Raw genomic sequence first — 288,358 nt, 5'->3', positions numbered from 1 at the left:
TGTTTGTATAGCAAGATTTGTTACTTTGCGAATACTAATGTACTTCTTAATATACTTGGTGCTTTAATTTCTATTGTAACATGTGCATGCTGGCTATAAAGCAATGTTATTATTAATGAAGTGTTTATTATGATATACATAAGATATCCATATGGAGATGATAGTGAAAACTAAATGAACTAAATAGGGTACAAACAATCATCATTAGATTTATATTGTTTTTTTTTTATATGAAACAATTGTTTTATTAACATATATACTCAGATTTCATAATCATATAATCAATTTCATTAATAACATAGATACAAAATACATAAATATACACAAATATCAATACATACACTTTGTTTTGATTATGCCAAAATACATATTAAATGGTATGTTTGCATAGTTAGTTGAAATAGCTTTACGTAAACATCACAGAATGAAGCTGGTCCGTCTCTGTCACTGAGGTTTTGAAAGTTAAAGGGGCCTTTTCACAGATTTTCGCATGTTTTGAAGTTCGTTATTAAATGCTTTATATTGATAAATGTAAACATTAATTCTTAAAAGCTCCAGTAAAAAATCAAAAACAAAATTTAAAAAAGGAAAAAAGTAGCCCGCAGCAGGGCTCGAACCAGTAACCCCAGGAATCCTGATGTAAATTCGCATTAGCCAACTGAGCTATCCTGCCAAGCATACATAAGTTGCTTATTTTAAACGTTATATAAGCAATCGTCGTAGTTTCACAAATTTAAACGACAACAACAGAACTCTCCAAATTATTCAATCGTTTCGCGTTGCAACGCTTTATAATTTTTAGGTTTTTAAATCGTCAAAAGATGCATATAATGGCTATATTAGACCATGGAAAATGTTCAGTAATTCTGTTTCCTCACAAATATCATTACTAAGCCGAAAATTTGCGAATTTGAAACAACTTTTTTCAATTTTGTAAATTTACCAAACCGTGAAAAGATCCCTTTAACTTGCCGCACAACACCTTCCGTGTGGTTTGATGGTGTTCATCTAATTCTAACATAGCTTCGCGCCTTAAAGCGTTACAAATCTTCGACTAATCCTTGTCAAGTCTGAAAAACAACAGAAGTAAAACCCATTTTAAAGCAAGTGCTTTTACTTTCTTTGTCATTCATTTATAAAAAGGACCGACTTTAATAATCAGGCAGAAATATCAATCATGATATTTATTTAAAAGACAATAAGTCAAAAAAAGAGAAAATATTATAGTTCAACATAACGTGTTTGTTAAAAAAGACCATTGGTTGGATAACAATTACGCAGTGTATTTTATTTAAAATTTATGTGCAATTAAACATAAATTGTTTAAGCATTACACAATTACTTCAGTATTTCAACATGTAACATTTGGTTAATTTGATATATTTTCAGTACAGACTGAAGTATATGTTTAAGATTCTTACAAAACTGATTAAATGCAGAACTGACGGGAAAATTCTTGCATACCACACATAGCATTATTGCATTTTTATACACAGACTCCGAATATACGATTTGCTTGATGAAACGCTATTTCACTGAAACGTCGTAATTTATGTAAATCGTAATTTACAACTAGTCGTAAATCGTTGATGAAACGGCTCGCAGATGTATATGCGCAAACATACAATATATGTAGCTTCTCTATGAAGAATTAAAATGTCCGCCCTATTTTTTTAAACTTCAACAATATTATAATGAACGTTTGTGTTGATTGAATAACAAATGTACCACACAAAGCATTTCACATTGTGTGTGTTCAAACACGCGGTTGCACTTTTGGGAAAAAATACTTAATTAATTTTGCGCAAACTAATCACAGTTGTATATTTTGACAATGACCGGGCTCTCGTCTTTGTTTTGTTCTTTTGAAAATGGTTTTGAATTAATGAAGAAATTATCAAAAACGTACCTGAAGCGATGGTTTGTTGACATCCGATTGTCCCACACGTAGCCGAAAAAGTCACGTGGTACAGGCACCTTGGGTATGGTGACAACCAAACAAAGTCGCGTGCTGCCGGGAATGGGTTTTGAACCCAAGTCACATAGGTGAAAAGCGTGTTACCAATCGTTGCGCTAATTGAGCCGAATAAATAGAATCAACGAAATCAGCCTGCTTATATATAAATTATTGTCAGTCCGGGAGAAAAACGTGTTTTGTGTACGTATCGCTGTCGTGTTTATCGTGTAGGTCCGTGATCGTCCGTATGTATGACGTGTTGGTCCGTGATTATCCTGGACTATCCGCCCGGGGATAGTCCGGGACAGTCTGTGTGGGCGCCGTGTTCATTACGTGTTGCTACTTGGACCTTCTGTTTAAGTACGGGTTGATCCGTGTCGATACTGTGTTGTCACCGGATTGATGGTCTTTTGCAGACCGTCAAAGCTCGAAAATTCCACACAAAAAAAATCTTAAAAATTGACTGAATTGAGTCAATTTCCAAAAATATTTATTCATTTATTTAGTTAAAAACGGAAACTGGAACAGAACTCAAAAGCACATCTCAGAACAAGCATCAAAAGCTATGCATAAATTATCTTCCGTGTTTAATCAATATGAATTTCAATTAAAAGAGAGACTCAAATTATTTGATTTTTAATATTCCCAATTCTCAATTATTCTGCTGATGTTTGGGGTAATCATATAGCAAAAGACATCGAACTATACATTCAATTTTTTTACGCAAATTATTATGTGTAAAAACATCAACCAATCTTGTATGAGTATACGGGAACTAGGTAGAATCCCGATATTACTATAATAATCCATCTGTTATTAAGTATGTACAATTGCTTCAATCAACCAATAGATCTGAAATAATAAAACTTTGTTTATTTGTCAAGGAATCGTTGAGTATTAGATTGAATTTGTTAAGTCGTATAACGTAGTTTTCAAATTGTTCATCCTCTTTACTTCTGTATATATTTGTTATGTAAATATTCATGTTTGTTGACACTTGTTTTCTGCGCATATACATGTTGACATATATCAATACCAACCACATGTGATGTTGACGATGTACATTGTGCAAGTCAAATAAAATGTCTGTCTGTCTGTCTGTCTGTCTGTCTGTCTGTCTGTCTGTCATGAACACAGAAAAAATATTATGTTCCGATATTGGATTAAAAACAAATAATTTAAAGGAAAACAGTATTCTTAAACAAGTTTATCTCCTACTGAAAAACCACGCCGACAACGGAATCAATTATAACAAAAACATTTAGTCGTCACAAATAAAAGAAATGTTAGAAAAATTAGGGTTAACAAATGCATGGATATATCAAGAACGTATTACTATATCATTAGAAAGCATAACAATTAGAATATTAAATCAATTGAAACAAAATTGGTTAAGTAACATTAATCAATCTGGCAGACTTAGCACATATTTTATGTTTAAAACCAAATTTGTAGTTGAACCCTATTTGCACATAATCAAACAAAATAAATATAGAATAGCACTAAGTATATTCAGGCTATCATCGCATTATCTAGAAATTGAACAGCGACGTTACTATTATATAGAGAGAGCAGAAAGAAAATGCAAAATATGTTGTACAAATTTAATAGAAAACGAATATCATTTCATGTTAACATGAACATTATACTCACATCTAAGAAGAAAATACTTCAAATCATATAACTGCAGATGGCCAACATTAACCAAATTTAAAGCGCTCATGTCAACTACAAATAAATATGAACTACTTCAAATTGCAAAATATATTTACGATGCAAGTAGACTAAGAGAAGAACTCGTAAGCATTTAACTTTCGGAAAAAATAATTATTATTGCTTCAAACGTCAAGGAAAATTGAATTACTAATATACTTAGCTAATTGTCTGTAAATATGTACATCATTCAACTTTTTTTCATCAATAAAATGCACCATTTTATCTTTTGGTTGTGTATGTGAAGTATTGGTTTTACTATGTTAATAGTAAAAATATTTTTCTCTTTATGCCAAAACGCATGCGCTATTGTAATATTTATATATTCTAAATAGTTTTTTCATTATGCCTAAAAACGATTTCGTTATATTAATTTCATGTATGCAAATAAATATGTAATGTCCATCAAACACTAACATTACCAACACGATCGTTGACCTGTAATACATATATTTGCTTTATCAAATTGTAGGCTAGAAGCTTATTTGTAGCTTAATTGTCGAAATAAATGTTGTTGTTGTTGTTTGTTGTTGTTTATACATTTATTCATTTGTTAAAATATTTGATAGTGAAATTTTATTTGTCAGAGAAGTTGATTTTTCGTTATAATTGGAATAGTTTTCATTCAAAATGATGTTTTCACTAATTAATATCTAACACGCTAATTACTTGTGGGATAAGTTTATTTCCTAACATTGTTAATGATGGTCCTTAAGTTACTAAAGGTAATAGAATGGCAGAACTGGTTCAATAATTAGCATAAGCCCATGGTTGTTTTTCAATTATGACTAACACGATTCAAAGACAAACACTGTGACAGATTATTCAAATTTATAATAAAATGAATAACTTATACAGGCACTTCCGTGGAATTGTCAGACGTCTCATCAGGGAAATATTGTAGGAGAGTAATGGTTGATACGCTTCGTTCATGGAAATTATAGATAATTTTAATCTTTACCAGATAACTCGTATAAGTCGGCTTTTTTGTCCACGTTATCGCAATAATAAATACGTTCTATATTTTCATTATGTGATGATTTACAATTGCAGGTTTGATTAAGTTGGTATTTTCTACACGGCTACCTTGGCGCAGAGAGCCTGCATGTTTATCTGAGTAATCCACAAGAAGAAGAATCCGCATCATGCGGCGTCTCATCTGGGTCTACGCTGTTTGCCAAGGCATTTTTTTCTAGACGCTAGGCGTAAAAAGGTACATTTAACTTATAACCTCAGCTGTCGACTAGCAAATAGAAACAATTAAAGAAGATTATTAGAGCAGAAACAACGTGTCAAAAAGAAATAATGTCCAGTTTTCTACAAATTCGTTTTAATGTACATGATATTCGTGAACGTTCATTGAGTGATATACAGCATTTAAGTCGTTCATAACACAATAGTTATCGTACGATCAGTGGATACAAGGTCCGTGCTTATACCGTCTTCTCGTTTTTCGTTATAAATTAGCCAAAGATATACGGAGATCAACACATATATTTTCGACTCCCGATGTTCAAATAACCAAAATAAAAAAAACAAAAAAAAATTTCTTAACATTTTTTTTCGTTTAAATCTTATTAAACAAATACTTGAACGTATGTCTCTATGTGTATAACGTTTCGATTTTAATATTACAAGCGTCAAAGTTTCAATATTGAATTGAAGTGTATGTTCCCGCTCAACGTTCTGGCTTTCAAAAAAAAAACGAACAAAAAAAAACGACGAGTGGCGCTCTTTGTTTTGGGGAGATAAATCATGATTGATCTAACCCTGCATATTTTTTTCTAACTTCTTTGATGGACGACAGGCTTCTTGCCAACGTGTTGTTTCAAACCAAGACGATTTCATATAACAATCGCATTATAAATGTAATCAGAAAAAGGGTTAAGCGGCGTAGTTATTTTTTACATTTTTTCATCAGATGTTTTGACGTCGACGGATCGTGTCCTTAATCAAAGCAGCAAGCAAAATAGAAACGCTGAAAACCGCGTGTAAAAAGAGTTGAACGCTGGAAAAAACGACACTTAATTATAGTGTTTATTCATTCACAATTTAACACATCTGATTCACACGCACGAAATCGGAAAAGGAATATCCCCACTGATTGAACAATGAATAAAAAGCACCTCGTTAAATCACAAAAACAAACATTTATAGTTTTGAAACATTCCTAGCACAATATGCAAACATAGAACACAAAAGCTTGGTCATTAAGCTTTTCATCCACAGTCAGCTTGATGTATATATACACATCCGGGGAAAATGCGTTGCCAGTAATGTGCGAGTGAGTCGTTTGTTTTAAATATGCTCAACGCACCAATTTCGCCGTTTCATTCTTCACAGATATTTATCTGGTCGAGACTTATCGTCTTTTTGACGGCCGTTTATACGTCCGGATGCGCTTCCCACAGCTCCTGTCGAGTCTAAATGGGTCGCTATCGGAAGCCTTGGCCTCACTACCAACCACCATTGCTCAACTGTCTTATACGAATGATGACCCGTAAGCACTATCTGGCATCATACTCGAACGTCCTGACATTACAACCCTAGAAGCAGGCACGCCTTTTTTAAATACATGGCTCGCTTCTTCCATGTTCCGCGTAACGACTATTTCGATGATCCACCTGCTGGCCTTCCCAGAGACTGAGATTCTGCAACAGCTGCGCCGCCTCAACGTTTGCGCTATCTTACTTCTGATACACACCTATCGGCAATATGTTTCTCGTCGACTTGGTCGCAAGCTTAAATGACTTTTTGTACTTCATGTAGAACCTCAGAGGCGAACTTTTGCGAGGACAGCTCTCCTTTTGCACCGCCGATGATAGCGTATAACAGTTTCCACATGCTATTCAAGCGGATGTATTGGACGCCCGTTCCGTGCGCCATGACCATGAAGAGATCCCGGTATGGCATGCTTGAAGGTTCGCACCCCATCGCGTACATGCTCACGCCGAGTTTTCTGATTTCGTGCGATATTGAAACTGGATCCAGACCGTTTGGTTCTGCTTGTATGAACGTATTATCTATGTCGGGTTCGAGTCGGCGTGGATGCGCATCAGAAATTAAAACTGCTATTTAACCCATTTATGCCTAGTGGACTCTCCCATCCTTCTAAATTGAATCAATTTATTTCCAAAATTATTGATGTCTAGAATATATTTTCTATATTTGGAATATTTCTTACAGGAATTCCTGTAAGCAAACAGCGCTGACCCTGATGAGACGCAGCATTTAGGCGGCGTCTCAGCAGGGTCTGCGCTGTTTGCTTAACGGAATTTCTGCCAAGGCCTTTTTTCTAGACGCTAGGTATAAATGGGTTAAACGGCATTCTTTCTCTATGAAAGCTCTACATTGGCGTTAAGAGCGGCAGCGACGGCTTCCGGTATTTCACCACCAACATCTGCTTCTGCGCGAACCAACCAGGACTTCATTTCCAAATTCGAAGACGTCAAGTCATGCTTCCGGACAACATATTTCGAATCTTCTGGAGGATGATCTCCGTACTAAACAAGAGCGAACCTGATGCTCGTTTTCGAGCTATGTGCCGTCTCGTCGTCCACTCGTATAAATTTGTTGCGAGCGGTTTGGATGTAGACACACATTAATCAAAGCGCTGAAGGCACTGAAGATGTTCGCTATTGCATAATTTAACACGCAATTCATTTTTCAAAATCAATCGCAAGTTTAAAATGAACACACGCCATTCAACTTTATAAAGTGTGTGTCATAGCGCACGGGCCGAGTTTTGTGTGGACTTTTTATCATTCTTATTATTTCATAGAAATAACTTAGAAAGCATAGAAAATATGATGAAAATGGTAATGAGAACTTAATATAAAAAAATGTGCAGTCACCATCATATTAAAGGAATATTTTTTCTAATATCAAATAACAATCTCACCAAGAATATAAATTCATAATGAAAGTTCCGTGTACAAAACATTTGATTTTTGACACCATATACAAATTCAAAATATACAATAATCTTCGTATCTTGTATATGGAGGAATAAAAGTATATAAACATTGCTGTTTATGCTTTACTTGTTACCCGAGCAGTTCACACGATGTCAACAACGCTGACATAAACGTAGGTATAGAGCACTAATGCGCTTTTAGGCATAGCTGTTTTACTCAGTTTTCATCTTAGTGACTTTTACATAACGCCAACAGACACGCATGACTATTTTCGAATATTTGATAAGCTGATTCGAGATACAACCTCTGAATTTTTGCTACATCACTGCGTATGTGCTCAATTAAAAGGATGTAGCACTGTTCAGTGTAAGGAATTCCGGACTACTCTCTGTATGCTCACACGACACAAATTGTGGCCCTGTTACAATTACGCGTTACAATCCATCTCGCAGAATTTCACTTTCGCCTCCAAAATGAGAAAACAATCATTAGCGAAATAGTATAGTGTCACGATAAGAGAAAATCGTTTAATTATCATACCACAATGTTTGTCGTACTTGGTCAGCACGTCTGGAAATCATTCCTTAATGTGTGGATAGGCTTCCATTATTAACAAGTTTGCTATTTTGAATTCAATTTTGTATCAAAAAGCATTGTTCCTAAATGTGGCATTTTCAATTCGCTATGAGATTTGTCATGATCCTCGTCATGCGAAAATGGGTCTTATTCCATATGCGCCCATTATATAAATAGCCCACTCAGCTATCTCTCCTTCTGGTAAGGAGAAACATAACATATTGAGTGATTTTATAGCGAACAGCCTGACTGCGCAAAAGCACATGCTGGGTTTAACAAACGCTTGCTGAAACGCATAAGACCCATTTTCGCATGACGGTGCTATTGACGTGTGATTTAAATGTGTCGAAAGAAAACTGCGTTAAAATCAAATATCAACATACGATATATTTCGATAGTGAAGAAAGATACTCATAATAAGGCATATGAGGACATATATGAAGTGCTCTCCCGTAGTATATTTTTTATCTACTCCCACTAATGTGTGGTTTGACAATGCTAACACACATTTCATGTGGTGAATATGCATCTTACAAGTGAAAAACACAACACAATAGTTTAACTTTTGTTTAATTGTATTTATTTATTTAGAAAAGTAAATTGCAAACTTTATTTCAAAGTCAGCGTATACGCCGACTTCATTTTTAAAAGATATTTATTGTTATAAATATATTTAATATAATATATTTAGTTGTTTTCGGTTAAAGCGATTATAAAGCATTTTCGCGGTTGCCTATAGTATGCCTGTAGTAATTGATGAACTCATATCCAACTATCTATGTATTGAGAACTGTGAATATAAACAAGCTAAACCTTCTACTAACCTTCTACTATTGCGTTGCTAGCACCCGTAAATACAAAAGATCCTCGCTATCTGTTGAGAACCAAAGAACGTTTTCCAGAAATACCCGCTGTAGTAGCATGAACGAGGTTACGAAACAGGTCATTCGTATTATTATTATAAATTGTTTGTTATATTCGGGTTTAGCGATTATGAAACATTTTTTTGTTTTTGTCTATCGTATCGCTGAAGTTATTGTTGAACTTATGTTCAACATTTTATAAATTGAGAATATAAATAAGCGTTAACCTTTTCCCGAATCTATTAATAGCCTCAATTTACGAATGACCTGTACTACGTCATTGATGTGTATGTGAGAGCGTTACCTATTGCATTGTTATCGCCCGTGGACTTTCCTTTGTTTATCGACAGGCGCATCTATTAATAGCCTCAAGTTATGAATGGACTGAGCAAAAATACTACGTCATGAAGACGCTGCAGAAAGTGGACTATTTTATTCATTCATAAAAAATCTCCTCCGCGACACGTACAATACGATCATTGTTTATTGATTCTTTTTTATAAAAACACCGTTCGAAACTATTGCATTTAATACGATATTAATATCATGTTTCCATTTGTGAATGAATATAATTGGAGAACTCAAACCTCTTGCATAAATTATACAACTCTTTCTCGCGCGGATACGCGTAGTAAGCGGGTATTGGGCTCCTAGTAGCTAAGGCGTATCGACCTGAATTTTAGACTAACCACCTTAGACAGTCGCTAAGCGACCATCTAAAACCGTTTTGCCCATGATGAAGGCCAAATCAAGAACGTCTAGAGACCTGGAAATCGCAATCTTCGTCGTTCCGTTGTTTTGTGGTACCGGAAGTGGAGGGGTGACGGTGCCCGGTGGCACGACAGGTAAGGGTTCCTGTAGTTTTCCGGTGGAAGATCACGCCCCCTTTGTGCACATAGGCGCACCGTGAAATAAACGTCAGTCGGAAACGTTTTGTAAGTTAGAAAACGTGCTTGATCCTCGAAACGACGCTGTGCTATGACGATACGATAGTACACTAATTGTTCACAGTAAATACTCGTAGATATTCTTAACCAAAGCCAATATATTCAGTTTCCCAACACGTACAAAAATTAATTGCATGTTGTTGTTTTTAATGGTGATTGTAAAGTGACCATTTAATGTAGATTTCGAGCTCACACATGTTTATTGCGACACATCAAAACTATACAAAGTTGTGTGTTTGCCGATGAAAAACTGTAGTGAGAAAGGTATTTTGTGTTATTCGATATTTTAGTTAGGGAGCTAGTTTTTTATGTTGGCTTCAAATGCAATATTGTCAAATGGGTTTTGTTTCCAACGAATCGGACGATTTTCTCTTATTATATATTCATATAAACTGATTTAATGACCCGCATCGAACTAATAAACATTATTTTTTTTATTGTTGAGCAAATATATAATATTGGGCTTAAAAACATTAGTATATGATACAAAGAGCTGAGAATGTAAATACATCATAAAATGCCTTATATATGCAAATATTTTATTAATAAGTTAAGTTCTCCATTCCCTCACATCAGAAATTTCAGCGCATTGCTATTTACAAACGGGGAGAGAAACGTGTTCCATGGTATGTGTTTGTTTGAACCGTAACGTGCGGAAACGGGCTTTGAGACATATCCGAGCAATGCAGCTCCAGTTATGTCTCTCCATCCGTGTTATCTGATGACGACTCATAATGTCCGCTTATGATACCGCGAAACCTTGCGTGACTATAGCTTTCAATGTAGCTCCTTACAAGACTGCGCGAATGGAGCATTAAGCATAATACCCGCTTTCTCACGACGCGGCACGTTCGATACGTACGATACACACCGCTTACCAAGACTAATATGGATATATATATTGAACGCCATAGCTGTCTTGCGTTGTTACATTTCTTTCTGTCTTCTTTGGAAAGTGTCTTATTATGTCAAACCGTCGTGATATCTTGTCCATATGTGGTGTTGACTTGTCAAAAAACATACTTTTTATGTCAAACCATCGTGTTATTATGTTCAAATGTGGTGTTGACTAGTCAAAATACAGTCCTATTTTGTAAAACCGTTGTATTTTCTTGTCTAAATTTTATGTTGACTTGTCAAACTACAGTCTTATAATGTCAAACAGTCGTGTTATCATGTTCACATGTGGTGTTGACTTGTCAAAATACAGTCCTATTATGTAAAACCGTCGTATTATCTTGTCAAAATTTGATGTTGACTTGTCAAAAATACATGTAGTCCTATTATGTCAAACAGTCGTATTATCATGTTTAAATTTGATGTTTACTTGTCAAAATACAGTCCTATAATGTCATAAGACTGTATTTTGACAAGTCAGCACCAGATTTTGACAAGATAACACGACGGTTTGACATAGTAGAACTGTGTTTTTACAAGTCAACACCAAATTTGGACAAAGTTACAGTTTGACATAATAAGACTGTGTTTCGAAAAGTCAACATCAAATTTGGAAAAGATAACATGACTGTTTGGCATAATAAGACTGTGTTTTGACAAATCAACTTCACATTTGGACAAGATAACAGGATGGTTTGGCATAATAAGGCTGTATTTAGACAAGTAAGCACCACATTCAGAGACTGTGTTTTGACAAGACAACAACAAACATGGACAAGATATCACGACGGTTTGACAAAATAAGACACATTATAAAGAAGACAGAAAGAAATGTATAAACGTTAGACGCTATGGCGTTCCATAAATATATATGAGAAGTATTTGTATGACCGGCAATTGTTCCCACCATCATCGCTTTCTCTTGCGGTTCACGCAAACGTTTAAGAAAAGCTTGCTGAGGTTTTACTAATAGTTCCGCGATCTCCATATTATCAACAATATTTTGCTGGCTTGCTTAGATGTTAGGTAGCCGCTTAGCAATCAAACAATACTATTACAATCGAATTTCTCCAGGGCCTTTTGTTTGCCATCCATAGCCATTTAAAACTAATTAATTCATAAAAAATTCTCATCGAATAGGAAATATTGTCCAAAGTTGCTTAAACAAGATACACGTAAAACTACCGTTCTATTTCGAAATTCCGAAATGACCAATCACAAGCATGCAAAGCTATATAGATTATATAGACACTGTATCGACCAGTCACAATAATTTAACACTGCTGAGTTACCGGCTTTTAATAAATCACTAATCACCAATCAAAATCATTCCTGAGTTATTAACACGCACAAGGCGCCTTAATTTGAAACCGGCGTCGCAAAAAGTAACCTCGGGCTGAATATGCCGCTAAACCTGCCTTTCCGTAACAGAGGCACCAGAAAACAAGCCTCGTGCTGGGGCAATGGGACTTAATGCATGTGCCTAAAGGGTCGTCCGAGATTAGCCTGTGCGATTAGCGTCGGGCGATAATTTCCGTGTGTGTTGTATTTTAAGATTTAAACAAGACCCTAGCGCAAATCCAGATAAGTTTAGTTTTGTTTAAGCGTATTTATTGCATCAAATATGCATTGGATTGGATTACAAGTTTTCGCAATATTATCTGTATCCTCTGCCAGATAATTATATAACATAAATTGGTAAAATACATAATGTATACTTCAACATCACAATCAGTAAGTAGAACATATACAAAGACTGGATAGTAGGTAAAACAATTGATAAGTTATTGGGAATAGTTATCTCTATTGAATGTATGTTCTTGACAATTGCCTACAAAATACAACTTAGGCGGAAAGTGTCGTTCCTTATTAGCCTGTGACTAATGCACAGGCCTATCTGGGACGACACTGTACGCATATGCATTAAACCCAGTTTTTCCTGAAAGACTTAAATAATCCTTGCGAATACGAATACGAATATTTATTTTGTAGTCAAAGGCCACCAGCCCATAATACAGACAGTGTTATTGCATTATTATATAAAATAAACTGAGTAGTTAAATAATACAAAGTCATATGATGCAACACACACATGCACTTTTGTAGAACAAATACTGCTATACCCGGTACATTATAATTTTACAATTTTTATATATCAAAATGGAAGTATAAACATATTTACAAGGTAAGCCACAGCAAATGATTCATTATCTATGCCAAACAATATAATTATGCAGTTTTTTTTAACCAAAACATGGTTTACCTAATAATGAAATACCTATGACAAGTTAGCATGCACAATAGTAACATACGTATAAAGTAATCTAAGAATCATTATTCATTATCAAAGATAAATAAACAATTTAATACAAGCATGCAGTATTAAAATGAAAGCTAGTTTGCATGATAATTACGTAATTATTACATATAAGTAATTCTTAGTTCTTAATGATATTATATAGCTTTTGAATTTTTATGTTCTATGTTATTTTTAGCTGCTATCTTATGTTTTTAGCTTGCTTAATATATGTTCCTATATGTACTGGTGTGTTTTTGTTATGTTATGTTCAATGTGTTTTATGTTCCTTGGTTTTCCTTTGTACTGCTTTTCATTTTAATGTTTGCCCTTTCATGATTGCATGCCTTGTACACTATTTATTTGTTCATTACTAAGCTTTGTAGTTCTAAATTTGTCTGATATTTTAAGTACATGTAAACGCGAGTTTTCGTTTTGTTTTTTGTTTTTTAAGTAATACATGTATTAAGTTACCTCTAGTCTTTTAAAGCAATATTTTACTCAAACTCATATTCTCTGTTGTTTCTCAACTACAGGATTGTTATAACTATGTGTTCATTGAATGTACTATATATCATGTTGTTATCATGTAATGTTATGTATAAGTCGGCTTTAAAAGCTCTTCAGAGCTTGTGTTTATCATGTTTAAAACCCCGACTTTATAAATAAATATTACTTGACTTGACTTGACTTGAGCAGGCACATAAATATATATGTGTATATTTTATGGCAGTCTCAATACATGGGATTTACATTTTAAAGGAAAAAGGAAAAAATGGACATCTTATGCAAACGTTATAAATGCTGTTTGCTAATGACATGTCTTCGTACTTTTTTACATTTAGACAAAAATGTGGCTATTAAAAATATGTGCTTGTCATTTTCATCGACCATTAGCATATTGAACAAACGAACAGTTTCTATTTGATTCAGCCACTGCGGAATAAACAAATCGTGTCTAAGTGTGTTATACAATGGGCACTGCATAAACATATGGTACTCATCTTTTACAATATAGACATTTCGCATTAGACAAAATTTACAAGCTTGATTATGCGGTATGTTCAAGTGTCGGCCTTTCTCAATCATGAGCTCGTGTCCTGAACATCGGAAATTTGAAAGATATATTTTTAATGCGCAAGGCAACTCAATTGACAGATATCGTTCAACATTAAGTAATGTTTTGTATTCCTTATAATATTTCGCCTTAGGAGAACTATCCATTTGAGCTTGGAGTTTTTGCAGAGCACAATCTTTAAGCCTGTTTTTGAATAAGAACATGAACATTTTAGCATTTCCGACTTCGTTTGCTTACCAAATATAGCCAAAGCCATTCTCGAAAAGTACTCTTTTCACATGTGTAGCCCAATTGGTTTTGCCTGGTGAATCGAGGTTTCGAAGAAGCATGTACATTTGTCTCGGGTATCTGTTTGTTGGCATCTGAAGAATCCTGACCCAGTATGCAATGAGTTTACCCGTGCATGTCACATACAAAGGCGGCCGTCCACATTCAGACAAAGCAAAGGCTATTAGACCAATCACAGCCATAAAAACTAAACATCGTCGGCGCCTACATATATACTCCGTTAGCACTACATTATATAGAAACATAACGGATTCGACAGTAAATTTGTTCTAAAAGTACAAACTATCGAGACATTTTAAACGCAATAAAAGACAATGGTGATATAAACAAACTTTTTTCGAACTTCTTATTTAAAATTACAATCATGCAAATTACCGAGCTGTGATGAAACTCCTTATCGACCAATCATATTCATGCAAACCTACACGCCTCGTATAGCAGCCAAAATCATGCAAAATCAGAGCAATATCAAAACTTATAACTGACCTCTCACATTCATTCAAAACTAAACTTTCCATAGATCAATAACAATTACGTTCAAACTACTTAGTTATTTAAAAATCGACCTAGTCGTCGACCTGTACTTTTAGATACGTTCATCCAGCATTAACGCAGCTTGACAACTGTAACGCATTAACGCAGCATGACAACTGTCACGCATTAACGCAGCTTGCAATTCTCACGCATTAACGCAGCATGGCAAGGGTCACGCATTAACGCAGCTTGACAACTGTAACGCATTAACGCAGCATGACAACTGTCACGCATTAACGCAGCTTGACAACTGTAACGCATTAACGCAGCATGACAACTGTCACGCATTAACGCGGCTTGACAGCTGTAACGCATTAACGCAGCATGACAACTGTCACGCATTAACGCAGCTTGACAACTGTAACGCATTATCGCAGCATGACAACTGTCATGCATTCACGCATTTTGACAATGGGCACGCATTAACACAACTGGGCTACTGTGTGGCAATAACGCATCTTTATTACTGTATGATAATAGCCTAACTTGACGATCATAACGAACTAATCCATCGCGGCATCTGTGCGGCAATATCATAGCTTTATTACTGTTTACTGTATGATCAAAGCACAAATTGACGACTGTAAGGCATGAACGTAACTTGACAATTTTAATGCAATCACGTAACTTGACAATTGTTATGCAATCACGTAACTTGACAATTGTAATGCAATAACGTAACTTGACAACTGTAATGCAATAACGCAACTTGACAACTGTAATGCAATAACGTAACTTGAAACTGAAATGCAATAACGTAACTTGACAAATGTAGTGCAATAACGTAACTTGACAACTGTAATGCAATAACGCAACTTTACAACTGTAATGAAATAACGTAACGTGAACCTGAAATGCAATAACGTAACTTAACAACTGTAATGAAATAACGCAACTTGACAAGTGGGCGCCAATATTGTTACTTGACGGTATGGTTAAAACGGAACTTGAAAACTGTAAAGAAATAACGCCACTTTGATAGTATTATTAGTATGTAGCAAAAAAGAAAAAGAAAAAAAAAAGATAACAAAACAAGATTATTAATTTTAAAAACAACCGGCACATCAGCTTTACCAATAAAATGCTAAAAATTATACAAATCATTAATTTATTATTTAAATTCTAACGTTTAAACATCACATGTTCCTAAGATGTAGTGTGGCCAAACAAATACCAGACGGGTGGACAGATGGACCGATAAAGAGGCTTAAAATGTTCGTATTTTAATCGCACGCAAACTTACATGGCCAATATCAAAACTACATTGGATAATCATACAGAAACTTTTCAGTTGTATAAAAGTACTTATCCCTCGGACTGTTTCATTTAAACTCTTTGCCTGTACACTAAGCACCTAATGATATAATAAGGAAACACATGTAAAACCAATTTTTGACATTAAAAATAATCGTTCAAACATATTACAGGAAAATAATTTAGATATTAAATATTTCGTTAGAAAGTGTCAAATTCGTTTAATTTGTAAACAACAATAAATGAGGATTAACTTTTAAGTGCATTATATTTTCAAATAAAACTAATATACCGTTAATACAGAGATCAGATATGTTAAAAACAGAAATACACATTTATTTGGAAAACGCAAACAAGATTGTATCCACATTTCTGTAAAGTACAACTTACGTAAAGATTGTCCCGAAGAACCATTGGAAACATTAGTCCAACTCACGACCAGCTTGGCTATAACTCTATTAGTGGTATTAGATTTTCTACAATAAGTTGTATCCCTTTTCATGTAAGAACGATTTTTTTCTCCACATAATTCTTTAGCTAACTAAAACAGATAAGAAACGAATACACGGGAAATGGCACAACAAGATTTATGGATAATACTAAAGCAGCTTTTATTATAAGATGAACAGGATTCAAACGTAATAAAATGTGACTGTAAGGACCAATTCATAATAAACGAATATACTGGCATTCAGGCCAGTCGACTCATCGGAAAAAAACGCTTAGGTACTAGTAGTTCATTGATGTACAGTGGACCAAATTTGCCTGTTCTCGTGCGAACACAAAGAGGAACTTCTTAGAGATTCTTAAAAAGAATATTTTCCCATAAATAATGTTTGCCTCATTACACACTGCGCTATCGGGACGAAAACATTATCTTAGAGCAAACATTGCCCGCTGAAATGTGTATCACAGAAATTAACCTGGAACCATTAATCAGTTTCTCTCTGATATTAATTAATTGATATTTTATTATCGTTTTGGAGATATGAAGTCGCTCGCTCATTACAGGACGGAGATACAAGACGAACCTTTTTCCTGTTCTGTTTGTTTTCATAAATATCGTGTTAATCAAGACATCGATCATTCAAGAGCGCGATGAAGTTTTCCATGAATCATATCACCTGAAGTTTGCATTTAAAGCTCCACCTCAGAATTCAGCAGACGACGCAGTTTTCTTTCAAACACGGGGAATAAAAAATGCAGCCGGCGATTGGTCACGCGCCTTTGATTATCATAATGACGCACGCGCGTTGACGTCACCGCCATTTCCGGTTTAGGTTCCACTCCACTGTGTTTCAAGGGTAGAGCGGTCGCATTTCAAGATTAATTGGTAGAATTATAACGAACCCTGCGAGTTATGCGGATCGGATGTTTTCTAGATTAGATGCTAAGGAAATTACCTGTCGTAATTCGCATGGACGCCACGGCAATTCTAAAGGCAGCTTTAAAACACAATTTTCTACTTCCATCCGTTGATTTGGAGACATGGAAAATGTTGTATTCGCCAGCAAAGTAATGTAATTAGATGATTAATTTTTATGCGCGACTGGCGAGGCTCGAACAATGATGAAGAACAACGTGGAAAGTCATGCATCATGTTTGAAAAGCATTTACTTGAAGCCCTGCTGTTAACAATGCAATATGACCTTGTAAGCTTTGTGTTCCGTTTTCTCTTCTATTTTAATCAGGTCTCGGTCGACTGATACATATACATGTATATATATATGTTTATAAAATGAAAGATGATTCTTTCGATTTCGTTGCTATACTCTTCGAACAGGCTATACAATTATGTGATGGGAATGTACGGCTTAAATAGTTACACGTTCGCTAAAAAGAGTCAACAAATACGAATCTAACTCAATGAGATCCACCAAATGAATCCGTATAAATTGGTCATCAGTGTTGCAATCGAAGGGATCACGTCAGGCGAAATGAAGAAGTATCGTGTACTGGCTAAAGTGTTTGGTGTGTCTAGAACCACGTGCTGATTACCTCTTTAGAAATTGTCATTTAGGAAGAATGTGATATGGACCCGAGGCGTAAGGCTATGATTCCCGGGATCATACTATTCCCAATAATATACTTTTCGAGGCCGTATAACTCACTTGCATGAACGGCAGAGTTGCAATATGGCGTTAGTCAGTTTAGGTTCCAACTCGGTTACGTAACTTCAACGGGGTCATACCATGACTTCAACGGCCTCTGTTCCACTACATTTGATCCAAGGATTATTGCAAGTTTCTAGTAAAGCATTTCCTTTAAGTCTGCAAATATTTCGAAGAAAAAATCGCTACTGATGTTAATGCATGGCCGCCGTTTTTTTTCAATAGTTCAAATATTGTTAAAACACACACACACACAACCAAACAAAATGAACCAACTTTAAAAAGACACGCGCATATGTCATCAATTTGATAAGTACTTACACAACATACAACATGCATGTTACTTTTTAATTTGCAAACCTTGTGTTACATACTTCAACCATCACCGGTATATGCCATAGCCATAGTGTACATGTTTATATATTTACTTTAATACCGTATGCGATGTTCTGACAAGCATGAAACCGGTTTTACCACAGCGGCTAGATCCCACCATCATTCGTCTTACTTATACCGCTCTTAATAGATTAACTCGTCAGTTTGAGTCATGTCATCCAATGACAATGGCATGTTTGGTTTAGACGTTCACAAAGTTAGTCCTGGGAAAATCTTACTTTTACTTCTATGTGGGTTTTTTGGACTGGTTTAAAGTATAAATACCCAACGAATTAAGGCCAATAGGCCATTATAATGAATTACTTTTTATTTTACAAAGCGTTTCTTAAATTATACGAATACTGCATTACGGTTTGCATCAATGTAAACCAAGCGTTACTCGTGACACTACTGTATCTCGTATAGAAAGGTGCATCACGTTCAACAGTTTCACGCGCGTTAAAGTCTCTTATATATGACAATGTCAGAACGTTTATAATTTAAAGCATAGTTCTCATTGTTATCCCCATATTAAATGGTGTGCATAATTTAATATCTTATATCGATTGCTGTTCCTTTTAATCCCTACCCTTATGCACTTACTTTTTTTCATTAATGTTTAAATATTTGAAAGTATTGAGCTAGCATCAGCTAGCATAAAAGCATTGTTCTTGTGTACTTCCTTTCCAGGCGCGGATTCTGGTTGTGGGGTTTCGTGTGTGGAATATTTGTCCATTAAGAGACGTTCAAAAACACATTGACCAAACTGCAAAACTCATTTAGTAGTAACGTGAAACTGGCACAAACACAAATTCATTTCTATGTACGTCGAAACGATGTTCATATTTCTTTCATATGTGGGAGTCAAATAAAATACTTGTCTGTAATTGTTTTTTTCTCAGAAGTAAGTTGTGTATCCTAAATAATGATCATCATAAAGGTACTTCACAAATTCAACACGCTACAGGGACTTCATGGAAATTTATAAGTAAACTTGATAGCAAAAAGTGATTCTTAAAAAATGTTAGAGCGAGCTGCGCCAATGCCGCCCCCGCTCTTTCTGAAACCGCCTCTGCTTTAAATGTAATACATTCCATCTCACATGGTATAAAGGTCAGTGTTCAGTCGGCCTGTATTGATATCGTCTTTTGAAGGTTTTCTATATTTTCGAGTTTGCTTAAAGATTTAATAGCAAAATATGACATAAAATGTTTTATTTTCAAAAGGCAATAAGATATTAAACACGCAGAGTAAATAGTTTGCGTAAACAAGCACATAAAAATGTACTGTAAACTGATTTGACCTCTTTATCAATATATAAACTATATATATAATCATGCATTGAAATTTTCAGCATTTATAAGCAAAATGTACAACATAATTACAATGGTAAAAAGACATTAACAATTACAAATACTTGTGTTACTTTGAGCGTTTGATTTCAAATTATTAAAGCATAAATGTATTTTTCAACATGTATTTCCATAGAAGTAAATGCTCGTTAAATAACGCCTCCATGAACTGTAAACAATTATTTTGTAAAACACTTGTTTACTACATGTTAAGGTGCAGGTAATTATTTTCCCATTTTAGACCGCGAGTTTGCAAAGTATCAAATTATCACTGGCGAGATGTTAATTGGTGGCGCGCGACAGAGCAGGTGCGAGCTTTTCTCACTGCAAAATTTATGACACATATTAATATTTGAACGCCATATTTTCATATTTGTCCGTAATTGAAAGGGCTTTATGTACAGGCTATTTGATAGATCAATAAAACCGACGCCCGACTCCCCCGTTCGGCTTACGAAGATAAACATTGGCACGCGAGAGCTACCAGCAATTAAAGACCTGAGAAGGGTTATTACGGGTGTTTTGTTTAATTGAGTGTAATAGGTTAAGTTTAATAGGCCCAGGTCGCACTGCAGTAAATCGCGCAGGCTCCGGTGTCAACGCTGTGCATTTTCTTTTCTAATTTGAGCAGCCAGTAAGCGTTCGCCAGAGTGTCAAAGTAGACTGACACGAGAATAGGGCGCTTATACCATGTGGTCAGACAATGATATCCAACGGCGGTCGATTACGTCACGAGACGGACAGTCATGTAATCGATGAATCGCCCAAATAAATATTCGTTGACAATGCGGAAGTTTTGTTAAACGAATCGCAAAGTTTTGCTCTTATGTGAAAGTATTGTTGACGATAACACGCTTTTACCAATTTAATAAAGCTGATACACGGACTGTGCATAAAAACACACTTGGCCTAAAATAACTAAACAAAACATAAATATGCGTCGTGTTCTGAGAAAACAGGGCTTAATACAAGTGCGTAAAGTGTCGTCCCAGACTAGCCTGCGCAGTCCACACAGGCTAATCAGGGACGACACTTTCCGCCTAAATTGGATTTTTGCTAAGAGAGACTTCATTTAATTAAGCGAAAAATGTCATAAAAGCGGAAAGTGTCGTCCCAGATTAGCCTGTGCAATCCTACTTGTATTAAGCCATGTTTTCTCAGAGCACGACACATATAATCTTTTCGAAAAGAAGAGTATGAAAGTATAAAATCTAGGCGAGCAGCTTGTTAAGTGATAGATAGATAGATGTTTATTCAGGAAAAAAGGCAATATGCCCATCATTCCGCATGCAACACATGACAAAGAAATATACAACCGGTTAATGGTGAGATATGTTGCATCATGTTAGATATCTGCATATATATATGGGGAGATATAGATACATTTTGATTGTGAAGATGCAATAAAAAGATAAATAAATAAATAAACGTTTGGAAGCAATGGAAGGAAAAAAAAATATAGCGTGTATTTGTCTTAGACCAGGGTTATTGGGTCATTTCGGAGAAAAATGTAAGTTCTAGTCTAATGAAATGTAACTAGAGTTTATGTATTAAGAAGTGTAAATTTAAATATGAACGGTATATTTAGTATATATTTGACACACAAAGTTGAGTTAACCAAAAATGGATATTAAATCTAGGTAGCCTTTTTTTTTGGGGGGGGGGGGGGGTTAGATTGTATATTCCTTGTTAGAGAGCCAAAAATATAGAAAAACTCACGTAGGCATGCTATAGTGTTCGATTTCAGGTACATGTACATTACAGGTGCATTTATCAGTAAAAGTTATTTACATATATATTTACATACATGTTTAACAGTTTACAAAATAACATTTGTTATTTACACACACATACACACACGCTTATATATATATATATATGTATATATATATATATACACATACATATACATATATATATATATATATACACAAAGTATCATATAGTATTTTTACAACGTTGGTGATGTAATTGGTGCATGTGTATTTTGCGATTGATGTTGGTGTTGTGTAGCCTTTCATGTTCAAGCTCATAACGATATTAATATCCGATATATCAACTCGTGCTTCCGTTACACAATCGATTTATAATTGGAGAAATCATCAAATGTGCCTGGAAATAATCGGATTAACTACCGTCGTGGATACAGTTAAATGGATTTTATCATGGTAAGTCAACGTTGTAAGTGTGGTACAGTTTTACAAGCTTGATATAATGTTCTAATTCAGACGACATAGATTCGATTATCGGCCCTTTAGCTGATTTGAACATTATCCCTCGGAACATTGGCAACATCGCCGAGTCTTTGTAGTATAGGATATAACACACAATGATGTAGGGAAATGTTGACTACTCTCATGTTGTTCATTTTAGCCCAGTTACTATTACACACTTCCGGTAAAATCCATCCTAAAGACTTTCAAGGTCAGTGTTTGGTCAGCAAATCGTCAGGGGAAGACGGGATGAACTTTTAATAAACGCCTTATATTGATAACACAGTATTGTTTTTAAAATATAAATAACACGACTTGTATGAAAGAAATGAATGAAAACCTATCGGTAAATATCATTAGTCTAGCATTGTGAGACAAAACTGCCGGAATAGTATAGAGTCCATTGTTTCAAGATCGTTGACGTCGGGATTCAACAGTTATTGAAGGAAAACGGTCCATACATTTTTTGTTTTATGACTTTACCTTAGATATTTTATATCTAAAACATCACTTTCTCTTAAAATAAATTATAATAAACTGCATTGAGCATGTTTACAGTAAAATATAACATACATTAAGATTATTTTATTTTCACGATGCGTTGATATCTATATTAATGCATTTACTGTCGAATTATAGTGGTTTAGCCCCCTTTTTGGGAAATGATTTACTTTTAATCATATTTTAGGAGCTGACTTTCAAACGACGAACACAGCCCATACCTTCGTAAGAAGGTTTTACACGAAGTAAATGACGTGAATGAATTCCGCATTTATGCGAATGTTTTGAAGAACCTTTTCTCATCAGAGGTTAAGAGTTTGCATTTTCTTTGTAGTTGGCTCAGTGTATAATATATGATGAATTATTTAAGTCATTAGCTCAAAGACAAGAAAGCCCCACCTCCTTAATTAACCAATGAGAGCACGGCTTTGTTTAAAACTATGACGGCGTCATATATGGTGCATCGAAAGTGAAAATATTTCGTGGGGTTGTTTCAAAGCTGATTTCGGCCACAGATCGAATTTGAAGGGATATTTATGCTAATAAGTGTTAACATCGTTTAATTAAGAATTGTTTGTGATGTATTATTACGATGTGAAAACTGTTGAAACGAATTTTGCATGTTTGCAATGTTTTTTCGTGGTAGCCAGATCGATTCTACAAACTGTGTTTGCATGACCGTTTAACGTTAGTTTTTTGCAAACAGGTTTCGAATTATTACTATAGCATAAACTCCTCTGCGTTGTTGGATACCAAGGTTTTGCAAATCGGGTGAAATTTGATGGAGTAGTGAGCTTTGCGAATTGGCTGGTGTGCTCCTGAGTCCGTGTTTTGGGTAGAACAAGCGATTTGTGTCTAAAGAGAAGATCATCAGAACGATGCAAGTATAGGGATTGAAACCGGGACCTCTGCATCGCAAGGCGGACATCATGTTCTCTACCCATTTCTGATAAAAGTTAGACAGCCATACAGCCGAAAAAGAAGTCCAGAATGAAATATAGACAAAACAGTTATTTACCTTTCTTCGCAATATACAAGTTTATTTTTGGAACGTGGGCCGCAAGGAAGACTTCATTTTGGAAGCCATGTAACCTAACTTGCAACGTTTTTATATGGCATTTTATCTTAGAATCTTGCAATTGTTGGCCAGACCAGACAAAAGACACTTTTTTAAAAACAAAAGCAACAAATAACAAACAATAGCAACACGCAAACTGCCTCATGCATTTTTTTGTAACACATACACTTTCTTTGGAATCGGATCTTACACAGTCCTGTTCGCACAAGCCAGTAAGACTAGTGTTATTGTCGAAAAGTTATCTGCAAGATTACATTTGAATCACTTTCCACGCCATTAAACAACTATTCTCCCCTTGCCATGCAATGTCCCTATAACAGTTTACTCCTAGTTCTGTACTTGCCATACCCATGCCATGCCCCTATTACAGTTTACTCCTAGTTCTGTCCTTGCCATACCCATGCCATGCCCCTATTACAGTTAACTCCTAGTTCTGTCCTTGCCATACCCATGCCATGTCCCTATTACAGTTTACGCCTAGTTATGTCCTTGCCATACCCATGCCATGTCCCTATTACAGTTGACACCTAGTTCTGCCCTTGTCATACCCATGCCATGTCCCTATTACAGTTTACTCCTAGTTATGTCCTTGCAATACCCATGCCATGTCCCTATTACAGTTTATTCCTAGTTATGTCCTTGCCATCCCAATGCCATGCCCCTATTACAGTTTACTCCTATCATTTCTTCACAACCTATTGGTGAACATTCCATGTCCATTACTGTGCAGGAGGATGGTCTGGTCTTATCTGCGATTCAAGATCTTGTCAAAAAGCAAATTGAATGACCTGCAGTTATACGCATTGATTTTCCCTCATTGGTCACGATACGCCACACACTAACTGTATTTGCATAGACTTACTTTTAAAAGTGGCATGGACTCAATCTTTACTTATTAAGCAGTTAGAATCAGTATTTCATGACCACGGATTGAAAACCGGAAATGAAAATCATTGCTATTTCCGGTTAAGGAATATTCATCGCAGTTAATCAATATGGATTGCTTTGCTAAAAAAAACTGAATATCATCCATTTATTAACATCACCGAACTGATAAATCAACTTTTTTCATGTTGATGGATGACAACCTGTTCGGTCCTGCAACACAACTTCTCCCCAGCAGGCGAAACACGACGAGCTCTATTGAAATTCTTTGTGTGCTTTAAATGAATATCCTTATGTAAGCAAACGTGTTAACTATGAAATCTTTAGCAATCAAAACCATCGCATTTGATACCCAATATATCAAAGACAAACAAATACGACCCGACAATGCGTGAATCTGTATGCGAGGCAATCCGGACAACTCGGGACACAGCCCACAATTCATCAGCGTCGTCCTATCTCGTATCAGACCAGATTTGGCCCAAAGTTTTCGCAAATCCCGCAACAAACGGATAAACGAGATGAGTATTATATGATGATAATGCGATATTAACATTGTATCAAATTGGAAGCGCGTATTTTTGACAGATCCCTGTTTAGACAGTGCTCAGATGGTTTAAAGCGAGACTAACTGAGAAGACAGGCTGTTAATCCGAGCTCCTGCTGCGAACCAAAACGAGGCAGAAGTTAATTTCACACGAACGGTTACGTTTGCAGAAATATTGTAAACATACTCGGTTGGCAAGGGTCGTCTTATAGAAAATGTTATAATTGTTGTGATTGTATAATCATTTATCTTGCAATGCTTTATACTGCATATTGTTCTGATGCATGACAATATGACGATCTTTTAGTTATTAGAAAGTGTGTGTGTGTGGGGGGGGGGGGGGGGAGCGCTTTGTTAAATGCAAGAGTTTTAGAGGGAATCATGTTCATAGTCTAACCGATGTTTCCAGACCATACAAAAACGCTTAATTTACCATCGCTAGTATGCAAATTCCAAAATAATTTTAAATAAAATTTACATGACCAGATAGGCCTACATAAAGTCTTTTAATCAAGTGCAGAAAAAACAGACAAATGTATGCTGGTGACTAGGAACCTATGTGTGCTAAACACATACTGCACTATAATAAAACAAAAAGAGAAATCAAAATGCTTAACGTAAATTCATCGACACAAATGGTTGCTGAACGATAAATCAAAGCGCTGAAGGCACTGTTCCACTCGTTCTCACGGAAATTGGGATTTTAGAAAAAGAAAACGAAAAAAAAGTACTGCAATTTCTATTTTTCCTGTTATTTTTTTACTTTGACCATCTAAGAACATCTGGAAAAGACGCTGGCATCATCATGCAATTACTTTTCTTGAAGTAGCTTGCAAAGTAGAACCGCGGTAAAAGGTTTATTTTTACTCTAATTAAATGCCCGAGACATTCTAACCATCAAATATAATACATTGAGTTGTTTGTTTTGTATAGAAATGCAAGTATTTAGTAACTCTTTTAGAAAATTAACATATTGAACTAACGTAAATCGAAGACACAATCTTTCAATATTTCATACAACTTTCAGAAATAATATTTAAAGATGATCAGTAAAACAGATTGAAATCGACTTTCTGTCTGTTAAGCCGATAGGTCGAACTTCAAATTATGCGCTGTTGCACCCAACGGTTTCCCTGAAAGGTATTCCTTAAATTTTCACCTTTCATGTATGTATAAACAGAAACGAATCCACTTAAGGACGATATCTACATATATTTAAGTTGAGGTAAAGTTCAATCTTGCAGGTAAAATGTCTCGAACATTTAACGGATAATAACTCGGAGAATATTTCATTATAAGGGCATTAAATCGTACAGAAACATAACACTAATATATTTTGCTGAACTTTTCAATAATACATATCAATATTGTAAAACATTGGAACAAGTCTGATAACTAAGAACATAAAATCTCGCCCATTTCCTTATGCTTAAACGAAACCATTATACAGAAGTCATTATAGTTGTGCGTTTATGAAGTAAGCATACACATTTCATAGTTTATATGGGCACTTCAACAACAACAATCAAACAAATGAACACCTTTAAACAGTTTCTGATAATATATTACCAGTAATCTCAAATTTAACCCGAATCAAACATTTCATACAAATTTGTCGAATATTTCAAAACTAGATTTCAGCATTTACACCATCGGCAACGAATCGTCACATTTGTTCTGTGTTTTTTTTGGATGTATGAATCCAATCTTAACTTTTGCATAACAGTTTTTAAGTTGTACGCGACATCATATCTAAAAAGCCCAAATGATATGTTTTGATAAATATAAAGATGTAGTTTAAAAAATAAACACAAAACCTTGAAGTCTACTTTTGAAATGTTCGATACCCGATGCTGTTTTATTCATTATAAATACTCACACATTATCATGAATGAAAAACATGAACAATCACTATTCAAACAACAGTAAATAAACTGCATGCCATATAAAAACATTCAAACGCCAAGGTAGTCAGTCCCTTACGACGCCGATTAGGAAAAGGAAGCGCGACTCGTAAAATGTTAGTTCCAGCATCCACGCTTTCATAACCACTTGTTTCATCAGCTGATCCGTCGACCTGCTGCTGCTCTTTGCGATCTAGTTGTTGTTGCTCTTGGGCTTCTGCCTGCCTCTTCTTATGTCTGTGTATTTGTAATATTTAATTTTTATATTTAATCAATATAAGACATACAATGTATACATGCATATGATCATAAAACAAAGTGATACCATGTAGCAGTAATAATGCTCAAACATGTTATACCAGATATGCTAATATATACTTTTTGACCTTGTGGTTTCCGATTGATTAAACATAAAAAGGTTAATATGTAATGTTTTCTTTGGTCGTTTGTGATTTTTAACAAAGAAAAACAACAGAATAAATATGAAAAAGGATGAGTTGCATAAAGTGGGTAGAAAGCATACTGGATGTTTATGAAAGTTTAATGTGTTTCCATTTGTGTTCAAATATATAAGGTGTATCATTGTTTAGGGCTATTTCTTTTTCAATTTGAATCTTCAGTTTTAAATAATTGATAAAACAGTTCATCGTAGTTTTTGTTTTTTGTATTTCATGCTGAATATAAAATATTTCATTAATATAATTATGTAATTCGCAGCGTTATTAACCTCTTGTATTTTGCTTTAATATGTATGGGTATACTTTTGATCAATGTGTAGTACATCATGAAATTACTTGTAGGTATTCCGTGTATGTAGCATAAGTTTTCAAAAGAATAGAAGTCGTTTATTCTGTAGTCGTACAATTGATCTACATATTTTATGTTTTGTTCAAACCAATGTTTATATAAAAACGTTTTATTGTTAGTAGTTATATCTGTATTGTTCCTTAAAATGATTTTACTGTTTATTTTGGTTTCTAAATTATGAGTAACTTTACACCATGACGATAGAACATTCGATAGAAATATGTTTTTGGGTGAAATTTCATCTAATATATTATCGTCGATATTACATTCAAACAGTAAGAAGTCACACCATATGTTTTTAGAATTTTCTAACAGAATAATTTACTCGTATTGGTATTATCTAAATATCTTTTAACCCAACTGCGTTTGATTGCATTCAGGAATGAATCTATGTCCGTTGGTCTGATACCTCAAAGTACTACTGGTTGAATAATTGAGTTCGCTTAATTTTATCAGGTTTACCGTCCCATATGAAAGTAAATATTTCTGATTTTATATCTACAATAATATCAATCGATGGGTTTGGGCGAACTGTTAGTGTGTACATTAATTTAGTGAGCGCAAACGTTTTCAACACGGTGTTTTTTTCCGATTACTGTTAGTTTACGATGCTGTCATGATTCTAAACAATTTTTATAATTTAGGCAATATGTTTTTTAGAATTGTTTCATTTTCATTGTTTGTAAAGGTTATTCCTAACGTTTTTGCTTCATCTGATGTCCAGTTGAATTTCTTTTCTTTTTTAAGATGAATATTACTTTGTTTAAATTTACCTACTCGTAGCACAGTGCATTAACTTTTGTTAAGTTTAAGACCCGATGTCATTCCAAAAACGGTTAGCGATTCTATAAGATTATTGAATGAGTCATTACAGTCATTTAAAAAATAAGATGCATCGTCAGCAAATAGGGACTGTTTAATTTCTTCGTCAGGTTCTAGCGATATTCCCTTTATATGTTTATTTGATTCGATATAGTGTGATAGATACTCGATGTATATAATAAATAGCGAGGATGAAAGTGGACATCCTTGTCTTACCCCTCGTTCGATGCTAAAACTGTTTGAGAAGAAGCCATTGTTAATAATTATGCTTTATATATCGGTATATATACATAGTTTAACCCATTTTATTAGACTTTCACCGAAATTCATATTTTCTAAGCAAGAGAACATAAACGAATGTTCTAGTGAATCGAAAGCCTTTTCGAAGTCTGCAAAGAAAATGAGGCTAGAATTGTTCGGTTGGTTGATATAATTTATGGATTGTTGTATCAGACGTACATTTTCACCAATGTTACGTCCTTTTATGAAGCCAGATTGAGATCTTGAAATAATTGATGGTAATATTTTGTTATGCTCCCCCAATTTTTTTTTTTGGGGGGGGAGCATATAGTCGCCGCTTTGTCTGTCCGTGCGTGTGTCCGTATGTCCGTCCGTCCGTGCACAATTTTTGTCCAGGCTATTTCTCAGCAATTAATGACCCGAATTCAATTAAGCTTTATGGGAAGCTTCACTACCAAGAGGAGATGTGCATATTATCAGCCGGTTCTGGTCGGATGATTTTTCACAGAGTTATGGCCCTTTCAAATTGTCCATTAACCGTACATATAGTGCAATTCTTGTCCCCCCAACTACTAGACGTTTCCTTTTATCTGAATATATAGTGCAATATTGTGACAAAAATAACAACTTATGGGAGCATCACCCGTCTCCGACTGTTTCTTGTTTAATTCTGTTTGATATACTTTTAGTTGCAATTTTATAATCATTGTTCAGTTTACTAATCGGGCGCCAGTTTGATAAGGATTCTAAGTTTTTCCAGGTTTTGGAATGAGTGAGTGTATTTGTAATGTTAATAAGTTTCGTTTGTTTCGCTCTGTATTGGACAATTCCGAAGACGGTATGTACATTTTTCTTCTTCTTTCTCTCTCTTTTTTTTTTAAAGAAGCCCTCTGCGATAGTTCGATGGCGACAATGCGATAGTTCGATGGCGACAATATAACAGCGCGATATTACGATGGCGACAATGCGATAGTACGATGTCGACAATGCGACAACGCGATAGTACGATGGCGACAATGCGATAGTCATATCGTACTGTCGCCATCGTATCATCGCATTGTCGCCATCGTATTATCGCATTGTCGCCATCATACTATCGCGTTGTCGTACTGTCGTCATCGTATTATCGCATTGTCGCCATCGTACTATCGCACTGTCGCCATCGTATTGTCGCACTGTCACCATCGTATTATCGCACTTTCGCACAATGTCGCATTGTCGACATCGTACTATCGCCCTCGTATTGTCGCACTGTCGCCATCGTGCTATCACATTGTCGCCGTCGTACTATCGCGTTGTCGCATTGTCGACATCGTACTAGCGCATTATCGCCATCGTACTTTCGCACTATCGCATTGTTGCCCTCTGGATTTTAATGTGTAACCACGAAGGCCCTAACGGTATTCCGTAAGATGCAATGGTTATCGTTCTTAGCGTAGTTAAGATTAGACTTACTTGCAACGCACACTCCTAACCTTAGTTGTCCGCAAAGGAACAACTAAAAAACGAAGACAAAATGACATCACATCGCGGCCATCTTTAACGTTTGTACCAGTCTGAACATATACGCAACAGGGTGAAAGCATTACGATTATTTCTCGAACCGTGACCCCAAAATAGCTCCATTTTACCCTGAAATTAAATATTTATATTAAAAAACTACAAATCTTTATCTATCCGGATATATATTGGAATCGCGATTATGATTAGCCGACTCATCATTAAGATAACACATCTGCTTTGACTTAGAGGCGGTTAAGACAATGCGGGTTATTTCCTAATATATGTGAGGGACATGTTTTAAATTACAACTGGCGTGGTTTCGTTGTCTCGTACAAAACCAGGGCGAAATCACAGGGCCTGTCTGGCATTAACACTACAACCATTGACTGTCGAGAGGTAATCCGTTAAACCGCTATTTTCTAATTCATAGTCGCACAGAGCTTTTTGTGCTTACTGCAAATCCGGTGGAATGCCAATAGATGTTTTCAAAAACAAAATGAGTCCGCTAGCGTATTTGGCATGGTTTTATACATTGAAATATGAAATCGTGTTTGTCTTCATGGTCATCCGTACACGAGGGATCGTCGCAATACTGATGTTTCGCATTTGTGCATCGTTTCTAACATTTCTGTTTGACACATTCAACTTCGGTACATCACTGATATTTATAGACATAATGTTTCGAAAACGCATGTATTGTCGATTATAAAAATCGAAATGATAGTTTTGTGTATAATCTTGGCGAAAGAACCCATAATACACGGCATACGTCATTGGCAGCTTAAACAGGGAATGCACTCTGCTGGTATTCACTTCAACGTCGGTCGATATATGCCTATTTCAAATGTAAATATTGGCTTGCTATACGAATCAAAATGGGCATATACTACATGAATAATAAAGCGACTTTCCAAGTTCGTCATATCAACTGTATAAACTTTAAATTTTATTCAACATGTATAGCACAATCATATATTAAACGCTATAACAAATTGTTATTGCAGGACCGTTATTTTTAATTGCACGTTCTTAAAAATATTTAAAAATAACTTGTCAAAAAATAATTATCACAATAATAATTTGCATTATAAATTGGTTTAATTGTTAGGCCCATTATATGTTTTTACTTAATAATATATCAAGTAACGTATTGTTCTACTCGTATTTTTCGAGTGCACATCATTCTTTGTGTCCAACGATCTAATACGCATAGCGTTCTTTACCTCCAGTTCCTTCATATGTAACTTTCTCAGCCCTAGGGGGGGGGGGGCTTTATTGTTGTCATAGACGCTGATGTTGGGGAATCCCGGGGGATACCAACTCTAATTGATGTCTCTCTGATTAGGTCACGCTATTCACACGTTTGCCAACCAAACCAATTGACGACAAAAAACTCGCGCTGTACAAGCAATGCAAATCTATATCGTAAATAAAAATACTTTATGCTTGTCGTATAGTTACCTTCATTTCCTCGCGAACATACATTTTGGTTGAATAAATTTCTCAGCAAAAATCCGTGCTGTAACTTTATATACTGCCAAACGTGTTGCATCCCATTTTTTAGTTGTTCGCGTAGCGAACAGCTAATGTTGTTACTGGAAATTTCAAGTCAGTTCGGCTTATCTACGGAAAGCCTACTACCCGCTACACCTGCCGTATCCGCGCGAGAAAGAGTTGTTTAATTTATGCAAGAGGTTTGAATTCTCCAACTATATTCATTGACACATGGAAACATTATGTGAATATCGTCTTAAATGGAATATTTTTGAACGGAGCTTATATAGAAATAAAAAATGTTTGTATTATACGTGTCGCGGAAGCAATTATTTATGAATTATTAAAATAGTCCACTATCTGCTGTGTCTTAATGACGTAGTACAGATCATTCATAATCTGAGGCTATTAATAGATTCGGGCAAACATCGCAATAATATAAGGTTACGCTTGTTTATTTTCTCAATTTATAAAACGTTGAACATGAGTTCAACAATAACTTCAGGGATACGATAGACAACAACAAAAATGCTTCATAATCCCTTTAACCGAAAAAACAACAATTAAATAATAACAAGAATTATATGTTTCGTTATCTCGTTCATGCTTCTACAGCGGGGTTAAATTTTGATATTTCTGGGGAAACGACAGACAGACGGACGGACGGACGGACATACAGACAGACAGACAGACAGACAGACAGACAGACAGACAGACAGACAGACAGACAGACAGACAGACAGACAGACAGACAGACAGACAGACAGACAGACAGACAGACAGACAGACAGACAGACAGACAGACAGACAGACAGACAGACAGACAGACAGACAGACAGACAGACAGACAGACAGACAGACAGACAGAACAGACAGACAGACAGACAGACAGACGACAGACAGACAGACAGACAGACAGACAGACAGACAGACAGACAGACAGACAGACAGACAGACAGACAGACAGACAGGCAGGCAGGCAGGCAGGCAGGCAGGCAGACAGACAGACAGACAGACAGACAGACAGACAGACAGACAGACAGTTTATTCAGACTTATACATAAGTACATCGTCTTCATACACAAATATACAAATTATTCTCTGTCACGTAAATAGGTATAACAACATATGTTAAACATAACATAAATGGTCATTTAAGAATGCAAATATAAATAAACACAATCAATTGGAAGAATACGTAAATTCCATCAAAGCGGTGTTTATAAATAAACACAAGCACAAGGATACGTAAATTCCATCAAATCGGTAATGGCATTTTTTAAATATAACATAAATGGTCATTTAAGAATACAAATATAAATGAACACAATCAATTGCAAGAATACGTAAATTCCATCAAAGCGGTATTTATAAATAAACACAAACAATTGCAAGAGTACGTAAATTCCATCAAAGCGGTAATGAAATTTTTTAGACATAACATTAAAGCGGTAATGACATTTTTTAGACATAACATAAATGGTCATTAAAGAATACAAAAATAAATAAACACAATCTAGTGCAAGGATACGTAAATTCCATCAAAGCGGTAATGAATTTTTTAAACAACATTATTTAGAATTGTATTTCTTTGAGCAAGAGCTTCCTTTATATATTTACATACGTTTGAAATAACTGAATTGTCACATGAAACTAATAACTTGTGGAATTTATATACAGATGGGTTTATATAAAAATTACGGCTAAGATATGTTTTCCTTAAATCAGTGTAACAGAGGCATATACATATAAAATGGTATTCATCTCATAAGTCAGCATCATTACAGCATAAGCAATAACGTTCATTTCGTGGTATATTATGTTGGGCGTATCTGCCAGTTTGTATTCTCAGCGGATGTGCAGAGACTCTTAATCTTACAAAAAATATTCGCAGACGTCTCGGAAGTAAATCTAAATATGTTTCATATTCCAAACAGCTTTTAAAAACTTTATACATATCTAATACAGTACTATTATTTATTTTACTATACCAATCTTGTTTAAAATTGTCAACAAGTCTACATTTGAACTCGCTAATAAAACTATTAACTTGTACAGCGTTTGGATTTTCAAATACATAACCAAATCCAAGATTGTTTAACATGTTCTTGACATTTGAGACCCAGTTTGTATAACCTTTATTGCAATCGCTCAAGGCTTGTTTGTACACAGTTTGCATTATGATATTGCTATTGTTCAGAACTTTAAACCAATATTTAATTATTTCACGAAACCTGTTTACATTTAATGGGTTTCTACCTAATTCTCCATAAATAGCAACATTACATGTATTTATTTTCACCTGTAGCAATCTTTTGCAAAATTTTAAATGTATGCGTTCTATATCATCTGATTTCGTAAAACCCCACACTTCTGAAGCATAATTTAAGATAGAACCCACAAAAGCGTCAAACAACTGGCAAAATATTTTCTGTTTTATATCAAATTCATTGCATTTAAACAATAATGTATTCAATGCTTTAAGGGCTTTACCAACCAAATGTTCTTGGTTTAATTTGAAACTTCCAGTATAATTCAACACCGTGCCTAAATAGTTAAAGTTATCAACAACTTCAATATCATTGCCATTATATGACCATTTTTCATTTTCTTTTAACCGTCCTCTTTTCCGAAATACCGTTATTTTAGTTTTGGCAGTTTTAACATTTAGCCCCCAATAATTGCAGTATACATATAATTTATCTAAATGTGATTAGACTTCAGCAGGTGACTTGCCTAAAATAGCCATGTCATCAGCAAATAATAAAATGAACACAATATCATCTATACTCAAGCCAGAGTTAATACTATCTTTTAAGTAGAGTACAAGATCTTCAACGAATAAAGAAAACAAGATCGGCGACATTACCTCCCCTTGCCTCAGTCCAACCGCAAAACTAAAATAATCTGAATACGATGAACATGATTTTACACGTAACTTAACATTCGCATACATATCCTTAACTTTTCTAAGCAATTTACCTTGTATTCCAGACTTAAACATTTTCAACCATAATGCATTGCGGTAAATACTATCAAAACATTTTAACATATCGACGTATGTAACATATAAACGTATATTTTCATTCAAATAATTTTGAACAATTGACATCAGTATAAAATAGCATCAACAGTTGAATAGCCTTTTCTGAATCCGAACTGTGCATCCGAAATGGTAGTGTTTTTATTGCAAAAGGTTTCAATGCGTTTATTTAAAATCGTGGTAAATAATTTTGAAAAGCAGCTTACTAAGGTAATCCTTCTATAGTTATTTACATCATTAACTGAACCTTTTTTATGCAAAGGGATAATAACCACTTCTATCCATTTATCGGGGAAAAAGCCCGATACAAAAATACCGTTCAACACATCGCATAAATGGGCAGATAAAATATCACTACATTCAAGAAAATATTCATTCAATATACAATCACTACCCGATGATTTATTTCGTTTTAAATGTTTAATCGCATTGCGAACTTCCTCAACAGATATAGGCAAGTCAAGTTCAGGAAATGCAGAATTCTCTCGGTTAAATTCGTTATGTGAACAGAAATGCTCTGCCTCAGTGTGAGAAAAACCAGCATTATCGTTAATAAGGTTTTCAAAAAATTTTGTTAATTCTTCTAATGATATTTAATTTTTTAAAAACGCTATTTTTTGCTTTGAAAAAACGCCATAAGTCCCTTGGTTTGTGCTTCCTTAAATTTTCGATCTTCAACATTTTTGCCTATAGCAAACGGCTTTCTTCCTGTGAATTAAGTCTTTATAATATTTCTTACTTGAACATAAACATTCTCTGTTTGTATCTGTTTTACAAGAGTTAAAAACGTAAAGCGGCGTGGTACAAATTTCGTGCAGTAACGCACTCGTGATCAAACCATTCCGCATGCAGGTATCAACATTAAAACTAGGGTTTGTTTTATAAACACGACTTTTGGCAAATAACGGGTCCGCAACACTGCGAATAGTTTCAGTAAAACTAGTCAAAACGTTATTAATTGATGATCGACTTGAAAAATCTATATGGTGCACAGTATTATTGAATGCAGGTAACAAAGCAATAATCCTTGAACGAAATTGTTCTCGTAATGCATCGTCCCATTTATAATTAACATCGGTGTAAGACGGATACTCTGGCGAGACATTATTGCATAATAACGAAAAATGTAACGGGGCGTGATCACTGAACTCGTTAAAATCATGCACGGTAAAATCCGATATAGATAGATAAGATAAGATAATCTTTTATTATAGTGACATGTGTTTGCGTACAAGGTGTTGACAGACATATATACAATGCATAAAAGAACACCCGGCCTAATAGGCCTATAAGTCACCTTAACGGCAGTGTAACATATAACGTGATCATTATTATACAAATGGACAGTAAAGCATTTGAGCAACATGCTGAGTTCAATGAATAAATTAGAAATAATAATTTCAGGTTTATCCAAGTTAGATCAATATAAGAATAATTTCAGTAGTACTACAATTATCCAATTAAGAAGGCATATTTCTGAAAAAAATTGTAATACGTAGATGGTACTTGAAATTTCATTTACAATATAATATTATTTTAAAATTTAAAATGACACAACTGCATACAACAGATATTTTTACAAATATAACATACTGCTTCTGATATAAAACGCATTAACAACAAATTTCGCACACTTTCTAGGATGACGCTTAACCAACACAATTAATTTATCTTTATTTGATTGACATGTAGTATATTCTTCAGAGATCAAAATATTCCCAAATATAACTGATCTTGTGTTTTCATAAAGAGCACATTCAACAAGAAAATGAGTTTCATCTTCGACCAGTCCACTATGACACAACCTACACCGTCTTTGCTCGAGGGCTTCGCCCACATACCTTCCGGTCTCGACCCTAAGTGGCAGAATTCCGGTTCTGAATTGTGCAAATAAAGCGCGTTCATTTCTTTTTAAGTTCAGTGTAAGGTATTCTTCACAAACAAATTCAGTTTTGAAGGTTCTATATGTTCTTAACTTTGAAACATGTTCATAGTCTCTAGACCAAATTATTGAGTAAAACTGAGTCATGTTTTCTTTAGCTAAATCCATTGGAATGGGACGTTTACGGTTATAATACTCCGTAAGGTTAAGACTAGCCACTACCGTTTTAAAATCACTGCACCAGTTATTGTTATTAGATGAACTGTAGTCCCTATCAAATGCTCGTTTGGTTAATCTATTTTCGTCAAGTTTTACAAGTCTGTTTTAAAACCTGATCATTGCAAGCAATCTACGGTAAGTGCTCGGTAACCATCCAATTTCACCCAGTAGCGCTAATATAGGCGTAAATCTATGTACACCTAAAAAGTACCGTATTGCCCGTTGGTGAACATTTTCTGCTGATTGAAAGTGTTTAAATCCCCATATGGATGCACAGTAATCCGATATAGGTATCACACAAGAATTGTATAGCTTTTCATAGGTTTTAAATCCAGCTTGCTTCATATTATGAATTTTATTTATAATAGACCCGAGAGCTCTCCCGGCACTTTTTGCAAGCATTTCACAATGAAAACTATAATCACGCTTTTCACGATATATATGAAAAGCTGCATTCTTTTGTCAACAAATAATCAATTACAGACGTACCGTTATAAGAATAAAAAGTTTGCTTGCAGCTATTTCCTACTCTACCATTAACAATACGTAAACAGGTAGATTTGCATAAATCAAGTAATCTAACGCCATGACTATTAAGTGAACTATCCACGGAGGCCCTAACTGAGGTGTTATCTGGGTAGTAATCAGAGTCATCATATACAGTATTTATTTTATCTTGAACAATAAAATCACATTTATTGCCAACTCTGCTATTTAGGTCGCCAGTAACAAAATTTTTACCAAATTCAGAAAAATAAGTTATATCGGTTTCTAAAATTTCAAAGAGATCTAAATTTAATGTATTATATACTGGAGAATCGTGTCCCCATACATAAGTGGCACATATATAAAAATCATCTGAGATACTAAAAAATGTACGATCAAATTTTAACCAAATTATTGTATCAAAATGATTTTTTACGACTGAAACACCATCAGCTAGTTCTTCTTTAATATAGATAACAATACCACCACTATTTCTTCGAGCTTTTCGATGTTGAAATTTTCAAAAAAAGTTAAAAGATAAACATCCACTCAAATCGATATTACTAGAGCTATTCGTCCAGGATTCAAATAAAAAACATACATCATTAGACCTCAAGATATTTACAAAATGTGTACATAACTTTTTAAATCGGTAAGTCCGTTAACATTCCAGGACAGGATTTTCAGTTCATCACCGCCGTGTTCCGTCGATGTAGAGCGTATCGAAGGCCAGGTACGCTCTTTTTCCCAGCCGCCTCTCCTCTTTCATTTTTGGAACCAATACCCGTCTTTTCTGTATCGTTTCCGGAGGATATTGTTCAAAGACGCGAAAACCCGTGCCGTCCAGTTATTTCCATTTTTACCTCACCATTTCTCTGTCTTTGAAGTAGCTAAACTTGGCCACAATGTTTCGTGTTTTCCCGTGTACCGGCGATCCCGGGGACCGATGTACACATTCCGACCTAATGGATGCTGCTTCTTCCTTAGCCAGCTTCATTTTTTCATGAAGAAACGCCCGTAACGTGCTTTCTGTATCTTTTATAGTACCGGCGCGTCGTTCCGGTATGCCACCGAAGATCAGATTGTTTCTCATAGATTGAGATTGCAAGTACACAACTTCATCCTGCAAAGTATTCCTCTGTTTCTCCAGCTCTCTCACTTTACTGTTTACAGCACTCAGGGCAAAGTCTATATTATTTGTCTTTTCTTCGACCCTCGTAACTTGCTCCCCCAATTTCCGGTTTCTATCCTCTACCACCAACCACAACTTTTTCAATTCAGTTTCGAAACTACTAACCTTCTTTTCTACTTCTTCAAGAGTGTTTAACTTTTTTTCTATGTTGTCCATTCTTGTGTCCAGCTTCTTTAAATACGCGAGTAGCTCGCTGTTTAACGGTTCTGCCATGTTTAGAACTTCCGGTTGTACAGAATGTCCTTCAGCATAACTCAAACTCCCACTGAACACATTATTGTCTATTTCTAGAGATGGCACACAATCCGTTTCATATAATACAGCATTAGCTCCACTTAAAATGTCACTCACCGAAACGTTTGTGTCTCCTGACGGGATAGCGGCGATCTTTGTATTTACGGGTGCTAACAACGCAATAGTAGAAGGTTAAGCTTATTTATATTCACAGATCTCAATTTATAAAACGTTCAACATGAGTTCACTAATTACAACAGGTATACTGTAGACAACCTCAAAAATGCTTTATTATCGCTTAAACCGAATATTAATAAAAGGGCCTTTTCACAGATTTGGGCATGTTTTGAAGTTTGTCATTAAATGCTTTATATTGATAAATGTAAACATCAAATTTTAAAAGCTCCAGTAAAAAATAAAAAACAAAATTTAAAAAAGGAAAAAATGTAACCCGTAGCAGGGTTCGAACCAGTGACCCCCGCAATGCTGAAGTAAAAACGCATTAACCAACTGAGCTATCCTGCCAAGCATACGATGTAAGCGTATGTTATACTTTATATAAGCAATCTTCGTAGTTTCACAAATTTAAACGACAACAACAGAACTCTCCAAATTATTAAATCGTTTCGCGTTGCAACGCTTTATAATTTTTAGGTTTTCAAATCGTCAAAAGATGCATATAATGGCTATATTAGACCATGGCAAATGTTCAGTTATACTGTTTCCTCACAAATATCATAACTAAACCGAAAATTTGCGAATCTGAAACAACTTTTTTCAATTTTGTCAATTTAGCAAACCGTGAAAAGATCCCTTTAAAAAACAACTAAATAGACCTAGCAAGAAATATATTTTAAAAAGGTAGTCGGCGTAAATGCTGACTTTGAAATAAAGTTTGCAATTTACGTTTCTAAATAAATAAACTGAAAACTAAAGTTCAACTATTGTGTATTTTTTTCACTTGTAAGTCGCAGATTCACCGCATGAAATGTGTGTTATCATTGTCAAACCACAAATTAGTGTAAGTAGATAAAAGTTAAAATATGGGAGTGCACATCATATGTGTCCTCACATGCCTTATTATGAGTATATTTCTTCACTATCGAAATATATCGTATGTTAATATTTGATTTAAAAGCAGTTTTCTTTCGACTCATTTAAATCACGATTTCATAGCCGCGTCATGCGAAAATGGGTATTATGCGTTTCGGCCAGCGTATCTTAAACCCAACATGTGCATTTGCGCAGTCTGGTCAGAGGCGATGCTGTTCGCTATAAAATCACTAAATGTGTTATGGTTTCATTATGTATCTCCTGGCCAGACTGAGAGATGCGCAGACTGAATGGGCTATATGTATATGATTGGCGCATATTGAATAAGACCCATTTTCGCATGACGAGGGTCATTAAAAATCTCATTGCGAATTGTAAATGGCACATTTTAGAACAATGCTTTTCGGTACAAAATTGAATTTAAAAAAGCAAACTTGTAAATAATGGCAGCCTATCAAGGCGTTCGGGAACGATTTAGACTATTTCGGTAATGTTTGTTTTCTCATCTTGAATGCAAAACTGTGTTTATCGATAGTCAATTATATATTCCCCGGACGAATTAGTGAACGAGTACTGACCCTGAAATGCTGCGAGATGGGTTTTAACGCGTAATTGTAACTGGGCCACAATTTGTGTCGTTTCAACATACAGAGAGTAGTCCGGAATTCCTTACACTGAACAGTGATACATCCTTTGCGCTGAGCGCCGACAAGGTGATGTAGCCAAAGTTCAGAGGTTTTATCTCGAATCAGCCTATGACATATTCGAAATTATTCACGCTTGTCTGCTGGCGTTATGAAAACGTCATTTAAGGTAGTACAACTGTAATGGGCAATATTCCAAAACCCATTAAAGAATTATTTTCATAAACTTCATACCATATGTGGTCTTATTACAAATTTTTAGGGTGGCTTTCCATGCAATTTTTTTTTTCGTGATTTTTTTCTGTATGATGACCAATAATTTGAATTTTCTGCTAAATTAAATTACCACTGGGGATAAATAAATTCATAAACTCGTATTTTTTTTAACATTTTTGTTAACAATGTTTTTATATTTAGTACAGGATATGATTGTAGGTGATAAAATAATATAATAAAGACAATTTAGTGATAAAAATAATGAAAAAAATCTTATTTATTATGTAAGGTCCTTCAAAACTACAAGCTCAACCCGTGTATGCAAAAATCACCCACACAAAATGTTCTTCTTTTTTATAAGTTGTATGTTATTTCTTAGAAATTTGAGCATTTATGTTTTAGCAGAGACATGTGATCAGCTTAAATCAAAGTAAAAAAAGCAAGTTGCCCGTGTTTATTTTGAACAATTCACTAAAATTTAATAGGACTATAAGAAATATTTTTCAAGAAATTCAAAACCACATAATGCAAATTGTCAAAATATGCAAAATAAACAGAGTCATTTACCAATTCAGTTAACACCTTCAATGTTCTTATTCTCTTTATACATATATTTAATACATTATGCAGTTATGCTAAATCTGCCAATGTAGGGATGGCGTTGGTGAGGTGGGGGTGGGAGGTGGGGGGCATAAGTAGGTCTGAAAAGTGAAAAAAACAACAAAGTTGTATACTAAGTATTTTTCTCTGTTATTAACCAAGATCTATAAACTTGCTGGATTTCAATTCAAATGACCACCTACCTAACAAGCTTGTATTCATTTAATAACAATGTACAAACACAAATATAAAATGCAAAATTTCATAACGAAACTAAATAAGCGTATACTTATAAGTTCCTTTGACATGGACAGGGATTTCTACACTATATCCTGCAGTTAGTTACAAATACTCAAGCAAATTTGGTGAAACTTGGCATGCATATAAAAGGCATGCATGTAGTGATTAAGTGCAACCCTTCATTTTTCGCCTTATAAGATTGATCAGGTCACTGTTACTAAAAACGGAAACAAAAAATCACGCAAAATGGATCCTACGATAAGTACTAAGGGTGCTTTAATGAAATTTTGTGCACTTATAAAAGGCATTATGGAGATTATGCAGTACCATATTTCTAACCTTAGTTGAAATCACTTTAACTTAAAAATAAATAAAGAAATGCACACAATCTGACTACTGAAAAACTACTGAAGGTACTGAAATAAAACATGAAATTTAAATTTTCTTTCAAATCATTCGTTTACGCACTTACATATTTTAGAAACAACTTCATGTAAACATATATTAATTCTTTTTAAAATAAGTGACTCTAGGCAACCTGTTATAAAGCATTGTCAATTACACAAGTTTTAGCCCTGACCCAGCAATATTTTCAGCGGCATAGGCCTTTTCATGACACTTCATAAAATGAGTGGGCTCAATGTTGGACAGTTCTGTTGAAAGCACAGTTGAAAGCAATTTTTTGACACAGCCAATGGGGAAAAGCTGTATGTCATTAGATCTTTTAAAGACAAATTCACAAATTATAGCCACTTTCTAAGTGCTGCCACATCTGCCATAACATCGTGTGCATTGTATGTTTCACCAAGCAATTGTAAAACTAAATCAACTTGCTTCAAGGACTGCTTTGGATATAATTTTCTGAATATTGATAGAGAATCGATAAAAGCACAGTTATACAAAATATAAATTGCACTTACATTTACCAAGATTGAAACAAAAATTGTTAAATCAAAACGATGACCATCATGAACAACTAAGTACACATTTCGAAACTTTTCAAGCCAATGTATAATTCTTTCGACAGCCACTCATATTGACACTGGCTGCACAACTTATCCAATGAATGTCATTGTTTCGACACTGGCTGCACTACTTATCTAATGAATGTCATTGTCCCATCAGTAATTGAAATGCCTGTAACTTGTAAAGCCTCTTGACTTATTGGAACAGTTGGCGTGACGTATGTTGCGAACTGACTACCAGACTGGACTTCCACTGATGCATATGAGTAACCTGCGGGAGTTCCCTTCCTTCAACTGGAAACATAGTTGACATTGCAATCTAGTAAAATATTGACATGCAATATCACATTTAGAATGCAACTTAACTTAACATAATATATTGGAATTTTATTAGGTTAATAATCATACTGCTGATCTACCAGCCATAAAATGTGTGAACTGCTGATCTACCGGCCATGAAATTTGTTTTAATATAGAATAACAAAACCATGATGTTTTTAGAAGATTATTGTTATTTTTGACATATTATTTTGGCTATTATTCTAGGATTGGGCAAATTTTCAGCTTATTGGGCGAAACTACTTGTATTTTGAATTGGGAATGGGTCAGACATTCTGACCCGCAGGATTTGTATAAAAAGGCCTGCCAAACGTTGCCTAACTTACACTTGTGAGATTGGCGGTCAACATACATAATTGGTTTTACAACACATTTTATATAGGTTGATGTTTTCCAAGTAATGATGCAAAAATTTATCGTTACCGCTAATAATCCAAATAACAGATTCTTACGCCATTTGATTTAAGATAGCATCGTTAGCTGCAATCCTAGCTGATTCAGTCGCAACTTGCTCTATCACCTCACCAGCTGGCTGTTCCATTATTTTTAAGTTGGCGTCCAATATTGTTTTGAGGTTTAATGTGGACAGGCTCACAGTATATTGTTTACACGGGATGGTCCACCCAGGCTGTCCACGATTGCTAAATGCAGAAACAAATATAACTATAGCAAAGATAAAGTAAGTACAACATCTAAAAAAAATAAATACACATTTAGATCTACTTCTGGTTACTGTATCTCGATGTTTACAGTAAATAGAGCATAGACAAAGACCATAATATAATGATAATAATGCCCGTAATTTACATCTTTGAACTAAATGTCTATATAAATGATAACCGTACGTGCATTTTATATAAACGCCCTGATCAAGATGTTTCAAGTTTTGTGTTGACAACAAAGCAGGTATTCCACTTTTCCAGGTCCATTTTTCCCATTGTCTTTGACTGTGTGGGTTTTACCATACGCTGCAGTGTTTACCAACTGGCAGTCAATGTTACTGAACTCTGCGTACAGATTTTTTTCTTTTTTGCTACCGGTACTTTTTTTACTCGTTAATCGTCTTTTTGGTTACGATTCACGATTGTTTTTTATGTTCTCGCGAAAATATATTACTTTCGGTTCATTTTTTACACAATTTTTAAATAAAAATCTATTTTGACGTAATATATTATACTATGCATATCATTGATACAATCTATTATTGAATTATATAAAACATGTTTTTATTAAGATTTATACTTTGTAAATAATAAACCGAACAAAACGGACATATCACGACTTCAGTTACGATATTTACCGACATTAGCCGACGTCAACCCATCTTACAAAAAAAACGCGGGAAATGATTACAGTTGTACTACCTTAATGTGAAATGCTATCTAAAATAGCTACGCCGAAAAAGCGCACTAGTGCCCTATACCTATGTCTAGGTCAGAGATGTTGACACGGTGTGAACTGCTAGGGTAACAAGTAATGCATAAACGACAAAGTACGGGTCAACAGGGCTGTCTTTATGACTATCTAATTCGTGAGTAAAAAGTATTGCTCGAAGACTTATGTTTTATTTATTTTCCTCAATTATCTTATTGTATACATGTATTTTGAATTTGTATATGGTGTCAAAAGTCAAAAGTTTTGTACAGGGAATTTTCAACATGAAATTATATTCTTAGTGAGATAGATATTCGATATTCCAGCAATATTCATTTTATATGATGGTGATTGCAAATTGTCTTTATCTTAAGTTCTTATTACCATTTTCATCATACTTTCTATGCTTTCAGAATGTCCAAAAAGGGCCATGTTGTTGTTATTTTGTCTAAGTTATCTCTATAAAATAAATAGGATGATAAAAAGTGCACACAAATCCCGACCCGTGAGTTATGACACACTCTTTATAAATTTAAATGGCGTGTGTTCATTTCAAACTTGCGATTAATTTCGAAAAATGAGTTGCGTCTTAAATTATGCAATAGCGAACAACTTCAGCGCCTTCAGCGCTTTGATTATAGAAGTCGTCGTTAAGAATCGCGCGAATTAGTCCGTGCATTGGTATGCTGGTAATTGTTTGCCCGGTTCGTTTTCGCTCGATGTCAACGTCTACAAAATATATACATGTAGTGTCAAAGTATTTCGTATATGTGCTGACGCACACCACCCATGATTAACTTTCAAATGTCAAGATTACTAAAGATTATTAAAGCTCAACTGTTAAATGTTTGTTGTTGTTTTTCATCTCTGTTTAATTACTTTTATTTTAAAAGTGAACTGGATAATATGTATAAGCTGCATATCCTTATTCCACCTGACTAGACAATGTACCCTGAACATATTCCACCTGACTAGACAATGTACCCTGAACATATTCCACCTGACTAGACAATGTACCCTGAACATTACCTGACTAGACAATGTACCCTGAACATTACCTGACTAGACCATGTACCCTGAACATTACCTGACTAGACAATGTACCCTGAACATTACCTGACTAGACAATGTACCCTGAACATTACCTGACTAGACAATGTACCCTGAACATTTCCTGACTAGACAATGTACCCTGAACATTACCTGACTAGACAATGTACCCTGAACATTACCTGACTAGACAATGTACCCTGAACATTACCTGACTAGACAATGTACCCTGAACATTACCTGACTAGACAATGTACCCTGAACATTACCTGACTAGACAATGTACCCTGAACATTACTATTCTTGTCCTTCAAAGGTCAATGCCACATAAATTTCAAGATCATGACCAATTCCTTTTACCTCATTTCCTCTATGTAAAGGGTAAATAAGATTGAGAATATGAACATATGGTTCCTGGAATATAGAATCATCCGTTTAAAGTTATATGAGTAAATATGGGCGTTTTAAATGGAGGATTTTGCTGACATTAGGGAACTGGGGTCAAAGGTTCGAGTCTGATTCGAAAGGTCTACCTTAAAAATATGTCACTCAATGTGTCCTTTTTGATTCCTATGCTTAAGTGAATGCCAGCTAAGTAAACAATTAAGAGCATGAGATATGCAGTATAAGGTCGATAAAACAAAATACAAATAAATGAATTACAATAAGGCTAAAATACAGCGAAATGATTTTAATGATGATAACAAATAATCAAGATAATTCAAACAGTTTACGCGAGAAAATGTTTGTGAAAACACTGAATCAAAATGGCATGGTGACAGCTGAAACATGCATGTCCTGATTTACAACTATCAAATATTAATGTCGCCAGATGTCGCAAGGAGCACAACGTATATACATACGTCTGAAAGGAGCTGGTTGCAGCGCATATAAAGGCCGCACCTCTAGTTTCGATAAACAAATACAACCTTCCTGAAATGGCTGTGACAGCTTGGTAGAGGTGAATCGGCTGCCCGCTATTTCCAATGAGTTTCATCGGCCCAGATGACTTGCCAACTCTGTCGGTACAAAAGAGGATATTTCCATGGTAACACGTTTCACTAGGTCCATGGTCGACGCATTCAGTTACCATCGTTTTACGTTTAAATTGTCAGATTTCAGTTGGTGCGCCGAATGGCCGGCTGTCAGATGTTATTTCGGAGCTCTTAATTAGGTAGCAAGGGGTTGCCGCGTTGTTATCCAGATACCATCTCTATAAAACGAATTATAAAGATTTGGTTTGACAAACATTTTCATATTACAGTTCAGAATATAGCTTCAAAATTTTCAAATTTTAAAATCATTTTAATCGTTTAATATGATGAAAGAGCGTAGCTTTTAACTGTCAGGTATTTTTAATTTGAAAACGAAGGCCTGTGATATGAAAAAGCATGTTTTCGTTGTTGAGTAAATATTTTAATGAAATAATGCAATGCTTGCATAAATGGCAATGGAGTCATTTAATGAAATATGACTACGTTATCAATTTACTAGCGGATTTGACGTTTGTACTTTCATTACACATTATTAATTAATTTAAGTAGCAATGAAAAACATTAGTTGTCAGTAGTACCACTTTTTTTTACAAAACTTTTCATCGAATTGATTGAAGTTTGTTTCAATTAATTCAGTCTCTAATTAACTACTTACATATTGGTCAGTAAGTTATTATAACATGACATATAATTATGCCTGCTTATCAACCGAGACAATATACCAAAAACACTACATGTGGGTTGTGTACGCGATAGGTCCGTTATAAATTCTAGATAAGTATATACATAAGCTTAACACAAATGCTGTTCCGTGGTCAAAAGAAGCAAATGTAGTAATACGGAACAGGGTGGTTAAGTCGTTAAGAGAAATGAAAACTCGTGGTTTCAACATTGTTTAAGACTTGCCCAAAACATCGCTTTCTCGGAAGTACTTTTTTGCGCGGACTCAAGACAGTAATTATACGCTGGCCGAAAGTAATAATTCTGAAACGGACACTAGCTCGGGTTTTGACGCCGCCATCCATCAAGAGTGTAGTGTAGATGGTCTTTTGGTTTGGACAGTGTATAAATTCTTGCTGAAGAGCTTTGTTCTTTATTGCAGGAAGCGACCTGCTTTGTATCCTGACTGAAGATATTACGCTGGTGGCTGCGTTACGGTTTAAGGTTTTATAAAAACGACTGGATGGCTATATGAGAATATTTTGAAACAATCTACACTTAGTTGAATAGTTTAATAATTTAACTGATTGCAACTATCGTATGCGATAATTAGTAATAGCAAAGGAGTGCTCTACTCCCTTTTTTTATTGATGTTTCAGCATTGAAAAATTGTGTTTGTTTATGTTGTGTTATATTTCTTCAATGTGCAAGTGAAGAGGCTGTTTGAAAAGTAATGTTTTGTTTTCTTAAGTCTTATGTCGGAGACGTTATTTGAGACAGTGCATTCTATGTATTGAGCCTTTTTGAACATCTGCACTAGCGGATATACCCAATATACTTTAAGTCTCAGACCTCGGAAATTAAATGTATGTACAAATTGTGATAAATTGAAACGAAACACAAGCTATGCTTGGCAACGATGCTTGTAAGCCACATTATTTAATGCAAATACAAACCATTTACCGAGTACTGCTATATACTGCCATGAACTGTCATGGTAATCAGAACTGTCTTTGACACAAATATACGTCAGTCAAATAAGCTTTTTTGAGTTTCAAAGAGGAAAAAGTAATAAGGTAGAGTTAATGTAGCTGTGCATATCGACCTTGTGACTCGGCTGTTTGTGTGTGATCCACTGTAACCGAAAAACATATCACTAATACAGAGCTTTTGAAATCTATTAGCCTTTGCTATGCGAAGATATGCACCGTACAAAGAGTTAATGCTTATATTATGTTTGTATATTATACCTATGACCTTTAATACTGACACTTACAGTGTTCTTGTTTCTATTGCGAGGCACTCCGTTTAAACAAGCTTATCACTTGTATAAAGTTATTATGAAATTTAACCATGATGGACAAAGTTATAGTCCAGCAAGGATTATATCTTTAACCTTGCAATGTGAGCTTGAACTTGTGTCAGGTATCTGTTTTTCGCAAGCATCACTTAATCTCATTATGGGTACATGATGTTTACCAAATTCACCCATGCTGGCCAGACTTATGTTCCGAACAGAATGTTAAGGCGTGATTACTTTTATGTGGCGTTTGACTATAGAATGTGCCATTGACCTTGATCATGTGGGTTTGGCGCGGACGAGTTATTATACACCTTTTCAAGGAAAGTTATGTGAAAGTCTTTGCTAGAATTATTTATGTTCCAAACAAAATATTAAGTATTCATTTTTTTATGATGACCTTCATCTTGAACTTTGACCTTGAGCTTGATCTGTAACATGGACCTTAACGTATGTGTCTGGTTTTCGCACGCGACACCCGTCACAATACGCGAAGCAAAATTTTAAATGAATAACATTTAAAAAACCCATGCCTTCCAAAGTAATAATGCCGACAAAACGATCCGCGTGATTTCTTTTATTTGGCCTTGTGACTGGTTTTTTGGACCCACCACTACGTCATATATGACTACAGCCAAGCTATTTGGAATATTCGCCGATGCTGGACAAAGTGATGCTCAGGATAAACTGTTAAGATTTATTTTTGTATATTTTACCTACGACCTATGCTTAGCATACGTAAACATGTGTTGTTTATTTTTTGCAACAAAGCCATTGTCATACAAATGCTTCTGAACACCCGACATGCTGTTAAGTGTCTGTACATCGTGCACACATCTACAAATCCCTTTTATTTTAATTTGAAAATAACGAAAACTTCCAGAAACATTGTTATATCCTTTCATATTGTAATTTCGTTTTGATTATTTTTATCCGTCCTATTTGTACCCGACGAAGTCACCTGAGCGCAAAGCAAACTTTCCTTGCACGAAACACATTCACATAAACTGATATACTGAGATATTACCTCGATCGTATTCGGTAAATCATTAAACATCTGCACATGATACTGCACTAATTGACGTTCTTTTATTATTTGTGACAAGAATAATGAAGATATGATCTTACCATGCAGGTGTTACATTTGAGTCGAAATAAATAATTTCACAGAGTTCGAATGTTCAGTTAAATGAACGAGAAACTCTTAGTTTACAAACACAGGGCTCACACACTTATAATTACGTTTGAATTACTTTATTGCATGTTTAATATGAACTTGTTCATAAACAATTTTAATGGTGGTGTTTGAGAAAGTATTTGTTTAGTCTTCCCAATGATATTTTTCTTGAAATATACATGAAATTCGGCTACAATATTAAAATGACCTCAAGAAAATTATGTAGACCAATTAAGACACTGTTTCGTACCACAGAACATAATAACAAGCCATGTTAACTAAGAATATGTGCATGTTTAATTGAATTTGAACCTCAAAACAGCCGGGACATTAAATAATGAATTTCAGAAATCCGAAATCTTCAAATGACCATAATTGTTCGAAAATTACTGATGCAAAATGTTTCTGAAAAAAATCCATCCATTATGTTCTTTGCAAAGAAGCTTATTATTTAACACGGCACGAAAAAGTGCATTACATTGTCTTAATTTCTGTGAATGAGCGTCAACTGATAGTTTTAACAATGTCCATTTTTGGCGTGATAATTTTTGCGAGACAACGTCATCGCCGTGCCTCAGCGTGGCTTCGACGCTTTATTCTTTGATTATAAATAAAGAAATCGTGCTGAATGGAATCTCACTCGATTCATAATGAAACTTAATATAATTTATTCTAAAGTTTCAGCAACAACAGTATATGAAATCGTGTCATTTTCTGAATAGATGGTATCTGGTGATGCCATGTTTATTGTGTGAACTACGTTTGACCAGGGAGTCTGGTGACAAGTGTTTGTATTTTGACATGTACCTTACAGTACAAATGTATGCTATACCACTATGAACACAAATTGCTGAATTTATCCGTGTTGAACCTTAATCGACGCGAACATTTTTTTATTTGGCATGTTTCCGCGAAAAAAAAATGAACAAACATGTATTGAACGTTAACTCGCATCGATTTTGATTTTTTTTAGCGTTTATTGTTTTTAAACGATAAGTCGCCGTAAGTTCTATTGCCCAATTGGGCATGTAGAGGAATATCGATCAAATACAAAACACCATAATCTTTTTTAGATTGGAGCAACTTCTGCTTTCCTTCGCGATCAGTTCCGTGGGGCGGTGGTGGAGTGGTAGATTGAGGGCTACTCTCAGTAGAATAAACATATCTACGTAGCGCGCAGATTTGCATCGTACAATGTGACCTTGACCTTTGACACTAGGTAGTTTTCACATGTTTTTGTTTTATTTATATTCACTGTAAATATAATAATCAGAACATTTAACAAGAGCACCGCCTAGCGGGTGCAGATCGCTCATCTATTCTTTTTAAAAATAGATAAGCTAAACATGTGTATTGGTTATAGTTGGGAAAATTGTAGCATTTCAATATGACGCCATTTTGTAATAGTATGTTATGGCATTAATGTACAGAGTATTAGAGTTAATCATGGTTAATGAATGTCCATTTTATGATTAAACGCATGTAATGCAAGGGTTTGACCTAGACGTTATCGGACTATAGCGCGTCAGCTAAGTCGACACCATGATGTTGTGTTCCTACAGTAAAGCGGCCTTATATCTTAAAACGATATAATACTGCAACCTGCAATTTGGGTATTTTATTCCCTTCCTATGTGTCAGCAAGGGTTTTAACTTTCAATCAGGTTAATGCAAAGCTATTAATTATCATGAAATACATTGAACTAGTATTTAATAAAACAAGACTACTGCCAAGCAATATATGTCCCCTACCGGCTCCACAATTGTCAGAAATTCCACCATTGTCAGTTTTTTAAATTTGTTGCCATAGCAACCAGAATTTTTGACGTAGGAACAAAATGAAATGACGTGCATTATGTCCATATTGCCATCTATCCATGCTTTAAGTTTCATGAAAAAATATGAAGAACTGTAAAGTTATCGCAGGATCCAGAAAAGTGTGACAGACAGACAGACTCACAGAGCGCAAACCATGGGTCCCCTCTGGTGAAACTGGTAGGGGACAATAAGCAGAATTAAAAAGCCAGCTGGAGGGTCTCTATCGAACTATGGTCAACAATAAACAACAAGTCTTCCGATATTCAATATCAAGATAGTTTATTGTACACATACATGAATACTAAGTCAATGTTAATGGATAAGACAAACATTATAGAAGTGATCTATAGAAGATAAAAAAAGGAACTGAGAAAATCTCCCGTTTCCACGCCAGTGTTCTAGAGCAATACAGATCAGCAAAACGAAGAGAACTATTCAGGCATACAAAGTAAAAAATAACCGTTGCATATCTATCACTACCACAACATATACAATTGACACGGAATGGTTGCCAGAACAACTGAACATTTTGAGACATCATAGATGACCTCAATGTTGACACGAATACATGTATATTTTTAACAGTCATATCATTATACAATAGTACTAGAACTGATTTAATTACAATTGGCCAGAAAAAATACTGGCTTGTTGCCGATTATTCAATAACATTGTATGAATCAAAGCAATGATTAATATGAATTAATGTATTATTACCCTTCAACAAGATCTACGTTATATTCTAAAGATTGTGTTAAACACACACCCAAAGTGACAGCACACATAGAAATCTAGTTTCTACAGAATTGTCCCCATAAAATTGCCTTTAAAATGTACAATCACAAACACACCCACACTAACAAACATGCTTTTTATCTAGATAAATTAACAGTGGTATATCAACAAAACAGGAGAAATGTATTGAGATGTAGAAATACATGAATTTCTAATGACTTTTTTAAAACCTTTAAATGCAAATTACATATTGTCATTAATTCCTTTATGAAGTTTTAAGAAAATTGTAATGTGATGTAATGGTCATTTCTAAAGCTCAGTTAAATGTCCACACAAGCTATCCTTTACTCCCTTCCATACCTTTGTCAAAACATGACAACATGAAATATAACTTAAAATATTGCACAAGAAACGGACATTCTTACAAGATGAAAAGCATGCAAACCTGCCCATGATTGGTTCCATTAACAGATACTTACACTCAATATAGATTGATACTTACACTCAATATAGATTGATACTTACACTCAATATAGATTGCAACAATCATATAGTAACTTTAGTTCAAACAGTGTTTTTTTTTAATTCAACTAGGAAATCTAGACTAATGACAATATCACTAGATATTTTCACTCAAATTAATCAATTAAAAAAATATAACTGAATGGTATTCAATTTGCAAATTGTTTTTGAAAGTACATGAAAAAAGATCCAATGCAAATGGTTATCTAATAAAAATACTGGACAAGGTAAATTTATTATTTATGTAGTGGAACATATGACACAGACTAGCAAATGAAATGTCAAACAACGGACGGAATGTGAGAGTCGTAAAAATGCAAGCTGACCTCTCAATTTGAGACACATGACATTTGTTTGTGATTGACTATGTTGCAAAAGGATATATAGGACCCTGAAACACGGTGAGGTCTACACACTGGACACCAATCATGGGCCCGGAATGCAAACAACTGTGAGCGTTGAACAGAGCATGAGAGCAACACAGCCCAGGAAAACATCCATCAAGACAAGTTGTCTGCACACTTGCAAGTTGACTAGTGACACACTGTGACGGCTGCTGCAGTAAAGCCAGTATCTCTTACTTAGCAGGAAGAATGTCCAAGTTATGGTCCAGCGGCAATCACACTTAGGCCATTAAACACTTAAACATATCAATGATTAAATAATACTTTGCCAAAGTGGTCCCAATTTCATAGTGTGATTTAGTTTTTAAACCAAAATGCATTACTTGAAGAGACAGCTCAGAAAATCAACCAAAGTATTAACATATTCATAAACAATTACATAATAAACACTAAAAAAATTATTTATTCAGAAGTTTTTCAAATAAAGGTTCCAAAGCAACAACATAAAATACTGCAGAATATAAATAAAATGCTCCGTCACTAGACGACAAAAGGTGATTGTGTTTTCATCATATCACTGATGCAAGTGAGCCCAGATGCATGGACAAAATAAATAAATTAAATAAATTACATGTAACGCAGAATACATAAACAAGTGCCATTCAAACACTAAACATTTAAATAATAACATAAAACTATACAGCATCAAATACTTCTTCTACATTGATATGGTTTGCAACGAAAGAAGAACAATACATTATTGGTACATTTCAAGTTCTGTGTGAATTAAATAAAGGTGAGATTTCTTTTTGGAGAATCAAACACAGAAAATAATTAACTGCTCAGAATAATTTGTTAATACTTACTATTTTTTTAAGCGAAAAACAAATAATCAAACTGTGTTCTGTACTATGCCATGTAAAGAAGGCAGGCAATACCAGATCTGATAATGAGAAAAACAATCAATAGAAAGGTTTAAATACAGGAACCAATCAAAACTCACACTCAAAAATATTTATGCTTTTATTTAAAGCTGGGTTAATTTAAATTTATGAAACCTGTAAATAGAGTGGTTAATTAAGTACCAAAAACTGTAGAAATTATATTATGCATTAAAAGTGGAAAATAAATAACAATGTAAGGTGTTTATTGCAGGCAGAACGGATAGGGGATTTTTGCACATTTACACGTGGACATGTAATCCACATGTCGAGGCACGACATAATAATGCGTGAAATGAAGTTATAAACAGTACACTGTCCTACAGTTTTTTCATACAATAATCGTTTGCCTTTTCCAAATTACTAGTTCCTAAGAAGAATGATTTGCACAATTTGGAACCATAAGTTGGGATACCAAAACGATTTGTAACCAGGCCCCGTGTTCACAAAACATTTTTTGCAATTGAAAATCGATTTTGCTCGTCATTGAAAATGGATTTCCATTGTAGTTGATAGGCAAAAAAGAAAATCGATGTCAGTTAAAATCGATTTTGATTGCAAAATTGTTTTGTGAACACGGGGCCAGATTTATAAACACACACTTGCCATAATTTGTCTGCCATACTTGAAAAGTATAAGTTCAACTTTCACAAAATTGGAGAGAACAAGCTTTTGTTCATTGAAATAAAAAAATGGATTTCACAACATAAAAAGCACAGTCTATAGAGATTCTAACCACCCAACAAAAATGATATGCCTCATGATGATATACATATAAACAAGTTCATACATTAATTGAAAATAAAAGCACAAGTTAAAAAATTACTCACAACGCTAAATTGATAAATCAACACCAACTAAACATAAACAATTTCAACGACCGTCAATAATCAATGACAATCATTGTCACATAAATAATTTAAATTCTCTCAAAGAGCTTGTTCATTCAGATCACACAAAATGATAACATTAATTTGTTCACTGTGTTACATTACCACTTGAAAAAAATAAACATGAGAATCATTTAAATTCAGTTAGAAATATTGCAGGAGATAAAACTTTTACAACTTATTTTGTTTTGAAAATTAAACAGTGATTATTAGCTTCATATTTTACATATCACAATCAAGCACTTATACAGTTTTTTCCATTCTAAAAATGCACACAGGTCAATATCTAGAGCATTACTAACAAAATGAAAACCACAATTTCTGTCTTATTCTATCAAACTTCAAAAAGCCACTACTGGTAATAGAACTCACTATCCTTAACTATGAGAAAAACATACCTACTAAATACATAAAATACAAAAAATGGATGAATGATGAATACAACACAGTTATCACAACATTAAAGTTATAGAGACGTCATATAAAAATCTGTCGCAATTATTTACAATTTACCTGCTTGCGTGTGTATGCTCAATAAAAAACAAAATCATCATAAAAATGAAGGTGTGTACGAAATATGCTTGTCATGAAGATTTCTTAACTATAGAAACAACAACAACAACATATGATAAACAACAACATACTTTCAGTCGATACATAATATTATAAAAATTAATCAGTGGCCACCTATGATATATTGCCTCATATTGCACCGTGCTTCGAAGCCTTTATATAATTGTTGCAACCTTGCTCCTGATTGGTTGATAAATTCATGCCAAACTGGAATGTAAGTTTGTATGTGAATTGTTCAATTTTCAGAAATGGAACGAGATTAAATTGTTGTCTGATCTGTTAATATTGCCTGAATCATTCATTTTTATTAACTAAGTGATACGTTTTATAACATATTAATGCTTTACTTTCAATGGTTTCTGTCACAAGAGATAATGTGAGACAGATTTTAATACTTTTCACATTAATACTAGTCTTTCAGATAAAAATGCAGCTTTGAAATTTACAAAACTGTCCATGTAAAGTTGTAGTGCTTTTCCAAGTATTTGCATGTTTCAATTGTATTCATCTTAGTTTTGTTCACATATATTGAAATTTCAAAATAGTTTTGCTTTTGAAACATCCCTCTGAAAGATTCACACATTACAATAACATAATAAGATATTGTGTTAAAAAATAATAATTGCTTCCATATGCACATATACATATAAACAATTTTTTTGCAATTGGATTTCTTATTGTAAATTATGCAATTTGTAAGACCTGGGGCAAAAAAGGAACAAAACAAACATTCGTTTTTTTCCGTACTGAACTGAACTTTCATTTTGCCGAAAACTCCAAATGGAATGCATTGTGTTTGTCATGGAATGCATCAAAGATAATAAGTGAAAAAATGGCACAACAACAAAAGATTTTTCCAGAATATATCTTGGATTTCGCAAGCAGTGCATTTATAGAGGGAACTTTGGATTTTGCAGACACTAAAAGGTTGAAATGTTATGACAAATGTGAAGCATGGCCTGATTCGAATGAGATTAAAGGGACCTTTTCACAGATTTTGTCATGTTTTGAAGTTTATCATTAAATGCTTTATTTTGATAAATGTAAACATTAAATTTTAAAAGCTCTAGTAAAAAATCAAAAATAAAGTTTTAAAAAGGAAAAAAAGTAGCCCACGGCAGGGCTCGAACCAGTGACCCCCGGAATCCTGAAGTAAAAGCGCATTAGCCAACTGAGCTATCCTGCCAATCATACATGAGATGCGTATTTTATGCGGTATATAAGCAATCTTCGTAGTTTCACAAATTTTAACGACAATAACAGAACTCTCCAAATTATTAAATCGTTTCGCGTTGCAACGCTTTATAATTTTTAGGTTTTTAAATCGTCAAAAGATGCATATAATGGCTATATTAGACCATGGCAAATGTTCAGTAATACTGTTTCCTCACAAATATCATAACTAAACCGAAAATGTGCGAATCTGAAACAACTTTTTTCAATTTTGTCAATTTACCAATCCGTGAAAAGATCCCTTTAAAACATTGCAAGAGAGAAGAAGGATTTCAGATCTATTGCCCAGCACAATGCAGATTTTGGATTTTGTTTTAAAATGAACAAAGTAAATGGGTTCATCAGTATAAATGATTTTGTAAGTTAGAGAAAACAAACAAACAGTTAATCAGGGAAAATTAACATAAAGAAATAAATAAGTCCATGACTAATTCTGCTACCTTATTGAGCTTAGAGTGCATGAGTCACTCTAAAACACCATTACCTAAATAAAATTTCCACTATATAACATCAGTAAATTTAAGGAATGTTATATAAATAAAACATAAATATATATACACCACATGTACATTAATCAATAAATACAGATCATGAGAAATAAAGTACACAAATATTATGTAAAGTGACACCCCAATGAATGAAATGATTTGGTAATATGTACGCAACATTTCATCAATTACTCCAACGCAATTTGGACTGAAAACTTGTGCCTTATTGCAAAGATCTTCAAGCTATTAATGACCGTCGCCTGCCTTTATTCATTGAGTTCTTGACACAAAATAGCACGAGATAAGTGTTTTTAAGTCAGTTGAAACATCTATGAAATGGGAATTCAGAATCCATTGTCTACCAGAACTCTATGAACACGCACATGTAAAACCCTGACCATGTTTTCAAGCTGACTGGCAGCTTTTCTTGGATAACGTCGAAGCTTTGTTTAGTCACGAACACACTGGTTATTTTCACTTATACAGAGCAGATCATTCATGTTGCAGTATACGCTACACAATACAACAGAAATATTCTACAATGTGTTTGTTATTGTGTTTTCTTTCATTAAAAACATTTCAAAAAGAAATATTCATGACTGGTCTGTTAAGGATGTCAACTTTTCGGCATGCCAGTCGGCGCACTGTCCCTGTTGTCATTTCCATTGTCATCACGCCACTTATCTACAGATCGACGCCGCGCGTTCATGAAAAAGTTCGCAACTGTTGTCACTTCCAAACCCAGCTGCTGGGCAATGGTAGCTTGCATTTCTTTTGAAGGCCTTTTTGTTTCCTTAAAAATCGCGTGGAGGGTTCGCCTCTGAATGTCAGTAAACACAAGTCTTGGCTTTTTTGGGCCCCGGTTCTCCTGTTGTGTAGAAATCTCCGACTCTTTTCGCTTGACCGCTATAAGTAAAATCACACATTTGTTATTTATTACTTTTATTAAGTTAAATTAATTTGTAAAAAATACTGTAGTAAACTGCATTTTAAAATTGTATCTTTATACCTATGCATTGTACAAATCAAGGACATAATATACATAAATTAAGTTTATTGAAATCAAATACATAATTATTTCTAGGCATTCCCAAACACAAACATTGTTAGTATGCTGGAATAAAGCAACATGCAAATAAACACATACAAAAAAATCTACTGTATGACGCCAAATGATATATACAAGGGTAGAAGTCAAATCCATTTCAGAGCTGGCAAAGAAACAAACAAACTCATATTCATGTTTACAAAATGTACATTGTCAATATCACTTAAATTTCTCAACAGCATTCAATTCGTCCCAGTGATAAGGTAAATTAAAACAAAAAGGCCTAAAATCTCCATGCACAATTTTAAATCCAAATATAGTACAAATCCAAGATAAGACTGGAGTGTCAAACAGCCTGAATAAATTTTCCCCTTGCCACCTGGTTCGTGGATTAGTCATATTAAGGTAGTCAAAAGTCAGTTACCACAGATTTAAATGTCTATGTAACCATGGAAATAGTAGCTTTTATTAGCTATTCAACATTGAATTAAGTTTATCTAAACTCCATAGTGATATGCCTAAAAAATTGCCTTCCAGCCTGGTATTTTCATATAAAATAGGAACTGAAAAAATATTTGAAAAGTTTCCTCATTTTTAAATTAAAAATGTAGATATATTAGTTACTTGAAATTGAGTCATTCTTTATCAACAAAATGTTAGACATCCTATATATTGGAATAAGTTCATACCAACCATTAAGTTATTACCATTCTGGAAACTAAATCTGTATATGACATCTGTTGCAACATTTTACAGTTACAGTTTATTTCTTATTGTACTTAAACCTGCATTTAAGAAAAAATAAATATGAAAAACAGACTTCCCATTTATAAAAACAACCATACAAAGTTATATATAATATGATATTGTTATTTTCTCCACCAGAGTGGCATTTACAAGTTACTTTTCTAATTAACAGAAAATATTACATATACTGACAAGAAAAACTGAAAGCCTTAATTGGCATATTTCTTATTAAACACTTAACATTGCAGACCCATTAACAGAGTTCGCCCATTCTCTGCCATGTTTTCCCCTGACTACTGTTTTTACAAGCTTCTCCGCTATCATTTAATCTCAAATGACCAATCATCGCATTTTTGTTCCAAAAACATTTCAGGAAGCAATTGTCCAATCTTGCTTGACATCAGATAGAATTACAGCCTGTATTTATGATACAATAATTTAGCTTCTGTTTATACCCACTGCCTGTTCAGGTTTCACCGTTCTGCTTAGCGATGTATGACACATTTACTTAAAGCCTCCCATCGTTGCTAGGCAACTATGGAGGTTGGCACAATATTGCCTAGCACTTGACGTATATAAATGATGTAAATGATATTGAGGCAAGTAACAAACTTCAATTCAAAACCTATGACATGGCAATATTGCCAGGGCTAATTTTAAGCTTTTTAAGCCTTGTAAACCAAATGATGTTTATTATGACTGAGAATTTTAGGGATTAGCTCAAAGGGATAAAGAAAATATATAAAACAAAATTATATCAGTCCTTCTAAGAAAATGTTTTTGTAAGTCAAATGTGTATTTCAAAGCCTTCTATTTTAAGACACAGTGTCAACCATTTGAATACCTTTTCAAAACTGAACAATAAAATACATAATGTTATTACATAACATGCTTGACCAATTGGACATTTACGGTCAATCTATTTTACGACACAAGATTTAAATTGTCCGAAATTAAAGCACTTTAGTTTCTAAAAAGAAAGACATGTATTTCCAAGCAAAAAACTAAACTAGAATTCAGATGAGTGGAACTCCTAACTGGAAAGCTCAGAACAGGATGATGTATTTACATATTCCATTTTCGGGATGTGATACTTGTGTTTTTACCGCAATAACCCTAACTAGCCTGGTCATTACCGGGCTTTTATCCTCGGTTCTTTCCATCAAGGGACACTCATGTGTAAAGAGTATTATATTTTATGTGGTTTCTATGCTTTGAATGGAATAATAGGCCTCCTGCCAGTGCAAAACAAACAACTATCATAGGTTAATTCATTACTGCTGGTATTGTATTCCCATGTCAAGCTATACAATTTTGTAAAATGTATAATAGACTGTAATAGATTCTTGGACAGAAGGATTCATGAAATAGTACTTTCAGCGTTTGTTACAACAATTTATCACTTACTCAAAGTTAACATTTAATGTCATTCTACAAAGAAACTCTAAAAAAGTCAAGAAAACTAGCATTAGCACATCCTTTACAAGACAAAACGTAATAGAACTAAAAGGCTGCAAATATCTTCTCCAAACACTGAACAAAATTATCATACATCAAGTTCTTCAACTTCAATTAGAGTAACCCATATCTTTAATTTCCCAACACGGCCATTTTTATAAAAAGATGGTGAGTTTCTTGTGCACTTGAAGAAGAGAAATTGTTTTATAAATTGCAGCTATCCAGTAAGATGCTTTATGTTGGATTCGAGAGCGGTTCTATTTGCTTCAGCTAGAAAAATCAATACTTTCCCAATCAAATTAATCGCACGTAAGAACATAAAATTATTCTGTCAGTTGTTCTCAAAGACCCTGCTTCTTTAAGCCGCCAGATCTTCAAAAGGAACTTGTCCCAAGAATCAGCCAAAGCAGGTCCAATACAATTTTAACAGTTTATTTCTCTGGCAGTCTGGATTTAGTAATGAGAAGTTCATAAATACCAAACAACAGCATGATTTTCTCTTGCTGCATAGAAATGAACTTGAGACATCAGAAAGTCTCCGATTACTCTCTGGGACAGAAAACCCTGCTTTTGACAGGTCTTAAAAGCGCAAAACAGCCAAGAGAATTTATGTCCAAGTTATCAGAAACAGCCATCACAAACAAAACACTTGATGCTGACAAATCACTTATTAATTGTGAAACCTCAAGACAACAAGGTGAAAACAGGAAAAATCCATTTGAGTTTTGTTTCACATGACTTGTTTGGCTTTATGTAGTCTGTAACATGGAACAAATTCTATTAATTCTGCAAAGCTTTAAGGGCAGGACTGGTCATAGACAGCCCATAAATTAGTTTATTTACAGCCGAATATGGCTAACCAAAGGAAGGTTTGTTATTAGCAGAGGCGCAATGGTGTAGCTGGCATTGTTTAAACCAAAATGTTTCTTAGAATTCTATGTCTGGTAGCTCAGACAGAAGCAGGAAAAATGCCAGAGGTTTAACACATTAATGTTAGAATTTATTCACAATCCATTCAAATGAACGCACGAGACATTTTTCTTCCATTCGCATTATAAAGATGCCAAGTTTTGGATAATTTTTTGACAGCATGAATTTCCCCAAACATTATTGTGAAGTTGTCTGTAAGGATGGATGAGGTTGGTTGCTAACATAATGTCAAGCATCAGACACCCCTCAGTGGCAAAGTTGGATAGCACATGAACATGGCGTAATCTTTTAAGAGATATCATTAAGTGCGGACTTAATCTTTAGGGCTATTTATTTCTGCTAATTTGTAACCAATATAAGCCCTTCTTTCGCTCCCTAAGATCATGTTCATTTGAGGATTACGGTTAGTATAGCTTGTAATGTTTATCTAAATGCAGTGGTGCCCAAAGTTTACGCACTGGACACCATAAAAATTCCCTCAAAAGAGGAAAGTTTTCTCCTAGACTTCAACCCCTTCGGAAAGCACTTGACTTTTGTTGTTTGAAAGCTATAAAAAGTTAAAATGAAAGCAAACAAATCACTCTGTCAGGTTAATTACATTCTTACTCATCTTACGTGGAAATTTAAATATAAAAGAAGACAACTGAACCTATAGAAGAGTGCCCCAAATTTTCAATAAAGGTATATGAAAGCTTGTGATAATGGGCATGATACATGCAGTGACACAGCATAAAAACTTGGGTCTTGCATACAACTGAGGGCAGAGTGCCATTTATTTTTTTTGTTAAGAGTTTACATTATCATCTTCAAGTTGTAAAATTCACTTGTTCTTGTCAGAATGGCCATCAACACTGAAGTATAAGATTCTGTTGACAACGGAGTTATGTGGGTTAAAGGAAAGAGATAACCACCTACAGCTGCGGAAACATTTTGGGAAAAAATAATTAAATTGTAAAATACATACACAGAAAATATCATCCTTAATATTGATAATATTTAGCTTAAAATTTGTTTATAATGAAAGTATATTCCATAATGTCATGAACATGTAATTTTAAAGAATATAATGAGTCAAGCACATCAGTTTGACACCTTGGCCACAGATGGCAAGTATCAAGAGCAAGAGGTCCCCAAAACCACAACCCATTTAAGATTTCAGACTACAAAGGGGGAGTTTCAAGGCAAAGACTTGCACCACTGAGCTCACAACCTTTTAGAAATGAATGCCATTATATGGGCTAGAAACACGCTTGAATAGTGGCACACGACAAGTATGATCATATCACAATAATTTTCTCCTTCAGTGGCTCAGTAACAAAGCCTCAGAAAGTGCAAGTGTGGGGTGGGGGATGTATACTGTTCAAACCTTGACTGGTGTATGGGAAACTTGCTTTCCCCTAAGGCCATGCTATTCACCTTTATAAAGTCGAACTGATTTTTAGTAAATTATTCCATGAATTATTAATGGCCACTTTTATTTTAGTTCAATGCAGACAAAGGAAGCAGTCATATTCAGTATTTCCCCGACTATTTTCAGACTTTATATTTTGAAGCTTGATACACATAAATAACCGATAAAAGCAATCCATTGTTTTTTAGAATGATGCTAAAACAATGAATTTAGTCCATTGTCTTAATTTAATAAAAATGAACCCATAAACCATTTTCTTAATTTAATATTAATATTAAAAGTACAAGTCCATTGAAAGTTTTGGTTTTGAGAGCTTCACAAGTTCATCACCCTAGTAACAAAGATCAAAGCTCTCCCATTTAAATGACTAATTTCACATTACCATCTAATTCCAGATATTACAAACACATTTTGATTTATTTTCACTGGCAAGATTAAAGTCATGTTTATTGCTGCAAAACATTTTTTTCAAATGCACTGCAGGCAAAATACTGACAAGACATACTTTTGCCGAAAGCCAAAAGAAATTAAATTTGACAAAAACCATAATTTGGTTGAAACAGATAAATCTTTATTGAAGTCAGTTTGCATTAAAGCCAGAGAAATATTGCTCCCAACTAAATAAAAAAAGTAATATTTCTCATTCTTCCGTCTAAAGGGTTACCACATTATTACAAAAAAAACAACAACACACAATCCCTACAACAAAGAACCAGTTGCAGTAACAAGGACCCCCATTTTAGATAACATAATAAAACAAAGATAAAAACTTGGGTTTCAAACTTAAGTGGATTCACAAATAACAAGATGCAAATGACACTCAATGTTCCATGATGTTGGCAATAACCAGCCAAGTCTGTAATATAACTACAATTTATGGTATTGGAGCCCATTATAGCCTGGGAAACAGGGAAGCTGCCACTGAATTATTCATGTCTGTAATTCCAGGTAGGGCTTGCTAATGAAACAGGTGTTGGGAGAAGGGCGAGGATTGCATGTGATAAACTGACACTGTACAGGTAACAGATCCACATTACCAAACAGATTCTCTTCAGATCCCATTTGTGCACCTGTCATTGTTGTACTACATTTATTAATGTGATAACAGTTACTTTCCAAGAGGAACAGATTTATGTACTGCTACCAGCTATTAAAATATTGTACAACTGAAAAGTGAGCTGACCATCTCTGGACTATAATAATAACGAAACTTTGACCGGAAATTGCAAAATTGTTGTAATGTTTGATCCTATTATTTGGCTTAATAATGGCATAAAAAGTATGTCCTAGTTCATATTGTTTTTATTTAATTTATAAAACTTGAGATTATATTTACAGAAACAAGTATTGTTAATAACTTTAACCTGTGCTCTAGTCAATGAATAATTTACAACTCTACCTTTTAATCAAATTTTAACATGTTAATGACACTAACGCATTATTTGAAGCAATTTATTTGTGTTTCTTGCACTAAATTGTTGAGTGGTCGAATGAATATGCTGAATCATTTGTGTTAAGGGGCAATAATATACGAACAGAAAACTTTAAAGCTACTGATAACAAATATGTTAAAAGCAAAATACCTGATCAAAGAAGAAATAATAAGAATCAGATTTGAACTATTTTATGTGTTTCTTCAATGACAAAGATTGTTGGAAAACATCATTAATTTCACACACAAATATTTCCCCAAATTTGGTTGCTGTTCAGCACATGGGGGCAGGTGGCGTTTGAGCCTCAGGCAGCTGGCGTTCAGTGACTGAAGTAAGTGTGAGCAAACAAAGGGGACAACAGTCCTCCCCATATAAACCCTGTTTCTCTCACACAACACCAGGGGCCTGACAGATAGTGTGTGCCCATCTTAACACCCACCCCTTGAATGTAATTTCAGTTGGAAAACCATAAAATATTTAAGCCACTGTTAGGGCATGTTTACATTGTTGAGCAATCTTACCTTATTACTTTGTAGTAATTGTTAAGGTCTCAATAACAATATTTTAGTGTTCCTCTGTCCTTTGATCCATATATTATTTAACAGTCATGGCTGACCGAGCGCTTTTAGAAAAGAATTGCATTCGTGACCACTGGCAAATTCAATAAGGTAATTAAACCTATGATAGGAGAACAGTGGACACAATTTTCAATTTTACATCTGATCATTTAACTGCCTTAAGGTCAAATTGTAATTGAAAAGTAATAAACAACTTGTTGACTGTTGACACTCAGGCCTGAACGTTTTTGTTGTGTGCATTGGCAAAAGCACTGTGGTACCATGAACACTGCTGCTTGAAAAAAACAACAGAAATTAATACAAAATTACATAGATACATAGTCACATAAAAGGATTTTAGGGCGCAGCCTTACTCTTTTTGGTATTTTTTTTGTTTGAAGTATAATCTTCAATAACTTTTTGTAAAAGAGCTTTAAGGGAAAATAGAGAGGTGCAAATGTAAACCAATATCTTAAGGTAAATTATAAATTTTACTGAAGTCAGATTTCAACAATCATTACACCTCGGCCAATTAACAATTTCGTTGCATTTTCTCAAACCTTTAGTGAATGCCCGATAACAATCATTGTCCTACGGCAGACCAACAGAGCTTACGTCTATCAGAAAATAATAATAAGTTGCCAAGGAAATCAGTAACTCTGTATGTAAACAAATTATATAATAATAATAATAAAAGAAAAACAGTGTTGATTTAAACCTATTTTTGGAATTGAGATGGCAATGAAATATGAGAATATACATTTGTTTACATTTTAAAAACTCCCTGTTCAAACATTCCAAACTTGTATTTAAACTTATACTTTGTACCAGTGGTTTGTTTTTAATATCTACATGTATGAATTTTGCAGGATGCTTTTTTTTACTTTAAACATTCTTTCATTCGAGGCACTGTGAATTGAAACATTTTTGACTGAAATTGTTTTTCTTCATAGAAGAACACAAATCCCAGTAAGGGAGAAGAAATTCCTTCTGAGAATGATAAAATAATTGCCTTTTGAAGTGTGATATACAGAATTTGAGAAAACACATTTGAATGAGAAAACAAACATTTTTCTGCACAGCCTTCAAAACTCAAGCAATCTTGTGTAAGCTTCAAAGAAAGTTTGGTCTTTATGCATTATTATGTACCTGATATTAAAGTTTCAAGGAGAAGGACAATAAGGGGATCTTACCTTAAAAATTTGCTCACAAGGACCACCATCGTCAATTTCTTAAGTTAATAGCATAAAGGCAAAACATTTTATAATTATATTGGTCATATAAAAAGGTAAACATGACTTTTTCATACAAACACAAAATAAAATGATTAAATATATAATAAGACACTGTGGATATACATCGCATGCTTTCATGTAAATTGCAAACCCAAAACCTTTGTGAGACATGCATGCATACCAGGATATAAACTGCTGGTATTAAGTTGTTATCAATTATGATTCTAGTACATTTTTATTCATAATTGTCAAGTGTGTGACGATGTCTCTTCAATCTAGAATAAAATACTGATCTGTTATAACATGTAGTCTCTCTTGCATTTGCATTAGCAAGCATTATTAAGAATTTTAATCTACCTTTTAAGGTTTAGAATGAAGTTCAAATTACCAATTGCACGCAGTAATAGAGTAAAGTTTAATTTAATTTCGACATCAGAGATAGCATGTTCGTGCACTTCAAATGGCCTACAAATCCAGGAGTTATGTACCAAAATTTGATACGATAATGTTTACAAAACAAACCTAGAACATGACCTGACTTGTCCAGTTTACTTATAAGGGTAGACAGCCGAGTTAATCTTCTACATACATGATACAGCATAACCCCTCATGCAAAACTATAATGTACACGGAATATACCCTTGTATTTGCAATCCCAAATTCTTTTCAATCAATTAGCAAGCGTGACATGTTACATTCCACAATCTCCCTGCTTAATGAGCACGATCAGGCAGTAAATTTGTTATTTTGAATATGGCTGCATAAACAGGCCTATGGTTATGTTTCTAATATGCACCGTTTAAACATTTGTCCAGGTCCGGGTATGCTCAAATATGCTGATGCATTTTATACCTATCCGACAGAGAATTTCACCCGTTTCTGCGTGACAAACCATCACTGCTAGAAATAAGGAAAAGGGACATGACAACTTTTCTATCTTGTTTTTTTTTTCTTTTGTTGAAATTTGACTTTAAAACAAGAACATGTGGTTAAATGCTCTTTCAAAATTGTTAAGAACAATAAAATCTATAAATAAATCTTATGAAAGTAATAAGTCATATACTTCATAGGGTTTACTTCAAGAAGAAAATAGCCATTGAAGCACCCTGGTTGTTTAATGTGTGCACACATTATAAAACCCTTACTTAATTTGAAGTTTATATAGTCACTTTATAAAATCCTTGAATGTTTGATTCTGTATAAAAGGGTATAGCTGTTTCTATTCAGGTGAATACAGTGTATAGAAAATGGTCTGCATAATAGAATAACATACATGTAAGAACATGCCACAGTTTAAATTTTGTGTATAATAATTCAATTTTGCAAGTCTCAAAATATTAAATCATGCTCTCATGGTTTTCACAAACACAATAATCAATTAAATAGAAAGAATTGATTAATAAATTCAAATCATGTTTTAAAGATTCAATTTGCATTCAGTTTTAACCATCTGAAACAATATTAATTAACTGTAGCTATACAATATGCCAGAATTTAGGAACATAATTTCAACATTTTTTGTGGAGATTACAGATTTTTTTTCGAAAATTGATAAAGATAGAATAATGAACAATATATAATACAACAACTACAATAGTGTGGGTAGTGGCCAATGTGCTTTCATATGAGGTCAAAGTTCCAATGTCACATCTTTAAATAAACCAATCTGTAAAAAAACATTTTATTTAATATGTCATGACATAAATATTCGTTTTGGTGGACTGCTAAGGGATAGAACCAAAACATGTGTTGTAATTTTTCTTTAGAATATGAAAGCACAGTCAGCCAACAGTATTTTGGTAAACATTTTGTTAGTAAAAGAAACAGATCTTTATAACCAAGATTTTAAGTGAAAAAATTGTTACAAAAAAAATGTTTTAACTATCTAGTAAATAAACCCAATCCCATTTTAGTAAAAACAAGAAAACAAAATGCAGCTTCAACAAAGCTTTTTTGCTTACAACATTCTATCATACATTAGTACAAAACAATTCAACTTAACCAAAAAAGTCAAAACATTTAGTTTTAGTTCTAATTCCATGACACTCCACCAAATGTATGAATCAATTAAAATAAATAAACACAATTATCCATTTTTCATCACGAAAAATGGTTTCCGCACAAAAATGTAACACCCTTATATGTATTTAAATCTCTACCGAGATAAAAATACCTCAGCTTGCAGAGGGTTTGTGTTAGTAACATTGTTATAAATAAATTGATGCAGGGTATACATCGGCCTTAACCAAATTGATACCTTTGAATAAATACAAAGAAGGAATTACAAACAAAGTCAGAAAAAAATGTAACAATTCTGACAATAAAACTTACAGCATAAACTTTTGATTTCCAATTTACAAATATTCCTCCTTTGTTTTTAATGCAAAATAAACGTTGAGCAGGCATATAAGTGGTCTTACCCCATAACTGAAATAATAAACACAACAATTACATTAGAATTGTATGCAAATAAAACAAAAACAATAGAAGCTGAACTTAAAAATAAATACTTGATGTTGTGAAAATACATACATATATACATTTGTACATAGCAGCATCTGAGCTATATAATGAACCATTTACATAGACAACCTTTAACAGTGTTTGTTTCCTGTCATGTGACACATTTTCAACAGTATCAGTGTTTTAAAAAAAAAAATTTTTTTTTAAAGAAAAAATTCTAAACCATCAGCCATTATTATCTTGCTTTTATAGTACAGCAGTTACATTTTAAGAAATATTTATTGAAACAAACAACAAGAAACAAACTCTCACAGTGACATTAAAACTAGATCTAATAAAGAATAACAAAACAGTCATGTACAAAAGTAGAACAACAAAATACATCAAGGCGCCATCAAAAGAATGAAACATGTGGACAAATTCACCATTTGGTCAGAATACATCTGTATTTGAACAAATTCTACAACAGATTGCAATGTGTGTTTCCATTTTGTCAAATCTTGAAATTGCAAACATTGACTTTATGATAAATGTTAGATAAACTTTTGATAGGCGCCACTCAAGGAGTTATTACCACTACTAAAATGTTTTTAAGATTTATTTACATTAACAGTAGGCAGGTTGAGGACATGCCATTCAAATACAACACCTAAAATAGAGGAGGCATTCCACATAGACATACACACTTGCAATGGTTTTGGACTTGCATATAATATTTTCAATAACAATTGTTCAGTCTTTAACATAAAGATCCAAATGGTAGCTAAAGAGCATATTGCCACAGCAGATGTTGCAACTTCATGTACATGTTAATGTCAAGAGATTGAGTGTAAACTGTTGCATGTACTTACTTATTCTGAATCATAAACAACAGTTTCATGTTCTACCCTTAAATCAGTCAGTAATGTCAAGGACTTAGCATACACAGTCACATCAGAGAACTCTGTCAACAGTTTCCTGGGTTGCAGAACTGCCAACTTAATAACAAGACCCTGTGACCAACAGATGCTGACAGTTCACACTAGAACAAAGAATGGGCCAGAACTTATGCTTAACAATTAACTGTCAGCCCAACTGGCCTATTCATAAATTACCACAGCGACTGACCATGTAAATTAGCTGGTAACAAATGATGACAATCAGATCTCTACATGACACATATTACCAGTATGAAAATCTCAACATCAACTCTAGTTTAATCATTTGTCTCTTTTTCCAGTCATTATTGAGATGTCATTACTGAAAAGCATCCATCTACAAGTAAACAAGCCATCCCTTTCTGACTAGCGTCATAATTGGCTGATTGCATTGAATGGAAGGCCAGTTTATTTGTCGATGAAAGTGGATATCAAAGCTGTGATGACAACAAAGAATAGTGGTGGCACAAGACCACTTAGTAACCATAAACAAGCCTAACTGTCGACAAAAGTTTGCTATTAACTTCAGTCAACATTATCATGATTTTTACAATGGCTTGCACACAAATAATGATATCAATCAGGAGAAGTACCTATGCAAAATTATACATGAAAAGAATAAACCACTTCTCTGTTATCATTCAAAAAGTTTTATTTTCATAAATAAATGGATCATGTAGTGTACTCATCAACCAAATTTTATAGCAGTATGCACATAAATGGATGAAAATTGACCAATGCTAACTATTCAAGTATTTTGTACGACCAATAATGAGCTGGTTCTATTCTTAACATTTCAACATAATGATTAAATATGAAGCGGATTTACAACTTAGCGTTGCCTTTTCACAGAGCACAAAAAGCTTTACAATGATTGCCTTTACAAAGTTTTAACAATTTTAAATTCAAATACCAGGCCATGGGGAAAGCTTTATGTATACACGCACCAGTTAACGTAATTTCTTCAGAGTTAACAAAAATTCTGCAACAAAAATAATGACACTGTAATTTCAAAAACTACGTACAAATTATAAAGACCATGACTTTGTTTAACTAACATAAAACTTGATAATAATATTGTAAGACGCATTCAATATCTTTTCATTGTTATATTGGCAATCTTCCTTTGTTCTCATTCTGTTACCATTAGTCGGATGTAAATAGAGGGCTGAACTTAAACCAACACAACTTGGGAACACTGCATGCTCTAGGCAGAAGGTAACGCAGTTATAAATGAATATTTTATGAAACATAAATTTACACAGGTTGGAATTCAAACCGGAACATGTGTTACCCAGAGGTATAATCCCAGCTTTCCAAGTAGCAGATGAGGTTGAATAGGGTTTTATGTTTGTTAGAGCCACATTAACAGTTCACATTTCCAATGACTCTTCATCATCAAATGAAGGGCTTGTTAAGAATGCAAGGTCTTTAAATCTTTACAAACACACTTTGATGTTTTACTTTTTTAATTCATTTAGATAAACAATTATTGTAAACGCTATAATCCAAAACCATGGTTTTAATGATTAAACAACAGTTACTATCTCCTCTTTTTCCTAATAGACTACACATGACCAGATTAATTTACAACAATACCAGACTGTTCAATAGTATTATATTTGATTGATCAATCAGATTTGTGAATGTATATCTAAAATCAATGAGTGTGGGGAAAACCCAGTTCAAAGTTATATCCTGTGTTTGTAGTATTGGTTTGTAATACTTCTTCAAGACGAAATGGGTCACCAAATCAATCGTATTGACAAATATATTGACAAACACATTCAAAACACTTGGACTATTGGAACCCCATAATCAATATAGCAATAAACGTGATCATGATTAAATTGGTCTCAAAAGATTTGTAAATTCAATAATTGTGAATGAACAGTTGAACAACGTCTCAGAAGTCAATTCAGTAACAACAAGGCAAATATGACAATCTGATGGAACTGGGGAGTGATGCAACTTAATAGATGTATTGGGAAATTTGCAAAACATGATCGTAAAACGTGTCACAGGCTTGCTTACAACAAGGAAGTTGTGGTAAAAGTAAACAAACTGATGGGTGTAGACAAACATATTTTGGGCATTTAAAAACCTGCTTGAACTTTTAACATCTTATTTCTTTAGATGTCTGTCATCAAAAAGAAACATCAAAGGTGTACTGATCTGCTCCACTCAGTCACATGGTAAGATCACATTGTGATTATCACTGGCAATCAAACCATTAAATAAGATCCAGCTAAGGCTTCTATTTTGTCAATTATGTAGTTAAATTAATTGAGCAGAATAGTTTTATTTTTTTTAGTGAGTAAACATGACAGAAAGACCCATCAAATTCAAGCAACAATAAAAACTATTCATGTTAATGCACAGTAAATTAAGTTTTCTTAACATGAAATTCAAATTGTGTATTTAAATGAATTTTTCCTCGCCAAAAAAACAGGGGTTTTAATATAGAAGAAACTCATGCGCACACTTTTTTGCAATATTTTTTTATTAATACTCTACTAATTATGGGACAAATAAAAAGAAAATCAATTTCCTGTATTTCCTAGGCAGTTGCTACACATAAAAAGCCTTTTTCAATCACAACTGCTTTATCTTCAATGTTACTCATGGTTAGCATTTAATCTGGCACACAATCACTATGGAACCCTCGACAGGAATGGTCTTTGAAAGCTTATAATCAACTTCCTTTGGTTTCCTGGGTCTTTAATTACACCTGGTAAACATGACCAGGCTCCCAGTATAACCAGGGTTGCTAGTAGCAACCAACAATTAGTGCCAGCCTGCAAATCTTGCAGGGTGTTAGACAAGTACCAGAGTATGTTTTAACCTCACAACACTACCCTGACTTACTATGCAAACATTGACTAGCATATCAGAATTATTGCACAGTTGTTGTTTTTGTAGTATGGTTGTGATAAAGCTTTATTTGGTAAGGGAAAACCTTTATACCAAAGTCCGGACATTAATCATGCACAAATTAACTAAATGTGGCATATTCACTGTCTCTTGAAGTTTGGTTCAGAAAAAAAGTGCTTTTAATCAAACAAATCCGTACAGCTATAAATTCCTCTTGAACAGAAAGCATATGTTTAATATCTTTTATCTTTCAGTGATAATTTATTATGAAGTAAGAATTTTTTGGTTTAATTTCCAACAGCCTATCTAGAGGGGTAGCATATTATCTTACAGTATTGAAGGTTTTGTTTGGAAGAAGTTTTAATTTTATCAGCAAAACATGTCTAATCAGTAGTGCGATGTTTCTAATATACAGTTATCCACACATTACACAGATAGCCACCCAGTAGGGAATACCTCTCACAAACAGTGGGACGAACCACTATCTACTTCAGGCCATAACATACACTTAATGACAACGGAAGGGACACGTTCGATCAAGCCTTCTCGCACCAGGCTGAATGCTACTAGGAAGGCTTAAATCTCTGGCTTTTGCCTAGCGACAAACCTATGCAGTCAACAATATTGCAATATTTCTCATATCAACATATGGTTATAGGCTTAAAACTTTGAGAAGATTATAACAAATTTTCATCAGCCAGATCGCACTGATAAAATGGCAGTTGGCATGGTTTGCTTTACGTTTAATAATGCTTAAACAAAGGCCAAGTGACAGATCGCTGTTCTCCCGTCAGATTATGGAGAAATCCGAACAGAAGCACGAGGATCATATCAAAAGAAATTATCCCTTACTGTAATAGTAAGATGAATGAAGCTGATGTACTTTTCATGAAAAAATCTGTACCAAAGGCTTTTAGTTCAAAAGCTTTACATTTCAAATAATGCAAAAGAGAACTTCCAATACCTCAGAGACAACACCAAAGAAACAAATACTGATTTTGATGATCATATTTTTGGTTTTATTAAAGCCATTTGAGTATTTTCCATAAATAAAGAATAATAAATGAACAAAAATAAATACTTTTTGCATGCAGATTAAAAATATTTACAACAATCATATCTTCCAAAATCAACATACCATACATACAACTGTACACACTCAGCTTATTAAAAGGGGGGATATGAATTGATCCTTCTTGTAACAATGGACAAATTGGTCCGAACAAATGCTTGTTACTAGTTTTTGACAAATTGTAGTAATTGTTTCCATCATAAGGTACAAGTCATGTACAACATAAAAACAAAAGCAAGGCAAAGTAGTTTTTTTCTTCAAAAATAAACCACAAACACAACACAACAACAACAGGATCATAATTGACCTTATAAGACTGTAAGCAGCACCCAAAAGGAGAACTTAGTGAAAGTGTGGATGGGTGGGGGCACAGTAATACACAGACAGAGCATTAAGCCATACATACAAAAAAACAGAAAGAAAATTAAGCCATACAAACAGAAAATAAAACAAGAGAAATTGGAGCAACAAAAGATAATACAAACTAAAATGAAAATAAAAACATGTTCTTACATCTGGTTGATCCATTGGAGATGATTGAGGCTGTGGGACTGTCGGGGCCCGGGCTGTCTATTTCATATTTCACTTCAACGGGCTCATATTTAACTTGAACATCGTTTGAATAAGACCCAGCATCATTGTTCCAGCCATCTAAAATTCATCACCGATAAAAGAGTTCTTGAAATAAAGTTTTGGTATGAATTTGATAGATTTCAATTGCTTACTTTCATGTGTTATGGCATATGAAATAAAGGTTTTAATAAGAAAATAATGTTCTTTATACAAAATTGTTTTTTACTTTTACAATATTTTACAAAACACGTTCATGAACTTTATTTCTTTCATTTGCATGATTCATAACATTTCTTTCATATTTCTATGCAAGAATACTGCAAAATTCAATTCATTAAATTTATTGCTGGGTTAGTTATTAGTGGTTGAATGCAAATTAAGATAAATACTTGACATGCAAGAACACTGAGTATGCTCAAAGAATAATTGCTAAGCATGCTAAAAACTTCATTACAGCATCTAAATATTGCCAATTTCTCCAAACACTCCGGCGTTATCAAATTTGGCACGATTTAATAGTACAATATTGGGAAATACTGGATCAGAGTTTATTCAATTCTTCCGAATTTGGACTCAACTTCATTCAAGTTTCTTTTATAACTCAAAATTATTACAAATTGCAAAATAAAGAAAAGCAACTAAAATTCGAATAAAAAAGTGTAATGGGTTAGAAAACAAGCAACAATACCGGTACATGTGTGTTTAAAAGAACAAAAGGGTTAAACAAATAAGTAAAGTCACTAACTACTTGTACCACATTGCAAACATTTGTATATACATTATGATTTCAATTACTTTGAGTAGTAAATGCAACTAGATTTTGAATACCTTTTTGTCAAGAAACTCTTTTAACGTATAAATAAATTATTAATGTAAATCTTAACAAAATTCTACTTCAAACTCTTGCAAAATATTAATGCGTCATGTAACCAAAACACACAATAAATATAATTTACGCATACTTTACGATAACCAACACTCATCTTTAACCCCAAGTTTGTCTTGAATGTCTTAAAACCTTTGTTCCATACCAAATGATATGTTTTTGTTCAAAACCATCGCCAGATCAGTTCTTTTAAAGCTATTCAAAATATTTATGTACTCTGACTGGTGAAGTCTGGGCATGTCTATGTTATATCAAACTCTTTTAACAAAAGCAGTACAAAGGAGTAAATGGGTTTATGAATGCACTCCAATGATTAACCATAGTTACTGACAACCATAAAGCTAGCTTCAAATTATTTTCTTGTCCTTTTATGAAAAGGTGTAATGTTCGTATACAGTCAAAGCAGTTGACAATATATAAGAAAAATTTCCACAAGAAAATGGCCCATAAAATGTTAACACAAGAACTCAAAAGCACCTTGTCGACAGCTTGACAAAAACACTCGCTAAGGAGAAGATCAAAGGTTTAGAGTGACTTAGCTTTGAGTGATAACATCTTTACATGAGAACTATTTGTTTATACATATGTTTTAATTGTGTGCTGGCTAATTAAATTGGGTAATTAAAATTGTGAAAAAAATACCCCAGGGCAAAAATTATAAAGCCTAATGTTGGTGGAAGCAATTATTCAAATATGTCATGACATTTATACCCAATACAAAGTCTCCAGTTTAATCAAACAAATCAGATGACAATAATTTTCTTTAATACATCAACAATGGAAGGTGTTCATGTGTGGTATTACATTTATCTTATACATTATACACATGCAAATTTAAATCATTCAACAAATCTTCCACATTATGTTCAATTGCAAATTCTACACACATCAAATGAGATATGTCCAACACCAATGCCAGGCACAATAAACACCCCCAACAATGTTCATGCGACTGTTATTGAAACAGAAATGGTTGCCATGGTAACAAGCCAGAGACATCTGACACATTTTTTCCAGCAGTCTTCCTGATCACGATCACGTTTGTTTGTCAGATTTCCCCCAATACATTTTACACAACACACAGAATGAGAATGGCTTTGTGTTGATGGATATGAATGGTCATGTGAATATGTCATTTACACTCAAATAAAAGCTTCTTTGTGGTAAAAACAAAAAATTCTCATTGTTTCAATAAAGACTATGACTTTGTGATTACAATGTGTGAAAGAGATCAATAAAAAAATACAGCTCTATATAAAATTCTACTGTGAATGAATTGAAAACTAAACAACAGAATATCTTTCCACGGCAAACATAATGGTGCATGAAACTTATTTTAAATATCTGCTTTCTTCCCAACCTTTCACTATAACTACATGTACCGCAGTAGATTGAAGGTGAATGTTTAGAAAATATTACTGAGTGAGGATATGTTCTTGGCGTTTGTTCCCCATGAAAACAAGCGAATAATCAGGCCACAGCTTGTACAAACTGTCAAAACCTGCCAGTATCTCAGAATACCAGCTATATGTTAGTGAACAGGGTTTAAAAAAAAACTTATTAGAATGAGTTGCCTTGGGTCCTTGATGTTTCCACATTATTAAACTTTATAACTTGGGCTGCTAACTTCTTGTTCTAAGAGGAAATAACTACATTACATACAGTGTAGACTTATTTCTAACAACTGTTAGTATTTGAAACATTCATGTACCTGTGCAGAATGTTAGTTTAAAGACAGTGTTAATACATTAAGCAAATACAGGTTACTGATTTGACTTCCACACCTTGAAAATTAAGACTTCAAAAACAGAACACTACAACCTGGTTAAACATACACAAACTGTAAGTAATGTTTTAAATGTACAACTTGATATCAGATCTTGTTTCAACGTATTTGCACCTGTGATAACATAATTTTATAATGAGAAATACCATCTTTAGTTTGTAGTACTATAAGGTTAACAAACAAACAAGTATCAAAATTAACCATGTCACAAATGTTAACATTAACCTTTAAATTATAATTTAAAAAAACAGTTATAGTTCCACTTGCTCAATATATTGAAGTATGGATCAATCAAAGCATAATACTATAAAAATCTGCATTTAGCAAACTGTAAATCATTCCTTATGAGCAATAGGTAGTAGAAAATGCTACAACTACTGCTGATATAACAAGCAGATATCAAGTGTCCTAGTAAGAAGACAATGCAACAATTCACATACTGTATGGGTTGTAGTCCTCACCTGGGCCCTCATTCTCTTGGGGTTGTAAACATGCTGTAATAACAACAAATTGGTCATTATGGCTGTTAACCAACAGAACATGAAACAAATGTTGATTACACATGGTTAAATGCTTCATTAGGATTTTTAGTAGTTGTAAACTTACTTGTTTTTGTTAGATAAAAACAGTAAATAGTGAATATTCGAGGTTTTTAGCTTAAATCTTTATAAAAATCACTATACAAATTTAGTATGGGAATGCTAAGTTAGATGGGTTTATTTCAGTATAGACGGTCAACAAATTCATATTTGACAAGTAAACATTGGAAATTGAAATCAAAAAGCCTCATGGATTTGCAAAAAAACACTTGCTTTTTAATTCTCACATTGAATTATTAAATATAATCTCCTTTGTATTTTATGACTAGGTTAAAAACCCTATTAAGTCCTGTATTCTGTACCTGTTCAGACTGGCAACACAAGAGCTTTTATTGTGTCTATAATTCTAACTATAAATAATTAATCCTGTTTATGTACATTGTATTAACTATTTACTTGTCAAGTATCAAGTATTCAATCTAAGAAAACTACAAAGAGATTAATTTAACCAAAGTACTGTCACACAGATTTCTCGCTACAGTTTTCTACATAGACTAAAGAAAGAAGAGTAAAGTAAACTAATACAATTTTTATAAAATTTAGTACATGGCTTCAGACATTCACAGATGTAACCTGATATAAATTTAAATGTAACAAATACTAAGTAAGTTAACAGAAAAATTATTTATTGCATGCCATGTATATTTCTCTCAAAAAGTAAAATTTACACAATAACATTACCAAACTATTATATTACATAATAAGTTATAATCACTTATTTTTGAAAGTTGTTATTCAAAAAGTTATAAAATAAAAACAAAGAAAGAAGGTAGAAACTTGATGTATGACCTTGATTACCTGCCAACCGCAAGGCAGACATACGCTGGAATTCTGGCTCCTGCAACCATTTCCACATTCGTCTGAATGTTTCACGACCAGACTTCAGCTTACTCCAAGGCTTTGGGTTTCGCAGCAAGTCACTTAGGGTTCCTTGGCTGCGACACAACACACGCTGGGCAAACACTGCCTGTGGTATACTGTATCTCTTAAGTTCACTGCTGATTCTTTGTGCCAGTTCTTTTGTGTTAATTTCCTCAACTTCCTTGCCATTCTGATCCATACCCTGATGTTGTGGGCTTCCACTATGCATGCTATGTGGTGATGTGCTTTCCATTCCTGGACTGAGGTGGAGGCCGTTTGAACCCTGCATCATAGGAATAGGAGAATCGCACTGCTTTATCTTCATAGGTGAATGCATGCGGGACGGCACTGAAACATTCTGTTGAAATTGATATGGATCATAGGATGATGAATGAACAGGAGAAAGAATTGGCTTCATATCTTGTTTAGGTGACGGCAATCCATTCTGACCAACATTATAAGTGTAGCTTATTGTCTGATTGTACCCGTTCATTTGTCCCATCATTGAAATCGGTATTGAAACAGGTGTCATCATCTTTTCGTAACTGTTGTAATTGTTTAATGTCATAATGTTTTCCATTCCTTGTAATCCATTCATATTGTTTATCAACTGAAAATTGTTTGCTGAATTCTGCAAAAACTTGTCCGACACTGTTGAGATAGGCGGTAGAGGTTGCAGAGGTGTAAGTGTAGCATAGTTAGTTGAATATCCAGGACTCATCCTTCCGTTGAGTGTCTGGTACTGTATCTCCCCCATCTGAGATCTGAACTCGTGTGTGTCAATCATGCTCACCGGTATCACTGAGACGAGGTCCGCACGCGTTATAGCTGGGGACTCAAGCTCCCCACTAGATAATTCCGAACTGGGTAACTCTCCACTAGGTGATGACTCGCCAACACCTGGACTAACACTAGCACTATCAACACTATTAGGATCCACGAACTCCTGCTTAGGTGTAACCGTGAACTCCTTCTCGCTCACGCTCTGACTAGAACTGATCGGAGTTGTGGACGAATTGTCAATTTGTTGATCGGTTAGTTCACCCATGTTTTCCATCGTCATTCTACAATCAACAAACGATCGAACAACAAAGAATGATAAACTGTCAAATGCAGTAACCTTTGATGGCGAATTCTGGTTGGTTAATTCGATCCAAAGGGGCTATTACGTACGATCAAAACCTCTGTAGATAAACGCTTCGGCCAACCTCCATGTTTAGACAGCTGTGACCTGCGCACTAACACACTGCGCATGCATAATTAATGTTTATCGCGCATGCGCAATTCAGTTCACGTTAGATCAAAGGACCGGTAGCCACATGTTCAAAATACGGAGAATACTTGTTTTTCGAAAACGCTATCAAACAGCAGAGATATATTCAATGGAAATTTAAAACTTAAATATAAAAGTAACGAAATGAGAAATTAGATTGTTTGTGATGCAATAAATTGTACGAAGCCGTACTTAACAATACCCAAGAATGTATTCATATTATGCGTTTTATATTTTTATTAATTAGGATAAAAGAGCAAGAAGATATGTATGGACACAAGCTTGTTGGATTTAGAATTTTTGTCTTGAGTTAAATAATATATCCATAGTTTTGCAAATTATAACTAGTTTATGATAATATTTATGTATTGGTTTTGGTATGTACCGTTCGAGTTGCAAATAGTGTGTGTTTTATGACTAAAAATTATCTCACAAATCAGTAATGCAAGATGTAAATTAACAAGCCTCTTTCAAGTCATGTCACCATTTTAATCTGTTATATTTTATGTGTTTAAAACAAACTAATACAATCAATTTCAATATGTGAAATTAAAGCGGGGCGACAAACAAATCTCTGTCATGTAAACAGTTGTTACCGTTACATATTTTTCACACCTGATTATAAATCAAAAGCCGCATGACTCCTGTCGGGTGTTCGAATCGGGAACAATAGCGGCACGCGACACTGTGCAGAGGTCTTGACATCTGCTGGTCATTTCAGTAGCCATTTAGGCCACGCCTTTCGCACATTCCAGACTCCGGGGTATAGATGATAATGTAATCTATTTTGACATTGTTATCGCAATGCATACAAATTGCTCTATACCTTTTACAAATTTCTAGCAGTTTATGCAATTTTGCATCTGTTCGATTATTTTTGGGGTTGCTTTGTTTCAATTTATGACCAGACATTCACAGATCAATAAATTATCGTGTAATTAGGCCTACTTGTTGTGCTCGGCTTCGAAAAATTCAGCTTTTATTACGAAAGTCTCTTTCTGACTGATTTGTTTCATTGAGAAAATAAAATTACTTGGGGGTTGTTCAACAAAAAAGAACGCTTTCGCTTATATCATCACACAATCTATTATTATTAATTTATCACCTGATGTGTCAACGTTTTGTGTGCGTTATTTTGTGTATTTTCTCATGTGTTATGTTTAATCATTGCAAATATTTCTGGAAAAGCGTGACAGGCCAAATGCTATATATATTTATTTTTTGGCAAAATTAGATGTAAGCGATAATATTATTTCAAAATGGCAGCCATCAGGCAGCATTTTAATAGTTTTATCGTATTAGTTGGAGATGCGCTTTTAACATACTTAAACGGGTAAAACTTGTATCATTTAATGAATTTGTAAGATAAAAGATTTTTCAATTCAAACAAATATTTTGTTTAAAGTGTCATAAACATATTAACGTAAAAAATATTTAATAAACAATCTCGATCTGTGAATGACTGCCAGTGTCATGCTTTCACAACTACAGCCTAGGTAGGCGTGCAATGTTTATTATTGTATCGATACGTTTGATCGATATTCAGTTTGAGTGGCAAGTATGATGGTGATTTTGAGATGTATTGCTTGTATGGCTCCACCCACTGACATGGTCAAACATTTTGATAACTGTGAATGTAAAAATGAATCAATGAGCACGGAAAACTGTGCAATTTACAGTGACATTTTGTCAGCAAGTTTGGTTTGCTATAAACCTGTTTTCAAAAATGCAATTAGTTCACCCGCATTTTGCAGAATTGAAATGTAAAGTTTACAATGAATAACAATGCGGGGAATCACGACGGTTCAGGAAATCACGAAATATTCCATGAGTTATCTCCACACTCAGACCAACCAGCAGAAAACGGTTGATACTCGCTGTAACCGCTTTCTGCTGGCCCTATGATAGGCGTTATCCGATTAAAAACAAGTAAGTAATAAGGTAGATGTACCTGTTTGAAGACTCAATTTCTCCATCGAATTGAGGCATTGGCGGACATTTTTTCTCAAATCTGACCACGTGATTCCCCGCATTGAATATTGAATTTTTAAAAATTAAATCTTTTATTTGACATATTTATTTTACTTTATTTAACAACAATATTATTTTACATATGTCAAACATTTAATATTGAATATGTTAAAACACACAAGTATCTTAAGTATTTTTTTCTCATGAGAACATTTTGTCACAATTTCTAAAGTTAATGTATAGTTCAGTAATTTAAAAATAAAGGACATGTTCACAAATCATAGAAAAAACACTGTAGTTAAACTTATTATCATTTTAGAAATGAAGAAGAGTTTCAGCTACCTTTGGTGACGGTTGATCAAGAAACAAAAGCAGAGAAATCAAGTGATGCAGTATGGTAATCAAGATTGCAAAATTACACATCAATTAACTTATGTCAACTGGCAATTATCCCTCTCCCTCCAATAAACAAAATGAGCATTATAGGGTTTTCATGTCAATATGCTGGGTGACTAGATTTCAGTCATGTAAGAAAGTGACGTGCATCAGCTTATGGTGATAATCTTATCTACAACAATGTGAAGACATGGTGTGTCACAGGCATACCAGTAAACGCTCTTAAATCCTCAATGGGGACATGGTCTCCCTTAAAGTGAATGCATTTGCGCTACAAATGTGTATTCAAAATTGTTTATTTAATTATCTTGCTAATATTATTTATCAGTAATAAGTGAAGGACAAATCAATATCTTTGTTTCTTGTCTTTAGAGATTTATCTAAAATGTACACATAATTTGCAAAATGTAATTAAGACTTGTATCAGTTTAGGAAATATAGAGAACATCGCCAGATATAAATTCCTCCATTTTCTTTCAGACATTGTTTTAAGTGTTGGTTTAAAATGATACTTGATTAAGAAACTTAAATAAAATTACAGTTTAAGGCAAAGGCAGATATGAACTTTTCAATAAAAAAAGTATGCAACGACCTGAATTTCTTCAGTTAAAATTGCTAAATTTATTTTCGGCTATAGCTTTTTATATTACTTCTTAATATTCAAACATGAAACGTTAATTTCGAAAAAGTAAAGTTTAGGGCAAAGGTGGATATGTATTTTTCAATAACAAAATCTGGATCGGCCTTATATGATACAAAGATTTGCATATTAATATCTCCGAGACTATTAAGGTTCAAATAAAAAACTTTAGTAGCCGTGTACATTTTTATATTACCTTTAAAATGGCATGTAAATCAGAAGTTGTTATAAAGAAGCGATACAGTTTTAGGCCATGGCAAATATGTACTTTTCAATAAGAAATTCTTCATCGGCCTGAAATGTTACAAAGATTCGCTTATTGATATCTCCAAGACTATTCATGTTGAAATAAATAAGTGTTTGTAGCCGTGTACATTTATATATTACCTTTAAAATGATACGTAAATCAGAAGAATTTATAAAGAAACAATACATTTTTAGGCGAAGGGGGATTTGTACTTTTCAAGAAAAAAATCTGCATCGGCCTGAAATGTTACAAAGATACACTTATGAATACCTGCGAGACTATTCTAGTCAAAATTGAAAAGAAAGGTACCGTAATTACTCTATGTTTTTGGACACTCTAAGTTTTCGGACACCCCTTTTTTATGCAAAAATAATCATTTTTTGTGACTCTTAATTTTCGGACACAAGAGTTTTCGTCCATAATTAATGTCTCTAGGTTTTCGGACAGTATATATTACAGCGCTATTTTACCAAATCTCGGCCCTGTTTTCTATATCTACTGACACTTCGATCATGGGGTTTTACAACCAGATTAACATCATTAAACATGGGAGGTGCATGCCTGAGGGCAACGGACCATTGCATTTGCGTTATTGGATAAATAACCTTGCAAACCGGTATTAAACAATGGTTTCGCCCGATAGCATAAGCGTTATGACAATTACCAAGGGTAGTGCCAATTAATAGTTCAATTTTCTACCGCAATGGTACTACCCCTTCTCAGTAAAATAAATGTGACAAATACCAAACGCTTCAAAGTGTGATGCACCATATTGCAAGTTACGAACAATGGAAGGTGTTAGACAACAACTATCGGAAATGAACAAACAAAGAATTCATACTTTGCTTTTTTTATTGCGTTAATTACAGGTTCATAATAGCGAGTATCGGTACATCAGATTTTCATTTTTGAACTCATTGGTAAAAGTACAACCTTGTAGTAAATTTCTGTCAAATAAATTAAGCATTTAAAAAAATAAAATGCAGTGCAAACATATATAACTGTAACTTATACTTTACGGCATGGTATTTTACAAGCACGTGCTATTAACGGTAGTCGTTGATACAATTGACGCTATTTTCAGACACTTCAATTTTTGACTCTATGTTTTTGGACATTAGTATTTTGTTAATATTTTTCGTATCTAAGTTTTCGGACACGAACAAAAATTATTATTTTTAAGTGTCCGAAAACATAGAGTAATTACAGTAGTCATGTACATTTTTATATTACCTTTAACATGATATGTTAATCAGAAGATTTTATAAAGAAGCAATACAGTTTGGGCAAAGGCAGATTTTTACTTTTAAGTAGTCTAATGTGGCCTGAAATCTCTCAAAGTTTTGTTAATTAATGCTTGCACAAATATTTAAGTTAAAAGCACTAAGATATAAAATTAAGATTCAGATATCACCTTTATACTTATATTTTATTCATTATTTTCAAAAATGTATAAAAAAGTTTAATGGAATGGCGTATTGAAAGGTGTACTTGTAAAAAAGCTAACTCGGCCTTAATTACTATTACTACAGATTGTTGCTTAATATTGGTTCAGAGACACAAATTATTTATTCGCGGCGAGAATTTCTGCTCCTTTCTATTGGTCCGAATGGATATTTCCAATCTTTGTGTATATATAGATCTTTGCATTGAACAACATCAAACTCCCATCAAAACAACAACATCAACATTTTCAAAAACACACCATGAGTTAAATTAAGTATTTGACTTCCACTTGCTAGAAGGGTAAATTACTACGAACCAAAAAGAAAGGTGGCCCAATCTGGAAGTTGAAGCTTGATTTTGATATTAACAAACTTAATGATTTTTTTCTTGATTAATAATCAGTTATGATATCATCTGCAAGTAGTTCAGTTTTATTCAGATTTTGAAAAGGAAAAACATGTAGAGCTGCATTTCGAACAAACTTCTTACAATCTTCATGTTCATTTTTTTCAACTGTTTTGTTGCTAAAAGTGTATAGTTAATGTTGTTACAATTATTGTTTTAATTCTTGTACCATATCTGTTCTCATGAAGTAAGAAATTTGTTAGTGTAAATTTTTTGAGGCTTTTGCATATTTAACTAGAAATGGCGCGGCAGAGGCCGACGCGTATCCCCACGCCGAATGTTTGACCTAGGTGTTCCCCAGGGTTGGTAATGGGGCCATGCATAGTTGAGATTGACCGTATTGTCATAAGAGAAGTTCATCATCAATTAGAAGTGAATTGGTGTAGAAATGAAGAAGTTATAGTAAAAGGCAATTTTGGGTGGGTGTGACATATGTGGGCAGGGCGCCCCAGGGTTGGTAATTGTGCCATGCATAGTTGAGATTGACCGTATTGTCATAAGAGAAGTTCAGTATCAATTTGAAGTGAATCGGTGTAGAAAAGAAGAAATTATAGTAAAAGGCAATTTTGGGTGGGTGTGGTCTATGTGGGCGGGGCCCCAGGGTTGGTAATGGGGCCATGCATAGTTGACATTGACCGTATTGTCATAAGAGAGGTTCAGTATCAATTTGAAGTGAATCGGTGTAGAAATGAAGAAATTATAGTAAAAGGCAATTTTGGGTGGGTGTGGTCTATGTGGGCGGGGCGCCCCAGGGTTGGTAATGGGGCCATGCATAGTTGAGATTGACTGTATTGTCATAAGAGAAGTTCAATATCAATTTGAAGTGAATCGGTGTAGAAATGAAGAAATTATAGTAAAGGCAATTTTGGGTGGGTGTGGTCTATGTGGGCGGGGCCCCAGGGTTGGTTATGGGGCCATGCATAGTTGAGATTGACCCTAATGTCATAAGAGAAGTTCAGTATCAATTTGAAGTGAATCCGTGTAGAAATGAAAAAATTATAGTAAATGGAATTTTTTGGTGGGTGTGGCCTATGTGGGCGGGCGCCCCAGGGTTGGGAATGGGGCCATGCATAGTTGAGATTGACCCTAATGTCATAACAAAAGTTCAGTATCAATTTGAAGTGAATCCGTGTAGAAATGAAAAAATTTTAGTAAATGGAAATTTTTGGTGGGTGTGGCCTATGTGGGCGGGGCGCCCCAGGGTTGGGAATGGGGCCATGCATGGTTGAGATTGACCGTATTGTCATAAGAGAGGTCCAGTATCAATTTGAAGTGAATCGGTGTAGAAATAAAGAAGTAAATGTAAAATAACCTAAAAAAATGAGTGATAATTTCTGACGCGGCCCCACCCCAACCGCTATAACTTTTGACCCAGGGGTCAGATCAAAATTCCAAATAGTGCAGGGTCGCACATATGCTCATAGCTACCATGTGTGTAAGTTTCAAGGTTCTAGTGCTTTAAGTGTAGGAGGAGATAGTGGCCAGGACGGACAGACAGACAGACAGACAGACAGACGGACGGCGGAGATAACCACAATATCCCCACCTTTTTTTCAAAAAGCGTGGGGATAATAATTATATTTTCTCATTAGCTCACCTGAGCACAACGTGCTCATGGTAAGCTATTGTGATCGCCTTTAGTCCGTCGTGCGTTGTGCGTCGTCAACATTTACCTTGTTAACACTCTAGAGGCCACATTTATTGTCCAATCTTCATGAAACTTACTCAGAACATGTGTCCCAATAATATCTTGGACGAGTTCGAAAATGGTTCCAGTTGATTGAAAAACATGGCCGCCAGGGGCGTGGCAGTTTTATATATAGCAAACCTTGTTAACACTCTAGAAGTCACATTTATTGTCCGATCTTCATGAAACTTTGTCAGAACATGTGTCCCAATAATATCTTGGACTAGTTCGAAAATGGTTCCGGTTGGTTGAAAAACATGGCCGCCAGGGGGCGTGGCAGTTTTCCTTATATGGCTATAGTAAAACCTTGGTAACACTCCAGAAGTCACATTTTTAGTCCAATCTTCATGAAACTTTTTCAGAACATGTGTGCCAATAATATTTTGGACGAGTTCGAAAATGGTTCTGGTTGGTTGAAAAACATGGCAGCCAGGGGGCGTGGCAGTTTTCCTTATATGGCTATAGTAAAACCTTGTTAACACTCTAGAAGTCACATTTTTAGTCCAATCTTCATGAAACTTGGTCAAAACATGTGTCCCAATAATATCTTGGAGGAGTTCGAACATGGTTCCAGTTGAATCAAAAACATGGCCGCCATGGGGCGGGGCAGTTTTCCTTATATGGCTTTACTGTATGGTAAAACCTTGTTAACACTCTAGAAGTCACATTTGTGGTCCAATGCTCATGAAACTTGGTCAGAATATTTGAACTAATAATATCTGGGCTAAGTTCAAAAATGGTTGAGATCAGTTAAAAAACATGGCCGCAAGGGGGCGTGGCATTTTTCCTTAAATGGCTATTTACTATGAAACCTTGTTAACACTCTAGAAGTCACATTTATTATCCAATCTTTATGAAACTTGATCAGAACATTTGTTCTAACAATAGCTTGAGTGAGTTTGAAAATGGTTATGGTTTGTTGAAAAACATGGCCACCAGGGGGGGGGGCAGTTGTCCTTATATGGCTTTAGTGAAAACTTGTTGACACTATATTAGCCACATTTATTGGCAAATCTTCATGTAACTTGGTCAAAACATTTGTCCCAATGAAATTTTGCCAGAGATTGAAGCTGGGTCATATGAGCTCAAAAACTAGGTCACAAGGTCAAATATAAAAAAAACATGTTAAAAGTCACTATTTTGGTCCAAAATAATCTTCATGAATCAGCTTGCATTTTTTTCAGAATAGTCTAGTTCCTTTGGCTTTAAGGTGAGCGCCATAGGGCCTGATGGCCCTCTTGTTTTGAATTTGTTACATAACCTCTGCCATTTTAGATTCAATGCCAAACAGTTAGATCTGCTTATAAAATGCTAATGGCCTGATAGAATCCTACTACCTGGAACTGCATGTCATTGATATTGTTCCACTTGAGATATTAAATACCTAAGGAAAGACAGAGGGATGTGTCAATGAAATTTTATTTGCCAGAAGGGCTAAATACTTTGGAAAATCACTTGCTCCAGCTTTTTAACACGAAGAGGGCAAGTGGACGTATGCTGAAGCAATCTCCTGCTCACAAAACAACAAGAAATAAACAAAAGACAACAACATAACAACACAAATAAAATACTAAATTGGAAAGAAAAATATAGACACAATTATAGACCCCATTAAAGAACTGGTTGTATATTGCTTTGCACCTTTCAATTTGTTGGTCGGATAGTTGTTAATACATAGTCATACATCTAATAATCTTTTAAAATTCATTCCAGAAATATATTTTTATGCCCCCGGATCGAATTATGGGGAGTATATTGTTTTTGGCCTGTCTGTCTGTCATTCTGTCCGTCTGTCATTCTGTTTGTCTGTCATTCTGTCTGTCTGTAATTCTGTCCCAAAACTTTAACCTTGGTCATAACTTTTGCAATATTGATGATAGCAACTTGATATTTGGCATGCACGTGTATCTCATGGAGCTGCACATTTTGAGTGGTTAAAGGTCAAGATCATCCTTCAAGGTCAAAGGTCAAATATATGGCTTCAAAGCGGCGCAGTAGGGGGCATTGTGTTTCACAAACATAGCCATTGTTTATTAATAAACAACATGCATTATCTTCATGTTCCTTCTCATGTTTTAATGTGCACAGTCATGCGTTACTAAAAAATCATAGCTGCAGGTTGTGTGCATACATGTTTTCAAAGTCTTCTTGATGTAATACATGTATTTATTGGTTTGCTATGATTGCTTTATAGAAATAAATTATGAAAATCAAAAGTTGAAAGTACTCTTGGTATGATATGAAATTCATGTTTCTGATAAATTATATAATCAATAATTATTTTTTTTACAGAAGAATAATTTGAATGGTTGCAAAGTTATTTTGCTAAACATGTGTTATATTATAGAAGCATTATTTGCAATTACTATGGAATGTATTGATAGCACATATATTTTCATAATAATTACATGTATTTTTTTGGCTATATCAATTTTACAGTGTTTTAGTTTTCCTATGGAAGTATCTGAGGGTTCATATAGATCTGGACATGTCATGGAAAATGAGCCTAAGCTTAGCAAATCATGAACATTTCCAAACCTGTTGTAGAAAACAGGCATTAGCTGAATAAATGGAACTTCCAATAAATGTCATTAAACTGTATTTAAAAAAATAAGCATTAGCTGAAAAAATCACAATGTAATGTACAGTTTCCACACAAGTTAGGGAGGAATTTCAGCAGATTTACAATATGCTATATAAAAGTTCCGAAGTTTATGTTTTTCTGTAAGTACATTAATGTCTGGTATAAACCCTTTCTGTTTTGATTTGCTGTTAATATTAAAAAGTGGCAGTCTGTGCTCAAATGATTATTTTTTAAGAATTGTTTATTAACCTAAATTAATGAAAGAACATAAGTTTCCTTTCATCAATCATACCTCTTAACAAATGAGGAAAAATACTTATTAATAGGTATTTGTCCAATCTGTTAAAAAGGATAACACAATTATTGCCTATAAATATAATGATTTTCCTAAACCATTTTTAACTTGTGAAAATTATATTCAGCTTCAGCATTGAAAAAACAACAACATTAATAGTACTAATAATTGTATAACGAAGCAATATATTTCATTATTGGTTCAAAGGAAAACGTGTTGAAAAGTGGACCTATGTTTTTAAACGTATTTTATGTCTTTCTCTGGCCAATAATTGTCATCCTCTCATCTTCTTCAACAATTAACTACTTTCAATTACTTAATCAATACCGTCCAGGTAGTTTACAGTTCACTGTGCTGATAACATTATTGCCAAGTTTGTTATGCAATTACTGAAAACCTCTGTAACCATGACAGGTCTTTTTTTCTGAATAATGCAGGGTAAATTGTTTAATCATAAATAAGAAATGTAGGAACACTTTATGGATGATGTTGTAATGAATAATACAGTGCCGATTTATTTTTCTTAAAATAAAAAAAAACAATAAGCAATTATAGCACTGAACAAACACAAAATCAACAATACTCAGTAATGGTACAATCTTATTGTTCCAGCATGATGTTAAGATGGTTGAAATTGATTTGTGCTTGTCACTGTTTTTTCCTTTTATTAGGATTCAGTTTAAATTCGGAATGCGTAAGCTCTTAAGGACATTTGTCTTATGAAGTTACAAACAAGCTTTCAGCATTTTTAATATCATGTCATTCTGTCTGTGACCCTCCACATTATTGATGTTTGTGCTTGCCTGGCATGATATCCTAATGATTGTTTTATTGACTTACATTTTGTGGTTAATTTGTTCACATGGACTTATTGCCAAAATAATGATTCTTTCATTGATGTATTGAACAGGGTAGGGGGGTTCGCCAACAATGTGTTGCAACTGAGAAATGTTTGGTTCAATGATAAATCTATAGTATTGAATAATCCCTTAGGACTTCATTCTACTATCAATATTTTGTAGGGGAATTTATTGACTTTACAGGGAAACAAGCTGTAAAATGGAAGACTACGGCTTAAGTGATGAAAAGATATAAGGTTTGAGTCAGAAAACTGGTCAATTCTATTGACAAAATGTGGTTTATATGAGGGAAAGAATATTGAGCTTGTCATTCCAGTTGCACCACACACTTGTGACAGTTGGCCGGGAATATGCGCCATTTTCTTGGTGTTTTATTGTGTTTCTTACAAGCATTCTTTGGATTACCATTACAACCTGTTTTTCAGTCAAAAGGAGGCAGACGAAGATGCAAGTGAAAAATCTGTGGCAAGAAAAAATTGCGTTTTGGCATCTGCGTTTTCGAGATCGGGGAAATACTTTGCAGTGTCAGACGATTATAAGCAGCTACATGTGTATCAAGTCACGACCACCTTAGACCTACTCAGTTCCAGGTAATCTTTTGTCCAGTGTGGGATGTGTTTTCTTTTAATACCTCAAACTCCACTGTGAATATGTAAAACTCACATACGTAAAATTCAATGCCATCCAGGCATCCTGATTGCATCGTTGCCCGACTTGTATGGGTTGAAAGGGTTTACTTGGTTTGCACAAGCACTCTAATAGGACCAGAATCCGTTGTTTGTTCAGGGTAAGCTGCTATAGGAATATTTATGTGGAAGACCCTGGCAAACGTCCCACCAGCTCCAACTTTGGTATTGATTTTTTCGCTCAGTTTCAAGATGGTTCTTTGGAAGTGTGCCTGAAATGTATTCAAGCTATTTAAAGAATCCACCTAGTCATGGAGCAGTGCAGAATATTTTATTTAGGTCGTTGACATAGGTGCTGATCTTAGTTATAAACTTTAATCATGGTTTTGAAAATGTTGTCCTGTCTATTATAATATTCTGTACCAGCTTTCAGTAGCATACAGATATTTTGAAATTGCATTGCTTGCTTTTCTATAAGTGGGCAGAATAATTGTAATGAATGAAAGTATGCAAACAAACATGGTATGCCCCAAAGTTTTTGCAATTTTTTGGAAATTGTATTTTTTTTTTACAAAACCCTTATTGCAAATATTAATTTCCCTTAAAATGAAATGTGTAGCAAGGATTATTGATCAAACTTAATAGGATTTTACAAATTAATGTACCAGTATATGAAATATTAATCAGTTGCTAATTTGTCATAGAGTCAAGCATATCAATTCACAAGGTTGTGAATTTTTGAATGTATTGAATGTAAAGTGTTCAGTGCTAGGCAATATGTGGATCAGTTTGGCAAAAACAACTAAGCTTTCTACCCTATGAATAGCCCTTAACAAGGATTGAAAGTCCTAGCATCTGCTTTAATTGAATTTATGACTGAAATTCAAAGTCAGGCGAGTTAACCCTTTCCCATCAGAAGCAAAGTGAAAATGGCTATGTGCAAACAGAATAAATCCAGAACAGCCTGGGAGTCGCTCGCAGTCTGTTCAGGTTTTATGCTGTTTGCTGCTCATCAGTAACTAAGGGTTGGAAATAAAGCCTTCAAAACTTTAATTTAGTTAGAAAGGTATTTTATTAAATTTTACTTTCTAAGGGACTACAAATGTGACAAAATACGTATCCAAGTGGTAAAGGGTTAATTTATGAGTGAAATTCAAAGTCAGGCGAGTTAAGGGTTGTAAATATTCACGCTAACAAGTGTGTGCTTATTCTCTGTTTGAATACAATGCCAAAGAAAATTTTGTTCAATAACAAGAGAAAGCATGAACAAGTTGCTTAATTAACAATATACCTTACTTTAAGACAAAGTCCTGATTTTCTGATTAAACCACAAGGCTCAAAGGTTAAATATACTAATTGTTCACAAACTTTTTGAATTTGTCTATGATAATACGAAAATATTACAAATTGAGAGATTTAACAGAATTAAAAAACTCAAGTCATTTGGTCTGTTAATTCCTTGTTCTGTGAAGCAGTACCTTTCAGTTAGTTGTAACTTAAATTTGTCTTATGCTTAATAAATTCCTTATCAACTACATGTACTTGCAACTCAAAAATTCATTTCTGCGTGACATATCTGAAAAGTAATGCCCTCTGCACTGAAAAGATGCTTTTTTATTAAAATAATATTAGAATTATTAATAACCAAATAATGTTATTATGAAGTGTGTATGTCTTTGACTTGGGAATTTCTAACTCATGCACATCTGTCGATATGCAAATATTTGCAGTGCATGATGTGGGGTATGTATTTATGGACCTTTGGCTGCAATTAAATAGACTATACTGTTTGACAACTCAAAGTATTTTGTGTATTGAGTCTAATTATCAAATTGTGCAGATCTCAAAAGTTCTTATTCACATGACCTTACCATAGCAGACAATGGCTTGTTATTAGCCACTGTAAAGTTGCGAAATGAGAGGAAAAGATCAGTTTTGTAAGTATGGATTTTTGACGCTCGCAAAGAATTACGAGTGAAAAAATAATGTCTTACACAAATTATAGGTTTAACATAAGTAAGCTGTCATTTTCAAAATTGTCTTATTATTTCAAAGGGAGATAATATAAAAAATGGAAGTAGGTAAACAGCCCTAAGACTCCCTCTTCCCTATCGTCTATTCCAAACACATACCCATATGAATATATTAGCAATTCAAAAATTAAAATTACAAATTGTTAATTACGATTCAGCATTTTGCTCTTTGGGCTTTATGCCATTTGATTTGGTTATAATATATAGGGTCCATGCAGACATGGGCGGCTATAACATGGGGATGTTGAGAAGACTAGTTGACATTAAAACATAGACCTAATGTATGTATTAAAGGAATAAAACCATCATATACTTGAAAAAACACTATGAAATCATAATTGTTATTTGAACAAGTACATATGTGATAGTCAATGGTTATTCTGATGTCATTATATTAGCATAAATATCTAACCAAGTATTAAGGAAATCCCATTTTAAATAATTTTTAAAAATTCACAGTCCTTTTGTTTCAGCTTGATTTTGTGCATTTGTAAATCATGTCTAACATGTTATTTTTAATCAAATTTAATTTTTTAGATTTTTCTGTTTGAGTATTTTTTAAACGATATTCATGACAGTCATTTTTAGTCCCCTACCGGTTTCACCAGAGGGGACTTATGGTTTTGTCTCCGTCCGTCCGTCACACTTTTCTGGATCCTGCGATAACTTTAAAAGTTCTTAATATTTTCATGAAACTTGGATCATGGATAGATTGCAATATGGACATTATGCACGTCATTTCATTTCATTCCTACGTCAAAAATTATGGTTGCTATGGCAACAAATAGACTAGAAATACTGCTGAAAATGGTGGTTTTTCTGGATCCTGCGATAACTTTTAAAGTTCTTAATATTTTTTCATGAAACTTGAAACATGGATAGATGGCAATATGGACATTATGCACGTCATTTCATTTTGTTCCGATGTCAAAAATTCTGGTTGCTATGGCAACAAATAGACTAGACATACTGCTGAAAATGGTGGTTTTCTGGATCCTGCAATAACTTTTAAAGTTCTTAATATTTTTTCATGAAACTTGAAACATGGATAGATGGCAATATGGACATTATGCACGTCATTTCATTTTGTTCCTAAATAAAAAAATTTGGTTGCTATGGCAACAAATATATATATATATATATTTATATATATATATATATATATATATAAAACTGGAATTTCTGACGATGGTGGAGCAGGTAGGGGACTTATATTGCTTGACAATAGTCTTGTTTCAATTACCATATATATATATACAATGTCAACATAGTTTCTACATTTTCCTATAGGGCAAAGTATGGAATACTGTTCTATAGACCACTGTTCAAAAAACATAAATGTATAGAAAATAATTTTACTGTTTAGCTTTTTGTGCCAATTAATTGGTAATGCTTATAAGAGAATATAGTACTGCATATTCTAAAAGTCTGAATAGTCTGTTAACAAACCACTAACCATATTTCTGAATTAAAAGCTGGATTGTAATTATAGGAATTTAATAGTACTTAATTGGTGAGTACAAACATCAATAACAAATACAGTTTTAAGCATATTACTGTTATAATGCAAGCCATTGTCTCTATGTAAAATAAAAATACTTGTTAAATTCATTCTTGTCAACAATAAACATGATCTTGATTCTGTATTAGACCTCTCTTACAAAACTTGGAAACTCAGACATTAGATAATGTTTTGCAGACCCCATCACAGTGGCTTTATTAAACCATACAAATGTTTTATAGCTCTCCAAACTGTTACCATGGTAATGCAATACAGTTTTCAGATGCAAATGGTTACCCTGGAACATGTGTTGCCATCTCAGGCAATGTTTTGTTATGTTTGGTGCAGAGTGGCCACTTTTAGCGCTTAGATATTTTTTCCAGTTACTTTCTTGGGCTGTCAATGACAAAGTAGAGTGGAATCTTTGTTTTTTTGTCCCCCACTATAGTAGTGGGGGACATATTGTTTTTGCCCTGTCTGTCTGTTGGTCTGTTGGTCTGTCTGTTGGTCTGTTGGTCTGTTTGCGCCAACTTTAACATTTTGCAATAACTTTTGCTATATTGAAGATAACAACTTCATATTTGGCATGCATGTGTATCTCATGAAGCTGCACATTTTGAGTGGTGAAAGGTCAAGGTCATCCTTCAAGGTCAGAGGTCAAATATATGTGGCCAAAATCGCTCATTTTATGAATACTTTTGCAATATTTAAGATAGCAACTTGATATTTGGCATGCATGTGTATCTCATGAAGCTGCATATTTTGAGTGGTGAAAGGTCAAGGTCAAGGTCATCCTTCAAGGTCAGAGGTCAAATATAGGTGGCCCAAATCGCTTATTTTATAAATACTTTTGCAATATTGAAGATAGCAACTTGATATTTGGCATGCATGTGCATCTCATGGAGCTGCACATTTTGAGTGGTGAAAGGTCAAGGTCAAGGTCATCCTTCAAGGTCAGAGGTCAAATATATGTGGCCAAAATCGCTTATTTTTTGAATACTTTTGCAATATTGAAGATAGCAACTTGATATTTGGCATGCATGTGTATCTCATGGAGCTGCACATTTTGAATGGTGAAAGGTCAAGGTCATCCTTCACAAGGTCAAGGTCATCCTACAAGGTCAAACATAATATAGGGGGACATTGTGTTTCACAAACACATCTTGTTTAAGAGTAAATTTGGGGCCTAATTTTGTATTCAAAAGGTATACAGTTTCCCCATATAATAACTTATATGTCATTTGTCAGTCCTTGCGTTAGTACTTCCGTGTGTTAACTTCTTTTAACAACTATTCCTCCTTAACTGCTTGCAAAATTTGAATCAAACTCCCCATGAATACTACTTGTTCAAACTTTTTCAAATCCATGCGGTGTATTTGACATTTAGGTAACCATGGCTTAAAATTGTTTTGAAACGAAATTGTCTAAAGTTAAATCTTCCCTGAAACCACAAAGGTAGCAGGAATTTATTTTTTGTTTTATAGCATTATCTTGTGGTCCTCTTCAAAGTTTATTCAAATCTTACCGCTGGGATTGAAATTTGCCTCCCCCCTTGTACTGTCTTGTTTTTATGCCCCCGGTAGGATGGCATATAGCAGTTGAACTGTCCGTCAGTCAGTGTGTCTGTCCGTCCGTCCGAAAAAAAAGATTAACGTTGGCCATAACTTTTTAAATATTGAAGATAGCACCTTGATATTTGACATGCATGTGTATCTCATGGAGCTGCACATTTTGAGTGGTCAACTTTCAAGGTGAACATCATCCTTCAAGGTCTAGGGTTGAAAAAACCTGCCCACGTATATATTTTTGTTAAATAAATCAAAGCGGCACAGTAGGCGGCATTGTGTTTCTGACAAACACATTGTGGTAAAAGGTCAAGGTCAAGGTCATCCTTTATGGTCTACGGTAAAAATACAGATTTAAGGGAAGTAATAAGCTTTAAAAAGGGAGAAAATTATTCAATATTGAACATAGCCACTTTATATATCTGGCATGCAGGTGTATCTCATGGAGCTGCACATTTTTAGTGGTGATTCTACAGTCACGGTAGTGGCTTTTAATTATTTGCTACTAAAAATAGAGATTTGTTACAGACAATTATTTCAAGGGAAGTAATTTATATAATTATAAATCTCTTATTATATATTTCCTTACCAAGAATTGAAGTTCTTTTCACTGTGCAGTTACTGTACAGATTTATTATTTTGATTATTTATGACCCAAATGATTGATTTTTCAAATTTTTGTTTAAATGATATAATTATAATTTCTTTGATGATCATCACATACATGTGGACTTATGTCCATATACAAGATCAACTCTGGCTATGATCTCTTTTAAACCACAAGCCTTGGTTGTCAGTGATGTCTGACATGGTCATAATTGACTGTGAGATCCTCCCAACCCCCACCCCAAAAAATTCAAGGGAAGTAATAACCTTTAAAGGGAGATGATTTCTATACCTGCAAAATGATAAATAGAAATTTTATTTCAATGTGGCGCAGTAGGGGACATTGTGTTTCTGACAAACACATCTCTTGTTCTAATTGATACAGTTGGGAGTCTGGATGCAAGGATGACACAGGTGGTCTTCTAAAAAGCCTTCTTTTATTTTTATCTTGATTTCCAATTTTGTATGAATGAAAACTTAAAAAAAACTTGGTTGAAACTGCAAGGCACAGAGGTCATGTATTTGGAATGTAACATTATTAAATGGTTTTCTACCAAGTTTGCTCAAATCATGCCTCTTGGGTAAAAAACTGGCCCCACCATAGTAGTTACTTGCTCACCTATGTGTTAACTGAAACCACTCTACACAGGACACTCAGGGGTCTAAAACCTAAAAAGGTTTGTCATGTGATATGTCAGAAAGAACTCAAAACAAATAAAAGTTTACTGTTTTTAGCTCACCTGAGCAGGAAATGTTTAATGTTAGCTATTGTGATCACCCTTTGTCTGGGGTCCTGTGTGATGTGGTGTGCTTTGTCCACTTTAGCTACTACCACTATAGAGGCCACATGTTTCATCCAATTTTGATGAAACTTTGGCTGTGTGTATCCAAAAACTAGGTCACTTGGTCAAATCCAAGCAAATCCTGTTAGAACTTTAGAATCCAGATTTATGACTCAATTTTATGCAACTTGGTCACCAGGTCCAATCATCAAAAACTTAGAAATATCCACTTTAAGATCTTACCACTGTAGGGACAACATTTATATCTTACGCTTGATGAACTTGGTAATAAAAATTTTCTTGACAAAAGCTAGTCTTAAAGGGGCCTTTTCACAGATTTTGGCATTCTTTAACTTAATCATTAAATGCTTTATATTGATAAATGTAAACATTGGATCGTAAAAGCTCCAGTAAAAAATCAAGAATAAAATTTAAAAAAGGAAAAGAACATTGCCCGGAGCAGGTTTCGAACCAGTGACCCCTGCAGTCCTGCCAGAGTCCTGAAGTAAAAACGCTTTAGCCCACTGAGCTATTCCGCCGAGTACACACACTTGATGTATTTTATACCTTATATAAGCAATCTTCGTAGTTTCACAAAATTTAACGACAAAAACAGAACTCTCCAAATTATTCAATCGTTTCGCGTTGCAACGCTTTATAATTTTTAGGTTTTAAAATCGTCAAAAGATGCATATAATGGCTATATTAGACCATGGTAAATGTTCAGTATTACTGTTTCCTCACAAATATCAGAACTAAAACGAAAATTTGCGAATCTGAAACAACTTTTTTCAATTTTGTCAATTTACCAAAGCGTGAAAAGATCCCTTTAAGTATGAATTGGGGTTAGACTATTCTACTAAGTCATATGTAAAATCTTAAAAAACAACTATAGAGGCCACATTTATTACTCAGTTTTGATGAAACTTGGTCAAAATGTTTATCTTGACTCTAAGAATGCCATGTTTTAATGTGTCAATGGTTTCAAAAAACTAGATCACCAGGTCTTCAACAATTAATGCATGAGAACACATGGGAACGCTTAAGGGCCCTTTTGTTCCTGTTAATTTGATATGATTGCAGAAATTTTGATCAAACCAATTTAATCAAATTAAGCGTTTGTTGCAAATCATTCAATTAATTTTTTGTGGTATATTATGTTATAGACATTTTATCATGCTTGTAAAAAAATCCCAAATAAGCTATGTGAAGGACCCCTATACCTTTCCCCCAAGAGTGAAAAACAATTCAGAAACTAACAACATGGTCAATTTAACAACAAAATGTTGTGTACACTAGAGGCCACATTTATTGTCCATGAAATTAGTCACAAGCTTTTTCCGGATAATATCTCTGCCAATGTCAAAACTGTTAAAAAAAAGGTCACTAACTTACATTAAAGTAAAAGCTTGTGAAAACTATAGAGGTCGCATAAGGTCGCGCATACTTCATGAAACTTACTAGAGTCAAAACAAACAGAAATGTTAGATCATTATTTTCAATCATCCCCTAATGCATCTAAACATACTGCAGTTGTTTATTTATTCTATTTTTGTTATATTTTGAAGGTCTACTGGTTACTGTTACAGTAAATAATCCAACAATTCATACAAAAACACACACTAGTTCAGTTAAATGATGAAGGTGGACATTTGCAGGCGGTCTGTCAATCCACAACTTGCTCAGAAAAGTTTTTCTTATGTTTTCTTTGCCTAGTTAGGTATGGATCTAGTCCATTGAAAAAATTGCAACCGTTCAGCGGGAAGTGTTCCTGATGTGGATATAGAAACATAATTTCAACACTCTAGACATGTTTGCCCCTTTAAATTGTAACTTTCCCATTCCATTAACAAATTTTATTAATATATCTGGTCTTAGTTGAAAAATGAAAGTGGTTTATTTATATTTATGTCTCTTATAATTCTTACATAGAATAGCCAATTTCATGTTTTTATGTATGTTTTAATTCTCTGTAATAAGTATGTACATGAAATGGATGAGACTTAAAAAAAACATTGAATTGAATATTTAAAAAAACATGGAAGTGCGGTTTATAAGAATATTGTGAGACTGTGTGAACCTTACCAGATAAGAAAAGTTTTTTTCTTTGGGACTAGTTGAGAGTCATAGGGACTTTGGCCATTTTGTTAAGTTATTATTTAAAAGTGTTTGGATTTAGATACTCTCCTTATTTCAATATACTGGCATCTTTTAGGTGTTTTTCAAATACATGATTCAGTTTCTTTGAGCAAAAGCATCATTTGCATATATTTGAACAAAAAACAAACAAATTCACCCTATTTATTTTGTTTATACTATATACAAAAATATGCAATATGAAGAAAATTATCCAAAATACCAGCAAAAATGGCTGAATTTTCATAATTTCTTGTAGGATATCACGAAGCATGTAATATTAATTGATATGCTCATTATTTATTAGGTGCGTGTACACATATTTTAGCCCTTAAGCACTCTCTAGATGTAACTGCTAAACATGTTGGTATTAAGAATATTGAGAAAAAAAATTCAAAAAAATTAATGTGCTAAATTTTAAGTGCAGTAATGTTATGAGAACAAAATGTATGGTATTTTTTTCCTTATAGCTAGGTTGTGATTATTTAGAGAAAGTTGTGATGGTAGTAACAGACTGAAGCATTTAAATAGTTGATTGTTTACATTGTTATTGGCATGATATAGGCTTTGTACAGAATATTGATAGATGAGGTGTAAAAAGCCAATCATGAATAGTTCGTTTAAATGATGAAGGCTAGAGCTGAAAAGAATGAGATATATATTAAAATTAATTAAACAAATACTTGAGTGTGACCTACACCAATTCTACTGGTTCATAGTTTGGGTTTTGATGGTGAAGTTCTCTTGCACAATCTCAGGAAAGGATCAAGATAGGATCCAGAATCATTGATCCCTTTGCATGCTGGGATATTTGTCGTCTGTAAAATTGGTGTCTGCTGAATTCTTAAAATCATTTTCTTCACTTTTTTTCAAAGAATACTATCAGAATAGCAAACAGTTTGGATCCTGATGAGACGCCACATTCTGTGGTGTCTCATCTGGATCCAAACTGTTTGCAAAGGCCTTCAAAATTCGGTTCCAGCACTGAAAGAGTTAAAACGTTCTTGTATGCTGCCTGGCTGGTTAGATGAACTAGTAAAATAATGCAGTTTTAATATACTGAACTCCGGAATTGGCTAGGTTTAACAACCATTTTAATGATGCATTTATCAAATCGTGACGGTATGTCCAGGGAGCGTGGCATATAGCAGTCCATCCGTCTGTCTTCCCACCTGGAAGTTCATTTTCAAAACGCTTTAAGATATTGACTTGTTATTTGGTGGGTGAGTCTACCTACATTACTAACAGATGAAGTATGAATTACGTTCCGGTCCATTGATTTTTGGCAAAGAAATGGGCTTCGGACGAAGACATTTTCTCTATAATAACCGTTTTCTGTAGTTTTTTTTAGCAAAATTTCATATTTGTAGCAGATTTTTGGTATGTGAGTCTACCTACATGACCTACAGATGAAGTGTGAGTTTTGGTCCTGTCCATGATATTTGGAAAAGTTATTGGCCTTTGACTTTGAAATATTCTCTATAATATAAGAAATGTTCTCTGTAATAACCGTTTCGGAAAGGTTTTTTACTCATTGCTTTCAGATATTGAGCTCATTTTGGGTATGTTTGTCTACCTACACTCCTTAAAAATGAAGTGTGAGTTTAGTTCTAGTCCATTGATATTTGGCAAAGTTATATGAAAGGTCTTCAATTAAATATAACTTTTTACAAGACTTACAAACACGTCAAAATAAGTAGGAAGTGGGAAAGGGTTAATTACCACTTTTCTGGATTATTTACCCAAACGCTTTTTCATTTATTATTCAATTTTAAGACAACTTACCACAAATGACTGTCATGAGGAGTTCTCATCGCCTAAAAGGTCAAGGTGGCTATAGGAAGCAAATTTGGCCATAAACAGCTTGTATTTGACGTAACTGGAGTGTTGAGACAAAAGTGGAATGTGTGGGCATCTGTGTCTTAAAGACACATGTCTTGTTCCCTTTGCCAATTAATTGCCAGAAGGTATGGAGATTGTTTGCTGCATGTATTTGCCAAATAATTTCTGCAAGTAAGGGATTTGGAATAAAATTATTAACTTATTTGTTCATAGTGTTCAATCACATTATAATGTGACAATTCAAACTGTCCGCAAATAAGCCAATTAAGTGCCAATAGTCTGCAAAATATTTGCTTCACTATATTGTTTGCTTATAAGTTTCGTCCTTGTTCAAATGCCTTACTTTCAGAATTGTAATATTATAAAAAAAAACTTTAACATTGGCCATAGCTTTTGCAATATTCAAGATAGCAACTTGATATTTGGCATGCATGTGCATCTCATGAAGCTGCACATTTTGAGTCGTGGAAGTTCATGCTCAAGGTCATCCTTCAAGGTGAAAGGTCAATTTTTTTTTTTTTAATTTCAAAGCGGCGTTATCATGAAGCTGCACAATTTGAGTGGTGGAAGTTCAGGGTCAAGGTCATCCTTCAAGGTCAAAGGTCAAAAAAAATAAAATAAAAAAATTCAAAGCGGCGCAATAGGGGGCATTGTGTTTCTGACGAACACATCTCTTGTTTTTTATATAAATAACATGTATTTTTAAATAAAAAATGAAATATAACTGTGGACCAATATCCAAATTGGTTGCCTTGTAAATGCTTTACTGCAACAGTATCATACAGTATTCTTTTCATTTACTTCCTATGAAACAGTTTAAAACTGCCAATCAGAAGCAGTTCATTTTAACACTTCAGGTGAACTATAAGCAAGTGCTTTGAAATTGAAATCCTTAAAATATTTTTTTATACGCCCGTTGAAAACGGGACGTATTAAAAGATCACCCTTGGCGGGCGGCGTGGGCGGGCGGCGTGGGCAGGCAGCGTCCACAGCAGTGTCCGCTCTCTAATTCAAATAGTTTTCATCTCATCTTCACCAAACTTGGTCAGAAGTTGTATCTAAACAATATCTAGGTCAAGTTTGAATATGGGTCATGCCGGGTCAAAAACTAGGTCAGGAGGTCACTTAGTGCATTTCAATGATTTAGCATGGTGTCTGCTCTCTTATTGAAGTAGTTTTCATCCGATCTTCACCAAATTTGGTCAGAAGATGTGTCTAAATGATATCTAGGTCAATTTCAAATATGGGTCATGCCAGGTCAAAAACTAGGTCACGAGGTCACTTAGTGCATTTCAAGCATTTAGCTTGGTGTCCGCTCTCTAATTAAAGTCGTTTTCATTCGATCATCACCACTTTGCCTCTCAAATGGTTAGTTATGACATAAAACTATACATTTTGCCACTCAAATGGTTAAGTTATGTGTTGCTTAATTTTCAAAAATGTATCATTTTGCCACTCAAATGGTAAAGTTATTAAGTTGTCCAAAACCTTCAAACGGGCGTATCTTGTGACAGTAAGGCACTCTTGTTTTCAATTGCTTTGCACTGTTGAAGCCAAATGGACAAATTATGTGCAGGCAATTTTTGCAAAAAGTCTGCTGCAAATACCTAACAAATCATTTGTACCTAAACAAATACTTAACATTTATTCTGCAAATACCATGCAAAGAGAAAATAGTGTGTTTTAGGATAATTAATTCAACAACAGGAAAAAACTTAATTGCATGAAATGATCACACCCCTATATCTCTATTTCCTGGAAGCTGTTAAGGACTACTCTGTATCAATTAGGGTTGTTACAAATTTCCTGCTATTGCAGACATTATTCAATCATCGTGTATTTGGGACTCCACTTTCACCTTAAGAAACTGCGAGCATATATGCCTTGTTAAGTACTTTCTGGCGATGAAGGCTCCCAAATACTGGTGATTTATATGCGTATCAAGGAAAACAAGGTCTGGTTATTTTGTAGTTAACACAACACATGCTGTTCAGAAAATGTATTTATGAATTATGCATGTTAGATGGTCAAGAAAGGCAATAACTATAGACTATAATCGTTCAGTAGCTTATTACCATGTGAAAATTGGTTTGGGTTGGTGGAATTGGAAATCAACAACAACTAGTTGTAGTTTTAATTATGTAGGTCATTAATATCATTCACACACTAATGTCAATAAAATGATATTTTAAGTAAAAATTTTCAACATGACTTAAAGTCACATTTTTTTATTTTCTAAAAAAACTGTCAATATAAGAACCAATTTTTTATTTTACGTAAAACGCTGTGTATAACGTGCATTTGTGTATAACGCGCATCTTCTTTTTGAGGCAAAAAAATCAGACAAACATTTTTGAAGCAAAAAAAACGGGGAACAATTCCGTACCGTAGGCTAAATGACAATCGTTTTTATTTACATTGCCGATGTCATGCATTCTTTTCAAGCGTCTATGCAATATAGATTCAAACTTCTCAATACCATTACTAACATGACCGGCGATAAACAAGCAATGGAGTTGTGTAGCTGTTTGCTGGTTCACATGTTTTCATAATAGTCCATCTACACAAAACTTGACAGGTGACGCAAATTACTCGATAATCACAACCCCAATATTGACAAGACGTATGAAAACGTGTAAACAAACACAACACCAATACCAATACCAAAAATTTTATTAACACATTTGATGAGCAAGAAAGATAATCATAAATACATCGGGAAAGACCTTGCCGACATACTATTGTAAATCGACAAGTGCCCCCAAAATAAATTGTGTACAGTAGGGTATAATATTTTGGAAAAAAACAATCACATTCAAAAAATTTGGCTTTCTTGGTTTTTCTTTTTTTCTTCAAATTTATTGGATTTAAATGCTGTGTACGTACCTGAAAAAGATAGAAAATTTTAATTTTAACTTTATTACGTTTGTCCATCTATATTCAGATCATAAATATAACACAATTATTAACCCTTTGCATGCTGGGAAATTTGTCGTCTGCTAAAATGTCGTCTGCTGAATTTGTAAAATAAGCATTTTCTTCAAATTTTTCCAAAGAATACTATCAGAATAGCAAACAGTTTGGATCCTGATGAGACACCATGTTCTGTGGCGTCTCATCTGGATCCAAACTGTTTGCAAAGGCCTTCAAAATTCAGTTCCAGCACTGAAAGAGTTAACATAGTTACAGTTAAAACGACGGGGAGCAGAATGGTGCAAGTTACCGTAACATAAAAATGTGCATTATACACGGCGTTTTACGGTATTTTATTAGCTCATCTATTTTTTGAAAAAAAATGATGAGCTATTGTCATCACCTTGGCGTCGGCGTTGGCGTTGGCGTCCGGTTAAGTTTTGCGTTTAGGTCCACTTTTCTCAGAAAGTATCAATGCTATTGCATTCAAACTTGGTACACTTACTTACTATCATGAGGGGACTGGGCAGGCAAAGTTAGATAACTCTGGCGTGCATTTTGACAGAATTATGTGCCCTTTTTATACTTAGAAAATTGAAAATTTTGGTTAAGTTTTGCGTTTAGGTCCACTTTTCTCAGTGAGTATCAATGCTATTGCATTCAAACTTGTTACACTTACTAACTATCATGAGGGGACTGGGCAGGCAAAGTTAGATAACTCTGGCATGCATTTTGACAGAATTATGTGCCCTTTTTATACTTAGAAAATTGAAAATTTTGGTTAAGTTTTGTGTTTAGGTCCATTTTATTCCTTAAGCATCGAAGCTATTGCTTTCATACTTGCAACACTTACTAACTTTCATAAGGGGACTGTGCAGGCAAAGTAATGTAACTCTGACTGGCATTTTGACAGAATTATGTGCCCTTTTTATACTTAGAAAATTGAAAATTTGATTAAGTTTTGTGTTTAGGTCCACTTTATTCCTACAGTATCAAAGCTATTGCTTTCATACTTGCAACACTTATTAACTATCATAAGGGGACCGTGCAGGCAAAGTTATGTAACTCTGACTGGCATTTGGACAGAATTATGGGCCCTTTATACTTAGAAAATTGAAAATTTGGTTAAGATTTATGTTTTGGTCCACTTTACCCCTAAAGTATCATAGATATTGCTTTCATACTTGGAACACTCAAAAACTATCATAAGGGTACAGTAAAAGGACAAGTTGCATAACTCTGGTTGTCATTGTTACGGAATTATGGCCCTTTTTTGACTTAGTAACTTTTAATATATGGTTAAATTTTGTGTTTCGATCCACTTTACTTCTTAAGTATCAAGGCTATTGCTTTCAAACTTCAAATACTTTCATGCTATCATGAGGTTACTGTACCTGGCAAGTTGAATTTTACCTTGACCTTTGAATGACCTTGACTCTCAAGGTCAAATTATTAAATTTTGCTAAAATTGCCATAACTTCTTTATTTATGATTAGATTTGATTGATACTTTGACGAAACTACTCTTACCTGACATACCACAATAGACTCCACCCAAACCGTCCCCTGTGCCCTCCCCCCCCTCCCCCCCACCTCCCCCCTCCCCCTCCCTATTATTATTTTTTTTTTTAAGATCATCTCACAAATGACCACCACACCCTCACACTATACCCCCACCCCCACCCCCCCCACCCCACCGCCCCCAATTTTTTTTTTTTATTTTTTTTTTTTTTTTTTTTTTTTTTAAGATCATCTCACAAATTACCACCACACCCTCACACTATACCCCCCCCCCCAATTTTTTTTGTTTAAACGGTTATGTTTGAAATACCGTCCAACCATCGCACCCAAAAAATCCCCCCCCCCCCATCGCCCTTCCCCCCACCCCCACCCCCCCCCACCCATCCCCCCCCCGCCCCCGAATATTATTATTTTTTTTTTTTTTCGCTTTTTTGGAAGATAATGTAATAAATGTCCACAACCCCACACTATACACCCCTCTTCACTCCACCCCTCCCTCCTTTGTGATTGAAAATGAGAGTCCCTTCACCTTTAAAAAGAAAATAGATGAGCGGTCTGCACCCGCAAGGCGGTGCTCTTGTTAGAATATTTGATGACATGAAACATTTATGACACATTTTATCGGAAAATACTGGATATGATATCCAATCAAAAGGAGGAGTTTTGGTCTGTGAGAAAATACTGGACAACTATTGATAACAAAATTGTAACTGCAAAAATGATGTATTGTTAAGTCAAACATGAAATAACACTAGAACCTTCTAAAACATTCTGTATTTTACACAAAACAGATTACAAAAGTATTTAATCGAATATGCATAACATGCAAATTGGCAAGTATTGTATGATGTACACAAATTTATTATCAATTCATAAACCTCATATGATGATCAACAGAAGAAAATCTGGCATAACATTATTTCAATTGCCTCGGATAACACAATTTTGTTGTCTTTTCAAAAATGACAAATATTAACATTTAAAAAAAGTTTTTGACAAAGTGGACTGTGAGGCATGGGTTATCAAGTCCATGACCATATATCGCAAGTAATAACATACAAACATGACATCATTCTATTGATACAAAATTAGGTTTGTTTCACTGAAAACTGTTTTGTTTGTACAAATTACATTACATAATGTTGGTGCACAAAATTGCTTAAGATTAAAAGAAATATGTACTTACCTGTACACTTGGTGAGGAGCAGATGTGGCTTCGGACCATCATCTCCTTGTCAACCGATTGAAACTAAAGCTGGAGAAGACTTGGACATGGGGGCCCAGCCAACGCCAACGTAACAATACTTCCACACTGAAAGACACCTGGAAGCAAGAAGAGTTGAAGGTGACTCTCTCCAACAAGTTCCAGGCCCTATAGGAGCTGCTGGAAGAAGAGACAACAAAGCAGAAGTGGCAGAACATAAAAGAAGCAGTGACTTCAACATGCCAAGTCTTACACCCACAAGGAGTGGATATCAGCAGAGACGCTTCAAAAAGTTGCATAAAGACGAGAAAAGAAGCCAAGTGTCAACAACAGCAGAACACAAACTGCAAAAGTGAAAGCACAAGAAAAGTACACAGAAGCAAATACAAGCGGCAAGCAAAGTACTAGAGCAAACAAGCGGAACTACCTAGAGACGTTTGCAACAGAGGCGGAAGAGGCAGCCTAAACTAAAGATCTGTACTCCATCACCAAGAAATAAGCAGGAGAGTTTGCCAAGCCAGAGAGGCTGGTAAGGGACAAAAATGGTGGAGTAATAACAGATGACGAAGAGCAGAAGAAGAGGTGGATTCAGCACTTCCAGGAGCTACTCAAGAGGCCAGCTCCTGCTAACGCACCGGTTATTAGCCAGCTACAAGCGATCTGCCAATCAAGTGCTGCACTCCCACAAAGGATCAGCAGCACCAACAAGCAATCGAAGAACAGCAAATTAGCTAGACCTGACAGCATACCTGCAGAAGCGCTTAAAGCTGACGTTGAGACCAGTGTGGAGCTACTACACCTGCTCTTTAGCAAGATATGGAAAGAAGAAATTCCAACAGAGTGGAAAGAGGTTACCTCATCATGCTTCCCAAGAAAGGCGACCTCAGTTCCTGCTCCAACTACAGAGGAATCTCACTGTTGTCAAGCTCAGGAAAGGTGTTCAATCGCATCCTGCTGAACCAAATGACAGACACAGTAGACCCGCATCTCTGTGACCAACAAGCAGGCTTTGGAAAGAAGAGATCATGCACGGATCAGATCGCAACCATGAACATCATTCTTGAACAATCCCTGGAGTGGAATTTACCGTTGTATGTCAACTTCATTGACTGAAAAGGCATTCAACAGCGTTGACTGATTCCCCCTGGAGACTTCTGAGACACTACGGAGTGCCAGGAAAGATCACCAACATCATCAGGAAGTCTTATGAAGGAATACCTTGCAGAATCTTTCATGGCAGACAGCTCATGGATGCCTTTAAAGTGAGAACCGGTGTGAGGCAAGGTTGCTTACTGTCACCTTTCTTGTTCCTGATTGCCAAAGACTGGGTAATAAAGACATCGACAGAGCAGAAGCAGAATGGAATTAAGTGGACATTCTGGAAACAGTTGGAAGACCTCGACATTTACGATGATCTGGCTCTTCTCTACCACACCCAACGACAGATGCAGAAAAAGACAAACATGGTAGCGGAAAAACTCAGCTAGACTGGGCCTCACCATCAACAGGAGAGAAGAGCAAGGTGGTCAGGACCAACACATCCAACAACACACCCACCACAGTCCAAAGCGAGGCGCTGGAGGAGGTGGACAGCTTCACCTATCTCAGCAGCATTCTGGACAACCAGGGAGGATCGGATGCAGATGTCAGAACCCGCATTGGTAAGGCATGAGCATCCTTCCATCAGCTGAAGAACGTCTGGGGATCCAGTGAAATTGGCATCACCACCAAGATTAGGCTCTTCAATACCATCGTGAAGCCACTACTCCTCTATGGAGCAGAGACCTGGAGAACCACTGTCACCACCATAAAAAATACATGACTTCAGCAACACCTATCTCAGGAAGATCCTCAAGATCCACTGGCCAGACAAGATCTCCAATGAAAAGTTATGGAGAAGATCAAAGCAGCAAACAGTTGAAGAAGAAATCGTACAGAGATGTTTGTGGTGGATAGGCCACACCCTTTGCGAGCCTGCTTCCAATAGGACATGGTAATCTCTAACATGGAACTGCCAAGGAAAAAGGAAGAGAGGGTGGCCTAGAAACACTTGGCGCCGTGACCTGGATGTTGATGCTAAGCAGATGGGCCAAACATGGCGGCAGCTGGAGAGACTCGCCCAGAACCGAGACGCCTGGAGGAAGCTGGTTGTGGTCACAGATGGGACCACAGGCAAAGATGAGATGAGATGTACAATTGGTTCAGACTCAGTGTACTTTCTTTACTTACTTCAGAGGAATCAAATGTGTGCATAAAGTATAAGGTAAATAGTTACCAAATCATTATAAGTTAATCCATCAGTTAAAAACTATTTGGGTATGTTTTTTTCTCTGTGAATATTTGTGGACTTGGGGTTTATTATGTGTTATATCTTTTTGCTTATGTTTTTATTCTGTGCTTCTTGGTGGATTTGTTTGTGTAACTTTTGCCTTCATTTGATGGATGTCAATCACTTGAGATTATTTAGATTAAGAAGGGTCTTTTATAGCAAGTAGAAAGTTCATTGTCATCCTTGCTGTGTAATTTTAACAATATAGGACAACAGTGTCCTTTCATTATTCTCAGAACACAACAGAAAGCTTAAGTGAAATGTTATGTTCAAACACAATGAGATAAAAAAAAGCTATTTGAAAACATGAGAACATGTTTGCTTTCTCTTGAAAGTTTGAATAACTGAGAGTTGTCATTTCCTGAAAATTTATCTATGACAATCACGCTAAAGCGCTGACATTTGTTGGAATGTGTAAAGTATTCATAACACTGATAGCTTGCAGGAAAATATTTTCCCCATCCATTTGGATGAATAATAGTCTATTTACAAAGCTGAAAATGGTCTTTTGTTATAAAGAATCGTCATAAGGACTCACTGGTTTTAGCGGAGATGCCCTGATTCAAACTGCTCCTTTGTTTTCATTGAAGTTTTGATAACTATTTCTATGCTGGTTTCTGCTTGAGTAAATATTTGGGAAGCTGTGTTGCTTTTGTGGATTGGGAGAAAGGACATTCATACCTTGTTTGGTCTGTTAATGTTAGAAAATGCTAGGGTTGGGTTTGTTTTGAATGTTTTGTTTCTGTTATATGGACATCCATTTCTGTAAATCAATGTCTTCTAATAGGAGCATTGTGAAACTAGGTAGGACTGAATTGTTTCAGTGAGTTAACTGTGCCCCAGATGCTGAACAATTCTTAGTAAATTTATGGCTACACATGTGCATTCATTTCAATTTATTTTTTTCAAACCAAATGGACATAATGGGAATACATTTTGTCCGACCAAGATGTATGGGGTGTTTTTTTTTTGCTTTTTAGAGACCAAAATATTTGTGGGTATTTGCTTTTGTATTTCAGACCAAAATGTATGTGAAATGTTGATTTTTATGCCCCCAGATCGATAGATAGGGGGTATATTGTTTTTGGCCTGTCTGTCTGTCTGTCTGTCTGTCTGTCTGTCTGTCTGTCTGTCTGTCTGTTCTGTCTGTCTGTCTGTCTGTCTGTCTGTCTGTCTGTCTGTCTGTCTGTCTGTCTGTCTGTCTGTCTGTCTGTCTGTCTGTCTGTCTGTCTGTCTGTCTGTCTGTCTGTCTGTCTGTCTGTCTGTCTGTCTGTCTGTCTGTCTGTCTGTCTGTCTGTCTGTCTGTCTGTCTGTCTGTCTGTCTGTCTGTCTGTCTGTCTGTCTGTCTGTCTGTCTGTCTGTCTGTCTGTCTGTCTGTCTGTCTGTCTGTCTGTCTGTCTGTCTGTCTGTCTGTCTGTCTGTCTGTCTGTCTGTCTGTCTGTCTGTCTGTCTGTCTGTCTGTCTGTCTGTCTGTCTGTCTGTCTGTCTGTCTGTCTGTCTGTCTGTCTGTCTGTCTGTCTGTCTGTCTGTCTGTCTGTCTGTCTGTCTGTCTGTCTGTCTGTCTGTCTGTCTGTCTGTCTGTCTGTCTGTCTGTCTGTTTGTCTGTCTTTCTGTCTGTCATTCTGTCCCAAAACTTTAACCTTACAGTCAAGTTTTGCAATAACTTTTGAAATATTGAACATAGCAACTTGATATTTTGTATGCATGTGTATCTCATGGAGCTGCACATTTTGAGTGGTGAAAGGTCAAGGTCATCCTTCAAGGTCAATTTTTTTTTAACTTTAATAAAGTAAAGTTTTGCAATTACTTTTGAAATATTTAACATAGCAACTTGATATTTGGCATGCATGTGTATCTCATGGAGCTGCACATTTTGAGTGTTGAAAGGTCAAGCTGAAGGTCATCCTTCAAGGTCAAATAAAATTTTAAAACTTTAGTATAGTAAAGTTTTGCAATAACTTTTGAAATATTGAACATAGCAACTTGATATTTGGCATGCATATGTATCTCATGTAGCTGCACATTTTGAGTGGTGAAAGGTCAAGGTCAACCTTCAAGGTCAAAGGTCAAAAATTAAAAACTTAAATATAGTAAAGTTTTGCAATAACTTTTGAAATATTGAACATAGCAACTTGATATTTGGCATGCATGTGTATCTCATGGAGCTGCACATTGTTAGTGGTGAAAGGTCAAGGTCATCCTTCAAGGTCAAAGGTCAAAAATTTAAAACTTTAATTAGTAAAGTTTTGCAATAACTTTTAAAATATTGAACATAGCAACTTGATATTTGGCATGCATGTGTATCTCATGGAGCTGCACATTTTGAGTGGTGAAAGGTAAAGGTCAAGGTCATCCTTCAAGGTCAAAGGTAAAAAAATAAAGCGTTGCATTAGGGGGCATTGTGTTTCTGACATCTCTTGTTGAGACTGAAATTCACTAGTTTGCTCAAAAGTGCAAAACATTTACAGTCAAGCAATATTTTTAATAAAATTTGGCTACTTTAGTTTAAGAAAACAGGTTTTTTATATGCAAAATATTTTCATGAACTGTTTTCAATGGCAAACTAGCCTATCATACAAATGGACAGGATTATAAAACTATACCATTTTTACATGTGAGTGATGCAGATGTTGGGAAGAAGAGCATGCAAAGTAAAGCATGTGTATCATCCCTGTACAAAACAATGGTCTTGGGTATTTGTGAGCAGCTATTAGTTATCAGGGATTTTTTTTTTCAAATTTGGGTCCAGTAAGGGGACCCATTCCCAATGAAAAATACATTTTTCCCAGATGGGACCTAAACATTCCCAATTGAAGGTTTCCAAAAAAAACACCTGTATAAACATGTCAAATTATCTCCAAATCTAGCTCTAGAAGTTCAACCTTAGAAAATATAATACATTTTATATTGATATCACTTTTAATATCAATTTTTAAGTATTTGTGAGCATAAAATCAACAACACTAATCCCCATTTTTTGACAAAAGTATATGTTATTTCCCAATCAAAAGGGACCCGGCCCCATTCCAAAAATTGTGAAAAAAACACACTGAGTTATGATATTGATAGTGTTTGTTAAGATTTGTTGCCGCAGAATAATTGCCCAATGAAGTAAATGGTGAAAACATTGTATCAGGCCTGTAAATTAATGACCAAAATTATTTAAAGGAGAGTTTAACAAACTATTAATTTTTTTATTGACCTGCAGCAATTCATGTTTTTCGTGATACTATATACATGAGAATTTTACAACTAAATAATTGGTGATTAAAATAATATAAAATACACAAACAAAGTTTGATGTTTGGAAATATATGACAGTTTGAATAGGACATTTTTTTATATTTTATGTTTATTCACAAAAGAAAAAGTAAGAACACATGAAACAAATCATTATGAACATAATAATAATTTAAAAAAGAACAAAGTTTTGCGTTAGCAAGTATTTTGTAACTGTTTGAATAAAAACTTTTCCTTTCCAACTCTTGTTCATGTTCAACAACAACAAAAGAAACCATTTGTCATTGATTGAGCTTGCTAATTATTTGCACCTGATGGTGCAAAACCATGGGAGTCTACCATGTTTCACAGCCGTTTCCCACAGGCTGATTGTAGGCTACGGAAGCTGGGAACCACTATAAAATTTGTTTTGAACATACCTGTGTTTCATGGATTCATCATAACCGGTGACCATTGTCCCTGTTATTTACTTGGTGTGGTTTTAGACAAACACTGTTGGTAATAACCATATTTATTTAAGCGGGTTTTATGGTATAAGCACTCGACCATTTACAAAAGACCTATTATAGCGATGTGTATGTATAGAGATGTATTGTATAACTGAACAATAGATCAATGATTGGGATACTATTACAGTTGCGGAGGCTGGTTCTCAAATCTTCCCTTTCAGAAGTTTTGCTAATAATTGCTGGCTGGGTAATTGTTTGATTATGATATCAGTGAGAGAAAAAATATTGGGTTACTCGCTTGCGTATTGTTCCACTGGTTGTTACAGCCGTTAACATAGAAATGGGCCGAGGCAGATAAGAGGCAAACAATTGTGCGGCCAAATAAAGTGATGTTTGATGGAGGATGATGATGCCGATGTTTCTAGCAGTAAATAAAAGCCCACAGATGTGACAACTTGATTGCTGGGGTTAAAACCGTCCATGTGTAGTCACTGTATAGGGATGAAATTTCGTTGATCAGGCCTAGCTCCATAATGGTTCTGCCGTGCTGAATTAGTTTTCTGCGAAATCAAACCAGTAATGCAATGAAATGAAAGCAGCTCAGTTTCCCTCATCTTCTCCGCAAGCTGTTTTGTTTTAGGGAGCAGTATTTGCTTAGCTGCATGATTGAAACCAATTTAGGAAATTCAACACGTGTTTGAACTCACTAGCTCATTTTAGTAATGCTTGTTTCTTTCCTTGATTTTTTGCCAAATTATCTTTTCTCTGCAGTTTTTTATGCTTCCAATATAAGTAAACAGCATTATACTATCACATTTCATGATGTTATAAAACCTGTGTTTTTATAAGTTATTGTCATTAAATTGCATGTTTATAAACTGTGGCTTTAATTAATCAAAGCGCTGAAGGCACTGAATTTGTTCGCTGTTGTGTAATCTTAGACGCAACTCAGTTGTCAAAATTATGTTATAGCTTTTTATATCGCAAGTTTGAAATGACCACAACCCATTCAAATTTTTAAAGAGTGTGTCTTAAAACACAAGTGGAGATGTGTTGTTTTTTTCCAATCATTGATACAGCTAATCATTGTGCAAAAGCTAATCTTAGTTGACATGCATTAAGCCCTGTTTTCCCTGAAAGCAGCCAAAATGTACAGATTTCAATGATAAACACTAGACTGGCCAACATTGTCTTACAAGTTGTTAAATACACTCTATGTACTGTTCCAGTGCAAACAGGTAGATGCGGTGGTTAAAGCAGACGCTTTTAGCATTCATCGTCTGCTTAAGTTTACAGGAGTTATCCACACAGGCAATCACAGGTTACGGTTCCTACCGTAGCTAAGCCCATACTGATTTGTAAAATAGAATCTGCATTATTTGTGAGCTTTGCTCACAAATAAAAATGTAAGCAGTTAAATATTGTTAGTTTGCTAACCGGTACATTTCCTGTTAATCTGTACATTATTTGTGTTTTTCACAGATCACACAAACATAACACATGAATAATAGTTCATAAATTGTGAAATGTTATCAAGTTGTATACAAAATGTAATAGATTCTGCAATTGTTCCTTTTACAGCATCAATATATGGCGTACCATTTGGGTTGAAAGTCAACGAGACCAAGGTAAAAAGAGAAATGTACTTTGACGTACAAATATGAAAAAAACTTCGAAGTATATATTTGTACGTCCAAGTACAATTTGTACTTCGATGTACATGTTTGTACTTTGACATACACATTTTCTGAACAGCCAATCAAAACGCTCGTCTCTTGAGCCACTTTTCCTTCAGATTTATTCATAATAATTGTTTAAAATCTCTTTTTTAATTGAGGACAAAATGAATAAAAATATCAAATTTGAAAAAAAAAAGAAGTTTCAAGTATTTAATGCATTGAAATAGATTACCGTAATTACTCTAGTTTTCGGACACTTAAAAATAATTTTTTTTTTTTCTTGTCCGAAAACTTAGATACGAAAAATATTCACAAAATACAGGTGTCTGAAAATTTAGAGTCGAAAATTTGAGTGTCCGAAAATAGCGTCAATTGTATCAACGCCTACCGGTAATAGCATGCGCTTGTAAAATACCATGCCATATAGTATAACTTACAGTTATATATGTTTGCATGGCATTTAAATAATTTTAAATGCTTAAATTATTTGACAGAAAGTTACTACAATGTTGTACTTTGACCAACAAGTTCAAAGATGCGCATGTGATGTACCAATACTCGCCAGTAATATGAATCTGTAATTAACGCAATAAAAAAAAGCAAACTACGAAAGTTATTGTCTAACACCTTCCATTGTTCGTAAAACATGCAATAGGGTGCATCACACTTTAAAGCGTTTATAGTATTTGTCACAGTTATTTTACTGAAAAGGGGTAGTACCATTGCATTGAAAATTGAACTGTTAATTGTCACTACCTCTGGTAATTGTCATAACGCTTATTTAATACCGGTTTACAAGGTTATTAACCCAATAACACAAATGTAATGGTCCGTTGCCCTCTGGCATGCACCTGCCATGTTTTATGTTGTTAATCTGGTTGTAAAACCCCATGACCGAAGTGTCATTAGATATCGAAAATAGGACCAAAATTTGGTAAAATAGCGCTGTAAAATATACTGTCTGAAAACTTAGAGGCATCAATTATGGACGAAAACTCGTGTGTCCGAAAATTAAGAGTCACGAAAAATAATTATTTTTGCTAAAAAAAGGGGTGTCCGAAAACTTAGAGTGTCCGAAAATATAGAGTAATTACAGTATATACTAATTTGAAGAAGATTCAAGGTTACCTTTTTTGAAATTAAAATTATCAGGCGTATTGTGAGTATTTATTGACCATGCGGTGCGGAGTATCACAGCCCAGCGCATTATTGTGTAGGAAATTCCCAACGGTAACCAAACCGGTACCAAACGATTACGGGATTAAACATGTAAAATAACCTCCCTGGTTTGGTGGTATTTTGTGATAACCATTATTTGCATAAGTCAGAGGTTAATTCCGCCATGCCAGGTCAATAAATACGCACAATATCTATGAGTTAGCGGTTGATATTCGCATAATTTGGTATAAATAATAATAATAGTGTTCAATAAATACGCACAATATCTATGAGTTAGAGGTTGATAGTCGCATAATTTGGTATAAATAATAATAATAATGTTCAATAAATACACACAATATCTATGAGTTAGAGGTTGATAGTCGCATAATTTGGTATAAATAATAATAATAATGTTCAATGTCAAATATCTCTAAAAGCAACATATGTAAGGTGTTTTCTAATTGGCTAACACTCAAGGGTTGGTAAAAACTTTGCGTCAAAGTACAATTTTGTACGTCAAAGTACAAAAAATGTACTTCGAAGTACATTTCTCCTTTTACCTAGTAGGTATTGTTGACTTCCGACCCAAATGGTACGCCATATCAATTTATTTGCTCACTGTAGCATTAAGTTCTCATGGTAAACTATTGTGGTCTGGTTAGTTGTCATTGTTTGAGTGTTGCATTACGTGTCATCTTAAGCTTATAGCCATTGTAGAGGCCACATTAATCATCCAACTTGGCCAGAATGTTTGTACTGACATTATTCAGGCAGAATTTTAATTTGGGTAAAGTCTGTTAAAAAAGTAGGTCAAGAGGTCAAATCTTAAAAATCCATGTTGCCACCCAAGAGGACACATTTTTTACTCAAAATAACTTGGTCAGAACGTGTTTATCTTGACAAAATCTATGTAACGTTCGTAACTCCGCTAGACTCATACCACTCTTGATGCTACATCTGGATCACATGCGCCTAATAACTAGGTCACCAGGTAAAACCTTACAAAATCTATATAACCGCAGCAGAAGCCACATTTATGACTCAGTATTGATGAAACCTGGCCATCAGAATGTTTATCCTTACAATATCAAAGCCATGTTTGAATCTTACTTATTTGGAGTTAAAATCTAGGTCAAAAGGTCAAGTTGTTTACAATTTGTTTGCGGTGACCTCAGGTGGGCACTTTATGCCTCTCTCTTGACATATTTTTGTGCTTATTCTGTGCTTGCATTTTAAAATCTTTTAATTATTATTGATAAAAAAAAAACCATAAAAATTCTCTATAACTTCATTTAAAGCAGTCAAAAGTCTATCATGGTATTTTTAGCTCAGAGGAAACCCGAGATATTGTCATAGCCAGCTCATGGTCCACGTTGTGCTAAAACCTTAACATTTTGTCAAGGTTTTGAACATTGGCTCTAAAATGAAAGTACTTCAATATCCAACTTTGAAACTTCATATGTAGCTGCACCTTGGTGAGTTCTACATGCCACACCCATTTTTGGGTCACTAGGTCAAAGGTCACTGTGACCTCTAAAAAAAAAATAAAATCTGACAAGCTTTCATTTATTAAAAACTGCACCCGCAACCGAGCGTGGCACCCGTTATGTGGTGCTCGTGTTATCTAATGGTATAGTGTGCCAGACTTATTCAATTACTATTTTAACCATACTTTTAATTACTACTTCATAAATGGTGTCTGAATGCCCACAACTGTTTCACAATGTATGAGTTGTACAGTATAATCCTTTGCTCCATCTTAAAACTGCTCTTCAATTCTTTGATCACAAATATTTTGTCATTTGTTCATTATCCCCACATTTTTCGGAGAAAAAGTGGGGATATTGTATTGATGTGCGTCTGTCCAACCGTCTGTCCGTCCGTCCTTGCCACCTGCTCCTCCTACACTATTAGCACTAGAACCTTGAAACTTACATACACATATGTGCGACTGTGACAGTGACGGAATTGATACTGAGCCTGTCTTATGACGCTAAGGTCAATCTCAACTATGCATGGCCCCATTACCAACCCAGGGGCGCCCCGACCACATAGGCCACGTCCACCCAAAATTGCCTTTTACTATAATTTCTTCATTTCTACACCGATTCACTTCAAATTGACACTGAACCTCTCTTATGACAATACGGTCAATCTCAGCTATGCATGGCCCCATTACCAACCCAAGGGCACCCCGCCCACATAGGCCACGCCCACCCAAAATTGCCTTTTACTATAATTTCTTCATTTCTACATTGATTTACTTCAAATTGATACTGAACATCTCTTATGACAATACAGTCAATCTCAACTTTGTAAGGTCCCATTACCAACCCTGGGGCGCCCTGCCCATAATAGGCCACACCCACCCAAAATTGTTCTTTTACAATAATTTCTTCATTTCTACACCGATTCACTTCTAATTGATACTGAACTTCTCTTATGACAATGCGGTCAATCTCAACTATGTATGGCCCCATTACCAACCCTGGGGCGCCCCTCCCATAATAGGCCACACCCACATAGGCCATGCCCACCCAAAATTGCCTTTAACTATAATTTCTTCATTTCTACACCGATTCACTTCAAATTGATACTGAACCTCTCTTATGACAATACAGTTAATCTCAACTATGCGTGGCCCCATTACCAACCCTGGGGCGCCCCGCCCACATAGGCCACGCCCACCCAAAATTGCCTTACTATAATATCTTCATTTCTACACTGATTAACTTCAAATTGATACTGAACCTCTTTTATGACAATACAGTCAATCTCAACTATGCATGGCGCCATTACCAACCCTGGGGCGTCCTGCCCACATAGGCCACGCCCACCCAAAATTGCCTTTTACTATAATTTCTTCATTTCTACACCGATTTACTTCAAATTGATACTGAACATCACTTATGACAATAAGGTCAATCTCAACTATGTATGGCCCCTTTAACAACCCTGGGGTGCCCCGCCCATAATAGGCCACACCCACCCAAAATTGTCTTTTACTATAATTTCTTCATTTCTACACAGATTCACTTCTTATTGATACTGAACTTCTCTTATGACAATACGGTCAATCTCAACTATGCATGGACCCATTACCAACCATGGGGCGCCCCTGGGTCAAACATGGGGCGTGGGGATACGCGTCAGCCTCTGCCGCGCCATTTCTAATTGGTTATATATTAAATTGCCAGAACATTTATGTAAGTGCAAAGTGTGGTCTTAATTTTGGCTGAATTTATTTCTTATCTGTTCACTTGTTGCAGTGTACTGGTGTTGCTCCATTCTTGCTGTTCCTATGCCCCCAGTAAAACTGTGTTTATACATCAGCACAAGCCAGTTTCATTGAATAGAACTGGCCACAATATTCAAGCCTTGTTAGGAATAAACGGGGCATATGGTCAGCCTAAATGGGGGTTATTAATTTAGTCTTTACTACAAACCGCGTTACAACAGATGAACTGGTTGGTCAGAGTTGGCAGTTTTAACAAATAACATTATTGTGAAGAACAATTCAACATGATTACAGCGGGCTGGACTTTCTCGCGGCCTGTTTAAGACTGTGCTGTCCTCTGAGAAATCAAATTGCTGCTTAATTCTATGGAGGTAAATTGTTGATGGCCGTTGCGGCCTAACTATTTATGTCAAAATTGAGCATTATGATTTTGGAGTGTTGTGAAACTCTGTTGAAGGGTGTTACAGTTTATAAATTGTTACTTGTTTTTGACTCACCTGAGCACAACATGCTCATGGTGAGCTTTTGTGATCGTTTTTTGTCCGTCGTCCGTTGTGCGGCGTCAACATTTGCCTTGTTAACTCTCTAGAGGCCACATTTATTTCCAATCTCCATGAAATTTGGTCAGAAGATTGGTTTTAATGATATCTTGGATGAGTTCGAAAATGATTACGTTTGCTTGAAAAACATGACTGCCAAGGGGCGGGGTATTTTTCCTTATATGGCTATATATGGCTATAGTAAAATCTTGTTAACACTCTAGAGGTCACATTTATTGGCTGATCTTTATAAAACTTGGTCAGAAGATTCATCCCAATAATATCTTGGACGAGTTTGAAGATGATGCCGGTTGGTTGAAAAACATGGCCGCCAGGGGGCGGGGCATTTTTCCTTATATGGCTATAGTAAAACCTTTTTAACACTCTAGAGGCCACATTTATTTTCGGATCTTCATGAAACTTGCTCAAAAGATTTGTCCCACTGATATTATAGATGAGTTCAAAAATGGTAACCTTTGCTTGAAAAACATGGCTGCCAAGGGGCGGGGCATTTTTCCTTTTATGGCTTTAGTAAAATTGTGTTAACACTCTAGAGGCCACATTTATTGTCCAATCTTCATGAAACTTGGTCAGAAGATTCATCCCAATAATATCTAGGACGAGTTCGAAAATGATGCCGGTTGGTTGAAAAACATGGCTTATATGGCTATTGTAAAACCTTGTTAACACTCTAGAGGCCACATTTATTGTCCAATCTTGATGAAATATGGTCAAAAGATTTGTCTTAATGATATCTTGGATTAGTTTGAAAATGGTTACGTTTGCTTGAAAATCATGGCCGCCAAGGGGCGGGGCATTTTCCTTATATGGCTATATAAGGCGATAGTAAAATCTTGTTAACACTCTAGAGGCCACATTTATAGTCCGATCTTCACGAAACTCGGTCAGAAGATTCATCCCAATAATATCTTGGACGAGAACAAAAATGATGCCGGTTGGTTGAAAAACATGGCCACCACGGGGGCGGGGCTATTTTCCTTATATGGCTATTGTAAAACCTTGTTAACACTCTAGAGGTCACATTTATTTTCCGATCATCATGAAACTTGGTCAGAAGATTTGTCGCATTGATATCTTGAATGAGTTCGAAAATGGTCTTGGTTGCTTTAAAAACATGGCCACCAGGGGCGAGCATTTTTCCTTATATGGCTATATATGACTATAGTAAAACCTTGTTGTCTCTAGAGGCCACATTTATTGTCCAATCTTCATGAAATTTGGTCAGAAGATTGCTCGCAATGATATCTTGGATGAGTTCGAAAATAATTATGTTTGCTTGAAAAAAATGGCTTCCAGGGGGCGGGGCATTTTTTTTTATATGGCTATAGTAAAATCTTGTTAACACTCAACAAAAAAAATTCGGAGGGGATATAGAAATTGATCTTGTCTGTCCATCTGTCCGTCTGTGCGTCTGTCCGAAACTTTGTCCAGAGCATAACTCCAATTCTATTCAATGGATTTACTTTAAACTTAGAATATAAACAGATGGCAACTAGGAGAAATGAAGTGACCAAGAACCATAACTCTATCTACCTTAGTTTTTGAATTATCTCCCCTTTTATATAACTTTAAAGTAAATTTTTGTCCGGAGCATAACTCTAAATCTACTGAAGGGATTAACTTGAAACTTGAAATATAAACAGATGGCAACTAGGAGAAGTGCAATGACCAAGAACCATAACTCTATCTACCATAGTGTTGAATTATCTCCCCTTTTATATAATTTTAGAGTAAACTTTTCCGGAGCATAACTCTTAATCTTCTGAAGCGATTTACTTGAAACTTTAAATATAAAGAGATGGCAAGTAGGAGAAGTGTAGATAACTCTATCTACTTTAGTTTTTGAATTAACTGCCTTTTTTTAATTTCAAAGTAAATTTTTGTCTGGAGCATAACTCTTCTGAAGGGATTTACTTGAAACTAGAAATATAAACAGATGGCAACTAGGAGAAGTGCAGTGAACATGAACCATAACTCTTTCAGCCATAGTTTTTGAATATTCTCCGTTTATTTGTTTTACAAATATTATTCTACTCTCTAAAACAAATGTTGTCATACAAGCAAACACATGTCGGTGGGGATTTGGCACTACTGTGACAAGCTCTTGTTTTATTAGTTTTGTATGGACTATTTACCATTGAAGAATGTTGCATGTGATTTCTTAGACATTTTTTGATATGTAATCTTAATGATCTATTTGCTTGGTAAGATATTATGAAGCAAAAAATAATTTGTAAGTAGCACTTGTTTTTACTTGAACATATGTATGTAAGTCTTGATGAAACTTTTATTTTGTATTATAATTGCATAATCCGAATCTAGCGTTGAAAGATAATTAATGATGAAATTTGTGTGAAATGGTCACAATAATTAATGATGAAATTTTTGGGAAATGGTCACAACAATATTTAACAATATCAAGTTTTGTTATCAACTTTTTGAAAATTAGTTACTTTCTACCACAGCATTTAACTTTTGTTTAAATAGGGACTTAAATTGTTTCTTATTTGTCTTTTTACATATCACAGTATTTGCTTGTTATTTACGGAAGTGTTTAAGTATAAACTACTTTCACAGATTTACAATGTCGGGTCTCTTTTCAGACCTACTCATATCTCATGGTATCCAAGTTTATTTCAGGGTAATTTCTAGTGCAACATCATTATCTCATCACGATTGCTTTGAATTATTTTAATTGTAGTACTACCCTGCACAATTATTGCCAGTTGGGAGTTTTTGTACAAGCGGAGAGAAGGAAATGGCACTGAGAAGGAATTTGCCATATGTGGCAGTGATCAGTGTTGTGTGAAGGCTTGATTATCATGATCTGTGTTTACAGAAGCTTGACTCGTTGTCATGACAACCATATACAAGCGTCTGCAGCAGACAGAAGAAAAGAAGGAGAATGTGAGGGTTGCTTGGCTGTGCTTAATGAAGTAAAGAGTACACTCTTAATAAAGGTCATTTAAGCAATAGCAAAATTGTCAACTAAACATTGTCAGAATGGAGTTGTCCAAATCATTCATTATGTGATTGGGATTTCCACTGTTCTGTTTACTAACATTGTTGAATTGTACCAGCAGAATTGCATTTCAGCAGTCAAGTGCTGTGGGACCAGTTGGTTAGCTAGTTGCCACAAGGGAAATATTATAATTCATTGTTGCATTAACTGTGGCTAAATTGTATCATATGAAATTTATTTTCACTTCTGAATACATACTTTAAATTCTTGTTACTAGGAAAATGGCCAGGTAGATCACTGGGCAGTAAATCCGATGGTGGTGAGTTTGATTCCTGGCCTGGCCACATAGCTTATGTGTGAACGGGTGGTGTAATCATTTCTTATTACATCAATTCTATGTCACCTCTGATTCAACAAGGGCACTGTCAGTTATGGAGTCCATTTGTGTCTTGTTCTGTGAAAGCTGGGCATAATGCATGTGCATAAAGTGTCGTCCCAGATTAGCCTGTGCAGTCCGCACAGGCTAATCAGGGACGACACTTTCCGCCTAAACTTGATTTTCGGTAAGGAGGGATTTCCTTGAAACTAAAAATACCATAAAAGCGGAAAGTGTCGTCCCTGATTAGCCTGTGCAGACTGCACAGGCTAATCTGGGACGACACTTTACGCACATGCATTATGACCAGCTTTCACAGAACAAGACACATAAGTATATGCGATAAGTTACTGCAGCAATCAGCGAAACTTTCTCTGCAAAGTGTGAGAACGTTATAATTCTTTGATATGTACTGACATCAGGTACTGTTAAGAACTCCATCAAGCAAACAAAAATACAATTAAAATTATGATCACACTGTTATTATGCCATTTATTATTCAAAATCATGCCACTGATCACTTTAAATAATTGTATGGTACTACTGTTCCAAATCCAAGACACGTTTATTTTGACAAATTATCATTTACAATATATAAACACATACATGCCAACAAACAGTGTTTTGTATCTGGAACATTTTTTATGTGCAATTTACAATACCGTTCTTCATTAATAAAACAAATAACATAAATTTTATAGTGTGCTATTATTTTCAATACTATCTATCTACTATCTGTTGGTAAGCTCATAAACTATCTAAGTGGTAATAGTTTTAGACCAATGTCGTATGCTTGATAAATTTTCATTGTCAACAGACTTGTGTGTCAAAGAATACCAAAGCGTTCCAAGCCCAGTACCATGGGCATTTGGGAATTTTCTCTAACAAAGATTTTTTCTTTATGTTTTGTCTAGTGTGAAATTTTGTCTATTTGATCATGAATGGTTAACACTAATTGCTTGTTCAATAACATAGTCTTCATGAATATTTTAATCCAACTAATGGTATTGTTGTTTTCTTCTTAAAATGTTAGCCTGCGCAAACTTTGAAGGGATTGATGTTTGTGACTATTATACAGTATTGTATTACACCGCATGTTTTGTAATTTATTCAATTAATAGTTTTATTGTTTCCCTGTTAAATACATAAAAAAGTATTGAAACTATTTAATCCAGGTTCATGTAGTTGAGAAATTATTATCTCAAATTTAAATCACATATACGTATGACCAGGGGCTGTATTCTGAACAGTTTTATAAACAGTGATTCAGTATGTGTTGTTAGTTAGGCCTTGCATTAAATATCCCTTTACCTCTAAGATACGTATTTTGACGCATTTGTAGTCCCTTAGAAAGTTAAATCTAAATAAAGACCTTTCTTCCTGGATTCAAGTTTTTAAGGCTTCATTACCAACCCTAAGATACTAATGAGCAGCAAACAGCATAAAACATGAACAAACTGTGAGTCACTTGCAGGCTGTTCTGGTTTTATGCTGTTTGCACATAGCCATTTTCACTTTGCGTCTGAGCGAGAAAGGGTTATACATGCATGTAGGATTTAGCTTAGATAAAATGGTCAAATAGAAGCAGACAAAGACCAAACGCTATGTGCCAAAATATACATCTAAAACATTATAATTACTCTAGTAATATACTATATTTACTGTACAGTAGTGGCTAAGAACTTGAAATCGCTGTTGCTATTGGTAATTGATACTGTATCTTGTTAATACCTGTTAATAAATGTTGTTGATTTTGTAATTATCATTGGAAAATGAAATGATATGCCTTAGAAAATAATGCCACATTATGAATTATTTAATCCAGCTGGTTATGTTCTTGGTGAAAAAGATTGTGATGTATCACAAAAGTGTGCTCATTGATAATATCTCAGTCACAAATAGAGACAGATCACTGTCCTATCAGCGGACAACGTATTTTTCCTTTCATCTGGTACCCGGCCAAGGATGGCACAGACATCAGGTGATTTTGTAGCATTTGGCTCTGTCCGCATTAATTTTAAGTCTCACTTAAAATTCTACCCTAAGTCGGACCCGGGAAGGATTGAGTTGAGATAAAAAAAGATTGGATGTTCTATGCAAAGTTATCACCTGACAGGATTCATTGAAGGTGTATTGGCAAAAGTCAAGGTATTTCAGAGCTCCAGATAAGGATTTGTGAAATTGGTAACGGTACTGCCACTGACAGAAAGAAAAGGAGTAACGCTGAAAATCAATAAGTACATGTACTACCATATCCAAAAATACAGGTAGTACTGGACTACCCGTGTTCTTGGATATTGAAGGATGTAGCTGACTTTAAAAAACATTTGCAGCAATTATAATAAAGATTTTAGCTTCTTAAACAGTCACTTTATTAGGGTTTCCATTCTGAAGTACATGTATGATGCAAATACAACTACACATTAAAACTCATGACTAAATACTATTTCTTTATTTTTTTTCTTGACAAGAAAACACAAGCCAACTAGTAAGCTAAGCCAAGTTAATGAACACTTATGTTACTGTCCATAAAAATAGATCTTTGCACTGTCTCGTCCGTTTCCCATCGTATTTTCTAACATATTTGGCCACTGATGCAATCAAATCGTCTAATATCGGGGCGACAATGTATTTTTGGGTAAGAGGTTGAATGTCAGGATGGTTTGACGACCTTATGTGGTCATTATATGACAACTAAGTGTGTTGGTGTAACCGCTTTCGGTTTACCTGGCCTTCCCTGCGCGCAGACATATTGTTTTTGACGGGTTAATGAGTGACCGGAAATCACACAACAGAGTAGACAATAATACCTGAACCCAGTCTACACTTTTTTGGTAATTTTAAATTGATGAAAAGCGCCGTTGGGTTAGAGACCAACAAATCATGACGCGCCGACGCGGACGTATTGGTACGGCCAGATTTTTTCGTAAATGCGTAAAAGGGATATCAAAGTCGTAATTGTATGTCCAGTTTATAAAAATAAATGCGTAAACCTTCATGAAAAAGCCGTATTTACGGCTGTACGGCCCTTATCTGGAGGTCTGGTATTTCCCAGGGGCATATTCATTGGCCAGTGACGGTCTGATTGCCGGTGGGCCTCCGCACAATGATTGTATGCCGGACAGCACTCGTTATGAAACACTTTCAATGAATCCGAGATATTAAAAATTAATCTGGACGCCGCCCAATGCTTCAAAATGACTCGGTGTCCATGCGATCTGGTGCCCGATGAGGTGAAAAATACATCATCTGCTGATTGGACAGTGAGAAGTGTCTATTTGTGACAGAGGTATTAAACTTTGTCACTCATCGGATTCCTCGGATGCCTGGAGATTGCACACATGGGCCAGCAACTGCATTATTTGTGACTGAGGCATAAGAAAGGGGTAGAATGGCAGTACAAATAATTTTGTGGCCGATTTCCATACAATTTATGTGGCCTCACTGTGATACAATTGTTCAAACCCTGGTTTAACATTACAGGGCTCTACAATTACTGATCCAGCAGAACCTTGAGTTGCTATCCTGATTGTTATAAGGGGAAAATGTTTTCCATGTTTAATACATTTAGAAGGGAACTTTTAATTAAAAAAAACCCCAACAGTTTAATAACAATATATAATTTTAATAAAATACGATACATGATAAACATTATTTTAAATTCAGAATAATGGACAACAAGAACAATTAAAACAAACCAGTACACCAGTTAAACAACAGTTGATATAGTATTATTTATATAAAACAATATTTAATGAAGGACATCTAAAATACTCTGCCATATTGAATATTTCAGTTCAGAATAAAATACCAAAACAACGCAACAACAATTAAGTCAATTCAGAAAACCAGTTTACATCAAATCATATGGTGCATTTTATTCGAATAATAATTTGTTGAAATACAGTGTTGTTTAACAATATTGTGGCTCAGAATAAAAACTACAAAACCAAAACACACACCAAAAACTCAGTTTTAGTGTGAAGAGTATGTTGTGTGATAAATAAATTTAAAAATAGTTACTGTGTACTGAAAACTGGTCATAATGCTTGTGCGTAAAGTGTCATCCCAGATAACCTGTGCAGTCCACACAGGCAAATCAGGGACGACACTTTCCGCTTTCATGACATTTTTCGTTTTAATGAAGTCTCTTCTTGGCAAAAATCCAATTTAGGCGGAAAGTGTCGTCCCTGATTAGCCTGTGCGTACTGCACAGGCTAATCTGGGACGACACTTTACGCACATGCATTATGCCCAGTTTTCTCAGAACACAACACATATCTAGAAAATGCCATATTATACAGACAGAAACTGAGACAGAAGCTGTGTTAACAAGGATGTAAACTGCCCCAATATCATGTATTTCTTGCCCAATGGTCTCTCCACTTTTGGAAGAAGGCGAGTTGTAACAATTATGTGACCCCATTAGGATGGGGTCACTAATAGAAATAACGGATTGGAATACGCCACGATACCTTGTCAGTCGACTGTTATGATAACTGTGTATTATTAATGACAAGGAATTGATTTTTTGCTGGCAATACATCATTTTCAATATCTTCGCGTCAAAGAAATCTGGCTGACATACAGTGTTTGAAATATTCGGACAGACATGACTATAATCGGGGTTTGACCTGTGGCAGAGAAATAGAAATTTGACAAATTGGTTTGACATTATGTAAGAACCTAAGGGTTGAAAGTTACTGAAGGTTTCTTGATTTAAAGTTTGGGTAATAGATGAAATTTTTGCTTTTGCCATTTCTGCGTGAATGGGGATTGAAATTCAATCGACCTTATAATTGAAATTATGTTTGGGAATATTTTGAACCTGGTATATTCATGCCATTTCTTTTATGTTGCCTGTGTAGAATCGGACTATTTGGTGCATGGCATATGGCATATACTTATGTTTTATCTATTTAAGCTGCCAAAGTTTGGTTTCCAAATGAAGAGTTATACCCACATTCAGACATTTCTTCATTTAGATTAACTAATCAAGTTCATTTACTTCAAGTCTTTTAAGGGCCTCAAACAACCAAGCTGTCTGTCTGTGGGTCTGTTGGTCAGTCAGTGTGTCTGCAGCCTGCAAACATTTTTAGCTCATCTATTTTTTGAAAAAAAATTATGAGCTATTGTCATCACCTTGGCGTCGGCGTCGGCGTTGGCGTTGGCGTCGGCGTCCAGTTAAGTTTTGCGTTTAGGTCCACTTTTCTCAGAAAGTATCAATGCTATTGCATTCAAACTTGGTACACTTACTTACTATCATGAGGGGACTGGGCAGGCAAAGTTAGATAACTCTGGCGTGCATTTTGACAGAATTATGTGCCCTTTTTATACTTAAAAAATTGAAAATTTTGGTTAAGTTTTGCGTTTAGTTCCACTTTTCTCAGTAAGTATCAATGCTATTGCATTCAAACTTGGTACACTTACTTACTATCATGAGGGGACTGGGCAGGCAAAGTTAGATAACTCTGGAATGCATTTTGACAGAATTATGTGCCCTTTTTATACTTAGAAAATTGACAATTTTGGTTAAGTTTTGTGTTTAGGTCCATTTTATTCCTTAAGCATCAAAGCTATTGCTTTCATACTTGCAACACTTACTAACTATCATAAGAGGACTGTGCAGGCAAAGTAATGTAACTCTGACTGGCATTTTGACAGAATTATGTGCCCTTTTATACTTAGAAAATTGAAAATTTGATTAAGTTTTGTGTTTAGGTCCACTTTATTCCTACAGTATCAAAGCTATTGCTTTCATACTTGCAAGATTTATGAACTATCATAAGGGGACCATGCAGGCAAAGTTATGTAACTCTGACTGGCATTTGGACGGAATTATGGGCCCTTTATACTTAGAAAATTGAAAATTTGGTTAAGATTTATGTTTTGGTCCACTTTACCCCTAAAGTATCATAGATATTGCTTTCATACTTGGAACACTCACAAACTATCATAAGGGTACAGTAAAAGGACAAGTTGCATAACTCTGGTTGTCATTGTTACGGAATTATGGCCCTTTTTTGACTTAGTAACTTTTAATATATGGTTAAATTTTGTGTTTCGATCCACTTTACTTCTTAAGTATCAAGGCTGTTGCTTTCAAACTTCAAATACTTACATGCTATCATGAGGTTACTGTACCTGGCAACTTGAATTTTACTTTGACCTTTGAATGACCTTGACTCTCAAGGTCAAATTATTAAATTTTGCTAAAATTGCCATAACTTCTTTATTTATGATTAGATTTGATTGATACTTTGATGAAACTACTCTTACCTGACATACCACAATAGACTCCACCCAAACCATCCCCCGTGCCCTCCCCCCCCTCCCCCCCTCCCCCCCCTCCCCCCTCCCCCCTCCCCCCCCTAATTTTTTTTTTTTTTTTTTTTTTAAGATCATCTCACAAATGACCACCACACCCTCACACTATACACCCCCCCCCACCCCCCCCCCTTTTTTTTTTTTTTTTTTTTTAAGATCATCTCACAAATTACCACCACACCCTCACCTTCACCTTTAAAAAGAAAATAGATGAGCGGTCTGCACCCGCAAGGCGGTGCTCTTGTTATGTTTTGTTTTCATTATTTAAAAACTTTTAAGGTTTATATTGAAACATAACAAGAGCAAAGATCTCATTAAGGAGTAGTGCATTATACACATAATATGCATTAAGCACTATACACTGTGTTTCATAATTCCACAGTTATTGCCCATTTTATTATCTCGGCTGTTTTTGGAGAAAACCCGAGGTATTGTAACAGCCAGCTCGTCGTGTCGTGTCCGTCGTCGTGTCCGCCGTCGGCGTTGTGCTAAAACCTTTATATTGTGTTAAGGTGTTGAATATTGGCTCTAAAATCAAAAGTGCTTCAACCTACAACTTTGAAACTTCATATGTAGCTGCACCTTGATGAGTTCTACATGCCACACCCATATTATGGGTCACTAGGTCAAAGGTCAAGGTCACTGTGACCTCTAAAAAAAGAAAGAATATATTTTTTTTTACAAGCTTTCATCTATTCAAAACTGCACCCTCAGCCAAGCGTGGCACCCATTACGCGGTGCTCTTGTATTTTCAGGTGGCTTGTACTTTCTAAATGGAATATTTTAATAACATTTAATATATAGATACCTTGTATTAACCCATGGTTTTGACATTGAACCTTTGATAATATTTCGGGGAAAAAAAGCAATAATTTTTTTTGATAAAAAATTAATACCAAACTATGCGTTTGTAATTATAAATACAGACTGGTTTATGTTTATTTTACTTTGATAAATTATTTAACTTTAAAATAAAACGGTTTTTACCAACCAGTGGAACTGGCTATCTTTGCTGGTGACATAACAAACTCCAAGCTCAATTCTTAGAACCAGTCAAATATTGCAGCTTGTTTCGTGACATAGGTTACAAAGCACACATGTGAGAGGTTGAACTTCAATTTTACTAGTTAAAAAAAACACGATTTTTTTTTTCAGGATCACAAAATTACAGCTCCTGCTAAGAAAATTTGTAGCAAGTTGAGATATAAAGCAAATTTTAATACAAAATGAATGCTAATCACTTTCTTACTGAAATGGCTGGAAAGTGTGGGTTGGGTTGGGGCATAGTCAAGGTCACCAAAACTGATTTGTTTAGGCGTTAATCAATCAACATGAGAAGTACCATTTTGTTGGGTAACATTTTGAAAATGTACATGTTATTGTTTAAGATTGCCTGTAAAAATTGGTATCTTTCTTGCATGCCATATACTAAGTACCATTAAATACATTTTTCAGCATATACTTTTATTGATTTTTGGTCTATGTCACGCATATTGACAATTGAAACGAGGTTTCTAGATGTAATTTGAAAATGAGTCATACTAGTATCATTGGACATTATTATTTATACATGGACACCTGAACACTCCAGATGGCATGTTGCTCAAGGATTAGAAACGGAAACAAAAAGTTGCCCTTGCCAATCTTAAAAATAACATATTCCATTCTCATTTTCAAGTTTGTCTTCCATCCCTTATAAAACATGATATCATTCTGAGCCCATTCATTCTTTTCTAAAAAGCTCTTACTCATTCAATTTTTGCAAATGCAATGGTCTTCATTTAAAACTTATTTTTGGAAAGTACTACTCAGATGTCATTTAAGCATTTATTTATTTATTTTGTATGGTTATTGGCCTTAAGAAAGAAGTAATACTTTGTAGCCAATTGAACATCTGATAGCAAACTGTTTCAAAGATCTGTTGATTCCTAGAAAATTGTTGAAGCTTATTAGAGCTTGTAATTTGAACCGAATGACCGCATAAAGCATTCACATGCCATTGACTCAACTGAATGCTCGTCCATCCTTGAGTGCTAATTCTCAGGCTTTTCAGATGATGAACTTGGATCCTGTAAAAAATTTAAACACCAAATGTGCATTAGTGGCTTCCATGGCGTTTCTGCTTTGCATTGTTCTGTGTTTACATTTCCCAAGGTTTTCAATGAGGAGGCCGTTATTTTTTTAATAAACATTATTGGTTTGTCAGAATATGGGTGTAAAACAGCTTAACAGTACTTGAAGTTACACTAATCCAGTGGCGCTCTTGCTGCAGTTTTTGTGTTGGAAACTGGACATGTTTTTCATTCTCCTAGTCTGGTGAAATGTTAGTTCTCTCTGAATAGGAGATTCTTTTTAAATGGTGCCATTAAATGTTGTGTGAATGCCTTTTTATACTGTCACATGCCTTTAAATCAGCCCGATAACCAATTAACCTAATATCCCAAACGAAATTAGGCTAGATGACCACGTGACCTCGAATATCCGTCAGTTGCTATCCGCGCATGTGCATGCATTTACTATTTTCTATTAGTAAAATATACTTTTTTCTATTAATGAAATACCAAATACATGTAAAAAACTGTTTGTTTAAACATTAATATTTAAACAGCATAATTTCGTCTTTGTGTATTGAATTAATAACGAGTAACTCAATTTCTGTGTGTTTTAACAAGATGGAAGCTAGCCTAAGGGCTTTGCCTGACGTGACGTCACAATGTTTTTTCTCGTGTAATGTTCACCATATTAAATATTTAAACACAAAATATTTGAAAACTAGATATTTTAGAAACATTTCAACGAATGTTGTTAATGTGACAGGATAAATAGAATAATAGGTTGGTGATGTAGATAAAGAACGGTTATCTGGCTTGTCGGAGGATCTTATCGGGTTTGCCTTCGGCTCATCCGATAAATTCCTCCGACTTGCCAGATAACTATTCTCCATCCACGTCACCAACCTATTATTCTCTATATAGATGGTTATACAAATCTATTTGTCTTGTTTTTTTTTGTTTTCAGTTACCATTTATGTTATTTAAGGTTCATACAAATGGGGCAGGTAGTTTTTTGCTTTCTAAAAAACCCAAGTAATATCTAGAGCTCTCATGATGATGTCACATGCATGAGCTGCAAGTATTTTGTTTCATTTTACATTTCAGCATTTTTCCTCTATATAAAATCCAATTCATAGAAAAAAAATCGGGGAATGAGTTGCATACGCTCATGTTAATTCCTTTAATCAAAACATCGCAATCTACACAACAGGTCAGTATACCTGCTAAGTGTGTTTTCACAACAACCAAAACTTAATCGAGTTGTGTCCGTATTTTTTGTTTACCCAGTACTGTCTAAAAATGTCTTTTTGAAATGTATTGTTATATTTTCTGTGAGCTAGCAGGGCTCAAAATTAACACACGCCACATGCGAGTGAAAAATACCGATTGCAAGTTAAGTTTTAAGCCACTAGCATATTTTTGTGAGTAAAGATATAGTAAAAAACAAAACGAGTAATATTGCTAAATGCGCTCAAAGTCGTGAACACTTAACCTCAGGTCAATTTATAGAACGTCCGAATACCCGTATGCGGAAGCGCGCACCTTGTATGCAGACTGGTATACTTATAGTACAGATATGCGGATGGTATTGGTACAAAGAACGTGAAACAGTCGATTATTCACACATGTTCATTATAAGAGACATGAAACTTGAACAGACATGGCGTCCAAACGAAAAATTACTAGTTTCTTTTTGCCCACAGACAGAAATAACTATACGAAATAAAAGGCAATGTTAACCGTTTAATTACAAAAAAACAAACTGAAATTAAATCCTTCTACGAAATCAGTGAAATTGTGGGAAAAAGAACTAAAAATAAAACTAAAACTTGTTGTTGATGTCATATTTAATTTTGTTTTAATAGTACTAAACTAATAATGTCCAAACTTGCTTTAATTTTTGTTTCCAGCAAAATTTTCGAGAATGTTTTTGATTTTGCTAGTTGGTATTAAAGCTGCTTTGCAAGTAGAAAAAAAAGTTTAATTCGAGCCCTGTGCACTGGGGCTTGTACAGAAAGTTCCCAATATTTTGAAAGTGTTTAATCATGTTTAGAAAGCAGTTGAAAATGAGTTTCATGGCTTTTTAACTATTTAAAAAGGTAAGGTCCACAGTGGGAGCTGGAAGACAAAAAAAAGGTGTGCCAAACTAATTCTCGCAAAAAAAGATCCTTGTAATAACAAGGAGTGTATGAGGCAGACTGACTGAAAGTCATCCTTGTAATAACAAGGAGTGTATGAGGCAGACTGACTGAAAGTCATCCTTGTAATAACAAGGAGTGTATGAGGCAGACTGACTGAAAGTCATCCTTGTAATAACAAGGAGTGTATGAGGCAGACTGACTGAAAGTCATCCTTGTAACAACAAGGAGTGTATGAGGCAGACTGACTGAAAGTCATCCTTGTAACAACAAGGAGTGTATGAGGCAGACTGACCGAGAGTCATCCTTGTAACAACAAGGAGTGTATGAGGCAGACTGACTGAAAGTCATCCTTGTAACAACAAGGAGTGTATGAGGCAGACTGACTGAAAGTCATCCTTGTAATAACAAGGAGTGTATGAGGCACACTGACTGAAAGTCATCCTTGTAACAACAAGGAGTGTATGAGGCAGACTGACCGAGAGTCATCCTTTTAACAACAAGGAGTGTATGAGGCAGACTGACTGAAAGTCATCCTTGTAACAACAAGGAGTGTATGAGGCAGACTGACTGAAAGTCATCCTTGTAATAACAAGGAGTGTATGAGGCAGACTGACTGAAAGTCATCCTTGTAATAACAAGGAGTGTATGAGGCAGACTGACTGTAAGTCATCCTTGTAATAACAAGGAGTGTATGAGGCAGACTGACTGAAAGTCATCCTTGTAACAACAAGGAGTGTATGAAGCAGACTGACTGATAGTCATCCTTGTAAGAACAAGAAGTGTATGAGGCAGACTGACTGAAAGTCATCCTTGTAACAACAAGGAGTGTATGAGGCAGACTGACTGAAAGTCATCCTTGTAATAACAAGGAGTGTATGAGGCAGACTGACTGAAAGTCAAACAACCAGTTCCAAAAGCCTGTCAGTTAAAGCTGTTAGACCTGTGTTCTTGTATTTGTAGCTTGAATAGATGTACGGCGACAGACATGTTTTTGATTTTTGACTCTAGAAAAACAATTAATCCTTCTGCAAAGATTTGTGTCTGCAAGTAATAGGAATACATTGAAAATCACATGGTATTTATTATATAGACTCAAAAAGATCGGATACATTTTTAAGCCAACATGCTTGATTGATGATTATTTCTGACAGCGTACAAATGGATAATAGAGCAAAGGTTTCTCAGACCTATCATAGCATTTTCAGAAATTTTTGCCACTTGTCCTCCGCAGACAAATTACTTACTTAAGACGTATCGTTCCGTAAATTTACATCGTTTCATCAGACTGCTATTAGATGCTCAGCGCTGTGTCAGTGTTGGTGGCAAAACATTTCTTCAAGGTTCATTTAAATATTCATCAATTGCAGCCTAGCCAGAACTGCGTAGGAACGTTGATTTCTTCTCTCACGCTGAATGAGTCCTATTTGATTAAGCATCGGGCAAGATTTACTCATATTTAGATGAATAATTTGAATCTAGTCCGCTTGATAAGTGACCTATTCAAGAGATTATTTGTTTGTCAATTTTTCTATCTTACTTGGATAAACAATATTAATTCTCGTGAACTGCTCTTGATTACAAAGAATGCCAGGTTTTCAGATTTGCCTCAAATTGAACAAATGACCATTGCAGCCGTTTTGGATTTTGATGCCTTACCCTTTGATAATAAATGGTAGCCTGTCCGTTGCTTTTATGATTTCATTTACTGTCTTGCAGTTTAGGAATCTAGTCATTATCACTTACTGTTTGTTTCTGTTAACAGATTTTTGCATTGACATTTAACGCTTGTTCATGCCAATGTCGATGTAATGCTAAAATTGTTGTTCATTCCAAACTATGATGCGACTGTTAAAAACATGTGATAATTGGGAATAATATTATGACACAATTGCTTATTTGTGATTTTGTTCTTCATTTGTACATTTTTTACACTAATTATAGTTACAAGCAATTGTATAACAGATACTATGCGTCAGCCATTTACATTTACTCATGTAAAACAAGCTAATTAGCCGTTGTGGCTATTGTTAATGAACTCTTTGGGTAATTGCACTCTTTGAAGCGTGTATGGTTGCCATAGTGATTGGGAGACAATTGCGTCTCAACTTGTTTCTGCCCAATTAAATACCAAGATTGGCTGATGATGGCCCGTAATTGTTCTGTTGTTTCGCTGTTATCAGAAACTTAAGTTCCAGTGTCCTATCAAGAAGGCCCTTATCTGAGCAACAGTCCTGTTTGTTGTGGGACAGGTGAAATGCTGATGTTCTTGTCAACAAGTGTGTATGCCTGGAAATGTGGCAATTTTAGTTCTACTGGCCAATTGCAGCTGGAATTGACTGCCTCATACCTGTCTCATGTTGTCTTATTTGTCTGTTTATTTTGAAATTTGTGAGCTTTCAGTCAAGAAGAGGTAAATGTTGAACCTCTTATTTGTGTTAAGTTATTGTTACTACATTTTTATCGAGGAAATAAATAAAAATTATTGATTTCAAATGCCCTTTTCTGTTTCCTGTTGTCATGGTTACTTGAACAAAACTTAAATTTATTTTCTCTTACAGATATAAATTAAAGCTCGGGACAGGTAGTAATAAATGATTCAAGGAAATGTTCTTCAAGAATCCAATACAGATGCATACAAAATGATAAAATATAATTATTTTGAGCAATATTTACTTGTTTAAACATTTTAATGTAAAGCGATGTTAACACACAATGTCCAGAGACTTCAACGTTATTTTAAACTTAAGGAAAATTGTCTTAAGTTTACTAGAAGGAACTTTGTGTTTTGATAAGATTCTTTGCAATAACTTTTTAAGTAAAATGATTTTCAACATAAGACCCTATTACTGTTGCAAAGTACAGAGGGGTAAAATGGAATAAGGCTAAAAAAAAAGTTTTGGTTCAGGGAACCTGGCCAGAAAAATGTAGGAGGGTAGGTAGGTTTTTTTTTTTTTTTTTTTTTTTTACCAGTACTGATTTCAGGGTGAAAAAGGGTCAGTTAATGCACCCATGATTGTTTAAACACTGACCAAATGATTAACATTGCACATGTGGTGTTTAGTCGTTGTATATTATTCATCATTTCATCATTCCTAGCTCTGTATGCACCTTTTGCCTTTTAATCACCCTCTGTACTAATGCTAACCTGCGTTCAGAATTCATAAAAGAGAACACATCATGTATTCATTCCTCAGGCCTTTTTCTGTCTATTATAGAAAAAAGTACCTAGCAAAATTGGGATTTTTCGTGTCGCAAAATCTTCCAAATAGGGAATAATTTTCATCGACAAAAAAAGCATTATTTGGGAAATTATTTTTCTGATTTTTAGCTCACCTGATTGCTCAGGTGAGCTTTTGTGACCGGTCTTTGTCCGTCGTATGTCCGTCCGTCCTTCCATTAACATTTGCTCGTAAACACTCTAGAGGCCACATTTCTTTTCCCATATTCATGAAACTTGGTCAGAAGCTTTGTCCCAATGAAATCTTGGCCGAGTTCGAAAATGGGTTGTGCCGGGTCTAAAAAACTAGGTCACAGGTCAAAAAAAAGATAAACCTTGTAAACACTGTAGAAGTCACATTTCATGTCCAATTTTCATGTAACTTTGTCAAATTGTTTGTCTTAATGATATCTTGGTTGAGTGTACAAGTGGTTCCGATCCGTTAAAAAACATGGCCGCCAGTGGGCGGGGCAGTTTTCCTTATTTGGCTATAGAGAAACCTTGTAAACACTCTTAAGTCAAAATTTTTGCCCAATCATCATGAAAGTTGGTCAAAACATTGGTTTTATTGATATCTCGGACGATTTTGAAAATGGTCGGGATCGGTAAAAAAACATGGCCGCCAGTGGGCAGGGCATTTTTCTCAATATGTATATAGTGAAAACATGTGAACACAGTATAAGTCACATTTTTGGCCCAATGTTCAGGAAACTTGCTCCGAACATTTGCTTCCTAGATACGAGAGTTGAGTTCAAAAATGGTTCTGGTCAGTGGAATAACATGGCTGCTGGGAGGGGGGGCCCCCCCCCCCCCCCCCCCTTTAGAAGAAGAGGGGGTATATTGTTTTGCTCATGTCGGTCCGTCCGTCCACCAGATGGTTTCCGGATGATAACTCAAGAGCGCTTATGCAAAGGATCATGAAACTTCATAGGTACATTGATCATGACTCGCAGATGACTCCTATTGATTTTCAGGTCACTAGGTCAAAGGTCAAGGTCACGATGACCAGAAATAGTAAAATGGTTTCCGGATGATAACTCAAGAACACTTATGCCTAGGATCATGAAACTTCATAGATACATTGATCATGACTCGGAGATAACCCCTATTGATTTTGAGGTCACTAGGTCAAAGGTCAAGGTCACGATGACCCGAAATAGTAAAATGGTTTCCGGATGATAACTCAAGAACACTTAGGCCTAGGATCATGAAACTTCATAGGTACATTGATCATAACTCGTAGATGACCCCTATTGATTTTCAGGTCACTAGGTCAAAGGTCATGGTCACGATGACCCGAAATAGTAAAATGTTTTCCGGATGAAAACTCAAGAACGCTTAGGCCTAGGATCATGAAACTTCATAGGTACATTGATCATGGCTCGTAGATGACCCCTATTGATTTTCAGGTCACTAGGTCAAAGGTCAAGGTCACGGTGACCCGAAATAGTAAAATGGTTTCCATATGATAACTCAAGAACGCTGATGCCTAGGATCATGAAACTTCATAGGTATATTGATCATGACTCGCAGATGACCCCTATTGATTATCAGGTCACTAGATTAAAGGTCAAGGTCACAGTGCCAAAAAACGTATTCACACAATGGCTGTCAAGGTCACAGTGACTCAACTTAGAAAAATGGTTTCCGGATGATAACTCAAGAATGCTTACGCCTAGGATCATGAAACTTCATAGGTACATTGATCATGACTTGCAGATGAAATAATGATGAAACTTGACCAGGATGTTTGTCTGGACAATATCTAGGTCAAGTTTGACATTTGGTAAAGATTGAATGAACCGACTCCTCTCAGGTGAGCAAACTAGGGCCATCTTGGCCCTCTTGTTTCGTATTAAATCTAATGTGTTCATACACAGGTATTGCCCAAAAATGCTTAGTAGTATTAAACTGTTATTTTACCATGCAACAGTCCACTGCTACAGTAAGTATGTGTATGAAAAAAAACAACAGACTTTGTTGTGCTTGAAGTTCAAATAAAATACATTGCTTGATATGTCATTAAGGATTTTTTATGAATATTCACAGTCGAAGGACCAGCATTCAACATGATTTTTATTCAGAATTCAAGTTGCCAAATGTCTGAAGGCAACCATTTTTTTTGAAACACAAAAGTAAAGCTGAACATCATAAATGTACAGTATTGAAATGTTAAGAAGCTACAAAGGGTAGTGACTCTGAATCTGGCAGTGGCAAATGTTCATCACTTGCTTGCTCAGAAACCCCTTCGGGGGAACACAAACTAGCATTCTGATCTGGACTACTGGGAATGTTAATGGGTGAGTCAGATTCTGGGTTAACCGTAGACTGACTGGCGGTAGTATTTCCCCACAAAACGTTCATTTTTTTGTGCCTTTCGAGTCAATTTTTCGTATTTTACTTCGATAGTACTTCAAATTATGCGACATTTTTTAGACTGGGTCCGATTTCCGTAATTTTAAACCCAAATTAATTCTTTCGAACCACAGTAACGTTGAAAGTGAAACCAGTCCACATTTATTTACCTCAGACCATTGATATCGATTCTCAACCAATTTACAATAATTAATGCGTACACATGGTTATCACTTGTTGTATACATACCTGAAAATTCTGAATAATCCAGTACTTCAATGTTTAAAAGCTAATTCTGACCGAAAATGACCGTAAATGTGTCTAAAGAAATGCATAGACACAAGCTGTCACTATTTGGTCTGAAATGTCAAGATCGCAAAATTGCATTATGGAACCCTCGATACGATGACGTTCTACGCGGAATTCCTTTGGCACGCTAAAACACGGCGCCCAATTATTTAAAACACGGTACATGTACCTACCGGGAAACACATTTTTCTTCTTCGACTATTTCGGTCGGAAATTTTTTTAGCCTAATCATTCTGTTTGTCTGTCTGTAAACCCAAATCAGGCGTGCTCACTTTGGCATATAGCATTTGAATTGTCCGTCCGTCAGTCCGTCCGAAATCTTTAACATTGACCATAACTTTTGCAATATTGAAGTTAGCAACTTCATATTTGGCATGCATATGTATCTCACGGAGCTGCACATTTTGAGTGGTGAAAGGTCAAGGTCATCCTTCAAGGTCAAAAGTCAAAAAATACAATCAAAGGGAAGTAATAAGCTTTAAAAGGGAGATAATTTCTTAACCTGCCAAATGATGTATTCAAATTTTATTTCAAAGCGGCGCAATAAGGGGCATTGTGTTTCTGACAAACACATCTCTTTTTCAGGTATTGTTTGGTGTGATATGAAGTTCCACATGTAGGATTTTTATGCCCCCTGTAGGATGGCATATAGCAATTGAATTGTCAGTCTGTCTGTCTGTCTGTCTGTCTGTCTGTCTGTCTGTCAGTCTGTGCGGCGACCGAAAACTTTAACATTGGCCATAACTTTTACAATTTTGAAGATAACAACTTGATATTTGGCATGCTATGTATCTCAGAGCTGCACATTTTGAGTGGTGAAAGGTCAAGGTCATCCTTTCAGGTCAAAGGTAAAAAAATCCAAAGGAAGTAACAAGCTTTAGAAGGAGATAATTTCTATTTTATATCATTTTGTAAGTACAGATCATTTTCACAATGGAAGTAATATTTTTTAAAGGGATTTAATAAAAAAATTTGTTTTAATTCAAAGCGGCGCATTAGGGGGCATTTAGTTTCTGACAAACACATCTCTTGTTATTATCCTTCATTAAAATTCACAAAAGTAATGCTTCTTTTTCAACTTACTTATAATAGTATTTCTGTAACCTTATCATTTTAAGCTCGGCTTTTTCGGAGAAAACCCGAGGTATTGTCATAGCCAGCTCATCGTCCGACGTCTGTTGTCCGCTGTCCGCCGTCTGCGTCGTGCTAAAACCTTAACATTGGCTCTAAAATCAAAGTGCTTCCACCTACAACTTTGAAACTTCATATGTAGATGCACCTGAATGAGTTCTACACACCACACCCATTTTGGGGTCACTAGGTCAAAGGTCAAGGTCACTGTGACCTCTAAAAAAAACAATCTTTCATTTATTCAAAACTGCACCCGTAGCCGAGCGTGGCACCAGGTGTTCTTGTTTACCATTTGTTTTGACTATGGTATTAGCCAAAAATATGCATGTCTTCAACATCAAGTTTTGTTATCTTTGGTATGTAGCATTTTATATTGGCTGTCTACTCATTTTCTTCAAATCATTAAATTGGGTTCATTCCTTGACACACCCATGCGGTGAAATTGCTCATAAAAAATTATATAGCACAGTCACTAATATATCTTCTCCTCTCAAAACAGGCCCAAAAGTTTTTTATTTTGGAAATGAAACATTGTATAGTGGTGCTAAAAAAAAAATTTTTTCAAAAGAAAAAAAGCCCTTGGGGTCAATGTTTCAATTGGTAGCAACTTGATACATATTACTACATGAGATAGGGGTTGGAGTGGGTATAATTTGTCAGTACTTACACAAGTTCAAGTTTGCATATGCTATGTATACAATTAAATTATAATTATTTATAATCCAAAAAGTATATCAACCAGCATTATAATTATACCCCCATTTCCATTGGTAATGGGGGCTATATAGGAGTCACTTTGTTGGTCGGTCTGCCTGTCCTGAAAACTTGGTCAGAAGTTCTATCTAGATGATGTCTAGGTCAAGTTTGAATATGGGTCATTCCGAGTCAAAAACTAGGTCATGGGGTCACTTAGTCCGTTTTAGAAAGTTTGTCTGGACCATAACTATGTCATTTATTGTTAGATTTTAAAATGACTTGGTACATTTGTTCACCATCATGGGACAGTGTGTCATGCAAAAGAAGTACGTCAATATCTCCAAGGTCAAGGTCACACTAGGAGTTGCCCATTAATGAGCTTGTCCGGGCCATAACTTTGTCATTTATTGTGGGACTTTAAAATCATTTGGCACATTTGTTCACCATCATTAGATGGTGTGTCATGCGAAAGAATTACGTCAATATCTCCAAGGTCAAGGTCACACTTGGAGTTCAAAGGGAAAAAATGGCCATAAATGAGCTTGTCAGGGCCATAACTATGTTGTTCATTGTGAGATTTCAAAATCGTTTGGCACATTTGTTCACCATCATTGAACGGTGTGTCATGCGAAAGAATTATGTCGATATCTGCAACGTCAAGGTCACACTGTGAGTTCAAAGGTCAAAAATAGCCATAAATGATCTTGTCCAGGCCATAACTATGTCATTCATTGTGAGATTTGAAAGTTACTCAGTACAATCATTGGACAGTGTGTCATGCGAAAGAATTACGTCGATATCTCCAAGGTCAAGGTCAAACTTTTAGTTCAAAATTTAAAAATGGCCATAAATGATCTTGTCTTGGCCATAACTATGTCATTCGTTGTGAGATTTTAAAACTACTCGGTACATTTGTTCGCAATAATTGGACTGTGCGTCATGCGAAAGAATTATGTCGATATCTCCAAGGTCAAGATCACACTTGGAGTTCAAAAGTTAAAAAAAGCAGCTTGTCCGGCCATAACTATGTCATTCATTGTGAGATTTTAAAATGACTCTGTACTTTAATTTTGTTTGCAGTCATTGTCATGCAAACAATTTAATTGTTCAAAGGTCAAAATGGCCATAAATTATAATGGCATAATAATTCTTAAAAATCGTCATAAATTAGCTTCTCGTGTTTTGTGAAGACATCATGCAAAATATTCTGTGTCATTGCAGCATGTGGGGGTATACGTCATATCTGTGACAAAGCTCTAGTTTTTAATGTGTTTTTTAATGACCTAGGTAAGTAAGAATGTGAAGAAAAGAATTCAGAAACACATTGAACCTTATAGCAACTTTATGACATAAATATGATTATAATGGAATGTGCTGTCAAAAATATTAGACCTTCTATGTTTTATATAAGGAATTAACTCTAAAAATTAATATCCTGAGGGTTTTGTATACAATTTATTGCTAGGTATGTTGGAGTTGGATATAAATTTGACATGGTTAATTCTGATTCATAGCTTTATTTTGCAATATCTCTATTGTGAAAAAGGGGTTATATATGACCATGGAAACTGATGCATTAATTTGGGAAAATTTAAGATTATCTTTATTGTAAATTATGTATTGCTTGTTTTGATGTATGTCATAGTTGTGTCTGGGTTTGGTCCTGCTCAGCCTGGCAGGAACTAAAATAGAGATTTTATATGAACATTCTTAATAGGTACCTATGTTATATGAAGACCATAATTAGGATGTAATGGGTCAAGGTCAGGGTCATGGTTACTAAAAATAGATCCATGGTTTCTGCTAATTAAATTCAACAAGGGATTTGGCTATTGCAATATAGTAGACTTACCATTTTTCAAAATCTTGCTTTAGATTGCATATATGGTTGCTTGGTGCGGGTGGTAGGTCACAGTCCATGTCGCAATACTTGTACTTGCATTCTGAATCACTTATCACCAGTTTAATTGAATCTTGGTGTGAGGCCCATTCACAAACAACCCTCAGTTGCATGTGATTTCTGTGTTTCAGGTTTTTAGCTAGAAGATGTACAGCCCTCACTTTTCCTAGCAGTGAAGACCACGTGATAGTGGCTGACAGGACAGGGGATGTGTACAGATACTCGTTGGTCGACCCTCACGCACTGGGTGAACTGCTGCTGGGGCATCTGTCCATGGTTCTGGATGTTGTAAGAAGGCAGTTTCTCATTGTACAGTCCATATGAGTCGTGTTCTGAGAAATCTGGGCTTTATGCATGTGCGTAAAGTGTCATTCCCTGTGACAATTTACTATTACATCAGTTTTGAATGTTGTTACACGGTCTTGACTCTATAGATTGCCAATACCATTTAGCTCATTTTATATAGCGATGTACTTCAAAGGCAAAACAGGTTCTGTTCCCTGACAGGCCATAACAAGTATATTTTGTTCATGAAATAGTTTCTACTGAAATTTTGCCCTTATTTCTGATTCAAGCAGGGCAGTTTAAAGTTACTGGTATAGGCATTCCTGGCATAGGCTGTGATAGCCAAGCTAACCCATAACAAGTGTCAATAGGTTTTCTGTCCCCATTTTATGGCTAAATATCGGAATTACCAAACAAACAAATTGCCACTGATTCTGCAGATAATTCTGCTCCTTGCAGTAAATGTTTAAATGAAACAGTAAAATATAAACACAAGCTTTAGCTTTTTAAAATTGTTTGCTGCATTTGAAGCCTGCAAGCTAAAGTAAAGTCAATCAGAATACATACAATACATCTGGATGCAAACATTCCCAGTGAAGTATATTGCATATGGTCTGATGATTAACACTCATAAATGTATCATAGCATGTCATTTACAGCTTCCGTCATGCAGCTTTTATCCTGTAACGCATAATCTGATTCATATCTCTAATAGGGGTATTCCACTACGACCCGATTCCCCACGATTTGTCCCGATTTCCAATATTTTGAGGTCGGGGACATTCGTAGCTCAATCGGCGAAGGTTCTATCTCATTCTTAACTAGTCGCAGGCGAGTCGTGAGCTCCCAAAAATCGCGGCCAGTTTTTAAACGTGTTTCAAATTTGACCAAGACCTCCAAGACTGAATTTAATCGCAGTTGACTCGTAACAGTGTCGTAGTGCGTTCTTGGGCGTCGTAATGGAATCTTAGGTAATTTGTGACTCAATCGGGGAATCGGTGATCACGTGATCTGTCTACCAATCATTTACAACTTTGTCAAGACTCTCAAGATTGAGTTGCGAGCCCGCTAAGATTCTCGCGATTTAGTTACGAAACAGTTTCAATTTTGTAAAGAATGATAAAGAAATAATATTTTTCCATCATGATTTGTTGTCGAATAACCCACAGTAAGGAGTATAGATGCGTGGGAATTTAATCACAAATGCGGAGCACGAGTGCTTTGATAACACATATCTATACTCCTTACTGTGGGTTATTCGACAACAAGCCATCATAGAAAAATATTATTTCTATTCTTACACAATTCTGATTGATTTGCTTCAAGCTTTTGGACGTGAACTATATTTTTCAATACACCGCCCTTCTTAGTACAAATTTCACTATTTAGTGACGTCATTGAATTGTACAAACATTTGACGTCGTTTTCATTCATAAATATTTTGCAAATTACGTCACTTTCATTGAGAACACCACTCATAGAAACTAAATGACGTCACATGTGTTAATTCTTCTGAAAAGCTGACATGCTATAAATGTTTTCTTAATTACATTTCTTAACAAACAAATTCTTAGCAGGCGTGGTCATGCCACTTATCACCAAATATACAATTTGTTGTTTCATTACATTTATATACGTGCTACATTTTTTACATTTCTTTAAGAGCGGGATTTAAGCACATGCATTTTACTGCAATATTTTCTTTATTTATTCGGAACTATTTTCGAAACATTATGCTCTGCCTATAATTTATTGCAGAATAACCCACACTTTATTTCCTTCTTTGTATATAGAAAACAAGTTGCGTGCCGTGTTAGAATCAATATCAGTAGATATTGGCGCCGAATTCATGGGTGCGTTCGGTGAGGTCCTAGCTTAGTCGTGACCGATCTGCATCGTTTGTAGTACAGTCGCAGTAGATTCTTACACATCGTAGTGAAGTCGCGACCCTATTCGCAAGACTTTAACCGAACCCCACGATTCGTCGTAACTCAATCGTACAACTGTCGTAACTGAATCGCAGACTGTCACGAGTCTTCCCGATTCAATAAATGTGAGAAATCGTAGTGAATCGTGGGCTTGTTTTCGTAGTGGAATAGGGCCATAAGCAAGGTGACTGGTTTGATTTTTAGGCAAAAAAGGCATAAACGTTCCGGGAATACCTGGTTTTGGGAAAAACATTGAAGGGCATCAGAGACAGTTGTGGGAAAAACATATTCAAGCGCATTTTATCGTAATTGATGTATTGAACTTACTTTAATTAATATTAATATTTACTTTGAAATGTGTTCCATTTTATTGCCATGTTGTTTCAGTTAACTGTGCAGCATGACAAACATTATAAATCAATATATATACATATGAATCTTATAATACACAGATCCACTAACATATAAATGAAACCATGTTTGTCTTATCCCATTTTCTAACGAAAATCTTGTCAGATGATTTAACTTAGCGAGTTAACTGAACGCTAACAATTTGCAAACACTCGTTTCCGTGACATACATCCACTGAGAAGATTACAAATAAATATGTTGTTGGTATCTAAAACGTTTTATGCATAATTGATTATCACAGGTATTTCATTAATCCTTTCACCATGCAAAAAGGGCCTGGGAACAACACTAAATCTTTGAATATTTTGTTATCTCCTCATCGATGATAAAGTATCAGTTTGTAAGTCATTTTTATGTTACATGTACAATTGTACATAGGTTGTCCTGGAGCATTGTATATGAATTAGAATTTCATGTGAATGGTCATCAATCTAAATGTCATTAACCTTTGAACATGATTAGTAAGTAAGGCAAGAATAATGTTTTGGTTAATATACATATTTGTTCATATGTTATTGACCTTTTTGAAAGCTCCCAAATTATTAGAACCAAATGATGGCATGATGTGCTAGCCTATCCACTGAGTTATGGCTTGCAACTGTAGAATAACCCCTCTACACCTAACTTACGCTTGATTGGTCATTGTCAGTTCGGATTCATCTTAAATGTACCCCGCATACTCTTAAGTATACTTTAATGTACCCCGGGTATGGAAAATATACTTACACGAACCCGGCCAATTTGGACTGTACCCGAGGTTTATTCCCGCCCAAAATCCGATGCCATAAAACGCATTAGGGAATATGAAACCAAATTCTATTTCAACAAAACCTGCTTCAACATTCTTTTTATGCCCCCGGTAGGGTGGCATATAGCAGTTGAACTGTCCGCCAGTCAGTATGTCCATCCGTCCGAAAAAAAACTTTATCATTGACCATAACTTTTTAAATATTGAAGATAGCAGCTTGATATTTGGCATGCATGTGTATCTCATGGAGCTGCACATTTTGAGTGGTAAACATTCAAGGTGAACATCATCCTTCCAGGTCTAGGGATCGAAAATACAAATCCAAGGGAAGCATTAAGCTTTAAATGGACATAATTATCTGACCTGCCAAATTATTATTATTTTTTCAAATAAATCAAAGTGGTGCAGTAGGCGGCATTGTGTTTCTGACAAACAAATCGTGGTAAAAGATCAAGGTCAAGGTCATCCTTCAAGGTCTAAGGTCAAAAATACAAATCCAAGGGAAGTAATTAGCTTTAAAGGGAGATAATTATTTAATATTGAACATAGCAACTTGATATTTGGCATGCATGTGTATCTCATGGAGCTGCACACTGAGTGGTGAATATACAGTCACGGTAATGGCTTTTAATTATTTGCTACTAAAAATAGAGAGTGGCTTTTAATTATTTGCTACTAAAAATAGAGATTTGTTAGAGACAATTATTTTTAAGGGAAGTAATTTATATAATTATAAATCTCATATTATATATTTCCTTACCAAGAATTTAATTTCTTTCACAGTTACTGTACAGATTTTTTATTTTGATTATTTATAACTCACATGAATGATTTTTCAAAAAAAAAATTTAATGATATAATTATCAAGTCTTTACTATACTAATTTGTGAATGGTAGGGTTCATTACATACGGTACCTCTGGACTTATGTCTATAGGTACATTTTATGAAAAAGAAAACAAAAATGTCTATAGGTACATGATGAAATCTGGCTATGATCTCTTTGATTAACCACAAGCCTTGGTTGTAAGTGATGTCTGACTTGGTCATTTTGACTGTCTACAGACTCCCCCCCCCCTCCCCCTGGTTGGATTGGACAAAATCCAAGAGAAGTTATAAGCTTTAAAGGGAGATGATCTCTATACCTGCCAAATGATAAATAGAATTTTATTTCAAAGGGGTGTAGCAGTAGGCATTGTTTTTCTGACGAACACATCTCTTGTTTGAGTAGGATTTCGAAAATATAGAGTTCATTTAACAAAACAATGACATAAATAAGAGCATAATTAAGTCGAAAAAAATTAGCAGACAACGACCAATTTAGCCTTTGAATTTCCAGGTAAGTTTGAGTATATTTTCCATACCTGGGGAACATTTAAGTATACTTAAGAGTACTCGGGGTCCATTTAAGAAGTACCAGACTAGTCGAGCACAACTTACTAACTAGTCTTGGAATGACACATTCAAACTGAGGTGCAATGAACAAGGTTCTTAAGACCCAGGATCACCTCAGAAATGGACCATCTACTGTATCTTGCAATATCACTATTGACCTGTTTACTGGAGGTGATGGCCACAAGGGAGAGACCTCTGCTTGATAGAAATACTCATCTCATCTTGGAATGACACATTCAAACTGAGGTGCAAGGAACTAGGTGCTTTACCCTTAAACATTTAAACACCCAGGATGAGCTCAGAAATGGACCATCTACTGTATCTTGCGCTTGTACTACTAACTGGCTTACTGGAGGTGATAGCCCTAGGTGGGAGTTCTCCACTTGATAGAAGTGTACTTGGGATACACATGGAACCCAAATAACCAATTTCTACTGACAATAGCCAAATGGAAAAGAATCATGTTGTATTCTAAATGAATTAATAACATGCAGCATGACTTGACCTATTGTTGTTATGGTTTGCACTCTGTGCGTCTGTGAGTCTGTCTATCAGTCACACTTTTCTGGATCCTGCGATAACTTTAAAAGTTTTTAATATTTTTTCATGAAACTTGAAACATTGTCAGATGGCAATATGGAGATTTTCTTTTCATTTTGTTCCTACGTCAAGAATTCTGGTTGCTATGGCAACAAATAAAATAAATAAATACAAAATTCTGACAATGGTGGAGCCGGTAGGGGACATATATTGCTTGGCAATAGTCTTGTTGAATCATGTTTTGTTGCATTTTGGTCTTGACAGTTGACCAGTCTTTTAACAATGTTTTCCAGTGTATGACAGCAGACGACAAGTTTATCGTGACATGTGATAGGGATGAGAAGATAAGGATTAGCTGCTACCCCAATTGCTACAATATCCATGCCTTTTGTCTGCACCACACAGAGTAAGTCATCTCTACACAGATGAGGTTAAGGGCTGTCTACATTTCTGTGTTTTAATTTAGCCCTGGGCAAGGCTTGTTCTATCAAAGGTTAAATGGAAATCTTAATCTAATGGCAATTCTCTAAATTCATAAAATTTCTCAGGTCATTTGCTAACTTGAATTTATGTCTTACTATTAAAGTTATTGTCAAAATAACAATTTTACAACTTTTTGTCATGGGTTGAAAAAACAACAACAACACTGAACATCAGGGAGCACATACTATAAATGGCAGTGTGCCTTAAGACTCATTGTAAAAAACAGTTTAGTTTATGAGTAATCATAATTAGAAATTGATAAACATGTCAAAATCTGTGAACAAGCCCCGTTGAACGTATTAAAAACAAGTTATACTGGAAAAAATTCAGTAGTATTCTCAATTTGTAAGCATTGAATTTCAGTAAAAAAAATATATATATATTAAATTTTCACTCGAGAAACAAGTAGGCCATTTACATTAATCGTTGGCTGATGTTCCATTTCCATGGTATTCCATTTCAGTTGAATTCAAAACAACAGATGTCTCAAATATATACATTTATTGAGAAAAGATCTGAGGAAAAATGGCTTATGGTTAACTTGTCATTTTAATTTAAATAATCACATGTTTTTTAAAATGTTTTAACTGTGGTTTAACTAAAAAACAAGGTATACCCATTTTGATAATTATTCTATGAAATGCTTTACAAGTTATTCACCAAATTAAATCAAAGTAATATTTAGTGATAATATTTGTTTAATTAAAAAAGATACGTGGGACATGCTCATAATTTTATTTAATCATCAAATGCATATGACACTTCTTAAATGGCAGATAAAACACATGGTCTGTGAAACTTAGTTCTTTAAATTTATTATTACATGAAATAATAGTTTTCTCATGAAACATTAATTGCGGTGAGATTTTCTTGCAATATATTCCAAGCTATTTTGAGAATCTGAGCTATTAAAGGCAAGCAGACAATAGATTTGAATCGAGCTGGTCCCAATCAAGCCATTAGGACCACCCTTATAAGAATCTATGTTTTTAACCAGGTTTTCCGAAGGAAAAAACTGGTTATTAGATTGGCGATGTTGGCGGGCCTTAACTTTGTCGTTCATTGTCAGATTTTAAAATCATTTGGCACATTTGTTCACCATCATTAGACGGTGTGTTGTGTGAAAGAATTACGTCGATATCTCCAAGGTCAAGGTCACAATTTGAGTTTGAAGATCAAAAATGGCCATAAATGAGCTTGTCCGGGACATTACTTTGTGATTCATTGCGAGATTTTAAAATCATTTGGCACATTTGTTCACCATCATTAGACGGTGTGTCGCGCGAAAGAATCACATCAATATCTCCAAGGTCAAGGTCACAATTTGAGTTTGAAGGTCAAAAATGGCCATAAATGAGCTTGTCTGGGCCATTACTATGTCATTCATTGTGACATTTTAAAATCATTTGGCACATTTGTTCACCATTATTGGACGGTGTGTTGCACGAAAAAATTATGTCAATATCTCCAAGGTCAAGGTTGCCACAACAAAAAATAGATTGATTTTGAAACAACTATGTAACTATGAACAATCAGTAAAAATGCACATTTGATTTTGAGTTGTCTCTCTTTATCAGACTTTTTATGCCACAGGTAGGGTGGCATATAGCAGTTGAACTGTCAGTCAGTATGTCACTATGTCAGTATGTGTGTATGTCAGTCTGTCCGTCCGTCCGTCCGAAAAAAACCTTAAACGTTGGCCATAACTTTTGCGTTATTGAATTTAGAAACTTGATATATGGCATGCATGTGTATCTCATGAAGCTGCACATTTTGAGTGGTGGAAGTTCAAGGTCAAGGTCATCCTTCAAGGTCAAAGGTCAAAAAAATAAAATAATAAATTTCAAAGCGGTGTTCTCATGAAGCTGCACATTTTGAGTGGTGGAAGTTCAAGGTCAAGGTCATCCTTCAAGGTCAAAGGTAAAAAAATAATATTTTTTTTTTAATTTCAAAGCGGCGCAATAGGGGGCATTGTGTTTCTGACGAACACATCTCTTGTTTTTTCTAATTGAAATCAAGGTCAATTTTACACAAGGGGGTTAACAATGCACATTTTGAATTGTCTCCCTTTATCAGACTTTTTTCAACTGAAAACCTGGTTTTGTGACAAACTTGTCCCTTGTTTATGTATGGTTTGGGAAAGTAAATTAGGAACCGAATCGTTTGTGTAGTGTTACATTGTATTTCTTACGTCAAATTATCTTTTTGTACCAGTGAATTTTGTCTGGGATAGTGTTTGAGGCTTGAGACATTGACACTAGATTTATTTATAGATGGAAGAGTTCCATTAAATCACAGCAAAATTATAGTCTGAAGGAGTGATTTATGTTTTCTAAATACAGTGCATGTAATAAACAGTAAATACCCCCAGAAATTGGTCTCAAATCTTTGATTGCTTAAGTGAGCTAAGTAGGCACTAGAACAAGTAGTATATTTATGGTCATATTTAGAGTACAACAATATTATTTCAAAATCTATTGACCAATTTTTATTCCAAAGTTAATATCAAAGTTGTTGTATAGCCCAAGAGAAATGTATGTAGATTAAAGCTACAGTCCACATAAACTTCAAAAAGACTTCTATAAAAAAACTATTTACTGACAAAAAAGTAAAAAATATAGGATCTGGCACGAGTTGTCATATCATACCATATTTTATTAAACGAGTTCAGGAATTTTGTTAGTAACTGAGCCTTTGGCTAGCTTACTTATGAATTTCCTGGATGAGTTTAATAAAATATGGTATGAAATGACAACGAATGTCAGATCTTTTTTATCACATGCTTTTAAATAAGCAAATTAAATAAATATTTACGCAAACATGATGATAAATCCCGGATGTTGTTTACATTTCGTGACATCATTTGACGTTGCAACATTATTACAGCAGAATAACAAAATTCGATTGGTCAATGGAGCGAAGCTAAACCAATGAAAACGCTTAAAAAGTATACGTGTATTACACATGTGTAAGATAAAAATATTCGTAATGGTTATATTACATGGGAAACAGGATATGGCATGTGATAAATTAAAATCTGTCATAATGAAGTTTCAAGAATTCTAATGGTATAGGTCTTAAAAGCGCAATAACATGTAATGCCTTTAGTTATCTAGTGAGAAAATGAGGGTACATAAAGTATATATATTATTATTTAACACAAACAAACATAATATACCCTTTCCCACTTAAAAGCAAAATGAAAATTGCTTTGTGCTACCAGCATAACACCAGAACAGCCTGCGAGTTAACTGTGAGCAGTCTGTTCAGGTTTTATGCTGTTTGCTGCATCAGTATCTTAAGTTTTGAGATGAAGCCTTAAAAACTTGAATCTTGTAAGAAAGGTTTTTAATAAAATATTACTTTTTAAGTGACTATAAATGCGCAAAAATAAGTATCTAAGAGCTTAACAAAATAGTTTTCACTGAAATCAAAGTTGTTTTCTTTTGCAAAAACTTACGATATTTAAGCATGCCTTGAATTATTTTCAGTGAATTAGGGCTTTTACTAACAGCTGTTACATTTGTATGACTCAATTGTGCAAAATATGGCAAAATTATCTCAAAAACAAACAGATGAGCGCTCGCTCTGTGAAAAAAGAGTTTAATGCATGTGCGTAAAGTGTCGTCCCAGATTAGCCTGTGCAGACTGCAATGGCTAATTTGGGACGACACTTTACGCACATGCATTAAACTCCCTTTTCACAGAGAAGGCTCAAGCTCAAATGTTTTTGTTGTAGGTATGTGAGCCAGGTGATTTACTTGGAAGACAGAAACATGATTGCATCTGCATCAGGGGTGAGCGTTGCATTTGTTTTGTTTTGTTTAACTCTTTCCCCCATAAGTAGCAAAGTGAAAATGGCTTTTGCAACCAGCATAAAACCAGAACAGCCCGTGAGTAACTCGCAAGCTGTTCTGGTTTTATGCTGTTTGCTGCTCATAAGTAACTAAGGGTTGGAAATGAAGCCTTTAAAACTTCAATTTAGTAGGAAAGGTATTTAATTAAATCATGTAACTTTCTTAAAACTTCAAATGCGTCAAAATACATATTTAAGTGGTAAAGGGTTACCGTATGGCATTGTTTAAAGTCCTTGGGCCAGTTTTATAAAACATCTTAATTGAGACAAATTTAAGTGTCAACACAGCCATTTTTTAAAAGACTGTAATGATAAATTTAAGTTATCATGAAGCCTGTTTCATTAAATATTGGAAGACAAATTTGAGATGCACTGAAGCTTGTTTAATTAAACATTGGGAAATAAATGTAAGTTACAATAAAGCCTGTTTAATTAAGCATTCTAAGACTTTAAGTCACAACAAAGTATTTTAATAAAATGTATGACAAATTTATAGTAAGTTACAGTTCAATGAAACCAAAATTTAATTGTGGAACAGGTACGTACCTCTGATAACTTGATTTCAGCTATTCTGTTAAAAAAAGCTTACAGAAAATAAACAACTTTAACTCTTTCAGTGCTGGAACCAAATTTTGAAGGCCTTTGCAAACAGTTTGGATCCAGATGAGACGCCACAGAACGTGGCGTCTCATCAGGATCCAAACTGTTTGCTATTCTGATAGTATTCTTTGAAAAAATCGAAGAAAATGCTAATTTTAGAAATTCAGCAGACGACATTTTAGCAGACGATAAATTTCCCAGCATGCAATGGGTAAGGCATGATTCCATTCTTTCTTCTGAAGTTTGACAATAGACTGTGCTTGACTACATGCATCACTGACACAAAATATTAACAGTAAGAATGTTTAGAAATATGTAAAATGTCTGGACATAAGAAACATCTGGCTGTAATATAGACAAGTGCGGTGTTTTTTAGTCCCTATAAAAAACATTTATGGCTTAGATTTTATCTTGGAAATGAGCCTGTTTAATTAATACGTGTGCGGTTACTTTGCTCTGCATACTTTTCATCCTGCTGATTAGAATTTCCATTGTCAAACAAAAAAGATGGTATCGGGCCCTTCACAATTAATTAATGGTTAATAAAACATGTCTGCAGCTTGAGGAAACTGTTTATTCTTTTGCTGATACAGTAGGCTACTTTTTTAGTAGATACATGAGTAAAAAAATCATCAACATCCATTAACTAGAAGTAGAAAAATAGCAAATTGGGTAGAAGGTTAGTTCTATTGGTAGAACTCTGGACCCATATGCACAAAGCTGCTTAGGGAAAATTAAGTTAATTTGTGATATGCACAAAGCTGCTTAGCGAAATTTAAGTTAATTTTCTCAAATTCAGAAAACTTCTTAGTCTGACACTGGCAATTTCCTGTTTAGGCCGTAAAACATTTTAATGTTTTAAACATGTTTATCATGCTAAAATGCGTAATACGGGACACTTTTATAAGAAGAAGATATCAGATTTCTTGTTAAAATTTTGATCTGCAGTTTTTCCCTTACTACAACTTAATAACATAAGATTTCCTTTTGGAGCTTTATGCAAACCAGCCCCTGGTCTATCAGGCTGTGGTTCATAAGGTTGAGGTCTATCCTGCTGAACTTGTGTGCAGAGGACATTATTTCTATAGTTATACCCCCCTACCTTTGATTCAAGAAGAGTATTTTTCAGTTGTTGGGATTGTTATAATTATGCTCTTGATATATATTCAATTTCTTCCTTTATATTTAAAATGGCAATCTGAGAGTTTAGAACTTGAATTCTTTAAATAAATGCACAATATTTCTGCATGATTGTCCATAAACGATGAATATTAAGTTCCATAAAGTGTTTGTTTGCTTACAGGACGATAGGATTGCATTCTGGGATACGGAGGGCAACTTCCTGTTTGACTCCATGCAGAGTTGCATGATGGACCACAAAGGTGACCAAGAGCCCCTCGGCATCAAGCAGATGATATATGATCCAGCGCTGAACACAATTGCGGCAACTAGATACAGGTTTGAAAATGAATACAGTCAAAACTGACCATATGGTGACTTGAGAAAAACGGGTCAGTTGCAAACAACGGTCAGTCTTGATTCCCCCCAAAGGAAATCGCTCTATTTTACACTTGAGCATAACAGTCACTTGTCCATTACGGCCAACGGCCAGTATATTTCACTCCAAAATTCATGTTTGAATTGAAAACAACGGTCACACATCATACGTTTTGAGTCACGAAAATTAGGAACACAAACGAAACAGGTGCACGTAACAATAAAAATGTGTATTAGTAGCAATTATCAGCTGTATTCATAACTAAAATGCATTAGCGGATGACAATACCAATAGTTCTTTATCGCTGATAAGTTGTTAAAAACAACACTAAGCTGGCAAGTGTTGTTATAAGAAGGTGATTAAAGGATTAGTGATGGTCTATTCAGGAAAAATATACATTGAATTGCAACTTTTATAACAAACTAAGTATTATTTAACAAGAGTTTGGCATCTTTGAATTAGAACAATGCAGTTATACCGTACTTTTATAACAGCGAATCCGCTTCTATATTTGTCCGAATGTAAGGTCAATGACATTTGACAATCTTTATTTAAAATTGCATTCCAATGAATGTAATACAAACACTGGGATTAATTTCATGAACAAGATGCATGAGTAAGCAACAATTCTTCTGTTGACAAAGTCAAAGATTTAGTTTAAAAATAGTTATGAAATTAAATCAATTTATAAGACATTATTCTGTATTATTAAATAGAAATTATTAATGTTATTATGCTTAGTTATCAGCAAACAACTGGGTGGGATAATGACGTAGCAATACTACCAACTGACCAACCATGTAAAAGGTGGTGATTTGAGATTAGCGGTCACTTGTCCACAATGGTCACTTTTGCCATTTCTCTTGACTGACCTCTGTTCTTCCTTTTTACTGTAGTTATATTTTCTAGTCATTGAAACAAGCACTTATGCAGCAAGTCTGATTTCTGTAAGTATAACTTCAGAGCAAGATGATGTTGTAACAAATCCTGTCATTAGTATAATTATGAAGTAGAATTTGAACTGTTTTGTCAGTAATTCCTTAAAAGGTGCTTGATTCCAAAATGAAACGTTTTCATTTTGACAGTGATCACAATATTGCAGTGTAGAAGTGGAAAATGTAATGCAGGGGAGACAACCAAAGAAACATGCAATAATTTATTTTGTTTATTTATTCCTTGAACTATTTATAGCGTAAACCCTGTTCTTTTATTATTCATTTAAATGTTGTGTAACATGTTCATTTTTAATTTTAGATGTGCCATTAGCAGGGATATTATATTTTATGTAGGGCTTTGCAGTACATTCATTACTGTTGTTTGTTTAAACTTATTTATGAAGCTTGTTGATTGAGACCTGTTAAGGTAGTAAAGTAGATTGTGTCTTCAAACAAGATAATTATACCCACTCAGGATTTACATTTGCATATATTCAACAACTCCTGAACAAAATGCTCTTGAATATATGTGACAAAGCTGATAAAAGACACAGTCCAATTTGTTAAAAAGCTCTGGTTTTCTTACTTGATCTGATGAAATTCTTTTCCTTTTTTTGCTTAAGATTTTCTACAACAAAGGATAGTAATCTTTTGACAAAAATTCTTTGAAATTTTAAATACTCTATTTATTTCAGATCTAACACCATATGGATATTCACGTTCGTGGATGAGGCTCTGGTCTTCAAAGAGGTGTATGCAGATCACGGTCTGACTGGAGTTGCCTCCCCTGAGCCATGGACGGTCTGCTTCGATGACAACCACAACCTGTGGATCCTGCAGGCGTGTCAGGAGAGACCTGTGTCAGTGTTCAAGTGCTTGCTCACGAAGGAGAGCCCAGACATCCTGGTAATGCTCCAGTTTGAGCGGAGTGAGCCACGAAGATTTGCCCCCCAAAAAGTGCAATTCCCCTTTCTATCGATTGTGATATGATTAATGTCCGTGAATCTAGAATAATTGATATTGAGCAATTTTGAAAGTATACACTAGTTTAACCGCTGAGCATGTAATGTGCAAATGCTTGATTGGAAAATATTGCAGACTACTTTGGATTTATTTTCTGTTTTCAGAACCTTTTGTTTTTGTTACTGGTTATCTGTAAATAGTATTCTGCTATTTAGTTGGTTTACCTACTGGTATTGAAATTCTGCTTAAATCCAATAATTTGTATCCAAGCCTTACAAAACTTTATGGCATAGTCGTTTCCAACCTCTTAGTCCAAATAGTTGTACTGGGTAATCTGATATGCGGACATTTGTTCCCACGGACAATGGTTCTGACGCTAATTTTTGACAGTGGGACATTGATTTCTACAATGTTTTTACAACCCGGACATTCGGTCCTATGTTGTTCTGACAACCTTGTTGATACATTATTTTGACAGCCTAGATATTCGTTTTGATGTTAATTTGACAACCTGGACAATAGTTCCTACATTAGAGCTATCTGGGAGATTGTACAACCTGGACAATAGTTCCTACATTAGAGCTATCTGGGAGATTGTACAACCCGGACAATAGTTCCTACATTAGAGCTATCTGGGAGATTGTTCCTAGTTGACATTTATTAGAATAAGTACCACTTTACTTAAATACTTATAACTTTACCGGGTAATTATACATTTATTGATAATTTTTTGTTTGAAAGAAGATTATTGAGTAATTGATACAATTAGTGATACATGTTTTTAAGATATGTGAAGCATTTGAGATCTGTTAAGGATTTAAATATAAATAAATTTCAAATTAAAATTCACAAATAATATTGTATACTATATATTGCAGATTGAACGGGGAAGCAATTGCTCAGATATACAGGACATTGTTGACAGACTTAATACCAAGTGGGACTTCTTCAAAGGTAACTGGATTTTTATTGTGTTGTGGTATTCAGTGTCATTTGAACAATGTAAGGGTATTTTTAATGAACTGAAAACGATTTATGCTTCTGTGTATAATTTAAAGGCTTAGAGTTTTAATTTTTATACGCCCGTCTATGACGGGACGTATTATGGTATACCCCGCGTCTGTCCGTCCGTCCGTCCGTCCGTCCGTCTGTCCGTCCGTCCGTCTGTTAATGTCGTACGCTACGTCAAATATCCTTTGACAGATTTTCTTCAAATTTTAACAAAATCTTAATATTGATAAACCCTGATCCCCTTTCGTTTTTGACGGAATTCTGAATTGTCGTTCCAGAGTTATGGGACTTTGTTCGTCAAAATTTCGTGATTTCATTGAATGTCCTACTGTAGCTCAAATATCCTTCGATGGATTTTTTTCAAATTTCAACACAATCTTAATATTGATAAACCCTGATCCCCTTTCGTTTTTGACGGAATTCTGAATTGTCGTTCCAGAGTTATGGGACTTTGTTCGTCAAAATTTCGTGATTTCATTGAATGTCCTACCGTAGCTCAAATATCCTTCAATGGATTTTTTTCAAATTTCAACACAATCTTAATATTGATAAACCCTGATCCCCTTTCGTTTTTGACGGAATTCTGAATTGTTGTTCCAGAGTTATGGGACTTTGTTCGTCAAAATTTCGTGATTTCATTGAATGTCCTACCGTAGCTCAAATATCCTTCGATGGATTTTTTTCAAATTTCAACACAATCTCAAGAACAACAGCAATGGCAGATTTGGCTATAATAAATGTGTATAAACCGCCAAATAAACCAACAAAACAACTTTGCGAGCTACTTTTATCTATTCACAAAAAACACATCAAAGATTCAAAAGTAGTAGTGATGGGTGATTTCAACATTGATTGGAATAAAGAAACACCAGACAAAAACCGACTGCACAAACTAATGGTTCAACAGCTGGACTACAAACAAGTGGTAACTGATCCTACTAATGACTACGGATCCACTATTGATTTGATATTCACAAATATTGACAACTTCCAATGTGGCACACTAGAGACATACTTCTCAGATCATAAAGCTATCTGGATTTCTCTCAGTCAATAAATCTTGAGTATACCATCTCATTTATGACAAACATTATTGACAAACATTTTTGCAGATATTACTTGTGTATTCTTCTAATTGCTCTATGGACAAACCTCAATCTAAATTGATGTTGCAAGATGATACATTATGCTCCATTGAAATAGTATCCCTGAAAAATTGAACAAGGTGAGCTTTTTTCTATTCCGATTGTACACTACCACTTACCCATCTACATTTCTCTTTTATTATTGGTCAAAATATCTATAACAGGTTTACTTCAACTCCATATCCTCTAAAGAAATGCATACATATACTCAAAAAAAGATATGGTATGAATGTCAAGGAGACGGCGCTCCATGCTCATGTACTTATAAAATAAACCATGTATTCAAATACAAATAAACTGAAGTAAAAAAATGATTCAAAGGGTTATTTATTACCTTACTACTTCATTGGCGAACGACGGGCGTATCATGCGCTCATGGCGCAGCTCCTCAGTTGGTGTGTAACATTGTCCAGTTGTCCTTTACAAAGATGTTCAAATTATGCCTTTTGGGTCAAAACAGGCCATGCTCTGGGTCACTTGTTTAGAAAATAAATTAAAACATATTCTCTGCAACAACAACGATCAATGGATAAATATTAAGTGTTAAACATAATATTGAGGTCTTCTACAAACTTTGTGCAAAGCAGGCCGGGAGAGCCTAAACTGGCCACACCCTAGGGATCTCTTATTTATAAAGACTAACATCGTGCCCTTGCTGAGTTTGATGGCTTATTCTTGCATGTAATTGGACCTTGCTATGTGAAAAAAAAGTTAAACACAGTTGTATATTTTATTAAATACATGTGCGTAAAGTGTCGTCTCAGATTAGCCTGTGCAGTCCTCACAGGCTAATCATGAACAACACTTTCTGCTTTTATGATATTTTTCGTTTACAGATAGTAAAGTGTAGTCCCTGAAAGCCTGTGTGGACTGCACAGACTAATCTGATACGAAACTTTAAGCACATGCATTAACCCCCGTTTAACAGAGCATGGCCAAATTATACATACTTCTGGTTATTGCCAGGGGGCCTGGACTGTCACACTCTGACAATCAGCCTCCAGAAGCAGCGGACTCCTGAGAACATGCAGGAGTACTTGAAGAAGAAAGAAGAGAGGATCAACGCACAGAAATCACGGCAGCCCCCGGAGAAGAGGCTCAAAACTAGCTGAGAACGTACTGGGATCTGGTGTGGTGGTGTTAGGGGTTCAGTATTGTGATGGAGAAGACAACAGAACTGTTGTTGATGCATTCCTGGTGAAGGGCAATGGAAAAGTTGGCAAAGTATAACCATCAGATGTATGCCATTGCATGTGAATAAGTGCTTTTAAAAGATTTTGAATCACTAGAAACTGTATTAAAATTGGAGACAATTGAAGTCCAATGTCAACTAAGAAGTATTTTTTAAATACTGAATCAATGATTCTTGGATTAAAACTGCAATGGCATAGAAGGTTGCTAAGAATGAATTACTTGCATTGTTATGTATTTCAGAATAATAAATGATATAAGGTGTTTGTTACCAGAATTTTCAAAAAAACTGTCTGCTTGTATGTGAGTAAAACCCAGACATGAGGACTAGGGCAGTGGGTTGTAGGGTGTTAGGTCTATATTTACAATTTGAAATTAAGTATTTCTGTCCTTTTATGCACCCTGGCAGGTGTGGCATAGTAGCCATTTCCATATGTCTATACATTCGGCATACTGTTTCCGGAGTTTTTGTATGCAACGCTTTCAGATATTGAGCTGATTTTTTTGTATGTAAGGTCTATCTCCATGACCTACAGATGAAGTGTAAAATTCGTTCTGGTCAATTGATTTTTAACAAGTTTATTGGCCTTGGACTTTGAAATTTTCTCTATAATAACAGTTTTTCAAATTATTTTTTTTTACCCAAGGCTTTCCGATATTGAGCTGATTTTTGACATGTGAGTCTACCTATATGACTTACAGATAGGTATGAGTTTCATTCCGTTACATTGTGTTTTCTTTTGCAAAATTAAGGGCCTTTGACTTAACAAATACCTCTGGGCAGTGTGTTTCACAAACGCAGGTCTTGTTTAAAAAATATATTGGCTAATTTTCATGAAAGTTAAATAAAAGTTCCTAAGTGGTTTTCTACCAAACATCTGCATAAGGTTTTGCGTCAGTGAACAATATTGTCACGATTGCTTAACAAAGAAATACATCTTAACACAATTTTTAGCTTACCAGAGTAGAACTCGTGTTGAGCTTTTCATTATGTCCCCCACCACTATAGTGGGTTATGTCCCCCACCACTATAGTGGGTTATATCCCCCACCACTATAGTGGGTTATGTCCCCCACCACTATAGTGGGTTATGTCCCCCACCACTATAGTGGGTTATGTCCCCCACCACTATAGTGGGGGACATATTGTTTTTTGCCCTGTCTGTTGGTTTGTTACTTTTTTTGTTTGCGCCAACATTAACATTTGCCATAACTTTTGTAATATTGAAGATAGCAACTTCATATTCTGTATGCATGTGTATCTCATGGAGTTGCACATTTTGAGTGGTGAAAGGTCAAAGTCACACAGGTCAAATATATGGGTCAAAATCGCTCATTTAATGTACATTTTTGTAATATTGAAGATACCAAATTGATATTTGGCATGCATGTGTTTCTCAAGGAGCTGCACATTTTGGGTTGTGAAATGTCAAGGTCATCCTTCAAGGTCAAAGGTCAACTATATGGGTCAAATCGCTCATTAAATGTACACTTTTGCAATATTGAAGATAGCAACTTCATACACATCTAGACTTCATGGTAAAGTTTGTTTTCCAGTAAACTACTTCATCATTACTAAAGGGGATCAATTAAAAAGTTGTTTGACTGACAAATAACATACCCAATTCCTTTAAAAAGTATCATACTGTACTGAAAAACAACAAGAAATTTTTGTAAAATACATATTTTATTCTAAACTCTTATTATGTTGCACATTATTAATGCACATGTATAACATAAGCAAATGTAAATTTCACTAAACACTAATCAAGTATTAACATACAAACCAGGTAAACACATTATATGTATTTTCCTCCTCACAAGTTCAAATGTATATTGTCAGTCACAATATTATTATAGTGTTTGCCTTGCTTGTTATGTCAGATACAGAACATTATGCCAGACACAGAACATGAAGATAACTTCAGTTACATAAAACAAAATGCAAAATAATATTATCTTGTTCAAAACTCTCTTTATGGCTTATTAACTCTGACATGACTACATGTTGTGCTCATTACTCAATGTTTGGACCCATGAAAATTAATTATTTGTTTTATATTTAATACTGGTCTCTTAATATTCTTGCTTATGTGTTTGCATCTTACCAGCGTTTTTAAAACTCTACGTTATAAAACAAAATAGCCAAAATGTTTCAGTTATAAAACAATAAATAATTACTTATTGATGTTCAACGTTTTTTTCATAGCTCATATTCGAATAAAATGTTTGCATTCTTTCCAATGCCATACAAAAATACATACCGTAAATTTGCGGCCATAAGTCGACCTAAAAACGCTCCCAAAATTGACTTTAAAAGTCAACTCGACTTATGGATGAGGTACTAAATAAAAATAAAAAATAAACATATTTCTGTGCCTTTTTTTTAAAGTAATAAATCTCCAAAGCGGAAGAATAATGACTGTTTACGGTAAGGCCGACTCGTCTTTTACTTAAATGTCCGCCGATAATAAAATACTCATGTTTACATTGGTTTTTAATGCAATAATCTTCGTAATAAGTCCAAATAAAAACATGTAAAAATAACTTCGAAAATATTAAACATTTGTGAAATACTGTAAAGTGGCGAAAAATAAAAATAGCAATTTGTCTATCGATACATCGTCCGTTGTCTTCTAAGAACAATAGAAAATCGACTGCTGACACTTGTACCCATTTAAAGTTAATCCGTGTAAATACAAACTGTCAACAGGTGCAGATGTCTTTATGCCACCAATTATCGCTTCTCGGCCTTTTGACTAAGATCAAAGTGTAAAGTGTAGTGTTGGCATCCTTTCGATCATTTGTCTATAATTGCGTAACGCCTAAAATAGTTATCCGTTAATGATATGCACAACGGTTCTGCTGCAAACTACTTCTGACCAATCAAAAATAATTACTCGATTGTTGGATACGCCTTTAACCAATCGCTATTGTTCAACTTCACATTGTATATTTTTTGATTGGATGAAGGTGTGGTTTCGTTGATTTATTCACAACTGTCCCACAATTAATGCATAATCGTTTCGTAAATATATAGATCTTATCTGAGTGAAGATTTCATTCATTGTTTGATTATAATAATATTACGCACTCACCCTGGATTATTAAAAAGTGTAATTGGACATATAAAATACACAATTACTTTCGATTATCTGCTAAGTATTATTAGAAAAGACGTTTTTCCAGTATGCAGAAAATATTCCTCGGGTATCTCGTGATTTACGAATATGTAACAGTCGAATAGCGAGCGATGCGAGTGTTGGTAAATTCACGTGTTTCACGCATAATGGCGAAAGCGTTGTTGATTATTTGTGAGCAAGTTACAATTATTTTGACCATATAATGAATTTCTGCGTTCAAGATTTTACCGAATTTTCACATCAATAGCACTAACATTTGAATACAAAAATATATGCTCATAATATAAACGCTGAAAGTTATTACGTTAAATGGGATAATAATTTTGATTTGTGAAGTATATATTAAGTTCGAAATAATGAATGATATGTTATTATGATTTTGAACAATAAAATATATTTTTCGTGATAATAAATAATTGAAACGTTGAATGTTTCATTTTAAATATATTTTTATTATTAATATCCCAAAAAATGTCAACTGCCGGTACAAAAGCCCTCAGAACCATGACTAAAACGTCACTTAAACATGTCCGAGATATTGAAGAAATTTACCCCCCGACTTATGGCAGAGTCAAGGCAAAAAACCAAGTTTTTCTAGCCACATTATACCCCTCGACATATGGCCGAGGTAGACTTATGGCCGCGAATGTACGGTACATAAACGAAATAACTGTCCAAACAATACATCATTAACAAAGGTCATGGTTTTGACTACAGTTAACTTTGAATTATTTGCATAGTTGAAGAACTGTTCTATTATTGTGCATTATTTTGATTTGCAAGAAACAATACATTTCTTTAAATAGATATTCCGCCTATATTCTGACTTAGAAAAGGTTGAACGTTTAAATTAAAAAATAAAATAATTGAAAGCAGAGTTTATTTTTGTCTTTTTCAGTTATTTGCTGATAATCAACCACATGATATGTTTGTTGTGTATTGCATATTTATACATAAATATTTTAATTCTTGTCTATTCAGTTTATATATAATTGCATAGTTTATATCACATTTCCTATGCATGTTTGTGAACTTACATATTCTTGAATTGCAGAATATAATACATTACAGAAAATATCTCCATTACATATATATTTAGAGGGAATAACATTTAACTTCCCTACTGTTGTGTAATTTATCAGGAGAGGCTAGGCCTAAAAAATGGCAAGGCTTGCATATCAGTAGTTTTATTAGTGTCGTTCCACATATCTTGCAATTCTTGTTGAGCCTGTATAATACAATAGCATGACTTGATTCCAAATAAAAATAGCGCAAACCTCTCAAGATTGACTTTGACTGAAAAAAAGCACTTACTTACATGAAATAATACATATCAGACACCTTTGAATGAGGCCGAAATTAGCGTAGAGGTATGATGTAAATATATTCAAAATGCAAACTTGCATAATTTTCTATTACTTATGTAGATATTAATGATACTACGTCAAATCATATTATTGTATGTGTTCTCAAATATGATTTAATGTTATAACATTAGTTTCTTAAATATTTAGAAATATGTGCTATATTAGCATTTCATTATGACAAAGCTTTCATCTAAAACATTTTATTGGCTGCAAAGGTAGAAAAAAGTTGAAAATCTGGGTTAAACAGCTACGCAAAATAAATAAATTGCAATTTAAGCATACACAAAAACATATTATACAACATAAAAATGTTACATTTTTACAATAAATAAACTATCGTCGCTGTCGTTCTCAACCTCGTAGCTACAAAATGCCAACTTTTCAGGAGAGATAAAAAACTGTCTCATTTTTTTAAAACAATGTTTAAGAAATTGAAATTCTGTAAAAATACCAAACAAATGAAGCTGCAAAATACGGTATAAGCCGTAGACGCGTAAGTCATACTGATAAGTCATACTGACAGTCAGACATGGTAGCTACAATATTTTGTCACCACAGTTTTGTCATTTTTATGAGGTATGACAATTCGTCCTGATAGGAAACCTCGTACATGTTGTAGTTGCAAATTAAAAAAAATTATAAAAACGTTTTTGTCAAATTTGTCCAAACGAAACGACGTACCTATAGGTGAAATGGCGTCGCTATGACTTTTCGCTGGGAAAAAAGCCAACAATCGTTCTACAACATTTCGTCACGTGGCTTTTTCAAGGGCTCTGATTGGCGTAGAGCTACGAGATATAGCACAAAACACGCGCCAGACTTAATATATTCGGAAAAGACGAAAAATAATATTTTGAAAATTTTGGAGCTACGAGGTTTGAGAACGACAGCGACGCTATATAAATTAAACAGTCTCCATGTACTCGCAATAAAAATACCCACAGCACAGCTGTTATAACTTGGTAAAGGACTACCACCCTAAAGATTCACTATAAATACACAGCTAACACCGGTTTGAATATTGCTACAAGCTAAAATACCTACAGACAAACTTGCCCGCCCCCTCCCACTCCCATCCTTCTAATACATGATTGTGTCCCATAAAATCTTCACTACCTAAGAACAATCCATAAAAAGGCAAAAACAACATGTATGGTATTTGATGTTCTACCCCATGGTTTCATGCAATCCCAACATAATAATTTTTTGCTGAAAATGTGTTTATTATAGATTTTGTCCTACCCACTTCATAAGAACACAATCTATTTTTGTTTTTTTAAATATAATATTAAGTTCTATTTTTTAAGAATGATATTTATGACAAGTTTCTTAACCTTATATTAAGTTATAGTGTTTTATTCATAGTTTTTTTTTCAAGTACCTTTGTTGATCTACCATGTTGGCCACTAAACAACAGTTTGGAATGACAGGCCAACAACTGACAATAATGCAAACATTGTTTTAAGTCTAACTTGATATGTTCAGTCTTTTCTTAATTAGAGCTGTAGTCAGCATTGGTGCAGTTGGGATCAGGACCTATTTTTTCGTTGAGTATCAAGTAGTGTATAATGTTCTTTGTCTTTAAACTACTTTCATGGTCAAGATCTCTGGTTGACCTCAGCAAAAGTAATAGTTTCCAATTATATAATTAGTCTGCTATTAACTGATTATCAAAGTTTCATCACATAGGGATTGATAACTGAGCAATACAAAATGGGTTTCAATACTTGTTATCTAAGTATAGACAGACTAATGGGCTGTTTGATTGTGAGCATGGAGGTTTTACAGGTTCTAATGGAAAATAAATTAAGATTAAAACATTTAAAAGCAAATATAAAATGTATAAACAAATGTTGAAGAGATTTTCCAAAAGAACAAGGGCTGTTTGTAAAACATGCATGCCCCCCATATGGGCTCTCCGTTGTAGTGACAGCCATTGTGTGAATATGTTTTTTTGTCACTGTGACCTTGACCTTTGACCTAAAGACCTGAAAATCAATAGGGATCATCTGCCAGTCATGATCAATGTACCTATGAAGTTTCATGATCCTAGCCATAAGCGTTCTTGAGTTATCATCCGGAAACCATTTTACTATTTCGGGCCACCGTGACCTTGACCTTTGACCTAGTGACCTGAAAATCAATAGGGGTCATCTGCGAGTCATGATCAATGTACATATGAAGTTTCATGATCCTAGGCATAAGCGTTCTTGAGTTATCATCCGGAAACCATTTTACTATTTCGGGTCACCGTGACCTTGACCTTTGACCTAGTGACCTGAAAATCAATAGGGGTCATCTGCCAGCCATTATCAATCTACCTACGAAGTTTCATGATCCTAGGCATAATTTAGCGTTCTTGAGTTATCATCCAAAAACCATTTTACTATTTTGGATCACTGTGACCTTTGACCTAGTGACCTAAAAATCCTTAGGGGTCAACTGCAAGTCATGATCAATCTACCTATCAAGTTTCATGATCCTAGGCCTAAGCGTTCTTGAGTTATCATCCGGAAACCATTTTACTATTTTGGGTCACCTTGACCTTTGACCTAGTGACCTCAAAATCAATAGGGGTCATCTGTGAGTCATGATCAATGTACCTATGAAGTTTCATGATCCTAGCCCCAAGCGTTCTTGAGTTATCATCCGGAAACCACCTGGTGGACTGACCGACATACCGACAGACCGACATGTGCAAAGCAATATACCCCCTCTTCTTCGAAGGGGGGCATAAATATGCACAATTGAAAGTCGTTCTTAAAAGGCTTCATTAAGAGATAGATGATAAAATGCTTGCAAATGAAATTGTGACACATTGATAAAATGACTGTTCTCTAACAAAGAAATAAAATACATAAATTGTTCCAAGTTTGGAAAATGGAACTTTTACAAAAAGACAAAAACATCTTCACTATCACAAACCTAACTTATATAAATACATTATTATACAATAACAATAAACTGTTTAACAAGTAATAATTCATCAAATGAACCTTCGGACATTAAAATATAAAGCAATATTTCAAAAAATTATTTAACCACTATCTAAATTGTGTGTGCATCAAACCGTTCAAAAACAGAAAAAATCACTTTAAAAACACTAAATTAAATCTTCACTAATGAGCTGCCGTGTAAAAAATGTCTCAACAAATCAGCTGCTTCCTTGCAAAATGACCACATCACCATCTCCCCCTCTCTCCAGCCTAACTGGGGATAGGAACTTTTGACCACAAACCACTGCCTCCAGGTCCTGAAAAACACAATTTGTATAATGATTTACCAGTTGTACTTTTTTATCTTGCAGTTATATCACGACAGTCCGTTTTTCCTCTAGCTGGTTTACCAGTGCTGAGTGCACATAGCTGTGTGCACGTAGTTATATTACTGTAACTGACAACTGCCCTACTTGAAGCAGAGGTAGCAGAGGTAGGGGTGGATGACAGCAGAAAGGATTTCATTACAAATGTGTAGTCATTGTGGCTTGGTCAGAGATTGCAATATTCAGATTTTATACTCAAGCACTACCAACTTAGTCAGCCTCTTCCTTTATTAACCTTATGCAATCCAAAAATGAAGTTGTAAAACAACACAAATAAGATACATTAAACAAATAATTAAATAAAGCATAAGAACAAGGCTTCCACAGTCCCCTGCTGATAAATACCCAGTCAATAAATGATCATGCATTATTACTTTTATAACTCTTTATCTGTACAAATCCAATGCATAATATTCAAATCCCACTTTTCATTTGTCACAACACAATAAGACTTATTGACAATTTACCAGACATTTGAGCTCTTGTAAAGCAACTGTTGCGTAGCAACCTAAAATTGCTCTTCATGTGTATAAAAAGTTTCATGATTATATCTTTAATGCATGTCGAGTTTCTGCAGCTGTTATTGCAATTCTGTTTATAGCTACAGATAGGTGACTGATACCGTAAATAAAATTAAATTTTTATGGCATTTTTTTAATTGTGCTGTAATGGCATTAAACTGTTATGTTACTCTCCTGTAATAATCTAAGTATTTGAATAGTTTTTATATAACCTTTAAAGAATGATAATGCCTTAGTAATTTTGATTTAATAATATATTTAATATGACTTTTGAACAAAACAGATTTTAAACGCAATGGAAGAAATTAAAGTTGTTTAAGAGATCTTCTTCAAGCAAATATTACTTGTTGGTTTAAACACTATTTATTTAGTTCAATAGAAAGAACATATAAGCAATACAATACAAACATACATATAATTTTCGAACAATACACAAGGCAGGAAAAAATTGCAGTATTGCTTAATATAAAGGCTGTAGGATACAATTCGACAGAATTGAGAAAAAAGCTCGAGGCTTATGCTGTGTCTCTCTTCTGTCTGTTAGAAGCGCTGCTGTTATGGTGTAAACAACCAAACGTGTAACAACAACTTATAAAAATAACAACATTTAGAAACATATAGTTCAGTGATTGGTATTTGAATACCGTTTAGAAATGGAGAAAATATATATGTTGTAATACAAATCATATCACAGGGTAGTATTGATAGCAAAAAATGCAATAAGTTGAGAAGGAAAGGGGAGGAAGTGTAAGAGAAGAGTTCAAGTGAGAGAAGTTGCGATAAGAAAAGAAGTAGTTGCGGGACGGGGCATCGTTAGCAGAAATGGTTTGTTCCTGAGATGGATTAGGATTAGAATCTATGACTATCTCGGATGAAAGACTGAACAAGTTTACAAATTAATGAATTTACTTCGTATGATCCGTCTTTAACACCAAAAAGAAGTAGTTGCAAAGTTATGGGTTGAAAACTGGACAGATTGTCAAAAAGGATAACTCTTTTCACAGTATAAATGGGACAATTGAAGAAGAAATGATATGTATCTTCAATCTCACCACATTAACAATATGGACTTTGGACAATATTTTTTGCGTACGAATGTTCATTTAAGCTGCTACAATGCATTCGTAAATGTGCATGTAGAATATTCGACTGCTGGTCTCCATCGTAGTAATGCTGGGGAATTATTTTTTTAATATTTGTTTAGATTTGCTTTGAAAGCTGAAGGAGAAGGAGCTGTTCTTACAGATTCAGGTAAATTGTTCCATAAGTTTATAGTTGATGGTACGAAAGATCGTGAAAAAAGTTGTGATTTACATTGAATGCTGCGAATATTGTTAGAATTGCGAAGTGAATAAGCCGAACTTTCTCCAACGCTAGAGGGGATCAGAGTACACAAATAGGGGGGTGATATAGAATTATACATTTTATAGAAATTGGTAAGTTTATGTTTTGTTCTCCTATTTTTTAATGGTTCGAGAGCCGTTTCATTATATAGATTCTGCAAAGATGCTAAACGTGTTCCCCCGCTGATTATTCTTGCTGCGTCCTGTTGAATCTTTTCAAGTTCAATTTCATCTTGTGTAGTAACGTTGTCCCAGAGTACATCAGCATATTCGTGAATTGGTCTGATAAATGTTGAGTATATCAATAAAAGGGACTTTCTATCGAGCGTCAACTTAAATGTCACATTAAATTAATTCTCTGCCATGCTTTTTTCTTGATTGATTCAATATGGTCGTGCCAGGAACATGAATCAGAAAAATTTAAGCCGAGATGTTTATGAGACGAAACCTCAGTGATTTGGCAGTCGTTGAGAAAAAGGGGGGATGGATTGGGCGGTTGACTTTTCTAGACATTACTAAGGATTCCGTTTTGGATGGATTGAAGGTAACCAACCACTTATCAGCCCAAGAATGGATTTTTGCAAGATCAGAGTTAAGATGGTTAGCTGCATCAATCGGGTTGTCGACAATTGTATATAGCGCAAATAGGCGAATTGGACAGTGAATATCTCGTACAATGTCGTTGATGTATATAAGAAAGAGGAGGGGCCCTAATATAGACCCTTGAGGAACACCAGCATTTATGGGTAATGGGTCAGATTGGCAGCCGGAGATTACAACACACTGGATCCTCTCCTGTAGGTAGTCTTTTAACCAAGATAGAAGATTTCCAGAGATACCACATAGTGGGAGCTTGTGAATGAGTCTTTCGTGCCATACTATATCAAATGCCTTAGAAATGTCACAAAATACGACTCTAACCTCTTTACCTTCATCAACAGCTTTAATAAAGGTGTGATATATTGAGACTAATTGGTTGACAGTGGAATCTTTTGGTATGAAACATGATTGAAATGGGGTTATAAAATTGGTAGCCCTTAAATGGTTAAAAATGTATTTGTGGAGGATTCTCTCCAGACATTTACTTAAAACGCTTAAAAGGGAGATCGGTCTATAATTTCCAACATCCTGAGGATCAGACTTTTTGTGAAGTGCACAAACAATTGCTTCTTTCCAACTCCGAGGGACTCTACCAGTACTGATGGAACGATTGAAAAGATTTTGTTGTGGACCTGCAATCTCAGATGCAATTTGCTTTAGGACTTGGCTATTTTTTTGTCTGGTCCTGATGCCTTTCCCGTTTTCATTACTTTTATGAAATCTAAAACATCTTGACGGGAAATGATGAGATCTTGAAAGACGGGGCAATCTGGCTCTTGTGAATGTAAGTTGTGCATGTGCGTACTGGGTATAGTTACAGTAGATTGAGATTGGAAAAAGGAATTTAGGATATTTGCTTTGTCAAGAGGTGACTCATATATTGTACCATTGTGAATTAAGGGAGGTAACTCGTTATGTGAGGTGTTTTTATTTCATACAATACTTACCTGATATTACAATAAGGATTTCCTTTTTCTTAGTCCGCATTTTACACTACTCCGGTTTATCCGGAGAATACACCTGATGCTTTTTCTGCGCATGCGCAGGTGTACTTCCGATTATACCACATGTTATTCAGTTTTCCTTTTTCGGCGAAACAGTTCGCATCGTTGTTTTAAAGATTTAAGTTAAAAGTTGTTTAAAGTTCAGGATAGTAGAAAGTTCTTTTCTCGTAAGAGGGGATAGTCATTATGTCTGAAGACGGTGAATTTTCGGACGATGGAACAAACCTGTCGCCTGTGTCGGAGAGTTTCGACGAGTCATTGGCGAACAATATCATGAAAATGGCGTCTGATACAAAGTCAGAGCACGTGAGAAAGAAAAAGAGAAAATCTAAATATTCTCTGTTAGAAGCTAAGTTCGATAGACTGGAGGGATTAGTTACGCGTGTGTTAGGCAAGGTGGCCAGTTCTCCACCGCATGCACAGATCCATGCAGAGACAAACTCTGATGGTCGGAAACGGCTTGCACCATGCCATACAGAGACAAACTCTGATAATCATGTACGTGTGCAAGATGACGTTTCAGGGCTCGAAATTAACACTCGCACACTCGCAAAATGCGAGTAAAAAATACCGATTGCGAGTTAAGTTTAAAGCCACTAGTATTTTTTTGCGAGTAAATAAATGGTGAAAAGAAATGAGTAGGTATAATGCTGCTCGACGTCATGATCGCTAAATCTTAAGTCAATTTATAGAACGCCCAAGTACCCTTATGCGTAAGCGCGCACCTTGTATGTAGACTGGTATATACAGATACGCGGATGGTATTGGTACAAAGGAATTGAAACAGTCGACTTTTCACTTTATAACCACAGACGGAAATAACACAAAATATACATAATGCAAAAGATTAAGCAAATTTAACCGTTTAGTTAGAAAAAACGGATTTTAAATCCTTCTACGAAAACAGTGAATTAATGGGAAAAATACCTTAAAATAAGACTAAAACTTGTTGTAGATGAAGATGGTCAATCAACCTGATGTGGGTCCTTATGGTCCAAGGAACTGATATCTTTGTATGGTTGCAGAAATAAAATGTGTATACATGTTAAGTACTTTTATTTTGTTTAAATAGTACTAAACTAATGTCCAAGGTTTTTGTATGTTTCCATCAAATTTGCGAGAATGCTTTTGATTTTGCGAGTTGGTATTAAAGCTGCTCGCAATTTTTTGCAAGTAGACAAAAAAGTTAAATTCGAGCCCTGCGTTTTATCTATTTTGGCGGACGCCGATTCGGACGATAGCTATTCGGATACGGTGGATAATGGTGAAAATCTCGCTGAGACCACAAAACAGTGTCTCTTTGAAATGTTTGGCGAGGATGCATTGGTAAAGCATAAACCTTTGAAGGAAGGCATTTGTTTGGATGACTCGCAATTGAAGGTTCTAAACACGAGTTTTAGGTGCGATCAGCCTAATTTTTTAACGGCCTTCAATGAGGAGTCAGTTGACATGTTCCCAGTGGATGAATCATGTGAAAAAACGCTCAAAGTGCCATCTTTTAGATGAGTTGGTGGACGGATGCTTAACAAAACGTTATGGGCAAAAGGCTTCCTTTGCGAAGAACAAAGGCAAAGTGCTATTTACACAGCCATGCAAAATGGTGGACAAGATCTGTTTCAAAGGTCAGCATGCAGCTCGTATGGGTATTGTTATGCAATGTTACCTACAGCAAGGACTTGGTAGCCTTCTCACTTCAGTGCAAACCCAGGACTTGGATAAAGAAACCATAGTGCAAAAGGTGAAGGATGTGTTCGCCATTTCAACAAAAGTGCTTGACCAGCTAGGGCGGACAGGTGCTTTTCATCACATTGCCAGGAGAGCAGTTGCCATGACTGACACTGGGCTATATGAACAATATGACAATTTGCAATTTTCCAATTTACCTTTGTCAGGTGACGGTGTGTTTGGGCCTGGACTTGAGCATTTGTTGAAGGCCAGAAAAGAAAAGAAGAAACAGGTCGATGACTTGATCCCGGATGTGAGGCGTCCAAAACGGAAATTTCCATCTGATTTTGACACCGCAAAAAGACCACGTTTTGAGTCATATGGCAAACCAGCGACATCCACAATTCCCCAGACCTCTGGAACCAATTGGAATAATTTTCGTATCCCAAAGGTCCAGTACAGGAGTCGTTTTGAAGACCCGTCGTCCAGTAGAGGCTTCCCTAGATCGTCCAGTAGAGGTTTCTCACGACGACAGGGGCTCAGGCAGTCTTATGGGCGTGGGAACACTGACAAACCCACAGACAAATGACAAGGTCAGTATACATGTAAACAAATCAGAGATACCTGTTGGAGGGAGATTGACTCACTTTTTAGGGGCATGGCAAAAAATAACTACAGACCAATCGGTTTTGGACATTGTAGAAAAGGGTCACAAGCTGGAATTCAATCAAATTCCCATTTTCAAGGGCATAAAACATACAGTGGTTCCCAAAAAACATCACTATTTAATTCTAAAAGAAATAGAGAATCTTTTGGAAAAAAATGTTATAGAAAAAGTTCCTCAGTCTCAAATGTACGAAGGTTTCTACAGTACGCTGTTTCTAGTGCCAAAAAAGACTGGGGAAATGAGGCCTGTAGTCAATCTTAAATCTCTAAACCGGTATCTCAGAAAACAGCACTTCAAAATGGAAACAATTGCTCAAGTCTTGAACTTAGTCGAGATAGGAGATTGGGCTGTGACGATAGATCTAAAAGATGCATATCACCATATCATGATACACAAAAGTCATCGCAAGTATCTAAGATTTTGTGTACACGGAGTAGCTTACCAGTTTCGGGCTCTCTGTTTTGGTCCCTCAACAGCTCCCAGGACATTCTTAAAAGTCAGTTCTGTGGTAGTAGCTCATCTGAGAAAACTGGGTCTGAGATTATCCAATTATCTGGACGATTGGCTATGCCTACACAAAATTCGCGCTGTTTTGTTACAAAACTTATCCACAGCTCTCAACCTCTTGTCTCAACTAGGTTGGATTGTAAACATAGAGAAATCTCAGTTAGTCCCATGTCAGACCATTACATATTTAGGAAGCCTGTTCAGTCTGCAGGAGGGTCTTGTTTTTCCCACTCAAGTAAGACAAAAAAGCTTAAAGTTGGCTGTGACCAAAATTTTATCAGGAAATTTAACGGCCAGAGATTACATGGTTCTTCTGGGTATGATAGCCTCGTGTCTAGAACTGATACCCAATGCAAAATTGTTTATGAGACCTATACAACTTCATCTTTTAGAGCACTGGAATCCAAAGTACATGTCTATGAACTTTATAGTGAACATTACTCCACAGCTTGCTCAGCATTTGAATTGGTGGTTACAGGATCAGAACATAGCCAAGGGCAGATTTTTCAGCAAAATGTCTTTTCCAGTAACTTTAACCACAGATGCAAGCAAGAAGTGGGGATGGGGTGGTCATGTAAACAATTTCAATTGCCAGGGTCAGTGGTCTGTTCCAGACAAGAGAATGCATATCAATTGTCTGGAGATGAAGGCAGTGATTTTATGTTTAAGGCATTTCCTATCACGCTTGAAGAGACACAATGTACTGATCAGATCGGACAATACCACTGTTTGTCAATATATAAATCGTCAGGGGGGGACAAAGTCTGTCCAGTTGTGTCATCTAACTATGGAACTATGGGAGTTGGCCTTGAAACACAAAATCAATTTGAAAGCGGTTCACATTTTGGGGTCTCGAAATTTCCGAGCAGATGCACTAAGTCGATACAGAATAAGTCCCTCAGAATGGTCTCTGAACAGTTCAGTGGTTTGGAAAATTTTCAATCTATGGGGTCAACCTCAGTTGGATCTTTTTGCAACATTGGAGAACAAAAAAACTCCTCTGTTTTGTTCATGGCTTCCCCACCCGCAAGCTTTTGCTCTGGATGCTCTGTCAATAATGTGGCAGAATATGTTTGTGTATGCATTTCCACCAATTCAGTTGTTACCCAGAGTTCTGTCTCATTTACAAGAGTCTCAGTGTACAATGATCTTGATTGCCTCTTTATGGCCGAGACAACTGTGGTATCCGACACTATTGAGTCTGTTGATAGCATGCCCAATCAAATTGCCTCCCCTGAAAGACCTGTTAACTCAATGCAAGGGTCTGGTCAGTCATCCAGAACCGCAGGCTCTGGAGTTGACTGCATGGCTGTTATCGACAGAAGTTTCTCTACAAAAGGGTTTTCAAAAGACACTAGATCCTTACTTGCCAAATCTTGGAGGAAAGGTACACAAAGGGATTACACATCAAAATTTAGACAATTCAATAGCTGGTGTAATAAACAACAGATTGATCCATATTCAGCATCTGTAGTGCATTGTGCAGATTTTCTGACATTTTTGTTTAACAATGGATTTAAATACAGAACCATTAATGGATATAGATCCATGTTGTCGGCAGTAATTGCTCCTATTGATAATATACCTATAGGCCAACATCCTTACGTTATCAGACTGCTGAGAGGCGTGTTTAATGAACGTCCACCCATGCGTAGATTGGTTCCAGAATGGGATCTTTTGTCTGTTTTAGCTTGCCTGAAGAGACCACCTTTTGAACCCATGCGAGCGGCGTCCTTGAAGTATGTCACCAGGAAAGCCTGTTTTCTGTTGGCGATTACAACATTTAGGAGGTGTAGTGATTTGCAGTCTCTCACTCTTGGAGAAGGGTTAGTAAATGTTCAAAAACATGGGGTTACGTTTTTGAGAACTGGTTTGTCCAAAACTGATAGGCCTAATCATCAGAGTAACAATATTTTTGTGCCTCATTTTCCTAGTGACAAATTGTTGGATCCTAAGAGGGCACTTACATATTACTTGAAGCATACAGAAAAATATAGATGTGTCAGTGAAAGAGACATTGTGAAATTGTTTTTGGCAATTAATAAACCTCATCATCCTGTGACTCCAGTAACAATATCGAGATGGTTAGTGTCCATTATCAAATTTTCTCACAAGACTGTGAATAAACATTCAGGAAAGGTGACTGGACATTCTACAAGAAGTGTTGGACCCTCTTGGGCTTTATTCAAGGGCGCATCTCTCAAGCAGGTTCTAGAGGCAGCAGATTGGTCAAGGGAGACCACTTTTACAAAGCATTATTTGAATCTTGTGAATTTTAACTTTTTAAATGCTTAGGTAAGCATGATGTATCACAGAGTTTTCCACAGGTGCGCTTATTCGGCGGACTGCAATATCGAAACGATGAGGAGGATATAACTGCAAAGGAGCAGTTTTTAATACAAACATGTGTAAAATAGGAGGGTTGTGACTGTTAATTCTGGTATATATTTGTTTAGACTACAAGCGAATAGTCACCACTGTCACCAAGAAAGTGTTTAGTGGAAAAAAGGGAAAGAAAGTGTTACAGTCATTAAACTGGTAAGTTTATATACTTGCTTTATTTTACAAAATAATACCCACCTCCTGGGATATTGCTAGTTAATCTAGAAAATCCTTATTGTAATATCAGGTAAGTATTGTATGAAATAAAAATGTAAAATTTGTATACAAATTGTAGTTTTATGAATAAATACTTACCTGATATTACAGGTTTCCCGCCCTCCTCCCCTCATATTATTTTGTCTATCCTTGCGAACAGTTTCGCCGAAAAGGAAGACTGAATAACATGTGGTATAATCGGAAGTACATCTGCGCATGCGCAGAAAAAGCATCAGGTGTATTCTCCGGATAAACCGGAGTAGTGTAAAATGCGGACTAAGAAAAAGGAAATCCTTATTGTAATATCAGGTAAGTATTTATTCATAAAACTACAATTTGTATACAAATTTTACATTTTTATTCGTGAATGTGAATGGCGATAAATGTGCCAATGATGGTCTGAATTGGTAGCCTTGGCCTTTTAGTATGCTCTTTTGCGGCGTCGGATTTCTTTTCAAATATTATTATGTAGCCATGGAGGATCAGCTGTTCTTATTGTAACTGTTTTGGATGGGATAGTAGCTTTGCAGAAACAGATAAGTTGACGTGTGAAATTTGAGGTATATATGTTAAAGTTATTATCGCAGCAGTTGTTCCCATCAAAATTCTGCACAAGTTGTCTTAGTTAAGTGTAGTCCCCGTCTTTGTATTTCCATATTTCACGTTTAAAATTTGCTCAACTTTTCTGTTGAAGTTTATGACGCAGTAGACTGGACAATGAAACCGAACTTGTTGGTCAAGAAAAGGTTCTCCGACGCCACTTTTTAGCACTGTCAATGATGATGTTAACATAAAAAGGTAAAGAAGAGAATTTGAGGTTTCTGTGAAATGAGTAGGTTCCTTAATAACCTGTGTGAGATTGTACTGTAACAGAAGGGAGTCTATTTTGATCGTACACTGTGGTTTATTCATGTCGAGGTTGAAATCACCTGTGATAACAATGTTTTCAATACCTGTGTCAACGGCTAGTGAGATCAAATCGTTTATGCATTCTAGTATATAAGGACAAGAGTTAGGTGGTCTATAGAAAGATCCAAATAAAAGACGCCTTCCCTTGATACGTAGTTCGACCCATAGACATTCTAGATCATCTATTTGTAGGTCAGGTCGCTAAATGGCAAAGAGGACTTGTTGAAGTTATTTGGTCATATCTGTTTGCTATGAAATATTTCCTTAAGACAATGAAACAGATTTTAAATCATGGCATTAATTATTTAACAATGCAGAAAGTCATTTACCAAGAATAACAAGCACAAATTTACACAGATATATATCGGAAAAGTGTGTATGCAAATTGACCTCACAAAACAGTTTGTGAACTGACTGACCTCCCCTTCATACGAGACCAGCGGTGAAACTTCGCAGACAACCTCATTGAATTCTTCAGAGGTCTGCTTGCTAAAACCATAAATACAATAATATATGAAATAATTAAATAATGAAACAGTAGCATATTAACAACATGAAGAACTTAATACAAGCTTTAACAATTTTCCAAACAAGGAGAAAATAATTCTTTCATGCCAACAATCTTTAAAATTATACCTTCGCAGTTCTAATAAAGACAAGGGCTGTTTGTAAAACATGCATGCCCCCCATATGGGCTGTCAGTTGTAGTGGCAGCCATTGTGTGAATACGTTTTTTGTCACTGTGACCTTGACCTTTTACCTAGTGACCTGAAAATCAATAGGGGTCATCTGCCAGTCATGATCAATCTACCTTTCAAGTTCCATGGTCCTAGGAATAAGCGTTCTTGAGTTATCATCCGGAAACCATTTTACTATTTCGGGTCACCGTGACCTTGACCTTTGACCTAGTGACCTCAAAATCAATAGGGGTCATCTGCGAGTCATGATCAATGTACCTATGAAGTTTCATGATCCTAGGCATAAGCGTTCTTGAGTTATCATCCGGAAACCATTTTACTATTTCGGGTCACCGTGACCTTGACCTTTGACCTAGTGACCTGAAAATCAATAGGGGTCATCTGCCAGTCATTATCAATCTACTTATGAAGTTTCATGATCCTAGGCATAAGCGTGCTTGAGTTATCATCCGGAAACTATTTTACTATTTCAGGTCACTGTGACCTTTGACCTAGTGACCTGAAAATCAATAGGGGTTATCTGCAAGTCATGATCAATCTACCTATCAAGTTTCATGATTCTAGGCATAAGCGTTCTTGAGTTATCATCCGGAAACCATTTTACTATTTCGGGTCACCGTGACCTTGACCTTTGACCTAGTGACCTCAAAATCAATAGGGGTCATCTGCGAGTCATGATCAATGTACCTATGAAGTTTCATGGTCCTAAGCCTAAGCGTTCTTGAGTTATCATCCGGAAACCACCTTGTGGACGGACCGACAGACCGACATGTGCAAAGCAATATACCCCCTCTTCTTCGAAGGGGGGCATAAAAAGTTGCATCATCTGCAAAGAACGTCTGTTTTATTTCGGCCCCATTATCAATGTACCTATGAAGTTTCATGATCCTAGGCCTAAGCGTTCTTGAGTAATCATCCGGAAACCATCTGGTGGACGGACCGACCGACATGTGCAAAACAATATACCCCCTCTTCTTCGAAGGGGGGCATAAATAGAAAGATAGGCCACGTTTTGTATTTGTAAATATTCTGGTAGCCTAACACTGGCTGAATGAAAGCATAGTATAAAACTATAATTGTACAGTCAACCTTTCTTTGCTTCGTATTTATTACCTTTATGTAATACTTGTATGCTACATGGTCTACAATACACCTCTTTTTTGGTCGCAAACATTCACATACCGGTAGGCCCTTAAATGGGTTGAAGCCTTAGTTGTTAGGCAACCCACAGGTGGTTAGCGTGTAGCTATGATATTAATTAGTGAAAACATCGTTTTGAATGATAAATTATCATATTATAACGAACAAGAGATGTGTTCGTCAGAAACACATTGGGCCGCTTTAAAATAAAAATATATTATTTATTTTTGTGAACTTTGACCTTGAAGGATGACCTTGACCTTGAACTTCCACCACTCAAAATGTGCTTCTTCATGAGAACGCCGCTTTGAAATTTGTTATTTTTTTATTTTATTTTTACCTTTGACCTTGAAGGATGACCTTGACCTTGAACTTCCACCACTCAAAATGTGCAGCTTCATGAGATACACATGCATGCCATATATCAAGTTCCTCTCTTCAATATTGCAAAAGTTATGGCCAACGTTAAAGTTGTTTTTTTCTGAACAGACGGACAAACTGACATTCTGATGGACAATTCAACTGCTATATGCCACCCTACCAGGGGCATAACAAGAGCTGTCAGAGGACAGCGCGCTCAACTATTGGAGTGCTTGACAGTATAACGTAAGCCATCATGGGGAAATTGTTCATATTTAATAATTTATTAGACGATCATTCAAAAAAAAAAAAAAGGAAAAAAAATTAAAAAAAAAAAATTCGGGGGGGGGGGGGGGGGATTGAGAGGGGGTATAATGTGGGGTGTGGTCATTTATTAGACGCTCTTTCCAAAATTTATAAAGGAAAACTAAAATTGGGGGGGTTGGGGGGGGTGAGTAGGGGGGGGGGGGGGGGGGGGGGGCGGGTGAGAGGGGGGTATAATGTGGGGTGGGGGTAATTTATAAGATGATGTTAAAAAAATAAAATAAAGGGGGGGGGGTGGCGGGAGGTTGGGGGGTAGGGGGGTGAGAGGAGGGTATACTGTGGGGTGGGGTAATTTATTAGATGTTTAAAATAAAAATTGGGGGGGGGGGGAGGTTGGGGGGGGAAGGGATTCTGGGTAGGGGTGTGGGGTATTGTTTGGGTGGAATCCATTGTGGTATTCAGGTAAGTGTTGTTTTGTCAAAGTAATAATAAAATGTGATCATAAATAAAGAAGTTATCTAAGTGTAAAAGGGGCCATAATTATGTCAAAATGCTTGAAACAGTGGTCTGCTCTTGTTTATAGGCTGGGGTCATGTTGGTTAACAATTATGCAAAATATAAAAGCAATATGTCAAAGGATATAGGAAATATTTTGGGTAGTAAGCAAAGTTTAACATAGATTTATCAATAATATGTAGGGATGGCAAAATTATTCGAATATTCGAATATTCGATTGAATGGTCAGCATTCGAATAATAAAAATGATATTCGCATATTTGCATTTTTTTCCAAACGTAATTTCACCAATATTCAATGACCTGCGAACCGCTTACTAAAATGCAACCGAAATTACCTGGGAGTAACATGTTTGACGTGACGTTCGTCGTGTCAAACTGATAACGCGGCCCGTATCAGTGTTGATTGCGCAATGCAATATACACGCTCTAAGAAAGGCCCCGACTGTTGTTTGCCAATGGGGTGCCAATTAACGGTTTCAATTGACTGGCGTATAATAATTAAGTTTTTTGATCACAGTATGTACAGCCATTAAAATGTGTGAATTACTCAAATCGCGCAATGCAATATACTTACTATAAGAAAGGGCCCGAACTGTTGTTTGTCAATTAGGTACCAATTAAGGGCTTCAATTTACTGGCGAATAGTAATTTAGTTTTTGTGATCACAGTTTGAACAGACATTCAAATATGTGAATTACTCAAAAGTAACAGATGATATAAATTAAACAATCATCAAGGAATCATAACTCGTCTTTCGCATGAGACGTTAAACCGAGGTGCAGTGTACTAGGTGCTATACACCGGGCACTAAAAGACCCAGGATCACCTCTGGAACGGGGTGTCTCCTGTATCTTGCACTATCCCCCGTAACCAACTAACACGTCTTTCTGGGGGCGATGGCCATATGGGAGACAATCCCGGTGCACTCGATAAAAAATAATGACGAAGAAGAATAATCATAATTCAAATCTGAAAATGCCACCAGCCCTTTCTGCAGTATGGAATACTTTACACGGTCTGTGGATAAGAAGACCGCAACGTGTAATGTGTGTCAACTTAGTTTTTCATATGCGCGGTCTGCTTCAAATCTGTGGAATCATTAAAAAATAAAATTCTATGACACGATGTTTTTCATTCGATTTGTGCCCGATCACAGTATCGGTAATAGTATTAGTCGACAGCGATACAATAATTCGATAGCAACGTTAATAAACAGCCTCGTTTTTAGCAAACGGATATAACTTACATACCAATGGAAATTAACACATAACAAGGAAAAATCAATCCAGCCGTTTTATGCGAATATTCGAATATTCGATTGAATGAATTTGCGAACTTTCGAATACCGATATTGGTATTCGATGCCATCCCTAATAATATGCATATTCTAAGTATAAAAGGGGCAATAATTCTGTCTAATGCTTGATACAGTTGTATGCTCTTGTTTATACGTTGGGGTCATGATGGTAAACAAGTATGCAAAATATGAAAGCAATATGTCAAGGGACATCGAAAATATTTGGGGTAGTACGCAAACTTTAACATTTGCTGCATATTCTAAGTGGAAAAGGGGCCATAATTATGACAAAATGCTTGATAGAGTTGTCTGCTCTTGATTATAGGTTGGGGTCATGATGGTAAACAAGTATGCAAAATATGAAAGCAATATGTCAAGGGACATTGAAAATATTTTGAGTAGTACGCGAACTTACACATTTGCTGCATATTCTAAGTTGAAAAGGGGCCATAATTATGACAAAATGCTTGATAGTTGTCTGCTCTTGTTTATAGGTTGGGGTCATGTTGGTAAACAAGAATGCAAAATATGAAAGCAATATGTCAAGGGACAATGAAAATGATTGGGGTAGTACGAAAACTTTAACATTTGCACGCTAACGCAGACGCCGACGCCGGAGTGAGTAGGATAGCTCCACTATATATATTTCATTTATAATAGTCGAGCTTAAAATCACTTTTCTGAAAAAAAAAATCACAATCAAATATATATATAACACGGTATTCAACTTGAAATCATCCGAAAATGGGGTGCATCATTTTGAACAGCCATTACTTCATCAATTTTGCAGCGATTTTCATGAACCCGGTCTTATTCAATGCAGAAATGAATTTCCTCTCTGGAAATGTATATAATTAATCATTCAAAATGATGTTTTCACTAATTAATATCATAGCCACATGCTGACCACCTGTGAGGCAACCTGGTGTTTATGGAATGTATGGGCGTCTGCAAATGTGTACGACAGACAATTGGTGAGCCGTCTCTATGATAATGCAAGTAAACATACATGTAAATGAGAATTACCTGTCCCCGGTTCCCCCAGCACAGTTTGCGGAGCTGAAAGAATAAACAACAACATGCAAGGTTGCCATGCAACATGGACTATTGACACAACTCTAACAACTTAGACTACATTTCTTTGATGAGACAAAGCCCGCAATCAAGAACAAAACATTTAATATGGATTTTTACTAAGAAGAGAGTTTCTTAAAACAAAAAAATCCATAAAAGCGGAAAGGTCATCCCTGATTAGCCTGGAACGACTGTGACAGGAGTGAAACTAGATGGTTGAAATGTATGTAGTTTGCTCTAGATGCAGTGTTAGTACAACAGTACCATCAACAACAATTCTAATAACCAAAATATAATTTGTATTAAATCTATTTAAAAGGCATCAAATTATTGTCATTTCTGTATGATGTAAGACATTTCTCTCAAAATGTAAGCTTTTGTCCTTTGAGGTATTCACGTATGCATTAATACAAAAAAAGAAAAGAAAAAGAAGCATGAATTTTGTGTTATTAAATGTGCTTAAATGAATAATTGAAAGATACACAGCTTTTTCCTTTGACAAGTGTATACACGTTTTAAACGCCTGTGTACTGTATACAATTTTTTTTCTATATTACAAATATTTGTGTAGTGCAATTTTGATGTAATAATTTAGATGACTGAATATACTGAGTGAAGTAATATGAAAGTTTGAAGGTCATCTCCTGAAAAATTGTAATAGGAAATTTAATATTAACAAGAGGGCCTGAAAGGCCCAAAGTCGCTCACCTGAGATAACAAGATATTATTGGGACAAATCTTCTGACCAAGTTTCATGAAGATTGGAAAATAAATGTGGCCTCTAGATTGTTAACAAGGTTTTACTATAGCCATATAAGGAAAAATGCCCCGCCCCCTGACAGCCATGTTTTTCAACCAACCGGCATCATTTTTGGACTCTTCCAAGATATTATTGGGATGAATCTTCTGACCAAGTTTCATGAAGATCGGACAGTAAATGTGGCCTCTAGAGTGTTAACAAGATTTTACTATAGCCTTATAAGGAAAAATGCCCCGCCCCTTGGAAGCCAATTTTTTCAAGCAAACATCATTATTTTTTAACGCATCCAAGATATCATTGAGACCAATCTTCTGATCAAATTTCATGGAGATTGGACAATAAATGTGGCCTCTGGAGTGTTAACAAGGTTTTACTATAGCCATAAATAGCCATATAAGGAAAAATGCCCCGCCCCCCTGGTGGCCATGTTTTAAAAGCAACCAAAACCATTTTCGAACTCATCCAAGATATCATTGGGACAAATCTTCTGACCAAGTTTCATGATGATCGGAAAATAAATATGACCTCTAGAGTGTTAACAAGGTTTAACTATAGCCATTTAAGGAAAATAGCCCCTTGTGGCCATGTTTTTCAACCAACGGGCATCATTTTTGAATAACTAAATAAATAAATAAATGTGGCCTCTGGAGTGTTAACAAGGTTTTACTATAGCCATAAATAGCCATATAAGGAAAAATGCCCCGCCCCTTGGCGGCCATGTTTTTCAAGCAAAAGAAACCATTTTCGAACTCATCCAAGATATCATTAAGACAAATCTTCTGACCACATTTTATCAAGATTGGACAATAAATGTGGCCTCTAGAGTGTTAACAAGGTTTTACTATAGCCATATAAGGAAAAATGCCCTGCCCCCTGGCGGCCATGTTTTTCAACCAACCGGCATCATTTTTGAACTCTTCAAAGATATTATTGGGATGAATCTTCTGACCAAGTTTCATGAAGATTGGACAATAAATGTGGCCTCTAGAGTGTTAACAATATTTTACTATAGCCATATAAGGAAAAATGGCCCGCCCCTTGGCAGCCATGTTTTTCAAGCAAACATAACCATTTTCCAACTCATCCAAGATATCATTGAAAACAATCTTCTGACTAAATTTCATGAAGATTGGACAATAAATGTGGCCTCTAGAGAGTTAACAAGGCAAATGTTGAAGCCGCACAACGCACAACAGACAAAAAGCGATCACAAAAGCAAAAAACAGTTTTGCAACAGCTTGCAAAACAAACATAATATTTAAATTCAATACAGTGGAGATGTTAGTTGAACATTCATTGTCAATTATCAACAAAATGACAATAGTCAAGTTGTGTCACAGAAAATGACAAAAGTTCTGGAGCCCGTTTTACCTAACATTTGTAACTGTAGCAAAATTGTGACAGAAAAATATATTTTTAGCCTCCGTGACCTTGACCGTGACATCAGTCACCTCAAACCTCATCAAAAGGTAGAGGTCCATGCAAGGTACCTACATGCCAAATATGTAAGAAAACGGTAAAATATGGAAGGCGCTATGAGAAACTGTAACAAAATTGTGAAAGAAAAATCTATTATTAGCCTTGGTGACCTTGACCTTGAACCCAGTGACCTCAAACCTCATCAAAAGGTAGAGGTCCATGAAAGGTACCTACATGCCAAATATGTAAGAGATCAGAAAAATATTGAAGGTGCTATGAGCAACTGTAACAAAATTGTGACGGAAAAATCTATTATTAGCCTAAATGACCTTGACCCCAGTGACCTCAAACATCATCAAAAGGTAGAGGTCCATGCAACGTACCTTCATGCCAAATATGTAAGTGATCGGTAAAATATTGAAGACGCTATGAGAAACGGTAAAAGAAGTGTGACAGAAGTAAGGAACCCCAAACTGGCAACTACTACTCAAAATTTGCTATGGATCACTTTTTATAGTATGTGTAATTTGAAGTTCACCCCAAGCTAGATTCAGCCAGCGTCACGCATCAATGATAAATCAATACATAAAAATAAAATCAAAAACACACATTCTAATATAAAAACCTGCAAAATAACAATTTAAATTAAATTAAATTGAAGATAATGTGAAAATAAAGTGACCCTTAGCAAATTTTGAGTAGTACATATGGGGACATAAAAACTGGTACAAACAAATTCTCTTTGTTATTCCACTTGACCTACCTAGTAATAGCTGGAATGACTGACCCATCTTTGTGAGTAAACTTGGCGCCTGCTTTGTCCACCCATCGTCTGTGCAGACCAAAAAGGTCGTTGCGACACGTGGTAGGGGTATCTTTCGGAGCGCTGTCAGCATTTTTCAAGGGAGAGAACTCTTCCTCACGCAGGACTTCCCAGACCGCAAATGACCTGTCACATTTTCACGAACACGCACAAACAACGGGACGTCCAACAAGAGGAAGGGGTCAGGTAGGGGTTGGATGTTACAGTGGGGGTGAAATTTAACACGGGAAGTGTTACAGTAGTGATGAACATTAATTTGAAAGGAATCATTCAACATTTTAAGTGATTTATAATTAATTTTATATAATAAAAGTTATACAAGGATAAAAGTAATATAGTAATTTGTGTTGTTATTAAATATAGTTAAACGGATTTTAATATAAGCATTTATCATTAAAATGAAAATAACCGAATTTAACCAAACCCATGTAAGTTTAAGTGCAAAACAAAGAGCAGTGCAAACATGCCAAAGCATTTAGGATAACAAACCAGCCACACATTTTAGAATACAACAATGATGATCACATTTAACACAAATGTAGGGAGACAATAGCATGCAAAACCACAGAAATGTTTTGGATAACAAGCATTACAACAAAGGGTGAACAAGAGACATTTTGGACAACAAGCGTTCCAACAAAGGGTTAACAAATACATAACAACAGACGTAGAAAAGCACACACACACACACACAGACACACAAGAAAAGAAAGAAAAAAAAGCATGTGTTAGTTAAAGATTGCAGATTAAATTGCCATACACCAAAGTAAGATTAAAGACAATTGAGATATACATTGAATCCTACAAAAATAGTTATCTTGTATTCAGTTATGTTGCAGCATCACCATATTAGCCATACTGATATGACTTTATTTACATACAGACTGCCTATCAAATTAGATATAGCAAAGAAATTAAATATACATGTAAAAGCTAAAAGCAAAATTGTGCGAAATGGCCACAAACAATAAAATCAGCTATTATCCCAAAAACACACATTATATTTTACACATAAGCAAGCTAATTCTATACATACGTGGTAAAGTGGAAGACATCAAACACAAATTTCTCCATTTTGATGCCATTGGGTTCTGCAGGTTTGATCAGCTTGCCAGCACTGTCTACATATGGAATCTTCTTCTTAGCAACATGGTGTTTTAGCTCAGACTCCTGTTGTGGACTGAAAAATTGCAAATCTTGCTGGACTATCAGTCATTAAGATTTGGCCTTAGAAAAGAAACATATATCAGATGAACTGAATGATAATGGACATAAAATCATATCAAAACACATCTAATACACAAGAGGTCTTAAGGCCATAAAGCGCTCACTTAAGACCCCAAGGAATTCAAACTGTTTTGAGCAAGAAATGATCAAAAGCTTTCACAATAGAATTATCAGGAAAACAACTCTGCAATGGCAGCATTGTATTTGAACACACCAAAGTCATTTGTGAACTGAGCATTGATATCATTGCCACCCGTTTGTTTAATGTTATGAGAAAGTTTCACCATTTGTGGGTCCAAAATTGAGACTTCTCAAGTCTTTGAATGCATTTATAATAGCCACGTATGGAGAGCCCTGTCTCACGGAGACCATGTTTTTCAATGGGCTGCAATCCTTCAAGGCTCACAACCAGCACTGGGAAGCAGTAAACAATCATTAACTACGACATAAAGCTGGCCAGTCATATGAAAACAGTTCACATAATTTGTGCATGCAATAAATTTTTATTGAGTAATTGAGTATTTTCCAACATGGCTATCGTCTTTAGAAGACTTCTTAGTTGTGTTTTACTACGTCAACCTTCGACCTTCGAGTGCCTTGTGTGATGCACTTTGTACACTACACCAGTCCTCCATTCAATGTCTGTCTTGTGACAGCTTTGGCAGCCACTGTATTACATACTATCAACATAATTGATAGAGAAATCGAGTATCGAATGTTGTCAGTATGTTTAATTTAGATACCAACCGTGTTACAGTGGCCCCACCACTGAAATATTGCCTACATATAGGTCAACCAAAAGCTTGATTGACAAGTCACAGCCGACTGTCTTGAACACAAAAGAATGGATGATCTGACACATCTATATTGTCTTTAATCGTGGGCATCGTTTTTTCATGGAGGATCACCTATGCTCTTTTTATTCCATATCAGAAAACAAGTGGACAAAGCCAGTGAATGCTAACATGCAGTTAATGAAACCATACACATATTATTGAGCAGGTAAGTGTTGAGTGGTGGCACAAATCTGTCAGACCTAAATTCCAACACCAGTGTGATACCACTGAACCACAGGTCTGCTCTTAACGAATATATCAATCATGTAAACATGAAAACTCACTCAGTGACTAGATTCAGGAAGTCAAGGGTGAAGAAATGGTTGCAGATATTGCCTGCGTTGAATGTGAGTCTCCCATCCTGGTTTCGTTTCTCTGCGGTACGTAATGTGATCTCGCTGTACTCCACCACCTGGTACTTTCCCTCCACCTTGCACACCACACCAACAGCCTCCGTAGGTAATGCCTTCTCTACTACCTGCAGATAATGAACTAATTGGTATGGCGTTAAAATATTGTAACTGAAATGTAAAGCAGATACATTTAGAATAATTTCACATATACCCAGTGTTGAGGGTTAAAATATTGTATCTCCAATGTAAAGCAAATACATCTAGAACATTTTGACGCTTTACTTGTGATATAACATTTGAGTAAACTGGTTTGAAAGGGCCAATGATCCCCTAAAATGTGCAGAGGGCCCAGAGATGTTTTGGTAAAAACTCCATCCTCTACAAGTTTCGTACAGAAAGAACAACAGTGGGAATCTGTGGTTAAAATGTAAGTTTACAACACAAACATTTTTGGTAATTTAACATGCTTTCTCTAGTCTGACAATTATCAAGTGGTTCTAAGGATTATTTTATAATATAAATAGCTTGGTAGTGTAACATTTATGCAAGAACATAGGAGATTTAATACCAGGGATCATATTTATTTCGGTTTGGTCGGTCCTAGACCGATTGTGGTCATGAAAGACCGATTGAAAATCCCAAAGAGTCGGTCCGATTCTGTTTGCTAAAAGTCCCATGTCATGAAATCGATTACGCAGTGCACATGCTAGCGTACCCTAATTACATTCATATCTCGATTAGGTGTGATAAACCATTCACTGCAGTCTCTAAACCGGTCAGGACCAGTCTATTGCACGTCAGCCGACTAGTATCAGCGTATTACCCCAAACAACGAAGATTCACACGGTTGTGTATTAGTCAAGCGAGAATAAGCCAGTGTCAATATCAATCGATAATTTCACTGGCTTATACCTGGCACACTAATCGGTCCGTAATGTATGCTCGTCAACGAGAAAATCGTTAACAAATACTTCGGAGATTAAAACCTCGATGTTATCCTCGTGGAAATTGTGCATTTCATGCATCATACAGTCAGTAAACTTTCATATAAACAAAGAAGAAAATCGGATATTCTCAAATAATTGTGGGCGGACCTTATACACTGAAAGCACGCGCTGTAACTATACAAAACATGCCGATACATTTTCCACCAGCGTAATAATCCGGCAATAAATGAATGAAAGTTGCGGTTTTGATTGACAGAACAGCAGAAAGTTATTTTTATGGGCGGAACTTCACATAAAATAGTACACAAGAAAAATGATAGACATTGTATAAATCTTAAGCAAAAATCATGTTAGAATCGAAATAATTTGTGTACTTTATTTATTTATTTTTAATAACCCACGACCAGAAGTTAAAATGCATGGTTTTTAATCACTCGTGCTTCGCATTTGTGATTCAATCCCTACACATCTTAACTATCGGCCGTGGTTTATTCGACCACAAACTATAACGTACACGAATTGTTTTCCAATTACCAGTAGCGAACCTACGCACAGATATTTGTTAGATTCAATGCATGTGTGTAAGCTATTATCAAGTCGACAATGATTTAAAACATCGGTATAGACTTGCACAGATTAATAATATTGACAACAATGAAGTCAGATAAAACAGTTACCGAAACAACAATGAAATAGCTAATGATAAAACCAATTAAGAAAACTCGTATGTTACGCTAAAAAAAATGCTTAAGGCAATTAAACTTGTACATTATTATACCCTCTTCATGAATGACAAAATCAATATATTTTAACGTAATTTGTCATAATTTCGGATAAAAATTTTCGGACACTTTTTCCCCATTTAAATCCAGACCGATTGATGTTGCTGGAAAATATGATCCCTGTTTAATACCACCTCGTACACAATACTTATCATTGGCGAAGCCTGGTAATATTGTTAGCATGTTTAATTCAATATTAGATCAGTATGGATTATATCCAATCAATAGTCATGTGCAATTTTACAGCTGGTTACCTTTAGTTTAAACCTATTTATATTCACCAGATTGCATTCAAAGCCTTAGACTTATTGACACACATTTTAGAGTCTGTTTCCTGGGTCAAACCAGTACTTGGTGTATTAAGAGCAGATCATGAGAACACTCCAAGACTGGGGACAGGAACATGGGACAGACTGATTGCTATTCAATCTCTCTATCCACTATGCCATTGCGACCTGTTTATGTACCTTTGCACCACAGTCAGCACCCTTGTCCATACAGAAGCCCAGGAAGACTGGGTCGGCCATTTTCACAAGGATATTGTCCACGCAATACACATGCACATACTGTATGCCTCGCTGCTCCATGTCCTTGAGAATGTGGCTCTTTCGTAGTGCTCTGTACAGGCCACCGTTACCATCTGAAAACCCAGGACAGCTGTCAAAGCAGGAGTAAAAATATACAACTATACAACATGTTCAACAAGAGCTGTGTTTGTAAAACACAAGGCCCCCTACTGCGCTGCTTTGAAGCCATATATTTGGTCTTTGACCTTGAAGGATGACCTTTACCACTCAAAATGTGCAGCTCCATGAGATACACATGCATGCCAAATATCAAGTTGCTACAGGGGTTTCGCTGTCGAATGCCACTGGCGCCAATGGCGCTTAAAATATTTAAGAGGCTCTAATTTTTATAAAGTGGCGATTTAAAAAAAATCTGTAAAACCTATCCGAAAATGTACTGCGAGATGTCTGTCAGTTGTAATTATTGATTAACGGCTATGCAAGCGCCCTACAGGACAGAGTGCAAATTTAAATCACTGAAGCATGTAAGTGTTACAGACGCTGTTTCTACTGTAATGGTCAAGTTTATGGGGGTTATTATCGGATTAAAGGCTCCTTTATGACATTGAACAATCAATTATGTAATCCTGGGATAAACTGTCACAAAGATCAATAATTATAACGATTATTAGGGACGCTATTTCTTTCATCAATACCATGACAAAAACACATTTCTGAAAACAAAAGTAGGTCTTTCAATCGATGTACTATATTTCGGATATGTTAAAATTCGGACATATAAAGATAGTCATATTTATGTGTTGATTTGTTGTTGATAGTTTGTAAAAATATGTTTTGTGTTATTTCAGACAACAAGAATGGATGGTGGCAATTATTCTTGGCCTTTCTGTCAAGAAATAGATGTGAAAAATATTCATTAATTGAACCTGGAAATCAACCACCACAGCTAACATTTTCTGATGTTTGATTTATTTTTCCTTTCAGATGATGTACATTTGTGTGATTCTAGGTTTTAATAAATAATACTGAAACATTTACCGGGTATGCAGCATACTGTTACATTATTGTTAAAATATTATAATATTATGTTAGTTATCTGGTTTATCAAGTGGAAAAAATGTTATTTATAGAAAATAAAGTTTATTAAGACATATAAAGGTACTTATTGTTATTTATGTATTAACATACTTCTAAAAGTAATAAAAATATAGTCAATGCCCTTATGTTCATTAATGTATTAAGGTTCCTTAAATGATTGTCCTTATTAATAAAGTAGGAATAACCGGCGGTTTTCACACCACAATAAAGTGGCGACAACTTTTTTGGGGCCAGTGAAACCGCTGCACTATCTTCAATATTGCAAAAGTTATGACCAAGGTTAAAGTTTTGGGACAGACACACACATACAATGACACACACATACAATGACAGACAGACAGGCCCAAAACAATACACCCCCGTTCATTCCATCCTGGCCCGGGGGCATAAAACGGTAAATTTACATATTGGTTGGATATGGAACTGTTATTTCTGCCTAGTATTTCGATCATAATTAGAGTGGTTATCATTTCCACTCAAACTATGCATTCTGATATGGTAGTTGGCTCATGTTACCCATTTTTCACGCCATGTTAAAGTCACTGTGTATGCAATATCAGTAATTACTATTCATGGAATACTTCTTTTACGTTGCTCAGTTGAAAAATGCAAAAACCTAAATGACCTCTACTTCGTTGGTTAATTAAATTAATGCTAGTGTTTCGTGTGAATGTTGTCAACCATTCAATGACAACTAAAAGGAAAGAAGATGCTTTCTTACAGTTGTTGTCCTTAGAAATTATACTGTAAGCCTATATCGAGTTTGTGTTGGAAATCAGGAAATGAAGAAAGTACTGCTCATTTCTTATAAATATAATTCAAAGAAGTTATTCTTCTTATTATAATTCAAACAGTACAACTCATTACAATGAGCCCTTGAAAACACATTTGTTTTGTAAAACTTAGCACAGTTATGTCCTTGAATAATGTTTACTTTCCTATACTAACCTTCTGTTTTAACCCTTTTCCCTTAAGATACGTTTTGACACATTTTTAGTCCTTTAAACAGTTAAATTAAACTTAAGGGGACTGTCAACCACGACGACGAAGAAAAGAAAAGTTGTAAAATACCATTTTTTTTTACAATAATTAGTTTATATTGATTTAACTTATATCTATGAATGCATCATCAACATTCTAAAACGATATCCCGGAAAAATCAAAAAATCATTTGAATATCAATTGTACTTTCGTTATGATTAGGGGTACGATGTAAACCTAAATTTCATTTTAGTGCAGATTCATTTATACGACACAAAGACACAAATTTGTTTTACGGATCATTTCGGCTTAGAGGACTGAACTGTCATGAAAAATATCGAATATTATATTTTTTTATTAACCACTGGAAGCAAGAAGAGTTGTAGATAATTTAAAGTGATGGGCATTTTGTTACTGTTGAATTGAGCTGAAAAGAAACGGGTGAAAACAATAAGTTATAATGAATGTGGTATCTGAAATTATCTACAACTCATCTTGTTACCGGTTGTTTATAAAAAATTTATATTATTTTCGATATGTTACATGACTCACCCATCCCTCTAACCTGAAATGATCCGTAAAACCAAATTGTGTCATTGTGTGGTATGAAAGAATCTGCATGAAAACTACATTTAGACTCGCATCGTACATCGATTCATTTCTGTCGTAAGTTGTCAAAACGAAAGTACGGTTGATATTCAAATGGATTATTTTTCTTTTCGGGATATTGTTTAATTATGTTGATGCTGCATTAACAAATACAAGTGTATATCGAGCGAAAACACAAAAAACAAACAACGGTTACGATACACACCTACATTGTATATTGCAAATACTGTTAGTTGCCCATAATATCACTTTAAGAACGCATACATTTGCACATACATGTAGTTTATTATGTTCATTTGTACATTGTACATGTAAATTTAAAACTCTTGAATGACCATCGCAGACAGGTATTACATGTATCAATGGCCGCGCGGCATTGCGGTGATCACGGGTGTTCCAGTTAATGATAGCGTGCAATCGCGGCGATTTTGGGTGTTCGCCGAACACCGCGGTCAGTAGCGTGTCCGCCCCCCGCGAAATGTCACCCATCGGGAAAATTGAACACCGCAGACACGCGTTTTTGTCAAAGTACACGTTGCCTGTACTGTATTCAGATCAAGTTTCATAAAGATTGGATAATAAATGTGACTTCTAGAGTGTTAACAAGGTTTTGTAGTAAATAGCCATTTAAGGAAAAATGCCACGCCCCCTTGCAACCATGTTTTTTAACTGATCTCAACCATTTTTGAACTTAGCCCAGATATTATTAGTTCAAATATTCTGACCAAGTTTCATGAGCATTGGACCACAAATGTGACTTCTAGAGGGTTAACAAGGTTTTACCATACAGTAAAGCCATAAAAGGAAAACTGCCCCGCCCCATGGCGGCCATGCTTTTCATTCAACTGGAACCATTTTCGAACTCGTCTAAGATATTATTGGGACACATGTTTTGACCAAGTTTAATGAAGATTTGACTCAAAATGTGATTTCTAGAGTGTTAACAAGGTTTTACTATAGCCATATAAAAAAAACTGCCACGCCCCCTGGCAGCCATGTTTTTCAACCAACCGGAACCATTTTCGAACTCGTCCAAGATATTATTGGCACACATGTTCTGACAAAGTTTCATGAAGATTGGACTAAAAATGTGACTTCTAGAGTGTTAACAAGGTTTTACTATAGCCATATAAAGAACCGGAACCATTTTGAACTCATCCAAGATATTATTGGGACACATGTTCTGACAAAGTTTCATGAAGATCGGACAATAAATGTGACTTCTAGAGTGTTAACAAGGTTTTACTTTAGCAAACTGCAACACCCCTGGCGGCCATGTTTTTCAATCAACCGGAACCATTTTCGAACTCGTCCAAGATATTATTGGGACACATGTTCTGAGTAAGTTTCATGAAGATTGGACAATAAATGTGGCCTCTAGAGTATTAACAAGGTAAATGTTGACGACGCACGACGCACAAAAGGCGATCACAATAGCTCACCATGAGCAAGTTGTGCTCAGGTGAGCTAAAAACAACAACAAAATTAAATGGTTTGTTACAAACAAATTCCTTTTTAGTGAAATCGTCATCATTTTCTTTTATTAGAATTGATTATATTGTAACATGCGTTTATTATTATTTTATGACAGTGGCTTTATTATGCTAATGCACACCAACCTGGTGCTAAGGCGACCTTGCCAGGACTGTCAAGGAAGATTTTCCCGTCAAACCCAATGCATGGGAGGAGATTCTGCTCAAACAACACCACGTTTTCTTTTTTTAGGCCGAAAAAGTTGTGGTTAGCAAAAAATTGACGAGTTGGTTCTTTGGTGTGCTCACTTGTCATTATATACCTGAAAATAAATTTTATAAATTTTAATGGAAATTAGGTAAAATAAATTACCTTATATGCATGCAACTTACTATTTAGACTACTAATTCAAACACTCGTAAGTTGAAAGAATGGATTGTGTAACTGGTATTAACCCTTTACCACATAGATATGTATTTTGACGCATTTGTAGTCCTTTAGAAGTTTAAATTTAATTAAAGGCCTTTCTTATTCTATTAGACTTTTAAAGGTTTCATTTCTTACCCTTAGATTCTAATCAGCAGCAAACAGCATAAAACAGACTGCGAGTAACTTGCAGTTTGTTCTTGTTTTATGCTGGTTGTGAAAGCCATTTTCATTTGGCTTCTTATAAGGGAAAGGGTTAAAAGTGTCGACTTCTTGATATTTTTCTTTTCCTTTTTTCCAGATAGGGTACAGTTCAAGATACTGTTTTTTTTTTGCTCCAGAGGGCAATCTTATTTTTGAATCTCAAAATATTTTATTTTGGGCCTCTTTTTCTACGGATTCAATGATTATAGTTTCTTGCGAATAGTCATTTTTGTGTGTAATCCAATTAAATCCAATTACCGCAATAGTTTTCTTTTTTTTCTAAGAGCAAGATCATATTATGCCCACAAATGTTTGTCCCAAAGATAAGTTTTTTAATCAATTTTCTGCACAGCAAACTAACATATTCATTACCATGGCACTTCACAAGATTTGCCCATCAAAACCTTGGCATTCTCTTGCACCTTGAGTATTCTTTCAGCCTGGATTTGGTAAAGTGTTTTCCCAGAAGGCAGGCCTACATTGTACATTCCCTTGGGGTAATTGACCCCCAATCGAGTCCCCTGACCTCCCGCTAGTAGCAATACCGCAACATTGTTGTTGGCTATGGCTGTGAGACCTGAATCAAAGATTAAAAAGAATGAAACATAAAAGTATTCAAGCAAATATTTTCATGTTTACCTTAAAACCAATTCAAGGTCAAGTTGGCATAATGTCAAGAAATTGGAAGGTCCCAGGGTCAATGCCCACTATTGGAAGTACTGGTTCTCCCAAGATACAGACTCAAGAGTGTGCTACATGTTATAGGCTCAAGGCTTTTGACCTATGACTGATAATGTTACACTAACATAACAATGACAAATGTATGAGCAATATGTACAAACATTATACCCCCCCCCCCCAAAAAAATAAAAATAAATAAATGAATGTACAACTTTTACAACATTAATATCTCAGCAAAATAATATCAGAAATGTACTTCAGTACACTGGTCATATTTCATGCTTTCTATGTTTCTAAACTGTCACGTTTAGACCCACTGGGTGAAGGGACTTTTACAAAATGCAAGCAGCCACATTAATCTTATTTTACCCTTACAAAATTCATATCTTTCTGACGTAAAACTTAACATTGAACTTTGGAAATAAGAAATGACACGTTCTCTAGCTTTTTAGATTTTATCCCACTTCCTTGTTGAAATAGTACTAACCGGTATGTACACGTCTATTCAATACAATAATGTGAATAGCTCAATATAGCCAAATAAAATACCCTGAAGTAATTGAAATAGCTATATTTATACAAATATCTACAATTATTAGCTTGATATCAGATAACGCCTGCCCACTATCTCATATGGCAAGTTTAATCATGAAGAAAGAGATTATCAATACTATCTGGCATTCAGCTCACCACTACTGCACAAATGAACTTCCTCTTCCTTCTTTACAAAAAATTACCTGATTAACCCATTTATGCCTAGTGGACTCTCCCATCCTTCTTGGATCAATTTATTTCCAAATTAGGGATGTCTAGTATATTTATTTCTATATTTAGAATATTACTTACAGAAAGTCTTTTAAGCACACAGCGCAGACCATGATGAGACGCCACATCATGCAGCGTCTCATCTGGGTCTACGCTGTTTGCCAAGGCCTTTTTTCTAGACGCTAGGCATAAATGGATTAATTTGTAGATTTGGTACACCTGTTAAATACTCCCTATTAATTCCCAAGCATCAATTATGACAACAAACATTTTCAATTTGTAAACCTCTGACATTAAAAGTATATCTGATATCGATTAATTAAAAAAAAAATAATACATACAATTTATGGATCACATATTACATAGATCTTATTTTTACTAATTGTAGACATTTTATTTACATGGTTTTTTAATAAATGAAATAATATTTTCTAACAATTATGAGTAATATGAAACTAAATATGCATCAGGGAGCATTCCCGATACGCTTGCACACTTGAATGTGCCCTTTTGACAAAATAGCCCCCCTGCCCTTTTCAAATCCTAACTGGAGGACTGTTTATGATTGACCAAAGGGTCAGACAATCCTTAAACTATGTCATGGTGAATAACCTTTTGTTCTGTACTCGTCCAGTTTGTCACTACTGGTGCGCGTCACGCTTCCAAACACATCTCCCGGCAAGGGCTCAAGCAGGTCGTCCAACTTGTCCGCGACATGCTTCAGGGACTGCATGGAACTCTCAAAGAACCCATTGATCTCCATGAAGTCCATGTGATTGAGTTCATTGTAGAGTGACTGTTTCTCCCCATCAGAGAGGGTTTCCCAGAACTGGATCAGATGGCCCTGTCCAGCTGCGTTCAGGCGCTGTCGCAAGCCTTCTATGTCCATGGCTGCGGATGTGAAAAATAGAGTTATGATGAGTTCAAGGCTTTTTTAACCTAAAAATTGTTGCACTGGCAATCAAATTTGAGAAAAAAAAATCAGTATATTATAGGGAAACATTTTTTTGTATAGCGTTTTAATGCCACAACCTGTGTAATAACTAATATAAACAAAACAAGCCCTCTCCCTGTTGTAAAATACTAGTACACATACCTTATTATTTGTGCTTTACTTGAAACACAACTTTTTATCAATGATATTTTCTAGCTTATTAATTATGAGCACATAATGCTAACCTTTAAGTATAAATTGTATAATGTAGTAATAAAAAACATTTAAAAGCCTTAAACAAACAAGCGCCATAATATTCAAATACAGCAACAATAGCAGCAAAAACAGAAACAGTTTTATCATAACTGTTTAAGTGTTAAAAACCTAAGCACAAAACAAGAACAGGCATGATTTGCATATGTTTTTAAAAAGATTACTGTTCCACTCATAGGTGTATAAAAGATTACTGTTCTACTCTTAGGTGTATAAAAGACTACTGTTCTACTCTTAGGTGTATAAAAGATTACTGTTCTACTCTTAGGTGTATAAAAGATTACTGTTTTACTCTTAGGTGTATAAAAGATTACTGTTCTACTCTTAGGTGTATAAAAGATTACTGTTCTACTCTTAGGTGTATACACGATTACTGTTCTACTCTTAGGTGTATAAAAGATTACTGTTCTACTCTAAGGTGTATACAAGATTACTGTTCTACTCTTAGGTGTATAAAAGATTACTGTTTTACTCTTAGGTGTATAAAAGATTACTGTTCTATTCTTAGGTGTATACACATTTCAAGAATTTGACAAATGGTACCAATCAATTACTTGAAAAGTGAGCTTGCCTCATAGCTAACTAACCAACAATTATGTCGTTAAACATATTTAACTATAAATAGTTGCAAACTGATTTAGCGGACGAGTTCTAATGATTTGAATCAGTAGAATTAATAAGCATAAATACAAAACACAATTTATTTGTATACACTTAATTATAAACATCAAATAATACTGACAACTAGGCACTTGGTTTTGCATCATGCAATGGTTTTTTTATTATATAAAAACAGTTTTAATATATTTAAACAGTGTATTTATGTTGCAGTTTATAATTACTTTGATGGATAAACACTTAGTGAAAACCCCATACTTTGCAATATGGGAATCCTGATAACTCGAGTATTTCTGTAATCCTGGTGCAACCTTGAGTCAACAGAATTTTATTATAATAAGAATTAAGGGACTTGTTTACAATTTCACACATTCACAAGATAATGTTTACGTGATATTTTAAATTTGAAAAAAAAATCATGACATTGACAAATGTGAAGTTATTGCTTCTTTATTGATAATTCTCAATCAAAATCAATAGAATAATAGACTTTTCCACGATAATTTTTAAACAAGAGGGCCTGAAAGGCCCAAAGTCGCTCACCTGAGATACAAAGAACTGACCTCTTCTGTGCAGCCCAAGATGTCATAAGAACAAATGTTCTGACTAACTTTCATGAAGAGTGAATGATAAATGTAACTTAAAGGAAGAGTTCTTACCAGGTTATATCACATATCGTTACTATAAAAAGTAACAAAATGGCGTCGCGAGCGGGCCGTTATTCGTGTCTAGCAGGCCAATATAAATTATATCAGCCCGCTGAGCTGGGCCGATTTTTAATATCATAAAAGAATGAGATCGCGCGGCTTATACTGAACAAAATTGCATCCACATTCAGTCTTAGCCAACGGTCATCAATAAAATTAAGCTACAACTCAACGAAAGAATCAAACCTTATTGTAATGACACGTAGCGCACAATTTGGATAATACAAATATCGATTGAAACTGAAACTCATCTGTAAATTATCTAGATCTCATTTGAGGCCTCTATTTGTGTTTTAACAAGATTCCTTAAACACTGTGAAACAGCAAAATTTATAGAAAAAGACACACATACCTCAATGAAAACTTAAATCCGGTTCTTATTATAATAAAATAACAAAGATTTTTATTCCATATCGACTTTGATTTTAAAGCACACTTTTTTAAACGATTGCATCGAATGCTTAACACTGTCACCATAAACACAATTTACGAAATCGAATGTCAAATGATTATAATAAGTTTATTTCTATCGAAGCTCCCAATTATGCATGACAAACACAAAATCCGAAATACGTTTTGGAATCGTTCAATGTTTAAAATATTTAACTGCGAAATAAAAACCATCCATGTCCGAATTGTTGTCATAAAATCCAGAGAGTCTAGGTATAGTTTCGTCATTGAAATTACGTCACATGAGGTACGTCATAAATTGCGTAATCAATTGAATGAAAATAAAAGTATGGAAGGCTGGTTCTGTTAAAATTTTAGTGAAGAACAAAATAGTATGATATGTGATGCCATGCTTTTCAACCAACCAGAACCATTTGCAGCTCATAAGATATCATTGGGACGAATCTTTTAAATAAGTTTCATGAAGATCTGACAATTAATGTGGCCCCTAGAGTGTTAACAAGGTTTTACAATAGCCATATTAGGAAAATGCCCCGCCCCCTGGCGTCAATGTTATTCAACCAACCAGAACAATTTTCGCACCAATCAAAGATATCATGCGGACAAATCTTCTGACCAATTGTAGCAATATAAGGAAAAATGCCCCGCTGGCATGTTTTTCACACAACTGGAACCATTTTCAAACTCGTTCAAGATATCATTGGTACAAATCTTCTTACTAAATTTTATGAAGATCGACAATAAGGCTAGTATTCCATCTGTCCGCATCCGCAAAAATATAGAACAAGTTGAAATGCACTGCACTTATTCCATTCATCCGCATCCGCATATCCGCACGCGCAAAAGGCGTCCGCAAAAGAATGCTCAAGTGAGCATTCTAATGCGGTTGCGGACAAGATACGGATGGAATTTAGCACGATGAGGGGAAAGCTCTTATCTCAAAATTCACCTGAAAAACTAATCGAATTCGTGAAAAATTACCCGGCATTTTACAACCAATGGAGTTCTGCATATCGGCACTCTGATTTCACTTCAAATGTAAAACGAGCAATTTTCCACAAAGTTTGTAAAAATTAAATAGAGGACATTTGTTGGATTCGGTGGATTATCGATTTTAATTCACGAGTGATCATAGAAAATAATATTTTCACGAAATATATATTTTCTATGATCACAAGTGAATTAAAATCAATATTCCACTGAATCCAACAAATTTTCTTTTTATTTTATGCTTTTTTCACAGATTATATACATTGTTTACGAGTTTAACAAATGAATTTCGCTGAAATAATGACGACATTTCGTAAAAATGACTTCATTTCACAGTATAATTTTCACTGATAATTTTTCACTGTTTGAAACAGTGAAATTATCAGTTTTAATTCACTGATATTTCTCTATAAACCATCGGAAAGCATAAAATGAAGTGTCATATTTTACGTTTACACTTCTTCGCATGATCAAAAGCAGCACCAATTAACAAAACATGGTAAAACTCTTCTTCTGTATACATGTTTTCAGTTCAGAAGTTTTCCCAAAAAAGAAAGATATGTTCAACGTATGCGGATAATGGAATATAGCGTCTGAATCATGATTTTGCGGATACGGATGCGGGTACGGATGCGAATACGGACAGACTGAATACTAGCCTTAATGTGGCCTCTAGGGTGTTAGAAAGGTTTTACTAAAGCTATATAAGGAGAAATGCCCCACCTTGCAGCTATGTTTTTCAACCAACCAGTACTAATTTCGAACTGGTCAATGATTTAACACATTGTGCTCAGGTGAGCTTAAAATATGTCATACTAACATAGGATTCATGAATCGCTGATGCCAAAGCCTGCATGGCGAAATGGTAGCACAGCAGATATTTCTTTAAGTGGTCACTGTTTAAAAACCCTGTGACTACAATACATTTTTTTGAACTTTTTTCTAGCTACATTTTGAACGTTTGGGACTGACAAGCTTTTATCTTTTCTATTATCATTATTTTTTCAGTAATCAAGAACTGTTTATGTTTAAGTGACACTGTATTGCTTATAGCCATACTTGCTATGTAATTTTGTGAACAGAGACAGAATGACCAATAGCAAAATTAAACGCTTTATTTACCTGTTAAATGGCATTATTATTTTGGACGTGACATTTATTGGTTATTTATTAAGTGCTACAAACACTTGCTGTGTGCAAACAACAGTCAATAATCGACTGTTTTCACATTTCTCTGATTTATCATTTAGTGATCATGCTTGCCTGATTTTTTAAAACCACAGCTGATTCGCGATATATTGAACACCACAGCTGATTCGCGATATATTGAACATTGCTATATAATGGACCACGATAGAGTGGAGATGCAATGTATATTAAAGGGGCCTTTTCACAGATTTTGGCATGTTTTGAAGTTTGTCATTAAATGCTTTATATTGGTAAATGTAAACATTGGATATACAAATCTCCAGTAAAAAATTAAGAATACAATTTTAAAAAGAAAAAAAAGGTAACCCTCAGCAGGACTCGAATCATGCACTGACACCTGGAGTTCTAGAGCAAAAAGTCTATGACTTAGACCACTCGGCCATCCTTCCCTATACAACGCCAGATGTATTTTATACTTTATATAAGCAATCCTCGTAGTTTCACAAAATATGACAACAACGCCCGAACTCTCCAAATTATTAATTCATTTCGTGTTGCGACACTTTAGAATTTTCTGATTTTTTTTTAATCGTCAAAAGATGAATATAATGGCTATTTTAGAGCATGGTTAATGTTCAGTATTACTGTTTCCTCACAAATATAATAACTAAAACGAAAATTTGCGAATCTGAGACAACTTTTTTCATTTTTGTCAATTTACCCAAACGTGAAAAGGCCCCTTTAATTAGTTAAGATTTTTATACAGATTTGTTAGTAAGTATATTGAATTACCTTTTTCAAAAATATGAAAATCTGTAAATAAGTCACTTAAATGCTTAATTTTCAGCCATGAGCCAAGTAAATAGAGAATACTAGGTCGGTGCCGAATAAAGCAAAGTTTATTTTGCGAGGCTTAGAAAATCTGAACCACGAGCCTTGGCGAGTGGTTCAGATTTTCGTGCCGAGCAAAATAAACTTTGCTTTATTCGGCACCGACCTAGTATTCGATTTATCCCATCAATTTTCTTATTCGTAAATTATTTCTTTAAAAATAGAATAGGAAAATCAAACTACACGGAAAATCCCAAAGTTATTTTAAGCAAACATTGCTTCATTATTTTAATCGTGCCGAGCCTAATACATTACAAAAAGATCAGTAACTAACCTGTTTTTCTGTTTATCATACCTCTACGTCCCTGATTTTTAAGAAAAATAAAAAAAAAACGCACTAAACAACTGCTGTTTTAGCTTGACAGAACATGCATTATGTCGTATGACGTGTTAATAATGACGTCACGAGTACGCGCACTTAATATTTGTAAATAATGTTTTTTTGGTTTTTTAGTTGCTTTATGTGTTAAAAATATATTACATCTTGGTATCAAATTGTTTGTTTTGTTGAATCTGATTTGATTTTACTAAAAACGATTACTTTATAGTCGATTCCGAGTAATATGACCATTCTCCGCCGCGCGTGACATCTATATTTCAGCACTGCCAAAATAGAGGAAAATTTATTCCACAGTAGTTTATTTCGACAATGCACGTCTGATGATGGGATAAAAAGTAATACATGTATAACCCATAGTCTATAATTCTTTAAATGATGATGCTGTTTTTTCACATATATATATACACATGTATTAAGATTAATTAGGTACAACAATGCATTTAATATTCAAACATCAAATGTATATATACTGTTGAATTCAAATTACCTAATTGATGGAAAATAATCCAAACTCACAAGCGAAACCTCCAAAAATGAATGCAATGTTTTGAACAGTTTTGATATCAAAGTCAAAAGCACACACTTAACTCTGTATCAAAGTTCTTTTATCATCTAAGTCACATAAACGATTGTCAGTTTTTATTGCCAAGTTAAAACCTACATGTACAAGTACATGTAAAATCCAGACAGTTGTAAATTTTGTTTTAATTTCACTCCCACGTTGTTTCCCATACTATCTAAGTCATAAATGATATTAAGTGCTCCGTAAACTGCTTTAAATAGCCTTCTTATTACCTATACCGCCCACCTTTTAAGGAAGTTGTAACCAAATCCTTCACTTAAAGTTGTTGTGACTTCAGTTCATGTAAAGTAATCAAGAACTGTTTATGTTTAAGTGACACTGTATTGCTCATAGCCATACTTGCTATGTAATTTTGTGAACAGAGACAGAATGACCAATAGCAAAATTAAACGCTTTATTTACCTGTTAAATGGCATTATTATTTTGGACGTGACATTTATTGGTTATTTATTAAGTGCTACAAACACTTGCTGTGTGCAAACAACAGTCAATAATCGACTGTTTTCACATTTCTCTGATTTATCATTTAGTGATCATGCTTGCCTGATTTTTTAAAACCACAGCTGATTCGCGATATATTGAACACCACAGCTGATTCGCGATATATTGAACATTGCTATATAATGGACCACGATAGAGTGGAGATGCAATGTATATTAAAGGGGCCTTTTCACAGATTTTGGCATGTTTTGAAGTTTGTCATTAAATGCTTTATATATTGGTAAATGTAAACATTGGATATAAAAATCTCCAGTAAAAAATTAAGAATACAATTTTAAAAAGAAAAAAAAGGTAACCCTCAGCAGGACTCGAATCATGCACTGACACCTGGAGTTCTAGAGCAAAAAGTCTATGACTTAGACCACTCGGCCATCCTTCCCTATACAACGCCAGATGTATTTTATACTTTATATAAGCAATCCTCGTAGTTTCACAAAATATGACAACAACACCCGAACTCTCCAAATTATTAATTCATTTCCTGTTGCGACACTTTAGAATTTTCTGATTTTTTTTTAATCGTCAAAAGATGAATATAATGGCTATTTTAGAGCATGGTTAATGTTCAGTATTACTGTTTCCTCACAAATATAATAACTAAAACGAAAATTTGCGAATCTGAGACAACTTTTTTCATTTTTGTCAATTTACCCAAACGTGAAAAGGCCCCTTTAATTAGTTAAGATTTTTATACAGATTTGTTAGTAAGTATATTGAATTACCTTTTTCAAAAATATGAAAATCTGTAAATAAGTCACTTAAATGCTTAATTTTCAGCCATGAGCCAAGTAAATAGAGAATACTAGGTCGGTGCCGAATAAAGCAAAGTTTATTTTGCGAGGCTTAGAAAATCTGAACCACGAGCCTTGGCGAGTGGTTCAGATTTTCGTGCCGAGCAAAATAAACTTTGCTTTATTCGGCACCGACCTAGTATTCGATTTATCCCATCAATTTTCTTATTCGTAAATTATTTCTTTAAAAATAGAATAGGAAAATCAAACTACACGGAAAATCCCAAAGTTATTTTAAGCAAACATTGCTTCATTATTTTAATCGTGCCGAGCCTAATACATTACAAAAAGATCAGTAACTAACCTGTTTTTCTGTTTATCATACCTCTACGTCCCTGATTTTTAAGAAAAATAAAAAAAAAACGCACTAAACAACTGCTGTTTTAGCTTGACAGAACATGCATTATGTCGTATGACGTGTTAATAATGACGTCACGAGTACGCACACTTAATATTTGTAAATAATGTTTTTTTGGTTTTTTAGTTGCTTTATGTGTTAAAAATATATTACATCTTGGTATCAAATTGTTTGTTTTGTTGAATCTGATTTGATTTTACTAAAAACGATTACTTTATAGTTGATTCCGAGTAATATGACCATTCTCCGCCGCGCGTGACATCTATATTTCAGCACTGCCAAAATAGAGGAAAATTTATTCCACAGTAGTTTATTTCGACAATGCACGTCTGATGATGGGATAAAAAGTAATACATATATAACCCATAGTCTATAATTCTTTAAATGATGATGCTGTTTTTTCACATATATATATATACACATGTATTAAGATTAATTAGGTACAACAATGCATTTAATATTCAAACATCAAATGTATATATACTGTTGAATTCAAATTACCTAATTGATGGAAAATAATCCAAACTCACAAGCGAAACCTCCAAAAATGAATGCAATGTTTTGAACAGTTTTGATATCAAAGTCAAAAGCACACACTTAACTCTGTATCAAAGTTCTTTTATCATCTAAGTCACATAAACGATTGTCAGTTTTTATTGCCAAGTTAAAACCTACATGTACAAGTACATGTAAAATCCAGACAGTTGTAAATTTTGTTTTAATTTCACTCCCACGTTGTTTCCCATACTATCTAAGTCATAAATGATATTAAGTGCTCCGTAAACTGCTTTAAATAGCCTTCTTATTACCTATACCGCCCACCTTTTAAGGAAGTTGTAACCAAATCCTTCACTTAAAGTTGTTGTGACTTCAGTTCATGTAACCAAATCTGCCACTTGAAAGAACATGTACACTTGTGTCAAAATTTCTTTATATATAACATTTTTTTTATAAATTATTATATTAAATATTCTTTGTCAACAATTTATCATTTATTCCAAACAAAAACTGCAAATTCAGAATTCTTTATACAACTATATAATGACCAAAGTCTATTTCCTACTATTATCCAAGTCACTGACAAACATAATTTGTTAACCATTTCCAATGATGAAGTCAACATTTAGCTCTTGGAGGAGGCATGAGGCTTAACTTTTTTTGTATTTGTGAACAAACTTGCCCCTTTACAGGGATTTGCCTTTTTTGTAATTGTGAACAAACTTGGCCCTTTACAGGGATTTGCCTTTTTTGTATTTGTGAACAAACCTACCCCTTTACAGGGATACGTTTTTTGTATTTGTGAACAAAATTATTACTGCATAAACTAACAAATAAACTAGAGCTTTGTAACAGACGTGACGAATACCCCCACATGCCGCATTGACACATTATATTTTGCATGTCGTCTTCACAAAAAACAGCAGACACCATGCTCAATTTTTAAAAAGCACTAAGTGACTCCTTGACCTAGTTTTTGACCCAGAAAGGCCCATGTTCTAACTTGGCCTTAAGATCATCTCAATAAAACTTTCTGACCAAGTTTGGTGAAGATCGGATGTAAACTACTTGAATTCGAGAGCGGACACCATGCTGAATGTTAAAAAACGCACTAAGTGACCCTGTGACCTAGTTTTAGGCCCGGAATGGCCCATGTTCAAACTTGTCCTAGAGATCAAATTAGATAAAACTTGTGACCAAGTTTGGTGAGGATTGGATAAAAACTACTTGAATTAGAGAGCGGACAACATGGTGAGGTTTAAAATGCACTAAGATACCCTGTGACCTAGTTTTTGACCTGGCATGACCGATATTCAAACTTGACCAAGACATCATTTAGATACAACTTCTGACCAAGTTTGGTGAAGATTGGATGAAAACTACTTGAATTAGAGAGCGGACAACATTGTGATGTTTAAAACGCCCTAAGTGACCCCGTGACCTTGTTTTTGACCCGGAATGACCCATATTCAAACTTGCTCTAGACATTATCAAGATACAACTTCTGACCAATTTTGGTCAAGATTGGATAAAAACTACTTGAATTAGAGAGTGGACAACATGGTGAGGTGTAAAACACACTAAGTAACCCGTGACCTAGTTTTTGACCAGGCATGGCCCATGTTCGAACTTGACCTACACATCATCTAGTTACAACTTCTGACCAAGTGTGATGAAGATCTGATTTAAACTACTTGAAATAGAGAGCGGACACTATGCTCAATGTGTAAAACGTACTAAGTGACCCCGTGACCTAGTTTTTGACCCGACAAGGCCCATGTTCGAACTTGGTCTTAAGATCATCTAGATACAACTTCTGACCAAGTTTGGTGAAGATCGGATGAAAACTACTTGAATTAGAGAGCGGACAACATGCTGAATGTTTAAAAGGCACTAAGTGACCCTGTGACCTAGTTTTTTACCCGGCAAGGCCCATGTTCGAACTTGGCCTTAAGATCATCTTGATACAACTTCTGACCAAGTTTGGTGAAGATCGGATGAAAACTACTTGAAATAGAGAGAGGACAACATGCTGAATGTTTAAAACGTACTAAGTGACCCCGTGACCTAGTTTTTTACCCGACAAGGCCCATGTTTGAACTTGGCCTTAAGATCATCTAAATACAACTTGTGACCAAGTTTGGTGAAGATCGGATGAAAACTACTTGAAATAGAGAGCGGACAACATGCTGAATGTTTAAAACGCACTAAGTGACCCCGTGACCTAGTTTTTGACCCGACAAGGCCCATGTTCGAACTTGGCCTAGACATCATGTAGATACAACTTCTAACCAAGTTTGGTGAAGATCGGATGAAAACTACTTGAAATAGAGAGCGGACACTTGATACGGACCGACCCACAGACAAGCTCACTCCTATATACCCCCCTAAACTTCGTTTGTGGGGGTATAATAAACACCCAAGCCTTTTTGAAAGTGGGATGTATTGCTCTAATGTGATACCTACTTTTCAGGCTTAAAACAATTTTATTAATTTTGATGATGACTTTCCATAAATGAACGAATATCTTTAACATCTTTCTTAGTCCTGAATGTTATTTTGCTTGCTTTAATGTAAAAAATACCCTCTTTCTATTTAAAGACATTTATTAAATTGTAATTTTGCCAAACTGTGACCAAGACCCTTTAACATGCAAACAGCAAGCTTGCAGGGAAAGTCACCCACATGGCTATGTTGCTGGGAGAGAATCTTACCACTTTCTGACTGGTCTGTAGCTTATCAAGAACAACATCTCACATGGGACATCAGGTACTGTATACTTAGTGGAGGCGATGTCATTTTACTGATACAGATACCAGTAACCACAGGGTTTTATCAAGCCACTACACGCACTCGCTGATGATGAAATGTTAAATGTACCCAAATGATATACATATTAGTTACATAGTTTACACCAGTTCACATTTTCAAGTTACAATTTAAAACATTAAATTTTGTCCTTGAATATTATATATTTTATATTGGTAATTAAGGGTAGGAATTCATATGAGTAATAAAATAACACAAATGCTCCTATTAAGTTATTAACTGTTGAATACTTATTACAGTAAGTAAGTCAGTTATTGTGGTTAATTATATTTATTGAAATAGGCAGCCAGGGCAAATTTTTAACTCAAATTGGGAAATAGTTGTGTACTTTTGTTGGCTTACAGAAACTTTAAAGTTGAGAGTAAAAGTATTGTCGGTTTCCAATAGTGTTTTCAGTATTATGTAAACTAAGGTTAAACTTTTTTTATAGAAAACTTAAGTTGGATATAATTGTAGGCAGTCATTTAGGAAAAATATATCATATCTTCTTTTATTGTGAGTGGGGCCGTACTTCAGGGCAGATTTTGACCCCCCCCCCCCCCCTAAAAAAAATAGCAGAATTGTTTCTAAATACAGGACATATTATTGAACAATTTATTTACATTTATTCAATAAAACTTTCATAGAACTAGTATATAAAGTAAGTATTTAATTGGTGGTTATTAAATTGATGGCTTTATTTGACTACGCATACCAATACACTGTAACTCCAATATAAAGCCGTCCGTTATATTGCGTTGTCCAATATATCACGAATCAGCTATGGCTCCCAAAAATCCACCAGGCATGCCGGCGTTTGGTAAAATCAAATCATTTGAAGGAACTTTTGATCACTACTTAAGTTTGTTTTAATAGAACTATTGCTACCATAAATGTCAGGGGTCCCACGAGTGAGCAAAATGGGCAATGGGCTGCCAAAATCGCTTTTTTAACATGAAAGCAATATTGAAATCACTGAAAATTTTGAGAGCCGATTTACGATAGTCTATCAATTAAATTTGCTCAACTAAAGCCCGCCTAAAGGCAAAGCGTCATTGTTTTGGAAATTCTATATTTTCAAGCACATGCTTTGAACGAGCAACAGACTCGAATGCAGTCAATACCTGCAGTAAATTCAGGAAGACCACAAGTGATGTAATTGCCAAAAGTGTGCTATTTAAAATGACCACATGCGAATGTGTTCTCACTGAGCTGGTCTGTTGTGATAAGTGCATTGTAATTCGTCCAATCTGTGAAAAATTAAGTGTGTAAATTGTACGTTGCTACTTTGTGTGCGCTTTTGATCTTTATCCCCACGCTTTTTGAAAAGCGTGGGGATATTGTGGTTATCTCCACCGTCCATCTGTCTGTCCGTCCTGGCCACTATCTCCGTCTACACTATAAGCATTAGAACCTTGAAACTTACACACATGGTAGCTATGAGCAAATGTGCGACCCTACACTATTTGGAATTTTGATCTGACCCCTGGGTCAAAAGTTATGGGGGTTGGGGTGGGGCCAGGTCAGAGATTTTCACTCAGTTTTTATGTTATTTTACATTAACTTCTTCATTTCTACACCCATTTACTTCAAATTGATACTGAACATCTCTTATGACAATGCGGTCAATATCAACTATGCATGGCCCCATTACCAACCCTGGGGCGCCCCGCCCACATAGACCACACCCACCCAAAATTGCCTTTTACTATAACTTCTTCAAACACTGTATTGTGTGAATTGGGAATAAGACAACACACTGGGAATAGGCATCATTTTGATGATTTTCTCAAACAAAACTATTCATTTCATGATCTGAATTTATTTTTGTACTATTTTATCTATACTTCAAGCTTAATAAGCAATTTTCTATGAATTTTTCAATAACAGTGATTTTTTTTAAATAATTTTAACTGCATTTTTAAACTATGTTCATGCGCCGCATGGACACAGTCTCATTTTTATTAGGATTTAAAAAAGATCAATAAAATATCCAGTTTTGTAGTAAAATCAATTTAAATGATGTTATTATATATGCACGTTTATATTTTAATTATATTTTGTAAAATTCAATAAATACAACTTGTAAAGCTGCGTATTATGCACTGTTGAAAAAACACAATTTATTCCCAAATTGATGCCTTATTCCAACTTCACATAATACTGTGTTTTCATTTCGTCACCAATTTACTTCAAATTGATACTGAACATCTCTTATGACAATACGGTCAATCTCAACTATGTATGGCCCCATTACCAACCCTGGGGCACCCCCGCCCACATAGACCACGCCCACCCAAATTGCCTTTTACTATTACTTCTTCATTTCTACACCGATTTACTTCAAATTGATACTGAACATCTCTTATGACAATACGGTCAATCTCAATTATGCATGGCCCCATTACCAACCCTGGGGCACCCACGCCCACATAGACCACGCCCACCCAAAATTGCCTTTTACTATATATTCTTCATTCCTACACCAACTTACTTCAAATTGATACTGAACATATCTTGTGACAATACGGTCAATCTCAACTATGCATGGACCCATTATCAACCCTGGGGGCCCCCCTGGGTCAAACATATGGCGTGGGGATACGCGTCGGCCTCTGCCGTGCCATTTCTAGTTTAGACCAAGATCGTGAAAATCGCTGCAAATTGATGAAGTAATGGCTGTTCAAAACGATGCACCCCGTTTTCAGGTGATTTCGGGTTGGATACCTTGTTTGTTATATATATATTTGATAGTGAATTTTTTTTCAGAAAAGTTGATTTTTCGTTATAGTATGATAATTTATCATTCAAAATGATGTTTTCACTAATTAATATCATAGCCACACGCTAACCACCTGTGATGTGGGAAGGCTACCAGACGTCTACGAATATCCATGTGTAAAATAAAATATATTTTTCATTTTATTTTAACAGTAGTATATTATTACCATCTTTAAATATTGTTTGTGTTTTAAATTATAAAGTATTATAAATGTAAAGCGCTTTCGAATGGTCTGGATCCAACCAAAGGGACATTTAATAAAAATTCTCTACATACTACACATATATATACAAGGGATACAACTGTAAAATTTCCAGCACAACACCATGATCTGAGCAAAAGCAAAATAATTGCTTCCAACAGCAATAGTTGCACTAAATAAACAATATAACAATAGCCAAGATATGCATCTTTCAGAATATAACTATATTTATAGCAGTCAATGCTTAAATAGTTTTCTTTGGAACACTAGCATAGCAGCCTACCTTCGCTCTGACATTGCCGGAGACAGAAAGAACAACATTGAGTTTTCACAAACTGAATCTATAGCCATAGAGGTAAATTTTGAAGGACAAAAATGGTTAATTACTGGTGCCTTTAGGCCTCCAAATTTGAGTGATGATCATTTCCAGAAAGACTTCTGTAATACTGTTGATAAATGGCATGGTAAATATGATAATTATGTTATAATTGGGGATTTAAACTATGACATGCTGAAATCCTCAAAATGTGAACCCCTTAGCTCTATGTGTGACATTTTTGACTTGAATAACTTTGTCAAAAAGCCTACTTGCAACACCGCTAATAGTAATCCGTCTTTAATTGATGTTATTTTATCAAATGTAAATTCAGCGATTGGATCAATTTGTAATTTTAACTGTGGACTCAGTGATGTTCATAATATGATTGCTTTTCAGTTGAATGTAGAAATACCACCCACTAAGCCAAAATGGTGTTATTATAGAAGTTTTAAACATTTTAATGTTGAAAATTTTAACTGTGAGCTTGAAAATAGGTTTAAAAATGCTGAGTGTTGTAGTATGGATCATAAAACAGATGTGAATTGTATGTATGATTCTTTTAGCTCTACCTTTCTTGATGTTGCAAATAAGCATGCACCTTTAAAAAAGAAAAAGAAATTTCCAAATCCTGCCTCTTTATGAACAAAGAGCTGAAAATAGCTATATATAAAAAAAGAATGCTTCAAAATAAATATAATAAAGATAAAAATACTAAAACATGGGAAGCTTTCAGGAAACAACGCAATCTTGTAACTAAACTTCGTAGAAAATCGGTAAACACTTACTTTATTGAAAGATGCACGGGTGGGGCTAAATCAAAAGACTTTTGGCCAACTATCAAACCTTTTTTAACAAATAAAGGGTCATGTTTTCAAAAAGATATAATTTTAAATGAGAATAATACTCTAATAAATAATCAGCAGGAAATATGTAGTACATTTAACAACTTTTTTGTTGATGTTGCAAAGGACATTGGTCAAAATTCTATCCCAGTTGATGCAAATCACCCAAGTATTGTCAAGATAGAACAACGTAGAAATACAATGCAAGATCTAACCTTTCATTCTATTAAGGAATCCTTTGTTGACAAACAAATCAATAAACTATGTGTTAAAAAAGCAACAGGTTATGATGGACTTTCATCTAAATTAGTCAAACTAGCTAAGCCATCTATTGTCAAACCGCTAACAAATATTATTAATACATCTTTTGAAATGTCATCTTTTCCAGACAGTCTGAAAACTGCACAAGTAGCTCCGATACACAACAAGAGCACCGCCTTGCGGGTGCAGACCGCTCATCTATTTTCTTTTTAAAGGTGAAGGGACTCTCATTTTTAATCACAAAGGAGGGAGGGGTGGAGTGAAGAGGGGTGTATAGTGTGGGGGTGTGGACATTTATTACATTATCTTCCAAAAATGCGAAAAAAATGCAAAAAAAAAAAAAATTCGGGGGGGGGGGGGGGGTATGGTGGGGGGGGGGGGGGGGAAATTCTTTGGTGTGATGGTTGGACGGTATTTCAAACATAAAATATTAAAAATAAATATTTGTGTTTTTTAACCGTTTCAAATAAAAATAAATTTGGGGGGTGAGGTGGGGGGGGGGCATAGTGTGAGGGTGTGGTGGTAATTTGTGAGATGATTAAAAAAAAAAAAAAAATGGGGGGGGGGTGAGGTGGGGGGGGGTATAGTGTGAGGTTGTGGTGGTCATTTGTGAGATGATCTTAAAAAAAAATAAAAAAAAAAATAGGGGGGGGGGGGGGGGGGATTTGGGTTGGGGAGGGGAGTTGGGGGGTGATTCTTGGGTGCAATGGTTGGAGGGTATTTCAAACATAAAATAATAAAAATAAATAGTTGTGTTTTTTAACCGTTTAAAAAAAGATTTGGGTGGGGGGTGGGGGGGGGATAGTGTGAGGGTGGGGTGGTCATTTGTGAGATGATCTTAAAAAAAAAAAAAAATAAAAAAAAAAAAATAGGGGGGTGGGATTCGGGGGGGGGGGGGGGATTTGGGTTGGGGAGGGGGGGTTGGGGGGTGATTCTTGGGTGCAATGGTTGGAGGGTATTTCAAACATAAAATAATAAAAATAAATAGTTGTGTTTTTAACCGTTTAAAAAAAAGATTTGGGTGGGGGGTGGGGGGGGGGATAGTGTGAGGGTGGGGTGGTCATTTGTGAGATGATCTTAAAAAAAAAAAAAAAAAAAATAGGGGGGTGGGATTCGGGGGGGGGGGGGGGGGGGGGGGCACGGGAGATGGTTTGGGTGGAGTCTATTGTGGTATGTCAGGTAAGAGTAGTTTTGTCAAAGTATCAATCAAATCTAATCATAAATAAAGAAGTTATGGCAATTTTAGCAAAATTTAATAATTTGACCTTGAGAGTCAAGGTCATTCAAAAGTCAAGGTAAAATTCAACTTGCCAGGTACAGTAACCTTATGATAGCATGAAAGTATTTGAAGTTTGAAAGCAATAGCCTTGATACTTAAGAAGTAAAGTGGATCGAAACACAAAATTTAACCATATATTCAAAGTTACCAAGTCAAAAAAGGGCCATTATTCCATAAAAATGACATCCAGAGTTATGCAACTTGTCCTTTTACTGTACCCTTATGATAGTTTGCGAGTGTTCCAAGTATGAAAGCAATATCTATGATAATTTAGGGGTAAAGTGGACCAAAACACAAAACTTAACCAAATTTTCGATTTTCTAAGTATAAAGGGCCCATAATTCCGTCCAAATGCCAGTCAGAGTTACATAACTTTGCCTGCACAGTCCCCTTATGATAGTTAATAAGTGTTGCAAGTATGAAAGCAATAGCTTTGATACTGTATGAATAAAGTGGACCTAAACACAAAACTTAACCAAATTTTCAATTTTCTAAGTATAAAAAGGGCACATAATTCTGTCAAAATGCCAGTCAGAGTTACATTACTTTGCCTGCACAGTCCCCTTATGATAGTTAGTAAGTGTTGCAAGTATGAAAGCAATAGCTTTGATACTTAAGGAATAAAATGGACCTAAACACAAAACTTAACCAAAATTTTCAATTTTCTAAGTATAAAAAGGGCACATAATTCTGTCAAAATGCACGCCAGAGTTATCTTACTTTGCCTGCCCAGTCCCCTCATGATAGTAAGTAAGTGTACCAAGTTTGAATGCAATAGGATTGATACTTTCTGAAAAAAGTGGACCTAAACGCAAAACTTAACCAAAATTTTCAATTTTCTAAGTATAAAAAGGGCACATAATTCAGTCAAAATGCACGCCAGAGTTATCTAACTTTGCCTGCCCAGTCCCCTCATGATAGTAAGTAAGTGTACCAAGTTTGAATGCAATAGCATTGATACTTTCTGAGAAAAGTGGACCTAAACGCAAAACTTAACCGGACGCCGACGTTTCAGAACAATAAAATGAAAGCTAATCCTGATAAGTTCCAGGCAATTGCTATTGGTAATAAAACCAAAAAAGAAAACATAACTTTTAACTTTGATGATATCAGAATTCAATGTGATGATAATGTGGTACTCCTAGACGTCACTATTGATTTCAAACTTAAATTTGACATACATGTCTCAAATATATGTAAAAAGGCTTCAAGACAACTTAATGTCCTCAAACGAATTGGGAAATATCTATGTAGATTAGGAAAATTAAGTATATATCATTCTTTCATCTTGTCAAATTTTAATTACTGCCCTCTTACTTGGCACTTCTGTGGGGAGGTTAATACCAAAAAGATTGAAAAGATACAGGAAAGGGCCCTGCGTTTTATTTACAGTGATTACAATTCTGACTATCAAACCGTTCTATCTCGCTCTAAAATGCCCTCCCTTAAAATAAAAAGAATAAGGACTATGGCACTTGAAGCCTTTAAGATTTTAAATAAACAAGGTCCAACATACTTACATGATCTTCTTAATATGAAAAAACAAAATTACTCTTTTAGGTACACTGGAACAGCTGATATACCAAAGGTGAGAACCACTGGTTATGGCACTAACTCCTTCCGCTCCTATGCTGCCAAACTATGGAATAAGCTCCCTCAACACTTTAGGGATGAGAGTAATTTCAATCAGTTTAAAAGCCTGATAAGCTCATGGAGCAGAGAGAGTTGTACCTGTACTTTTTGTTCTAACCATGCTTAGTAATAGTAATACTTCATACACCCTGCTTATATATTCAGCATCAGATTTGCTTCTACCTTGCTTTGTGCATATCCTATGCTAGATTAGTTCATTATTGTTTTTGCTATATGCTTTGTTCATTATTGTGCTAGATAGGGTCATTATTGTTTTGTTATATACTTTGTCTTTTATTTTGTCTATTATACTTAGCTTTAAAACTAAACCCCTATATGTGCATGTATGCTATTGAGGATATGTAGACACACTCACATTATATCTAAGATGAGTCTGTGTATATAGACTATTTATTCCACCTTGCTTTTTTGCATTTCCTATGCAATCTGCTAGATTAGTTCATTCTTGTTTTGTTATATGCTTTGTCTTTTATTTTGCCTTTTATACTTAGCTCTAAAACTTAATCACTATATACATGTATGCTATTGAGGATATGTACACACATTCATATTATATCTAAGATGAGTCTGGGTATATATACTTTGTTTTCATTCATATATGTGCTTTCTAATGTAGCTGCTGATCATTTCCTCGCAGAACTGATCTGAGGTAATAGTAGTTTTCTCAAATCAATTTTTTATCTGTCGCACCTTGTGCCCATATTTCTCACTCAGTTTTTTACCCAGTTGCTTTTAAGGCAGCTTTTAGACATTTATAAGTCAAGATCAGCAGGTACAACACACATTTTAATCATACAATGTATTTATGTTATTTGTTTTAAACCCACCTTTGATCTTTCATTTCAGTATATGAAACTACCATGTTTTATAGTCATTTATTTGTTTATTTATTCTCATTGACTCTCACATATGCTTGTTTGATTGTTACATGTTATGTTGTTATGATATGTCGGTAAATAGCTATACATAGCTAATGTTTATATTGACATATATGCACCGACTTAAAATAAAAATTGAATTGAATTGAAAGAAGTTTCATGAAAAACTGTTAAATTTTCGAACTCGGACAAAAGTGTGCACAGCCACTTTGACATATTTTGTTCCATAATTTAATAATACTGAGCAGTTTAGCAAATTTTACCTTGTTTTATAATCCAAATATAATTTATGAATCAAAGTAGACAACTTTTATGATGGCATGATACTGCATATGTGTAAAAACACCGTAAATCTTAAATTGTTTACATTTTCAACAATCTTCAAGCATGTGTACATGCAAGTTGTTAAGTAATGTAACACGCAACGTGATTGGTTAGCTGTTTTCTGCCGTGGAAAATTAACCAATCAAATTGCATGTTTGAAATACATTAAATGTAATATCTAAAATGATAGTAGACTATTGTTATTGAGACATTGAAGTGTTTTATACGAATTTCGAGCAAAATATCACAATTAATTGTAATTATGTTATATTAAACTATAAACAGAAACTAGCACAAGAATATGTTCGTTCAAAAGGGGTTAGTTTTAAAGGAATATGGAAATTGCAATTAGAATTATCAGTTTTCAGTTGTGCACACTTGTGTCGCAGTTAGGATTTTTGAGCTTTTTTGCATGAAAGGTATCGTTTTAATTTAATGAATGATCGTAGTTTATTGCCAAGTTTATTATTTTCTGAAAGAAAATTGTCTGCTGTTGGTATACCGTTTATTTTGTGTAATTAATGCTTTTGGAAGAGATTTTTTTGCTTTTGTTCAGACCATGGTGTTGTGCAGAAAATTTGACAGTTGTATCCCTTGTATACTGTTATATAATATGTAGTTATTTTCTTAGAGATTCCTGTGGATCCAACATTATCATGATTATGGAACGAACACAATTGATTACAAATTTGCCGTTATCTAAAATGCACATGTGCGCAAACATACTGCACTGTATGGTAAAAAAACTCAATCAAACAGGGCAATACACCCAATTTAGGGTAAGAAGATGACACAAAACTTAATATACTTCAAAGCGTACTTACTTTCGGTTTTGTTGACAAACACTCTTCGGACCGGAAATGCGTGTAATATCAATAAGACGCTTGGATTGGGTAAACTACCACTAACTGATTTGTTTAAGGTTAAACGTTTAAAAGTCTGCTATTGGATATTAAGGGATATACACAATTGTTTGTATATGTCCCTGGTATATTCACATATTTAATATATATTCATAGTAACATATTTTATTTCCAAAGTCATGACATTTATACAAATTTATAATTTCACATTTACCCCTTGATAACTGGGATATAAGTCGTCCGTTAACACTCGGCGTAGTTTGAAGCAACGACACAGTGGCTTACTTCCCTCACAAGTACCCAATTATACACCTGCATGGACAGGGGAAAGCGTTGGATTAATTTTGAGCTAAAAATCCCTGAACCCCGAGCGAGATTTTAAGCAGGATTCCGATCCGTAGACCAGCATCACAACACTAGAGCACTGTCACAAGGTAAACATAATCAGAAAATCAAGTTTAATTATGTTTAGTCAGAATAATGAGAAAATTCTTTTTGTCCATTCTTCTCTTCTGTAGACATTAATGGAAAGTAACTTATTTCTGAATAGTAAAAGCAAGACACTGGTAAACAACCTGGTAGATCTTATTCGAATGATTTTATCGCCATCAATATCTTTCTTTGTGAATGTAAATGAAACTTGATGTCAGCAGTTCGATAGTCAGCATTCACTAGATTGTACCTCTTCCTTAGATCCCGCCTTTTATTTGTGTTTAATATTGAGATCAATTGTTTGTTTGTGGTTCTGTATGTGCATTAGGCTTGCTGGACGTCAGTTAATTGGTGTGTGACTTCAACTGTCTGAGATCACACCGACGCCTTGGTGGGATTGTTCTATTTGCTATTCACGAGTTGTCGGTGTATTAAGGTTTCCCGAGCTCAGCATAAAGGTAAGAAACTTGAGCAGTTCGTCACCACACTGACGCCTTTTGTTGGGATAGTTCTTGGGATTAACTAGAACACATTCTGATTATGAATTTAGCCGTTAGCGTATATTTTTATAAAGGAATCAGAGCCAGTCTTATTTAAAGGCTCCTGTGTCGCACAGGAATGTGAGCGCGAATTATCTTTCTTTTTTAAATCTTATTTTAGGGACGTAATCATATAGCATTATTGTTTGATTTTTTTTCTAGTCCATTTTTTTCTCTATAAATTGGTGCATATATGTCTGGTTTTATATTATGCGAAGAGGAAGCTATAGGCGTTGACAAATTTATTTATCTTATGAAGGATAATCGCTGGGTGAGGACGAAAACGAGAGAACAACACGTTGACGTAGACAAGCAATCATTAGTTTCAAGCGGAAGTTATTGATTGCTATTATACGTATATATTTTGTTAGCATTCGTATTTAAATAGTATTCGTATAGTGCTGTTCATCATGGAGTTGTTATCGAGAATAAGAACAAGACTTGTTTATAGTTTCAATTGTATTGATTGCCTTTCCATCGAATAAACAAGTGTGAAGTGTACAAAATACAACCCTGACACCAGACGTTTTAAGACATACCGGGTATTGAGTCTTAAAATTCATTTGAAAACACAATTTGCGAGCGAAGCGTGTTCAACCAATAAGCGTTCTTGTAACAAAAAAACGGTCGACTAATGAGCGTGAAGCCAGATTCTCTGCATTTTGCGGTGTACTATTTTGTAGAGCGCCGAACGCATCAGCATTTAGAGCTTCTTAGCACTGTTTATGGAATGATTGATGTGATTATATGCATACCGAACGGGCACAGGATTCAATGGGACATTCTAAATGTGTGATTACATTAGTATACTGTACACAATGACATACATGCCGTTCCTGCACGACGTTTTCAACCTGGTCAACTTGTTCAATGCCACCTTCAGCTTTGCCATCTACGTGTAAATCGGATCAAAGTTCCGCACAAAACAGAGTCTGCTTTGTTGTAAGGCAACAAAAGGCACGAGCCTGTTTTAAAGCTAAGAGCTGATGCAGAGAAAATTTTAATACCATTAGTAGCAAAAGGCAGGCCGTTATCATAAACAACATTTAACATAAATGCATATTGCATTATATGTCAACGCATATACACATGTATATGCGTGATCTGACTCTGAACGTTGGTCATAACATTATTCTACAAATTTAAATAAATACGTGAATTGTGAAAAACGGTGACACGATGCTGTACTTACGCATGTCTTTTATGGTTATATAAGGTCTATTTTAAATTGTGTACTATGTATCTGCACCACGAGCAGACGGGTTATTTCATAGATCTGTCTATCTTACAGTGTTTTCCAAGATTGTTCATGCATTATGATTCACTCTGCACCAATCATGTCACACGTTTTGTGGTTTAGTTCCTTACTTGGTAAATGGGCGTGGTTCTAGGGCATGCCAGTAAATGTCTTACTGACTGTTTTGTTGTCATACATTTATCACCACACGAGCATCTCAAGGATATGAGACATATTTTGATTACAATACAATAGTGAAAATGGCATGGTATCATATTATACAATAGGGGTTTCTTTTTGCTATGGTAAAGTGTTACAAAATAGAAAATTCATTCATGAATATATTACAGTATCGATCGCGAAAAAAAACTTCTTTGCAAATCCGTCGTTAGATATAGCAAATATCTATATTATACTTCGAGTACTGCGTATCGGTGGGTATGACATATCGATGCAATCAGAAGCATGCAGAATATCTGCCCCATAACTTCTAAGTTCCGGTGCCGATTGATTACAAGTTTTTCCCCACTGTATTATATATAAACAAAAACGCCCGGTAAATGGCCCTAGCTATGGGTAAATATGTTCTCTTTTATAACAAAATGCGCTGTTGTTCACACAATCTTGTACAGTTGGATAAGTTGTGTTAAGGATTAAGAGAATTTTTAACGATTTTCGATAGCTATTTTACCCAATAGAAAAATGCCATAGTAAAATGACGTAACAGGGCGATGCGCGCGTAAGATGGTGTTGTGTTTTTAAATATACATTGTGAATATGGGCATGCCACTACGATTACGATTATTCGCTCAAACTTTATACAAGTCAATCGAAATAAAAAACATATTTTTTATTTTACCATGTTATATACCTACCCGTAGAAAGGCCATTTACCGGATATGTTTGTTTATAATACAGTGGTAAAAAACTTGTAATTAATCGGCACCGGAACAAAGAAGTTTTGGGACAGATATTCGGCAAGTTTCGGACTACATCGATACGTCGTACCCACCGATATGCAGTACTCGAAGTAACCCCCGTTCTCACAAAGCTGCGACTTTACGAAGATCATCCCGATCAAGCCACGATCTGAAAAAAGGATCGAGGCCGATCGGAGTCTAAATCGAGCAATTTGGAAAATTATGGTCTACATTTTGAACGTTCTGCGATTGCCCCTACGTCAAACGCTTACTGCGTTTACTGCCGCGACATTCAAGATCATACTACGACGCTACGCAGAGCTTTTACTGCGCTTTTACTACGATCATGAAGATCTCCCCACAATGCTTCCGCGCTGCCTGTACGATTACGGCGCTTTTAATGCGCTCTTTTTCGTCTTTACACCGATTCTTGTTGGCTACGATCTCGCAACGCTTGTTTTGACTTTTGAGCATGCTCAAAATAAGCGTGGCGAGAGCGTAAAGCTCTCCGATCATGAAGACTCTACCGCGATCATACTGCGCTTATGAAGACTCCACTACGTTTCTCTCGGATTTGTCACGATCGGCCACGTTTTCGTGGACGCTTTGATCGTAGTAGAAGCGGCGTCTATGTGTGAACGGGGGGGGTAATATTCTTTATCTTTAATAATTGAATTTCAAGTTTTCTATATGTTTGTTTTCGTTTAAAGATCCGTTTACATATGTTCAAGTCGACCATTGTGGCATTCAAGTGTTACTCTCTTGGTCATGTTAGTGATTAAAAAATAAAGATTAAAGAGGAAAGACATGTTCATTTTGGACTGTTATTTTAATAAGATGAAGTACCGGTAAGTAAGTGGAATAATTTTATTTTTCATAAAGAAATCTATTACATGTATAAGTTTAATCTTCTTCTGTTCTTTACATCGTAAAACTAGATCATTGGAGGATAAACGATACATATAGGATCTGGCACGAGTTGTCATATCATACCATATTTTATTAAACGAGTCCAGGAATTTTGTTAGTAAGCGAGCCTTTGGACGAGTTAAATAAAATATGGTATGATATGATAACGAGTGTCAGATCTTTTTTATCACATGCTTTTAAATGAGCAAATTAAATAAAAATTTACGCAAACATAATGATAAATCCCGAATGTTGTTTACATTTCGTGACGTCATATTCAGCAAAATAACAAAATGCGATTGGTCAATAAACGAAAACTAAGCCAATGAAAACGCTTTAAAATGTTGTATTACACATGTATAATAAAAAAATATATATAATGGTTGTATTACATGGGAAACAGGGTATAGGATGTGATAAAATAAAACCGCTGAAAGAAAAACCGTGTTTTTTTTGCTTAGTTTCGTATTTTTGTTATATAAAGGAACCAGATTTGTAAAGCGTATTGGCGCGTAATCGTGATAACGTTGACGTCATCTATATTGACTCCCGATAAACAAGTTTGTTTGGCGCATGATAAGACGCTGTGTTTAAGATGTTAATGAAAACAAATTATTGAAAAAGTGATTGAATTACGATTCATAAAATATAAATCGATGAACAAAAAGAAAAAAAACGGCAATCGGCTAGATTGGACTTTACCGGTACGCAGTTGTTTACCACTATCGACAAAGCGGGGGTTTGGGGGCGGTAGCCCCCGATACTAAGGAAATATATAGGATAAAAAGGATCGCGTTAGTTGTTATGTGTTAGGTGTTAAGGGTTAGGGTTAGAGTTAGGGTACGCTGTTTGAAGTTTAGTGTTGCGTACCGGTAAAGTTCAATCGTCCCCGGCAATCATGCATTTGGTTGGAGAAAGTTGATATATACCTAGCTGCTTGATTCATTTGCACAGAAACGCCAGTGTATAAATTTTTGTTGCAAAGAAAATGGCGAGTGAAACCGGAAACACAATCGAACGTCATTCTACGTCGGTCTCGGAAACGACGTCGTTTCCTGGCACTAAACGTTTGTTTGTCAAATCTACGAGACGTGTTTTCTAGAGCTCTCGAAGAAACAAAGATATTCACGGAATTATGGAGTCAATAAACGAAACAAAGGTTAAGAATAATATCTGGAGGCGTCTGTCCCGAGGGGTAGGAACAAAACATGTGAGCGCGTTAGCGGCACGCTTTCAAAAGCTGTTTTCGGACTTAGCAGCCTGTGTCAGATCCGCACGGTCCACGTTCCCCAACGGTGATACAAAATCCCCAACAAAAGGAGGGGTGTCTAACACAAATCCTTTCTATAGAGGTCCCAAAATCACCGTGCCATGGACCGGTGCCGTGTTTGAGTACCCCACATCTCGGTTCCTCACAAATGCCGAGCTGAAGGCTCAGGTCAACCTGCTGGAACTCAGGTTCCGAAAGCAGTCCGAGATCCAGGCGAGGCACGGGCATCGGACCTCCGTTCTGCAGAAGATTACAGCCACCCGTATTCCGTATTTTAACGATGAGAAAGTGGCCGAAATGGCCGATCTAGTTGAGAAAATCGAACTGCGCCGGCTCAACTCGGAGTAAGGTTTCATTTGAAAACATGTATTAAATTGTTTTTGATGTCAAAAATGGAATTTTATGTTGTCCGTCCACCCTCTTGAACCTTTACCCCATCGGCCAATGTAAAGTAAAGAAGTAAAAGGTTTGAGACGTAAAATGTCTTCATTATACAACTTCTTTTACTTAAACACTTGTCTGATATACAACATGTTGTATCTGGAATGTATATATTTCACTCCATACATTTATTGAAACAGCACATGTACTATTAATAGATGATATAAGATAACAGGCACCAATAAAATGCATTTTTATAAGAGCTTTGTTTACAACAGACGGCGAAACCAGCTCCCCAACAACCTACAAAGAGACCGAAATCACCGTTCCTTGGACTGGGCCCCTGTTCGCATACCCCGCATCCCATCCGGGTACATCACAAACGCCGAGCTGAAGGCTTAGGTGGACCTGCTGGAACTCAGATTCCGGAAGCAGTCCGAGATACTGGCGAGACATGGACATCGGACCGCTGCCCAGCATCAGATTAAGGCCGCCGGTATTCCGTATTTCAACGACGACAAAGTTGATGAAATGGCCGATCTCACCGAGAAAATCAAACTGCGCCGGTACATCCACGAGTCTGGCCTAGGTAAGACTAGATTTGAAACTATATGTTAAATATTTACGTTTTTATTGAAAAAAAGTATTTTATCATTGTTTTTTGCCGTCCGTCCATCTTCTTAAACCTTTACCCCAAAGGTCAATATCAAGTTTAAAAAGTTAAAGTTTTGGGAGGTAAAAGGCCGTCATAAAACATTTTTCTTTCCCAAAGCACCTGTCTAATGGGCATCATGCTGTGAAATGTTTATATTTCACTCCATACGTTTATTGAAAATAGTAATGCACTGTTAAAATTTTTATATGAGATAACAAACACCAAAAAGTGTATTTAAATAAGACATAATTAACATGTCCTATATTCTTTCCACAGCTAGCTGAAGTGTATATAGGTTTAATCATAATCTTGCATGACGCATACATGTAGTTCTTACACGTGTTTTGACTGCGTTGAATAACTTGTATGTTTTTTCCCAATTTTCAGATGGATGAGACGTTTTGACTCGAAAGCAATAGGCTTGCCGCGAAGCAGTAGAAGGACGCTTTTATACTATGATATAAATTATATGTTTTATAAAATCATCTTTATATTTTCAACTTATTGATGTATTTTTACTAGGGATGGCAACGAATACCGATTTCGGTATTCGCATATTCGGTCACCCTTCCGAACGAATATTCGGATATTCGGTCAACATCTGTTGGAAAAAAGCATTATTTCACACCGGTCTTAGTGACAATAACGTAGTGACGTCACCATCTATGTATAGAATGCAGTTACACTCGTTTACAATGTAAATAAGTGGTGAAAAAAGAATAAAATAAAATGAAAATTTGTTAGATTCGATGAAATGTAGATTTTAATTTACTCGTGATCATATTATTTTATATGATCACTCGTGAAATAAAATCGATATTCCATCGAATCTAACAAATGTCCTCTATATATTACACCTCAGAGATATTGGTCCTTCTATATCTATATGACCGGTTTCAGTCTATAAAATGCGATAGAGGAACCTAATAGTATACTGGTCATGTACGTAATTCCGGCCTGTACGTAAAAAATCGGCCACCTGTGTAAAATCATTTTCATGATCTTGACGCACATATTTTGTTTTTATTTAGAAAAATCAACATGAAAACCATCCCCACTCGCAATATTTTGCAAATGTAAGAACCATATCACCGTAAACTTTTGTGTTAAAATGTCACAAATATAGCAGGAAATATTTGGCTCATGGGGAAAGTGATGACATCATATGTTGCAACAATTATAATCATATAAGAAACAAATATATTTGATAAAATTATTTTTATTTTATCTAATAAACTTTTATCCAAGTTTTACCAATTTATTGTACAAAAACTTATATTCAAAACATACAAATTAGAAGCTAAATATAAATTTTTAATATATGAATTACCTCCCTTTATAAGAATATTGCTAGATTACATGTTTAAATATTATATATAAGCGTTTACTAATAATCAACACTGAAGTCAACTTTTCAAACAAAATGTGTTTACTTTTTTAGCTATGTTTGAAAAAATTTATTAAACACATTAAAAACAAATATTTTTTAATGAAATAGCAGTTTCCCCATTGTTTATATTTATTAAAATAGGTAGGGGGAGTAAATGGTGTAATAATTTCGCATTTATTTTAAATTTCAAGTCAAAAATATTAATAGTATAAACATTGATTAATACTCTGAAATTGAGGACATTTGTCAAAAGATATTGCTTTGTAATTTTATCTGCAGATCAAACCGAAAAGTGGCCGATTTTTTAGGTACATTTAACCTACGAAAATGGATAGTTTACATGTCATCATTTTCTGTTCATTAAGTAACATTCACCGATCTAATTCTATTTAAATTTTCATGCTAGGTGAGTTTTGAACCCAGGATTATATATGTGAAGTTTAGTTTCAACCAGTTGCCTAACACTAAAGATTTTTCTTAAATAGTCCCAAAAGTGGCCGGAATTACGTACATGACCAGTATGGACCGGTCACTTTTTTTGTATATGGACCGTTAGGGGTTACACACCACTTAATTTGCACTGTTTTACTGAAAAATGACGTCATTTTTTAACGAAATGACGTCATTATTCCTGCGAAATTATTCAGTGTATTTCTTTTAAACTATAAACAATCGTACAACACTGTACAACAGTAAAGGAGAAACACAGGGAATATCAACGCCGTTATGAAACAAACAAAAAGGAGAAACAACGTGATTTAATTACACCACCTGATTACAGCAATAGAATGGCACGGCCGCGCACATTGTGCGTTTAAGGAAATTAATATGATAATAGGTGCTACAGTATTTACGGGCATAAGCTTATTTGATAACCACGTATCGTAATTATAATTGTTTCAATGATAAAGTAACTCAGCCAAAATTAATCTTATGTTTTGCTTGATGAAAAAAAAGCGTTTTACATCTGCCAAGCTTTAACATTTAATAACTCATAATTGTGTGCTTTTTCAGCGTCTGGAATTTAAAGCTGGTTCGGTGGCTGCGGCGTAGTCATTGTGTCTCACCGGTCTTACAATAACGTAGTGACGTCACCATCTATGTATAGAATGGCGGCGTAGTAGATATGGTGTCCGCTTAGTGACTTAGGGGTCTCGGCCTTGATCCCTTAAGTGGAAGTGTTCTTTAGATAACCCTTAAGATGCCAAGTACTGGTCCTACCCAGGCAACAGGTTATTTCATCAAATGTCTCAAGTCAAAGTAAGCTGTTGATTTAAAGGGATCTTTTCACGCTTTGGTAAATTGACAAAATTGAAAAAAGTTGTTTCAGATTCGCAAATTTTCGTTTTAGTTATGATATTTGTGAGGAAACAGTAATACTGAACATTTACCATGGTCTAATATAGCCATTAAATGCATCTTTTGACGATTTTAAAACCTAAAAATTATAAAGCGTTGCAACGCGAAACGATTGAATAATTTGGAGAGTTCTGTTTTTGTCGCTAAATTTTGTGAAACTAAGAAGATTGCTTATATAAGGTATAAAATACGTCACACATGTGTAAGCAGGTCGATACATCTGTAGTCGAGAAGACGCTGGACGACCTGTAAATAAATCTCAAATACACACACACACACACACACATGTGTACTCGGCGGAATAGCTCAGTAGGCTAAAGCGTTTTTACTTCAGGACTCTGGCAGGACTCCAGGGGTCACTGGTTCGAAACCTGGTCCGGGCAATGTTCTTTTCCTTTTTTAAATTATATTCTTGATTTTTTACTGGAGCTTTTACGATCCAATGTTAACATTTATCGATATAAAGCATTTAATGAATAAGTTAAAAAATGCCAAAATCTGTGAAAAGGCCCCTTTAATCATAAACTGATTTAACATAATCAAATTAATGTAATGTGTCAGATCAATTTTAATTGACAGGATTATCAATGTATAATTATGTGAACTAAAGGATATCTTACTTGTTTTTTTTTTGCAATCGAAATATTTCATAAATACCGGTATCTCACAAGGTTAAAGTTTTCTTTTGCAAACTATTGTCGCATAGTTTAAATTATGTTTCCACTAAAAACGAGCCATTTCGTAGTAATTCAAAAATCACAGTCTTAACTGCATACACTAAGTTTGTAGCTGTATGGTAAATATTTGAATCCAAACAAACATAGGGTTATATCATCCATATTTATTTTTTTAATTTATGCATTCTTATAACACAAACAACACACACATATATTTCAGTAATCATATGAGCTAATTATCCCCCGCCAAAGGCGAAGGGATATTGTTTTGACGTTGTCCGTCCTTCCTTCCGTCCGTCTGTCCATCCGTCCAGCACTTTTGTGTCCGGAGCCATATCTCGGAAGTGCTTTGGTGGATTTCATTGAAACTTGGTATGAGTATATATATACGGATTAGAGGATCATGCATACCAAATGGCATTGTACATCATCTGTTAATAACGGAGTTATGGCCCTTTGTATATATTCTGGGTCAATGAAGCATGTGGGGGTATACGTCACGTCTGTGACTAAGCTCTAGTTTGGCGGGGGATATCAATTCAAAGAAATTGCTTGTTTATATGTCCGTCTGTCTAGGCTTAGAAGAAGCATGTAAATTATGTTAGTATATTCAGTCCATATATAAAACTTTTATGGTAATGCATTGCGATACATTATAGAGAAGTGAACACTTCACATCATTTATTTCCGCATAAAAGACTAGTAACACAATCAGTAATGCTTAAACACTGTTATCAACTTACAAGAATATTTACGTATTATGTAGTTACAAAGTGATGTTATTTTTTTTGAAAAACTGTTGAATGAATTCCTTATGTATCATTATCCATTCAATGCATTATGAAAAACAAGAATAATACAGAATAGTATGCAGTTTATTCAAAACAATATAGTATAAATACAATTTTATAAATAAACAATGCTGGTTTTTTACTAGCATATAAAATATTTATCATGGGACAACAATTAACAGTCAATTCATTAATTTATGAAGCTAGTTGCTACTGTTTATAATTACACTGTCATACTAAATGATCACAACGTCTACGTTCGGTGTTCTTTTACCAACTTGTGGTAAGTTGTTTTATTGCAAGTTTAACATTTAGTTGCAGACACTGGGTGACATATAGGCTAAATTTGCATCGGAACAATCGCGTTTGTTCAACATGTTAATTGCCTCCAAATCGTTAATTTAACAACCCATTAACAATGTTTGCACATACGTCTTTATAATGTGATAGCTGATTTTTGTTTACAGACAGACAGATGTAGACTCTACAAAGTTCTATAAAAGTTCACATACATGTATGTTCCTTTAAAGTAAACCTTCAGAACCAATAAACAAGATCACCATGGCTAAAAACTTCATTCCATGGAAACTTTGATAATTCAGGAATCCCTCCTTTGTTGATTTCTGGAAACCAAAACTGTCAGTTTTGCTCAATAGAATGGCTTGTGTGATGCCCAGTGCTTGGCAGAACAGCTTCTAAAAATGGAAAATTAACAGAGAACACAAATATTAAAATTTGATAAATGATACAGGCGTTTTGTAAATTCCAGGTTTTTGTTTAAATTTGAACAATCTGGAATGTTTTGGTACGAAAATCCAACAGTGTTAGATTTCGGGGTTTTAGGCCTAATCTGTATATAGTAATATGTAACCTCGGCAAAGTGAGAGCAGACGAGGTTTAAACAAGTTGAAACTAAGCTAAAATACAAAACAGTTCAATCGCAATATCGATGCATTTTGTAAATAAACTTGTTTCTGATGGATTACAACCGCAATTTACTAGATTATTGCTAATGATCACATGTAAAACTGCTGTCTGAGAGCGAATGCAAATTGTGTCACGAACTCTTACATGTAAACAGCACGTACTGTAGGGTGGCGCATTTGAAATACCGCGAGAATACCGATGCCGACAATAAAATTTTAAAAGACATTCTTTTTAAACAAGCGTTTATTGATTTATGAGGATAATAATAACAATCCGAAATCAAATAGATGGAAGCAAATAAATTCGAAAGAAATCTGGAATTATGCAATACATTTTAGACGGGTTATATTTCTGAACATTATGTTTGGAAAAGTGAACGCGAAATTTAGTATAGCAGTCTTTGGTATTTGGCTTATTCCCGTAACGGCGTAAGGCCGGGAAACAGGCAAATAGGAAGAAAAACAAAAATCGCATTTTGGCGGTGATAAACATATAATACAATAACATAGAGTACGATTCGCTACACAATAATCACTGCCATGACGTATTATTTCTTGAGGAATGCATCTGCGTATCATATAGCGTTTTTCGAAGTGTCTATGTTGCTCCAGCGGTCTATGATTTTCCATCGCGAAAATAGATGACGGCAGGAATTATTTGACCTGATAGCCTATAAGGTAATGTCTCTTTGTATTTCAGAAAATTGATACAAATAAATGGTCAACGCACGCCGCTACGCGGCGTGCTTTTGCCCGTATTACCGGCATCGCCAAGTCAGAGGACACAGTTAATGGCTTTGTATTTGAAAACAAAACCGTCCAAAGTACAAAATCTTACAGATGTTTTTCAGTGCAACAGCGACGAATCCCTATCAACCAGTGTGCTTGTTGATGTAACATCAGCATTGAACAAAACAAAAAACGCAGATACGATGAAAACATTCAAAGTAGAAATGTTATTTTTTCTGCAATGAGTGGAGAAAAAGTGTAAGAGCGAATATGCAAAAAAATCTTGAAAATACATGGGCGTCCATCGCGTTATATGACCGGCGGGCAGCGGATACGTACTACCGTTCTTAAGGACGATGCCTCAGGTTGGACCCTCACACGGAATAAAACTCGTTCAAACTAAATATCAGACTATGTTAAAAGAACTGTTTATGACTTTTGGTTAAGCATCGGCATTTCGCGTCCTACAGGAAATAAAGACGTTACACGTGAAAGATTATCTGCGCGTGTGTTTGTAAGCCATGCTGTACAAGTTTTAGATGTCAGTCAGACCGAAAACCTATTATTCGTTTAAAAGAAAACACGCGGAAGTGAATATTTCACAAAGATCATCTGAGACGTAAAGGAAAGCGATAGAAATACATGTATGTGCAGGTATCACGTTGAAATCAACACTGTCCTTAAAGCATGCATGAAGAGAAGACTACAGCTGAGAGAGAAACGTGGCGAGGATTTGGAGTTTCTGGTGTACAGTAGTGTACCTGAATTACTTAAAGAAAATTTATGTGGAAAGGATGAAAATGAGAACTACTACAGGGCTGATTGCATCAACAGAAATTGTGGCACGTGTGGTGTATCATTACTGAAATTAATGGAAGAAGAAAGATCCGATGATATCGTAGATTGTGTAAAGTTTGAATATGGTGAGATACTGTCCAAAGCGAATAGCACGAGGAAAAAGCTTATGTTCGTAAAAAACAAACAAGCAGTGATGAAATGTTTGCGTACCTGTGCAAACTATTGGAGCCATTTGCCAGTCACCAATTTCGTGGCAAGGCCGCAGTTACGTTGGAGAAAAATAAGCAAGACGATTGGGGAAGTGTATTCCCAAGAACTGCCGAAGTTATCACGGGCCATTACTATAAAAAATGCGGGCCCTTAATGTTCAGTCTGATGAAGAGCAAGTTTGCTATTGTTAGTGTATACTCAATCGTTTATTTGCTAGAAACTGTAAAAGCAAATGTTAAGGTCGCTATTCCTGAAAATGATCTCAAACGTGTTTTGACATGGATAAAAGAGTGATATGAGAATTATGGTACACAGTAATTCCTCCTGGCTATGCTTTATAGCATATAATTATACTCATGACTGAATTTAGTGTAAAGTTAATGATAAATACAGAAAATTCAAAAATATAGTATTTTCTAAATACACTTTAGAAGACTTTTCAGTGTAAATAAGTATAGTAGTTGCGTAAATTAAAAAGATATATATGTTTAATCAAACTGAATTATACGCCCCGTTTGTATGTATATTTGAATTGAAATGTATAAAATATATATTGTCCTTATTTTTGTTTAAACAAGAAAACAGGAATATCATTATAATTGTTTCATCATTCTATTTTAAATATAGAATATTAATTGTAAATTAACTTCACATATTTGGTTTAAACTTATTTATTACGACATAGTAACATATTCAAAAGTTACATGACATTGACATAGGATTGGGCTGAAAGGCGAACCTCATTGGAGCCCTCTCCCGATAAATATTATATTTACGCATGCCATTATGTCATGACGTCGTAGTAAATTGACAATACACGAAGCAAAATGCAAATTACAATTCCAAAAACCATAATACAGAATGCACCGTATTTACAAGTCCACCAACATTGATGGAAAGAAACAAGCAATTTTACAGGGGGAAAGAAATAGAAATTGAGGGGGGAGGGGGGGGGGGGGGGGGGAGGAAACATTAACAGAAAAATAGTATTGATTTCGAGGTTGTAAACGGTCATGTAGAAATTTATGGAAAAGAAGAGTGGTAGAGAGAAGAAAATGGATGGCGGCTAGAATCTCTTGGTTAATTTTATGAAGCGCTGAACATGGTCATATATGATATAGAGGATATTTGTTGGATTCGGTGGATTATCGATTTTAATTCACGAGTGATCAAAGAAAATAATTTTTTCACGAGTGGCGCAGCCACGAGTGAAAATATATATTTTATATGATCACGAGTGAATTAAAATCGATAATCCACCGAACCCAACAAATTTTCTTTTTATTTTATGCTTTTTTTTCACAGTTTATATACATTGTTAAAGAGTTTAACTAAAGAATTTCGTTGGGAAAATGACGTCATTTCGTAAAAAAAATGACGTCATTTAACATAAACAGTGAAAATTATCGATAATTTTCACTGATAATTTTCATTGTTTGAAACAGTGAAATTATCAGTTTTAATTCACTGATCTTTCTCTATAAATCACTGGAAAGCATAAAATAAATAATTTTCATCGACAGAAAGCGAAGGATCACCAAACAGAAAAACATATAGTGATGGAGAACATATCTGCGATACACTATTTATAAGCTGAGCTCGTTCTACACTGAACTTAGCACAATGAAAGAAAAAGTGGTTGCAGTCTTCTATTTCGTCACAAGAACTGCAGTTAGGCGAGTCATTAATGTTTTTTCTAAAAAGACGGGCACCTAGAGAACTACAATTGTTGCGAAGACGTGTATGTAAAATTTGAAGATTTCGCGGCCCACGGTAAAAATGTTTTGGACTACTGGAAGGTTCAGTGTTAGTATTCAACATATTTATAAATGCGGAAATAGATGCATTTTGAATATGACTTGGCAAGGAATTGAAACTGGCGATGGTTGAGGGTAGAAATGTGTCCTTTAGAATGATGTTCGGAAGTTGACGTTTTGATTACGCTTCTATTTCTTAAAGAGTACGGGACAGACTGACCTACTGTAAGCGGGACAATGTTAGCATGGTAATCAGGAACATGCGAATTTTTCATTTTGTAAAACATAATGAGTTTGTGTTTATTTCGCCTAGATTCTAAAGATTCCCAACCGATTTCTGATTGAAGTATTTCAATAGATACTAGTTTTGTTGTGCCAGTAGCAATTCTTGCTGCTTCGTGTTGAATTGTTTCGAGCTTATATTTTTCGGACTGTGTGCAATTGTCGAATAGGATGTCACCGTATTCGAGAATTGGACAAATAAACGAGATGTATATAGTTTCAAGGGATTGTCTATCAAGTTTGAAATTAAGTTTTCTTATTACGTTAATTCGTATCCAACACTTTTCTTTTATATAATTTAAAAGGGTTGACCAATTTAAATTTTCTTTAAATACATTCAATTATTTTTCGTACTAATACTCGTATCGTGTATGTTAAAGTGTATGAACATATTTGTTAACTTACAACAATTGTACATACAATTTTATAATTTTATTTCAGCAAAGAGAATATAATCATGGTAATATGTAATAAAGATTCACAGAGTTCATCACGCTTGTTACATTCTTTACATATACAAAAGACGGAATGAAGACGTAATACTCTTTATATATATATATATATATATATATATATATATATATATATATATATATATATATATATATATATATATATATATATATATATATATATATATATTTATTTATTGATCAATACACAATACACTTACACGCATGGAGTAATAACAACGAACATACAAAGAAAAAACAATACTACAAACATATGACGAGAGTCTTACATGAGACTGTAGCAAAATAATAATTTAGTACAATTCGAAAAATAGAATAAATCATAACATGCATATTCAGACTACAATTTTAAATTAATTATGTTAAAAATACCTATTCCAAATCGGTCTAAAAGTTTCTATTTGATTTTTATTGAAAGCAATTATCTCCTCAATTTTGAGCCTATTCTGAAGATATGTTATAAAATGATTAATATTGGGTATATTGTTCTGGCACTTACTTCTAAAAATATATAATTTTGCCAACAATATGATAAAATTAACAATCTGTGACATGTTCGAATGACCTGCTGAAACGTTACAGAAGCTTATATGTTCATAGTCAAAATATGAAATAAACGGCAAATTCGCTGTTAGTTCGATATACACTTAAACACCGTTCCAAAAATGTTGAATTACAGGACATTCCCAAAACATATGCACATTCGAATCTACTTACATACTACAAAAATCACAAAAATTGGATTGTGTTAAACCACATAACAATAGATAGCTATTGTTTGGAAGAATTTGCATAATATATTTATACTGGAACGATCTTAGCTTGGTATCATGTGTCAGTCTAAATGGTTGAATAAACAATGTATTCGTTTCTAATTCTATATTAAAAATAGTTCCCATTTCGCAATTGCCTTAATTGGACTGATTTGCTTTGTTAGTACGAGTGTTTGGTATACTAATTTGCAGATTCTAGTTGACTCTGAAATTAATGAGAGTAAATATTCTTGCGGTTGAATACTAATGTTTTCAGATTTCAGCTTTTCTTTCCATTCTAGTGGCACACTTTTTATAAGACTAAAGTATTTCAGGAAATCTCTGGTATTTAACCCGTACAAGTTTTGTAATTGCTAAAAACTATAAATTGCCTTGTTCTATAGTCGTATATTTGTTCTACATCATTGATTCCTTTAATATGCCATTCTTTATAGAAAAATAAACCGTGTGAATTTTTTATAAAGGAATTATTCCAAATAATTTATTTTCCGATTTGTGTGATGTTATTTTGCGCGTTGACCTTATTCCAGACCTTGAATATGTCCTTTACAAACACTGATCGAATGTTTAGTGTGTTTATATCGTCAGGTTTGATGCGATTTTTTAACAATAAATAATTACCATACTTTTCTAGAAAAATACGGTATAATTTGGTTAATTTTGATTCAGGTTGATGTATAAATCTATATCAATCATTTTCAAACCCGCATTTTCATATTCCTGTATAATTTGATCACGTTTTATCCTGTCGGGTTTATCATTCCATACACATTTGAAAATAGTTGTTTTTAAGGTTTTAATTTTATTTTCGTCTGGTCTTTCTAAAACTGTAAATGGGTATATAAGATTCGGTAATGCAAAAGTTTTGATAACCGTGATTGTTCCTATCAGTGAAAGATTTCATTTTCTCCATTTATGTAAACAGTTTTCAAATTCTTGAATTTTATTACATATATTGTGTTCAGTCGTTAAATTAGTATTATTGTATATTGTTATTCCTAGTGTGGTCGCGCTTTCACAGTTGCAATCAGATGTTTTATGTGGACAAAACTTTACATTTCTGTTTATAAGTGCACCTAATTTCATTACAGAGCATTTATTGTTATTTAATTTTTAACCGGATATAGTGGAGTAATTTTCAAGGGTAATAATTAAAAATTCAAATGACTTTTCACTGCCGTCAAGAAGAAAACAGGCATCATCGCGAATAATGTTTGTTTGAGTTCGATGTTGCCTATGTGAATTCCTTTCATATTTGTATTATGTCTTATATGGTTAGCTAGTAATTCACTGCATATGATAAAAAGATAGGGCGAGAGGGGACAACCCTGCCGTTCTCACTTTTTGATGTCGAAGAATTCAGAAAAATACCCATTATTAATTACACAAGATTGTGCATTATTATAAAACAGTTTCACCCACTGTAATAAAGACTGGCTAAAGCCCATGCTATCTAAACATTTGTACATAAAACTATGGCCTAAGCTATCAAAAGCTTTCTGAAAATCGGAGAAAAATATCAATCGTAATAATCTTACGTATTCGTAACAATATCAAAAAACGACGTCGTTTAAGCGTTACGTTCGTGTACCTCACCTTTTGATGTTACGTCACATTATCTCAATTATGCCAAGATGTAACATATTACATATGTAACAAATATATGAATCCAACATAATATAATACATTCATAAAACTGTACATTGCAAAAATTTAACATAACCGATGTGGGTCTATTTCAAAACGATATTTATATAACTAATTATTGTCGATCATCAAACATGTATTTATAACTAAAATATCAATAGTATTAGATTTCAATGCCATTATTGCGATTGTACGGGTAAGCAAAAACTTATGCGGAGTTTCAATTGGTTCACTGTCCCATTAAGTTACCACGCTAGCAATACTCGCCTTTACTTTTTTAAAGTACCTCGGTGCGCACGCTCAGTCTAGCTTAACTCCCGAAAACGAAGTGAAAGCATGGCCGTAAATTGATGGAAAGCCTTTCTTCAAATTGTTCTTCGCGTTGTTCTGCAACCAGAGTTGTTGGCCCTTGTCCATTTTAACGATCACTGTTTGGCTGCCTCCGCCCCACCTACGGCCTGCTGCGAAGAAGATATTGGCGTTCGTTTTGTAAGTGCCTCTAGAGAGCGTGAATGATACGATCAAGTTGTGTTTGAGTGGTGGGTGTAATACGTTTGCAGAGAACAAATACGTGCCACTAACTGGCGCTGTAAAGACTCCGACTTTGGGATTATACCCGTTGCCTCTGTTCAGGATGGCATTCTGGAAGATAATTTTCTTGCCGAAGACAACATTCTTTTGCGATTGTGTCATGACGGCATAAAAAGCTATAGGGGAATTCTTCCGACAATTGGGACCTGCAACGATATGCAAATGAAAACGTCGAATATAATTTAATAAAATACAATAACATAAATCAGTACATCTATAATTTCTTTAGTTCAATCATTTTCTCTAAATCTATTGAATACCAGTATTCGCAGCATGTTGATGATGGATGCATATTTGTCATGAGCTTTGATGATTAATGCATATTTGTAAATAGCTTTCATGATAAATGCACAGTTGTCATTGGCTTTGATGATATATGCATATTTGTCACGAGCTTTGATGATATAGAGGATATTTGTTCATGTCAGTGTAAGATCGTTTATTATTTCGCGAGTGATCAAATAAAATATATTTTCACGAGTGGCGCAGCTGACACGACACTGACATGAACAAATCTTCTGTTTCTTGTATACCCCCTTTTCAAGAAAATAATTAACAGCGGTTTCCCTATCGCTGAAAAGTTACCCGTTCTCCCGTGGCGTGCCTTAATACGCAAAATTACGACGAAATGACTTCACTTTTCCACTTAAACTCTTTTACAATCTAAATAAACGGTGAAAAAGCATAAAATAAAAAGAAAATTTGTTTGAATCGGTGGAATATGGATTTTATTTCACTCGTGATCATAAAAATCTTGATATGATAATCTAACGAAAAAAAAAAAATTCCTTAAAATTTATTTTCACCGATGAAACAACCATTTTTCACTGCTGTTATTTCACTGCAGAAATGTCATATTTTATCATTAGGTATAAAATAAACATGCTTATTTGTAATGAGCTTTGATGATAAATGCATATTTGTCATGAACTTTGATGATATATGCATATTTGTCATGAGCTTTGATGATATATGCATATTTGTCATGAGCTTTGATGATATATGCATATTTGTCATGAGCTTAGATGCTAAATGCATATTTGTCATGAGCTTTGATGATATATGCATATTTGTCATGAGCTTTGATAATATATATCAATATCTGTCATGAGCTTTGATGATATATGCATATTTGTCATGAGCTTTGATAATATATATCAATATTTGTCATGGGCGTTGATGATATATGCATATATGTCATGAGCTTTGATAGTATATATCAATATTTGTCATGAGCTTTGAAGATATATGCATATTTGTCATGAGCTTTGATGAAAAATATCTATTTGTGGGGTGCTTTAAATCTGTCGTAACTTACCGATACATGACAAACTCTTGATAAGCGCCTGTTGTTGCTTCACGGTGGTTTCCAGGGCACTTAGCCGTTCCTCCAGGTCATCGCAGTCCTGCAACGAGTAGATTAAGCGTGATAATCATTGAACATTGCTCTGGGAAAACTGGGCTTAATGCATGTGCATACAGTGTCGTCTCATATGTTGCCTGTGCAGTCTGCATACTTTTTGCTTTTATGTTATTGTTCGTGTAAAGGAAGTCTCTCCTTGGCCAAAATCCAATTTAGGCGGAAAGTGTCGTCCCTGATAAACCTTCGTGGACTGCACGGGCTAATCTGGGACGAAACTTTACGCACATGCATTAAACCCCATTTTACAGAACACGGCCCATATACTAAACGCGACCCTGTGCAACGTGTAAAACAAATCTCGCAATACATTTAAAAAGCGTCGATACCATCCAACGATAATATTTTTTGTTTAATCTGACAAAACATAGTAAATTCATTAAGAGATGTTATGCGTTTTGAACCCATTGACTGAACATGGCTTTAAAACCGATATGTATATGTATTTTAGAGGTCTGAACGCAGTAAACTTATTTGTATAAGTACATAATGAAAAAAATAACCCTCTACTATTTTAACAGGATAGTGTTCACCAAATAAACACAACTTTATGAATGATTATGATTAATGTTCTTTAAAAATATAATAAATAACAAGTAAAGAATGCATGCATGTGGATGCATTAATTAGAACACATATATGACATTTATCCACATTTAATTTAATTTTAATTTAAGAAAATATTTGCATTTGCTTACCGGATTAACGCCATGGTCAGTTCAAATTTGCATCTGCTTTTATTACATTATTTATTTATAGTACATTATTTTGAAGAAGTAAATAGTTTTTATTGAGATTCATCGGGTTCCAGAGCAACAATCGGCTTCACGGGTCGAAAAACTACCCGCGGGTCCGGGACATTTAAGTAAACGATAACGGATTGGGTCGCTCGTTTAAGAATGGGATGACTATTAAAGAACCTAAAAAAGCATTTAAAGCATTTACAAATTTAGTTGTTGTCTATACCTTAACAGTAAGAGAAGCTTTAATTTATGTAAAAGAAGTTAAATACGTGCCGTGTATCGGTTGAGTCAATTAATGGTGTTCAAAGAAGCACATTTGTTCCAGTCATACAAATATTTTTTCAACAATCCTGCTCACACTTAAAACATTGACATTCTTTAGTATTTTCATTTTAAGCATAATTGAATAACTTAAATTTATATAAACTATATTACTTCTTTTTAATGTAATAGTTCAAAATTCTAAAAAAGACCGTTATGTTTTGCGCTAAAGAAAAGGCTGTTTAAATGTAGTCTTATTCAAATACTTACGACGTCGCGCTCAGTACTGGCGTCAAGTTACGTAACGTAAAAAATACGGAAAATTAATTTTGACGTTAAGGTTTATTTTTAGCCGTTGACTCTTGATTCTTTTTGTTGATATGTAGCAATTATTATTCCGAATTTTAAAGTTTACAAATCAAAACACACATAATTGATTGATCTTTTCGACGAGATAAATATTGATTTGGAGACATGTTGCAGGACAACTATATTTCTGATTAAACTGAAACAGCCTTTATCTATTTACAATTACTGTTTAATTGACTATTTTATCTTAAGTTATATACCGTAAGGGATTTTATGAATGAAAGTGCAATGTTTGTAACAATTATGCGAGGCAAACACTTAAGAATAGAATAGCATTTTTCTGCATTTCATCGTTGTATGAACTATCGGGAAAAATACGCCTAATTTATGCAACGACGGCGTTTATGCATAGTCAGTTAATAACAACTGCCAAACTAGTATCAGAGATGGGGGAGGCACTATAACCACTAACCAGTAATAAGTGCCCATGATCAATTCTTATAATTACAACACAAAATGATCTCAAAGCTGAAATTCTATCGTGGTAAGGGTCATAAAACTCCTTTTTTAATCTAATTACTTACCTTATACATCATATAAAGATATTTCCATTGATAAAAATAGAACTTTTTACCACTGCTTATTAATTTTGAATCATTCATTCCTTTAAATGGATATATATGCTTGAATTTTGTACCCGGAAAAAGTTTTTCATTTTTGGACGTCCATTACATGACAGCTAGACATTTTCAAAGAAATAATAACATAATTTACGTACGTTCGATTTATAAAGGAACCATATCATTGGTTTCAGCTGTTCAAGAACTTTTAAAACATATGAAATATGATTAATCAGCAAATAACTATCCGCTTGAACATACTTCTAATATACCAATAAAATATAAAACAAAAAATCTTACATTGTTTTCTTATGTGAAACATGCGCCTCCCTTAACAAGTTCTTTTTCCGTTACCGTTGTTTTTCATATCACGATAAAGGGAAATGACGAAACGTCAGTAACGTCTATTTTCCAGGGGAAAAACGGTATACAGACGGACGCTGTTTCGTTTTGAAATCAATTCGCTGTAGATATTTGTTACCAGGGCTTAATTTAAAGCGTTTTTTTAGCAAAACAGCAACAACTCTTAGTTCCCGATTTTAATCAAATTGCCGCGAATTTTCCCAATTCAAAGGGACCCGGACCCATTACCAAAATGGTGAAAAAAACACACTGGCTTGTGAGGTTGCTTAGCAAAATGTCTACATATTGTAAACTTATGCAGCTCCTCAATACGTTACAATTCGCTTAATTATAGGAAACGGACTGCAAATCCGCGGATCGCGAATTAAATTCACGCGGAGTTTACTATGGCTTGAAATTATTTAACAGCTGTTTTCACCGAACATCTTGTTTAAATAGGGCAGTTGACACTATCAGCCGCATGGGCGCTAAGTACAAGTATCAAGCCAGCTCACACTTAAAATGTTCAAGCACGTTAACTCATCGCAGGGCTTCTTTTCCTTATTTAAAAATAGCCGTTTTTCACAATTTTGGGAAATTCGCGTCTCAAATTTTCACCATTCCAAGAAGTTCGCGACTCAAATTTGCATTTTTTTTAGAAAGTTTGCGACTCATTTTTTTCGCAAAATTTACAACAGTTCGCGACTCATTATGGGGGTGGAGGAGGGGTCAAGGCCGTTTCACACAAACGGAAAAAAGCCCTGTATGGCCATTATTTGACTTAAAGTCTGAAACACTGTTGAAAATCAAAATAAATAAAAACAAAAACAAACAAAAAGCAGACAAATTCTACCGAGTCATCATAGTCATCCGAATCCTGTTCTCGCAGTACTAGTGGTACTAGTGGTGGTGTTCGCGGTACTAGTGGTACTAGTGGTGGTGCTCGCGGTACTAGTGGTACTTGTGGTGGTGCTCGCGGTACTAGTGGTACTAGTGGTGGTGTTCGCGGTACTAGTGGTACTAGTGGTGGTGCTCGCGGTACTAGTGGTACTAGTGGTGGTGCTCGCGGTACTAGTGGTACTAGTGGTGGTGCTCGCGGTACTAGTGGTACTAGTGGTGGTGCTCGCGGTACTAGTGGTACTAGTGGTGGTGCTCGCGGTACTAGTGGTACTTGTTGTGGTTCTCGCCTTAGTACTTTCATTGATGGTTGTTTTGGTTGCGTTGGTACATATAAGTTTCTTGGTTCTTGTTTGACTGTTCTACTTCTATAGGACAGTCCCATTGCAAGAAGGACGTGCAGGCATAGCGTCATTAGGACCAGCGGCGACATGGCGACTCAGAGAAACAGTTCTTGTCTCAAAGATACCTGCGAATAAGACGTGACAAGCTGTTCTCAGGGTTTTTCATAGCAATTTTTTTAAAGTAGTCTGGTTAACTTGGGAGATTTTTATCGATTAAAGTGGAAAATTGTGAATTTATTTTCGACAAAAAGGAGCAAATTGGAATTTTGCATCCACAAATATTAACACAACAGGTCTTTTCCTGGTCATTTTAGGGAAAAAAATCATATAAATTCTAGTTATATATTGTGTACGATGTTTAAAAAATAAAATTTAGGTTTAGTCTCATAATCATAAGTAATAAGACACTACTAACTTTCTAAAAAAATGTTTGTTTTTTGGGAAATTTTGAATTTTTATTATGATTTCCGTTTGGGATCTGGTCCGTTTTACGGCCTATTTTACATAGCAGAAAACCCCCTGGTTCTTAATATTTTATTCTGACTGCATAACATTACAAACAGAGATCATTTCCGTGAGCCAAATTTATCGTTGCTCGGCAATTAACAATCGCTCAATATATTTTCTTACAGTGTGACTGTCAAACCATGTTACAACTTTTTTGTCATAAAATTAGGGGAATCGACGTTTTCAATATTATCGGTATCTATGAGTGAACAAATTTGTGCAGTGTAGATGTTCGATTATTTAACAAGTCGGTTAATTCACAATACCCGATTTAATTTTCCGAATAAAAATTATGCAAACAGCTTTGAATGGCATTTTTCAAGTAAAGAATCATTTGATTTATTAATTAAATAGATTTTGCCGATCTTCCCGCATGTGTCCAGACTTCGGACACAGTCAAGAGGTACCATTCATACTAACACTTTATAATGTTTAAACAACATGTAATGGTACCTTTTTAGGGGACAAACGAGCTTCAATCAACAGCAGGCCGTCAACAGACTTAAGGTAAAAATATAGGAAAATATAAAGGAATTTTTGCATCAAAATATAGGAGGTATGGGCTTGTCTTGGGTTAAAATATAGGAATTTTATGGTAAAAAGTAACGTTCTAGAGATATGTAGAGAACTTCTTACTTTCTTGTTTTCCGTCAATAATCATCAAATTTATGTTTTACTTAACAAAACAGTCTCTCATCTTCACCACCAAGGCAGATATACTGATGCAGCAACACACTGTGGTCATCAATGTGGACACCTGAATTTTTTTAAATAAATAGTTAACAATCAACAAAACACAAAACATTATTAAACATAGTTTTACAACCTTACATAGTAGTGCAAAAAAAACATTGATAATGAAATTATTGAAACCGAAAACATGAATCACGTACATGTAGTATCATATCATTGTATATAATATAAATTATGTATTCTATGCACATTAAAATTCCTATACACTCTATTCAATCAAAGATTTTTTTGTAAGCTTCTGCATATAAATCTATTTGAAATTGAACATCAAAATAATTAATTTAACAAAAATGCACTGAGTTATTTATACCAATTGTGAAACAATCTAATCTCATGGGTATCAGACACACAATATTAGATGCATATCTTAAAAACAAGAATACGATGCTATGGTATACATGTACATGGCAAAATGACAATAAAACATCTCAATAATCAGCAGATATACCTTGAGTATACGGTACAAGATTTACAATGCCCTAAAAAATTTAAATAATTTACAATATGCAAAAGAATTGGAGGCCTGTAGATACGCTCAATTCCATCTAAGATCAGGAAGAGCATTAAATATCCCCTCAGAAGAGCATCCCTATGGAAAACCCTGTTACAGCTATCTGCTATGATTTGTTCTCACCTTTGAAATGGTTGTATTTTTCTTCAGCAAAGGTGTCCATATAGATATCACAATGGTGTACAACAGCACTCCTGCAAGATGGCGATTCTTTGGAAGAGGAGGGACAGCTTTTTAAACTGTAAATTAAAATATCTAAAGGCAGTATTACTTCATAAAAGTATTTTTTAAAGAGGAAATTTTCAAAACAAAAAAGAAGAAAAAAAGTCAAAAGAATAGGAAAATATAGGAAATATAGGAGGTTTTAAAAAATATGGGTACATTCTCCAAAATATAGGAAAATATAGGAATATAGGAATCAGTTGACGGCCTGCAACAGTGTTTAGGGGGAAAAAAATTCGGGGCCCGTCAGATAGGGAACAACGGGGTTATACGGCAAAATGGGAATTTTTATAAAGATTATTACATGATTATGTTCATCTGTTTTATAAAAGAAATGCTGTTTGTTTTGTTTATGCGTAGTTGTTGTATTTTACACCTTCTGTAGGATTTTCATCATCATGAATCCTATTTTTTTTATATAATGATACTTTATTTTCCTCGTCCATAGGTATGTGCAGGTCGAGGTCATCCTGCTCCATACCGTGCATACATTATTGTGTATGTATGATTAAACAGTGTTGTAACCAATTGTTAGAATAAGAATATAATATTCTTATAGATCTTCGTACATGGAATATACCATGTACAAATGTTTAAACATCTTAAAAAAGCAAATAAAGTTTATTGTAAAAAATGAAGAGCAAATGTTATGTTTTGTAAAGCAGATGCACAAACTATTTTCATTGTGGAAGTATAAAAAGCTTTGGACTAGTGACAATTTATTAAGTACTGGTACATGGGATCTTTCAAATGGTTGATTGTGGAGATTTTAAAGGATAAATGATGTTCATATTATGATAGTGGGTCAGCAAACAAATTTACAGTTGCCCAAGACTGTAGTTCTGTTTAATGACACTTAACATTGTTTTGGATTTTAAAAGACATAGTCAGGCTCATTCTTAGACCTTGTATAGATGGAACTATCCCCTTTCTCTGGCATAGGTATATATATTTTTTCAATTCTATCATAAGAATGTTTATATCAGTCATATTACTTTTTGTACTTCCCAATTTTATTGTTTTACAACTTATTTCTGAGTGTTTTTGCACATTTTGTGCACATAAAAATTCAACAACATAATTCACAATTCTCTGTGTAAAACAGCAATCCTAAAACAGATGTTTTATAGTTTCCTCATTTTCTTTACAAAAAGTGCACAGATTATCTTGCAAAATGTTCATTTTATACAACAGAGATTTAGTTCCTAGGCATCACTTATTTCCTGGAAATATTTAAAACAAGATTATGTACTTTTTTTCCATTCAATTTTATTGAAAAAATGTATTCCACTTTGCTTGGCAAGTCGGTATATCAAAATTGATAATAAAAGTTTTATAAACATTTCGGTTTGGGTTTTGCATAAAAACTATGCTATTCAAATAAGACGATATAAATGCACATTCTGTATTTGGCTTTTTAATATCTTGGAAGTCAGAAAGACTGAGAAAATTCCTAACAGTTCTAAACAATCCTTCATAAAATAAGAAGTTGATCTTTGTGCCAATATAATTCTCTAAAACAGATTGTTGTAAAAATTGTCCAGAGGTGTTTACAATATCCCTTACAAATCGAATTCCATTGTCATACATGTATTCATTATATATACTACTAAGACCTATTTTAAAATTGTGGTTATAAATTAAAGGCATGTTAAGTGTATCTTCACATTTGCATGTAAGAACATCTGAATAATAAATAGTTACATTACTAAATAATTGGTTAATATTACTTTTAATTCAATATATGAAAATATCATTAACCAGATTTTATGATCAACGTTATAAACTTGCTGATGTCATTATACATGTATATACTAGCAATTTAGAAATAAATGCAATGCGTTTTTCCGTATCTTACGATTTCCTAACTTGGAGCGCTTGCGTGTAACGTCATCACGAGAAGGGAATCGTGCGATACAGCAAACTTGAATTATTTTATCCATGGGATAGTGCTTGTTCCTCATTGAACATTTAACATAAAGCATGCATTTTCATTTAATATTTAAAATTTAATAACAATAAAACACTCGTGTTTTGCCTTGTTTAGCAGAAACTGAATCGAAATCCTATCACAATTTATCACACAAAAAACGGGTATCATCCGATGACCGTGTATCGAACGGTTAAGGAAACAAGTAAAACAATTCTGAATTATTGCAAACAAAGCCGCAATAAACGATTTACCCGTTAAGATTTATTTAATTCCTACGAAAGCCTATTAGTACCACTTAAAATATAAAAAAAAAGTTCAAAGTCGTAATAACGCAAAAAAAGGCATTACTAAGCAAATAAACACGTAAAAACGCAAACAAACGCAATATAACGCTAATAAAGGCGTTTAAACGCTAAAAAGGCGTAATAACACCAAACTTAAAGGCGTACAAACGCTAAAAAAAGGCGTTATGACGCTAAAAATGGCATTCTTACGCGTAATGCGTAATAATGCCAAACTAAAATTAAAAGGCGTAAAAACGCTAAAAAGGACTGGTGTTTTAACGCCAAACACAAAGGCGTACAAACGCTTAAAATGGCGTTATAACGCAGACTAAAAGGCGTACACACGCTAAAAAAGGCGTAATAACGCCAAACTTAAAGGCGTAAACACGCTAAATAGTCGTACACTCGCTAAAAAAAATGCGTAATAACGCAAATTTTAAAGGCGAACAAACGCTAAAAAAGCGTAATAACGCCGTTTGTACTATTTAAAGTGATGGCTTCTTTGAAGACATTCAAACCAAAGCGTTATGAGTACATTTTAGTTTATTGGATTTGAAAAGACGATATCAGTCTTTCTGGAAATCGTCTCTCAGAGCAAGAATAGGATAACACGCCAGTACGATAATGAAAACGCGATACGACATTGTGATGGTGAAAATGCGACATTACGATGGTGACAACACGAAGTTATATCGCATTATCGTGATCGTACCGTCGTAGTTTCGCCTTTTGTGTTATTGCAATCGAGCTAGCAGTATTGTGATTGCGCGTTTGCATCGTAGTGATATCGAGTTTTGCGTTTAAGATCTACCCGTTCATAGGCAATATCCATATCAGGATTGCGTACATTTGTCCGTTTGCAGTCAAACAATAATTAAATCTTTGTAATCAATTTAATTTTTAAGAAACGTACAGTTGAAACTCAAATTTTTGAAATCATATACGCAAAATATCTTTTTTTCAAAGGTATTTCTTGTTCAACATAACCAGAGATAACCCATTTTCAGTTAAAATTCAGTTTGAACTTATGTCGTTCGTAATACGATAATCATACGTTATGCTGCTAGAGCAATGAAATTGTATAAACATATATTAACCAGCATGTACACGTGCTCGTCTGGAAATTTTGGTTCATTTGTACGTATGCACAGTTATGGCATATATTTAGCAAAAGGACTGTAAAACTGTGTACCATAACGCCTTTTTTTTAGCGTTTTTACGCCTTTTTATAAATGTTTGTACGCCTTTAAGTTTGGGGCGTTATTACACCCCTTTTTTAGTTTTATTACGCCTTTATTATCGTTATAATGCGTAAAATTTCGTTATTACGTATTTATTTGTGTAGTAATGCCTTTTTTTGGCGTTATTACGACTTCGAACTTTTTTTTTAAATTGTAATAGGTACCAATAGGCTTTCGTAAATTCCCGTTAAATCCATGTCAAAATTGTTTATTTACAGCGTGCTAAACCATGCAAACCCTATAGTTTCATACACAACAAAAATTGCATACACTACACGCCTTCTTTAACTGGTATCGAGACGTCACATCCGACAAGCAAAAGTTCTCGATTGTTATAGGCATACGGCCAACAAAACTTTGACAATTCGATTTACTGAACATATTTATACAAACTGAAACAGTTATTAAAGCCACACACCTTGAAATAAAATACATATTAATCAAAACATATAGATGCAATTTGAAGGCTTGCAAAATTGTCGTTAAATCTATAGCCTAGTTAGCAAGTAATTTATTATTTTTCAAACGGTACCGCTTTTACAACCGAAATTAGGATTTCTATACGTATACGTCCATTTCGACAAACGCGCTTATTTTTTAGTTTAAAGCGCAAAAAAACGGATTCCTACCTTGTAACCTTCAGATATATTCTTATTGGCATAGATAAATTAAATCTATAGCATAGTTAGCAATTAATTTATTATTTTACAAACGGTACCGCTTTTAAAACCGAAAGTATGATTTCTAGACATTTACGTCCATTTCGACAAACGCGATTATTGGTAAGCTTTAGGGCCTAAAGCGAAAAAAAGTCGGATTTCTACCTTGTTAGCACGGTGCACGATATACATTCTAATTGGCATAAATAAAATATGTTTCTTATTTATACTTAAATTCACTATGCCAAATAAGTTGTAAGGTTTTAAACTTTGTTATAACTTATATTGACAATTTTAGAAGTTTCTGATGTATAGACTATTGGTAAGTCTTCTTTTGAGCAACAAGAACACATACAAGTGCTCAACAATTTCAAAAACATAAACGGGCCATTTGTTCAAAGAAAATATTGGCATGTAATATATGTAACTATCTATAAAATATTCTCACCGTACTTAAAATGTCCACATGAAGTTTCGACACACAAGTTTTCTTCTTGTACAGAACACTCGTAAACAAAATGGCACCGTTTATGACGTAATGCAGGTATGACGTAGGCGTAATCGCGTCACACTGTTTGGCGAAAAAACTAACATTTATCATGTATGTATATTACTTTAAACGATAATTCGTAATTGCCGCGTTTTGTTCGTAATAGCGTTCTTCAAAATTATACTTATGGTTCATTATGATATGTTTTACCTGTCGGTCTTTATTAGTTAGATTCTAAACTTACTTTCTATCGGGTCATGCTTTGAATGTGTGACATTATGTTTGTGAACACTCGTGGAACTGGCAACGTTATCTGTTCCGACAGCCGATAATTTGGCAAGTTCTGTATTTTTAAGCAATTAATGTTACAAACCGACTCTGGTTAACATTGAATGCCACATTTATGCTAGTATCCATTTACCAACGCGTGATCAACGAAATGTAGCAATGTACTTGCCCCGTCCGCCGACCTAATGCTATCAGAAATATACATGGACAATTAACCACTTCAGTCGTGAAAATTCTGAAATAGAAAAACACAGCTTTATTACTATAAAATAAATGGCATATAATTGTCATACCTTTCTTCTGATTTATATCGCATACATACCTTATTCGTCCATTTTTCAGAGAGAAATGTAGGCAGCAGCTTACATGGCCCATGAACCGTGTTTCATTCTTATAACAAAACAAATAACGTGTTTATTTAGCAACAAAAACATATGGTAGATAACACGCTAAGTATACATCATATAGCGCTCTAATAAAAATGTATGACGACACATTCAATTCGATTTGTTGATTATTTTAAGCAATATATACATAACTTTTTGATAACGTATACATGTATAAAACATATCAACGTATACGTACACTTCACTTTCATACACAAATAAAAACAGAATCAATTGACATATTTTAGCTAGTTATGACGTCTACTAAGTAATACGCGTGCCGTCGTCATAGCAGACGAAGCCGCGCGAAATAGAAGAACGTAGATTCTTATAATATGTAAAGAATAAATCAAAACGATAGTTGATAGTTGAATAGATCATTATCACGGTGGAAAGAATGGCAAGGGTTTTAGAAGTTGTTGCTTCTGTTTTATAGCGATGACGTCACTTGTGTTTGCGTCTTTCTTGCCAGATAGCTGAGATAGGTCATCGGCATGGCCCATTGTATGCGCTCCCGGTCGGCTCGGGGGACATCCTGGCGCTGGGACTCTACAAGTCGTCAGCTAGTGTCAGTTCCGACGAAGATAGCCCGAACTCAGTGGGTGTGTACACTTGCCCGCGGTGGTAATCTCCGCGTATGCAAAGAAATGAAAGGATAATGCCATTACGGAAGAGAAACGCTCTCCATTTGATGGATTTCGTCGATTTTATAACATTTCTTTATTAAACTAATATCATAATATTATTCCGCATACTGTTTGTCCAGATGCTGCGAAGCCAGGAAGTCAGAAGTTATCCGGAAGAGATACGGTGAACGGAAACGAAAAGTTTAATGGTAGTGAAACGGTCATCAGGAGTCAAACCGGAAGTCAAGCGGCAAGCGCAGTTCAAGCGGCGGCATCACAGTATCGTGAGAAGCGAGAAACCGGGTCTTATACAGTGAAACTGGTTTTGGTCATCGACTACAGTCGTTATTAGTTGTGAGTTTCTTTTATCGATTGTAAACTGTCGTTGAGCACGACGCCCATTATTCAAGTCGCGTTCTGAGAAAACTGGGCATAATGCATGTGCGTTAAGTGTCGTCCCAGATAAGCCTGTGCTGGACTAGACAGGCTAATCTTGGATGACACTTTACGCACAAGGATTAGGCCCAGTTTTCTCAGAACGCGACTCATTCAATGCGATACACGACAATGACCATCTACGCACGACAATATTTCGAGAGATCATCGCATATCGATGTTCTGTATCTATCTCTAGTCGCCTTGTAATGTTGTATTATTACGTGTATTGACATTTGCCGTCCTTTACTGTACATAAGACCGTAAGTTGATCACTGTCGTGTGTCGCATTTTAATGTCGTGATTCGTATTTTAGCGAGTATAGTGTACCCTGGTCATAACGATACTGCGATAACGCATGGCACTTCATTCAATAAAAGAGAAAAACAAAACACGCGCGAAAGTTTTTTTTAAACTTATAGCCTTAATATGTTTATCCCCAAAATGTCGTGTCTTAACTGAATACCCTACTGAAAACACAAACATGATGACCGGTATATTCGAAAGGGATCAGAACAATGAAGCAACATATTGGTGATTCGATTTTAATTTACGTCAGTTCTTCAGAAATTGTTAACTATTGCCTGCCTATTACGACAATATTCAACAGCGAATTTTGCATGTCTGATTCGCTAAATAATAGTGTGTTATATCTGTTTAAAAAAATTCGGGTAAAGCTGGGTTCCCAATGCCGATCAGATCAACTCGATCAAGCCCGACCAAGCGGTCGGGTACTGGTCTGGATCGGTCGGCATGAGTGGTCGGGGGCAGTCGTGTAGGTCGGCATTGGTCGGGCTTCCTACCAGATATTTTTTACATGTCAAAAAATATTGAGTAGCGGTCGAGTAGAAAATGGATCGAGAATCGCTCGGGAAGTGGTCGTGTATTAGTCGAGTAGAAGATTGAGTTGATCGTGAAGCAATCGTGTGGCGATCGGATTGATATCTTTTACACGATCTGTACCCTATCCGCTCGACCTTTACCCGAGTTATTTTAGATCGCAACACGATCCACTCGTCCTCTATTCGATTTGATGAACATATTTACTAGACTGCTACCCGACGGCTACTCGACCGTACACGATCACTTTCCGATTGATATTCGACCATACACGAGCTCTGTACCCGATCCGCTCGACCTCTACCCGAATTATTTTAAATCGCTTTGTACGACTGTAGTACGACCATCACGATCTGGTCTTGTGAAGATCTGGTGGTGATCGAGCTGAGGTCCATTTGGTCGAGCTGCGATCGTACAGGTCGAGATGATTGAGCGGAAATCGGAAAGATGATTGAGTGGACGTCGTGAATGAGTCGTGTGGGGGTCGTGTGTTATCGGCAAGAGGTCGAGAAGAAGTCGTGTTAACCCTTTTTAGTCGAGCTTGGTCGGGTTTGGTCGGGAAATTCGGTGATCGGGATGATCGAGTTGATCGGATCGGCAGTGGGAACCCACTTTAATCGGGAACAGACGTGCCATTATACATAAGACATATATATCTTTTAATTCGAATAGTAAACACGTTCATTATTTATTTCTAAGTATTCTTATTTTTTTGAAATATGTTAACATCATCTAGTCCATGCTGATTTTCGATGGACTTTTATCGTTGTTTTTCATATATTCCACCGTTTTTCAGCGAATTTCTTTCATCGCAATACGAAGTTCTATAAACAAATCGGCCAAACAATATTCCGTGTCTAAAAACCAAGTTGTACAGAAAATAAATGAAAAAATCTGAAGAACTCACCTCTCGTGCATTTCTTTTGTTATTATAAGGTATCGACGTGCCATCCATTATCAAAGTATTCGCATGACCGGCAATTGTGTCACACCGGTCTTTCTGACATAACGTAGTGACGTCACCATCTATGTATAGAATGTACCGTACCATTACTCCATGAACTCTACTTTCGTTTTTACCGGAGGTTCACCGGAAGTGACTAAATATTGACACAGCGTTGCCGTCGCTAATTCGAAGCTGATTTTGTTGATTACTTTTTATTGTTAAAATTGAATGACAAAAACTGTTTTTAAACTATTAATATCGTACATCAACAATAGAACGAGAAACATAATATTACATGACGACAAAATAATTACATTACAAAACAGTTAGATCTACATATAATTAAAGCTGAACTTAAACGAAGTATGTACATATCCACAACACACTTTGAACCTGTTTAACAGACTAAACACTCAGTCTTTTAAAGTTGCCACGTTTAAAAGACACTTGGATCGGCGACTTCTTATAGGATGATGTCTTGAAATACTTCCAAGCAGCGGAAGGCGTAGGTGGCATTTTGCTTGGACAGATATTTACTTTATGCGTGTAGCAATTATAATATTTTCAATTAAATGAGGGTAAAACAAAAACATTTCTTTAAGTATAATACCTGATTGAATATTGAGTAATTAATTAATGTTTGGACCATACGATACGCAAATACTCATTAGAGGTTGAGTAAATTATTTTCTAAAAGCTTTTTTGATTGGACAACGTGATTATAACCATACGATCTGTTTTGTTTTTCACACCAAGTCGGCTCTTTCTTTACTCATTTAATCTTTGATCATTTTAAATGTTATTCCCTGATTTTAGTATTTTTACATATATATTTTGGTAACACGTATTTTTGGATATATGTTTTGATAGTGTTTAGTGATTTGGAAAAAAACCACATTCGATATAAGTGCACAGTTATCTGCAGTCGCTGTTTTTGTTATTTTGGCCACGGAACGTATATTGATCATCTAGAGTCCGCTATAATTTTTTTTGTGGTAAATGTTTTGATGAAGAAATAGGTTATTACATGTACATTTAGTTTTATTGTTTGTAGTAACTTTATTTCATTCCTTACCCGACCCAATCAAAACCTTTTAAGTTTTGACCCGCCGACCAACGTCACATTACAAAAGCATTATCTTAGAATAAACTCCACTGAACTATACTAAAATAATTCAGACTCAACATATAAGCGGAAAACGAAGGTTTAAAATATGCGGATTAAAGTCCACAATCTTTTAGTGGGATTTTGCAATATAAATCGTAAAAATATAAGTAAATACAAATATGTATAAAGTTAAAAGCTTCAGTCCGTAGACGCTATATTAATGGATTTAAAAATAGTTTTTATGAAAATTAACTACGTTTATTTCACTGCAAATATTGTGTATGCAGGAAATTATTTTTATGCTGTTAATGTTGCAAAGCTATTAATGCGAGATGAGTATGAATTGATATCACCTGTACAAATACAATAGACGATTGGTGCGAGCTTAGAATCCTTAGGTATTGCCTCTAGAAATGCCTGGACGATTGGTGCGAGCTGAGTAATCCTAGAAATCGCCGTTAAAAATACAATAGACGATTGGTGCGAGCTTAGAATCCTTATGTATTGCCTCTAGAAATGCACTGGACGATTGGTGCAAGCTTAGAATCCTTAGGTATTGCCTCTAGAAATGCACTGGACGATTGGTGCTAGCTGAGTATCCCTAGATATCGCCTTTACAAATACAATAGACGATTAGTGCGAGCTTAGAATCCGTAGGTATTGCCGATAGAAATACACTGGACGATTGGTGCGAGCTGGGTATCCATATATATCGCAATTACAAATACAATAGACGATTGGTGCGAGCTAAGTGTCCATAGATATTGCAGGTGCAAATTCATTGAACTATTGGTGCGATCTGAGTATTCCTAGATAGTGTCATTACAAATACATTACATGTTATATTAAACATTAAAATAGGCATACGACTGATATAAAAGGTAAAATTGTATGTTTTTTTAACTATTGGTGCGATCTGAGTATTCCTAGATATTGCCATTACAAATACATTACATATTATATTAAACATTAAAATAGGCATGCTACTGATATAAAAGGTAAAATTGTATGTATTTTGTAACACAATTACTAGTGTAATAATACACCAATGACAGGTCCGAAAGTTAAACTAGTAATCTACACAGCGGCTAACCCTTAATACACCGATACGCAGTACCCTTCATAACAAACAAAAGAGAGTTCGACCGTAAGCCAAACCCAGCCGATATCGAGATAAAATATCCCTTCATATAATAATGGAACTTAACAAAATTGATAAAATATCAACAAACCCATGTGTTTTCTTTGATTTATTACGATTAAACCTTTTTTATTTGAAGACAATGGCTTAATACGCGGTATCCCCAGACTATCAATACTTGATTGATCTTTGATTTTATTAATTTTGGTGAAAAAGTTATCCTAAGTAAAGCACAAAGCTACAAACAAATTTAAATTCCTGTAAATTGTAAAGTTTTAAATGTACGGAATTTTATCGGGTTATTAAAAGTTGTATCTGACGGACGGATGGAAAAGTTCGGACCGATCAGAACCAAGGACATGTCATATTAAAGATTTAGTTGTTTGTAACAATTTAACAGGTTTTACCCATCAAAGCGTTTTCTAACGCAGATTTATTTGCAGAAAGTTAATTTTGATGTTTGCATGTTTTGAAGACTTTTTCAACTGTATATAGTTTGTTTTTCCATCTGCGAAAATGAGAACAGTTTTAATGGTTGCTGAAAAGCCATCGCTGGCACAATCAATAGCCAAGATTCTTTCAAAAGGGAACATGACGACTCGAAAAGGGTCGAACAGTGCGTGCTCCATTCACGAATATCGGTCTACGTTTCCTCCAACGAACGAGCCAGCAACTTTTAAAATGACATCAGTCTGCGGCCATGTGTTTGGTCTAGATTTTATTGGAAAGTATAATAACTGGGATAAAGTAGATCCAGTAAGTAAAGCAATTTATGTATATTGTCCAAGATGCCGTGCATCTTATTGGCATACATGCCATAATTTTTCAGGTCCAAATCGGGACTTTCCATAAAAAATTGTCGGGACATTTGACCAAAAAGCGGGACACCTAAAACGATCAATTATGCCACGTTTTCTTGTGTCAATAGTCAGAATATTACTTACAAAAACTCTAAATTTCTGCCCAATATTGACGATAAATGTGTGTTCAGAATTTCGTGAACACATACGTTCTCCATTTTCCGGAAGTTAACATTCTCCATAAACTGAAATGAGGGGTATCCCCGTATGCCTCGATTTGACATCCAATTGGTACAAGGATATCCCCTTGAACATGTGTAAATTGTGTGACTTGGTGTGAGCGCATCAAACACTGTTCTTATTCATTCAATCGTAAATTAACTCTAAATTTAGATTGATGCAATATGTACAAACTTTTCTGAAAATCAGTCGAAAACGAATGGTAATTTGTGAGAAACATCAATGTGTATTGGTCAGCATTCAATTTGTTTGATGTACACAATTGATGTTTTGACAGGATTTATAACCTAAGGTTGTATAATACCAGAGACGTAGATCTGATAATACACAAGATAATAGTAAGTCAAACGATTGGGCCATAAAATACAAACCCAGGTGGCATTAATTTCTGTACGATGCATCTTTTGATAGCAATTAGCGACCCCTATCATAAAAACAGCATGGTGTAAATGCTGATTAAATCAATAGGTTGCCGATAAATCGCTGATAAGGTGTCAAAAACAACACTGGAACACTCGAGTAGTAGAAGTGGGTTGTTAATTGGGGGCAATAAAGGGATTAGCGATGGTAAGTTTTAGACAGAAAGATCTCGAAAAGCGAATTTTATTGGGAACTTATAGACCTTACATTGTTTTTAACGAATGTCGGGACAAATCGTCTCATATCGGGACGCCGGGACAAAGGGCCCAAAAGCGGGACTGTCCCGCCAAGATCGGGACGTCTGGCATGTATGCTTATTGGTAGTCTCTTCACTATTTAAAGTCGCCTGGGATCTGGCAGGTTTGAGTTTAGTTGGGGTTTACCTTCCAGAAAATTGTAGCCGGGTTGTGTATGTAGAACACAAGTGGGTTGTTGTATATATTCTTTATTTTATAGATGTCTATAATATTGAAAATGATGGCCTGAAAAATAATACAAAAACAATTATGAATAACTAATTCAAATTGCAATAATTAAACATTGCAATGAAATACATAATAATCAAATACATTTATATTACAATAAGCAATACAATACAATTTAATTATATTAACAATAAAAGTAAACTCACCAGCGACCTAAGGACTTAGTTATAAAATAAATAGACACTGGCAATTGGAAAATGCCAAATATAAAGTACCTCTGTCTCTACCGAGACGTTATAAATGAATGATCGTATAAAACCATTGAAACCTTATAGTTAAAACATCTCACATAAAAACATGCAGTGTAAGTAAATCATTCACTCACCTATTAGCACCCACAGTCCCACACTGATACTCGCTCACATTCTTGCATGGGTTAGTAATATTAAAGGATTAGTGTCAGAGTGAATACCCTGTTACATTCTCCCTCTGTTTGAAAAAATGGCTCCTGACATTTTTAAACATATAACACAAAATTTTTAATTATATTGATTAAATTTTTTATTTCCAAAACAATGTCGGACACTGAGGAGGTAGAAGGTGCTAAAAATAACAATGTCATAGCAGTTGAAATGTCTGAAAAAGACATGATTGAAAAATTTTTGGCTTCAGGTTACAAAATTTATAAACCCGAGTCTGATAAGCCTTCAAATACATTGACATTTTTGGACAAACCCGAAATTTTGCATTCAACTCCTTTTCCATGGAATCCTGAACATATGTTGCCCTCTGGAGGTGCAATTCCCAAAACTTCATTTCAGAAGTTCTCTTCTGCACAGGCAAATTATAATGTTAGTTTTCAGGAAAATCCTTCTTTAAATGCTCATATTCCGTCTTCTCTACCAAAGTTGCCAATGTTTTCAGGAGATGAGCCTTGTCCAAAAGGAGAAGTGTCATATAATGAATGGCGTTTCGAGGTCAAATGTTTGAGATCTGATAATGTTTCACAATCAAATCTTTTGCAGGCAATAAGAAGGTCAATTAGAGGCCCAGCAAGGAGATGTGCGATTTCTTTGGGCGAAAATGCTACTGTTGAGCAGATTTTATTTAAAATGGACTCATTGTTTGCCATTTCTTTTGATAACAATAATGTTATGCAAGAATTTTTCAATTCTTTTCAGCGGCCTGATGAGTCTGTCACTGCATTTGCCTGTAGACTTGAATACATTTTGACTAGCTCAAAAGAAACTCTTAAATTGAGTCCTGAATACAGAAATGAAATGTTGCGTTGCAAACTTTGGACATCCCTTTGTTCTGAGAAATTAAAATCTCAAACTAGACACAAGTTTGATGCAATTTTGTCATTTGAGCAGTTAATTAGAGAAATAAGGGCAGTAGAACATGAAATGTCCCTCGGCCCTGTTGCTTCACAGTCAGTTAAAGCGAAAAAGGTTCAGCAAAGTGTTGTTTCTGCTGATTCCTCAGATTTTGAAAGCAGATTAAAATCTCTGGAATTAAAAGTTGAAAACCAGTATGCATCTGTGAACAAAAAGCTTGATCAATTATTAGCAAATTGTTCAAGTAAGGGACAATCCAGATTTCAGAACGAAGTTTATAATTATTTACCTCAAAGTTATAGAGGTCAAAATAGACGTTTTTATGACCATGGCAGAGGTCAAGGTTTTAAAAACCGTGGTCAAGGCCAGAGTTTTAGAGGCCGTGGCAGAGGTACATATAATGATACATCTGCTAGTCAAAACAGCCAGAAATTTCACCCAAAAGAGTAACCGCTTCTGTTGCAGGCCAAACAGAGGCTGGTAAACAAACTGGCCAACAAAAATTGTATTCCAGATTAGTGGGTGAATCAAATAAAAGCAAAATTAGTATCAATGGATGTCTGTTCACAGCATTGATTGATTCTGGTTCCATGGTTACCACTATTTCTGAGACTGGTTTAAACTCTATGAGTGAAAAACCTCAAATTTTACCTTTAGACACACAAGGTTTGAAACTTAGTACCGCAGATGGTTCTTTGTTGAAGTACTGCGGGTATATAAGGTACACTGTGCGTTCCTTCTATGTCACATATTGCTTTGGATGTGCCAATTTAAGTTATAAAAGATAACTCTTTTAATAGAGATTGTCCTGTAATTGTTGGCACTAATGTTATTAGACTCATGCGTGATATGGTTTCCCAGAATGACAGTGATGTCATTCCTGAGGAATGGAACATTGCCATTGCATCTTTGAATGTAACATCATTTGCAGCCAAACTATCTAGCAAAAGACCAGTCAAGCTAGGACCGTTTGAAACGGTTTCTTTGAATGATACTATTCAAATGAATGATATTCTTTATCCTTTAAAATTCAACTGATGTTATTGGTTTAGCAATTTTAGTGTATGCTGCAAGTAACTCATCCTTTGCATTTTGATGCAAATCAAATTTTTATTATTGAACTTTTAATATGCAATTAAAACCTCAGTTTTTTGCAAACCAATGAAGAATATGGTCCAGTGTCAATTCATGAAACTCCTGAAGCACCATGGCATGCTTACAGACTGTTAGCACTGCTTCAGAAAAGGACCTTCATGCAAAAGCCAGCTTTTATTTACCCTGATTTGACAGGGAGGTGTAAAAAAAAAAAAAAATACCCCAAGGTATTTTTTTTCGCATTTAAAACTTCCTTTTGGTTCTAAGCAAATTTCTCTGCAAAAATAAAGTTAATTTAATTTTTTTTGCTAAATTTTTAGCAAATTATTATTCTGCATTAAACTGATAAGCCTTGCATTATTTTTCAAATTTGAAATTATATTTTTCAGATTTTTGTTCAAATATCTTATGCATAAAACTATATGGTTTACAAGACAAAGTATCACTTAAAGTAACTATCCCTTACTTTCATCGTAGCGGCCCTCCTCATAGTATCGTCCCCTTAACAAAAAACCTGTATGAAGTGCTGGAAAGTTAATGTTTTTAAGTTGTTAGAAGTTGTAATGTATTCGATGGTTATCCATGACTATACCGACGATCATTCTCATGATTTCCGGTGTTCATTGGAAAGTAGGTCATGTTTATTCCAGGGTGATGCTATGATTTTTAAATTACATAACTCACATTAAGTAATTTGTTAATGGATTGATAGTAGCTTTATCAAATGTGTTATATGCCGCTTTTTTTTCAATAAAGTGTAAAAGTATTTTAAAAACAAAATGAGCAAGAGTTTCGGTTTTCCATTAAGATACTATTTTTAGAACAAGCATGTGCACATAGTAACAAATCTTAACAACCAATCAGAAGTGACGATACGATGAGACAAGGTGTAGATGAAAAAGATTACTAAAAGGAGTTAAGTCAAAGCAGTATTTTTCGGCGTTAACTGTATACGCCAGCTTTTCACCTTAGCCTGACCAATAGAATTCAAATATAACTTCCCGCGGCCAAGTACAGATGAATACACTTCATTGACTGCATTGGCTGATTTGATAATTCCACTAGAACATTGGAAACATGTCCGCGTCTTTGTAACACTGTATTACTGCGTGTTCAGCATGAAACAGTTTTATCTTTTATAAAAAGGCTTAATAGATAGAACAGTTTTACACTCAATCTCGCCATCAATACAGTTTGTGCGTGCACCTTTATTTTCAGAGGATTTTCAGCGCGAGAACGTTGTGAACTTAAAGGCCATGTTCTCATATTAAGTACTGACTTCCATATTCCTGTCAACATGTTATATGTAAAAGTATAAAGAGCAGTGGAAGCGATGCCTCACTTTAATGTATTGCATTTCAACCCGCGAGGTATAAGGGGTCTGTTCGCGGTTAGTGTGTTTGAATGTCAGAGTTTATATACAGGTCAGACCTTATGTGCTGTTCGGAGTTCGCGGTCAGTAACATAATAGTTATATAATAAAGACAATATAGCGTGAACTAGGTGAACTGGAATTTTCTTTACCACCAGAAAGATGTGAAATGAAGATATCCAGCGATATTATTTTATGGCATGTCAATAATAGATTATTAATGTGTTTTTCGGCGTAGCTGTATAAGCCAGCTTTTCACCTTACCTGACCTTTGTAAGTATCCAATAAAATTCAAATAAAATTTCCTGCGGCTAGATACGAATGAATACACTTCATTTCTTCATTTGGCTGATTTGAACATACCACCAGAACATTGGAAACATGGACGCGTATTTGTTACACTGTTTTACTGCATGAAACAATTTTATCTCTAATGAAAAGGCTTGATAGATAGAGCTGTTTTACACTCAACTCTCGACATCAATGCAGTTTGTGCGTGCACCTTTTATTTTCAGAGCATTGCCAGCGCCAGTATCAGGGTCACTTCGCGGCCAGTGAAATAATCGTTATATAATATAGACGCTATCGCGTGAACTAGGTGAAGTGTTTGGGTTATCTGGAAGACTTGTGGTCAGCAGCAATAAATCACTTTCTCGGGTTAACCTTCTCAAAGGGTCAATCTCAGCATATTATCTCATTAACAGCTCCAGACCATTATTTTATGCTGATAAGGGCTGAAGTCTATCTGACTCAAGAATCTGGCATATAACCTGGACTGTGGAATTTTCTTTAGACCAGAAATATGTTAAATGAAAATATTCAGCGATATAATTATGGTATGTCAATACTAGATTCTTAATGTGTTTTCAACAATAAAATGATAAATAATATTTTTGATTAATTTAACAAGAATTATTCCACCATATCGACTTATGTATTAAGCATGAGCGCGATGATTCTCGATACTGTTAATATTCGACAAACCACCAAAACAGGTTTGTTCGAAGAACGCGCGTATGAATATTTAAAATATGTATACGGATACTTCGCGTGTGGCCGGTTGACTTAATGTTTTAATTTCACTTCCATTCTTCTTTTGGTTTTCTGTTTTGTATCTATAGGTTTATGACCAGCAATATGTAATAATGTAAAATAAGCCGCGAAAACTCCGCGTAACATCCCGTAATGCATGTCATGCAGCTAAGAACTGCACAGAAAAAGACATTCGCTATCCTTGATCTCATTCATTGAACTCTTTACATTTCACCAAATCCAACCACAATCAACGCCGTATATCTTTTTTTTAAAGATATTTCTTGTTTCAAAATATGGTAGATTTAAATGCAGTTTTCGTTGTTATGTCCAAGAATACACATTTAACTATATATTGACATGTAACACATGCGTATTTTTGTATTTGTTCACCTCCAAAATTCGTATGTATTCATTAAAGAGGGCCGATACCACGGAAAGACATGCTACAAGAATTTGATATGCATTTCTTATGAAAATGTTGTAATTGCACTGGATCTATTATTCATACTGAATGCTCTCATCCCTTGGTCAGTACATTATGATGGGCCATCCTCTGTGATTTATAAGGGGTTTAATGCATGTGCGTAAAGTGTCGTCCCATATTAGCCTTTGCAGTCCGCACAGGCTCATCAGGAATGACACTTTACGCATTTGTATGTTTCGTTTAAACAAAGTCTCTTTTTAACAAAAATTTAGTTTAGGCAGAATGTGTTGTCCCTGATTAGCCTGTGTGGACTGCATAGGCTAATCTGGGACGACACTTTAAGCACATGCATTTAACCCATTTTTCACAGAGCAGGGCCCATATGTACTTAAACAGAACAAGAATGATTTATGTGTTGCAGTATTGACTAGAGCTGTAACAATTCACCCATCATTGGATTCGATTCGATTTCGATACCAAATGGTCCGATTCGATTATTTTCGTTTCGATTCAAATTAAACTATTTGCTGCTTATTTTGCAAACTATTTCATGTTTGGTTTGTCCAGGGCATGAATTGATATGTTTGGTATTTGTTATTAACTTGTTATGTTGTACATTTAAAGTGTTTCATTTTTTAAATAAAATTTAAAATTTAAAAACGCAACATTGTTTTATAAGTAAAAAATTTATTGAACAAAACTTTCCGTTGAGTTATTCTTAAATAACATAAAATGTACAATGTATCACATCTGAAATATCAACCGAGTGTTTTCTCTTTAAATGTTGCCTCAAACTTTTAATTCTTCCAAATTAGGGTAACTTACATCAACAAAACACATTTTAACAGTTGGCTTTGCATCAGAACCTTCGCGAAACCCGAAATGTTTCCATACTTTTGATTGTTATTTTGACGGTGCGTCTTTCAGCGCAATTGAAGAAGCCATTTTACCGGCTGATGTAATGCTCAGCATGTTATTCATTCATTCATTGGATGCCATATTGGCTATTGACCAATCACAAGACGTATTACAAATAACAATAAAGTTTAGACGACGGATTTGGGAAGTAAGGTTTTAAATGTGGATCAATCGGGATTGCAGTGAATCGAATCGAAATTGGCTGTATTGGTATCGAAATCAAATCGACGGCGTTGAACCGGTTTTTCGATGCATAGAACCGAGTCGTTACAACTCTAGTATTGACACTTACTCTATATCAGCTATTCAAACAGACCAGGAATGGTTTATTTTTTGAAGTATTCACACTTACTCTAAGTCAGCTATTGAAACAGAACAGGAATGGTTTATTTGTTATAGTATTGACACTTACTCTAAGTCACCTTTTCAAACAGACCAGGAATGAATTATTTGTTGAAGTATTGACTCTTACTCTATGTCAGCATATTCTGCCCTTCAGGTGGAGCTGTTTCATGCAACCACCCAGAAAAAGGAGGCCACAGAAAAGCTGCACATGCCTGCATTCTTACAAAAAGAAGTATGGCATATTTAATACCATTAATTGGTTTATTTGTTCATTTATTTGCTTAATGTTTATGTTTTTATCTTCTGATTCTTCATGAACTTTTTTAGCTCACCTGAGCTGTGCTCATGGTGAGCTTTTGTGATCACCTTTTGTCCATCATCCGTTGTGCGGCGTGTGGCGTCAAGATTTGCCTTGTGAACACTCCAGTGGCCACATTTATTGTCCAATCTTCATGAAACTTGGTCAGAACATTTGTCCCATCGATAGCTCGACTGAGTTCAAAACTGGGTCATGCTGGGTCAAAAACTAGGTCGCTAGGTCAAAAAAAAGGAAAACCTTGTGAACACTTTAGAAGTCACATTTGATGCCCAATCTTCATGTTACAGTGTCAAAATGTTTGTCTTAATGATATGTTGGTTGAGTTGAAAAATGGTTCCGGTCCGTTGAAAAATATGGCCGCCAGGGGGTGGGGCAGTATTCCTTATATGGCTATATAGAAACCTTGTGAACACTCTAGAAGTCACAATTGTAGCCCAATCATCATGAAATTTGGTCAAAACATTGGTTTCATTGATATCTTGGACGAGTTCGAAAATGGTCCCGATCAGTGAAAAAACATGGCCGCCAGGGGGTGGGGCAGTTTTCTCTATATATACATACAGTGAAAACATGTGAACACTCTAGAAGTCACAATTTGGGTCCAATCTTCATGAAATTTGGTCAGAACATTTGTTTTCTGGATACGACGGTTGAGTTAAAAAATGGTTTGGATCGTTAAAAAAACATGGCCGCAAGGGGGGGGGGGCATTTTCCTTATATTTATATAGTCAAAAAAGCTTGTGAACACTCTAGAAGTCACATTTTTGGCCTAATCATCATGAAATTTTGTCTAAAGATCGATTTAATAGATATCTCGGACGAGTTCAAAAATGGTCATGATGGGTGGAAAAACATGGCCGCCAGGGGGTGGGGCAGTTTTCTATATATGTATATAGTGAAAACATGTGAACAGTCTGTTAAAGAAAGATAACCTGTACTTACTTTCTAATACCAGTAGTTAAATCCCTTGTTAAAACCTTCCTAACACTCTAGAGGCCACATTTATTGTCCAATCTTCATAAAATTAGGTCAGAAGATTGGTCTCAATGATATCTTGGATGAGTTCGAAAATGGTTACGTTTGCTTGAAAAACATGGCTGTCAAGGGGCGGGACATTTCCTTATATGGCTATATATGGCTATAGTAAAATCTTGTTAACACTCTAGAGGCCACATTTATTGTCCTATCTTCATGAAACTTGGTCAGAAGATTCATCCAAATAATATCTTGGATGTGTTCGAAAATAGTTTTGGTTGCTTTAAAAACATGGCCAACAGGGGGCGGGGCATTTTTCCTTATATGGCTATATATGGCTTTAGTAAAACCTTGTTAACACTCTAGAGGCCACATTTATTGTCAAATCTTCATGAAATTTGGTCAGAAGATTGGTTTTAATGATGCCTTGGATGAGTGTGAAAATGGTTACGTTTGCTTGAAAAACATGGCTGCCAAGGGGCGGGGCATTTTTCCTTATATGGCTTAATATGGCTATAGTAAAATCTTGTTAACACTCTAGAGGCCACATTTATTGTCCAATCATAATGAAACTGGGTCAGAAGATTCATACTAATAATATCTTGGACGAGTTCAAAAATGATGCCGGTTGGTTGAAAAACATGGCTGCCAGGGGGCGGGGCATTTTTCCTTATATGGCTATAGTAAAACCTTGTTCTGTTGAAAAATGTGGCTGCCAGGGTGTTCACTAGTCATGAAAGTTGGTAAGAACATTTTATTCTTATGACATCTTGGGCTGCACAGAACAGGTCAGTTCCTTTGAATCTCAGGTGAGCAACTTTGGGCCTTTCAGGCCCTCTTGTTTATTATTGCTAACTAATTTTTATAAGCTCGGCTGTTTTTGGAAAAAAACCGAGGTATTGTCATAGCCAGCTCGTAGTGTCGTGTCCGTTGTTGTGTCCGCCATCCGCATCGTGCTAAAACCTTAACATTTTGTCAAGGTTTTGAACATTGGCTCTAAAATCAAAGTGCTTCCACATACAACTTTGAAACTTCATTTGTAGCTTCACCTTGATGAGTTCTACACGCCACACCCATATTGTGGTCACTATGTCAAAGGTCAAGGTCACTGTGACCTGTAAAAAAAAAAATCTGACAGGCTTTCATTTCTTCAAAAATGCACCCGCAGCTGAGCGTGGCACCGGTTATGCGGTGCTCTTGTTAAGTTAAGCAACATCGCAAAAGTTCAATACGTTTTATAAAGGTATCATTCATGCAATTTAAAATAGAAGTTAATGGATGAAATGTAAAGTGATGCAAATAAACTATTTTATAGTATCAATCCTGAAAAAATGCAATTTCCTTGCATGGACTAGCAGTATTCTGCTTTAATTGAAAACACTGGTGCTCATGAGGATACTAATTATGCTATTTTTCATGATGATATCATGTTTCTATGGAAACTAACTTTATATGGCTTGTTGCCCAGACAGGCAACCTACTCCTGCAATAAGGTTGCCCAGCAAAAATTCGATGAACCCAGGCCTTTCTTATGCTTTATAAACATTTTATTTTTCAACAAACATACAATGTGAGTTCATACAGCAAGTTAACTAAATAATATAATTTACACATTTTTTTTTACATTGTTTACACTTATTTATGACCTGATAAGTTCTATTCAGCTAAACATTTTGAGCTGAGCTTAACTGTAACAAAATAATTTTGCATTCTTTGTGCTTCACAATATTTACACAGCATACTGTTCTTAGATTTGTAAACCATGGCCTATTTTCCAGCCATCCAAGTTAAAACTCACACTTACATTTAAATAGATCCGCTCCTTATTGTACTTGAATAAATTACCACACTTTAATAGTTTTGTAACGCCGTGGGCACAGTCATTTTGCATAGAAATTATACAGTGTCTTACATCATTGGTGGGTGGCACGATTTACCCATATACACACAAATACACCCAAATACACCCAAATACACCCACAAATACACCCAAATATACCCCTTAATACACCCCAAATACACACCCAAATACACCCACGTTCAAAATACCCTGACCTGTAACCTGCCAAAATTATGAGTATTTGGGTATTTTAAGCGTACTTTGGTGTATTTGGGGTTATTTAGGTGTATTTGGGGGTGTATTTCAAATACACCCTCAAATAATTTGGGTGTATTTGGGTAACTCGTACTGCCCTCATTGGTTGATTCACTTTATGTGTATTCGATGTTTTGTAAGATTCAATTTTATTGGCTGCGACCATTTCACACCAGAAGGGTTAACGTATTGATGAATACGGGACAATATATAGATTGTTAAGAACAGCTTTTTCAAAAAGCTTTTTGCCTGGACGGACTACTGGCTTTTGAAATTCAATCCCTAAAATAAGTCACCCCTGACGAGCAGACAACCATTAATTTCCATCCCTATTACACCCAAAATAGACAGAAACCCTTACTTATTACAGGCCAGAGGTGTTGACTACCTGGTTCTGTGGCTCGACTGTGACAAAGAAGGCGAGAATATCTGCTTTGAGGTCATCGACTGTGTGAGAGGTGTCATGAATAGGAATGTGTCATCTGAGGTTGGCTTTTGATGCTCTTGTTTTAAGGATTGCTAAGTATTGGAGTTGTTTGATGAACTCAATGTTTACATCTTTATTATGAAATAAGTGTCAATATATATGTACCAGGTCATTTTGGCCCATACTTGATTGAAAATATAAAATCTTTATTTAATGATTGAAAATATAAAATCTCTTTTAAATAATTTATCTTGTGTTTGTCATATTAAAAAAATTAAAAATCTGGTATTTGTTTTGTTCAAGGTTGATAAAAATAATCTTTAAAATTTCATTCAAAAGATTTTTGAATTTGTTTTAACAGTGATTGATTTGTATATTGTATCCTTCATTTAATTATCCATTTACCCCTTAGATACGTATTTTGATGTGTTTGTAGTCCATGAGAAAGTTACATTTAATTAAAGACCTTTCTTACTAGATTCAAGTTTTACCGGCTTCAATTCAAACCCTTAGTTACTAATGAGCAGCAAACAGCATAAAACCTGGACAGACTGCGAGTTACTCTGGTTTTATGCTGGTTGCAAAAGCCATTTTCACTTGGGTTCTTATGGGGGAAAGGGATAAAAATTATTAAGACATAATTTAAGTATTTGATAATCATTGGCAAGTTTTTTTCTTCAGCCCATTTACAGGTCGCACTTCAGCGCCATAACAGACACAGACATACGCAAGGCAATGAACAACTTGGGGAGACCCAACAAGAACGAGGCATTGTCAGTGGATGCTAGGCAGGAGCTGGACCTGCGTATCGGCTGTGCCTTCACCAGATATCAGACAAAGTTCTTCCAGGTTGGCAGTCTGAGAAACAAGAAGTTTTTTGTTATAAAAGCCTTCCAAAATTCTGTTTTATTACTCAAGAGCAAGAAAATGTTACAAGCCTGTCTAGGTAAAACTTAAATGAAGTTGAAACTGATAATCTTAGCAAAACCAATTCAAAATTTACTTGTCCTGGACTCATGGGTTTGTGTAATTTTTACCACTGGATACTCCCATACTGATCCTTAAAATGCCTTACTAACTGTGAAACCAATGTTATTCATAGGGAACTAATTTTCTTGGATTTGAATGGGTCCTCCCAACCACAAAATCAATGTCCAACATACATTTGATTTTAAAGTCTTTTATTTAACATTATAAAAAATCAATTAATTCAAGATGAAATTAAAGTGCCAGAATTTATGAATTCACATATTTTCATGTTAACAAACATAAATTAATCTACTAGAATAATGGATGTTATGAACATGTATTCCATACTCAGTCACACCCACAATTGAAATGCTATTTTAACAAGCACATTATACAACATACTTTTTGCATTCACAATCTTACATATACATATACAATAAGAATATTCCATATGATTAGAACGATCTTAATTGTAGTATATGTTTATTTCAGCACACTTTATATGTCCCCCACTATAGTAGTGGGGGACATACTGTTTTTGCCCTGTCTGTTGGTTGGTTTGCGCATTTGCAATAACTTTTGCAATATTGAAGATAGCAACTTGATATTTGGCATGCATATGTATCTCATGAAGCTGCACATTTTGAGTGGTGAAAGGTCAAGGTCAAGGTCATCCTTCAAGATCAAAGGTCAAATATATGGGTCAAAATCGCTCATTTGATGAGTACTTTTGCAATATTTCAATATTTAAGATAGCAACTTGATATTTGGCATGCTCATGGAGCTGCACATTTTGAGTGGTGAAAGGTCAAGGTCAAGGTCATCCTTCAAGGTCAAAGGTCAAATATATAGGTCAAAATCGCTCATTTAATGTACACTTTTGCAATATTTCAATATTCAAGATAGCAACGTGATATTTGGCATGCATGTGTATCTCATGGAGCTGCACATTTTGAGTGGTGAAAGGTCAAGGTCATCCTTCAAGGTGAAATATATGGGTCAAAATTGCTCATGTAATGTCACTTCTGCAATATTGAAGCTAGCAATTTTATATTTGACATGCATGTGTATCTCATTGAGCTGCACATTTTGAGTGGTGAAGGGTCAAGGTCATCCCCCAAGGTCAAACGTCATATACGGGGACATAGTGTTTCACAAACACATCTTGTTATATCTTTATTTATCTAGTTAAAAAACAAACAAATACTATTTGATACTATTCACTCTGGTAAAATCTTGAGTAATTAAAGCGAGATTATACAATTTTGTCAAATATTTATTAATTTATATACAGTGTGTAAAAAACATATATTTCAATATAAAATAAAATAGAAGGTAAAAAGAACATGTGTTGAAAAATGAGAAATAAGCCAGATATTAAATTCTGAAATCAAAAATGTCTGTACAGTCGATTTCGCCAGCATGTAAATCATGCATATATGATGTGAATCTAAATTTAGCTTAACGGTTCATTATGCTCCCCCAAAATTTTTTGGGGGAGCATATAGTCGCCGCTTCGTCTGTCCGTCCATGTGTCCGTCCGTGTGTCCGACTGTCCGTGCACAATTTTTGTCCGGGCTATTTCTCAGCAAATAATGACCGGAATTCAATGAAACTTTATGGGAAGCTTCACTACCAAGAGGAGATGTGCATATTATCAGTGGGTTCTGGTCGGATGATTTTTCACAGAGGTATGGCCCTTTAAAATTTTCCACTTACTGTACATATGACTCTTCAAGAAAATCCCCCAGTAATTTAAAAATATATGTAATTTTTTATATTGTTTAATTGTTTTAAAACTTTCCCGCACAGATAGTAAAATCCCGATTCGAACGATTCCCCAATACATCCGTTTCAACCCGACTCTATTACTGTATACTTACTACTTTTCAAGTTTCTTTTTATTACCCGATAATCCAGTTTATTCCGTTTTTATAAATCTCTTTCTGGTAAATATTTACATAAAAGCTAGCAATTATTTCTTTAACACAAACCTTGCCATTTTTCTATAGTATCAAATAAATTTTAAGTGACTATTTATAGATTTGATGAAATATTGCCTCTGAACATGCGTCAATCCCCTGACGTGTTGTGTGCTTATTAAAACGCTCAACACGCGCATGCTTTGTCTGCAAATGACGCAACGTTGTACATGCTGCATAATTTTCGCGCTCTTTTTATGCCCCCCTTCGAAGAAGAGGGGGTATATTGCTTTGCTCATGTCGGTCTGTCGGTCGGTCGGTCTGTCAGTCCGTCCACCAGGTGGTTGTCAGACGGTAACTCAGGAACGCTTTGGCCTAGGATCATGAAACTTTATAGGTACATTGATCATGACTCGCTGATGACCCCTATTGATTTTGAGGTCACTAGGTCGAAGGTCAAGGTCACGGTGACCAGAAATAGTAAAATGGTTTTTGAATGATAACTCAAGAACGCATACGCCTAGGATCATGAAACTTCATGGGTAGATTGATCATGACTTGCAGATGACCCCTATTGATTTTGAGTTCACTAGGTCAAAGGTCAAGGTCACGGTGACCCAAAATAGTAAAATGGTTTCAGGATGATAACTCAAGAACGCATAAGCCTAGGATCATGAAACTTCATGGGTAGATTGATCATGACTCGCAGATGACCCCAATTGATTTTGAGGTCACTAGGTCAAAGGTCAAGGTCACGGTGACCCGAAATAGTAAAATGGTTTTTGGATGATAACTCTAGAACGCATACGCCTAGGATCATGAAACTTCATAGGTAGATTGATTATGACTTGCAGATGACCCCTATTGATTTTGAGGTCACAAGGTCAAAGGTCAAGGTCAAGGTGACCCGAAATAGTAAAATGATTTTCGGATGATAACTCAAGAACGCTTTTGCCTAGGATCATGAAACTTCATAGGTACATTGATCGTGACCCGCAGATGACCCCTATTGATTTTCAGGTCACTAGGTCAAAGGTCAAGGTCACAGTGACAAAAATCGTATTCACACAATGGCTGCCACTAAAACGGACAGCCCATATGGGGGGCATGCATGTTTTACAAACAGCCCTTGTTAATAGAGAAAAGATTCGACACAAAATAAATGTGCACTTCTAATTTGAAGCAATAATATTTTAACGTTGCGGTAACATTTACATTCGGAAGTGTATTTCGGATTAAAAACGCGTTAACATCGACTTACGGGAATGGCTTTCGGATTACAAATTTAATTATTCCCATTTGAGATTTCAACAAGTTGAATAAATGTTTTGACGGAATTATGCATGAAAATCACGTTGTCCACGAGGATTCCGGCCGGTTGCAATCATCAGTCTTCTAAGTATCGATTATCGGACGAAACATTTACAACTGTGCGTAATTGATTCAAAGAAAATTTGTTAAAGCGCATTATGTGTCGAATAAATGTCAGAAATAATTATCGCATACTTGTAACCGGGAGTTATTTGCACAACTTACTCGCTATAAGTAATTAATTGTTCAACACTTGCAATTAATTTCTTGTATTGATTATGGGTCATATGTAACACTTGTTTACAGTAAAAAGGTGTGATGATGATGCCCGAAACCGTCTTTAATGTACTGTACTGTACTAGTTATCGGTTTTATATTACGTAAATGGTACAACTTCTTGCTAATCAAGCTGCGATAAACTCTTACTTCGTGCCCGACGTCAATCAAAAATAATGGTCAATAGTTAACCCCGCCCTCATAAGCATTCGCGTAACCGATTGGACGATGAACATCACAGTTTGACGACTGGAAAGTTACCTGATACATCCTTGTCAGCATTTAAATGACTGTGTTATGTGGCTAGAATAATCGATACGTGCATCATATTATTCTCTTATCAGTGGATTATCCATTACACCATGTGGTGTTAATGGCGATTACTTGTGAAAGTAGTTATCGAGTGCTTCTTTTAAAACAGGGAATATTGATACACTGATAGAGAAGCCTTGATTTTGTTTGACATCTCCACTTTCTTTTACTGAAAAATACACTGGTCGGAAAATTTCAAGCGCCCCGGGAACTCTGATTTCGAAATTTAAGCACCCCGGCGAAGGATCGTTAAATGGGCTGTGGAAAGCCCTGCAGTCGGTTCTTGTCGGATGATTTTTCACAGAGTTATGGCCCTTTGAAATTTCCATTGTACATATAGTGCAATTCTTGTCCGAGCTATTTCTCAGCAACTTATCACGGGAATTCAATGAAACTTTATGGGAAGCTTCACTACCAACAGGAGATGTGCATATTATCAGCCGGTTATGGCCGATGATTTTTCACAGAGTTATGGCCCTTTGAAATTTTCTGGAAACTGTACATATAGTGCAATTCTTGTCCGGGCTATTTCTCCCCAACTACTGACTGGAATTCAATGAAGCTTTATGGGAAGCTTAACTACCTTGAGGAGATGCGCATGTTATTTGTGGTTTCTGGTTAGATGATTTATTTAGAGAGTTATGGCCCTTTGAAATGTTTAAGTTGCTAAACCATCCATCGTATTATTTTGTCCAAAGTTATGCCCCTCAAGACATTTCCTTTTATCTGAATATATAGTCCAGTATTGTGACAAAAAAAACCTTTAGGGAGCATCACCTGTCTCCGAAGGTTTCTTATTTTAAATTCCTGCAACGATATCTATTCATAGACACACGAACACTTACTAAAAGGACGAATGCTTCCGTTATTGTAGGAAAACATGTACGAAAAATCTTCGTCACAATCGGCTCGGAGCGCAAATTTGTCTTTGCTGCATTTTATGAAATTCTTCTTCAATGTATGATTTTTCTTGCCTATTTTGTGTTATTGTAACATATTTTATCAATATATTATAATTTACCACATATAAAAAATCGTATAATCTCCCTTTAAGGAAAAAAAATCTGTAAAAACACTGATTTTAATTCACAAAAAAATAAATTAATTATCATGTTACCAATATTTTCATTATTTTTTATGAAAACAATCCAGTATATCTTTAGCTACCAAGTTCTCATGGACTATCCTCAAAGGGAGTCTACAATCTCAGAAAGGCTTTGCGTAGTAATGTTATTGTTCAATCCTATTCAGGGCAAGTATGGTGATCTGGACAGCACCCTTATCTCCTATGGCCCCTGTCAGACACCCACACTGGGCTTCTGTGTAGACAGGCATGACAAGATACAGTCCTTCAAACCAGAGCCCTACTGGGTCATACAAGTACAGGTGAGTATGGGCCCAGGTAAGACACCCACTCTGGGCTTCTGTGTAGACAGGCATGACAAGATACAGTCCTTTAAACCAGAGCCCTACTGGGTCATACAAGTACAGGTGAGTATGGCCCCGGTAAGACACCCACTCTGGGCTTCTGTGTAGACAGGCATGACAAGATACAGTCCTTTAAACCAGAGCCCTACTGGGTCATACAAGTACAGGTGAGTATGGCCCCGGTAAGACACCCACTCTGGGCTTCTGTGTAGACAGACATGACAAGATACAGTCCTTTAAACCAGAGCCATACTGGGTCATACAGGTACCGGTGAGTATGGGCCCCGGTAAGACACCCACACTGGGCTTCTGCGTGGACAGGCATGACAAGATACAGTCCTTTAAACCAGAGCCATACTGGGTCATACAGGTACCGGTGAGTATAAGCCTCGGTAAGACACCCACACTGGGCTTCTGTGTGGACAGGCATGACAAGATACAATAAATTCTTCAAACCAGAGCCATACTGGGTCATACAGGTACCAGTGAGTATGGGCCCCGGTAAGACACCCACACTGGGCTTCTATGAAGACAGGCATGGCAAGATACAGTTCTTCAAACCAGAGCCATACTGGGTCATACAGGTACAGGTGAGTATGGCCCCGGTAAGACACCCGCTCTGGGCTTATCTGTAGACAGACATGACAAGATACAGTACTTTAAACCAGAGCCATACTGGGTCATACAAGTACAGGTGAGTATGGCCCCGGTAAGACACCCACTCTGGGCTTCTGTGTAGACAGGCATGGCAAGATACAGTCCTTTAAACCAGAGCCATACTGGGTCATACAGGTACAGGTGAATAAGGCCCCTGTCAGACAGCCACACTGGGCTTCTGTGTAGACAGGCATTTCAAGATACAGTCCTTCAAACCAGAGCCCTACGGGGTCATACAAGTACAGGTGAGTATGGCCCCTGTCAGACACCCACACTGGGCTTCTGTGTAGACAGGCATGGCAAGATACAGTCCTTTAAACCAGAGCCCTACTGGGTCATACAGGTACAGGTGACTGTGGGGATACAGGGTGAGTAGTATAAGAAAAGGACGTTTTTTACGTATTTTCATCCCCTTCCACTGGCCAAGGATTTGAATTTGCTTTGTCTGTCAGTTCTGTCCGTCGGCCACAAAACCTTTTAGGGCTTTGTCTCAAAAACTATATAAGATATCAACATTTAAAGTCAAAGGTGGATATATATTAATGAGGAGAAGAGCCATGCACAAGAACCATAACCCTAAATTGTCTTTTGAAAAGAGTTATTGCTCTCTTTGTTTTTGCATTTTTGTATGATGTAATTTTACAGGGCCAAATCTTAGATACTGTAAAACCATTAAATTTTGTGTGGTACGAATTTTCGTGGATTTCGTTGGTCAGCTGAACCACGAATTCAAGTACCAACGATTATGTATACATTTTTAATCCGACAATCGGTCATTTCCGATTTTTTATTGAGAGATGCTTGTTAATACTATATGTTGTTTTCTTGATAAGTGTTTGGGTAATAATACTTTTTAAATCAAGCACGGTATTTAAAGTGTACATCAACGATTGTTTTCTTTTACGTGACGTCGTCATATTAACAGTTTGCAGATTTATCACTTATGTCAATAAGTGCCAATTAAAGTTAAAAGAGACATAACGGTTTTCACACCTGTATTTTGAGGACCTTATTACTCAATTGTTACTACTAGGGGACTGATTGCGCTGAGAATTGAAAATATTGTCAAAACAACATTGATGTCAATTAGCAAGCGGGGACCCACAAGTGCGCCCCTTTATCGCTCTTGTGGACAATTATCGGCAACACTCTAATGCTTCAGTGCATATCAACCTCAAGTCTTGCTGTCAACACAGAAAGCAGATTATGCTTTGTTATTACTCAGGTTGTTTTAATAAAAGTTTAAATATTATGATGGTCAGACTTCCCAGAAAATTTGAAATCCACGAAATTACATGTCAACGAATTAGTTGTTTATTATTAAACCACGAAATTTAATACCGACGAATTTCTATACGTTTACATTACCATGCAAGACTCCAACTTGAAATTTCATGGATGTATTGATATATTTTTAGGAGAAGTGCTATGCTTAAGAACCATAACCCTTCACTTTCTTATATAATAGTTATTGCTGTTTGTTGTTTTTGTATGATGGAACATTTCAGGGTTATATATTAGACACTATACAATATTTCAACATGGCACTTCATGGTAGTGTAGAAATCAATGGAGAGAAGTGACATGCACAAGAACAATAACCCTGCACTTTTTTTTACTAAGAGTTATTGGCCTTTGTTGTTTTTGTATGATGTAACTTTTCAAGGCTATATATCAGATACACTACAAGATTTCAACATGAAACTTCATGGGTATATAGATATCATTGAGGAGCATTGCAATTCATAAAAACAATTACCCTACACTTAATTTATTTTTATGGTTATACTGTATATCAAGACATTTGCACCCATCCATAAACACAATTTATTTTGCTGGAGATATCAATTCAACGAATTTGCTTGTTTATACTGCAATGACATTGATGATGAACCAGATGAGTATTTATCATGAATAACTTTCACATGCATTGTAATTCTTTGACATTGCTTGGTATATAATAAATTAAAATGACCCTGGTTCATGCCTTTAACAATTATGACACATTTTAATGGCTGCTTTGGTTAAAGTATTACTTGTGTTGGGATTAGGTCTCACAAGTATTTCTATGTCCATTATTTCCTTCCATTGATTCAAGTCGATTTATCCCGTTGTTGTTTGAGTACATATTTAACTGTATTTCCATGCAATAGTCAATCAAACTACTCGCACATCTACGGGAAAAGCCTTGCCAATCTTAGCCGTTGACCCGCACTAAGTGCACATAGATGTATATGAGTCGTTTTGAGAAAACATGGCATAATGCATGTGTGTAAAGTGTCGTCCCAGATTGGCATATGCAGTCAGCACAGGCTAATCAGGGACGACACTTTCCGCCTAAATTGGATTTTTGCTAAGAAGAGACTTCATTTAAACGAAAAAATGTCATAAAAGCGTAAAATGTTGTCCCTGATTAGCCTGTGCGGATTGCACATGCTAATCTGGGACGACACTTTACACACATGCATTATGCCCAGTTTTTTCAGAACACGACTCATATATGTCCATATATGACAACTGCCTGCCTTGAATCAGAGGTAGGGTGTGTGCAGCAGGGTTGGGTATAAGGGGAACTTATACTGCCTTGCTATATGAGCTAGCTTTTATAGTGACGTGGTAGAGTGTCTGCCTGATTAGGAACCGGGAGGTCCCGAGTTCGATCCTCATAGTGGTTTCGGGATTTTTCTGGCTGGGTTACATAATGACCGTCGATTTGTTCATTACCAATCCACTCTCTTGTTATGTGTCCTAGGCATGGAGTGACCCCAACAAATCAGGATTAGCAGCCCTGTGCAATACCAACTGAGCTACATGGTTTCTAACCGCTAACGTGTTACCGGTTACTTGTGTTACAGGTTACTTGTGTTACAGGTTTCTTGTGTTACAGGTTACTTGTGTTACAGGTTACGTGTGTTACAGGTTACATGTGTTACATGTTACTTGTGTTACAGTTTACTTGTGTTACTTGTTACATATGTTACCTGTTACGTGTGTTACAGGTTACTTGTGTTATAGGTACTTGTGTTATAGGTACTTGTGTTACAGGTTACTTGTGTTCCAGGTTACTTGTGAGGGGACAGACAGGTCCTTCAACCTGGATTGGGAACGAGTGCGGCTGTTTGACAAGGAGGTGGCTCAGATGTTTGTGGGCATTATCAAGTCAGCGGACAATGCCAGGTAAAGAAATTACCACCTCATCGTGTTATGTAGAGATGCTTCTGAAAGTGTCTGGCACATTCAGTGATTTTAATTCTCCAGCTTTCACTTGATATTTTCACTTTCAGATAGTTTTTAAACTTTTTCCTGACTTTAAAATGCTAAATTGTTAATTTCACTTACACTCTTTATCATTGTTATAAGATATATTTTAGTAGCAATGTATCAAAGTCTATGTACCACTTGTTTATAGTCATACATCAATTGCTGAATGAGTATTTGTTTTAAATTCTACAAACCTCAATTTGTTTCAAATAGAGTCACAGATGTAACGAAGAAAGAGAAGTTAAAAGCTCGGCCGCAGGCTTTAAACACAGTGGAGATGCTGAGAGTAGCCAGCTCTGGCTTAGGTACTGGCATGTAGCATTCTGAGAGTAGCCAGCTCTGGCTTAGGTACTGGCATGTAGCATTCTGAGAGTAGCCAGCTCTGGCTTAGGTACTGGCATGTAGCATTCTGAGAGTAGCCAGCTCTGGCTTAGGTACTGGCATGTAGCATTCTGGTGTACATTGATGGACATTTTCCAGTATCTTGGTACCCTTAATTATAAACTGATTCCGCTAAGTACAACTAGGCATACAATAATTTTAAATATAAATTTCAGCAACTTTTTTCCGAGCTGTTCCTTGCTACTATACCTTGGAAGAACATTAAATAATGATTTAGCAAACAATCAAACTGTTTTGTTGAAATGTGGGTGTTATGTTTATAAAATGTCAATTTACAATGTGATTAATTACATTCATATTTGTAAAGCTCTTGTAAATGCCAATTTTGTATACAATAGGAAGGTTGAAAATAATACTTTGTTTGTCCAGAGGGGTTTTAAAGTAAAAGGGTTCAAATATGCAAATGACTGCACCCTGAAATTTTATGCAAACAATAACACATTTATTCTTAATTTCACATAATGATTTTCAAAACCCAATTCTGTGAAATAATCCATTTCCTATATAAGACCAGGCCATCCCTGTTTGTATAGACCCATATGATCACCGGTTCCTTTGTTGTGTGCTGCAGGTATTGGTCCCCAGCAGACAATGCAGATAGCAGAGAGGCTGTACACCCAGGGCTACATCAGCTACCCCCGCACGGAGACCACTCAGTATCCAGAGAACTTTGACCTCATGTGAGCTCACGATCTCCTTTATATCCACGTGTGTTATGCTCTCAGAATACTGTGACCTCATAGGAGCTCACGATCTCCTTGATATCCATGTGTGTTATGCTCTCAGAATACTGTGACCTCATAGGAGCTCACGATCTCCTTGATATCCATGTGTGTTATGCTCTCAGAATACTGTGACCTCATAGGAGCTCACGATCTCCTTGATATCCATGTGTAAAATGCTCTCAGAGTATAGAAAATACTATGTAAGTGCGATTGTGTACTTGAATTTATCCGACGAGTTGAAGAAAGGCTTACATGCAGAGCTCCAGATAAGGATTTAGTCTAAAGGGTATTTCACCCCCTGATATTATTGTCAATGCGTATTTTACTCCTTTGTTTCAGCCATAAAGGGTTAGAAATATTTAGGGGTATTTTCCATTTCCATAGAAAACGGAAACAGTAAAAGGCGTGTTTAATCTAGAAATAGTATTATTATTTGTTATTTATATTTATTAAATGAGAACAGAATATATTTTAAATGACAATATGAACAGACTTTCTTTAAAAATAGTCCCGCAAGTTGCTTAAAACGTCCCTTTTTGATCCACAAACATGATGGGCCGCCATTTTTATTACAAGCTTATTTTGATTTACTTACTTTTGATTCAAAGTTTAACTTACACAAAAAACTTAACTGGATTATTGGTTAAACCGGTTACGCACTTTAATTGATTTAAAATACGTACCAAGATTTGTAAAGCGTTTTGTTACGTACTGGGCCGATTTTTAATGCATTTTTTTTTTTTTTCAATGCGTAAATACGCAGATACGACTCTTATCTGGAGCTCTGCTTACATGGCGAGGCTTGCCGAGCGGTGTAAGCTTTTCTGAGACGAGATGAATAAATTGAAGTTCACAATCACACTAACATAGTATTCTATTTATCATACAATATTTTTTATATTTAATTTGTTCCTCATGCAATCAAATAAATAGTCTTTAATTGCTTAAAACAATAGCAAAACAGATTGACTTAACTGAATCTAACTGTATAAATCCAAATATAAAAACAAATGAACAAGGAGTGAATGGCCAAACAAAATAGTCCCAAGAAGGTGTTGAATAGAGGCCACCCGTTGTATAAATCTTATCTTTATTCAATGGGTCGTGATTGGTTATACAAAATCTTTTAGGTGTAGGATAAAAAAACATTTGAACTTATTTTTTTGTTTGCGGTCATTGTTACTATTTTTATAGTTAAAGCGTCTAAACATTGAACATGACTTCTTTGGCTGTCATTAATTTGAAAATTGCAAAGAATAATGTTTGTGTTTACTGAATTTAGGCTGTCATTTCTACTGTCTTGATAAATTTGAACAAAAATCTGTTTTCTTCATTTGAGCATTGACAGCCTAAAATTATGTTTCTTTGTTGTGCTATTGGCACTTAAACTGATTACGTACAAGTGAGAAAGAAAACCCACACATTAAAAGTTCATATGAAAGTCATCCAGATATACAATTTGTTAGTAATATAATATAAGTAATATAAACAGTAATATAATGGATAGAACTGTGACCATAGTTTACCATTATACATGTACAGTGATAAATGAAAAGTGAACTTAACCCTTCCAATGCGGGAACCGAATTTTGAAGGCCTTTGCAAACAGTTTGGATCTAGATGAGACGCCACAGAATGTGGCGTCTCATCTGGATCCAAACTGTTTGCTATTCTGATAGTATTCTTTGAAAAAAATCGAAGAAAATGCTAATTTTATCAATTCAGCAGACGACATTTTAGCAGACGACAAATTTCCCAGCATGCAAAGGTTTAAACTGGACAAACTATGATATTGAAGCTCTGTCATTATTTCAAAAAGTTATAGTAACGAAAACCTTTTGAATTAAAATTATTTATCGTGATACCTAAAAAAATAAGGCAACATAGAGAAATTTCTATTCATTTAAAAAAAACACACCTTTTCTGGCTACATACATATGGAAAAGTCAGCAGTTTTCTTTGTCATTTTTATTTTGAAACTGTTAAGTATAAGAAGGTTGTGATTTCAGAGAAGTACTACAGCAGCAACAGAATCACCCAGACTGGGGCAGTGCTGTGAAAACACTACTGAGGGAAGGCATACAGAAACCTAAGTAGGTGCTGGCAGGCTGTCTTGTTATGAGTACAAGATTGAAACTGCTCTTGCAGGGATGGAAATTAGCAGGTGCCCTCTAGCCAATCAGCGTAGCATTGAGTGTATGAGGTGACTTATTCTCCCCTCTGTCCATGAGGCATTTGTTGAACGACAGTGGGTAACCACCTGCAGGTCAAAATGTTAGTTCATAATTCTTCTGTTTAATACAAAGAAAGGAAATCTAAGGGTTAAAAGACTGTCTTCTTTGATTGTGAAGCCTTATTAATGTGTGTCTTTTTCTGTATTTAACAAAAAATGTAATGATACATTAGTGTTTTTCCCAGGAGGGCAGATAGGCATGGCGCATTACTTTTAAAAAGGGCATTTTTACGCGCAGTTTTGGCAAAAAAAAGGTAGAAATGTTCTGTGAAAACCTGGTTTTGGGAGAAATATTTAATCTCATGAGGCAGATGTGGGAAAAACATAAAAATATGAACAAGCACATTTAATGGTAATTGATGTATTTAACTTACTTTATTTATAAATTTACCTTGCATTGTCCATTTAAGTTCCATGCTGTAAACTGTACAGTTTGACGAACATAATACAGCAATATATGCATATGAATCTGATTATACACAGATCCACTAACATGTACATGAAACCAAGTTTGTCTTATCACATTTTCTAACAATAATCTTGTCAGATGTATTAACTTTGCAAGTAAACTGAAAGCTTACAATTTGCAAACACTTGTTTCTGTGACAAACATCCACTCAGCAGATTACTAATAAATATTGCTGGTATATAAAACATTTTATGCATGGTTGATTATCACAGGCATTTCATGAATCCCTTGTAAATGTATGCTCTCGATCGTTATTTGCCTTTTTTTTCAAAGTCAATTTATTTTCTGTATAGTCTGCCATCTTGTTAGAATGAACTAAGCGACAGGTGCGCATAGCAACGTTAATTAGGATAATATGGCCGCCTAATACGCGATTCCCATTTTGTATTATAAGAATATGTTACAGTAATTGTTTAAATAGATAATTATCCTAAAGACGAAAAAGATAAAGATAAACTTGTTTTTTAGGTTTTGTTGTTTACTTTAATTATGCGTAAAAATAAGTGTTTTGATATGACTGCATTATGCATGAAATGCACAATTTCCACAAGGATAACATCGAGGTTTCCATCAAAAGTGTCCAAAGTAACTGTCAACGACTTTATCGTGGAGGAGTACACATTACAGGAGAAGTGTGCTTTGTATAACAAAGCCACTGAAATTATGGATTGATATTGTCAGAAGTCTCCAAAGTAACTGTCCACGACTTTATCGTGGAGGAGTACACATTATAGGCCGAGTGTGCTTTGTATAACAAAGCCACTGAAATTATGGATTGATATTGACACTGGGTTATTCACACATGACTACCGGTAATTCACTATCCCGCAAATCTTTGCTGCCTTGGGACCATACTCTGATATTAGTTGGCTTAGAAGTTTGGTCAAGGGACAATTAAAATGTTATCAATAAGGGTGCAAGGCGGCTTTTGCCTTTGAAAATTGCAGAGTGGCGTTTAAGAAAAGCAGCGTGGCGCTGCGCCACGCAAAAAGGGCTTGGAAAAAAAAACTTTATTTTTTTTTTAAGCTTGATTTTTCACCAAATAATCAGAGCTGTAGGTCTCTCCTGAATGTCTGTGTTATGGAATGTGTGCAACATATAAATGATTGTGTGAGGTCACAACTCCGACATGCAATTTTCATACCCCTCTTTGTACTAAAATCTTTTGAATGAAAGCATGAAATGACTTCTGTCTCTGTAGCTCTGTGTCAACTACCGATATTGAAATGCAACATTTGCGTATGTGTTCAGGGTTAATGAACATTTATTGGCCAATATCCACCAGGGGTGGCGAAATCTCAAAAAACTATACTTGTCCATGGACAACCATTTAGGAAATTTAACTTGTCCGTTGCTGGACTACACTTGTCTGTTAATGTTTATATAAATTATAAACGCATTTATTGTTTAATTAATGTAAAATAATGTGAAATAAATCAAAATGAGTATAATTTGCAAGTTCTGGTGCGTTTATTTAGATCATGTTTTTTTCATAATCTTTCTTAGTTTTTTGGGGGGTGGACTGCTCAAAGCTTTGGCTTTCTGCTCCGTTGTTGAATTATTTTTTTTTAAATACTTTCATCTTTACCATTGAAGTCCTCTGAAATAACAAGGTAGACCATGTTTTGATTATCTTCGTTCGATACTTTTATTTCTGTCTGATTGTAAAAATAAAGAAACCAGTCTGTACACTGTCTTACAGTCGGGCCGAATGTTGAAAATGCGGCATGCTCCCAGGCTCTTATACAATAAGGAATATAACTGCACAGGAGAGTGCCCGTATTTTAGCTTGATTGCTCTGCAAATAGCACGGACAACGAAATCGCGTGTCAAAATCCGGTTTTTTAAAACTTTATTACGGCTTTAATACAATGTATTTTTTTGTATTCCTTCACCCGACTGGTTGTCCATGGACAACTTAATTGAAAAAAATCAGTTTCCCAGACAAGCAAATGTACGACTCGGGCAACTCGGAATTTGATTTCGCCACCCCTGATATCTATAACTTTGACAAGCTTTTTAGCAGGGTTATGCCACCTTTTGTTTGTTTTTATAAAGCTGTAGTTAAGATGAAATGTACTCTAAGGTCTAATAGCAGCTAGTACATATTTATTTCACTACTACAGATATATATTGGAAACTTAACATTATCACGCAAACTATAAGACCCATGACTCTGACCTGCAATTAAGCAGAATAATGCCCTAATTGTACTTTAGGTTAACGTTAGTGTGCAAGAACTATTATCTCCAGCTGACATGTAGACCTAGCCTGGGGCTTAAGGTTTCCTTGGTGTAATGGATATGGTGTCTGCCTAGCGATAGGCAGGTCAAGAGTTCGATTCCCACTGTGGCAGTGTTCTTTAGATCTCCCCTAAAGACACCAAGCCCAGGAGACGGACTCGAGAGTGTTTCAATAAGCATTAGGCTTTCAATGCAATCGAGTGAAAATAAATAGGTTTAAACTAGCCTGGGATTGCAATTGGGGTCATGGTCATTGTTGTTAAAAATAAATACCAATAAGGATTTCAATAACTTCAGTTTGCATGGAGTTATTTTGCTAGACTTTGGTGTGCACGTGCAGGTTGGGAGTGCATTTTGGGTCAGTGGGGTCAAGATCACTGTAACAAAAAGAGTTCAGACTCAATCACTTTAGTTTAGATGGAGGTACTTCTTTGTTATGTTATGTTGGTAGCTTACATGCGCAACTTATGTTGGAATTGGCATTTGGGGCCAGCGGGCTCGAGGAAAGAAAATGCACTTGATGGGGTTTTGCGTTTCACATTCTTAGTCTTCAGATCTTTTTCTATTTACGTCTGTATATGTCATTTCAAATTGTTTTTAGCTCATCTATTTTTTGAAAAAAAATTATGAGCTATTGTCATCACCTTGGCGTCCAGTTAAGTTTTGCGTTTAGGTCCACTTTTCTCAGAAAGTATCAATGCTATTGCATTCAAACTTGGTACACTTACTGACTATCATGAGGGGACTGGGCAGGCAAAGTTAAATAACTCTGGCGTGCATTTTGACTGAATTATGTGCCCTTTTTATACTTAGAAAATTGAAAATTTTGGTTAAGTTTTGCGTTTAGGTCCACTTTTTTCAGAAATTATCAATGCTATTGCATTCAAACTTGGTACACTTACTATCATGAGGGGACTGGGCAGGCAAAGTTAGATAACTCTGGCGTGCATTTTGACAGAATTATGTGCCCTTTTTATACTTAGAAAATTGAAAATTTTGGTTAAGTTTTGTGTTTAGGTCCATTTTATTCCTCAAGTATCAAAGCTATTGCTCTCATACTTGCAACACTTACTAACTATCATAGGGGGACTGTGCAGGCAAAGTAATGTAACTCTGACTGGCATTTTGACAGAATTATGTGCCCTTTTTATACTTAGAAAATTGAAAATTTGGTTATGTTTTGTGTTTAGGTCCACTTTATTCCTACAGTATCAAAGCTATTGCTTTCATACTTGCAACACTTATTAACTATCAAAAGGGGACTGTGCAGGCAAAGTTATGTAACTCTGACTGGCATTTGGACGGAATTATGGGCCCTTTATACTAATAAAATTGAAAGTTTGGTTAAGTTTTGTGTTTTGGTCCACTTTACCCCTAAAGTATCATAGATATTGCTTTCATACTTGGAACACTCGCAAACTATCATAAGGGTACAGTAAAAGGACAAGTTGCAATGATAACTCTGGATGTCGTTTTTACGGAATTATGGCCCTTTTTTGACTTAGTAACTTTGAATATATGGTTAAATTTTGTGTTTCGATCCACTTTACTTCTTAAGTATCAAGGCTATTGCTTTCAAACTTCAAATACTTTCATGGTATCATGAGGTTACTGTACCTGGCAAGTTGAATTTTACCTTGACCTTTGAATGACCTTGACTCTCAAGGTCAAATTATTAAATTTTGCTAAAATTGCCATAACTTCTTTATTTATGATTAGATTTGATTGATACTTTGACAAAACTACTCTTACCTGACATACCACAGTAGACTCCACCCAAACCATCGCCCATGCCCCCCCCCCCCCCGAATCCCCCCCATATTTTTTTTTTTTTTAAAGATCATCTCACAAATGACCACCACACCCTCACACTATACCCCCCCACCCCACCCCCTCCCCAAATTTATTTTTTTAAACGGTTAAAAAACAAAACTATTTATTTTTATTATTTTATGTTTGAAATACCGTCCAACCATCGCACCCAAGAATCCCCCCCCCCCCCCACCCCCCACTCCCCCCACCCGAATCCCCCCCCTAAATTTATTATTTTTTTTTTTTTAATATCATATCACAAATTACCACTACACACCCACACTATACCCCCCCCACCTCACCCCCCCCCCATTTTTTTTTGAAACGGTTAAAAAACACAAATATTTATTTTTATTATTTTATGTTTGAAATACCGTCCAAACATAGCACCCAAGAATCTCTCCCCCACCCCCCCACCCCCCCACCCCCCACCCACCCCCCCCCCGATTTTTTTTTTCATTTTTTTTGCATTTTTGGAAGATAATGTAATAAATGTCCACACCCCCACACAATGCACCCTTCTTCACTCCACCCCTCCCTCCTTTGTGATTGAAAATGAGAGTCCCTTCACCTTTAAAAAGAAAATAGATGAGCGGTCTGCACCCGCAAGGCGGTGCTCTTGTATGAAAGTAGTTACTGAAGCGCATCAAGAAACAATATAACATCTTTGTTTGAACAAGCAGATTGAAGAATATTGAAGTGTAAGAAATCTTTTGTGTTTAGTGGGCCCTGGACTGGTATTCATAAAGCTTGTAGGGAAATGGTTTTTGTTGAGAGAAAAGAATAAATTTTGTTAAAGAATATCAAAAATATTAATTGTTTAAGCAGTATTTTCCATGTTAAAATGTAAACCTAAACATGACATTGCCAATTATTTCAGGAATTTTATAAATGTAAATAAGATTCCTGATGTTTTTCCTTAGTAGCTTTATTATTGTCCCTGCTCTGTATGTGTTGTCAGGAAGGGTACAGATGTTGGGGATCACCCCCCAATCACTCCTATGAGGTCAGCCACAGAGAGCGAGCTGGGACATGACTCCTTCCGCCTCTATGACTACATCACCAGACACTTTATTGCCACGGTAAATAGTTCATTTTATTGCCATGTTAAGCAGTTCATATTCATATCATTGCCATTGTAACCAGTTCACTTTATTACTATGATAACTATTTCACTTCGTTACCAGGGTAACTAGTTCAAGTAATTGCTCTGGTAACCAGTGAAATTTATTGCAGAGGTAAACATCCGGTCTTGGTGACCAGATCAGCATTATTGACCCCTTGCAAAAATTGTTTTCTTTGCCCTTCTAGTAAGATACCAGTAAATCCAATTTCCAAAGGGTCCCATTTTAAGGTAGCGCACCCCTAATGGGCACATATCCAAATATAATTTACTTAATTATTTTCCTAATCAGCATCATTTCACTGAACTACATGCAAATTTGTAGGTAGGCTTTCCATGCTTTTAAAAAAAATATACCGATTTTTTCAAAACCACCCTCACGCTCGGCTTTTGTCCAGTTTATTTTCGCCCCTGGGGTATATAAAAGTTCCATAATTCATTCAGATTTACAAATATGGGCATGCAGTTGGTGTGTACAGATGCAGTAAAGGTGTTTAAAGTTTAAACAAGATGAAATAAGTATTCTTTTACAGACATTTATTTTTTACAATTTTTTATCTATGGAATAGCGCCATGAAATGTAAGTGATTTCAGCCAAGTAAAAATTGGGTCGGTTAAAAACAAAGTGTCATAAAATTCAAAATAGTATCATTTAAGTTATATTTTAAACTTATTTTTTATAGAAACACTATATACAGCAAAAATATCAAGAAATAGACAGATTTACCGTTTACTTTTTGAAATAAAAATAAAAATGCAACATGCATCATTCGTATTTTCAGCAGTAATTTACCCAATTTAGCCATAACGTTGTTTTCATCTTAAAAATTGAAGGATGTTGTTACAATTTTCAACATATTTAACAATAAACATAGCTTATATGCTATATTAAATCAAATTACGTTAGAAAAGAAATAAAACGCGTCGCAAAACGTATGCGATGTCGGCAGGATTCGAACCTGCGCTGGAAGATCCCAATAGATTCCTGGTGCATCGCCTTAACCACTCGGCCATGACAACTTCACATCACAGCACTCTTAAATTAGATCTGCTTAAGTAAACAGGTAAAAAGGCTAATCGATTTTTGAAGAAATCGCGAAATGGTATTTTTCAGATGATAATTGGATCAAAGTCAATATTTATAGTGAAAATAATGTATTCTAAATGAATTAGGTAAACACATATCAAATTTCGAAGTTTGAAAAAATAAACTGCATCTCTCGGAAATAACCGATCATTTAAGATCGGCAATGATCGTAAAATAAATCGCGGGAAATCATTAGAGGTGCGCTACCTTAAAACATCAAACTTTGCAAAAGTGTTTCTAGCCTTTCAATTATTTATGATGAATCAATACTGGTATACATTCTACTAACACAGGCATTCCCCAGGATTTTAGTTAGGCACAGCGGCATGACAGCCTAAAATGGGAATACGCGCATTTATTTTATGTCCCCCACCACTATAGTGGGGGACATATTGTTTTTGCACTGTCTGTTGGTTTGTGTGTTTGTTTGTTTGTTTGCCCCAACTTTAACATTTGCAATAACTTTTGCAATATTGAAGATAGCAACTTGATATTTGGCATGCATGTGTATTTCATGGAGCTGCACATTTTGAGTGGTGAAAGGTCAAGGTCATCCTTTAAGGTCAAAGGTCAAATATATATAGCTTCAAAGCGGCGCAAAAGGGGACAAAGTGTTTCTGACAAACACATATCTTGTTAAAAATATATTTTCTACATGTTCTTAATCAAAATCTAAACTACCGCGGACCTATTAAAACACTTTTTTATATTATTTATTTATTTTTGGAAAAAACAACAAAAAACAGCACAATTATGTTATACCACAAGTGTAAAGATAGACGATTTTTATGCCCTCTTTCGAAGAAAAGGGGGTATATAGTTTTCGCACTGTCTGTCTGTCAGTCTGTCTGTCAGTCTGTCACACTTTTTGTGTCCGCTCTCTTATTGTCCCCTACCGGTTTCACCGGTTTGCGCTCTGTGTGTCTGTCTGTCTGTGAGTATGTCACACTTTTCTGAATCCTGCGATAACTTAAAAAGTTCTTCATATTTTTTCATGAAACTTGAAACATGGATAGATGGCAATATGGACATTATGCACGTCATTTCATTTTGTTCCTACTTCAAAAATTTTGGTTGCTATGGTAACAAATAGACTAGAAATACTGCTGAAAATGGTGTTTTTTTTGGATCCTGCGATAACTTTAAAAGTTGTACATATTTTTTCATAAAACTTGAAACATGGATAGATGGCAATATGGAAATTATGCACATCATTTCATTTTGTTCCTACGTCAAAAATTCTGGTTGCTATGGCAACAAATAAAAAAAATCGGACAATGGTGGAATTTCTGACAATGGTGGAGCCGGTAGGGGACATATATTGCTTGGCAATAGTCTTGTTCAAATAGTTTTCATCCTATCTTTACGAAACTTGGTCAGAAGTTGTATCTAGACAATATCTACGTCAGGTTCGAATATGGGTCATGCCGGGTCAAAAATTAAGTCACTTGGTCGAAAAAACAAATCCAAGGGAAGTAATAAGCTTTAAATGGACATAATTATCTGACCTGCCAAATTATATATTTTTGTTAAAAAAATCAAAGCGGCGCAGTAGGCGGCATTGACAAACACATCGTGGTAAAAAGTCAAGGTCATCCTTCAAGGCCTAAGGTCAAAAATACAAATCCAAGGGAAGTAAAAAGCTTTAAAGGGAGATAATTATTCAATATTGAACATAGCAACTTGATATTTGGCATGCATGTGTATCTCATGGAGCTGCACAGTTTGAGTGGTGAATCTACAGTCACGGTAGTGGCTTTTAATTAATTGCAACTAAAAATAGAGATTTGTTAGAGACAATTATTTTCAAGGGAAGTAATTTATATAAT

At 35.2% G+C, this 288,358-nt stretch overlaps 6 protein-coding genes and 1 long non-coding RNA gene across 20 annotated transcripts in view; 4 read left to right on the top strand and 3 right to left on the bottom strand.

The window, feature by feature from the left end:
• Positions 1 to 51,900: 51,900 nt before the first annotated feature.
• Positions 51,901 to 79,440, bottom strand: LOC127847332 (hepatocyte nuclear factor 6-like). Of its 5 annotated transcripts, none has more exons than XM_052379161.1 (5): positions 78,143 to 79,440; positions 77,195 to 77,248; positions 74,023 to 74,160; positions 67,036 to 67,080; positions 51,901 to 58,270 (listed from the first exon to the last, which is right to left on the bottom strand). In XM_052379161.1, exons 1-5 carry the CDS (start codon positions 79,275 to 79,277, stop codon positions 57,981 to 57,983), a joined length of 1,662 nt encoding a protein of 553 aa, XP_052235121.1. In that variant the 5' UTR covers positions 79,278 to 79,440; the 3' UTR covers positions 51,901 to 57,980. The 5 variants fall into 5 exon arrangements, with proteins under 5 accessions (XP_052235121.1, XP_052235131.1, XP_052235140.1 ...); XM_052379171.1 differs by having other exon boundaries at positions 78,152 to 79,440; XM_052379180.1 differs by lacking the exon at positions 67,036 to 67,080.
• A 1,283-nt stretch (positions 79,441 to 80,723) lies between these two features.
• LOC127847385 (tRNA (guanine-N(7)-)-methyltransferase non-catalytic subunit wdr4-like) lies at positions 80,724 to 160,124 on the top strand. Of its 3 annotated transcripts, none has more exons than XM_052379259.1 (10): positions 80,724 to 80,820; positions 81,778 to 81,855; positions 90,444 to 90,608; positions 143,002 to 143,158; positions 148,470 to 148,582; positions 152,399 to 152,456; positions 154,419 to 154,573; positions 156,244 to 156,454; positions 157,390 to 157,465; positions 159,634 to 160,124. In XM_052379259.1, exons 1-10 carry the CDS (start codon positions 80,747 to 80,749, stop codon positions 159,777 to 159,779), a joined length of 1,233 nt encoding a protein of 410 aa, XP_052235219.1. In that variant the 5' UTR covers positions 80,724 to 80,746; the 3' UTR covers positions 159,780 to 160,124. The 3 variants fall into 3 exon arrangements, with proteins under 3 accessions (XP_052235219.1, XP_052235231.1, XP_052235226.1); XM_052379266.1 differs by lacking the exon at positions 80,724 to 80,820 and adding an exon at positions 80,911 to 80,983; XM_052379271.1 differs by lacking the exon at positions 81,778 to 81,855 and having other exon boundaries at positions 80,742 to 80,820.
• LOC127847443 (uncharacterized) lies at positions 104,431 to 128,908 on the top strand. Its single transcript, XR_008033967.1, has 2 exons — positions 104,431 to 104,993; positions 128,462 to 128,908. It is a non-coding gene; the product is annotated as an uncharacterized LOC127847443 (long non-coding RNA).
• Positions 160,125 to 164,551: 4,427 nt separating the features above from the next.
• On the bottom strand, positions 164,552 to 218,046 carry LOC127847353 (UDP-N-acetylhexosamine pyrophosphorylase-like). Of its 5 annotated transcripts, XR_008033943.1 has the most exons (12): positions 203,566 to 203,836; positions 197,378 to 197,656; positions 195,692 to 195,896; positions 194,836 to 195,011; positions 190,469 to 190,641; positions 188,204 to 188,397; positions 186,893 to 187,036; positions 185,797 to 185,988; positions 182,807 to 182,839; positions 177,923 to 177,992; positions 166,646 to 167,620; positions 164,552 to 166,500 (listed from the first exon to the last, which is right to left on the bottom strand). XR_008033943.1 is itself a non-coding variant. In XM_052379229.1 (11 exons), the coding sequence occupies exons 2-11, from the start codon at positions 197,652 to 197,654 to the stop codon at positions 167,522 to 167,524; spliced, it is 1,563 nt and encodes a 520-aa protein (XP_052235189.1). In that variant the 5' UTR covers positions 197,655 to 197,656; positions 217,982 to 218,046; the 3' UTR covers positions 164,552 to 167,521. The 5 variants fall into 5 exon arrangements, 4 of the variants coding, with proteins under 4 accessions (XP_052235189.1, XP_052235180.1, XP_052235171.1 ...); XM_052379229.1 differs by lacking the exon at positions 203,566 to 203,836 and adding an exon at positions 217,982 to 218,046 and having other exon boundaries at positions 164,552 to 167,620; XM_052379220.1 differs by lacking the exon at positions 203,566 to 203,836 and adding an exon at positions 205,813 to 206,100 and having other exon boundaries at positions 164,552 to 167,620.
• Positions 218,047 to 222,658: 4,612 nt separating this feature from the next.
• Positions 222,659 to 224,858, top strand: LOC127847428 (uncharacterized). Its single transcript, XM_052379338.1, has 3 exons — positions 222,659 to 223,671; positions 223,987 to 224,297; positions 224,751 to 224,858. Exons 1-2 carry the CDS (start codon positions 223,193 to 223,195, stop codon positions 224,108 to 224,110), a joined length of 603 nt encoding a protein of 200 aa, XP_052235298.1. The 5' UTR covers positions 222,659 to 223,192; the 3' UTR covers positions 224,111 to 224,297; positions 224,751 to 224,858.
• An 8,843-nt stretch (positions 224,859 to 233,701) lies between these two features.
• Positions 233,702 to 248,377, bottom strand: LOC127847407 (uncharacterized). 4 transcript variants are annotated; one of them, XM_052379304.1, is made up of 6 exons: positions 248,266 to 248,330; positions 243,597 to 243,712; positions 242,846 to 242,966; positions 241,315 to 241,827; positions 238,085 to 238,172; positions 233,702 to 236,912 (listed from the first exon to the last, which is right to left on the bottom strand). In XM_052379304.1, the coding sequence occupies exons 4-6, from the start codon at positions 241,789 to 241,791 to the stop codon at positions 236,476 to 236,478; spliced, it is 1,002 nt and encodes a 333-aa protein (XP_052235264.1). In that variant the 5' UTR covers positions 241,792 to 241,827; positions 242,846 to 242,966; positions 243,597 to 243,712; positions 248,266 to 248,330; the 3' UTR covers positions 233,702 to 236,475. The 4 variants fall into 4 exon arrangements, with proteins under 4 accessions (XP_052235264.1, XP_052235244.1, XP_052235254.1 ...); XM_052379284.1 differs by lacking the exons at positions 242,846 to 242,966; positions 243,597 to 243,712 and having other exon boundaries at positions 248,261 to 248,377; XM_052379294.1 differs by lacking the exons at positions 242,846 to 242,966; positions 243,597 to 243,712 and having other exon boundaries at positions 248,266 to 248,376.
• Positions 248,378 to 254,483: 6,106 nt separating this feature from the next.
• The window catches only part of LOC127847317 (DNA topoisomerase 3-beta-1-like), a 54,067-nt gene continuing 20,192 nt past the window's right edge, over positions 254,484 to 288,358 (top strand). Inside the window, exons 1-10 of the mRNA XM_052379158.1 lie at positions 254,484 to 254,828; positions 262,638 to 262,715; positions 266,243 to 266,359; positions 266,981 to 267,148; positions 272,341 to 272,475; positions 276,236 to 276,351; positions 276,649 to 276,740; positions 277,409 to 277,517; positions 279,572 to 279,655; positions 285,281 to 285,401. Coding sequence (XP_052235118.1) covers positions 254,589 to 254,828; positions 262,638 to 262,715; positions 266,243 to 266,359; positions 266,981 to 267,148; positions 272,341 to 272,475; positions 276,236 to 276,351; positions 276,649 to 276,740; positions 277,409 to 277,517; positions 279,572 to 279,655; positions 285,281 to 285,401 — 1,260 coding nt within the window. The 5' untranslated portion in view covers positions 254,484 to 254,588. The remainder of the gene's footprint in view (positions 254,829 to 262,637; positions 262,716 to 266,242; positions 266,360 to 266,980; positions 267,149 to 272,340; positions 272,476 to 276,235; positions 276,352 to 276,648; positions 276,741 to 277,408; positions 277,518 to 279,571; positions 279,656 to 285,280; positions 285,402 to 288,358) is intronic.

The sequence above is a fragment of the Dreissena polymorpha genome, chromosome 1 (genome assembly GCF_020536995.1).
Source record: "Dreissena polymorpha isolate Duluth1 chromosome 1, UMN_Dpol_1.0, whole genome shotgun sequence".
Lineage (NCBI taxonomy): Eukaryota > Metazoa > Mollusca > Bivalvia > Myida > Dreissenidae > Dreissena > Dreissena polymorpha.
This window is presented reverse-complemented; position numbering and strand designations above follow the sequence as displayed.

Coding starts and splice junctions, on each gene's coding strand:
- LOC127847332 (XM_052379161.1), bottom strand. CDS start 79,277: ATGACGATGGAAAACATGGGTGAACTAACCGATCAACAAATTGACAAT. Junction 74,161..77,194: donor TGAGGACTACAACCCATACA/GTATGTGAATTG, acceptor GATGAATTTTAG/ATGGCTGGAACAATGATGCT. Junction 67,081..74,022: donor CTCCAATGGATCAACCAGAT/GTAAGAACATGT, acceptor TATTTCTAGCAG/TGATGGTTTGTCACGCAGAA.
- LOC127847385 (XM_052379259.1), top strand. CDS start 80,747: ATGGCAGCCATCAGGCAGCATTTTAATAGTTTTATCGTATTAGTTGGA. Junction 80,821..81,777: donor CTTTTAACATACTTAAACGG/GTAAAACTTGTA, acceptor TTATCATTTTAG/AAATGAAGAAGAGTTTCAGC. Junction 148,583..152,398: donor TTTTGTCTGCACCACACAGA/GTAAGTCATCTC, acceptor TTTTTGTTGTAG/GTATGTGAGCCAGGTGATTT.
- LOC127847353 (XM_052379229.1), bottom strand. CDS start 197,654: ATGGACATAGAAGGCTTGCGACAGCGCCTGAACGCAGCTGGACAGGGC. Junction 195,897..197,377: donor GGACGAGTACAGAACAAAAG/GTTATTCACCAT, acceptor TCTTTGATTCAG/GTCTCACAGCCATAGCCAAC. Junction 188,398..190,468: donor GTGCTGACTGTGGTGCAAAG/GTACATAAACAG, acceptor CATTATCTGCAG/GTAGTAGAGAAGGCATTACC.
- LOC127847428 (XM_052379338.1), top strand. CDS start 223,193: ATGGAGTCAATAAACGAAACAAAGGTTAAGAATAATATCTGGAGGCGT. Junction 223,672..223,986: donor CTGCGCCGGCTCAACTCGGA/GTAAGGTTTCAT, acceptor TGTTTACAACAG/ACGGCGAAACCAGCTCCCCA.
- LOC127847407 (XM_052379284.1), bottom strand. CDS start 241,791: ATGTCGCCGCTGGTCCTAATGACGCTATGCCTGCACGTCCTTCTTGCA. Junction 238,173..241,314: donor CGGATGACTATGATGACTCG/GTAGAATTTGTC, acceptor TACTCGTTGCAG/GACTGCGATGACCTGGAGGA. Junction 236,913..238,084: donor CAAGAGTTTGTCATGTATCG/GTAAGTTACGAC, acceptor ATATCGTTGCAG/GTCCCAATTGTCGGAAGAAT.